Raw genomic sequence first — 269,405 nt, 5'->3', positions numbered from 1 at the left:
CTGTACCTGATACCAGCTCTCTCACTAACACCTGAAGAAGGAGCAAAGCTCAGAGAGCTATTGTTATCAAATAAACCTGTTGGACTATAACCTCATGTGATTTCTGGCCTTGGTATAAAGAAGTGGGAGTAGTGTTGCCAACCTGTTGAGCTCTCTTCAACATTGAATACTATCCAGGCCAATCAAACATTATAATACCTTTCACCCTACGATCCCAATAACTCTTTACATCATTGGTAATCAGAAATCTATCAATCTCTGATTTAAACATATACAAACACTGAGATTCCACAGACTTCTGTGGTTGAGAATTTCCAAGATTCAGACCCCTCTGTGTTAAAACATTTCTCTTCATCCTGGTCCTAAATGGCATACTGATTATTTTAAAATTGTGCCCCCTTGTTCTATACTGTCCAGCCAGGGATCCTCTTACTTGTGTTTCAGTGAGGCGCAGACTTATCATGATGCTGTATGACTGAAGCAAGATTTCACCACTCCTGTGCTCAGTTCATTTTGTGATAAAGGCAAGCATTCCATTAGCCTTCCTTATGGCTCACTGCAGGTTAGCTTTCATTGACTTTTTGATAAGGACACCTAGATCCTTATGTATCTTTACACTTTCCAACCTCTTACCATATAAAAAATTCTTAATACATCTGTTCCTCTTATCAAAGTAGATAGCCTCACATATTTTCACATTATATTCCTTCTGCTTTGTTTTGCCCACTCACTGAACTTGTTCCGATCCTTCTAAAGTTGCTTTACATATCCCTCACAACACATGTTCATGCTTAGCTTTGGATAATTTGTTTACATAGCTTTGGGCATATTACATTTTGTCTCTACATCCAGACCACTAATATATACTGTGAACAGCTAGGTCACAAGTTCTGATCCTTGTAGTATTCCATTAGTCACAGCCTGCCAACACGATAATGGCCCATTATTCCTATTCGGTTTTCTATCTGTTAACCAATCCTTAATCCATGCCAGTACACAAAGTGGCTTGAGTACCTTTTGGAGATGTTTTGTACTTATAATAGCACCTTCCAATCATCCAAAAGTTATTCACCACTCAGTTTTTCTCATAAGAGACCTATTCCTTCCAGTGGACCATCTCTTTATGCTCACCACAGCCTCCTTTTGCAATAGCTGAGCATCACACAAGGCTAGGCCAGGCATGCAAGAAGACTGAGAGAAATACTGAGATTAAAAATATTGAGCAATCACAAGGCTGATAGGACTGACTTCCAATGGTACAAGGGTAATTCTTTGAGATTGGAACATCAGGAGTCAATAAAAGATACAGTTGGCTGGGACTGTGCACCCTGTAGAGCCATCAAATGGCTAGAGTCAGATGGCCACATCTATTTTTTTTACTTCAACCATTAGATTGAAAACAATCTCAAATAATTGTTCATAGAGGAGAGTTGCTTGAGGCCAGAAATCTAGTAGATGATGATGTGGAGGCAAGCAATTCATTCATTTTAACTTGTCCCCCTCTGAACTTTCAGCACTCTGTTCTCTTAATTCAACCTTAACATTATCACCAAAGCTGCTGTCTAGAGTGTTGGCTCAAAAATGATGCTTTTGTTGTTTGCCATTCTGATCTTTAACAGGCAAAGGGCAATAATATGCTTATACCTCCCCTTGGGCCAATGACACCCCACCACTGAAAATCAATGTATCAGTTCCGCAATTAGCATTGAACTCATTTCCTGTGGAAATATTCCCTGCACAGCCTGCAAGCACATAGACCTTGAACTGCCAAGTCTGCCTCTTTCCAAAGATCCTCAAGTTGGAACACTTCGGTAGAGCTGTTTTTCCAGGCTGTTCCTGCTTCAATAAACTGATTTTCCCTATTTCAACATGAATTCTTCATTACTTGTTTAGTTACTCATTCATTACATCAGCACGGCTTTGAAATTTCAACAGTCTCCAGGTTTCAAGTCCCAGGCATCACTTTTCACTTTTGGGTGGAGATGAAGGTGATGGACAAATTACTTAATGTTGCGTCAAGCTTGAAATTTAATGACATAGAGGTTAAAGGGATGAAGCTCAGCTCTTTTACGAGAACAGATCATTCAGTGTATGGAAAGAAAATCCATACAAATCCTTCTATTATCTTTTCCCTCCCCATCATGGTAAAACCCAAGATCACAACACCTTTTTTGTTTCTTGTCTCTTGGACATCCCTGAAATTCATTATCTTACCATTTCTATCATTTAGCAGTCTCAACCCTCAATTTTTATAATTCCTCCCTAAACTGCTTACCCTTTCCCTCCCTGTCCTTATGTCACTCCTCAATAGCTATCTTTTTGATTTAGCACTAATTACTTCTTTAAATCATATTAAGTGTCACATTTTGATTGAAAATACTCCTGAAAGGTGTCTTGGGGTATTCTGTTACATTAAAGACAATATAAATGCAAGATGTTACCAATTATCGGATGTAATTGAGAAAACTAACTTACACTTATTTTGCCACAAAGTTATGGCTATTTGTTTTATTTAGGATGAAGAGCAATGGTATGAGCTGTGCCATCTTCTGAGTCCCCAGTGTTATTTCTTGGCTGATGGAGCTTCAAAGTCAATAGACAAATTCATAACAAGTGGTCTGGGTGAAAATCGATATAGTGGTTTGATCTTGAAACACACCAATCAAACCACAATATCTGACTTTGTTCAAGTAGCTAAACTGATGGAAGGTATGTGATTTATAATCTAGAAGTTACTACCATCATAAACTTTAAAATAGTTATCATTAAGCTTGATTAGTTCCATTTTTTGAAAAAAGTAAGACAGGATCCTGATCCAAGTAGGGATAGAACTGAGATGACAAAAAGCACGCTTGACAATCTAAACTTTCTGAAAGATTTTGAAGATGAGGAAAGGAAGAGTGAATTGAAGCAAGAGTCCATAATTACATAACGGTATTGTGGAGGGAGAGATGTAATGCATAGTAATATTAAAACATTGATCATTTGGGACAAATCTTCCTCTAGGCTCTGGGTATGACCAGAGCATGTGTATTACAACACACGAACTATCCACCCAACCCAGTGTACGATTTGGCATTCCATTCCTGTCTTCGCACACTAGGGGCAGGTTCTTATTGCAGTTTACGAGTCATGCTGGCATGCCTGAGGATTGTGGATACAGAGATAGAATAGCTAGTGGGCCTGGTTTTCAAATGCTATAATTTTTTTCTCCTTTTTTCATGTGTTGTGGGCATCACAGTCAAGATCAGCATTTATTCCCAGACCTAATTTTCCTGGAGACAGTGGTGGTGAGCTGCCTATTTGAACAGCTACAGTCCTTAGCTGTAGAGATACCATGGTTCCCTTAGAAAGGGTTTTGTAGAAATTTAACCCAGGACCAGTGAAGGAATATTGATGTAGTTCAAAATTGGATGGTATATGGCTTGGAGAGGAACTGAAAGATGGTGGTGTTTGCTTATATTAGCAGCCTTTGGCCTTCTAGGTGGTAGTGCCTCTGGTTTAGAAGGTGCTGTCACAGCAACTTCAGTGAGTTGATGTTGTGCATGTTGTGGATGATACAGATTGCTGACACTGTGCATCATTCCTTAAATTGAAGGTGACAGGGTGCTAATAAAGTGAACTGGTTTGTCCAGGATAGAGTAAAGCTGCTTGATTGGTGTTGGAGCAGCATTTATCCACGTAAGCGGAGTACATTCCATAACAATTCAGACTTGTGCCTTGGAGGTGGTGGATAGTCTTGGGGAGATAGGAGATGAGTTAATAGCCACAGAATTCCTAGCTAATGGCCCACTCTCACAGTTATAATGTTAATATGACTGTTCCAGTCAGTTTCTGGTAAATTGTAACTCCAAGGATGTTGTTTGTGGGTGATTCAGAGATGATAATGCCATGGAATGTCAAAAATGATTTGTTACTTTCTCTCACTGAAGATGGTAATTGCTTGGCACCTACACGATATGCATGATAGTTACCATTTATCAGTCCAAACCTGGATGTTGTCCAGGTCTCACTGTATATGCACAAAGACTGCTTCATTATTGAAGGAGCTCAGAAGGTGTGCAGAACACTGTGCAATCATAAGCAAGCATCATTTCTGTTCTTATAATGGATGGAAAGTCATTGATAAATCCTCGAGGATATCCTACAGCGATGTCCACGGGCTAAGATGATTGAGCACAAGTTTTCAATACTTTAGCTGGAATGTCATCAGGGGACATGGCATTTGTGATATCCAGCCAATGGTTGATAACAGATAGAGTAAACTGAATTAGTTGAAAACTGGTGTGTATGTGATTTTGAGAATATCAGGAGGCAGCCAAAGTAGATAATCCACTCTGTACTGATGGATGAAAATATTTCAGCCTTACCTTTTGCACTCATGTGTTGGGCTGGCCCATCATTGAGGATGGGATGGGATATTTATGGAACCTACAAATCTTGTTGGTCATTTCATTGTTCACCATTCATGACTTTGTCTGGCAAGACTGCAGAGCTTAGATTAGGAACATTCGTTGTGGTATTGCTCAGCCCTGTTTATTGCATGCTGATTCTTCTGTTGAAATGTACATAGTTCAGTGTTGTAGCTTCACCAGGTTGACACAACATTTTTAGCCAGCACTCTTCATATAGATAGGGTTGATCTCCTGGTTTCACAGTGATAGTAGAGTGGGGGATCTGTTGGGCTATGAGTTCATAGGTTGTGGTTGAATACAATTCTGCTGTCCAAACAATAGACTGCTGTTCGAGATGAAAAGAGTAGAGTAAAAGCAGAGTGCCTGTCAATCCATATAAGGGAGCAGACACATTTTCTTCAAATATCAAAACCAATTTATTAAAATCATCCAGAACCATTCAAATCATAGTGGATAAAAATGACAGCATAAGCTGACAAGACATCTTTAAATTTTTTAAATGCATTATCGCACCTTTTCCATTGGTAAAGGGTTAACTTGTTGATTTGATTGATTAATTTATTGTCATGTGTACTGAAGTACATGAAAAGCTTTGTTTATGAGCAGTACAGGTAGTAAACAAGGAACTACGATCAAAAAGACTTAGAGGCAGTGAGGTTACATTGTAAGGGGCATGCGCTAGGCGAGATCAACATTAGCAAGATCAACATTATTTGAGGCTACAGAGTCCACTCATTAGTCTAATAATGGCTGGGAAGAAGCTGCTTCTGAACCTGCTTGTGCATGTGTTCAGACTTCTTGTCTTCTGCTTGACAGAAAGGGTTGTAGGAGATCATTACTGGGTGGGGATGGGTCTTTGATGTTGGTGGCCTTTCCATGGCAGTGAACCATGTAAATGGAGTCCATGGATGGAAGGTTGGCTTCCATGATGGTCTGTTTACACCATCTTCTCTAGTTTCTTATGGTCCTGAGCAGTGCAGTTGCCATACCAGGTCGCTATCCACCCAAACAGTATGCTTTCAGTTGTAAAAGTTGGTGAGAGCCCATAAGACCATAAGGCATAGGAGTGGAAGTAAGACCATTTGGCCCATCGAGTCCACTCTGCCATTTAATCGTGGCTGATGGGCATTTCAACTCCACTTCCCTGCACTCTCCCTGTAGCTCTTTATTCCTAGTGAGATCAAGAATTTATCACTCTCTGCCTTGAAGACATTTAATGTCCCGGCCTCCATTGCACTCTGTGGCAATGAATTCCACAGGCCCACCAGTGAAGAAATGTCTCCTCATTTCCGTTTTAAATTTACGCCCTCTATTTCTAAGGCTGTGCCCACGGGTCCTAGTCTCCCTGCCTAACTGAAACAACTTCCCAGTGTCCACCCATGTCCTTATGGACATGCCAAAATTCCTGAGCTGCCTGAGGAGGAAGAGGTGCTGTTGTGCCTTTTTGACTGTCGCATCTATGTGAGAATTCGGGATAGGTTGCCGGTTATTGTCATTCTGAGGAACTTAATGCTGTCCACCTTCTCAACCTCAGATTTTGTTGGTGTAGAATGGGCGCAAGTCTTGTGAACTATGAAGGGTCAGAAGAAGTCTGATAAATCAAACCTAATCATACATATATCAGCATTATTAATTCATTTGACTGCCAATGAAGTCAGATAAAGAAAATTGACAGAATATTTAAAAAACTGCTGATTCACTATCACCTGTCCTACACTATAGACCAATGCAAATTTTATGTATGGATAAATGCGTGGGTAAACTGAGTTTTCTGTGAATATTTATGTTTCTTTGTTAAGGAATGAACTTACTTTCACATCCACATAGTTCACTGACACTCTACAAAAACATGACCACTCAGAATTCAAAAATAATGTATGGGCAGTTTGCTTAGTTTTGTTGTACTTATCGTTTCATGAATAAGGTTGTTCAGAAAAATGAATCACATAGTAGGTTGGGTTTCTGCCTGTTGTTTGTTTTACTGCTTTTGCTGCACTTATAATTGATAACACGTTAGAGAAGATTTCAATAAATCAGTTTTTAGATTCATGTGTAACTATTTGAAGTCACATGTTTAAGAGTTTGACAATTATTACAAACAATTTAATTAGATATTCCCCTTTAAGTGTATTTTCTTTGAAGTGTAGCTTTGTTTAACATAACGAAATTGATGGAAAACCAAACATTTGGGAGGATGTTACATACGGATTAATACTCAACTGTTTTTTTCAAATGCTCAGCTCAAGATTGCAGATTTATACCAAGCCTGACAGATGCCGAGACGTTGGATGACAGCATAGCAGACATTGTAAGTATGTGGAATAAAACAAAGAACTGTGATGCTAGAGATCTGCAACAAAAATAAAAATTGCTGATGAAACTCAGCAGATCTGGCAGCATCTGTGGGAAGAAAGCACAGTTAACATTTTCAGTCTGGTGGCTCTTCATCAGAACCCTGAGTTCCATCAGCAATTTCTGTTATTATAAGTTACATGACCTGGCATCACAGAATACAAGACCATTTGATCGGAGAGCTATTTATGCTGTTGCATTTTCTTCCCTCATTTTCATGTAGCTTTCAAACATCAGTGAAGAATATTCTTCTTCTCTGAAAAATTTGCATCTGGTTCTTATCAGTGATTGAAGAGGATTAAATGCAAAAGAACAGAATAGTTGTGTCAAATTCAATTCTTATTGAGTCATTTCTTTTCCTCTTAACCAATTCTTGGTTTTTTGATGTGAACTCACCTTCTATCCAGCAGTAATAATGTAGGTCTTTAATGTGATTTCTAGAAGAGTCTGGGACTCTAATTTTGCAAAAAGTGACATTATTTTGACAGATTATAATTGTTATTTAGATTTTGTGTTCAAAGAGATTGAAAATTTACAGTTTCTGCTTAAGTTCAGATAACTGATAATATTGCAGTTTTATAAGCTATGCAAATTTGTATGAAAAAAATCTTGGCTTTGTTGTCCAAATAGCTTGATTAAGAAGTTTTAAATTGTTCAAATTCAGTTGTTGCACCAAACTGAATGAAGACTGTGGGAAAAAATGGTGAGAGCTTTCAGTGTCATTCTGACAGAGTCGAGATGCAGATGGTGGTTGACCCATTTACATTGAAAAATAAACAAATGGTGCATGTAAATAGTCCTTAAACATATTTTGGGAACTTCTGTTTTAACAGATGAATCGAAGTAAAGAAGTAGTAGTTAATTAATTATAAATGTACTTGAATTTAGATTTTTGGCACATTTCAGTAAAACGATTTACAATTAAGAAAACACTTAAGATGTTCTTCAGTAACTTCCAAGCACTTTTTTTTAAACAGGACTGACTGGATTAATAGACAATTTGCCTGTTGCTTTGGCTCAGTGTGCTTTTCAGCAAATTAATTTGGCAACTATGTATATCCACTTTCTTGATATTTTTAAATTTTTTAACATTTGTCTGTAAAACGGATTCTCCCATACATTTTTCTTTTTTCCAAGGCTTCAACACTGACGACAGTTTAAAACAAATCTTCAATCATTAATTAGCTTTTGTCTGCATCGGTTTCATAAAGCTTCCATCTAAAAACATTTGTCTGTTTTCATTCCTTTAGGCTGTTGGTCTGGGGGCCAGGTTCATCAAACTGGGAGGTCTATGTCACGGAGAGCGGGTGGCAAAATACAACCGTCTGCTGGCTATAGAGGAAGAATTGGCTCAGAGGGGAGCATTGGGTATGAGCAGCTTCATTTTATTTCTTTTCAGTTTGCAAAGAATGGGAGACAAAGATTATGGGAGGAGTAACAGAAATTGTGCAGCTAAAGGGAATGAGAATCCTGCGAGTCAGCAAATCACACTGTCCAAAAGAAAAGAAAACATCTGGTAAAATCTGCATTGGTCCATGTAACTGACAATTTAATGGTACTGGATGCACACACAAATACCAATCTGCTTCAATCAGCAGACTATATCTAGGTTTATTTTATTATTGTGTTACCAAATATAGTATTTTCATATCAATAATAGCTCTCTAATTTGAAGACCAGCATTATTATAATTGTGTTTTCTGCTCTGATAGAGCTGGAAATGTTGAATACTTTATATTTTTCAGTTGAAGTGTTCAGTATAAACCAATGTTAACTTAAATACTACAAAAGTCAGTTCAAATTGTAGCACATTAAATAATCATCCAAGTATGTAATAAATCATTTTATGACCCAGCTTTTAAAAATGCACTTTGAAAAATTTGACCAAACTTTAATAGGATTTGATTTGTTCAACTTCATACATTACACTTTACTGTGAAAAATATGAATCTTCAAAGTACAACTTTGCTTAATGCCCTACTTAAGTTTGACTTTCATTTTCTACAGGTCAAGCAGCTGAACATCAATTTCCTGTATTCAGTGAAGAAGAGCATGATCCTAACTCCGCAAGGCCAGGATCTGAGCAATTAGATTAGACTTTAGGTGCTCTATTTAGAGTTCTAAACACAAGTTGCATAATTTCAAAAAAATTGTTTAACTTCATAACAGAAAATAAAATCTGATACTTTTACAAGAAAAATCTCCCAAAAAATACACAAACATATGTAATGGAAGCTGACCATTGATGAAATTGTATAAAGTAATTACACCAATTTCGTAGTTAACATTTCTATTAGATTATATTTTCTTATGATAGGTGTTCTCCTGATCAGGGCTTAACATTGTATTTATGTAAATGTGAAAGTTGTTTAAAGTTGGAAATGTTTATATTTGTAACATTTCAGAAATTTCAGAGCACAGTTAAAATGTCCCTCTCACATTCAAGCAAATTATTTTCAAATGAACATTGATGGAGAAATAAACATTGAGCACCTACAGTCATGTCTTGACTTGACTCTTAAATACTTTAAAGGAGACTATCTGCAGAAAGTAGTCTTGTGTCCTCTTGCACCACTATATTGTGTTTGCAATGAAATCGAAAACTGGACTGCTGGAGACATTATATTTACCTTTCATTGTGTTCAGGTCTTTGCCTCTCTCCCCATTCTAGGCTGTGATGACTTTAAGAAAAAAAACTCAAACTTCCAGTAGCTGTGAGGATAACAGAGAAGGCTTTCAAGGTTTAAGATTTTTACTGTAATTTTTAAAAATTTATTCTTTTTGTGGGGTGTGGGCATCGCTAGCTGGTTAGCATTTATTGCCTATTCCTAGTTGTCCTTGAGAAGGTGGTGGTAAGCTGCCTTCTTGAATCACTGCAGTCCTCCTGCTGTGGGTTGACCCACAATGCCATTAGGGAGGGAATTCCAGGATTTTGACCCAGTGACAGTGAAGAAACGGCGATATATTTCCAAGTCAGGATGGTGGGTGATTTGGAGGGGAGTTTGAAAGTGGTGGTTCTCCCAAATATCTCCTGCCCTTGTCCTTCTAGATGGAAGTGGTTGTGGGTTTGGAAGGTTATGTCTGAGAATCTTTGGTTAATACTGCATTAAAAGCTGTTGACTAAATATATTCTTGTGGACAACTTCTACGTTAAACCACAAAACAGAACTTTTAACATCAGAAAAAAAACTTCACAGTTATATTTTATCTATAAGCAGACATTCAATTTTCCCAAAATCAGTCCAAAATTATTCTTAGCTCCCTAAGGTTTGCATTTGATCTTAATCTTGCCTAGGTCGAAAAATTCTAACAGCAAACATTCATGATGCAGGTCTTCTTCAGGTGAAGTGTGCAGCCCACAAATTTGTTACTGTCACCTCTACTATCTGTCTGGAGCACAGAGCTGACTGGCTCCTGCTTTGCTGGCTGTCAGCAGAGTGTTAAGCAGTGTTGTGACTATAACTTGCTCCACGCCTCATGCTAAGGACTGTCAACTTGCATCTGGCAAGAAGTCCTTCCATATTTATGAGCTGTCTAGACACAAGAGCCTCTGGCTCACTTGTCCAAACCTCAGGACCAATGGTCTCCATTGCCAAGCAGAACCCCTTGCATTCCAGCAACAGAACCGGGGAGCAAGAGGAAAACATATTGAAGACACTTTGGTTACACAGGTGACAATGCAAAGTACATTATTTGGCATTTTCTAATTGAAAATACTTCAGTAAAGCATACTTTTCTTATTTTTCTGTATTTTTGATTTTTGGACAGAAATGGGAAAAGGACTGTTTGAAACAAAAGAACCAGCATTGTGGGAAGGATTTCTGTTTGTCTTAAAAGCAAGTTATCTGAAACCATTGTAGACATTGTTTACACTGCTGTTCGCTCAAGCAGTAGGAAAATGTCTAGTTGCAGAGAAGCTCAAACAATGCATGCATATATGGAGATTTGGCTGGTAACAAGTAGCTGATTGGTCCAGAGAATAGTGACTAATTGTCAATGATAAAAGGCCTTCTACCTCCCAACAACCATGTAACTGGCTTCAGGTAGCTGAACAGCTAGTGGTTATGAATATTTGAGTCAGAAGGCATTGGATCTCCAAAAAGGGAGGCAGTATCTCTCTCTTTCTGCAATAAAAAATACCTCAAGTTTGAAGAAAGCCAATTTATTTTCAACCTCAGTTACTATAAGCTGGGGCTTACAGTATTAACCAATAAGTCACTGTTTACCTCCTGTGAGTTAATGAAGGTCCCTTGGGAAGCAAGGTTGACGAGGACCAAGCCCTGTGAAACAAGAAAGATCACTTCATTGAGCTCTTTCAGCACGGAACTGTTTTTCAAATCTTCCCATGCCACGTATGACCAATGTTTCCCCTAAGCTGCATGGCTGTGCACACACGCAGTTGCTCTTATATTCCAGACATGGCCAACAGTGTTTTCACACGTTTGCGGCATTGATTTTGAGTTCCAGAAGTCACTGCGGTGTAATATCCTCAGAGACCTGCTCAACTGGCAAATAAATTGGAGGAAATGCTGCTCTTGACACCCAAACTGGCTGTGTCGATCTGTATGTGTGTCTTGAGGAGGTTTACAACCAGTAGAGTCATATATTCAGGGTTCAAAATTGCTTAATTGCTAGAATCTATTTGTAACGTTGCTAATCTCAATAAAGTACAGAAACCTGGGTCAAAAAAAACATTAAATTGGGAACTTTTGTTCACTTTTATAAAATCTTTAACATTGTGATGACTCCAGGAATGGCAGGGCTTCATTTCCAGTGTGTTACCCTGGTGAGCTGAAACACTTTGATCTTTGGCCTGGTTGTTTGTCCTTCTATATAACTCCAAATGTATTTCATAGAATCCTTACAATGCAGAAATAAGCCATTCGGCCCATTGAGGCTGCACCAATCCTCTGAAGAGCACACCATCCAGGCAAGCCCCAAACCCTATCCCCTAAACCCACATTTACTAGTCTAGCCCACCTATCCTGCACTTCCCTGAAGACTACGGGGCAATTTACCACAGCCAATCCACCTAATTTACACATCTTTAGACTGTGAGAGGAAACTGGAGCACCCAGTGGAAACCCATGCAGACACAGGGAGAATGCACAAACTCAGTTGTTCTGGCATGAGGTGTAACTTCATGACCACACATAATGTACCATGAATTGACGGCTGTGGTGAGAGACTGCAGCAACAACGGCTTAAAAGGTGCAATGAGTCCTGCTGAGATCTTTCGCTTTTGTCCCACAACATATCTATTTTTGCCCAGCCTTGATGTCCAAAAGTGTTGGTTTAAATGAGTTGATCAGCAATGTCTGGTAAGGGGCAGTTTCTTTTCAATATACTGAAAGGATGTGGGCTTCACTGGCTGGCTCAGCATTTATTGCCTATTCTGAGTTGCCCTTGTATGGCAACTTAAACACTTCTCACCATATTTTTTGCAAAAATACAAGTGACAATAAGTTGTGATTCTATTCTGTTCTATTTTTGAACCACTGCAGTTCGATATATTGTAAATAGATCCACAAAGATGTAGGATTGGCAGGACTTCGGGTCCCCTCAAGTCTTTGTCCCATACTTTGTATGGGTCTGTGTGTAATATTATTTCCCTTTAAGGGCCTTAACATCAATTGGTCCTACAGCCCCCTACTTCACAGATCACGTCATTTACTACCCAGTCTGACTGTGCTTGTAGCCATTGTGCACCTTTGATTCCCAGTACAACAGAAAGCAACAGTGAGTTCTCCTCAGTCAGTGATTTCCAGCTTTGACCTCAATGTGTCAGTGAGCCTCCAAACATACAAATCCTCTTCCAGCAAACTAAAGGCTTCGTTATCTCCCTAGGTACCCACCCAACACATTGGCATGGCCCTGCACCTGCTCACGGTTACCACTGGAGTTAATTCATCAGGGATTGCTTATCAACCATTAGACCATTATCATTAACGTTGACGTGGTGAATAGCAATGGAAAAGATCATGCTGATGAAGCCTTTCATGCTTGAACAGTCAGCAAACAAGTTATCTATAGAAAAAGAATATGGTGTTTTGGCTTTCATTAACAGGGGGATCGAGTTTAAGAGCCATGAGGTTATGCTGCAGCTCTACAAAACCCTGGTGAGACCACACTTGGAATATTGTGTCCAGTTCTGGTCGCCCTATTATAGGAAAGATGTGGGGGCTTTGGAGAGGGTTGCAAAGGAGGTTTACCAGGATGCTGCCTGGACTGGAGGGCTTGTCTTACGAGGAGAGGTTGACTGAGCTCGGACTTTCCTCTCTGGAGAGAAGGAGGAAGAGAGGTAACCTGATCGAGGCATGGATAGAGTCGATGGCCAGAGACGTTTCCCCAGGGCAGGATTGACTGCCACGGGGGGTCATAGTTTTAAGGTGTTAGGAGGAAGGTATAGAGAAGACATCAGAGGGAGGTTCTTCACCCAGGGAGTTGTGAGCGCATGGAATAGTTTGCCAGTGATAGTCATGGAAGCGGAGTCATTAGTGACATTTAAGTGACTGCTTGACATGCACATGGACAGCAGTGAATTGAGGGGAATGTAGGTTAGGTTATTTTATTTTTGGATTAGCATTATTCCATGGCACAACATCGTGGGCCGAAGGGCCTGTACTGTGCTGTACTTTTCTATGTTCTAAAGCACACATGATCAATAGTTGTATATTATGCTAAAATATATGAGACAAACTGGTTGTTGATGAGCTGGCTTGTTCTCATTCAGCCATTTCGTCACCATTCTTGCTGACATCATCAGTGGAGCCTCCAAAGAAGTGGCATTAATCTACTCCGCTTGGATTTTATAATGTTCGGTCCATTATGTTGAGTAATGTCATTTCTGGTTTTGATCTGTATGGGTTTGTTTATGGGGCCCAATTCTATATGTTTGTTTGCATTACAGGGGAGAACCATGCCTCTAGGAATTCCCGTAAGTGTCTATGTTTGGCTTGGGCTACTATGGTTACATTGTCTCATACCTTGAACTGATGCCTTCATGGTCTGAGCGTACCGATAGCAAGGTGAGTTCATCATGCCGTTTTCCTGCTGGTTGATGTTCATGTATTCTGATGACTAGTTTCCTGCTTGTTTGTTCAGCGTAATGTTTGTGGCAGTCGTTACATGGTATTTTGTAAAACACATTGATTCTGCATGTGAGGGAATGGGGCCTTTAATCCTTGTAAGTATTTGTTGTAAAATGGCTGTAGGCTTGTGGCCCACCATGATTACTGGTGGTCTTAGGAGTCTCATTGTCATTTCCGATATGTTCTTGATGTAGGGCAGTGTGGCCAGTGTGTTAGGTCACACTGTGTCCTCCTGTTGTTGCCTGTTTAGCAGGTATCTGCAGATGAAGTTGTGGGGATATCTGTTCATAGCGAGGATTTTGTATAGGTGCTCTTCCTCTTTCCTGTGTAGTTCCAGAGTGTTGTAGTGTGTCCTGGCCCATTTAAGTAGCGTCCTAATGCAGCTTTGTTTGTGGCCGTTGGGGTGGTTGCTGTGAAAGTTGAGGATTTAATCAGTATGGGTTGCTTGTCTGTATACTGAGGGTTTGGAACACCTCGCTGGTCATGTGCTCAACTTTAACATCAAGAAACAAAAGTTGATTGTTGTTTTCTTCTTCCCTTGTGAATTTAATCCCTGTGAATATGCTGTTGATGAGGTGGTGGGTCTCTTCTAATTTGTTGCATTTAATAATGACAAGTGTGTCATCTTAATTTCGGATCCACAGTTTAGGTTGAATGCGTGGGAGGGTGGTGTGTTGTAGTCTTTGCACAACTGCTTCTGCAATGAGTCCTGAGATGGGTCACACCATTGGTGAACCGTTGACGTGTTTGTATACTTGACCATTAAAGACGAAGTGTGTGGTGATGCAAAGGTCTAGTTGTTTGAGTATGTTGTCATTGCTGATTGAGCTGCTGGTCTGTGTTGCTGCTTCCTCTAGTAATGTGGCCACTGTTTCGTGGCTAGTGGGATGTGAATAAAGCTGTGACATCAAAGGATACCATAATTTCATCGTTGCTGATTTTCATGTTGTTGAGGGTATCAAGGAAGTCTTAGATTGATTCAAGGGAAAGGGGTGATCCATCGACTAGTTGTTTTGAACTCTGTTGCAGGTCCTTGACCAGCTTGTGTGAAAGTGTGCCTAGTAGAGAGACAGTAGGTCTGAGGGGGATATCTGGTTTATTTACTTAATAAGTTCATAGATGCGGGGGATCTTCGTGCCTTCTGGCTTCATTCTTCTGTAGTCTGTCTTGGTTATTTGCCCCGCATCCTTTAGTTTCATCAGTGTCTGGGTGTTCCTATTACCTAGTTGCAGTGTTGGGTCTATCGTCACCTGTTGGTAAGTGTTTTGTGTTGGTTGATGGTGATGGTGATGGCCTGTTCTAGGATTGTAGTCCACTGCTGGTCAGTAATGTTTAGATACTGTGGTTTTTGGTGCGAAATTTCTGGTTTGTACCTGTAGAGTTGGTTACCACCTTACCAACAGGTGGCGATAGACCCAACAGTGCAACTAGGTAATAGGAACACCCAGACACTGAAGAAACTAAGGGATGCGGGGCAGATAACCAAGACAGACTACAGAAGAATGAAACCAGAAGGCATGAACATACTCCGATTCTTTGGACTTCCTAAAGTACACAAACTGGGTACTCCTCAGACCCACACTTGGTAGGGAAGAAGGGTCTAGGCCCGAAATGTCAGCTTTCCTGCTCCTCTGATGCTACTTGGCCTGCTGTGTTCATCCAGCTCCATGCCTTGTTATCTCACCTTCACACAAAATGGCCAAGGATCTACAACAGAGATTAAAACACCTAGTTGACGGATCACCCCATTCCATCAACTTAACCCAAGAATTCCTCAATACCCTCAAGAACTTAAAAATCAGCAACGATGAAATTATGGTATCCTTTGATGTCACAGCTTTATTCACATCTCAACTAGCCACGAAACAGTGGCCACATTACTAGAGGAAGCAGCAACACAGACCAGCAGCTCAATCAGCAATGACAACATACTCAAACAACTAGACCTTTGCATCACCACACACTTCGTCTTTAATGGTCAAGTATACAAACACGTCAACGGTTCACCAATGGTGTGACCCATCTCAGGACTCATTGCAGAAGCAGTTGTGCAAAGACTACAACACACCACCCTCCCACGCATTCAACCTAAACTGTGGATCCGAAATTAAGATGACACACTTGTCATTATTAAATGCAACAAATTAGAAGAGACCCACCACCTCATCAACAGCATATTCACAGGGATTAAATTCACAAGGGAAGAAGAAAACAACAATCAACTTTTGTTTCTTGATGTTAAAGTTGAGCACATGACCAGCGAGGTGTTCCAAACCCTCAGTATACAGACAAGCAACCCATACTGATTAAATCCTCAACTTTCACAGCAACCACCCCAACGGCCACAAACAAAGCTGCATTAGGACGCTACTTAAATGGGCCAGGACACACTACAACACTCTGGAACTACACAGGAAAGAGGAAGAGCACCTATACAAAATCCTCGCTATGAACAGATATCCCCACAACTTCATCTGCAGATACCTGCTAAACAGGCAACAACAGGAGGACACAGTGTGACCTAACACACTGGCCACACTGCCCTACATCAAGAACATATCGGAAATGACAACAAGACTCCTAAGTCCACTCATAATCATGGTGGGCCACAAGCCCACAGTCACTCCATAACAAACATTTACAGGGATTAAAGACCCCATTTCCACAACATGCAGAACAAACATGGTTTACAAAATTACTATGCAACGACTGCCACAAACATTACACTGGACAGACAAGGAGGAAACTAGCCATCAGAATACATGAACATCAACTAGCAAAACGGCATGATGAACTCTCCTTAATAATTGGTACACTCAGACTGAAGGCCATCAGTTCAACTGGAACAAGGTAATCATCGTAGCCCAAGCCAAACATATGTAGGAATTGCTAGGGGCATGGTTCTCCACCTGTAATGCAACCAACAAACATGTAGGATTGGACCCCATATACAAACCCATGCAGATAAAAACCAGAAATGACACTGCTCACCATAATGGACCAAACATTATAAATTCCAAGTGGAGTAGAATTACGCCGCTTCATCAGAATCTCGACTAATGATATCATCTAGCATGGTGATGAAATGTCTGAACGAGAACAAACCATCTTCGCGAGCAAGTCAACAACCTCACCCACAACCCAAGCTACAGATCTTTGTCAAAACTTTGAATATGAGACAACCCGCAAATGTCTCTTTCATTGCAATGTCAGGGATTAGCAAACAAATCTCTATCATGAGTCCAGTTTACCTTATTTGAGAAAAGCAAGTGATCAGGACATGTATCAAATTTATAGCAAGGAAAGGTCAAAGGCATATTGTGAGAATGTCCAAAAAATTCCTTATTTTAAATTCTGTTAAGAAGTCTAACATTTCCAAATTTAAATTATAAATAGAATTCAGAGCATGGGTTTCTAAACATGGTGTATCCAGTACAGAAAAGTAAGCCATTACAATGTGCTGTGCAATGGGAATGAAGATCTATGCAGATTTAACACATCATTATTAACAGCTGCAGAACTAAAAGATTCCAAAAGATGTGGAACGCTTTAGAAGACTAATCTCACACTTCAGTGAGATTAAACTTCTGTATTCATCAACTAGAATTCATGTGTTTTATTCAGAAGCTAATGGAATCTATGGACAACTTTGCAAGCTGATTCATAGAAAAAGGCCCATTTTGTACTATTTTTCAGATAGGCAGTTCGCAAATAGAATGCATGAATTAGTGATCACATCCACTTCCTTGAAAGCCATCTAAAAAGGATTTGCTAGATAAAATATTGAGTCATTGTGTCAAATGAGCTACTGAAGAATGGATGCAAGTATGAAAAGATCCTTGCAGATAAACAAAATTTACAGGTCATGGTACAACCTTGATAGTTCATACTAGAACACTCAACATTAAGACATTTAGAAGATATGGCTTTCTGCAAACACCAAGGAAATATTCAGCTTTCAATTTTAGGAGGCAGAAATGGCCATTGACAGAGGTAGTACACTGGAACAAAAACTGATGCAGCCACAAAGAGCTGTGCACTCTCCCAAATAGATTGTATACATGAAATATCGTCTAGCTATAACAAACATTTGGTATCTTGCCAGAAACCTATAGACCAAATGAGCAACAAACCAGAATCTGATGTACAGGATGAAAGAAAGAATGATGTGCACATGTTTCATGCTGTCAATCTTGTGAAAACCATCAATTACTTCACACCATCCAAAGTGTTTTTGCAAAAATTCAAGTTATTTATCATCAGAAAAGTGGTAACTGTTCATTATTAGCCAAGATTGACACGGGGAAAGTGCCAAATTGCTACCCCAGAAAATTCTAAAAACAAAACACTCAAATATATGGGAAGCCATGATGAAACCTATGGATGTAAAACATACTGCATTCAATTCAATGGGTTGATCAATTTCAAGTACAGCATCAATTGTGCTGAAGTGCAAGTGTAATTAATCTGCCTGGATAATGCAGATGTTCTACATCACAGACACTGCTGGACCAGCAATCGCAGGTGTACCAGTGTGTTGTGATCTTGCATTAGTCATAATCCATGGAATCAGTTAAAGTTCACAGATACAATAGGAACTGCAGCATTCTACTCAAGAAACATTTGCAGAACTGAATATGAAAGAAGATTACAATACATTCTTTTTCTTTAGTAGAACTAAGATTTCAGATCTCCCCTGTCGAGAGAAAAATGAATGCTCAAGAGGTAGGTACTAAATAATTAACTCAGAGGAAAGCCATCTCCGAGATGAAGAAATCTTCAGGTCAGAAGACTGTTCAGATCACAAAGATTCATGAAGAGCTGAAAGATAACGATAGGACGCTTGATGAGCCCTGAACCATCAATCCACTGAAAAATTTGACAGTTTACTGGAAGGTCTGGAATAACTCACATCACGAAACAGATGAGGCTCAGGAACTGCTACAAAAATATTGATTTAAGGTCAAAGTAATGCTACAGAAATTTCCAGACCTGTAAAGTCAGGTGGAGATGCACAACACACCAACATGAAGATGCAAGTCACTCATGAGACTCCCCTCCCTCCCAGAATGTTTGGGTTCCCTTTGGTTTCACTTTTCACCCCACTCGTCTCCACATTTAAATAATTATACTCTAAGTTCTACCAGCTCCAGCATAAGCCACCACCAAACACATCTCCCTTACATTGTCAGCATTCCACAGAGACTGTTCCCTCTGCGACACGCTCATCCACTTTACCATTACTCTCAGGAGTTCATGCTCCCCGTACACCTTCCCATGCAACTGCAGAAGATATAACACTCGCCTTTTCACTTCCTCCTTCTCACTGTCCAAAGCTGAACACACACCTTCAGGTACAGCACCATCTTACTTAAGACCATAAGAAATAGGCGCAGGGGTTCTTCAGCTTCTTAAGCCTGTTCTGCCATTCAGTAGTTCCATAGATAACACAACATTTGTCACATCCACTTTCCTGCATTTTCCCCATAACCCTTGATTTCACTACGGATCAAGAATCTATCAATCTCAGCCTTAAACATATACAAGGATTCTGCCTCCATGGATCTCTGTGGAAACAATTACCAAAAACTCTTAACCTTCTGAAAGAAGAAATTCCTCCTTGTCTCAATCTTAAAATTGCACTCATATATTTTGAGATTGTACCCTCTGATCCTACACTGTCCCATGAAGGGAAAGGGAAATTTCTCTCAGCATTTAGCCTATCAAGCCTCTCAAGAATTCTTTACATATCAATGAGATCACCTGTCATTTTTCTAAATTCCAGTGAATGCAGTCTCAACCTGTTTAACTTTGCTCATAAGACAATCCCCCCATCCCCAGGATCATCCTAGTGAACCTTCTCTGAACTGCCTCCAACTAAATAATATCTTTCCTTAATTACTGTACTTCTTTCAATATAGTCTACTGTACTCACTGCTCACAAAGTGATCTCCTTTACATTGGATAGACTGCATGACCTCTTCGCAGAACAACTCTGCTCTCTGTAAGAATGACCCCAATCTTCTAGTTGTTTGCTAATATTACAGTCCTGGGCCTAATTCAGTGTTCCAACAAAGCACAACACAAGCTGAAGGAACAATGCATTATTTTCTACTTCGGCACTTTATAGCCTCTGGGATGCAATATTGAATTCTACGCCTGAATAGTATGATCTCTGCTGTCCATTTCTCTTACATTTCCCCCATCCTCACAGTTGTGTCTTGGTTGTGTCTTATTGATTTTACTCTGAGCAGTGGGGAGCCATTTTCTTGGCTTCAGACCTTCATTTATCTCTCCACCACCATTAGCAACTGTTTATCTTTTGTTCTGGGCACTCTCACAATTCCATTCACTCCTTAAAATTATGCACTCTCATTTTGAACTCCTCTAACCTAGAGAAAAGACCTTTGCTATGCACCTTGTCAATGCCCCTCATACTTTATACACCTCTACAAGGTCACTCCTCAACCTCCTCTGCTCCAGTGAAAAAAGTCCCAGCCTATCCAGCCTCTCCACATAACTCAAACCCTCTAGTTCCAGCAACGTCCTTGTAAATCTTTTGGACACCCTTTCCAATTTAATTGCAGGGCAACCACAGCTACACACAGTACTCCAAAAGTGGCCTCCCCAATGTCCTGTACACTGTAACATGACGTCCTGAATCATTCTTTCACTATCAATTATGAGAGCTTTATCAAAATATTTTATTTAAATCTCCAAAAAAAAACCAAAATCTGAAGCACCAAGACTCCACACTTTTGTAAATTTTCACTTCCAAGTATATTGTCATCTGGCAGTTAAGACTTCCCATGCTATTAAAAAGGATGCTTGTACTGAAATGGACATGTCCAAGTGCTCTGGAAAATTTTAACACTTGTTGTTTGATTTACATTTTAATAATTACTTACACAGTAAATTCTAGTCCAATGTCTCAAAACAAAATTGTTTATCTTATATAACCAATATCCTGTTTAATCATGGCATGGGCCTCCTATACTTGCGAAGTGATAGCTATTCTAAATCTTATTTCCAATTAAAATAACTAAGTTATTTTTCCACTTTTAGGATCTGTTAGGTGAATCATTTCTTAACGTAAAATATTTCCCATACACCGAATAATTAAACTATAAATTATTAGTCACAGATTCTGATTACGAGCTGGGGGCAATGCCAGAAGTGATAATATGCACTGCCTAAGCAACTTCAAATTTCTGATACAATCAAATCATGGCTAATTTACAGAAACTTTCCACAAATTAAATTCAAGCTAAATAAAAGTGCCAGGTAAAGTGAAGCTCTATTTCACTGTAAGGTATTCATACATACATCAGTTCAATGCATATTTTATCAGGAAATACAATATTTGCACGCTTTACTCAATTAATGACAGACCATCCCTACTGCAAGTACAATGCACATTTTGTTTTGCTTGTGTTACAGTATAAATTGTGGGTAAATATGGTGCTTAGTCATCGCTAGGAGAAAATGTTACACATTTGGAGAATCAAATCCTAACTATTCTCACAGTGGGGAGCTTGCATTAGTCCATGGCAGCAATCCAGGTATTGATGGATTGCCAAAACAAGCCTTAATAAATGCTTTCAGCTAGCATTTCTGATTGAAAATGATAGACCTAAACTATAATTCATCTACAAGAAATGAAAATATAATCATCACTACTGCCTTCAAAGACAATGCTGAGCTTGTTATGCAAAAAAATTAAAATGCACTCATTACAATCAATATCCATGTTACTGTATACTCTGGCAAGCAACAAGCATTCATAATTTTTTTTAAAATGCAAGTATGAATGTGGCTTTTTCATTACAGAAGGCATAGAATGATAACAGCTCTTCTTACTGTTCTTCAATTTTGTAAATGTCTAAAATATTCACATCATCAACAGTTACTCATATATTTCTACCCAGAAAAATATCTCAGTCTGGGGATTTCTACAATTAACCAGCCATTCGGCTGATATGAAACTGTTCGGAACATAAATCTAATTCTATTCTGTGACCATCTGTTTCTGTGTAAGTCATTCAAACTCAGCATTGTAAATGTTTGACAATTAACTCCACAGGCATCGGATCAAGACATTTAACTTAACTCATAATTTCTTGGAAATTATATCTTAAATTCACTGTTTCAAATTACGTTTTGAGTTTTTAAAAGAAGTAAGGCACCTTCACAGAACTGACCGAAATATCTTTTATCTCTACATTAAATTTCTCAATGACATACTAAATTTTCAACACAGTAAATTTAAAGTAACAAACAAGCTGTGATCAGACATACCACAAATTTTGCATTAAATGGCAGAGAAAAATGAGGCAGATTTCTGATGTTTTCAGGCAACCTACCCATATGTCAGTAACACTGAGATTGTAAGATTTTATAGAGCTCTACCTTCCTCAAAAGGAATTTTACATCTTCCTTCTCAAGTTAGTCTGATACTAGCCTACAGATCTACTCCATCCAAAATCCATAAAGGCACACTATTCCAAATCTCTCTCTCTCTCTCTCTCGCTCTCGCTCTCGCTGTCGCTCTCACGCTCTCTCGCTCTCTCGCTCTCTCAGATCTGTTTCCACGGTAGCTTACGTGGTCTTCTTTTCTATCTGAACTGACCAGTATCAGGATCATGTCCCATTGTGTTAACAAAGCCACATTCACTGGAATCTAAACATAGGCACAGCACTGTTGCCAATACAGCTTCTGGGCTCCTTTAAACTCTAATTTTCCCAAATTAAAAGGCACAAATTGAACTTCTTGTGATACATAATAAGGCAATTTTCTTTCAGCTGGGATATCATTCAGGATCAGCTGAAATTAATCAGAGAGGAAAAAATAAACTGTTTTAGGCTTCTTGAGTTCTCAATTCTGGCCCAGAGGGGCCTAGGTTGAAGTTCCACCAGCTCCAGAATTGTGTGTAATAACATCTGTGAATAGATGGATTAGAAAAAGAAGGCAAACCATGTCAGGCTTCTTATGGCATAGTTGTAGTGTCTCTACCTTTGAATCAGAATGGCCTAGGCTCATATCCCACCTCCTCCAGAGATGTGTAATAGCATCACTTGAACAGGTTAATTACTGTAGCTATAAACTACTTTGGCTAATATCTAGAATAATCATGCAGGGATAGTTGATACAAGAGTATATGAGCATCTTAGAAAAGATAAATATGGATTGTAAAATCTATAGCAATCACAGAATACTAATGATGCTGGAGGAGGTCATACAGTCCATGCTTTCAGCATTAGCTCTCTGAACAATTGCACGCCCCATTCTAAACCTTTCTTTGGAATTTTGAATAATTGCCATGAATCTAAAGACACGGGATGAGGACAGAAATATATTCATCCTATGTTTTATATACCCAGCAACTAAATCCAGTCTTTCTGCCATAATACAAAAAGAGGAGAAAAACAATATTATAGACAATATCATGGAGAAATAAAAAGGACCAGCCTGGCATACCAGTCAGGTTTTTAACTGATTGAGTTCAAAGGCATGCATAAACGTATGAATATCAGAGACTTGAATAACACAGCTGAAATTCTTTCAATCATGGGACTTTTTAAAGTAATCATGCAGTATTTGATGAAATGTGGAAACAAATTTTATTTGTTTGACCTAACTGCAGGTTGACAACCGCATTGGGATGGGTGATTTATATAAAATTTTTGCTGCAAAGTTGGTTGTAAGATATAATCCATAATAATTAGTTCACAGGCCAAATCCCAAATTTCCTACCGTCCTGTGTGATATTACCCGTGTTACAAAATATACGACAATTATTTCCATTTTCTGCACATTCGAGGGTGCACTGACGACACATTGTGTGGAGGGATGAGCATCCAGTTCACAGATCGGACAAAAATTCATCCCAGGGTTGTTCACTTTCTCTTCGAATGCTCACTCACACTAGTGTCTACCTGCAAGCTTGCAGATTCCCAGCCTTGCCTTGCTATCACTCAACCAGACAGCTTGCCTTGCTGGTCCATAATTGTCAGTCAACGAGAAGGGCGCCTTGCTGCATGGGAACATGCTACATCAATCTCACATCTACATCTACACTAAGTGTCAGCAGCTTATATAGTAAATAAGTTGTACATGCAGCCAGCAAGCAGCCATATCTCAAAGTCTTCAGGAGTAGTGGTCACCAAAGTCCGTGAAGACATCCATCAGCCTTAGCATGGTAATTCAAGGGCAGCCTCCTATACCAGTCCAGGGGATTAGCCACTGTCATGTGTTCTTTCCCTCATTCCAATCCCATGTCCCACAGCAAGACCCCTTTGGCCCTGACGTTTTGATTGAGTGAACTCTTGGGGGTGCAGACAGCCTAGGTACACTCAGGGTCTCCTGACCTGAGGAGCATTGACCTGCCTTGACTTGAATCTCCAGAGGTCAGAGGAGAGCAAACAGACCTGAGGTGGCGGGCCCTATCACCTCTGAAGTATCTTGAAAGGAGACTTCTGAGGGGCATGTGTGTGATTTCTCCTCCCGCTAAGTCGTTCCAGCTCCTCACAATTTCCTTTTGAGGAAGGAGTATCTGGAATGAGCTCAAGGTTCCCCAGCCCCCTCTCTTCAGGTCTGAGGCCAAATGGTGAAAATGATGATTCTGGTTTCCAGCTGTCCTCCGATTCCCAATGACCTGGGATGTTCCTTTATCGGCCACTGTCACAGTGAGATTCTCAACAGCATTCCCAGCAAGGTATCAATATCTGAGCTGTTGGGTGGTGCAGGAAGCAGCCTTGCTGTTGCTTTCTATAAAGCCTCAAAACTCTCTCCCTCAGAAATTGAGTAAGTTCCTTCTGGTGGACCAGACCATTGGTCCATTGAAGCCATAGCCATCCCAATGGCACCTGCATTGCCATCACTGCCAATGGTTAGAATTGGTTTGCAATGAATGATACTGAAAGATGTGTTAATGTGGATTTTATAGTGGAATGAAGAGGGTACTTATTCGGTTGGATGGACTTGAATGTTCAGTGATCCTCCAGGTGCAATTTTGGTCTTCACCTGTGAGGTCCAGGATTCTCTCCCTATCAGGATTAGGGAACTTGATATCAGAAACTCTCCACCTACCCATGCTCTTTCTGTAGTGGCTACCTTCTGTAATGAGAGAGATAAAGTGACTGAGTGATGAGCATAAATGTTAGCATTAGATATGTGTGGAATTGGGGTAAGTGAGAACAAGTGTGAAAAGATGTTCCATGTAATAGTAAGATCATAGAGCATGACCCTTGGTGGCAGTTGGATGCAGTAACAGAGATAGTGTGAGCTTAATGTCACAGAGAGTAGTGTGTGACATTTCCCTGAATTGGAGGTCATCGACCTTCTTCCTACACTGCTAGCTCATTGCCCAGACGACAGAAATGGCATTAAGCTTCCTGGAGTAGAACAAAGCCCATCAGCTGTATAAAAGGAAGAAAACAATGAAATTAAAGACAACCTCAGAAACAGAGTTTAAATCAGACACCTGAATTGATTAGCTCGAAGTAGATATTTTAACTCAATTCTATTTTCCTAAAAGAATCCACAGATAAATATGAAAAGTAATGTGATACTCCTCAGTTTTGATATCGAAATTAAAAATGTAACTATGAGTATTCTGTAATACCAAATGACAGGCTGTTCACTCAAAAGTTTTTGTTTCTACTTTTGACTTCCCGAACTTCCTGTACTTTAAAATATTCCTTGCAGCTCTGTAGCAACGTCTACTGAGTATTTTTTTCTCTAAATTAAAACATTACAGGCTTTCAAATACTGTATTTCTTTGCTACATGAAATTATCTGACAATTTTCATGCGAGTTATTTGTCTGTGGTTTCTTCAGGTTTGCAATTCTATAAGATTGGCCTTTTAATCTCAGGTAGACATTCAGTAGTATTAATTAAATACGAGTATTATGAAGCATTTTAGTGTTACTATTGAAGATATTCTATGGAAACCTTGAAATGATTTATATGAATAAAGAGAATGTTAAAAATAGAGCCAACAGTCCAGAGGGATCCACACTAAACTTTAATAGCCCTCAACTCTGAGTTGAGGTTCTGAGATTCAAGGGATAATCTCAAGCATTGTGAACTGTTAAAAGAAGACACCAATATTCTTTATAAGAGATCTGAGGTATGAAGAACTATGTCAGAATTGCACTTTTCAACTTTGACTGGAGGAAGATACAAAATGATTACCGAGATGTACCGAGGGGGCATAATTTTGAAGTGAGTGGAAGAAGGTATGGGGGAGATATCAGAGGTAGGTTCTTTACAGAGAGTGGTAGGTATGTGGAATGAGCTTCCAGCAGTGATAATGGAGTCAGGTACATTAGGGACGTTTAAGCAACTCTTGGATAGCCGCGTGGATGATAGTAAAATGTCGGGCATGCAGGGTAGTTTGATCTTAGAGTAGGATAATAGGTCGGCATAACATCATGGGCCAAAGGGCCTGTACCTTGCTGTACTGTTCCATGTTCTATGTAAGACAAGATATACAAATTACAGACAGAGAAGACAATTTATCACCAAATAAAAATGTATCCATTTATAATAAAAGGCTTGCACAGAACAGTATGAAAGCTTGAACTTATTTCCTGTCATATTTTACCCACCATACTTTAACTATCCTTTAATTCATCACAAGGCATGTCATGGAAAGTCTACTAACATTTGTAAAGTTCTAATAAAATTACTTTTCAAAAACAATCATTTGATTAGCTTCTAGTGCTTTGCCTAGTGATGTCTACTTTCTATACTGTCAAAAAAACACTGCAGTGAAGGAAAGAGCAAATCCTTTAATTGCATAAGATCATCAGATTAATCAGGCATCTCCATGTGGCCCTTTTTGTCGATTGCGCCCTTAAGTGGCAAAAAAAGCAAATGTTTACCGAGTGCTGCAATAGCAACCAATATATTGGTAAAACCTTCTAGCTAGAAACTCCACAGGCAGCATGGGAACTTCAACTGAAACATTTCTTCTCTCTGCTGGAGGGCTTGTGTACTCCTATTCAATACTGAGTCAAGCTGAGATAACTACTTTCCACAAAAGCAGGAATGCCATCTCCACCACATACTGTTCACAAAAGGACCAAGAAATCCAAAGGATACAAGCACAGAAAAGATTTTTAATTCCTAAACTACGACTAATGCAAAACTATTTTTTAATGATCCCCTTTCTACCTCTCTACTACAGCTAGTATGAGTCATTTCTGCTGCAACAAGATTTTCTCAAGTAGTGAATACTTACTTCTTCCACAGGATAAGATCATTTCACCTCGTAAAAGGGAGGCTAATATTACTATACTTGTATCAGCCACTGCTGCACCAGCCATCGCTGAATATCTATAAACAAAATTCAACATTCTTGGATATTAGGTAGTCAGCTTTCACCAGATGTGTGTGTGTGTGTGTGTGTGTGTGTGTCCAAAAATGTCCTTAATTGATGATGTGTAAGTTTCCATTTCACAAGCTGGCGCAGATTCCACATCAGCAACCCTGCGCATTACATACAAAGAGACCACAAACTTGCTTAAATTGAACAAAATAAATACATAAAATACTCTCTTTTCGCTTAAAATCTCAAAGTGCAATTACACCAAAGTTTTTTTTATTCACTGCTGGAATGTGGGTTTTGCTGACTGGCCAGCATTTCTTGCCTGTCCCTGGCTGCCTTTGAACAGAATGGCTTGCTAGGCCATTTCAGAGGGCAGTTTAAAGTCAACTACTTTGGGTCTGGAGTCACTTCCAAACCAGACCTGGTGAGGATAGCAGATTTCCTTCTCTGACGGAGATAAAGAAGCCAGATAGGTTTTTCTGACAATTGGCAATGGCTTCATGGTCATTAGTAGATACTTAATTTGAGATTTTTTTTAATATTAAATTCAAAATCCACCATCTGCCATTTGAACCTGGGTCCACAGTATATTAGCTGGTTTAATTAGTCTAGCAACCATAACACCAGGCTATCACTTTCCCCAAGTAATTGCCTTATTTTAGAGGAACATTAATAACCTTTTGCCCATCACACTGTTTCCTCTTATCACTTTGCTCTACAGGGTGGGGGTTAGCTAATGCAGGGATATAATTCTAAGAATGCCCACTGATGCCTCACAGGAATGGCTAGTTGATTGAGGAAAGGGAGATTCAGGGCATCACTGTCAAGTCACATTTAGTACTTATCATGAAGACTGATTAAAGAACTATCTGAGTTCTCAACACCTAATGAAAACACTAAAACAATTATGCATATGGAAAACCCATTGACTTCCATTGTTAAAGTGCAAATGTGCAATGGGGGTGATGATGTAGTGCTGTCACTGGACAAATAATCCGAACTAATGTTCTGAGGACAAGGACTGAAATACCACAGTGGTAGATGGTGGAATTTAAATTCTTAACAAACTGAAACAAATTTCTAGCCATCCAAAGTAATGATGATTATGAAACTCTAACTGACTATTGTCAAAATTCCATCTGGTTCACTAACGTGTTTTAGACAAGGAAATTGGGTGGGGCCATGTGACTGCAGATCCATAGTACTATTGTTGATTCTGAACTGTCCATTAAAATGGCTTAGAAAGGGTTCAAGGATAATTAGGGGTGCAGAACAAATGCTGGCCTTGCCAGTGATGCTCACATCCCGTGAAATAATTTTTAAAAACCCACACCGCGGAAAAGTAAAATGATTGTTTTTGCCATTGTGATGGACCAGACCAGACCCCCAGATAACCTAGACCTTAGCTTTTTCTTTTTTAAAGGCAATTGCTAGGCATAGTGTTTCAGATGCAATTCAACTGGTCAAACTACCAGATTTGAAGGATAACACACATAATTCCTACACAATATTTAAAATATGACAAAATAAAGAAGAAATTGGAATAACTTGACTGGAAAACTTAACAGAATAATAGATTGTTTTACTTCTAAACAGTAACTATTCCAAATGTACAAACATCCCTTATGCTCTAGGCAACAGGCAAGAAAAATAGATTGTCTCACAGGCAATTATCAACTCCAAGGGGAAAAATATCAAGAGAAAACTCAGAGAAAGAAAGAGAGAAAGAGAATAGCGGGAAAAGAAATACTGTAGCTTCCGAAGGCTGCTTCAAGACCCAGGAACTGCTGCTACCGATAAACTAAAACTAATAATCCTAGTTTTGTGGGAGCGCCCCCACCTCCAATCCCCCCCAAAAAAGACCTCTCCCCACACCCCCCATTCGCCATTCAGACTGCTTTCGTTGTTACAACTCTTTTAAAGAAAAACCAAGGTCTCCCAAAGTGCTTACTGTAAAAGCTCTGATTAGACTACTCATCACCTCTCTCTGAACCTCCCTCCATTAAAAAAGGACAAAATACAACTCTCAAAGCCATTGTATTGTCACACCATGGGAGAAAGGAATGGGCAATAAATGCAGGCCTCACTAGCAATGTCCACATCTGTGAACAAATTAAAAAACAAAAATTCAACTAAAATTTGAAACTGGACGACAGCTTTTAAAAACAGGAGTCAAATTATCAGCTAGCAGAATGTTAAGAGAACGTCAAAAAGAGATATAGGGAAAATGGTTCGTTCTTAGTGAAACAGCAGGAAGCAGGGGAGTTATTCCATTTAAGTCAATTTAAAACACTGGAATAATGCTGTTATTTAGTTTATATTGTATCACTACATGACATAACTCATTCTGATTGAATGCATTGATGTTAGTCGTACCCAATTCTCTAGAAAATAAGAGGAAATAGCAACAAAATGGTGATTACTGCTCATGAAGAATAAATGCCACATGGAATGTCTGGTCTGAACAGCCTCTTTTCATAATTTAGAACATATACAATTATATAGAATGTATGTGGAATAAAGTATTTTACAAATCAATTTGATTTCTTCCTTCTCATCAAATGCTGTTGGAGACAGGATACAAAAGCAGAACTACTATAAACTAACAAATCCATGTTCCACTCTGCTATCATCCCTCTTTTTTCACTCCACTATCTCTAAATTACATTGCTGGTCCAACATCTAGCACTGGTTAACTATTGGAAAAACTGATGCAGTTATTTTCAGTTTCCATCACAAATCACTAACTCCATCCATGTCCTTTGGCAACTGCCTGAGGCTGAATGAGACCATTCATAATTTTTGATGTCCTTTTGTACCTGACAACAAATCCATGCTATTACTTAAGGCCAACCATTTGCATCGATGTAAAATCATCCAACTCCATCTCTGTCTTAACTCTTCTAATGTTGAAATTCTCATCCATGCCTTTGTCATTTCTAGACTGACTGGTCCAATGTCCTGCAGCCCACTGTTTCAGGACTCCAATGTGGCTCACATGCACTTCTCCAGGTGAGGCAATAAGTAAGAGTCAATGTAGGTACATAGTTGATTTTCTCTCCCTCTAATCAAAGAATATAAGAGACAATTCTACCACTTTGTCACTGCCCAGGCTGAGATAGCTGACCTAGTATGGGCTAAGGGTTGAGTGTGTAGTTCAATATCATATGGGATTATGTAACAATCTAAAGAGAGATTAACAAAGCACAGTATTGTTACGAATTTGGACAATTTAAAACATTTATTAACTACCCTGTATTGGTCCAACCATTAACATCTGCCAAGCACAAGTATAGGATTCTCTTTTCACACCAATGGACATCACTAACTGAACAAAAATCTGCAGTTGAACTTGCATTTTTCCATTTCTAATGGTTTTATGAAAACCAAAGAAGCAGCTGACTGACTGAGTGAGGGTTAGACAATGTGCACAATAAAGAAGTTGCCCTTGTAATAGTTCGGTACTTCAACAGCACCTGTCACTTCAACCTCTGGCCTAATAAGTGTTTTGTTTTCTCTGACACCTGCTGATTCAGAGATGAAAAAGTAGGAAGCTTAAACCTACTAATTACCAGTCACAAGCAGTGATTTACAATGTCACCAGGCTCCCAAGTCTCTTTCTAGAAACACACTCTTGTAGGTGTTCATTATCATTAGAAAAGAAGAATCGCAGCAAAATGTTGTGAACATATCCTGGTTAACAATCATTTGCAGATAGGCACAAATAACTGGGTTTATTGTCCAAGGTCTAATGTATTTCCTACTCTCAAATGCTGGGAGGAGGGAACAGTTACTGAAAAAAAGCTGAGATGACAAAATAAAATTCATCCAGGCTGTAGCTAACTTATATGTGATCAAATAAGTTCTTAACCTTTGAGTAGAAAAATCACACCTGAATAGATGTATCAACATTTTACCCACCACAGGTTTTGTTTTTTTGGAATATGTATGAACTACAAGAAAGGATAAAATCAAGTAGCACGATACAGTTGCACTGGTGAGAGACTTAAAGGTAGCAGGATTTAGTGACTGACACCAGGAGATAGAGCCAGGAAATGAACTAGCATTGTGAGGGCCCCGTGTAAATGAAGGAGTCAAAAAAGATTATTGTATCCCTTCCTCATCTTCAGAAATATTAACCACTCATCTGAACATATGTATGTTACTTTTCACTGATGGGACTTTCTACACATTAGAGCTCATCTCTCGTGCTATTGTCAATATTTCAAAAAGCAACTTTACACACATGTAACTGATAACTGCTTTAACACAATACTTCTTAAATAGTTATGGATTATTTGTTGCTAAATCTCAAATGTATAAGATAATTTTGCTTAACACGATAGGGCATGTGACGAATACTATATTAGGAGCAGAATTTTAGCCTCTCTGGAAATGGTGATTAAATGCAAATAATTGGACAAGATTGCCCTGGAGTATAACTTGTCCCCTGCCCCTCCTAGTTGCCAACTTTACAATTAAATACTTGGTAAGTAGGTCCATGGGTGACTTCTTGACTCACCTTTCTTGCCACCTCTCTGATCATCTGTTTCCCTGATGGATGAACAATGTGGCTAGTTTCCAGACAGAGAAACCAGGTGACCTGCCAGCTAGGTTTCAGCTGGAGGAGGAAACCACCAATTTCCCTACTCTGGGAGTGATCAGGGTCATGGATGGTAGGTAAGGGACTGACCTCTGAAAACCACACTAATTCCTGCCTCCTGCAAGAGGGAGGGAGTGGCACAATGGTAGTATGGATTCGTAATCCAGAACCCCAGTTAACATTCCTAGGATATGCATTCAAATTTCACCACTTGGCAGTTGGTAAAAGATGAATGCAATAAAATCTAGAACTTTTTAAAAAGAGGAACGCGCCTATTAGTTCTTGTGTAACCACTGCCAACTGTCATAACAACCCAAATGTTTCATGAATAAACTGTAGGAAAAGAAATCTGCCATCCTTACCTGGTACACCAGTGTCAAAGTGCCTGATAGATCAGGAAATTCTCCAAAGGGCCCGCTTTCAGCTCTTTGGCAGTCCGGTGAGTCACATCATTGGTGGGGGTGATGTGTAAGTTGACACTTAACATAGTCACTCACACACTTAGATAACAAATGAAGAAATCCCAGCCTAACATTTTATGGATAGTTAATATAAATCAGACACTAAACATGCTGCACATAAGCACTGGAACAGATGTAGTAGCCTGGCGCATTGAAACTGCACAGTGTTAGATTTCCTTTATTCATTTGTGGGATGTGGCAGGCCAGCATTCCTTGCCCATCCCTAATTGCCCTTCAGAAGGTGGTGATGGGCTGCCTTCTTGAACCCACTGCAGCCCACTTGCTGTGGGTTTACCCACGATGCCACTCATGAGGGAATTACAGGATTTTGACCCAGCAACAGAAGGAATGGTGATATACTTCCAAGTCAGGATGGTGAGTGGTTTGTAGGGAACTTGAAGTCGGTGGTGTTCCCATGTATCTGCTGCCCTTGTCCTTCTAGATGGAAGTGGTCGTGGGCTTGGAAAGTCCTGTCGGAGGATCTTAGGTGAATTTCTGCAATGCATCTTGTAGATAGTATACACTGTTGTTACTGAGCATTAGTGGTGGAGGGAGTGAATGCTGTGGTATGTAGCGCCAATCAGCTGGGCTGCTTTGTCCTGGATGGTGTCAGGTTTCAGGTATTGTTAGGGCTGTACTTATCCAGGAAAGTGGGGAGTATTCTATCACACTCCTGACTTGTGCCTTGTAGACAGTGGTCAGGCATTGAGTAGTCAGGAAGTGAGTTACTCACTGCCTAGCCTCTGACCTGCTGTTGTAGCCATTGTCTTTATGTGGTGATTCTCGTTAAGTTTCTGGTCAATAATAACCACCAGGATGTTGATAGTGGGGGATTTAGTGACTGTAATACCATTGAGTGTCAAGGGTGGTGGTTAGATTGTCTCTTAATGATGATGGTCATAGCCTGGCATTTGTGTGGCACGAATGTCACTTGCCACTTGTCAGGCCAAGCCTTGATATTGTCCAGATCTTGCATTTGAACATGGGCTGCTTCAGTATCTGAGGAGCCACAAATGGTGTTGAACATTGTGCAATCATCGGCAAACATCCCATGTCTGACCTTGATTTGGAGGCCAGGGCATTAACGCAGCAGCTGAAGATGATTGGACTGAAGACACTACCATGAGGAACTACTGCAGAGATATTCTGGTGTTGACATGATTGACCTCCAGCAAACATGACCATCTTCTTATGTGTCAAGTATGACTCCAACCACCAGAAAGCTTGCTCCCTGATACCCATTGATTCCAGTTTTACTAGGGCTCCTTGATGCCCCAGTTTGTCAAATGCAGCCTTGATGTCAAGGACTGTCACCCTCACCTTACCTCTGGGATTCAGATCTTTTGTCCATGTTTGGACCAAGGCTGTAATGAGATCAGGAGCTGAATGGCCTGGTGGAACTCAAATAAGGCGCCACTGAGCAGATTATTTCTGAGCAGATGCTGCTTGATGACACTGTTGATGACACCTTCCTTCACTTTGCTGATGATTGAGTTAGACTGATGGGGTGGTAATTGGCTGGGTTGGATTGGTCCTGTTTTTTATATACAGGACATGCTTGGGCAATTTTCTACATTGTCGGGTAGATACCAGTGTTGTAACTATACTGGAATAGCTACGGGGAAGTTCTGGAGCACAAGTCTTCAGTACTATTGCTAGAATGTTGTTAGAGCCCATAGCCTTTGCAGCATCCAGTGTGTCCAACCATATCATGTGGAGTGACTCAAGTGGCTGAAGACTGGTATCTGTAATGCTGGGAACTATTGGAGGAGGCTGAGATGGAATATCCATTTGGCACTTCTGGCTGCAGATTGCTGTGAAAGCTTCAGCCTTTTTTTTAAGCACTGATTTACCAGAGTCTTCCAATATTGAAGAAAGGGATATCTGTGGAGCATACTCCTCCGGTGAACTGTTTAATTGTTTACCACCATTCACAACTGCACGTGGCAGGACTGCAGAGCTTTTATCTATTCCGTTGGTTGTGGGATCACCATTTCTAATGACTTTCACATTCACAGTAATACTTGTGAAATGAAAGTGCCCTCTGCTCAAGAGAGGGAAGGACACAAATTACAGGGAGAGTGATGTTGTGTACCTTTCATGCATTCCCTAAAGGTCAGTTGAACAGATAGACCACCTAAGGCTCAGTAGTATTATGTAATCACAAAAAAAATAAAAAAAACATCAAAGAGAAAGTGAAGAATGAACTGCAAATGGGAATATTCAGATATAATTTAAAGAAACAACTTAAGAAAAATTAGGATAAGCTAAAATTTGACCAGCAGCTTATCATAAGGCTTTATATTCTTGTAAAATTAAGGCTTGCTTTAATAGAATAATTTTACAATCAATGAGTTGATTCTGAAATGTGACACTGTTTGTAATATAGGGAATGCAGCACCCAGTTTGTGTACACAACAAGTTCCCACAAACTTGCAACGTGATAATGACCGAATAATCATTGTTGAATGAAGGAAACATCACAGCCAGGACTCTGGGGCCAACTCTCCTGTTCTTTAAAATAGTTTTGAGTGATCTTTCTCACCCATCTGCGAGGACCCTCAGCTCAACAACTCATCCAAAAGATGACACATCTAACAGTGCAGTGCCCCTCAGTATTGCAACATGATTTTAAAAATGGTGAATGTATATAATGCAATGGTTCCCATTCTCAAGTGGGTGCTTTTGACTGAGTCCAGCCATAATTGTGGATTAAACCTTGAGTGAATGTTAGTTTTTGACAGCAACAACTTGGTTTATGGCTTGAAGCCAAAAAGCATAATAAAACTGAAAATCAAATATCAAATTTAAAATTCATTTTTGGCATAAAGAGGACACACCATATGAATGTAGAACCTATGCTGATACAAAAATAAGTACAAGCTTCTTGTTTTCTCAAAGATGCTCAGAAAGATATTGAACGTTGGAAGTCTGTACATTCATTCTTTTTAAGTGCAATGTCAAGTGGCATAGACAACTATGGTCTTCAGACCTGATCATAGTAACAGATGAGTTTGTTGTTAGAGTTCTGGTTTAGCTGCCTTTAATTTTGCTTAGCTCCTTCCTTCAAAGTTAGTCTTTGACTCTTCTTCAGTTCGTTTTCCCAGTGATCCTGAGGCCCTCCAACTCTTCTGCACAGATAACATGCCTAGAGAATGCCAGGTGTCTTCTTTGATATTACTTAACAACTCTGTCCCATTACTGTATGAAGAATAAAACTCCCAGAAATTGAGATCTGTAGAGATTCATAGCAAACGCTGAGAAGTGTTGGCTAGAGTGAATGGGACAGTGGATTTGTATTTATAGGATTATTGATTATACATCCATGGGTGAGAGCTTACTCAGGTCGCCTTTGGAACACTAAGCTCAGAAAAATGAAAAAAATGGAAAAATCTAATTTCTGATCAGTGGATTGTAACAATGTTTTGTAGTCGGATAAAAAAAAATTGGACTTGCACTTATAAAGTGCTTTTACAGCCATTGCATGTTCTCCTCAGTTATTGAGGCTTTAGAAATGGTGCAGAGGAGAACCACTAGACTAATCCTTAGTTTAAATTGTTTTTATGATCAAGGCAAGTTAAAAGTGCTTGGGCTCTGCATTGTGGAGAAATGGAATCTTACATTTTTTTGAGCTAAAACCTGCCCACAAAACTAGGCAAGTTTTCTTACCATAGCTTACCAAACATGTGGCTATTGCCAACCCAATGTTAAGAATCAAGTTGCATCTCTATCCCATATTAACATGCATCATTCTCAAAAGAATGCATCACTCATTAGACAACTGCCATAAAACCAGGCCAAGCAGCATCACACGAGCACAAAAGCTGACGTTTTGGGCCTAGACCCTTTATCAGAAAGGGGGTCTAGGCCCGAAACGTCAGCTTTTGTGCTCCTAAGATGCTGCTTGGCCTGCTGTGTTCATCCAGCTTCACACTTTGTTATCTTGGATTCTCCAGCATCTGCAGTTCCCATTATCTCCGCCATAAAACCAGCATTGCCTGCAGCTATGCCACCTTCAAGAGCTCAAAGTGTACTTGAAGGGGCATTGGCATCTGACATCCACCTTGTTCATGACTGGACTGAGATGCCTGTCAAGTGCAAGTCGGTACTGAGGTTCCACAACAGAGGTCTGCACAGGAGAGCTGCCCCTTCTTCAAAAGGCAGACAGAGAAGGCCACATCACTACACAATGTCTGCCTGGTCAGAGATCACCACCTGGCTCAATGCCCTGTCTAGGGTTTGGAGGATTGGACAGGACAGAAGAAGGTCAATGCCTTGCCCCAGGCTTCACGAGAACGTGCCACACTCTACTCCCTGTCCCAGCAAAACAGGTAATGATCATTTCTGGTAACACTGAACTGACGACATGGGACAATCAGTATGCTGTGTCAGGCACTGCCTGTAACCATTGGCCAGGATACATTCTGCCTTTTGCTTCATACAGCTGCAGCCAGTGAGCCAAGCACATCAGTGAAGAGGCAGCTATCTCCTGCGCAGGAGACCTCCTCAACAAGAAACTGTGCAGGACCTGGAAGAGCCATCAACCTAGGCTACCCCCTGGAACCCCCTGCCCACTACTACAACCTGCTGCAACACCAAAATCTTGGTGGGCACAACAGGTGAAGGCAGTGTAGGACAGGATGCCACTGAGGAACACACACTCACAGTTGAGTGAATGAATGAGTGTTAAATGCCTTAGGTCACTAGCACTCAGAGGCCCATAGAGGAATAGGCAGCAGCTGAGCATGCAGCAGGAGAAAACCCTGTGGTCCCAGCACTGAGGAACTTTATGGACATCTTCAGAGAGAAGCAATATCAGTAGGTGGGTGTTTGGGACATTATGGCTCTCCTCACTGAGAAGCTGCAGCAAAGCAGTCAGTCCAGTGACCATCAGGCTGCGTCCATTGACACGTTGATGGTCACAATGGAGAGGCTGGCTTAGCATCCTCAGGATCTGCTAGAATGCTGTACTCACTTGCTCTCCACTGCCCCAGGCATTGGTACTCAAGCTTGAAGCCAAGGTGAGGGAGGGGTAGGGAGCCTTGGCCACAGTCCAAGTGCCTCATCCTCACATGGAGGCAGGGGAGGACCCACACACTAGACCCTCAGCAGTCACTTACACCTAGCTTGTCCTTGTCTTCGATCCTTGAGATTCTGGCCAGAAAGGGGCACACTGCTTCAGGCAAGAAGACCACCAGTATGTCTGTCCTCTCTGGGCAAAAATGCTCCCAGGGTCACCTAACCAGGGTCTACAGGCTTCCTCAACCCTGTCATCACAACAGGGGAGCTCAGTGAGGTATAGCGAGAGGGAGAGGAGGAGAAACATTTTGTAATAGCTTGTGGGGCCCACTACTGGCACTTATGGACATAGTTTGAGATTATAAAGGAGTTTGTTTCTCACTGTTCATGAGGTTGCCCATGGCTGTGTGGGTGCTGGATGTTTCATCCCACTCTGTGGCATCATTCAGCAGTCCCTAAGGATGCATTATAGTTGATAGGATATACACTAAGCATCAATGACATCATGTCACAACAGGGTTAACAACATGTATACATGACATTGGCTCACTCTGTAGTACCTTAGGGCCCTTGCCCTTCAACATGGCCTTCAGTTCACCAGCTGTGTGTGTGGGAAAGTCTATCTTAGGTAGATTCCCCATGCAGTGACAGTGCCAGGAAGGTCCTACGCACAGTGCGTGTCAATGCGGCACGATGACCAGGGGGTACACAACCAGCATCATTAACACTTCTTGTACGTAATGGTATTGTTCTTCCCCTGTAATCACCCAGTGGCCACTTGTAGATACAGTCCCCACCCTCACCATGGACTGGGTGTCTTTTCCTTCACAACTGTTACGCTGATGCAGCTGCGTACTGAATGTTGTAGGGCACAAGACTAGTACATGGCCTAGATGCCAGGATGGTGGCAATGGCTCTCCGAAAGTTGGGTGACCATTTCTGTGGTAAGAAGGTGCATGTGGCTGGTGCTGGTAAGTCATAGCCTAAGCTGAGGTTTGGCTGTTGGCAATATGGAGGTCATTTGGAGCAAGCAGAAAGCTGAATCTGACAAGCACTCACTCTGAGTTTCCTGTCAAGTCTTCCAGTGGCTTTTGTGTATGGTACGTTTGGTAAGACTACAACATATGGCAAGTTGGGCTATTAACAAACCATTTATTTCTTGTTAAAGAGCTTCATTCGTGACCTTTCTACTCCCTGGTGACAATTGTGCCACACCGCTTGAGTAAAAGCTGAGGGGGAATTTGCAGCAAGATCTTCTTGCATCAGGATGACCATTCCAGCTATTCTTACCAGCATCTTGGCATAGCTCAAGGTATCCAGTTGCTTATAGAATTCCATCAGTATAGTTAGAAGTGAGCTAAGTGAAATTTGTAGAGTGATGATGAAAATGGATCGTTTTCACATTAATAGTTAAATTTTATGTTTGCAAGTTGTGGTGGCTACATTTTTTCATTATAAAAGGCCAGATCTAGGTTAGGTATTAGATAGACATTTTTTGTCCCCCAGAACCCTCTGAATTCTGGAACAAGCTGAATATTCGCACAGTAGATGGCATTCCCTGAATTCCTTGCACCAAAAAATGGGATTGTTTCTGACTGGAGGAGATCATCTCATACAGACGGTGGAATTATTCAGGCCCGAGGGAACTCCTCATCTAGTTTCTATCACTTCAGGGAGATGGAGAAGAATCTCCTAGACTTTTGTATCACAGAGTGAATTGGATAAGTTAGCTAAAGAAAAAGAATGCGCAGGGTCATAGGGAATAGGTGGGAGAGTAGAACGGGGCAAATTGTTCTCACACTGAACCAGCAGGAACATGATGCGCCAAGTGGCTTTCTTCTGTGCTGTGACATTTTGTCATTCTGTAATAAATTGGTCTGCATTTTTACATGGCATTTTTTCCCTTCCAAGGAGGTCACATGGTTTCTGAGTTGGGTGGAGAGAGTATATATTGCACTGCTTATTATATCACAAATTTGAGGACAGGCTGGCTAGACAATATTCATGTCTTTGTAACATCAGAAATTCCAAGAAAGAGAAACCTCATTTCTTTCTCTTGCAACAATAATCAAGTGTAGCTCCAAAACGAAGGCATTGCAATATTGTGGTGCAGTCATACATTAAAACTCACTCAACGTAAATAATGTCATTATGTATTCAAAAACTGGATGGCTTTCTTTGTAGTACGCATAAGACATTATGCTGATTACTAAAAGGATTCTAGGCAGTGAGTAATGCTCAAATCATTGAGATTTTTTAAACTGAATTTTTTTTATAAGGAACATACTGGCTCCACATTAACAATTAATTCAATGCTCTAAGCATGTGCAGAAACATCCTTGTTATAGATCAATCTGACATGTCAGCAGAACTAATTAGAACTTGACAAAGGCATGTTAGTTTCTCAGCGGAAAAAACATTAATGCTGTTGTTCCTTTCTTTGGGAGCAGATAAAAAGCTGGTCAGGAACAGCCTTTCTCCAATGTGAAACAGTTTGAAAATTGATACTGACAAAAATTGTTGAAAGCTGTTAGAATGTTGAATTGTTGCTTGATATCCATCAAAAGCAAATTATTCTACCAACAAAAATATAAAATGTTACATGTTGCATTTCTATTGTAAAGTGGCCTGTCTTGAAAAGCTTTGAAATTGGGTGTTATACGCAGTGAATTATAATAGAAGTCCTGCAATAGATTTATAATGGAGGAACTACAAGAAATAACTACATCAAAACTCATGAAAAAATGAGAACAGCCCCACATAAGATGCTTCTACACTAATCTAGTTCCCTAAATGTGGATTTCATGGAAAATTGAGATTTTGGTACTTAACAAAAAAGTTTTATTCACTACCAAACCATAGAATAGAACTGGCAAAATGCCTGGTCCTTTTATGACCAAACATTCCACCAAAGAACAATCAATCATATTATTTCTTTCGCCTCCAATCAAAAAGACCCCAGGAAAGGAGCAGTATCAGAGAACTTTACTACTGCCCACCTGTTTCCAGTTAGTATTTTTTTCATCTTTATTATTTCAATCTTTCTGAACCATGGCATTCAAGAACATAGAAATGAAAACACTGGGTCAAAATTTAATTCTTTTTTTAAAAATTCCAGCAAAGCAACAGTTAATAGAAAACAAAGGAAGTGCTCATTTAACAGTGAAGGATTTATGCTGGAGTATCATTTTTCATCAGTTAATAAGCAGGCAGTGGACTAAATGATAAAGTTCACATAACTCTTTTCTTCCACATAATCAGCATGACTGTGCAGAATAGTAAAATACAAAGTGCATTCCAGTTTCAATTTATCATGTATTGTGCCTGCATTTGCACAGGTTTATTTCATTTCCTTTCCCGTTAAGGTAATTTGTACTTCATACAGCAAAATAAATTATACAGAGGATCAAAACTTTGGTACCATAGCCACTTTGGAACAGTTATTAAAATCTAATCTTTAAAGTGTAGGCAAAAACCCAAGCATGTTGACAAAAGATAATTTCAAGAAACTCTCACTTAAGCAAATTTAATTTACCCCTCTTTCTCAGTGACTGTACAACAGGGTTGCTGCTAATCAATGAACTGTGGGAAAAAAATTAGTTTAAAAAGATAGAAAACAGAACACACTCTGTCACACGTCCTGTGATCATTTTAATGACCTCAGTTCAGCAAGTTAAGTTCAAAAGATCCAAACTTCTGTATTGAAATTAAAAAATATTTGGATGGGCTTTCTGCTTTCGGCCTTTCTTTAATATTTATCATGCTTTTTCCGAAATCATTTCATGTCTGTCAAAAACTAAAATAGATTGCTTGAATAGAATATAGCAACACCATAACAAGACTTGGATAGGCAAGTAATTTCCGTTTCCATTTGTACTGACCTAACCCCTTTTAACCCCCGCTGTAATCTTTGAGTGGCACACACCTGTAAAAGCTAGATTTATTTCTCAACAGTGTGAGGCACCAAAGCTTCAATTACTGATGATTGCCCAAAGCAACAAGTTGATCCCATTTACTTGGTACTTATTGTTCTGACAATTTATCTAAAATCCTCATATATGACAGATGGAACAATTATTCTCATTTGACTTAAAAACAAATAATTTGGTTTTGAAAGAAAAGTTAATGCTTCTAATATAAGCCTACTGAAACATTCACCTCAGAGTTAGGGTTAATCAGACACTTCAAGTCACAATATATGTCACAGCATTCATTTTTTTCTCACTTTGCTTCATGTTAAGTCAATAAAACCTTTTGGGGTTCATCATGTCCTGTATATTTTCTTAATTAGATATTCCAATCTAATTAAATTTTAAAATTTCTTCATGCATAGCATCACTATAATTAGGTTCTTTGAAATGGAGAACTATACCATTTTTTTGGGAAAAAATTGACTGATAACCCTAGTTAGCGCTTTCAATTTTATCAAAAGATTTCCAAGAAGAAAGATGTTCAGCACCCTAATTAAGTGTTGGATTCTCATTTCTCTCCTGTTTTCTTCCTCTATTCAAATGGATATTGTGAAAGTGATACTGCTTGCTAAAAACTACCCGAAAAATCTTAGAAGACGGACCATGAGGGTGGTAGAATGCAACAAATATTACTAAGAGTCAAAAGAAATCATATAAAGTATGTAGTTACCGTCAGGCATTTATTGCCTGAAAATTCAGTATGCAAAAACAGTCTTTGGATCAGAGCATGAAAGATGGCAACATAGCCCAGACTTTACACCAACATAGTGGGGTGATATAAGGGTAAAGTCTCAATGTTTTGAAAGCACAAATTATTGAAACAAAAATGTATTTGCATGCCTGCTAATTTGAATTCAGTAAACCAGGTGTAATTTCCTGAAGGCAAATAAGAAATGCTGATCATAATATCTAATTATAATACTTAGCTGTCTATAACTACCTTTAGTCAAGAAAGGTAAGCCGTTCAGTCAGCTGTCTGTGAAAAATAACAGTTGGCTAATTTTAAAAATTGACAAGTGAACTATCTGGTAATTATTTTTTACTTTTCTATTACTTTGTTAAATGAAAAGCTGTTAATTAATAAATGAAAATATGGTCTACAATCCTTAAAATCAGAAAATTGGTGTTATATTAGTACATAAATCTTGAGTTCCCAAAGGCAGAAAATTTGGTTTAGCTCTTTAAGGTTGCAAAAGGTACACAAAAGAAAATATGAGTGATGAAACACTTTATTCACTGTGCCAAAAGTAGAAGAAAATGGCCCAACTTGGATAAAAATCGTTAGCTAAGGATTATAAACAGATTTTCCTGAGAACTCATCAGGAGCTTTACTTTCTGTTGCTGCCTTTCTGTGTCGAAGAACTCTTTCCAGCTCATTTTCTTCAGTAACCTGAGTAATTGTAGTCAGTGCTCCAACTTTACTAGATTTCTTCAGGAGAAAGAAAACAAATCCATTACAGAACAAAAAGCACAATTTAAATTCAGTGCACAAAACAAGCATCTTCAGTTCCTGAAAGCTTCTGTTAACTATCTTCGTTAGTATCTGTTTGTAAAATCTTAGTTATATTTCGGATTGCAAACTAGAAAGAAGCCAAATATAAGTGTCGGTTGCAACAGGGCATTGCAGCAATTTGTGAATGAGACGTTCAAACAAGTTTCATTTTCTTTTATTCTTTCATGGGATGTGTTTATCACTGTCATTTGTTGTCCATTCCTAACTGCCTTTCAACTGAGTAGCTTACTAGGCCATTTCAAAGGGTAGTTATAGCTATAGATATTAATAGCTTCATTACAAGTGAAACTCTGCCACATGAACAAACCAACAGTAATAAAAATTGAAAGAACTTCGGATAATGTAAATCAGGAACAAAAACAAAGTTGCTGGAAAAGCTCAGCAGGTCTGGCAGCATCTGTGAAGTAAAAAACAGAGTTAATGTTCCGGGTACAGTGACCCTTCCTCAGAACTGGGCGGTTCTGAAGCAGGGTCACCAGACCCGAAGCGTTAACTCCATTTTTTCCAAACCAATAGTAATGCCAGGCTTGCATTTTTCAGTTGTGTTGCACAACTGTCTGTAATGTATATCAGAAAGAAATAATCTCTCTAATCAAAATTTTGCAAAGGATTAGAGTTTAAGCTTGTCTCAGATAATACTTTCTTATCTGGAATGGAAGAACAGAAATGGCATTTTCTAAAGTATTGTTGTAACGTGTATTTGAGGACAAAGGTTATAAAAATGATGGTCAAGATTTTTCGACATAATAATTGGCCTTTAATATACTTTAAGATCGTGGCTGAGATAGACATATTTTTAATCAGTGAGGAAATCTGACTTATAGGTAAAAAGAAGGCAAATGGAATTGAGGATTATTAGATCAGCCATGATCTCATTGGCTGATGGAGTGGACCTGATAGGCTAAATGATCCAATTCTGCTCCTAGATCTTATGGTCTTAATGATTAAAATTTCTTGATCAAGAAAACTAGGCTTTGATTTAAAAATGAGCCAGGTGGGTTTCCAGCATTAACATGCAAATAATAATACCAAAATCTAGTTGATTGGAACTGCATTTTGGTGGATAAAACAATGGATGAAAATTGGGTGAATTTCAAGAGAGTCGAGTACAAGCTGGGTAATAAATATGCGGTATCCAAAACTAGAGTGCCATGGATAACTAAAGATGTGGATAAGAAAATAAGGAAGACAAAGACAGCATATGATGCATAATGGGATAATAATAGCAATAGGAATCACGAAGAAGAGACTTGCATGATGAAAGCTAAGAGGAAGCACACAGAAAGGATAGCAGGCCACGCTAAAACAAATATTAAAGCGTTCTTCAACATATTAATTGTAAAAGATTTGCAAAGGATAGAGGAGAGCCTATAAGAAACAAACAGAGTAAGTATTAAATGAATACTTTGCTTCTATCTTCAACAAATTAGAAAATGATGACAATCATTGAGTTGAAAATGTAAGCAACTTCGCAGTATAGTAATAGATAAAGAAGAGGTGCTAAAAAGGCCTGCAGCACTTCAGGAAGATAAATTACTAGGATGTTGTATATTTGGACTTTTGGAAAATATTTGGCACAGTGTCACATGGAAGGTTGGTTAGCAAATTAGAAAGGTTTGAGATTGAAGAGTCCTTGGCAGCATGGATGGAATACCTCTTTCAGCAACCCAGGATGTACAGGAGCAAATCATGGAGCTGTTGACAGAAATTTTTGTCTCAGAACACAGGATTAATCCCGGTTGACTGGAGGATTGCAAATGTGACATCATTTTTTAAGAGCACAGAAAGGATATCCTAAAAAACTACAGACTTGTCAGCTTGACATCAATAGTGGGAAAATTGTTGGAGGCCATAATACCGGATAAGGTAACATGATAACAGTCAACATGGCCTTGTCCATGGCTGGTCATGTCTGATAAGCTTAATTGAGTCCTTCGACGAGGTGAGATAGGGAGTTAATGAGGGCAGTGCTGTAGATGTTGTATATTTGGACTTCTGGAAAATATTTGGTACAGTGTCACATGGAAGGTTGGTTAGCAAATTAGAAAGGTTTGGGATTGAAGAGTCCTTGGCAGCATGGATTAGAAGTTGGTTAAAAGACAGGAAACAGAGGGAATTGGAGATAAGTTGAAACTGGTGTTCCTCAGGAATTGATGCTTGGATCCTTGCTTTTTCTGATTCATGTAAATGATTTGGAGATCAGTGTTAAGGGAAAAATTTCTAAATTTGCAGATGATAATATGCTAGGGAGAACAGTGAATTGCGGTGATGATGCTGAGTGACTTTAGAGAGACATTGAAAAGTTGGCTGAATGGGCAGACAGCTGTCAGGTGAAATTCACTGCAGAGAAATATGAGGTCATGTATTTCAGTAGAAGAAACATGGACAGACTATACAGACTCAATAGTACAATGTTGAGGGGAGTACAGGTGCAGAAGGACCTTGGGGTTCAGAAGCACAATTCTCTAAAAATGGCCTGGCAAGTTAAAACTGTTGTTAAGTATCCTCGGGTTTGTAAACAGAGTCAGAGAATATAAAAGCAAGGAAGTGATGCTACACCTCTACAAATCATTGATCAGCTCATTTTTGGAGTACTGCGTTCGGTTCTGGGTATCATATTTAAGGAAGAAGATACTGCAAAGGAGATTTACACAAATGATACAGGAAATGAGGGATTTTATTTTCCTTGGAGCAAAGAAGATTAAAAGATGACTTTAGTGAGGTGTTCAAAATTATGAAAACTTTTGACACGATACAGAAGAATATTCTGTTTTCACTAGTTGCTATGTCAGTAACTAGGGGTCACAATATCAAGATTATCAGCAAGACAGCTAGGAGTAAGAGGAGAGAAACTGGTCTTTCTTTGAGCAAGTATAAAAACAATCATTGATGAACAATTCAATCACAACGGGTTTCAGAGCCAGTTCCAATCTTGTCCTCATCTGATATCTTCATACATTCGCCTTTTTGCATTGATTGCCAGATAACAAATTAGGAATGAGAGCTTGGAGCAATTTTCCCTCTATTATTGCTGAAGGTCAACTATCATGTATTCACTGCCTTCCAAGTTGAACTAATCAGCAATGAACTGAAATTAGAAGTGGAACCTAAACCTCTGCATGGTTGAGTCACACACCATCACTGAAAGGGCTGCATCTGAGTTTTCTAACATAGCAGCTTTCAAGATAGATTTTTTAAAAAAACCTCCCCTTGTGTACAGACAATAATCTTTCTCTAACTCCCTTGTTTTTTTTCCAAGCTGTGGCACTTGTGTACAAAAACAGGAAGCTATGCCTGTTTGACTCTGTCAGCATTTACTATACAAAGCAGTGAATCAATTTGGATTGCGGACAACACATTAGAGTCCAAGCCTAATACACAGCATCTGTTGTCTGTGCACCCCTACAGTTGACAGTAGCAATCCTTTTCACTTTGTTTGTTCACAACCATTAGATCAGCTCTCTTACATTCCACTGGTTAGGCAGATTATGCTGCTTTATAAAGAATCAAAGCTAAGTCTGTAGTTATCCAACTGAAGTCACTTCACTTTCGCTCCTGATTTCTTACACTGCTAGCCCATACAGGAATGCAACAACAGACCAATTAGAGACAGGGAGAACTGCACCTACAGCAAAAAGGTCAGTTTGACCCAGATCACTCTTAGGTAGTTTTGACAATAGCATCAGTAAGTGTTTGTGGACAATTCGTATTATCAGCCACATGGATAGAAAGGAACCTAAACTAAGGAAGAGAATCTTTTTGTTTTTAAATGATCGGGAATTAAATTCAAGACTTACCAACATTGCTCTCAGTTCTTGAAGTGCATTTTCTTCCGGAGGTTCACCCTTATTCAGTCGAATCTAGAAACAAAGAAGTAGACTGTAACCAAGAAGAGCAAAGCACTCAGATGTGAAACTAATTAACTGCATTAATAGCTGCAACTAAGAGTCTCTAAAGGATACTACATTAAATATTCTATTCTACTGTGTTCAGAAAATAGGGATAATGAAAGAAAACAAATAAATGAATTTTGATGAAAACCCATTTCAGGAACTAAAATATTGGAAGCAAAAATTCAGGGTTAAGTAAATATTTCTGATTTGCTTTTTGGTCTGGCTTTAAATTTGACTAACATGGCACTTATTAAATTAAATTGTGTCAATTGGCACAAATCTTATTTACTACAAATTGATGTGCATATTTGGAACCAAAAGCAAAATGAAGGAGCATTGCAAATGTTACATTCCTTCAGAATTTCAAATATTTCATTGATGTATACTGTTCAGAATTTTAAAATTTTGACATTTGATTAGATATACTGTATTCACTGTCCCATTTAGTTACAATTATGTGCATTAGGAATTTGATGAAATCTTGACATCATAAAAATTAGAATGGTCCACTGGATTGATGCGGGCAAGGCCAAAGCAATCAAATTCAGTAACAGCATCACACATCTTAGCACTAAGTCATGATCCTGAAGTACTGAGCTGCTGGAAGATCGGTTGCCACCACTCCTGCTCCCAGGGAGCTGATTACATCAAGCAAAAGTCAGAATGTTTCTGAATTGAAAGGAACATAAAGAAATATAGTAAGTGGAATAGCGCATTTGTTGATTTGAATCATTGCTACCAGCTGTCAAAGTATGAATTCTATGCCGCATAAATACCTACTGAGGATCTGTCATATAGTTCAACACCCTACAACCTGGAGTGTCCGTGCTTTCATATTTGATGTCATTTCAAAAAAAGCTGCTCAGGTAATTCAATAGTGAGAAAGTACTACCGCACCTGTCTGAAATTTCTATTTCCCTCCTTTACCAAGAAGACAGATGACTAATTCTCATCTGAAATTATACAAACAGAATAACTATGGTATTCTTGCCAGAGGTTACTTAAACTAAGCTATGTATTTTATTCTATCACTGTCTGCTTGATTGCAGACTTTCTAAAGGAATAGAAATTTTGCTACATGTTGCTACTAACAATGATTTGCAATAACTATTGAGTTACCCTGTTGGTATGATCAACTTTTCGAAGGTGAACACCCTTCTTAATTCTCTCCATCATTTCATCAACTGCTTGCTTTTTCAGATCTTCTAAAGGTTTTCCTGGAGATAAAAAAGAAACAACTTATGTATTTGAAATATAACATTCAGAAAACAAGTTTCTCACTGTACAATAAAAAACAGAATATTTCAGAAATACTTGGCATTCCGGGAGGAAAGAAAAGATGCATCTGAATTTGTAGAGGTGAAACAATTCCAAGCTTCACAAATCCATTCTGGGAGAAGAAACTGCCCTGCAAACTCAGGTGTTCACTCTGGAGGACAGGTTTCATAGCAATGTGCATGTTGATGCCAAAAACAGTGCAGATGTTGCCAGGTGTGAGGCTGCCAGGTGTGAAGCAGGCTGGATGGAAGGTAGAATTACCTTCTCAAAATATTAAACTAAACAATACGATAAAGACCACCCTCCACGTCTCTTCTTTCCCATACTAATCAATGCCGGTTCATCCCACCCAATCAATCATAGCTCATACCCTCCATGCCAGCCTGTGCCATTCCACCTACACTTAATGGTCCTCTTCCTCCATAGAAACCTATGTACCAGCTGCAAGGCAAGTCATTTTCTCCACAACAAACTATTCCCTTTAACTCATTTCTAAGGTTTCTTAATACTTCATACCAAGATATGACCCTTTGCTTACTCCCAATAACCCCCATAGCCTCCATGCCATCGTATGTCCCTCTACCCACACCTTTTAAGGCTGTATGTTAACCTACTGTCAATTCATGCTAACCCGTTCCCCTTAACTTACCATCATTTGCACTTGTACTTACAAATGCCAACTCGTAGAGTCAACATAATTGGCCAACATAATTCAAAACCCATAGAGTGATTAAAGAGTCCTTAATTTTCCAGTGATAAATTTACTATTTCAATGAAAACTTTAATTGATGAAAATAAAATTGTCAATACATTTGACTTACTTTAGTTCTTTATAAAAACAAACTTTAGGACTCGTGGTCATATTTCAAAGAGGTGACTTACTCACAGTGTTAAGGCTCAGTGTACCAATAATTCGGCTTAGTATTCCATCAGCCATCACAAACAAGTAAATACCCAATTAAAGCTCCACAATCCAGGACAAAAGTAACTCACACCAGCTTGCATCATTAACAGGAAAATAATTATTTATTGTAGACAAACTTATCATTTAAGAAAAGGTGAGCAAAATTGGATTACTCCTTACTACTGTGCAACTTAAGTGTGGACTAGTTGGATCAAAGGGTCTGTTTCCATGCTGTATGATTCCATACCCTAAAAACTCTAAATACACATATACACATTCATTCATGAATAAGGCAGACAAAAACAAAGGGTTTGACACAAATATTATGGGTGAAAAATGTAGACTAGAAAAATAACTTCAGATGACATGTCCAGTCCACACTGTGGAATGAGTTGTTCCTCACAGCTTTTCATTTATTTTCTTTAATGGTTATGATATGATTTGTCTGCAGAGTGATGGTCAATTTTTGATTCAACAATTGATTGGGTAAACTGAGGTCTTTTCTTGGAATAGACCTTTCTCTTTTTAGAGCTTTCAAGTTTTCTCATTCACAGGGAGAGATACTACTTGCTTGTAGGCTTCTGGATGTCTCAGAATGCACTGCACTCACAGGTTTGGTACAAACTGCAGTTGGATCAATCTGATGGCTGTTGTTGGGCATTTTATCCTTAATTCCAAGATTCCTGCTGTCATTCTGTCTCATAAGGCATCCGTCTCATTGCAAAATGTAACATATCCTTGAGCAGCTAAAATGTATACCACATAATCCCATCTGATCTACAAGTTGCAAAACATCTGTGGCACTTTTATCTATACAGGTCTCTAATATCCATTTTCCAGTTTATTTACCAAAAAGAAAAACAAAATGTGGTAAATTACATGGGTCTTAGGTGATTTTCAGTTGGAGTGCTTCCATAGCCAAGTCACTGAAACAGCTGGCTAAATTGAGGATTTCACTATCCTGCTCAGTACCCCTGCTCCTGGGGATCGTTTATCCTGCTGTGTAGCAAACACTTGGTTAACGTTGATGGTGAAGTACACGCCCAGAGGTGGAGGGTGTACAAGGCTACCACATACCTTTTCTTGCAGTGGGGCCTCATTACCTTTGAAGCAACTCTCCAGATGGACCAAGTACTTGGGAGCATCCACAATGTACCTCCATTTGAACCAATGCATTTGGAAGCATCGGTTATGGAGCAGGTTATCAGTGACTTTGGTCATTATTCTCATGAACATTAAAATTTAATCTTCCCTTCTATAATATTAGCAAGAAATTTGGTTAACGAGTGGCAGTAATATAAACCTAGAGGATTATTCATATAAAGGTATTTTAACCGCTTTTACAGTCTACTAACACCAACTAAGCTTCAAGTGAGGATTAATAACAGCTTTTATCAATAGTCAGTGTGTGCTGTCCATTGCTGTGCTGTGATTCCCTTTATTGCATGAATTTTTTTTCTTGGAATCATTCTGGAAAGTCAGTCTGCCCTTCTGTTATCGTAAAAACCTCATATTGTTCTGGGTGAGCTGTGTATGTACATGTGCTTGTTTGTTAACTAACACAAGGTTCCTGTGTTAATTCGGTTAGGGTGGGTGGTGGAGGGGGGTTGGACAGTTAAAGGTTTACCTAGAACACTTCATAGTTTTTCAGCAGCTGTGGTAGCTACAAGTATTTCTATGTCTGGCTGGTTTACATTGCTGGTCCATGGCAAACTCCTCCCAGGATGTCAGTACTGGAGACTTTACAATGGTGGCGTATTGGATTTCAGGGAAACATTCTCCGCTGTTGGAGATAGTTATTTTTTGACTGTTGTGTAAACTGGACTTGACTGACTTACCCTATCCCCTCACCTACTTGCCACCCTACCCTACCTACTAGAAGCTCTCCCAAGAATTCCTCACACTCCTAAATCGAGAGAGAGAGACATGTTTGAACTACTTGGCTGCTTATCAGCTGAAGCCTGGATGCTGTTCAGGACTTGTTACCCATCAGCACAAAGTGTTCCAGCATCATTGAGGCTTTCTCAGAATGAAAGAACATCTCTTGATAAAAATATGGGGCATGGAAACAGATTGCAGAAGTGCGCTAACCAATTCAGATATTAAATATCATTTTAAGCAATTGAACTTTAATTTTCAGTTCTGACTTATATTTTAAAATCAATCTTTAACTGCTATTTTCTAAAAGAAGCATGAGTAAAATGCACTGATACTGTTGCTTACCTGCTTCTTCAGATAGAGCCTTTCCGACCCCAGACAAATTGAATGCTTTCTGTCTTTTACAAATGATCATCATAAGATTTCTGTTGAAATATAAACATGTTTTCCTAAAGCCTCCATTTGGATATCAACATTCATGCCCAACTCCACTGATAGGAAAATATTCATTGTAGTGGCCTAGAATAGCAATGTACAACAGGAAGTATGCAAGTCTCTATCCCTTCACCACCTGATTGCTTACCCACCTACTACCTTGCATCCAACTGATTCACCTACTACCTTGCATCCAACTGATTCACCTATCACCCAGGCCACCGAACCTCCCCCAACATCTTTAGACTGCCCTCTCCTAGCCCAACACAATTGCTGAACCCCACCACACCCCAACATTCTCAGGACTAACATAATCCTAACCCAATTCCTCAATAATAAATTCACCCCATCCTCATGCCCACCATCCACATTAACTGATACCATCCCATCCAGGTGCCACCCTATCCCTTTACTCACTCACCTCACCACCCCCCAACCTTCCCCATGCTGCACTCATTTATTAACAAACATTAATTAGTGTAGAATGCTAAACGAGGAAAACTAACTACTCTTGGAATTATTAAGTAACAGTCATGAAATATTTAAAAGAAATTTTAAAATGCTCAATTGCAATGGCACTAAATTTTAAAAAAAAGAAAGGAAAACTAAGTGATATCTGAAAAACTCTGCTGAACTTTAATTCACCCTACTGTGCAAGTTACAACTTACTGAGCAATATAACCTCTATACTATGTGCTGTTGCTCTGAGGGGGAATTGCCAAATACTGCAGAATCATATGGGGATAAGGCTCTGCCCTGCATCAAAACTTACCCACTTTTCCACAACAGAAGCTTCGGGGAGCGGCCAACATTGGAATACTGGCCATAAAAAGCACGGGTAGTTTAGTGAGTTTTTATGCCAAACAGAAGGTCTAGACCCTGTCACTCCACAAAGGTAAAATAGCTTTTGTGCTCCTGAGATGCTGTTTGGCCTGCTGTGTTCATCCAGCCTCACACTTTGTTATCTTAGCCAGCTTGTTAATTTTGTTCACCAATACTAAACTGATCATAATGCTAATAATTCTGGCTAATTCTGTCATTATAGACTCCAGATGAGACTCCACAATCATAGTGAGTGCAGCGGAGAAAGGCCAAATACATGACAGGCAATTTTCTCATCAGATATTTCCTGTGAGAATGGTTCCCTGGGTGAAAGCAGATCAATCCCATGCACTGAATGGCTACAAAATCCCCTGGTTTCCTCTTATCCAATGTTACATCAAAAATATAAAAAACTTGTAACATCCTATTTATCTAATTTTTAAGGCATTTTTCTTATGGTAAGATTTTGCAACATAAAATTGCATGACAAGCCCAAGAAAATGTCTTGTTCTGGTGCTAGCGCCAGTCATCTAAGGATTAATTTTATGAAGGTTTCCCAGTACCAGAAATATGGCTGCCTCCCATCAGCAGCACCAAAAAGGAAATTAGTCAGAAAATGGCGAGAAAGTAAATCCGAACTATCAAAATGTGGTGCCAGCTGTCAATACCCAATGAATTTTCAATATGCACAGCCTTCGGCCGTCTACAGCTGGAAGTTATTGTCAGTATACTATCTGAAGAATTTCAAGTTGTAACCATCAAAACAGCACACATTCTCAAACTGTTAAACGTAATGTAACAAATTATCGTGAACAGATGGTTTTCTATATGCTATCACATAAAAGATGTACATCAGGCCTTTGAATTAGCTTGTTGCTACAGGCATTCCAGGCACACTCCAACCTGCATTCAATCAACAAAGGTTTTGGAATGGAAAGATAAACTGCAGCATTGTTAATGATATAGATTCCTAAGTCTCAGTACTGAAGAGTTGTGGGTGAGTTGAAACTTCTACAAGACTGAGACATGGCACTACCTTCATTGCAACTTTGTACCTCTCCTTCCTTTATCAAAATCTCCCACAACATTAGATATTGCATTAAGTGCCTCTTAGCACTGAGTTTGACTGAAGGAAAAGTAATGGTGCAGCCAAAGATATCCCATGGTATTCATGGAGTGGTGTCTTCACTGCCCAACAGATTTAATCATTCATACCAGCCAGAAGTAGTTTAGGATAGCAAGACTTTTTATCGTGCTTGTGATGAAACTTCACATCCTCTTGAGTTTCTTTGATTTTTTTTCTCCTTTATTCATTCAGGGGATGTGGCCTTGACTTTATTGCCAATCAGTGCTTGTCCTCAAAAATATAGTGATGAACTATCTACTTAAACTACCGAAATCCATCTGGTGTACAAACACCCATAATGCTGTTTCAGTGGAAGTGCTAGTATTTTGACTGAATTAAAATCTTAAAATAACATAAAAGATACACTTTTTAATGAAATAACTGTACTATACAATGTTAATATGTGAAAAATAGTAGAATCACAGAACGCCTAGTGTGGAAACAGGCCCTTCAGCCCAACAGGTCCACACCCAGCCTCAGACATCCCACCTAATCATCCCTGAGCACTACGGGCAATTGAGCATGGCCAATCCACCTAGCCTGCACATCTTTGGACTGTGGGAGGAAACAGAGCACACAGAGAAAACCCACACAGACATGGGGAGAATGTGCAAACTCCACAAAGACAGTTGCCAGAGGTTGGAATTGAACCTGTGAGGCAGCAGTGTGAATGGAATGCTCAAATATTTAATGTACTATTAAACAGTTGCCAAATTTTGCTGAAAGACACAATTCTATTTGGAAATTCTAGCACATTGTAAACAGCCTATTACACATATCCCTAAAATTGATATTAGAAAAAAATATACTTTTATTACTTAAGTGGACTTGAAGTGGGTGATGGCACTGGAGGAGGAGGAGGAGGAGGAGGAGGCGGTGATGGCATTGGCTTTTCTCCTTGTTGGATCTGCTTCTGTAGCTCATCAACTGTAACAGAGGTACCAGAGCTTTAAATCCAGTAGTCTTGAGTATTTGCAAGGCATAGAAAATTGTCATGACGTTCTGTATTTGTAAAAAGATGCTTCAGTTAGATTCCAATTGCACAGGTGAATATTTTCCACAGTTTCCAAAATGATTATCTTCTGTTCCACTCAGCTCACCGTCCTCCACCACACTGACTGCCTTACCAGATCACTTTCTTCCAACCATTCGACATTGCCTGCACCATTCAATCTCTGCCCTTGCTGAAACCTTACCTCACTTTTTAAACACTAAAAAATTGGTTTCTTACTACTTTCCAAATTAATACCTCTGTTTCAAGTATCAGTTCATCTATAATGCTGCAGACCACATCCTTTCTTGCACCAATTCCCATGGTCCAATAACCCTTGTGGTGTTTTAGCTTTGCTGTTTGCTTGTGCTCCAGTCATTCAATTTCAAAATTCTTGCTCTTATTTTCAAAATACTATTTATCTCACTGTTCGTGACAGAACCAATCCCATTCTATGTCCTCACATACTCTAAAACATTTAAGTGAGTCTTGTTTCCTCCAAATTCTCAACTGATGCCTATCTATTCATCTATTATGGTCTAGCCCCTGCTATGAGCTGTTTTCTTCTTATTTCTCACCTCTCTCCTGCTTTCAAAGTCATTCATTTTGTTTGTACCTTATGTTCCCTTTCCTAGCTTGTCTGGAGATTGCTTCCCTTTCCTTACACCTACTGAATCCTCTCCTATCATAAAAAGCTCCAAGACATTTATGTGAGGGAAACAGTATAAATGCAAATTGTTACACAATGTGTAAAAGCAGATAAATAATCTTTCTTGCAAAACATATAGTATCATTATGTCAGGGACTATAACTCACAACATTAGAGGGGCTGGAAAAATGAGAAGTTTTGATGCTAGCACAACTCCAGTTCAGAACCACCTTCAAAGTTCCACAAACATTGCTGCTGAGGGCAGTCAACAAATGTTCTCAAGGTATTTTGCACATCATTTTCAGAATTCAAACTGGGTCTGTGCCATTTGGCACAAAGTTAAAAATAAAAAGAGCAAATGTTGGACATAATCAACAAGTCAAGCAACATATGTGGTCATGACCTGAAACATTAACTCCACTTTTCTCTCCACTGATACTGCCCAGGCTTACAGAGTACTTCCAGCATTCTTGGCTTTTACTTTGCTTGGATTAGGACCAAGTTAAAATACATTATTACAGATCTACATTTCATTACAGTGCAGAAATGGCTAGCACGAGGGGTCATAGTTTTAAGCTGGTTGGAGGAAAGTATAGAGGGGATGTCAGAGGCAGGTTCTTTACACAGAGAGTTGTGAGAGCATGGAATGCGTTGCCAGCAGCAGTTGTGGAAGCAAGGTCATTGGGGTCATTTAAGAGACTGCTGGACATGCATATGGTCACAGAAATTTGAGGGTGCATACATGAGGATCAATGGTCGGCACAACATTGTGGGCTGAAGGGCCTGTTCTGTGCTGTACTGTTCTATGTTCTATGTTCTATGTTCTAGTGCCAAATACTTACTGGTGTGTTTCAGATCCTTTACTTGCTGGGCGTAATTTTGGCATTTTACTTCAAGTTCTTCTTTGTCTTCTTTGAGAAGCTCAAGCTGTTTCATCAGTGACTTCACTTCTTTCTTTAGAGTGCAATCATCTAATTTTTCCTGCATCTCCTTTAGCTGACAGCATAAGGAAGAAAGGATTACATTGACTATGTACATCAGCTCAATGTGTCTGTTAAATGTCTTTATGTTATTTACATATGAAACAGAAGCAGAAGTGAAGTAGAAGCATTTAGTCCCTCCAGCCCAGTCCACAATGGAATAATATCATATAGCTGATCCGCTTATTTAAAATTCTAAATTTAAATTAAAAATTTCCACTTTCCCACCTATCCTTAATCGCTTTTGATTTCCTTACCTAACAAGAACCAATCAAATTCTGCCTTAAAAGTATTTAAATGACCCTCCCTCCACTCCCAGGGATAGAGAGTGTCAAAGTCGCACACGGGTCTAATGGAAAAATAATTGTCCCGATCACTGTTATGAAAGAATGGCTGCTAATTTTAAAACAATGCCTCCGAGTGTTATGATTGAAAGTGATGTTTTTACTGGACAAATCATATCCCAGATTGAAATTTATGTTGATTTATCGGAATTTTTTTTCACTTTAATGAGGTGGTTTTTCAGTGAAACACAAATATGCAGTGCCACGGATTCAGGTTTATCAATAAGATCAAATTTATTATGCGAAGTAATGAAAATAAAATAAACCAAACTATTTACATTGAATGCAAATTTAAAGATATTGAAACACAATAAAAGTGTATCCCATTTAATCCCAAAAGCCCCTTTAATTCAAAAATGCCAGAAGTACTCATACCAGACTGAATTTCCTTTTCCATCTCCCCATAGGGTTTAACAGATATTTCCTTCTTTGAACAATTGAGCATAAACTTTCTCAGCTTCAAGCAAGCCCTTCAGATTGTAACTAGACACTTCTGGTTTAGAGCTTTTGCTAGTCCTTTTTTTTAATACAATTCTAAGCTGGAGCAACTACTTCTTACACACAGTTTAAGTCAAATATCCCACACAATTGTCTAAAACCAATACTAAAAGGCTTTTTTCCAAGCTATGAGTGTTTTCCCTATGCCCAAAAACAAATCCAGAATCTTCCATCTGAAAGCATAGTGCACTACACTATTTACTTTGTTCACTTGTAAACTCAGCCAATGTAAACAAAAACCCATTGCCCACTGGAAAGACTTTCTCTCAAATTGCATTTTAAAATAAATCATCATGGATAAAGAAATACTTTTATTCATTCATGGGAAGTGAACATTGCTGGTTATGCTCACCCCTAAGCACCCAGTCGGCATTTAAGACTGAACCACATTGCTGTGCATCTGGAGTCACATGTAGGCCAGACCAGCTAAGGAAGGCAGAATCCCTTCTCTTAAAGGCATGCATGCTACAGATGAGTTTTTATACATTTGGAAATTTTTACACAGTTATGATTAGGCTAACTGTTTTATTCTCTTTTTTTAATTTGAATTAAAACTCACCATCTGCCATGGTATGATTCAATGTCCCCAGAACATCAGCCCTGGGTTCTGGATTACTAGTCCAGTTACATAATCACTATGCTACCATCTTTCTTGAATCCCTCACAATAGCTAATTGTCGAAAGCCCTTTAGACGCATAGAAAACCCACATGCCACGATTTCAAATTCAAAAAATCCAAACTAAAAAATAAATATTAAAATATATGTAAATAATATGCCTTACATCACACAAATTCTGGACAGACAGACAAGAGGAAATGTCATTTTCACATCCACCTTGTCAAGACCATTCAGGGTCTTATACATTTCAATCAAGTTACTCTTCATTCTTCCAAACTCTAGTGGAAACAAGCCCAGCCTGTTAAACCTATGACCTCATTTCATGTATCAATCCAGTAAACCTTGTCTGAACTAACTTATTGTGACTCATTCACTAGAACACCTAAATCCCTCTGCATCTCATAATTCCAGTTGTTCCTATTTAAGTAATACTCTGTGTTTTCATTCTTTCTGCCATATCGAAGAACTCACACCTTCAAGTGACATGCAGGCTATGTGGCCACTTCACAGACCGGGTGACCACTTTGCAGACCACCTATGTTCCATCTATAGAAATGACGCTGAGCTTCTAGTTACCTGCCACTTCAACATACCTCCATGTTTCCTAACTGACATTTCTGTCTCAAGCTTGTTGCATTGTTCTAGCAAGGTTCAGCACAAGCTGGAAGAACACATTTCATTTTAACATCTCATTTTCCACTTGGGGACTCTGCAGCTTCCAGGACTTAATACTGAGTTCAATAATTTTAGTGTCTGAACACCTCGTTCCATGTCCATTACCCACCCTCTGTGTTGACATTGGCTGCTTTCAGCACTGCCAATCCATTTTCACGCCCTCATTGTCCCCATTATCAGCCTTATAGCTTTCGCTCACTTATCATCAACAATCCTGTTGTCTACTTAATTTTTTTTCCTTTTGCTCATTGAAGGCTCTTTCTTCACCGATCCTCTTGCTCCTTTCCCCCTGTCCCCTGTAATCATGATTAGTACAATGTTATTTCCTAAGTGCTAATTGTTCTGAAGAAGGGTCCATTGAACTCGAAAGATTAACTTTGTTTTCTCTCCACAGCCGCCGCCAGAGCTGCTGAGATTTTCCAGCAACTTCTGTTGTTGCTCCAACACAATCATACATTTTTAAATTCATCCTGTGACCCTCATCTTGCTATGTTGTCCATAGTAACACTTCATTCAATACACTATCATTCATCACCTGTACTTGCCTAACCATACCAACTTAGTTACAGGCCCTAAACTGGCTAATTTTATTGAACTATGAGTTCCATTCCACCATCTTACACAAACAAATCTAAACAAAATACTAAGGGCTGTAGCAGCACTTACAAATGAACATAGGGACACTCTTCCAAACAGGAAATAAAATAGTGTATTTAGCTTCGAGAGGTTAAAATGTATCAACTAATGCTTAAGGCCTAGCTTCACTTTTATTTCTATTTTGATTATCATGGAAACTTTTAAAGACATTTGTACTCTCACTATACATGGGGCCTCAGTTGACGGGTCATTATGAATGAAATTATTCCTGTATTTAGTTGTCGGTTTTCTCCATGCTTATAAATAATAGTTTCACAGACTAATGGCATTATTCCACACCACCATTTTCAACTAGGCTTACATGATAATGAGGAAGGATTATATGAAGAGCAATTTCACATACAATGCCCGACAATAAATAAGATTAAGGCATTACATGAGACATGCTCTTCATATAACCCTCCCACATACAAAGCCAGTTGAAAACGCTGCTGTGGAATAATGCCATTGGTTCTTTTTTTATAACGTGTACTTTTATTTTATGACTGAAATGATGTACCATAAGAATAAAAATGACTGAGCAAGGTCTCAAAAATTTGGCATAATTTCTTCAGAAGTATTTTTAAAAATCTGGAAGAGATATTCCAGCTGAGAAGAAATAGAATACGATTACAAAGAGGAAGAGTGATGACAGCTAAATTCAACATAAATTTTCAAAGAGTGGAAATGATACGGCACCTATTCCATTAGGTGTCATAGCTCTATAAACAATGACTCATTCTGGAATGAAGCTGCATGATTTGAAGAGGTGCTTGCAGCAAAGACATGCTTACTTCAAGTATATTGAGTACTTTGACGACTAAGTCAGCAATGAAAACGCAACAAAAAGAAATGTGGAAGAAAAAGATAGTTATTTTTTAATTGCTTCTATAACAAAGTTGTTCTTCATAGCTTTTTCACTAAGTTGTTCAAATTCTGTCTTTATTTTAAGCCAGAGGGTATCCAAAGGCACAGATTTAAATAATTTTCCAATATCGGATCATTTGCTAATTTGTTCAGACTATCCTTTTCTGAATTTGAAAATGACAGCTTATTTATTCGACTGCCAGAGTGAATGAACAGATCCAGCGCCCACAAAAATTCAATCCGAAGATTATCCTCAAATGGAAAATTTTCCTTAAAATTTTACCTCAAGCTTATCCAGATGTTCTGAAACAAGCTTAGCAATATTGTGGATTTCTCATCTCGTGTCCTCTGCTATCGCTAGCAACATCATTGCAAGATTTAACACACTTATAAATTTCCATTAATTGGTAATATAATACGAAAATGTATAAGACCATAAGACATAGGAGCAGAAATTAGGCCATTCGGCCCATCAAGTCTGTTCCGCCATTCAATCATGTCTGATAAATTCCTCAACCCCGTTCTCCTGCTTTCTCCCCATACCCTTTGATAAGCAAAGATCTATCTGTCTCAGTTTTAAATATACACAATGGCCTGGCCTCCACAGCCTTCCGTGATGGTGAATTCCATAAATTCACTTCTCTCTGGCTGATGAAGTTTCTCCTTATCTCCATTCTAAAAGGTCTTCCCTTTACTCTAAGGCTGTGCCCTCAGGTCCTAGACTCTCCTACCAAAGGAAGTATCTTCCCAACATCCACTTTGTCCAGGCCATTCAGTATTTTGAAAGTGTCAATTAGATCCCCCCACTCAGCCTTCTAAACTCTATTGAGTATAGGCTCAGAGTCCTCAAACACTCCTCATATGTTAAGCTTTTCATTCCTGGGACCATTCTCTTGAACCTCCTCTGAACCCGCTCCAGGGCCAGTGCATCCTTCCTGAGTTATGGGGCCCAAGACTGCACATAATACTCCAAATGTGGCCTGACAATAGTCTTATAAAACCTCAATAGTACATCCCTGCTTTTATATTTAAGTCCTCTCAAAGTACATGCCAACATTGCATTTGCCTTCCTGACTATTGACTCAACCTGCAAGTTTACCTTGAGAGAATCCTGGACTAGAACTCCCAAATCTCTTTGCACTTCAGACTTCTGAATTTTCTCTCCATTTAGAAAATTGTCCATGTTTTTGTTTTTCTTACCAAAATGCACGACCTCCCACTTTTCCCACATTGGACTCCATCTGCCACTTCTTTGGCCATTCTCCTAACCTGTCCAAATCCTTCTGCAGCTTTGCCACCTCCTCAGTACTACCTATCCCTCCACCTGTCTTTGTATCATCTGAAAACTTAGCCAGAATGCCAGTATGTACATGTAAAACTACACTCCCTGGAAAGACAGTTCCATCATGTAGGGAGAGAGATAATGGGAACTGCAGATGCTGGAGATTCCAAGATAATAAAATGTGAGGCTGGATGAACACAGCAGGCCAAGCAGCATCTCAGGAGCACAAAAGCTTTTGTGCTCCTGAGATGCTGCTTGGCCTGCTGTGTTCATCCAGCCTCACATTTTATTATCCATCATGTAGGGATTTTGACAAAGGGACAGAGTCATAGAGCTATACAGCATTGAAACAGTTCCTTCAGTCCAACTTGTCAATACTGACCAGATATCTCAAATTAATCTAATCCCAATTGCCACCATTTGGCCCAAATCCTTCTGATCCCTTCCTATTATATACCCATACAAATGCCTTTTAAATATTGTTATTGTATCAGACTCCAACACTTTTTTGGCAGTTCATACCATACATGTACCACCCTCTGTATGCAAAAGTTTCCCCTTAGCTCCTTTTTCAAAACTTTCAGCTCTCACCCTAAACCTAAGTCCTCTAGTTTTGGACTCCCCACCCTAGTCTATTCAGCCTGTCCATGCTCCTCGTGATTTAATAAGCCTTTATAAGGTCATCCCTCAGCCTCTGGTCCTCCGGGGAAAACAGCCTCAGCCGATTCATCCTTTCCCTAAAGCTCAAATTCTCCAACCCTGGCAACATCCTTGTAAATCTTTTCTGAAACCTTTCAAGTTTAACAACATTTTTCCCATTGCAGGGAGACCAGAATTGTATGCAGTATTCCAAAAATGACCTAACCAATGTCCTGTACAGCCACAACATGACATCCAACTCCTTTGCTCAATGCATTGACCAATGAAGGTAAGTGTATCAAATGACTTCTTTACCACCCTGTCTACTTCTGATTCCACTTTCAATAAATGGCCATCCCGAGGTCTCCTTGTCCAGCAACACTCCCCAGGACCCTACCATTTGCTGCATAAGTCCAGCCATGATTTTCCTTAGCAAAATGCAACACCTCACATTTATCTAACTTAAACATCATCTGCCACTGAAGGTCCTATTGCACTCTGAGATAACCTTCTTTACTGTCCACTACACCATCAATTTTGGTGTCATCTGCAAACTTACTAAACACTCCTCCTAAGCTCACATCCAAATCATTTATATGCATGACTAAAAGCAATGGTCCCAACTCCGATATATGGCACATAATTTGAAAATAATTGCTGGAGAAAGCCAATCCACAATTTATATACTCTTCTTCTTTAAGTGCCCACAGAAACTCTTGCTATCTGTTGCTATCTAACATTCCTAGCTATCTTCTTCTCATATTCTAACTTCTTTCTTCTGATTAACCCTTTGGTCATTCTTTGATTTGCCACTCATCTTTGTTCAATTATATGCATTTTTCTTATGTTTTATGCTTCCACTAACCTCCGTAGTTAACCACAGATGGTGGGTCCTCCCTACAGAACTTTTCTTTGTGAAAGGAATATACTTTTTCAACTATTCTGAAATATCCGCTTAAATGTCTGTCTCTATTGAACTAACCCCTAAGCTAGTATGCTAGTTCACTTCAGCTATCTTAGCATTCATGCCGGCAAACCTACCCTTATTTAAGTTTAAAATACTAGTCTTACACTCAATCCTCTCTTTTTTAAAGTCGATGCAAAATTCAGTCATAATGTGGTTGCTCCTACCTAGGAATATCTTTGCTCTAAGATGATTAATTAATCCTGTCATATTACACGTTACCAAATATAATATAACCTGCCCTGTGGTCAGTTTCAGAATGTGCTGCTCTCTCAAGGTGTTCTTCATCTAGGCTGATTCTGCCCACTTAATTTTGCCAGTTTATATGAAAGTTACATCGCCAATAGCTATTGCTATCCCTTTATCACAAGTACCAAATACTTCTTCATACATACTCTTTCCCACATACTGTATAGAACCAGTGTCTAGTCCTACTCATGGCTTGATGTCATAGTAGTCCTCATTTCTACCCAACCTACTGTTGATATCCCAAACCAAGGTTATGTCTAACTATTGCACAAATGCTGTCTTTAACTACCATTGCTATCCTTTCGCTTTTACCTAGCTTCTATTCTTCTCGAATGTCATGTATTCTTCAGTTCAGGACCCAATTCTTGTCATCTTGCAGCTGTATTACTTACTTCAATATGTACTATAAATTTGTTAATTTTGTTACAAATACTACTTGCATTCAGACACGGTCAGAACATTTAGTCTTGTCTTTTCATTATCTTTGTACCATTTCGCCTTGCTTGCTGATGTAGTCCTAAGTTTTTTGTTCTGTCCCTTCCTGTTATTCTCTGACCCTCATTTTCCATATTATTATTTACCTCTCTTACCTTGACTCTATCTTTGATATACCATATCTTTCTGCATTTGATCCTTCGTCCCCAAAATTTAAAGCCCTGTCTAATTCCCTCGTTATGTGATTTGCAAGAATGCTGGTCCCTGCACTGTTCAAGTGGAAATAAGGGATTCCCCTTTTAAGATAACGACAAGGAAACATATTTTGTCTGAGAGGATTGTGTGTCTTTGAAGTTCCTCTCTTCAAAAGGCAGTGGATGCAGAAAGTTTAATATTTTTAAGGGAAAGATAAATAAATTCTTTATTACCAAGGGGATGAAAGATTATTGAGAGCATGCAGGAATGTAGAGCTTGGGTTAAAATCAGATCAGCCATGATCTTATTGAATGGTGGAGCAAGCTTGGAGGGCCGAGTAGCCTATTGTTGTTCCTTGTTCAAATGTTTGTATGTGTAGACTTTACCATTGGTACCAGCCCACTTTACACAGTCTTCATGCCGGTGGCCAATGAAACATAAGTCACATCCCCCACACAAATCTCTGAGGACATATATATTCATCTTTCCAGTTTTCCATATTTTATGCCAATTTGCACATGGCTCAGATAACAATTCAGAGAGTGTGACATTTGAGGTTCTGCATTATAATTTAGTGCCCAGCTCCTCACACTGTCTGACAGAGCTTCTTTACTAGTGTGTCCTATGTCCTTGGTACATATCTAGACTAAAATTATTGCTTATTCAGCCCTCATATTGCAAGTTTTGCTTGATTCCTGAGCAAACATACTGGTACTAGGCAGGCAACATAGCTGTCTGAACTCTTGCTCTTTGCTGAAAAGAACTGTATTGATGCATCTCATGATAATATTACATAATACCACATCATTCTTTTTGATCCCCCTACTTGAATAGCTCCCAATACCACGATGTCATTCAATCTGCAGCACCCCTCTCATCCAAAAATTCCGAGAAAACCTCAAACCTATTGGACAATTGTGGAGGATGAAAGTCCTGCCGCCTAGGTCCCCTTACCTACCTACCTCACGACCACGTCACCCTGTCCCTGACCATTCACCAAATCAGAAGTTCCATTAGTAAGTTGTGTTATGCCCGGCTTTTTCAATGAAGCTTGGTAACTTTCTCCTTTCCTGATGCGTCACAACATCTAAAGTTCAGCCTCCAGTTCAAACTCTGAGCCGAAACCTCTCAAACTTTGAACACTTGCCACAGATGTATTTGTGCTGGATCACAACAGCATTCAGGAGCTCCCATATGCTGCAGCCTTGATCTATCCTGCTGTCATCAGTTTTAATTATTTGATGATATTATTCAATTATGTACGTTGAATTTTATGTTTTGTCAACTTTATCATCAATTTTTATACTATGTTAAAACTTAAGATTTGCAAAGATATTAATCACTTAACACAGACTCATAAACCAGTTAGTTCCTTTCTCTGTAGTACAAGAACAAACTTCAGATTCTCCAGCATTGGCAGTTCCTGCTATCTCTCCAATCAATCAAGCTCTGCTTGGTTTAGGCTCTTCTTCTCGTCTGCTATTCTAGTTGATGCTGACTGCCTGCCACAGGTGTCATTAACTTCAATTGCTTCTTGAAGTGATGCTGACTTATCCTTATCAAATCAAAAAGATGTTATTAGCCACACCCAGGATGAGACAGAAAATGCTAGAAGCTGCAAAGCAAAGTCTCCAAGATGAGATCCAGGCATACAGGCCTGTGTGTGGACAATTCAAAGGATGTTACCAGATCTCAAGTCCAGCACTAAGGAAAATTCGGAAACAACTTTAATCTCGAAGCTGATGGCAGCTAAACTGTTTATTCTCACCAGTCACATTTGACTCGATTGAAAGAATTAGCTTCAGCTGTGGATTCTGTTAGAAAGCAGTGATCTGTTTTGCAAAAAAAAGTCTCATTTTGTTCATGAATTTTGATGAAATTTTAAGAGTTTTGTCCTGCAGCTCCACTCATTTGATGGAAACATTAAAGTAATGCTGACTCCCTGTCTCTAGCTATTTTTCTGAACTGCTCCTCTAGTTGATGATAACTGAGGTCCTTTGGTTGCTGGCTATTCTGAGTAACATTGTCTGCCTACTGAAGGAGCAACATCTCATCTATCACTCTCTGACATTGTCATCTATGATTTCGCATTAATAAGACACAACATTTTACTACATTCTGTTTTCCAGTCATACAGTTTATTATACCCTCATATTCTTACGCCTTTTATTAGTAAGTTAAACATTAATAAATTAACTAGTCAATGTATATAAAACTGTGTGTGGATCAAAGGAATGTCCTCTAACAGAAGATCACAATAAAATTTGTGATGCTGAAAGATTATTATGAGAGCTGTCACTGAGGTTTAGACAATTGGTCTAAATGTGGTTTCAAATTCTACCATGGCAATTTCAGAAATTGACATCAGTACTCTCTTTTAATTGGAACTTAAAACACTGTCAACAATCAAAGTGCCAATAAAACTATAAAGTGTTTATATTTGTTGTACATAAACTTTAAACTATAGTCTAAAGACTTTAAGACATTGAATGTAAGACTCAATGAACTGAAGGACCTTCTTCTATGTTGTTCACATCTATATTAAAAGAACATAGAGTAACAATATTAGATTTTCTTAAACCCATTTAGTCCATAAATATACTTTAGGGAAGGAAAGATATCAGCCTATGTGTGGTTTAGCCGATATATCGTTCCATTCTCACACAAACATGTTAAGTGTTAATTGATGATAACAAAGTGTGGAGCTGGATGAACACAGCAGGCCAAGCAGCATCTCAGGAGCACAAAAGCTGATGTCTCGGGCCTAGACCCTTCATCAGAGAGCCTGCTTGGCCTGCTGTGTTCATCCAGCTACACACTTTGTTATCTTGGATTCTCCAGCATCTGCAGTTCCCATTATCACTGAGTCTTAATTGATGTCTGATTTGGTTCAGTAAGGAATGTTTTCACCTTTATTCAGTAAACTAGGAACCAACAACAACAGTGACAGATATTTTTAGCAGGGCTAATTTCACTAATGCACCTTACCTTTGTCTCATGCAGAATTCTCTCCTCCTCTATAGTTTCTGTGACGATAGCAAGGTCATCAAGTGCTTCCATCAACTGCTCATTAGGCACCATCTTTTGAATAAGAATTTGACTTTGCCTTTTAAGTTTCTTTTGTTCCAAAAGCATCTGCAGTGAAGGCAAATAATTTTAAACTGCAATCACATTTCTGTCCAAATTTACTATTTAGTTTGCAGCATCACTACTGGTGATCTTCGTTATTCATCTTAGGAAATTTGTTCCAGCCTGTTTGGTGAGTCATCTTCATCATCAGAGCTAATGCTAGGAATAGTACAAATCACTCTGCAAGGCTCATAGCCTCACATTAATGTGCTCATGATTAACTAATTTCTTATCAAATTGCATCATCTATGCTTTAGCTTATGGCTGTCCAGCCAAACCTCTTTACACCATCAATTTAGATGTTCCTAAAGAGTCCATTCTCTCCACACACCTCTTTTCAATGATTTCCTCCAATCGTACATCCATGTTTTCTTTGCATATGTTATATCACAAGAACAAAGTTCATGTCCTTCAGGTCTCTCTCAGCCCAATGACTAAATCACTGCCTTTTCATTTCCCCTATATCATTGAATGGGATATTCAAAGTACAGTTTTAAATTTTCAATTTTTTTATCTCTTTCAGATACAACCATAATGACAAATATGTTGAATGGCTCCAACAACCTACAAATCAAATCCATTTTCTGACAAAGCAGCTAACCAGTGTCATTGTTTGTTTCATTATCCAATTTAACCAAAATTTTAATTTAATGGAACAACTATCCTTGTTAAGCTTTACAATTGTCCCCAGCTGCATACTGCGGTGCTACAAAAATATGAATCTCAAAACTAATAAAAGGCATATGACCATTCAGTGACATGGAAATTACTGGTTAGCTTAAGTAAACAGTGTATACGTAGACTTTAAGGTGGCTGATACATTCTGAAAGTCAGGCTCACAAAAGCCTGGCAAATTGCTAGATTTTACACTTTTATTCTTGCTTGTTAGTTTGCCCTGATGTAATTTTTGAGGCAGTGATTTGGAAAGGGTTGTTTTCCAGGAAATCCAGATGATATATACATTACAGGTGGTCTACAAAGTTCCATTGTATGGGTTTAAGTGGCTTGCCAAGACAAAGAGCTTGGACACTTCAATCCCAGAAAATGCTTGAACAGCTGTCATAAACTTGGAGGGGTGGGGGTGTCAGGGGCTAAAGATTGTTTACCTTGCATCTCAAGTAGAAAATTGTATATGAGGGTAAGTTGGAGAAAGATTACCGTTAGTAAGGAAGTACATTTTACCCATATGTTCTTATCCAATTATAACAGTATTTATGATTTAATGAAGTAGTTGAACTCTTCTGACAATAATTGATATATGTTATCGACATACCTGGAAAGACAATGCCAGTCAACACGTATAACATGTATAACTAAACAATATATCAATTAATAATATTCTTTTAAAGAAGTGACATTATAAGTGTATACAATCCTGCACCATGACTAAGAATGTACTTCTTTTTGCCATTTTGAAAATGTAACCATTCGATACACTGTCAGTAATTGGTCTGTTACTGATTTTTGTACCTCACGTGCAAAAGTCTCTGCCTCCTTTCGGAGATCCTTCTCCAGATCCAGACTTTTTTCCAGGTCATCATATTCCTCCAGGGCCAAAATAGAAACTTAGAGAAACACAAATTTTATTTTTTTAAAAGTTACATTTCAGTTATTCCATTCTTTTAGGCAAAAAATATTTTCTGTATTAGTGAGTACTTTTTACTTAATTCAGAGGTATATACGTGTGCGTAACATACGTCCCTTAAGCCTGAGTAAAAACTTAACGTATTTGTTTGCGTGCCTGAATGCTATTAATGGATTCTCAAAAGTCACGTGTATGAAAAATTTGAATTTGCAGTAGTCAGTACTTTTTTTATAATAATGAAAGATGCAAAATTTAAGAGTTTGCATTTTAAAATAATGGCATATGGGTTTGGTCTACTTGTATGAAGAGGTTCAGTAATTATCTAGGTTTGCTCATGATTTTAAACTGGCACATGTCAGATAGCAAATGACTGAAGGTCTTGAATTGTTTGAGTTGGCTTTGAGTTTAGAATAATTAAGAATTAATTTTAGCTGGAAAACACAAACAATGGAAAGCTTTTATTCAGTTCAAATAAGACTGCACCAGGCTCAATTCCCAATTTACTTACTTGTGGAGATCAAAATAGTTCAAAGCAATTAAGCGAGTATGTTACTTCAGTGTTACGACTGTAGTTTGTGAAAACTTCCAGAATGTTTGTTTAGAGCGCTGCAGATTATTAAGGCACTGAGGAAATCTAAGTGGTTGGGCTGGTCAAGGGAAAGGTTTCCTATCTCTCAGGACTGGAAATGAAAAGCAGTTAAATTAACATACAAGTTTAATAGGAAAAGAAAATGTCTCTGGTTAATCATCAGAAGTGGGCATCTTCGGCAAGGCCAACATTTATTGGCCATAACTATTTGCCCAGTCGGCAGTTAAGAACCCACCACATTGCTGTGTGTCTGGAGTAACATTTAGGCCAGATCTGGTAAGGAAGGAAGATTTCCTTCTATAAAGGTCATTAGTGAACCAAATGAACTTTTAAAACAATAAACAGTAATTATTTGATGGCTAATAGGCTAGGTTTTGATTCCAGATTTATTTTATTAAAAATTAAATTTCACCATCTGTCATGATGAGAGTCAAACACACGTCCCAGAACATTAGCATGGTGTTCTAAATTACTAGTCCCATAACAGCACCAGTATCTCACTATCTTGCTCTGATGTTGGGGAGTATATGGGAATTTCTTCCGTCAGGAGTTTGAAATATTTCAAACTGCGTTAGATGTAGATACCTTGGTTTTTTTTTTCTTGTTTGTAATATATCTGGTTTATTGTTAAAACCAAATCTGCAGCCTGGTGTTAGTGTGCTTTAGTGAAGGACCACCACAGTACATTCTGGAGAAAATAACAAAATATGATTTATCAAGACAGATTATTGTTTGTGTGACTAAAGCATTTCACTTTACAGAAAACTAGTTCCAAAATCTGCACTGAATAACCCTATAACAGGGCAATTTCTCCTCATAAATAATTCTTATTTATTTGAGTTGAACAAATTTTGCTTGTTCTCATTCACATCACTAGATGGAGCACCAGTTTTTTTTTCTTGATTAAAATGGAAGCTCTGGGTGGAGGAACTGAATGGACATTGTCCTGCTTCCTTAATTGAACTGATTTTATCATCTACACTGCTCATGGAGAAGGTGGAGGCTTATCTGACTGTGCCATATTCTCATTTAACGAACAATGTATCTTCTCCAAAGGACTTAGCAACAGAAATAATAGGAAGGAATACTTGCATTTACTTCTATTTCCTTTTGTTCCCATTCATACATAGTTGTAAGGTGAAGGGAAATCGCTCACTGCTTTTATCTTTTCATGGTAACAGCAAAGAAAAATGGGAGTTTGTTGCAGTTTCTTTGTTAGAATAGAAGCAGCATTATGCAGTAACTATAATAATTTTGAAAAGCCAGCAGGTATTGATTAATATGCATCACAATTTCAATAAAACTGTGGTTACTATTTAATTTCTGTGTACCTATACTTGTTCTCCATAGTTTTCACTTTCCCAAAATAGCTAAAGAGAAGGTTAGGTCCTAAAACAATATCAATGGCTTTATTCAATCTTTACTGACAGAATATTTGAAGCATGTTTCACATTTCAGCTTGGTTGGATTTAAAGCAAATGCTTTATAATTATATTACATTTGGCCATTTTTTACACTCTCTGTTTTTAGCTCTGGACCACTTTATACATTTAATGACTGATTAGATACTCCTCCAACAAATTTCATGGTCAAAAGAGGAAAAGACTTCAATCCCTTTACTGTACAAGTCATATAGCCAAGGTTGGAAATAAAAATGCTGTGCATGCAGTTTCTGGTTTAAGGGCATGACTATAAATGACACTTTAAGTCTTTAAATAGAGAATAATTATTAAAATTTTAGACAAAGATCATCAAAGAAACTGTGCCATCATTTAGGTAGAACTTTTGTGAAGTTGAGTAGTAGTAAAATGTTGAGTAGTGAATTTACAACAATAAGTTGTGCTGGTAGAAGAGTTAACTGCCAACAACTTTTGATTAACTCAAAAGTTATCAAGGGTGTTTGTATATCTTTACACACAGCCCTTTTTTGTTTCAAGGCACAACTTTAACAGAGAACAGAATAAATCACTGATAGAAGGGAATCACTTGCACGAATTTAAAAAAAGAAGGCATGTCAATGGGGAGGAGATGCTGGTTAGCTCATTCAGCTAGACAGTTGGCATGTGGTTCAAAATCCCACTTTGATTCCCATTCCAGATGAAGCAGACTTAGGGCTTGTCTCCTCAACTTGACTGCAGTAAAATCATGCCACAAGCTGCAGGGCACCAGCCTATGAATAAACAAGGTGGCTCTGAAGAATGAATGATAAATTATGAAGGTCAGAAGAATATATGATATTTCTGCATCAAATGGTCTTGAGGTAGCCATAACGCCCAAGATAACTGAGTAATTATTGATTGAGACTGACGCCAGTGAAAAATTAATGATTCAGATAATGCACATGTATCCATTGATAATACAAAGCCATGTTACACTATTCTCAGTATATATATATGTTGAAATGAAATTAATGGTTTTTATATACAGTCATTGTTGTTCAGCCCTCAGATACTTCACAGTAGCATTTGCCATGTCTTAGTGCATTTTTGCAACAGAAAGCCAGCAGTTATTTCTCTGATTTAACAATTAATCATTTTTCTAATTTCATGGCTCTATCAGAGAAAAAAATTAAACCTTTGTTGTACTTGGCTAGAAGTTGACTCTGCTTATCAATTTCAGCAGCCAGATCAATATTTTTCTGTTCTTCCTTCTGTAACTAGAAATAATAATAAAATAAATATCCCATTACATTAAATACACACAGCAGGTAAACTGTAAAACTTACTTAAATCCACTTATAGTATAAACTTCCACATAATAGCCATCTTTTTGACTGATTTGAGTATCAAGTTTTGTTTTCTACTTTCCATATAGATATTTACAAATGCAGGAATACATCATACATCCCCTTCAACTAGTTCTGTTATTCAAGCAGATTGAGAGAAATCTGGCCTTGAACTGCGCTCCCCAATACCTCTCCACCAATATCTAACTGGGTGCCCTTGCCTGGTTCCATTCTTATTGATCTTCTCAGACAGAATAACACTTCCAATAGTTTCTCATTCTGCTCTTGTAATATTACCTCCCCCATATGACGTAAGGATCTACCGTTGGTCCATTTCTCATATAAGTGCTGATCATGAAACAAACCCACTAATGTCATTCGGAAAGGAAATCTTATTGTCTTTATCTGGTTTGATCCACACTTGACTCCAACTCAACAGCAATGTGGTTGACTCCTATTACAACTGCAGTGAAGATGGACTAAAAATATGTAACTTTCATCATTTGACTTTAACACTGAAATGTTCAAAGACTAAACATAGTTATAAAAAAGGACACTGCTAATCTAAAATGGCAACTGTGATCACCCAACAAGCACAGGAAACTCCATGTGGAATATGCAAATCTGGCTGGCTTGGAATTACCTTTTTAAGTAACAGGCACTAAAACTCAGAGAGGCATCAAGGAATTCCCATCTCTTGTTTTATTCACACTTGTATGATAACTGCACTTATTAGGAGGTGAAAGATTGCCCACAATTATCCAGTTTGGAATGAAAAAATGACACAGACACCAGAATCCATGAAGTAGCAGCAAAAAAAAGAGAAAACAACATGGGCTAATAACAGCAAGGATGCTTCCCTCTTCCTCAAACCAACGCTGGTGAAAAAACAACTTGGAAAAATTTTGTTCAGTGAGGACTCAAGATATGCAAACTTTGTCCAATGTGAAAGGAACAAATCATAGCTAAACACTACGTTTGAGTCATTTCATTTTTACAACTCAAGGGACTCTCTATCTTAGTAACTGTATTTCCTAATTCTACTACATATGCCTGCCCAAAACTATTCTTTTCTCAGCTCTTTATCTATTTTTGTGCATGTTATTGATGTTGGGTTTTATTAAAGTTTCTATGCAGAAGGCAGTAAGACTCTACACATAGAAAACCCTGGAATTGGCTCTCCTTCATTACTGATCTGCTTAACTGAGTTTAATTGAAGCCCGAAAGTTATGTTTTAAATATTTGCTGTGATTAACTGAGAGCGCAGCCGTGACCTTACCTCACTTGGGTGCATCACTTAACTGCCCTTGGAAATAGCGGTGCAAATGTTATAAAGTGCGTCACCACCACCAGCTCAAGAACAAATAAAGATGTCAAGTACATGTCAGCTTTGCCTGAAAGGTTCAAATCCAAAGAAAATAAAAGCCGTCCAAAACTAAAGTCATATTCCTTACAAGGTTTGACCAAAGCTTTGCTCAACTGAAGTATAACTTCATCATCTATCCAACCCCTTTAGATAAATAAAAATATTTCAATTAACCTTTCTGATTACTTTTGCATCTGCGCACTACTTTTTCCGAAACTGGTACTACTGATTCATGTGTTTATACATCCTCATGGTCCTCCACAGTTCCAAATTTCTGACCATGTCTCCCTTGATTTCACAATTTCTTTCAGCAGCATTTGTTCGTTTTAAAATCAATATACATTTCGCTGACTACTCTACATATTGCAGATTCACAAGTTAAACTTTTTACACACATTACATACAATACCAACTCATTTTTATTGCTCAGGGACTAACTGACATGCAATTTTATAGTCAGCAAGATTCTGTTTTTATTTTACCTCATATTTATTAACTATGAGCAAGGTGAAAAACAGTCGCCAATTATTCTTTTTTGTACTGTGTGCCACACATATTTCTTCTGGAGTCTTACTTCTTGATGTTAATTACAATCAAACAGGTGGATCTGTCATCTGATCAATAATAAAGTCATCATATTGACTAACTTAATTGGTCTGCCCTGAAGAAATATTCAAAATGCTCTTAGTTCGGTCCTTTGTTCATTTCCTATTCACTATCTTAATCCTGAGATGGCAATAATGTCGCTATTTTGACGAGTGATGTATATTTCAAACTAACTTTAAACATAGAAACTGGAATTGATGTCAAGATTGCAACTCTGACAAGAAGAATCTACACTCAGAAGAAAACTGATGATGCATTAAAATATCACAGAAGACCTAACATTCCAGAATCTTTTTCAGACTAAATACTATGTACGATGATATTTAGCCATTTTGTTGCATCAATAGATTCTTTTACTAATCTAGCTGTACTTTGTCTGCAGACTATTGATTTTACATTACTTTCAGCCTTTCCATTGATAAATTGAAATACTTTTAAAGTTTAGTCACTGTTATTATGTGATGCAGCAGTCTTTTTGTACACATAGTCCAAACAAGCAGCCTTCAGGTATGTGACCAGATAATTAAAACATCTTATTGTGAGCTGAGGAATAAACATCCAGAACAGAAGAAGCATTCTTTTGTTCCTTATGGGAAACTGCTGCATTACATTGAAATGTCAACTTAGACCCTATTCTCAAATCTGTGGATAGCAGATTGAACGCATCAACTTCTTACTCAGAATTCAAGTTGACAGTACTCGCCTAATATTGTCCAAGAGTAAAATTGAGATCATAATTATTTCAAATATCAGTATCATTATCAATATCAATATTCATCAGTAACAAATATTACTCTGAATCCAATACTTACTTTATCAGTAAGGTCCTCCCAAAGACCTTTCAGGTTTTCCATCTGAAAGGATAGCTGCTTCTTCTCTTCCAGTGTTGATATCAACTCATTTTGAAGGTCTATCTTTAGAAACATTTCTTAATTACATAAATAACTGCTTTCTTTTCTTACTCTATAACTTTTAACCAAGTTTGCAATTGTCAGAATAAGGGTTCTCGATGTTGAAGAATGGAACAGTGTTGGTTTTACATGTTTCTAGATTGGATAAATATGGTTTAATAAAATTCTGTGTGTTCCAAGATTGAGTGTGAGCCCAAATGAATCATAGAATCCTTACAGTACAGAAACAAGCTATTTGGCCCATTGAGTCACGCTGACCTTCTGAAGAGTATCCCACCAAGACCAATCCTCCATCCCTATCCCTGTAACTCCGCATTTCCCATGGCTAACCCACGCAGCCTGCATATCCCTACACACTATAGATGCTATCAACACTAAGTAAATACAAAAAAAACTTCTATAGGTCTTAATGGGTGTTCGGAAATGTTTCAAAACCACATTATTTTTAGTTATTAACCAACAAATAAGAGGCCAATCTAGAATGTGATTACGTCTTTGAGCTGGTCTCAGACAATTATTTCATATTTGTTTCAGTTCTCATAAATAATTCAGTTTGAAATGTATGCAACTTATTAGGATGCAAAGATGAAAAAGCAACCTCCATTAAGGCATTGCTTCAAAATAAGGCGGAGCTGATTTAGGACTAAGCTGATGAGGAGCATCTTCACCCAAAGGGTTATGAATCTGTGGAATTCTCTGCCCAGTGAAGCAGTTGAGGCTACCTAATTGAATGGTTTTAGGGCAAAGACAGATAGATTTTTAAATAGCAAAGGTATTAAGAGTTATGGTGAGCAGACTGATAAGTGGAGCTGATTCCATGAAAAGATCAGCCATGATGTTATTGAATGGTAGAGCAGGTTGGTCGGGCCAGATGGCATACTCCTGTTCCTATTTCTTATGTTCTTATATGATCTCACATATAATACATATCTATAATGCTTTTCAAGAATAAGAACAACATTAATAATTACATTTTTTTTAATTTCAAGGAACTGCATAGGTGGATTTAGGATTTCCCTTTTCAATGAAATAGTGCTCTTTTTGACAATACTTCACCTTGAATTTGTTGTTGGCAGTCAACTGAGGAACATCTGGCATCTTTGTCTAATGTTGTATTTGTCGCAATAATTGCTGAATCCTCATCGAAAGTCAGGTTTAGAGGGATGGTCTCCTTTCCAAGTTGTGCCATGTACAACATGCTGATTCTTTTAAGAGACCTGTTGTCTTTGTCCAGCTGGAAGACAAAATTTCTGCAAAGATCAGCAATTTTGCACCAAACACTGATCAAAGTAATTTTCTTCCGTGGCTGCAGTGAATTCAGCTTTGTAAAGGTCAGCATTCAGCCTGGCATTTCTTTCTGTTTTCCAATGGTTTTGCTCAGTGATGTGGGATAATCCCAAGAAATACCTGTCATTAGTGTTACTGCATTTGTTAATAAACTATATGCTTCTGTAACGAAGTATGAAATTATAAAGCACCTGCAGAAATAGAAATAAATTAGAAACAGATAAGTACATGTTTAAAAAAACTGCTCAGTAATTTTATAGAGTTCTATGAAAAGATAGAAGAAAGGATAAAGGAAATACAATGGCTTCTAAAATATAGATTTGAAAAATCTGCTAATTTACCAGGGTAGCACTGAGAAACCAGCAAACTGCAGGATCATAAAACCAAAATGTATAAGAGCAGAATTAGACCATTCAATCCATTGAGTCCACTCCACCAATCTTCACTAATATATTTCTCAACTCCATTCTCCTGCCTTCTCGCTGTAACCTTACTAATCATGAACCTATTTACTTCTGCCTTAAATTCACTCAATGATTTGGCCTCCACAGGCTTCTGTAGCAATGAGATCCACAGATTAACCATCCTCTGGCTGAAGAAATTCCTCATTTCTGTTCTAAAGCATTGCCCCTTCACTCTGAGTCTGTGCCCTCAGGTCTTAGACTCTCTCCTACTAGGGGAAACATCTTCTCCACATCCACTCTATTTAGGCCACTAGGTATTATGTAAGTTTCAATCAGATCCCCCGTATTCCTATAAACTTCATTGAATTCAGACCTAGAGCTCTTAACTGCTCCTCATTTGACAAGCCCTTCATCCCTGGGGTCATTCTTGTAAACCTCATCTGCACCCCTCCAAGGCCAGCACAATCTTCTTCAGATACAGGGGCTAAAACTGGTCAATATTTCCAATGTGATCTGACCAGAGCTTTATACAGCATCCACAGTACAACTCTGCTCTTGTATTCTAGTCCCCTTGAAATGAATACGACTATTACATTTGCCTTCCTAACTGCAAATGTTACATGCCTGTTAACATTAAGTGAGTCCTGAACTAGCACTATCTTATTCAGAACACGAGTGAATAGTCCATCTAGTCCAGGACATTTATCCACCTTCAGACTTTTCAGCTTCCCCAGCACCTTCTCCTTAGTGATGCCTACTACGCTCACCTCTCTCCCTTGACTCTCTTGAAGTTCTGGTATCTTGTTGGTGCTTTCCACTGTGAAAACTGAAGGAAAGTACCAATTCAGTTCCTTCACTTTTCCTTGTTCCCCATTACTACTTCTCCGACCCCATTTTCCAGCAGTGCAATGTCCACTCTTTCCCATCTCTTTCCTTTAAGATATCTTAAAAAAAACTCTTGCAATCTTCTTCTATGTTACTAGCTAGCTTACACTCATTTCATCTTCTCCCCCATTATTGCTTTTCTAGCTGTCCTCTGCTGGTTTTTAAGTCTTTCCAAACCTCTGGTTCCCTCTAATCTTCACCACATTGTATGCTTTCTCTTTGGCTTTATGCTGTCCCTGACATCCCTTGTCAGCTATGGTTGCCTCATCCTCCGCTTAGTGCACTTTTTCTTACTTGGGATGAGTTGCCACTGTGCATCCCGAATTAACCCCAGAAACTCTGCCATTGCTGCTTCACTGTCTTCCCTGCTAGGGTCCCCTTCCAATTATCTCTGGCAAGGTCCTCCCTCAATCTTTGTCGTTATCTTTATTCAATTGTAATATTACAACATATGATTCAAGCTTTTCCCATTCTGACCACTGTTACGAGGCCTATACACAACTCTCATCATGGTCCTTTCTCCCTCTGCAGTTCCTCAACATACCACACACAGATTCAGTGACTTCTGACTCTATAGTGCTTCTTGCTGTTGACTGAATTCAATTTCTTATAAACAACCTAACCTTGCACCCCCTGTATGTCCTTTTGATTGGACATATATCCTTGGATATTTTGTTCCCAGTCCAATCCCTTTGCAGCCATGTCTCTGTGACGTCCTCAACACCATGTCTGCCAATTTCAATTGGTGTTACAAGATCATTTACTTTGTTTTGCATACTGGACCCATCGGCACCCTCAGGTGTGCATCGATCGCACCCCACTCCCTTCTCATATTTGTCCCCTTATCTGCTGCGCCTTAAGTTAAATTGCTGACCTTTTCCATACTCTCTGTCCTGTTACTTGTTCTGTTAACTTCACCAACCTCTGTGGAGGACTTCCTCTCTTTAATTTGGTCCATAATTTTCCATGCGCACTCCCCACCCCACTAATTAGTTTCACATCAGACAATCTCATCAGAGACCTGTGGGGGGAGAAGAGAGTGAGTCAGAAGCCAGAAAACCAGTGCCTGGGTTTGGGAGGTGGGGCAAGAGGAGTAATCTGTTCAAGATGAATGTCCAGAACAAGAGGGAGAGGTTGAGGTCAAGTGGACTTAAATATGCACTTTGTCAATACAAACTGGCATCTCGATAAGCCTTCGTGTTAAACACCGAGAGTCTGGATCAGTAGACTTTAACAGTTTGATCTCAGCCTTCTCAATGAATGTGGTGATAATGCACTTTAAAACAGAAACTGCTCAAATAACGTGCAGAATGACAAAGGCCAAGAACAAAATGAGAATCTATGTGGGAAGAACATGTTTCTTCAGCAAAATGCAATCATTGCAGAAAAGCAATCCACGGGCACTATAAAAACACAAGCATTTAGATTACAGCATAAATGGTGGCATGATAGAGGGCAACAAGCTTGAACATGAGTGGAGCAGACGTATCTACATATACAAGGGCTCAAAAACATACAAACAGTTTCCAAGATGTTTTTGGTAGGCTGAAAACCTGCGGATTTAAACACTGGATGCAAAGGGAACAACTCCCTGAAAGTAAGGAAAACCAAAATGGTGCGGGAAAGAAAACTGGGGAATCTCACGTCAGAAATACTGGAAGTTGCAACTATATCTGCAAAGGAAGCTCTTTGCACAGCAAATTGCTGTCAAATATGTTTACGTCGACAATTTAATTTGTCAATGTTGAAATTTTTATCAGAAATCCTAATAATAGTAATCTTGGTCAACAAGCTGCGTAAATGGAGTCCAAAGAAATTGTATGTCAATGTTTTGTTTAATTTCTCTGTCCACTTTTATCATGGTGACTTAATATAAGCTAGTCAAGCTGAAATTACATCCTCCTGTTAATGACAGCACTGCAAATAGTGCAATTATCGCAGGGAATATTTATGGAGTCAGTCCGTCTTATAAATATGGAATTCAGAATCATAATAAATGTACGCAAATAAAAGAGAGAGCCTCGGATGTTCCTTCCCAGGTCTGGTGTCAATATCTAGCTCCATACCCAACTGTTAGAAATGGTCTGTGATAATGGGAATTGCAGATGCTGGAGAATCCAAGATAACAAAGTGTGAAGCTGGATGAACACAGCAGGCCAAGCAGCATCTCAGGAGCACAAAAGCTCGCCTGCTTTCCCCATCTTTGACTGGGCTGGAGGGAGAAGCTACGGGCTGGACCCAAGCAGAGCCAAGGAGGCTATCAGGTTCTGTGGTGAGCTGGGCAGGAAACATCCTTCAAGGCATTCTGCACTGTGCGTAAAAATAAAAGAATTAAATATGAAACTCTCCTCACACTCACACTCCTCATATCCCATCCATGCTAACCCCTGCCACCTAGTGACTTCTACCCACGTGCTAGTGAGGCGAGGAATAGGGAGAGAGAGGAGTTGAACACGTGGCTAAAGGGATGGTGCAGGAGGGAGGGTTTTGGATTCTTGGATAATTGGGGCTCTTTCTGGGGCAGGTGGGACCTCTACAAGCAAGATGGTGTTCACCTAAACCAGAGGGGTTCCAATATCCTGGGGGGGAAATTTGCTAAGGCTATTCAGGTGGGTTTAAACTAATTCAGCAGGGGGGTGGGAACCAAAATTGTAGTTCGACTATAGAAAAGGTTGAGAGGAGGGAGGTCCGAAATAAAGTTTCAGGGACACAAGATGGCACCGGCAAGCAAGAAGTTGGTTTGAAGTGTGTCTACTTCAATGCCAGGAGCGTCCGGAATCAGGTGGGTGAACTTGCAGCATGAGTTAGTACCTGGGACTTCGAAGTTGTGGCCATTTCGGAGACATGGATAGAGCAGGGACAGGAATGGTTGTTGTAGGTTCCGGGATTTAGATGTTTCAGTAAGAATAGAGAAGATGGTAAAAGAGGGGGATGTGTGGCACTGTTGGTCAAGGACAGTATTACAGTTGCAGAAAGGATGTTTGGGGACTCGTCAACTGAGGTAGTATGGGCTGAGGTTAGAAACAGGAAAGGAGAGGTCACCCTGTTGGGAGTTTTCTGTAGGCCTCCGAATAGTTCCATAGATGTAGAGGAAAGGATAGCAAAGATGATTCTCGAAAGGAGTGAGAAAGACAGGGTAGTTGTCATGGGAGACTTCAACTGTCCAAATATTGACTGGGAACACAATTGTTCGAGTACTATAGATGGGTCAGTTTTTGTCCAGAGTGTGCAGGAGGGCTGCCTGACACAGTATATAGATAGACCAACAAGGGGTGAAGCCACATTAGATTTGGTAGTGGGTAATGAGCCCGGCCAGGTGTTAGATTTGGAAGTAGGTGAGCACTTTGGTGATAGCGATCACAATTCTGTTATGTTTACTTTAGTGATGGAAAGGGATAGGTGTATACCACTGGGCAAGAGTTATAGCTGGGGGAAAGGCAATTATGATGAGATTAGGCAAGACTTAGGGAGCATAGGATGGGGAAGGAAAATGCAGGGGATGGGCACATGAGAAATGTGGACCTTATTCAAGGAGAAGCTCCTGTGTGTCCTAGATAAGTATGTACCTGTCAGGCAGGGAGGAAGCTGTAGAGCGCGGGAGCCGTGGTTTACGAAGGAGGTGGAATCTCTGGTCAAGAGGAAGAAGAAGGCTTATGTTAGGATGAGATGTGAAGGCTTAGTTAGGGCGCTTGGGCACTACGAGGTAGCCAGGAAAAACCTAAAGAGAGAGCTCAGAAGAGCCAGAAGGAGACATGAGAAGTTGTTGGTGGATAGGATCAGGATAAACCCTAAGGCTTTCTATAGGTATTTAAGGAATAAAAGAATGACAAAAGTAAGATTAGGGCCAACCAAGGATAGTAGTGGTAAGTTGTGTGTGGAGTCAGATGAGATAGGGGAAGCGCTAAATGAATATTTTTCAACTGTATTCATTCTAGAAAACGACAATGTTGTCGAGGAGAATACTGAGATAGGCTACTAGACTAGGTGGGATTGAGGTTCACAAGGAAGAGGTATTAGAAATCCTACAGAGGGTGAAGAAAGATAAGTCCCCTGGGCCGGATGGATTTATCCTAGGATCCTCTGGGAAGCCAGGGAGGAGATTGCCGAGCCTTTGGCATTGATCTTTAACTCGTCATTGTCTTCAGCAATAGTGCCAGACGACTGGAGGATAGCAGATGTGGTTCCCCTGTTCAAGAAGGGGAGTAGAGACAACCCTGGTAATTATAGACCTGTGAGTCTTACCTCAGTTGTTGGTAAAGTGTTGGAAAAGGTTATAAGGGATAGGATTTATAATCTTCTAGAAAAGAATAAATTGAATAGGGATAGTCAGCATGGTTTTGTGAAGGGAAGGTCGTGCCTCACAAACCTTATTGAGTTCTTTGAGAAGGTGACCAAACAGGTAGATGAGAGTAAACCGGTTGATGTGGTGTATATGGATTTCAGCAAGGCGTTCGATATGGTTCCCCACAATAGGCTATTGTACAAAATGCGGAGGAATGGAATTGTGGGAGATATAGCAGTTTGGATCGGAAATTGGCTTGCTGAAAGAAGACAGAGGGTGGTGGTTGATGGAAAATGTTCATCCTGGAGTCCAGTTACCAGTGGTGTACCGCAAGGGTCGGTGTTGGGTCCACTGCTGTTTGTCATTTTTATAAATGACCTGGATGAGGGCGTAGAAGGATGGGTTAGTAAATTTGCAGACGACACTAAGGTTGGTGGAGTTGTGAATAGTGACGAAGGATGCTGTAGGTTGCAGAGAGACATAGATAAGCTGCAGAGCTGGGCTGAGAGGTGGCAAATGGAGTTTAATCCAGACAAGTGTGAGGTGATGCACTTTGGTAGGAGTAACCGGAAGGCAAAGTACTGGGCTAATGGTAAGATTCTTAGTAGTTTAGATGAGCAGAGAGATCTCGGTGTCCATGTACACAGATCCTTGAAAGTTGCCACCCAGGTTGACAGGGCTGTTAAGAAGGCATACAGTGTTTTAGCTTTTATTAATAAAGGGATCGAGTTCCCGAGTTCCGGAACCAAGAGGTTCTGGTGAAGCTGTACAAAACTCTGGTGCAGCCGCACTTGGAGTATTGTGTACAGTTCTGGTCACCGCATTATAAGAAGAATGTGGCAGCTTTGGAAAGGGTGCAGAGGGGATTTACTAGAATGTTGCCTAGTATGGAGGGAAGGTCTTACAAGGAAAGGCTGAGGGACTTGAGGCTGTTTTCATTAGAGAGAAGAAGGTCGAGAGGTGACTTAATTGAAACATATAAAATAATCAGAGCGTTAGATAGGGTGGATAGGGAGAGCCTTTTTCCTAGGATGGTGATGGCGAGCACGAGGGGGCATAGCTTTAAATTGAGGGGTGAAAGATATAGGACAGATGTCAGAGGTAGTTTCTTTACTCAGAGAGTAGTAAGGGAATGGAACGCTTTGCCTGCAACGGTAGTAGATTCACCAACTTTAGGTACATTTAAGTCGTCATTGGATAAGCATATGGACGTACATGGAATAGTGTAGGTTAGATGGGCTTCAGATCGGTACGACAGGTCGGCACAACATCGAGGGCCGTAGGGCCTGTACTGTGCTGTAATGTTCTATGTTCTACCCATCCCCATGGCTAATAACACTCTTGAGTCAGTCACAAAATCTCCTGTCACTGCGCACCCAAACCAGCCATCAAAATCAGTGACCTGCACTGATGACCCATGTAAATTTCTATTGTTCATTAATATTGATCCCATTGCCCGCCCTACCTCAATAAATTGCAAATGAAGATTATGGCCCAGTAAACTTTCCATCATACCTCCTTCCACTCTGAGAGTTCACCTTCATTTTCAGTGGAGCCTCTCGCTATGTGTTCATTACCTACAGACATTTCTCTACCCTCTTGTAAACTTCAACTCTTTCAAACCTCTGCATTCCAAAATTGAAAATTTCAAATTCAATTTCTGCTCTTTAAGCCGCTTTGTGTGATGGAGACATCTCACATTTCATTATATTTATAACTTCCACCAGCCTTTCAGATTCCTCTTTCCACATACATCAATCCTCAGACTGAAGGAATTTGTTCATCCCCATGTCCTACCTGTTCTTTCACTGTCAGTCAAGCCATCAGCATTATGCTCTGGAATGGCCTTCTCAAAATCCCCCACCTTGCTTTCTTCCTTCAAGACAATCTCAAAAACCCAACACTTAACAAAGCTTTAATTTTCCTATTACTTCCATCTTTAACTTAAATGTTCAAATCTTCCCCTGGCACCTCTAAATTTCCATTATGTGTTTTGTGACAAAGCAGAAAAGAAAATAATTTTTTTTAAAAATTGGTGTACATGTCTGTTTGTGTGGGTTATTTTATTATCTGTCCATTGTGCACAATGATTCAGAGATGCAAGATTTTACAATGCTAATGCTGTTCTTTGCAAGGCAATTGTTCAGTCGTCTTCTGTCAAATGTTAGTGTTATTACTCAACATCTATAATTTCTACTCTTGCTTTCACATCAAACTTTGCAATTTTGTTAATTAATCTGTGAAAACGCGAAGTGTTTCTTTTATACATGATGAAAATGAATCATCCTCTTTTACATTGTTTTTGGTCCAGTGGTCTGCACAGACTTCAGAAGAAGCAAGAATAGAGGGCAATGAGTAGCTGAACCACATCATGCAAAACAATTTAGTCCTGATTTTAATGTTATGCTTCTGATTCTTAGTTTTATGCTTTCATTATAAAATTCTGTGTTTGTTGCTGCAATAGAATCATTGAATCCCTAAAGCATGGTCGCAGGCCACTTGGCCCATCAAGTACATACCACCACACCAAACAATATCATATCAGATCCACCCCTCTACAATAACCCTATAACCCTGCATTTCCTATGGCTAATCCACCAAGCCTGCACATCCCTGGACACTATGGGGTATTTGGCATAGCCAATCCATATATAGATATAGGTCTGAAAGGATATAATGGGCAAATGGTTTAGACATCAATTATCACATCTTAACACACCACAGAAAGCACTCTCAGGTCCTGCTGTCATGTGTTAAAACAGCTTTTTAAAATATTTATTCCTGGGATGTGGGCATCACTGCATAGGTCAGCTTTATTGACCAGTCAGTAGTTAAGAGTCAACCACTTTGCTGTTGGTTTGGAGTCCCATGTTGACCAGACCAGGTATAAATGGCAGATTTCCTTCCATAAAGGACATTCGTGAACGACAAGGATTTTCCCTAACAAATGGCAATGGTTTCAAGGTTATCATTAGACTCTTATTTTCAGCTTAGTATTGAATTCAAATTCCACAATCTGCCTCAGTGGGATTCAAACTCAAGTCCTCAGAACATTATCTGGGTCTCTGGATTAATAACCTGGCAATACCACTAATCTATCTTTTACCCAGTATTTCTCAAAATTCCTGAAAGCTGACTTCCTTTCCTTGCTGCAATAAATCTTCTTGAAACCATATCCCCTCGACCTCTCCAACCTCACCTCCAACAAGTGTCTGAGGTCCATGGTCTACTTTGTCACTAAGAAAATGACACCCAATCAGCTGTGTTTGCCACATTCCATGCCTCCATTAGGCCACTGGGACAAACTTATTTTAAAGTTCCTCCCTGCTCTTGCCTGGAACTTCCAACTTGCTCTGGTTTCTCCCTTCTCCCTTCATTCCCTTCCTAAGTCATCTTGTCCACAAGATACAAACTCCTGGCTCCTTTGACCCAATTCTATTAGACATCTGACCAGACAACTTCCTTTTCTGAGTGATTAATTGTTATTAGGTCCCCTTCTCTCTTCAGAAAGAAATATCTCTATTTTAAATCTGCCATCATCACTCTTCTTACCAATACAAAACCATTTGTTAACCTCAATGTCTTTGCAAAGTATAGCCTTCCAGCAAAGTCATTGTGTTGTTGCCTCCTAAATCCATGCCCACCTTTCTTGGAACACCATGTTTAAATTCCCCCCAGCAGGTTACCAGCTACAGCATAGAAATGACTGTCATCAACATCACAAATGGTATCTACACAAATGAGGTGACAAAGGTAAACTATATCTACTCACCCTTTTTGACTTACCTGTAGCATCTTTGACAGAGTAAGCAACACCATCCGTCTCCATCGCCCCTCTGCTGTTAGAAGTTACGGGGACTTCTATCACTTGATTCCATCTTAACAATCTAATCTTAGTCAGAAAATCATTGGCAATGATTTCTTTTCCAGCTCCTGCACCATTATCTCCATGGTTCCTCGAGGATTAGCCTCCTTCATCTATATGTTACCCCTCAATAACATGATGCAGAAATACATCTTCAGTTTTCAAATGTATGTTGAAGACACCCAGTTCTACCTCGCTAACAACTTGCTCAATTCCCTCACAGTCACTAATTAACCAGGCTGCTGAACAGACATCCAGTACTGGATGAGCAGAAATTTCCTCTAGTACAAAAAGTAGGAAGACCAAAGCCATTGTTTTCAATCTCATTACAAACTCCAAACTCCAGTTACTAACTCTATCCCTCTCAACAGTTTGATGTTAAGTGGGCCTGTTCACAAACTTGGTGTCACAGCTGATCCTGACATGAGCTTCCAACGCCAAAGGTTGTGCCACTAGTACATTTTGAAAATTTAGCCTAACTTCACCCACAGTCAGCTCATCATTGCTATTATTGCTGCAGGTGCCTCGGCCACAAGTATTGGAACAGAAGAAGGATACAGAAAACCACTGCATTATGCAATCTGAGCATTATTTGATACTGAAACTCAATACTCAGTTACCAAAAAGGAAGTTCTCTCAATTACATGGGCCCTGAGAATTTTTCAGATTATGTACTGGGTCTCAAAGTTCTTATAAAGCTGTTGGTCTCTGTTAGATGAAAAAAGATTTAGCATGAATTCTTTTGTGTATAAAATGGTTTCATTTCCATCTCATGAGGTCAAATGCATGTAAAAGAAATGACAACTATCAGCAGACACCCCTTCTAGAGAGATTGTTGATGATCTTTCCTTAGCTGACAAGGAATTCACTGATGATCCTGATTCTTAGAGCAAGCACCAAGCTGACCAGAAAAGAAACATAATGGTTTAGCTATGAAAAGGTGTTTCAAATGTAGGTAACATTTCACAACTGTTGATGACTTACTGGTTTTCTTCTACACTTGTTATCCATCCTTCACCAAAGCAGGATACATGAAGGGAATCTGGGCATCACCAAATGTGGAGATAGTAGGAACTGCCAATGCTGAAGAATCTGAGATAACAAGGTGTAGAACTGGAAGAACACCGCAGGCCAAGCAGCATCAGAGGAGCGGGAAAGCTGACAATCTGGGTCTGGACCCTTCTTCAGAAATGGGGGTGGGGAAGGGGATTCTGAAATAACTATAGAGGAGGGGGGAGACAGATGGAAGGTGGATAAAGGAGCAGATAGGTGGTGAGGAAATGGATAAGTCAAGGAGGTGGGGATGGAGCCAGTAAAGGTGAGTGCAGGTGGGGAGTTAGGATGGGGGATTGGTCAGTTAAGCGAAGACAAACAGGTCAAGGAGTGAGGATGAGGCTGGTAGGTAGGAAGTGGGGCTGGGAGTTGGTCAGTGAGGTGGGAGGAGCGGATATTTGGATAAAAGACAAACAGGTCAATGAGGCGAGCAAGGGCTGGGCTGGTTCTGGGATGAGGAGATTTTGAAGCCTGTTAAGTCCACATTGAGACCATCTGCCTCCCCACCCCGCCCAACTCATTTCAGAATCCCCTTCCCCTCCCCCATTTCTGAAGAAGGGTCCAGATCCGAAACGTCAGCTTTTCTGCTTGGCCTGCTGTGTTTATCCAGCTCTACACCCTGTTATCATCAAATGTGGAGGTGGAGCTAATCATTAAGCAGAAAGAAGTTGTCATGATCGATTTTCACAAGTAGCTCTGAAAGAAGTGAACCATCAATTCCTGCTACTCTTCCCATCAGACAATGGTAATAGGTAGGAGCTGGTCTGTTTGTGCTGAAGGACACTTTTATCTAATAGTGGTCAACTATTTCTCTCAGTGCATCGAAGTTAAGAAATTTTAATCCACCAGTACAAATGCAGTCTTCGAGGTTCTACATGAAATCTTTATCATTCATAAAAAACCAACTGCAGTAATATCTAATAATGGTCTGTAATTTTCCAATGAAACATATGAGAAAGTTGTGACCATTTCAGGGTACCAGCTCATGGCTTGTTCACCAAGATAGCGTGAGTTGAATGGTCCAGTCATAAAAAAGCACAGACATCTTCAGACATCTGGGGGAACAGTGTGTTAAAATCGCAGGTGTCATATCACATTAAATAATCATAAAATATCACTACTTCAATAGAATGACACTCATGAACACTACCAGGAATCTGATCAGCCACAATAAACTCAAATTTGTGATTTATAACCAAACTAGTTATCCCCAAACTGATCCTCGTGGTCCAATGTATTCTGAATTAGAAATGGTTGTCAAACCTCTGGATCGACTGAATATTTAAAGCAGACATTTTGGGGGGTGGAGATGATGGGGTAGTTATAAATCTACTTTACTTATTTTACGCAATTGTACACAGATTTAACAACCAGAATAAAGCTCGGGGTGAGATGTTCAATTAGACAGTTGGTACCTGAAAAGGTTAACTAACAATATGAGATGAGCTTTGTCCATCAGAATATAAAATACTACTTGACAGCAGCTAACCAGTTCAAGATTCTAAGTTCAGTACCAACTCGAGCTCCAGTTGCACATTCAGTGCGAAGTTATACGTAGCTAAACAGTAATGCGCATTTACTCTTACTTTGAGACTGAGGTTTTGCAAGATAGTCTCATGTAGCTCAAATGTAATGTAACTGGCTGTTGAGTGCTTTGTTATAAACATACTCTGTCTATGTCTTTCTTCTGCCAAACACATTGTGTGGGCATCCTTCTCCTCTTTGGTTTTAGTAACATACAGTGTGGTAGCACTGAATCTACCCAAAGCATCAGAGATGGCACTGAAGAACATCATATATCAAATAATGCGCATTGATTCTCATCCCCATGGTCTTAACCACTGTGAATTGGATGTAATATATTATATTTGTGTCCATCACATGGCCAAACATCTGCAGAAGTCAGTGTGTCTTTGATCTATTGAAAGGCTCTTCATAATGTGTGTCTCTAACCATTCATGAGAATCTTTGAGTAGGTGCCTAAAGGTGATGGTGCCATGTGGGGGATAAGATTTTTTCACTGCCCTTGTTTATTAGGAGTCTGGCTTTATACCAACTTTGTCAATGATATGACCCAGAAGTTGAATAGGAGTTCTTCTAGAGTTCATATTTCTCATTTAGGGTAACTTTGCTGCTATGCAGTTGTGTCAAGCTGTTATTCCTCAGCCAGAAATGGTTATTACTACTCCATGGAACAAAATATTGTCCATATGCGATTTAATGCTCTTCAACTTTTATAGAATATTGGATTAAGACAGTGGAAGATCACTGGAGATGAGGTGATTCCAAAAGTCTCAAATGGAGTGATGTATGAGATATGAATATTTTATTTCATGAAACCTGCAGGAAACTGCCAACAAGCTCAGTGCAGATCTTGTTTTGAGAGAGTCTGGATTCGCTCTAATCCATAGCAGCCATCAATTTGGATTACTCTAGCCACTGCCATATTGAAATTTGTAAGATCAATGCTTATTCTGAGAAAACAGATTTTGGTATGGTCACCTCCAATGGCCAAACACCATTCTGTTGAATTTGTCAGCTGTGAAATGGCACCTATTTGTGTCATCTCCTGGAAACGTTTGCTCATTTGCGTCATTCCAGGATTCTAGACTCTTTTTAGATGTGCAAATGTTTAGCATTTTTTCCTTAATGTGATGCTATATTGTGTGTTAAGTTTACTATGAATAGTTTAGGGCATTCTTTCTCAAATCTAGTCTTCTTGTGGTTGTAAGTTCATATACTTGGCAGAGGAGATCCATGCATTGTTGTTCAATGACAAGCTCTACTGAATATTGATAACTTATGCCCTTTCCATTTAGTAATAATCGTTATGCCTTCATGACACATATAGCACCCTTTTAATTTGGGGCTGCTCCACCCACTCTCCCCATGAAGAACTAAATCTGAAGGTTGTGGCTTCCTTACTCAGATAATACAGTATCACTTGCCATAGTGTCAAGTTAAAAATGAGCTAGATGATCATTAGCCTGAAATGATCTTGGTCCTATCTGGTTCAGTTGAGTCACTTAGTCCTCCAGAATAATTAAGCTGCATTTTAGAAAAGTGGTACACCATACAAGGGCATATGTTCTAATGAAGAAATGTCTTGCTGCTCTGGGTGTCGGATGTTACCCTCATTCACAAATGTTGTCAAAGGCTGTTTTTGACTTCACAACGTTCTCTGGAAATATCCCACTTTCTTACAAAATGGCCTGATAAAGCTGGACATTGTAACTAGTTCTGTGATTTTTTAGAAATAATATATATCTAATATAGTAACTTCTAGCATCAAAATGATAGACCAATACCAAAAAAAATTCTTCTGTGATGTCTTGGTTTTTTGAACCTTAGAAAGCTGACCAACTCTGATGATCTTCTTAGGCTTAGTTGACTTTCTGCTCTCATCATTTTCTTGCACTACTCTTAGATTTCTGCTTCTGCCACCATCTGGTTAGTTCTTTCCAAGTGAGATCCTCTTTTCATTTTAGCATACCTTAAAGAAACGTATCCAAAATTCTGCTGACAATTCTGTCTTGGATTAGTTCTGACTGTAAATCATTATATCCTGTAAATTCTGACAATGTATAATAATCATTCATAAAGCTGTCAACAGGTTCTGCTAAGAGCTGGATTTTTCTGTCAAGAACCAACCATATAATGGAGAGAGAAATGTTTAAGTTGGTTATGAAGTATTTGTCAAATACTCTTTAAAACATTGGTATCTACATCTTCTCTTACATTGTGTTCTTTTTAAACATGATCTGCATCTGGACTTATGGAATAAAGAAATGTGTTCACTTGTTCTTTTCTGAGCTTCTAATGCAATTCTGAAACAATTCTGTATCTCACGGGGAGAGAGAAGGAGAAATGAAGGCAGGACATGAAGATGAGGAAGACAATGAGCAAACAGATGCATAATGAACAAGAAGGTTAGCTCCAAATCAGGTGAGTAGACAGTAATTTCCGGACTTCTGTCTTATCAGCAGTGGACAGTCTTTGTCAAATAAGGAGGTCAGCTACTCACTGCAAAATGTCCAGCCTCTGACCTACTCTGGGAGCCACAGTATTATTGTGCCAGTTAACTTTCTGACAAATCAATACTAGAAGAATATTGATGATGAACTTTCTTCTGACAAAGACAATACCAATGAAATTCAAGGGGATGTAGTTAGGTTCTCTACTGTGGCGCAATTATCAGCCTAAGCTTGGATGTTTTCTAGTTCTTCCTGGATAGAAGTATATAATAAGCTGCTTTAAATGGCAAAGTAGCTGTCCTAAAAAGCTGATTCTCAAATGCTAGAATTTACATGAATGCTCTGTTTCAAATGACAAATTTGTCGAATGAGGATTTGATTGGTTATATATGTTAACGTGATAGCTTCTAAATGTATAAAATTTTCAAACCTTAAACATCATTTCAGCATAGTGTAATAACCTTGCACCTTTCCACAATTTTCCTTGATAACATTTGAATTAATGCTGAATAATGACATTGTGAGGACATGTTAATGATATATCTTTACAATCAAAGAATCAAGTTAACTCCCTGGGAAATGCACAGCTAGTACTGTCAAATCCAGTCTCTAGGAGGTATGATTTTTAGTATATCTGGCGAAAAAAGCTTTAAAATGGCATTTGTTATTATACAACTTGCCCTTGTAATTACATCAATCCATTTACTGATAAGTAAGCTAGAGTTGCAATCAGCAAAGTATACTAAAGCTAAAAATTAAAATAATGCATCTCTGATGAAGCAGACATTGTAAAATTACATACTTCCTAAAACTCATCAGCAACTGGGAACGGAGGTCATCATTATGTTATCGTTACTAAACCATGTTTACAGTCCACGCTATTAAAAAAAAATCAGCATTTCTCAGGCAGTAATTTACATCCAATCTTTTGCTTCAGTTTCTTTTTCAACAAATCAAAATCTTGGGTGAGACATTTATATATGGAGAATTAAATGATTAGTAAATTCGGCTAGGTACCATCATGTTTATTACACAACCTTTACAATAATTTATACTGCAATAATGAATAAAGTTAGTCTTATAAGAAAGGTATATCTGGAGAGTGTTATGGCCCCAGTTGATGTTATTACTGGACAATTTAGGTCCCAGACTGAAATCTGGCTTGATATATCGTATTTTGTTTCTTTTTCTTTAACTTAATGAGGGGGTCTTTCACTGAAACACAAGAATGCAGTGCTACAGATTTAGTTTCAACAATAAAACAGAAGTTTATTTCACAAAATAAGTGAAGAGAAAGGAAGTAGAATAAATCAAACTATTTACATATACATTTAATTTAAAGATTTTAAAATACATGGCAAAGATAACCCCATTAATCCTAACATCATTCCCTTATAGAAATTGAGCAGAGACAGTTTTCTATTAGGGCTTAGTTTACCAGTTTTAACCCTAACCCTATCACAGGTTTCAATTCTGAGTCTCAAGAATCTGATAGCCTCTTCCTTGAATCTTCATACAACCAAGCATTTTCTGAGCATCAAATACCCACTTTGAGGTTTTGACCAATAACATGTGGTCTTGAACTTTCAAACTAACTCCTTACACTGAGGAGCCCATTTCTGAACCGTTCTAAACTCTCTTGGTTTCAGGAGGAACAGGTTTACACATCTAGCTTGTGCCAAGCCTTTTGCAAACTTGAAGTCTAAATGACTTTCCTCAAGCTATGGGCACTTCTCCCAAACCAAAAACAAAAATTCTCCAGATCTTTCTACCTGAACCTAATGCACAATTTTTTTCACTCTGTTTGCTTGTGAAAGTCACCCAATATAAACTTATTTTCATTAACCTCCAAGAATTCCCTCTTATAGTGCTTTTATTCGGTCACCATGGCTACAGAAAGGTTAGAAGTTAATCATTCAAACTCTTCACACACAGAATAAACACACTTGCCACTAATTCAAAATCTAAAATAGATAATATTGAAATATATAGAATTCACACACCTTGCATCACAAGATCAACAACATTAGAGATGCAAGTGCTCTTACAGTTAAGCTTACTATACCTAGTTACACCAAATCTGCATACAGTTCTGGATATTGCATTTCTGTTTCATTCATTCTTGGTCTATGAGTTGGTAATAAGCCCTACATTAATTGTTCATCTCCAAGTGCTGCTGAGAAGGTGAAGGTGAAGTACCATCTTGAATAACTGCAATCAATCATAAGACCACAAGACCATAAGAAATAGGAGTGGAAGTAAGGCCATTCAGCCCATCGAATCCACTCCGCCATTTAATCTGGCTAATGGGCATTTCAACGCCACTTACCTGCACTCTCCCTGTAGCCTTTAATTCCTTGCGAGATCAAGAATTTATCAATCTCTGTCTTGAAGACATTTAACGTCCCAGTCTCCACTCTGGCTGAAGAAATGTCTCCTCATTTCCGTTCTAAATTGAACCTCTCTAATTCTAAGGCTGTGCTCACGGGTCCTAGTCTCCCCGGCTAACGGAAACAACTTCCCAGCATCCACCCTTTCTAAGCCATGCATTATCTTGTAAGTTTCTATTAGATGGAGGTGTCATATGATGCTGTCAAGAAGGGAGTTCCAGGATTTTTTATGCAGTGATTGTGAATGAGTAGCAGTGTATTTTTAAGTCAGGATTGAGAGAGATTTGGAGGTGAATTTGCAAGTTGTGATATTCGTAGTGTTTATTGTCCATCTTTTAGAGGTCAAGTTTGTGCTTCTGGAAGGTACTGTCAAAGGAGTCTGGCTGAGTTGCTACAGTGCATATTGTAGAGGATCCACAAGGTTATCAGTGGTGCATGGAGAGACAATCAAATTATCTGCAATATCTCGGAAGATATAAAACAGAAGTGCTTGAAAAATAGGTCATGCAGCATTGGTGGATAGACAAACAGAGCTAGTGCCAGACCAACAGAGCTAGTGCTGACTCTTCTTTAGAAGTGAAGAGAGGCAGAAATGTGATGGCTTTTATGCTTTTAGAAAAGGGGAGAGGATCAAGTGCAATAGGAAGGTAGGTCTTAAAAAGGTTAGAGTGCGAAGAAGGTTAGCGATCAGTGTCAGTGGACAAACAGCAATGGAAGTGGCAATGCTTGTAGAGAAGGGACAAAGTGTAGATTCAAAGTAGATACTGATGACAAAATAAATCACTTCTAACCATAAATAAAAACATTGAACTAATATTCAAATGAAAGGATGTGTGGCCTGAAGTTGTTGAGATCAGTGCTGAGATCTCAAGGCTGTAGGAAGTGCATAATGAGAAAAACAGATTCTGTTCTTCTGGCTTACGCAGGAGCACTGCAACAGGACTAGGACAGAAGCACTAGCATGAGAGCAAGATGGGATATTGAAATGGCAAGCGATAATTGCCTGGAGGTTGGTTTGCAATCTGAGTGGACACATTGTTCAAAGCTGTCACCCAGTCTGCATTTGGTCTCTCCCTTGCAGAGGAGGCTGCATTGTGAACAGTGAATAGAATAGATTGGATTTAATAAAGCAAATAAAAACAAGACACTGCGGATGCTGGGAATCTGAAACAAGACACAAAATGCTGGAGAAACTCAGAAGGTCTATGGAGACAGAAATAGAGTTAACATTTTGAATCCGGTATGACTCTTCTTCAGTTCAAGTTAGAGGGAAAAGACCACGGTGACTGTAAACTAATCCACAGTATGGGGGAATGAGAGGTTTGTCATATGATTAGAAGCTGAAAAAATCCTATTTCTTAAGTTGTGTTCTTATCCATCTCAACTGCCTCCTAAAGGTCTTTATCATCACAAATGCTAGACTTCAAGCACTTTGATTCATTCCATGTGATATCCACTTTTGACAGTCTGATGGAAGGGAGGTCATTAAGCAGCATTTGAAGATATTTGGGCCTAGGACACTACTCTGAGGAACCTCTATGGTAATGTTCTGCGACTGAGTTGGTTGTCTGCCAATAACCATGACCATCTTCCAGTGTGTTAGACAAGACTCTGACTTTCTCCCCTGATTCCCATTAACCCCAGTTTTTCTGGAGCTCCTTCATGCAATGTTCAGTTAAATATGGCCTTGGTGTCATCCTCACCATAGCACTGGAACTTAGCTCATTTGTCCTTGTCTTCTCCAAGGCTGCAATGAGATTTGCAATTGAGTGGCTCTAGCAGAATTCAAACTGAGCATTAGTGAACAGATCATTGCTGATTAATGTTGCTTAATAGGACTGCTGACAATACATTCCATTTTAGTGCTGATGAAAGTCGACCAAGGAAGTGGTCACTGAATTGAATTTGTCCTGCCTTTTCTGAACAGAAGATACTTGGTCAATTTTATCAGGTTGCCAGCATTATAACTATACTGAAACAGCTTGGCTAGGAATGTGAGATAACAAAGTGTGGAGCTGGATGAACACAGCAGGCCAAGCAGCATCTTAGGAGCACAAACGTGGACATTTTGGACCTAGGTCTAGGCCCAAAATATCAGCTTTTGTGCTCCTAAGATGCTGCTTGACCTGCTGTGTTCATCCAGCTCCACACTTTATTATCTCGGATTCTCCAACATCTGCAGTTCCCATTATCTCTGGCTAGGAATACGGGCTAGTTTAGGAGCACAGGTCTTCTGCACTACAACAAGGATACTGTCAGGGCCCCACAGACTTTGCAGCTTCCAGTGCTTATAGCCATTTCTTGATATCATGTGAAGTGAATCAAAGTGCATGAAGGTGGGTTTTTGCGACATAAAGGATCTCACCAGGTGGTTGAAATGAATAAGAACATAACATAAGAAATTCGATTTACTCAGACCCTCATCTCAGTAGGAATCAAACCAGTGAAACTTTGCTGCACCACCTCCAAAGCAGCAATATTCATCTTAAATACAGAAACAAAAACTGCCTACAGGTGTGGTCACATTGAAGAGCTGTACAAGTGTAACATAGCCTCCATTTTCTTGTACTCCAATCAGTGTTCCAAGCCCAACTATGTAGCTTCTTGGAAGATCCAAACGCATTAACTGATGTGCCAATGAATGGTTTCCACTTCCCATCTAGGAAATCTGCACAGCAACAAAATAAAAACTTACATGGAATGTTGAGTCCCAATCCCCTTAATGAAGGTCCAAATGTTTTTTGCCCTCTCCATTGCTTACTGAATCAGCATGCTAATTTTATTTTCACGCAATGCTCCAGTGTTCTTGTTTCTGATGTGCTGACTCCCTGCCATCAAGGATGTGGATGGTTTTGGAGTCTGTATGTAATTTCCCACCACCATTCGTACTTAGATGGGGCAGGACTGCAGATCTTTGATCTGATTTGTTGATTGTGCAATTGCTTGGTTCTGTTTATAGCAGACTGTTGGTTAGCATTACATGTTATGATGAGTTATAGCTTTGACAAACTGGGAGTCTCATTCTTCAGTCACGCCTATGCCCTCCTACCCTCCTTACAGAATCAGGTGGTAACGATGGTAATGGTAGATCAAAGATTTTATGACAAACCAAGTTACAGGTATGGTTGAATATCATTTTGCTGCTGCAGTGGCCCACAGTCCCTCATTGTCCATTACTTGGTTGATGATTAAAAGAGGACATTTCAGAAGTTCCATTGTGGAAGGTGGCGTTGTTGGAATAAATACAACAGAACTGGATAAACTAGCAGCAGGATATGAGAAAGTGTGGCCAGGGTAGTTGTTGGAGTTGGTAAGTTTGAAATGAATATTAATAAGACAAACTATCCCTGGAAATGGACACAGAGAAGGAAGGGAAGAGCCAGAGATGAATCAGAGTGAAGGTGAGAGAAGGCAGGAAATTGGAAGTAAAATGGATTAATTTTTCCAGCTCCAGCTGAAAGCAAGTCTACAAGGACTGTGTAATATGTTGTGGTCATGTTCACCATAATCATCTGAGATTCCTTGGGTATATTCTCTATCACCAATGATTCTTAGTGGTCTGAGTCTAAGTTACTGAAACTTTTGGCAGACAACAGGCTCAATCTGACAAATGGAATAGGCTAATTATATAGTATTTAATAGCTAGCTACATTACATCTGAGATGGTCTGTCATGAAATATCGGACTTGACTGAAGTGCAAATATAATTACTGTCAATACGCATCTCCCCTCCCAGAAATAGTCCTTTGTCTTCTGATGGGCAGGGCTTTGCTCATGATAATCAGTTAACTTTTGGGTACTAACTGCCTTAGACAGAGAGTGTCTTGGAAGCATGGATGGCTTGATGACCTTTCAGTAGCTTGTTATTTCAATACACCATTTGCTCTCACATTAACATTTCTGTCCTAGTCTGCTTTAGTGTTCCAGTAGAGTCCAATGCAAAATGGATGAACTGTACCTCATTTTCTGGTCTGGCCTTCAACAGCTTCAGACCATGAACTCAGTCCTCCATTTTGGTATACTTTGTTCATTCTCCTTGGTGACTTTTTCTTGGTTCCATATTTTGTTTACAGTTAAAACTTTTATCATTAGTGTCTAATCTAGATCCATGCCTTTTCACTTCTCTACATCTGGTACCAAGCCTTGTGCCTTTTTTGTCCCCCCTCATATCATTGACCTCTAATCCCCTTCAGCTTCTGTTCCACTTGCTCTGCCTGACTATTTCAAAAACATAAAACAATCACATTTCCACCTCCCTGCAGTTCTGAAGAACAATTTTATTGGACTAGAATCAATCACTATGTTTTTCTCTCTCCATAAAATGTGTTTGACATGAAAAGGTACTGATTCATCAGCTGAAGGACGCAGTGGATGGAAAGCAATAGGAGGTTTCCTTACCCATGTTTAATCCCATGCCACAAGACCTCATTGGTACCTCTGGTGGGTCTGTCCTGCAAATGGGACAGAATGTACCCAAGGTTGAATCATAGAATCCCTACAGTATGGGAACAAGCCCTTTGGCCCAACAAGTCCACACCCTCAGAGCATCCCATCCGGATCCATCCCCCTATAACCCACCTAATCTACACAATCCCTGAACACTACGGGCAATTTAGCATGGCCAATCCACTTACAAAGAAAAGATCTGGGACGTTTGGAGTAAGGTATAATTTAGACCGTTCTGTCCACGTGCCCTTTTGATAGTCTTTGGGACGACTATAATGATTTTGGTACCACTTCCCAGATGTTAGTAAGGAAGAATTTACAGGATAAATCATGCAATTTATACATTCCTCATTTCTGCTCCCTAACTCAATGCAATGTGGCCTTTCAGTTCTGTTCTAATTTGACATTCTGGACAACGTCCTGGACAGGGTGGTGCACAGGGAGGATGTCCACTTCCCGATGAGACCATGACACCAGACCATGCCAGCCTCTTCTAAAGTTGCCATCAGGGTCAGTGCAGTCTCAGCTGCCTGGATAAATGAGGCAGCACGGTGGCTCAGTGGTTAGCACTGCTGCCTCACAGTGCTAGGAACCCGGGTTCAATTCCACCCTCGGGTGACTGTTTGTGTGCAGTTTGCACGTTCTCCCCGTGTCTGTGCAGGTTTCCTCCGGGTGCTCCGATTTCCTCCCACAGTCCAAAGATGTGCAGGCTAGGTGGATTGACCATGCTAAATTGCCCATCGTGTTCAGGGATGTGTAAATTAAGTGGGTTGTAAGGGGATGGATCTGGGTGGGATATTCCGAGGGTCAGTGTAGACTTATTGTGCCAAATGGCCTATTTTCACACTGCAGGGCTTCTATGATCTACTCTGTGAAATGCATAGCAATGTAAGAAGGTCAATGACCTTTTCCACTCTTCCATCAGAGCCACCATCTTATCTGTGAAAGTTCACATTCAATCTCTCTCTCTCTACTTCCTCCCACCAAGATTCATTCTCTACCATTCTCATTATTTCCAGCAATATCTTGCTTTTCTCATTCTCACCAATCCTGATAGCTAACACTAATACACGCTCTCTGTGCTGCCTATTCACTCAGTCAGGGCAACTCCACTCACTTGCAGCAAAAGTAAAGGCTGGGCCACCCACTTTTATCTCTTGTAACACCTATCACTCTTGCATTTCAGGAGGGAAACAGCCCACAATAGAGCAGAAAGAGACAAGATGGGTGGTGGGCTGCTAGACATTCAATTCCTCACCCTTTAAGTGGATCCTGACTCTGACCACCTGAATGGCTCAGTGACAATGTACAAACCCTGGGATTGATATTGGAGGCTGCTTTTGACCTAATGTGCTAGGGACAACCTTACATCTTTCCACATTATATTCCATCTGCTATGTTCTAGCTTATTTACTAAATCTGTTCAAATCCTCCTGAAGCCACTTTACATCTTTCTCACAACACACATTCCCACTTAACTTCTGATCATCTGCATGTTTGGAAATATTGCATTTGTTCCCACCTCCAAATGATTAATATATATTGCGAACAGCTGCAGCCAAAGTGCTCATCCTTGTGGTACCCCACGAGTCACAGCCTGCCAATGTGAGAATGACCATTTCTTTCTACTTCCTTTTTACTGTCTAATAGCTAATCATTAATCCATGCTATCCCTAATGCTTTAAGCTTTCTAACCAGTCTCCTGCAGGAGACTTCATCAAAAGCCATCTAAAAATCTCAGTATGCAACATCCCTTATCCTTGTTATTCCCTTTTCAGCAGTTAAAAATACCATTTGTAGTTTTTGTATTAACTATTTAGAACAATGAATTGAATGAGATCTTTTCTGGAGACAACCAAAAACAGAATTTCCGTACTAATATACTGACTTGAACCACTAATTACAGTGATCAAATATGGTAAGATTGCAAACACGGATAAAACCACACAGAAATCTCAAAGAAACCTTAAACAGATCTCCCTATTTAATAATAGTTACCCAGCTGCATCTCTTCTATTTAAGTTATGGACAAAAGTTGCTGCACTTCACTAACTTTTGTAAGTTTCATACTATTACTGAAGTTTACAGAGGCTTTCACTTCTGGAATCTGCATTCAAGTCCAACTCTGCCTGATGAGGTGAAAGTCTCTTCTGTCCTCTGACAGTAAGGGTTCTTTGTGAAATGAGCTGGTCGGCTTCAATCCATCCTGTTCCTAGTGGGTGCAGATGTACAGCACAAAACTGCCTTTAAGTTGTCGTTAATTGGCAATCTCGCTCAGAGGCTATGTGGTGGCTGATGTGTTAAGCAGCAAAATTGCTGCTTTGGTGCAATTAGGGGCAGGTCTTCTGAAATCAAGGAAGAGTACAGGGAATTCTAACTGGTTCATTGGGCATTAGGATCTTTTATGTTAGCAATGAGTGCTCAAAAGGGAAAATAAGTTTTATTCCTCAGCTTGAAATTCCCTCACCTTCGTTAGCATCAGTTTAAAAAAAAGCTGTGTTGTGATTTGGAGGTGATATATATCAAATTTGAAATGTTTACCAAAAGAAAAACTTGAAAATACAATGCAAGGTTTAGTGGAGGAAGAAACATGTAATAAAGAGTGAGCTTCCATTTTATTTATTTCTTGTCTGTCACTATAAAAAGGCATATGTCAAAAAGATGGGTAATAACAGAAATGAGTTTCTCACTCCCATTATGTGAACACTTGATAGACCTGTGATCTTCTTCTACTAAAGATACCTTCTGTTGGAGGCAGTGATCACGGTAGATTTTCCAGGAGCTATTCAAAACAAACACTTCTACCATCTCTAGACAGATAGTTTAAAAATATCCTTATGGTCTTACTGGAGATAGGAATCTCTCTATATCTTACCTTGTAACAAAATGCCTTAATCACAATGAGGAATACTATGGAAGCCTACTGATATTTTCAAAAGCTAACATCATCTCCAAATGGACAATGTGTGCTTCAAGAGTAAGTAAATTACTTTAAACTTCATAAAATAAGGGAGAGGAAAGGGTTGGAATCAAACCAAACAGGTTACAACAGTCAGAAACGGATAATTAAAAATTAATTATCTTCAGGATAGAGGAAAGAGGAAAACACAGCAAAATGAGCAAAAGGACCCCACGGTGAGCATAAGACATGTATTTAATCCTTTTTCTTCTTCTAGTTAAAGTTACGGTTTAGCAGTTAATTATTCACACAATTAAGTACAGCCAGTAGTTCAGTTTTTTTTATTGCAATGTTAAGCATCAGCGTATACGAGCTAATAACTGGTCAGTCCAAGAGATGCTAACAATATTGAACTGCCAATGGGTTAGGGTCACTGAAAATGAGGCAAAAACAGTTTAAATTTCATACATTAATAGAAACAATAAAATAAAACAGAAATGATGCAACTCCTGCTAAAATGGCATCATTATCTAATTTAATTTGTTTAGTACAATCCAAAAATGCACTTAATATTGGGTCTAGGCCCGAAACGTCAGCTTTTGTGCTCCTGAGATGCTGCTTGGCCTGCTGTGTTCATCCAGCCTCACATTTTATTATCTTGGAATCTCCAGCATCTGCAGTTCCCATTATCTCTTAATATTAAATACTTTATTTTGGGAAATGCAACATTCACATTAAAATCTATTTGGACTTAATTAAAGGGAACATCAGGTTTTTAAAGCTAATTCTGTGAACCGAATTATTAAATTGTTTTGAAAAGCTCCCATGACATTAATATACATAGTTAACACTTAGCATAGGGTTCTATTCCTTCTACAATTTTCTATTTAAAAAGGAAACAGATCTCAGAATGCAGCAAAATATATCACTGTTTTCAAATTGAGCAACTTAGTGGAAGATTACAAGACTCCAATGGGTCTATGGCACAACAATAGTTGAGGGAGGTAAACAGAGAGCTGGTAAGCTGTGGTTAACTAATACCCCGAATGTTCCCTGGGGGGGCAAAAATGGATGGAACTGTGAAAGAAGTCTGGGATTCTACAGTTTTGAGATACTGGAGGAGGAGACAGCATAAAATACTGAACCACATATACCTGTGAAGCAAATACTTCTGCACTTTCACGGCAACTTTTCTCAATGTCAAGGTGGTTTTGTATGGTACTGACTTCCTCAATCACCAGCTGTGACACTGTAATAAGAAGGATACAGCTTTGATTGTTTAATTCACAGAGAACACCAAGTTAAACAGATAAGTTCCTTAAACAAATTCTTTACCTTACGCTACACAAAGTTTTTTAAGAAGTTTTTACAGCAAAACAGTCGCTGGAAAGCATCAATAACCTTGACATTTTCAGGAGGTAATCATAAACTGTAGCAAACAGGCCAACTGAATCCACTTAACTAATTAGCAGATGCTGTCACAGAGAAAACATGAATCAACACTGTTATTACAAGTGGCACATTTGAGTGGCATCTAATTATGACTTGATGAGCCTGATACTTGCATTATAATCACTACCACAGCATCCCATCAGAGGCTAAAAGCCTCTGATGGTGCTGTCTTCCAGTAACTCCCCCTAAAACCTTCATAGTTTCTGGCAGTCTCCTTGGCAGGGTCCCCTTCTCAGTTAATGACATGTTAAGTATAATTACTGGTAGGCATTGTAAATAAACAGGATTGGAACCGAAATTGTACAAGTGCATAAGACAATCTGACACATTGAAAGTGGCAGGCCTAATTGAGAGTTTCTCTGACTGCTGGAGATCATTTAACAGCATCTCTCTTAGGACAGTGATTATAACTGTGGAGACGGGCAGCATAATGGTATCAGACAAATGTGAGCATTGCTGACAGTGTAGTGAATTAAATTGTATCTACTCTGTGAAACGCCTTGATGAAAAGTACAAATGCCTTGGTGGTCTTATCATTATAACACAATGGTCATGTTGTCATCAACCTTGCCACTGTCAATTGAAAAGAAATGATTGTGTTGAGGTTTTCTATTGCCGACTGTGAATAGAACCAATTTTCAGAGATCTATGAAATCATGTAATTGGGTATAGAATGCAGCTGCTTCACATACAAACTGGCCTTAGTAAACAGGAGTTGCACACAATATGTGTTCATGCCCAGATACAAATCAAACTGAACAGAACTCAAGATAATTTAGAACTGTAAAATAGCTGGAACTGAGATCGGAGAGTTGGAATTTGACCAATGTCTATCTTTTTTCATTTCAAGCTTAATTATAGACCAAGGTCATTTCTTAATACTGTACTTCTGATTTCTGCTTACAACAACTTTAAGCCATTTGACCTCTGTAACCCCAGGCAGAAGGCTTAACAAAATACTTTCAAGACCACATTCAGCTCTATTTAAGTTTGCATTGTTACGGTTTTTCTTTGAGAAGAGTGTGTGTGTGTGTGTGTGTGTGTGTGTGCGCGTGCGCGTGCGCGTGTGCGTGTGCGCGCGCGTGCACGTGTGTGTGTGTGTGTGTGTATGCTTAAATACTTAAACGCGTTTATTTGAAAAATCACAGCTCAGTAATATCCTTGCTGAGTTTCTAGTAAGGTCTATGTCTTAATTACTTGCTACTGATTGAATATAACCAATGCAACTATCAGTCGTCATTCTGGAAGCAATCCAGTGACAGCAAAATGTTTCCAGTGTCTAAACTTTACAGTTAAGGTAAAGCCAGAACCATGAAACCTGCAAAATATACATGGCTAGCTAAAGCAAAAGGTGCTGCCAGCTCAAAAACATTTTCTTTAATACCATGATAACAAAATGTGAGGCTGGACGAACACAGCAGGCCCAGCAGCATCTCAGGAGCACAAAAGCTGACGTTTCGGACCCTAGGCCCAAAACGTCAGCTTTTGTGCTCCTGAGATGCTGCTGGGCCTGCGGTGTTCATCCAGCCTCACATTTTATTATCTTGGATTCTCCAGCATCTGCAGTTCCCATTATCACTTCTTTAATACCATATACAGTTAATATATTGAATTTAAAAGAATAATTCCACTGCGTAACTAAATGTTAAAGCTTAACCTTATATCAAAGGGTGTGTTACCTGGGGAGAGAATGCAGTGTGCAGACTGGTTAATGGTGGATAACAATCTATCAAATAAAGATTTTTGAAGCGATAGAAGTAAGTTACATTTTCTTAAAGTATTGCTTTAAAACTTAGATTTTGACTTAAGTGCTTCTGCTCAAATGCAAACTTAAATGTTGTGTTGACACTAAAGTTCTGAATACCTCACACCCTATTTTTAATTATTTTTTGGAAGCATGTTTTTTCATGAATCACTCTATTTCAAGGTCTCCTCCTTGACGCTCTGTGTAACCCATTTCAGTAAAAATGGAGGCAACTTACACCATTGGATTGACCCAGTCAATCCATCAGGCATATGCTGGCTCTTTTAAAGAGCTATCTAATTAATCCACTCCCCTATTCTTTTCCTATAACACTACAAATATTCCCTTCCAAATTCATTTATCCAATTCTCTTCTGGATATTACTATTGAATTTGTTCTCAAGTCAAACATTCCAGATAATGATAACCTGCTGCTTAAAAAAAAAGTCTTCATGCCTCCTTTGGTTTTTTTTTCTAATTATCTTAGCTGTCAACAATGAAATGACAAGGTCAGGATGCAATAGACAAACAAGAATTCTCTTAGGCCATGTCTGTATACAGGAAACACTCTCTCAAAGTTGTTAATAAAGCACACAGCATCTTAGTCTTCATTAATAGGTGCATGAATGATAAAAGCAAGGACGATATGTTAAACTTGTATAGGGCACTGATTCAGCCTCATCTGAAGAATTGCTTCCAGTTCTGTGAGTCACACTTTGGCATTGATATGGAGGCAGTAGAGAGGGAGCAGGAAAGATCCACAAGACAGGTCCCAGGGTGAGGAACTTCAGTTATGCAGATAGATTGGAGATGTTGCAGCTCTTTTTCTTGCAGAAGGCTGAGAAGAAATTCAATGGAGGTATTCAAATTCATGAATAGAATAGACAGGGGTATTCCCATTATTGGAAGGAAGAATCAAGAATCAGAGGGTAAGCTGATGAAAGGTGATTGCTTTCTTTTTCAATGGAAAAATGATGACAAATGTTTTCACTCAGCAAGTTGTTGGATCTGGAATACAATGCCCAACAGCGTGATAGAGACAGCGTCAATTTGGGCATTCAAGAGGAAATTTCTTTATTAGCCGGAAAGGAAAGATGGATGGTGGTACAAGGAGAAGGCAGGAAAGTGGAATCAGACAAATGGCTCCTTTGGAAGATCAGCACAGACGGGATGGCTTCTGTTCTATAACATCTTTTAACCCGGAAGTGAAGAGGCAAACTTTCCACTCTTGCCCAAACCTTTCAGACAAGCATGTGGGTAAATTTAATTTGATGGGGGGGGGGGGGGGGGGGGGCAAGCATTCAGTTTACCAACAGCAGCTTAAAGTTTCTTCAATTATGTCATCAGCAACCTTCTGGAAACTAAATTATGTCATCAGCAACCTTCTGGAAACTATCTACAGGCCCCCAAACAGTAGTCAGGATGTAGGGTGCAGGTTGAATCAAGAGTTGGAATTGGCCTGTCGCAAAGGTATTACTACAGTTGTTATGGGAGATTTCAACATGCGGGTAGACTGGGAGAATCAGGATGGTACTGGACCCCAAGAAAGGGAGTTTGTGGAGTGTCTCCGAGATGGATTCTTAGAACAGCTTGTACTGGAGGCTACCAGGGAGAAGGCAATTCTGGATCTGGTGTTATGCAACGAACCGGATTTGATCAGGGACTTCAAAGTAAAAGGAGCCATTAGGAGGTAGTGACCATAATATGATAAGTTTTAATCTGCAATTTGAGAGGGAGAAAGGAGAATCGGAAGTGTCAGTATTGCAGTTGAATAAAGGGAACTATGGAGCTATGAGGGAGGAGCTGGCCAAAGTTCAATGATTCAATACCCGAGCAGGGATGGCAGTGGAACAACAATGGCAGGTATTTCTGCATATAATGCAGAAGGTGCAGGATCAGTTCATTCTAAAGAGAAAGAAAGATCCTAAGGGGAGGCAGCGGCCGCCGTGGCTGACAAGGGAAGTTAAGGACTGTATAAAGATAAAAGAGAAGTATAACGTAGCAAAGATGAGTGGGAAGCCGGAGGACTGGGAAGCTTTTAAAGAGCAACAGCAGATAACTAAAAAGGCAATACACAGAGAAAAGATGAGCGATGAAGGAAAACTGGCCAAAAATATAAAGGAGGATAGTAAAAGCTTTTTTAGGCATGTGAAAAGAAAAAAAATGGTTAAGACTAAAATTGGGCCCTTGAAATCAGAAACGGGTGAATTTATTATGGGGAACAAGGAAATGGCAGATGAGTTGAATAGGTACTTTGGATCTGTCTTCACTAGGGAAGACACAAGCAATCTCCCAGATGCAGGAGTGGCTGAAGGACCTAGGGTAATGGACGAACTGGAGGGAATTTATATTAGGCAGGAAATGGTGTTGGATAGACTGTTAGGTCTGAAGGCCGATAAGTCCCCGGGACCTGATGGTCTGCATCCCAGGGTACTTAAGGAGGTGGCTTTAGAAATTGTGGATGCTTTGGTAATTATTTTCCAAGGTTCTAAAGATTCAGGATCAGTTTCTGTGGATTGAAGGGTGGCAAATGTTGTCTCACTTTTCAAGAAAGGAGGGAGAGAGAAAACAGGAAATTATAGACCGGTTAGCCTGACGTCAGTGGTGGGAAAGATGCTGGAGTCAATTATAAAAGATGAAATTATGACTCATTTGGATAGCAGTAACAGGATAGCTCAGAGTCAGCATGGATTTACGAAGGGGAAATCGTGCTTGACTAATCTTCTGGAATTTTTTGAGGATGTATCTCTGAAGATGGATAGGGGAGAACCAGAGGATGTAGTGTACCTGGACTTTCAGAAAGCCTTTGATAAAGTCCTGCATATGAGATTGGTGAACAAAATTAGGGCACATGGTATTGGGGGAAAAATACTGAGTTGGACTGAAAATTGGCTGCCTGACAGGAAGCAAAGAGTAGTGATAAACGGGTCCCTTTCGGAATGGCAGGCAGTGACCAGTGGGGTACCACAAGGTTCGGTGCTAGGACCGCAGCTGTTTACGATATATATTAATGATATAGATGAAGGCATTAAAAGTAATATTAGCAAATTTGCTGATGACACAAAGTTGGTTGGCAGTGTGAAAAGTGAGGAGGATGTTATGAGAATACAGGGTGACTTGGACAGGCTAGGCGAGTGGGCGGATGCATGGCAGATGCAGTTTAATGTGGATAAATATGTAGTTATACACTTCGGTGGCAAGAACAGGAAGGCAGATTACTATCTCAAATGGAGTCAAGTTAAGTAAAGGGGAAGTACAACGAGATCTAGGTGTTCTTGTACATCAGTGATGAAAGCAAGCATGCAGGTACAGCAGGCAGTGAAGAAAGCTAATAGCATGCTGGCCTTCATAACAAGAGGAATTGAGTATAAGAGCAAAGATGTCCTTCTGCAGCTGTACAGGGCCCTGGTGAGACCGCACCTGGAGTATTGTGCGCAGTTTTGGTCTCCAAATTTGAGGAAGGACATTCTTGCTATTGAGAGAGTGCAGCGTAGGTTCACGAGGTCAATTCCCAGAATGGCGGGACACTCATTTGTTGAAAGATTGGAGCAACTGGACTTGTATACACTTGTGTTTAGAAGGATGAGAGGGGATCTGATTGAGACGTATAAGATTATTAAGGGATTGGACTCTCTGGAGGTAGGAAGCATGTTTCCGCTGGTGGGTGAGTCCAGAACCAGAGGACACAGTTTAAAACTAAAGGGTAGGCCATTTAGAACAGAGTCGAGGAAAAGCTTCTTCACCCAGAGAGTGGTGGATATATGGAATACTCTGCCCCAGAAGGCAGTGGAGGCCAACTCTCTGGATACTTTCAAGAAAGAGATGGATAGAGATCTTAAAGATAGTGGAATCAGGGGTTATGGGGATAAGGCAGGAACAGGATACTGATTGTGGATGATCAGCCATGATCATAATGAATGGTGGTGCTGGCTCGAACGGCCGAATGGCCTACTCCAGCACATATTGTCTATGGTCTAGGTGCTGCCAAGCCTCTGTTAAATTCTTGAACAAGCTGCAAGTACCCATGAATATCTAACACACAGGAACTACATTCCCTGATGCAACCTTGTCAACCAAAACCAGAAAAGATATTAGTTCACAAATGCAGACAAACTACAGATGTGAGGGCGTGAACCTGGTTTCTTCTTCCTCCAAGTTCTGATGAGTACAAACTTCTCCGGTAACTTGGCTTCCTTATAATCAAGTTCTCTTTTTATACAAATGCTGGCAGTGTCAGGGGTTGAAGGGTGACTGCACCCATTAGCCTTCCCAAGTGAGGCAGCCACGATGGCTGATATCAGGGCAGGGGTCTCTCCTTCAAGAGTATAATTTCCCAACAGGAATGGACAGACAGGATGCAGAGATGGTATTTCCCCTGGTTGGGGAAAAGCACTAGGGGATAGTCTCAGAGAATGGGGTAGGCAATTTAGGATCAAGCTGCAGTGAACTTGTGGAATTCTCTACCACAGAAGGATGAGGCAGACAAGTTACTGAACATGTTCAAGAAAGATAAATTTCTAGATTTTCAAGGCATTTACAGATATGAGGGAAGTGGGAAGGTAGAGGATCAGACCTGATCCTTTTGAATTATGCAGCAAGTTTGAAGGGCTGAATGGCCTACCTTAGTTCCTTATGTTTATAGGCAGATGATATTGGTGGATAAGAACAGTGAAGAATGGCAATTAAAGGATACGGTTATCATGGACACTGGAAGATGGAGGGAGAAAACTGGGATGCAGAGGGAGATTCACTTTGAGAGACAAGGTTGCATATTTAGTGTGGGGAACACAATGGGATCTTTCAGTGTGCTGGGAAAGGAGGAAGAGCAGGCAAATCAATTAAATGGTGGTACAAGGATGCGGCTGGACATGGGAATCTCAATGGGATTGGAATAAGGGGGATGACCAGGAATAGAGAGGACAGCAGAAGGTCATCTACAATGATGGGCAGAAAGTATAGTCTGGAGGGGAAGGGTAGTTGGAGAAATTATAAAAGGGAAAACTTTAAAACCTAGTAGACAGCAAGAACTGCAGATGCTGGAGTCAGAATCAATACAGTGTGGAACTGGAGGAGCACAGCAGGTCAGGCAGAGGAGCAAGAAAGTAATGTTTCGGATTGGGATCCTTAATCAGGATTGGGCTTTAGAACCACCATCTTTCTCAAAATCGTTTTCAAAAGAATGACTCTCAAAAAATGCACAACGCAAACAGGCACCTCAGAGCTGTTTGCACATGTAACTGCAGTGTGCAAACACACCAGACTGAGGCAATCGAAACAGAAACTGAAAAGTTCCATTGCGCACAGCTCTCAATTAAGGATTGTGCACTCAAGAGAAGTACTCATTGCAGAATAAAGATAAATTTAACTCTTTCAGCTCCAAACAACATCACAACCATGTCTAAAGTCCATTAGTCTTTGATAATAAGGAAAATCAAGAATCAACCACTGTGGTAATGGTGCTGGGTGTATATTCTACATACAGCTTGGCTGGACCACTTGCGAGCCCTTGCATCTGAAAGATGAAGACCTGGGACTGAAACTGTTACACAGTCCGTACCTGGAAGATAGAAAACAAACATCTCAACCATGATACTGCATCACAGATCTACACTTCCATGGCAGATGTTTCACCAAGTTAACCCAGTAGGTGTTCTGAGGAAGGGTCAGTGGACCCAAAAGATTAACTCTGTTTTTTCCTTCCCAGACTTGCTGCTTTGTTTTTGTTCCTTACTTACAGCATCCGCAGTTCTTTCAGTTTTTAGCCCAGGGTAAACATTGAAATGAATAAGAGGAGGAGAGGACATGATGAACAACACCAACAGAACCAGAGATTCAAGCCTCAGGAGGCTGATTTGTGGATAAAGAAGCAGCACCTGAAGAGGGGATCCAGGTGTAACAAGACAGAGCGATTCGCCAGCATTCCAACGGCATGTAGATCGGTGAAAAACAGTTCCACAGATGTCTCTGTATGACTAGTGAAGCAGCAACATACATTTGGTGCTGCTCGTAGGTAGGTCTGTAACCATGCAGTTTAGGAGGCAATGGTACCTTGGGACTGAAGATCACAGCCCTACTGAACGTCTGAGCCAGTGGACCATTTCAAACCTCTGCTGGGACTGTGTGCAGCATTCCCCAGTCAACAGAGTTCATGAATGTCTTTTACAGGAAGGCTATGCAGTTTGTCTCATTAACCTTTCCCAAGACAACAGATACTAAAACCTTTCAAGAGTTGACAGGTTTAGTTAAGGACTCCAATCCTTCTCTAATTCTGAGACATTATTGGTTTTACTCAGCACTTTGAGAACTAGGGGAATCTGTATTGGGATTTTTGATGAGGTTGAGATGACTGGCAGAGGCATGTGATTTCAGTTTAACCCTTAATGAGATACTGACAGACACAGCAATGGCAGGAGTTTCTGGGGCAATTCAGGAGGCACAGCAGAAATTCATATTAAACGTATTAAGGGGAGATCAAGGCAGCCCTAGCTGACAAGAGAAGTCAGGAACTGAATAAAAGCAAAAGAAAAACATACAATGTGGTGAAGATTAATAGGAAATCAGAGGGTTTGGAAAAGCACGTACTGGCTTTATCACTTGAAAATGCAGCAAGTGGAGCATGCATCACAGGGATTCCCAATGGAAACGGACAACCTTGCCAGTCCAACTGAGCTTGGGGAATACCACTTGAGTGAAGACAATTGCACAGCCTCACTCAGGCCATTTCATGAACAGAAGCACCCTATGTCAGCCAACAGCAAAACCCCCAAAACAAAGCCAATCCTCAGCCATACAGTTAAAATTTTCAATTCTGGCCTCTTATGAGAAGCAGCCGGTTCAATTACCATTGATTGTTATAAAAGGTTCAGGCCCAAGCTTGAAGGGGCAAACTTGGATGAGAAAGTTTCATCCAGATTGGCTCAACATTTTTCCATTTGAAAATGGGTGCGTGCCTGAGTGAAATCCTAACTAAATACTCAGATGTTTTTACAGGAAAGTCTAGGGGCTGTCAAAAGAGCCAAGGCCATCTTGCATGTTGACCAGGAAGCAATTCCACAATTTTGGATCAGGGTCTAGGCCCGAAGCGTCAGCTTTTGTGCTCCTAAGATGCTGCTTGGCCTGCTGTGTTCATCCAGCTCCACACTTTGTTATTGCAGATTCTCCAGCATCTGCAGTTCCCATTATCTCTCATAAACAAACGGTAAACTGCTTTTCACAGCTGGACAAATACCAATTGCCTGATATAAAGGATTTATATGCAAAGCTGGCAGGGAGGGCTCTCATGACGTGCTAACAACAGGGAAGATCAATAAGCAGTGCTTAGGAGAACACAGACATAGTCCTGAGTTATTTTTCCCGGGTGGACGTATGACTTCAAAGGGAAAAATGTGTGTTCCACGCACCCCAAGTCACCTACTTGGGCTACGGAGTTGACAAGACCAGGTTATACCACCGGAAGATAAATTGAGGGTGAGCAAAGGTGCCCTAGCTCCTACATCTGTACCAGAACTTAGGTTTATCCCTGGGCTGGTGAATTATTACAGAAAGTTCATGCATGACCTGGCCTCCATCCTGGTATTTTTGCATCAACTTTGGAAAAAAAAGGGTCAGCCTTGGAAATGGTTGTGTTGCCAAGCCATAGCTTTCAGGAAAGTGAAGAAACAGCTGTCATCCTCAAAGGTGTTGGTACACTTTAATCCCAAGGCAGATCTGGTATTGCCATTCAGTGCCTCCCCATATGGTATTAGCTCATAAGTGGCCCATTGGAAAGGAACACCCTATAGCATATGCATCCAAAACTTTGGCTAATGCAGAGTGTGAATATGCCCAGATAGAGAAGGAAGGCTTGGTGGTCATATTTGGAGTCAGAAAGTTCCACCAATACCTTTACCAACCTAAATTTGTAATAACGGACCACAAACCTCCACTAGGTCTACTTACAAAGAGCACAAGGCAGTGCCTCCCATACGTTCAAGCTGAATTCAGCGGTGGGGTCTAACGTTCAGTGCATATAAGGGAGGATAAGTAGCAAATGTGGACGCACTGAACTACCTCCCACTGGCAAATACACCACTGGTGGTACTAGCACTGGAACAGTTCATAATGATTTTAAATCTTCTGGACACACTTCCAGTCATAGCTGACGATATCTCACTTTGGGCGCAGAAAGATCTGGTCCTGGAAAACTGAAACAGCTGGTGGTGATGGGGGAAACTGTAGGGCCGTCACAACCAGAGCAGGAACCTTTCTGGACACGGGCAGACCAAATCGCAGTTGAGGATGGCATGTTATTATGGGAAGCAAAAGTGATTGTCTAGAGCAAAGATCACTGCCAGATACTGGCTAAACTCCACCAGGATTATCCAGAGCTTTCCAAAATGAAGCTGTTGGCAAGACATTATGTATGCTGGCCAGGACTGGGTGCAGACATAGCTGGATTGGCAAGGCAGTGCGCAGAGTGCCAACAAGGACAAAAACACCAGCAGCTCCCCCACATTCACGGAAACAGATGGGTAGGCCTTGGACTGGGTTTCACGTTGACTATGCAGGTCCTTTCACGGGCTCAGTTTTCTTAGTCATTGTGGCTGCCTACTCAAAGTTGTTGCTCGTGAATACAGTGAATACAGGGACAATGATAGAAAACACATCTTTTGCAATACACAAACCACCGAAGTTTTGGTCACAGATAAAAGGCCTTAGTTTACCAGCAGGGAATGAGAGTGTTAACTAAAGCCGAATAGTATTCATCACACAAGGACAGCTCCATACCTCCATCCATCACCCAATGGTCTTGCAGAAAGACCAGTCCAAACATTGATGGCAGACTTAAAGAAACAGCCTACAGCTTCATTAGATACCAAACTTTCCTGGTTCTTATTTGATGATGGTACCACCCCTCATGCAACTACAGGAATTGCTCCAGCAGAATCGCCAGTAGAGAGAAGACTATGCAGAGTGAGAGAGACAATTTACTTTAAGGGACGAAATTTGGTGTAGGAACCATGGGATGGTGTTACATAGGTAAGAGGCACGGTTGATGCAAAGTCAGGTCCAGTGACGTATAAAGTTCGGGGAGACGCGACTATCCTGAACAAGCACATGCACCATGCAAAAGCTGAAAACTCGCAAATTGTACGGGAGCAAAATGTGCCCAGCACTTCACCTGCCTTTCTGACTGTTGTGAAACAGGTGGGTTCTCCCTCTCCATCAAGCATTGAAGATAGCTTGGATTCAGAGATGGACACAACAGATGTTTCTGCCTTGTCATCTGAATAGTAGAATGAATTTCTTCTGTGACAGGCCAGGTGTAAGAGGTGAGCTACTGTGCCACACTGGCCATTTCAGAGGGAGAGTTGAAGGAACCTGACCTGGTGTTAAAATACCCAAGGAGGAGCTACAAAAAAAAAATCAAGAAATGGCCTATGTCAGTGGGAGAGGGATGTAGAGATTGTAACAAAGTCAACCAGTGGGCCTCATATGAGTTCCCTGATTGGGGCTGTTAATCTGGTCCAACCAGGGAGCCTTGGCTGACTGATACAAACAGGTGTGTCAGAAGTTCTGTTCATTCTGAGAGCTGGCTTTGAGGAGGCTGGATCAGTATCAAGAGCTCTCCACATATAAATAAAGGGTGACTTGGTGATGGGATATTGGCTTCTATGGGTTATTGTAGTGGGCAGCAAGATACCTTGGCAGTGATTTGTCTGTCCTTCCCAGTCCCTGTCAGTGACAATGGCACCTTCCTTACAACTAAATGCATGGTAAACCCAGTGGGAGGTCAAGTTCCCATAGTCTCCAGTCACTGAGCAATGGACTGGAGGCCCCTGTGCATATCCACCACAGATTGCTGAATGGCCTACTGCTGCTCCTATGTCTGATTGTATTATGGTTAGCAGGGAAAGGACAACTTTCTCATTTACTGGCACAGCTCAAGAGCTGCAATGTTGCTTGTTTTGTGGCACAACCAGGTAAAGCTGTAAATCATCAACTGGGCTAGAGTTCGGGTACATCCAGAAGTTGACACAATTTATCGTCCTATTACAGCCCCTCAACATTCGGATCAAAACTGAAAATTCTCCTTTTGTACGGTTGTATTGTATCTTAATTAAAACCAATTTTGATTTGAATTATTGTATAATATTTTAGCATCCAGAAGCTTGCTTTTATATTCTATGGTTTTTACAATTATTCTTTTGCCTTTTTTTCGTCATGTTTAAAGCAGACCTGTGCTTACTACGCAAAATGAAATACTTACCAGTTGCACTAAAAGTTATAAATATTTGAAGAGATATAAGACACTGTCTGTAACACATTGTAACCAATATGTGCCTAGTAGAAGCAAATTTCTTTGCATTACTATTATTGCAGAAAGGACAGGGTGGAGAAAAAGTTTGAAGATGTAAATAATGAATTAACCAATACACAGCATTTGAGATAACTAATCTCCTGAGAAAGCAAATCTGTACTGTTGATCTTTACTTATCGTTTCCTCTTCCTTTCTTTATTTTGATTAAGCTTATAAATGGGTTCTACTCCTGCTCTGTACCAGGTCGGTAATAAAATCAACACAGAAGCTCATTTAGTTCATTGAAGACTGAAAGTCTGGGACAACACCTTGCCTTGTACTCAGGTACTGACAAACCTGGAGTACATTTGCAGAGTTTTCTGTTCCTGATTTCAGATATCCTGCTTTATTTCTACACATTCACACAATAGGTCTCATAAGGCTGCAAATTCTAGAAAACTGACTAGCTTTTTGCAGCTACTGTAACACTCTGACAACACATCAAACATATTGACTTACCTCTATGAAACTCCTTCAGTTGATGAATAGCATTATTGTTTTCTTCAATCAATTTTGCATTCTGTTCATAAAAAGGAAAATGAATCAAAATTACACCAAATGTGTCCACAACATTTTGCTTAGACTTGCCATCATTGATTTACCACTTAACTGTACAGGTTTTAACAATTCTGCTTTTGCTTCTAAAACAAGATAAAGTGCGGGTAGCAGCTTCTTAAACAATGCAGGACAGAGTTGGAATGGCAGCTTCACTGAAAGCAGGAGAGTGAAAACAGTCCGCACCCTTTCAAACAGGACCATGGGGACAGCAGATTCATAAAGAGAAGAGTGGACTCATGTGAAAAGGACTGCAGCAGTGGAAGACAAAAACCAGCAGCAATGAGCTCCTTCAATGTGTTTCTAAACTGTCAGAGCTGAAATGAGATGTCGCAGGAAAACAGGTAGGTGACTAGTGGAGTTTTTCTTCAATGTCTCATTTGATTTCCCAAGTGGTTTAAATCAGAAGACGCATTGCGGCTCGAGAGCACAGATAAGAAGTTCACTTCTAATCTATGTAAATACATTAAAATCCCTCTATGCTGCAGTTTTCATCACTCTCTCCATCTAAATCAGAGCTCTGCCTTCTGATTCTTTCTCTCAAAGTGCATGATCTCACTTTTTACATTAAGCTCCATTTCCCAAACTTTTGCCCACGCAATGTGTATATATCCCTTGTAATTTCATTCTGTCCCCATCACAACATGCCTTCCTACCTAATTTTGTAACGTCCATGAATTTTAATGTGATATACTCTGCCCCCTCTTCCAAGTTATTAATATAGATAATAAATAATTGAGGCCCTAGGTCTGATTCTTATGGCATTCCAACGGTCATGACTTTCCAACCTATATCAGGCCCACTAATCCTAACTCTTCATCTTCTGATATTGAAGTTCCTATATTATTCAATAATGTTTTGTTTGGCCAGTTATGGAATGCCTTCTGGAAATCCAAACGCATTATATCTCCTGATTCCCATTAAGCGACTCAGCTCGTTATTATCACAAAGCAAATTTGTCAAATGTGATTTTCCTTTCACAAAACCACATCGACTCTGTTTGACTGTATTAAGTTTGTCCTGCGAATTCTTCCTTAATAATGGGCTGTAGCATTTTTCCAAAGCCAAATGTTAGGCCTAACATTTCTGTCTCTCTCCTTTCTGCAGCAGTGCCATCTCAAAGAATCCTGTAAGTTTTGGAATATTTTGACCAATGCCTCTATTATCTGCGCAGATACCTCCTCTGAAACCCTTGGATCCAGGCTATTGGGTCCTGGTAACATGTCTGACAAAAATCCCAATAGTTGGCTAAATACTTTGTCACTCATGACAGAGACTATTACAAGATCTTTCCTTCCCCAGCGTCTCTTATTTTTGGATATTTATAATATCCTCCACCATGAAAACTGAAGCAAAATATTTGTTTAAATTAGTTGCCATTTCCCTGTTCCCTTATTATAAATTTCCAGTTAAATTCTCCCCTCAAACCGAATTTGAAATTCTACCAAGACATGATTCTTACAAAGAGGATCCTAACAATGAGATCCCTTAATAGTCCTCTTTATTGCACACTACTAAATCTAAAATAGGCGGTTCCTGGGTAGGCTCTGTAATATACTTTTCTGAGAAATAATCCCTGATGCACTGTACGAATTAGTTTCCCATGTTACCCTTGCCCATTTGATTTGTTCAGTCAATATGAAAATTAAAATCTCCCACGACAATTATAGTGACCTTCTTACATACCTCCGCTATTTTCTGATTTATACCCTTTTATAGTTAAATTCTACATCCCTATCCACGCTTCATCCGTGGCCACACTACCCTGTTCCTGACCAAGACCAAATGCGATATAATTAATTGAAGGATTGTGGCTGTCCCCTGAAAGGTAACGTCAAAGTGCCTCTTTTCCCCTCCAAACCTGATGTGTTTCAATGTCCGCTGCTTGGTCATGAGCTCATTAACTCTGAACTGAATTTCCTTGAATAAGCAACACCGGCTGCAAACGTGGTCACCATGGATCCTACTGGCATCCACCAACTCCCAGACACTTCAGATACAACACATCACCTGTTCAGCCATCTCTATTCTGTTTAATTCATTAATTTGAATGTTCTTGTACATAAAACACATAAGGCTAGCATGCATGGCAATAAGTAATTGAGAAGACAAATGGAACTTTGGCCTTTATTGTTCAGTGGTTGGAAATTAATAATAGGGCAGTCTTGCTACAACTGGACAGGGTGTTAGTGAGGCTGCATCTGACGTTCTGTGTACAGTTTTGGTACTTGTATTTAAAAAGGATACATTCACATTGGAGGCAGTTCAAAAGTGATTCATTAAAATTATTCTTTGGATTTATTTGAATGTCTAAACAAGTTAGGCCTTTATTCCTTAGAGTTTAGAAGAATAATTTTATTGAAACATACAAGATTTTGAGGGGGCTTGACAGGGGACTGTTGAAATGAGGTTTTCACTAATGAAGGAACAAGGCCATTTAGCTCATTGAGTCTGCCCTGCCACTGAATGAGCTCATGGCTGATGTGATAATAATTAACTCCACTTTCTTGCCTTACATGCATAAGCGTCGATTCCCCTGCTGATTTAAAGCTATCTTAACCTTGACTACACTTCAATGACAACTTCAACAGCCTTCTGCAGCAAGGAATTCCACACATTTACAACCTACTGACAGAATAAGTTCCTCCTCATCTCTTTCTTAAAGGTACCACCCACAGTGAGAGACGCCCCGGGTCCCGGACTCTCTCAAAAGGGGAAAACAACCTTACTCCATCTACCCTGCAAAGTCCCCCAAATATGCTTCATTAATGTTGCCTGTCACTCTTCTAAATGCGTACAGGATCCATCTACTCATCCTTTCTTCATAAGAAGGTCCCCCCCATACCTGAAATCCAATTTATGTATACTGTAGTTTTCTCCAATGAAAAATTAGAAAGCTAAGGTAAGGAAGAAGATATTGCAGTCTCTCAGCATTGTTGCCATTTATTCAATTTTCCTCCTATTGTTTCTTACTGTCACATTCTGCATAAAAACTCATTCTCTTCTCTGCTACCAAAAGTGGTAAAGGAATTGTTAAAACCCTTGCCATCTCGATCTTCACCTCCAATGCGAAGAGCTCGCAGATTCTTCTTTGTCTCCATCAGGATTCAGACAATTAAACTGCTTCCTGTTGTTTCCCTCCTTTCTCAAAAGTTACCATGTTAAATTCACCCTGTTCCCCCTCATTTCACCTTGACTTTGCACCTTTCTCCAGTTTCACTCCAGTCTCTGCGCCATTCCAACAATGGTCTCTTGCAGGTCACTTTGCCCAAGACACCTATCTCCCATTTCCTCTTTATCAGAGCTGTTGAAAGGTCAGCTTTTTGAAGCATCAACTCTGTTCCTCTCCACAGATGTTGCCTAACTGCGAAGTATTTCTGATTGTTTTGTTATTATTCCGTATAATTTCATAGCAACTTTAAAAGCAAACCAATGAAATGTTCACTTTTGTAACACCCAGTTCATTTCCTGGTTCTGTTATGTTTGTGGTTCACTAGAACCAGAATCAGAACATAAAGTAGATGATGGCAAACTTGAACCGGGAATACTTCAAACTGCATCCTCAAAGCTCCACAGTCTGTCCTAGACTGCGCCTCCAGTCCCGCCCCCAGGTCACCTGACACTAACTCTTAAGGGGACAACACACACCCAACTACATGAATAAAAGGTTCCCATATTAGGCTGATATTGTCCTCTCACCTCGCTAATTGCCCACCTCTCCACCAGCCATGCTCACATCATCAATCTCTCCTTAAACACCTGCCCTTGACATTCTGCCTCTGCTCCTATTACTCTGGAGAGGAAAGAAAGGCTGGAGACAGAGTCCTGAAATGGAGGTCTATCTTTCCTCCAGTTACACATACGAATGTCTCTTATCAAATTTCTATCCTGTTACAATATTAAAATGTGCCTCAGCCACAAGTTTTGTGTGACTGATCAGTTCTCTCCGTCCATTACTTTTATCTTGTTGAAGCCTCTCTCTTGGATTTATCATATCACAACCCCCTCCAACAACTCACTTCTGTTGTCCAACTAGTTGGACTGCCTTCATTCAATTTCATTCCTATCAACAGAATCATAGTCAGGAAATCACCTTGAATAATATTGCTTTCCCTTCCACACTATTTTCACTGGAGTTTCATTCTCCTGTAAGAATCCATCCTTTCCTGCTCCTAAGGTGCTGCTTGGCCTGCTGTGTTCATCCAGCTCTACACCTTATCTCGGATTCTCCAGCATCTGCAGTTCCTATTATTTCTCATCCTTTATGCCTGCCTATTTCCAATCTACACAATTTCTCTCAATTGCATTGTCCAGAGCCACAACACCAGACTCTACGACTAAGTTGAAGGAATTCAGCTCTATCTCACCATCACCCCTCTTGAACCCTTCACAGTCTCTGGTTTATCACACTGCTTGCCCAATGTCTGGTATTCGATTAACAGAAATAGCCTCTTCTGTAAAGTCCCAGTATATTTCACTACATTAAAATAATAGCAACTGGAAATTGGTATTGGTGTGCTCTCTGGTTCCTTTTTGCAACATGCAATGAACTTACAGCATAAAGGCAGATCATAAATCCTAAAGTGGAAAGATTACTTAGAGAAGGCATTACTTTGAGAAATAGAAGTTGAAATATAGAACTGACTATTCTAGAGTTGGATCTGGATGTATGTCAGTTTGCTGAACAGCTTTTTACAAAAAAACAAAAAAAAACAAAGAAACAAAGAAAACTACAGCAACATGCACAGGCCCTTTAGCCCACTAAGACTGTGCCAACACACAATGCCTTTCTGAACTAAAATCTTTTTGCTTCTATATGGTCTGTATTCTACTATGTCCTGCCTATTCCTATACCTGTCAAGATGCCTCTTAGAAGTTGCTATTGTATCCGCCTCCACCACCTCCTCTGGCAGCACATTCCAATCAGTTACACTCTCTTTGTAAAAACTTTTCTCTCATATCTCCTTTAAACTTACTCCCTTTTACTTTAAACTTCTGTCCCCAAGTATTTGACATTTTTATCCCAGAGAAAAGGACTGAATGGATAGTCAGAGTCTGTGCCTCTCATAATTATGTAAGCTTCTATCAGGTTGCCATTCACCCTTCAACATTCAAGTGAAAACAAACTAAGTTTGCTCATCACTCCTTGTAACTAGTCATCTCCAAATCAGGCAACATGCTGGTAGACCATTTCTGTACCCTCTCCAAAAGCCTCCACATCTTTCTGGTGGTATGGTGACCAGAACTGTATACAATATTCCAGATGTGGCCTAACTAGAGTTCTATACAGCTGCAAAGTGACTTGCTAACTTTTACATTTGATGCCCTTACTGATGAACGCAAGCATGCCATATGCCTTCTTGACCACTTTATCCAGTTGTGTTGCCACCTTCAGGGAACTGTAGACTTGTACACCTTGATCCATCTGTATGTTGACGCTACTAAGTGTTTGCCATTTACTGCATACTTTTGTCCTGCATTAGATCTTTTAAAATGCATCATCCTCTATTTGTCTGGATTAAACTCCACCTGCCATTTCTCCGTCCAAGTCTCCAGCCAATCTATTATTTGCTGCGTCCTCTAGACAATTCCTCCTCATTATCTGCAGCTCTCCCAATCTTTGTGTCATTCACTAACTTACTAATCAGGCCACCTACATGCTCCGAATCAATTATATACAGCAAACTTTGCTTTAACCAGCACCTTATGAACTGGTACTCTTTATAAGCCAGAAAAATTTACATACCTCAAACACCGCAAAGTTTGCTGCATTATTTTTTTCTAATTACTAAAGTTTTAAAATTTATTTAGTTCAATGTAAAATTCTATTGTTCAATCGAATGGCAACACAAAATATCAACAGGTGGTTAAATTTCCAATTTCTCTGCATATACTACAATCTACAGTGATATTTGAGTCGTCAGTTGAGGGTCAAACTGAGAAAGCAGGTAAGTTTTATTTAAGGCAAAGTTGCATTATTATTTAAGTGATTCATGCTGCGAATAAAATGTGTAATAGTGATGCGTATGCCCGCTGCATTATATTTCTAAGTCTTAGTGTGTGTTTTTACATCAATTATGTGGACCAATTGATTATCTTGGTTAGCACTGATGCCTCATAGCACCAGGGACCTGCATTCAATTCCACCCTCGGGCAACTGTCTGCGTGGAGTTTGCACATTCTCCGCGTGTCTGCACGGGTTTCCTCCGAGTGCTCTGATTTCTTCCCACAATCCAAAGATGTGCAGGTTAGGTGGACTGGCCATGCTAAATTTCCCATAGTGTCTAGATGAATTAGTCATGGGAAATGCAAGGTCACAAGGATAGGGTAGTGATTTAGATCTGAGTGGGATGCTCTTTTGAAGGACAGTGTGGACTCAATGAGCTGAATGGCCTGCTTCCATACTGTAGGGGTTCTATGATCCGGAATATTTGATTAACCAGCACATCCTGGGTCCCACAGGTGCCAGTTAATAAAAGGTTTGCCGTATAATACAAACAACAGCACTGATCCTTGCAGAACACCACTGGTCACAGATCTCCAGTTAGAAAAACACCCTTCCACCGCAACTCTCTCTCTTTTATCACTAAGTTAGTTCTCTATACATCTTTCCAGCTCACTGTGATCCCACATGACTTCACCTGTTGCATCAACAAACCATGAGGGCCCTTGTCAAAGGTCTTGCTAAAGTCCAAATAGACAACATCTACTATCCTGCCCTCATCCATCATCTTTGTCACTTCCAAACAAAATGCTATCAAGTTTGTGAGACATGGCCTTCCCCATACAAAGCCATGCTGCCTAATGCTGGTTTGTTTATTTTTTTCGAAATGAGAATAAATCCTATCCATAAGAATCTTTTCCAATAATTTTGCTACCACTGACACAAGGCTCACTGGACTTCAATTTCACTGATTATCTGTCACCCTTGTTAAACAAAGGAACAACATCGGCTATTCTCAAGTCATCTGGGCCTCTCCTGTGATTTTTCATCTCTCAAGCAATGCATTATTTCTTCCAGCATTCTTTTTGCACTTGTGGGTTTCCTGGCTCAGCAATGAAACATGATTCCCCTGATGTTTCTAAAGTCATAATCAACAGAAAGTTTACATGCAGTTATAATTCTGCCCAGCCCTAAAATGTGTTAAATTTAAAATTCCCACACTGTACGGGCCATGGTTAAAAATAAGGTGTTGCCCACTTAAGAAACAGATGAGGAAGAGCAAAATTCTCTCAAGGTTGAGTGTCTTTGAAATTCCATTCCTGGAAAGGCACTAGATGCAGATTCTTTAAACTTTTTTGAGGCACAGGTAGATAGATTCTTGATTACCTGAAGGGGATAAAAGGTGACTAGGGCATGCAGGAATGTGAAGTTGAGGTTCAAATCAAATCACTCATGATCGTATTGAAAGGCAGAGCAGGCTGGAAAGCCATATAGCCTACTGTTGAAGTGATAATGAGAACTGCAGATGCCTTCAGAAGGGTCTAGGCCCGAAACGTCAGCTTTTGTGCTCCTGAGATGCTGCTGGGCCTGCTGTGTTCATCCAGCCTCACATTTTATTAGCCTACTGTTGCTCTTTGTTTGCATGTTTGTAAATATGGTATATGCTCCTGACCCTACAATTGGGCACTTTTGCTTATCTGGAGATCATTGACGCTGACGCCGGTGCGTGTAAAGGAAACAGTTTCATTTCCCAATCTGGAGTAAATTTACATTAAAAAATAATCAGTTGGACAGACGTAAAAGTAAATAATTTAAAGGTTATAAATGTCAGGGTACTGAGATCTCTGTTTAAATAATCATCTTTTGTCAGCAAACAAAGCTCTGTTCAAATGTGCCATTGAAGATACAAATAACGCTATAGCACAGGACGGTCAACTGTACATTGTGTTCTACAAGTTCCATCTTGTGAACTGTTATTTACACAACACCACACCAAACTGAATTTATAATTTATAGTTTAAAGAGAATGAAAACAAACTATGCTAACAGGTGTTAGTAAAAAGTATGAACTTTGTACTGTGGTTGTATTCAAATGTTTAATCACCACTTTCCAACACATCCTTGTGAAATTAAGGTATTGTACTCTCTTCTGAGGCAGGAAAGATGCTTGCCCTGAAGTGGCCGCTAGCAAAGGTTTGAGTTGGGGGCCCTTTCATTTTTGTTTCAAACAGTGAAATCAAAATCAACTTACAATCATAGAATCCCTACAGTGTGGGAGCAGGCCATTTAGCCCATCAAGTCCACACCAACCCTCTGAGGAGCATTCCACTGAGACTAACCCCCTACCAGATCCTTGAAACCCTGCATTTCACATGGCTATAGCGTGCACATCTCTGGATGTGGGCAATTTAGTATGGCCAATCCTCCTAACCTGGACAACTTTGGATTGTGGGAGGAAACAGGAGCACCCAGAGGAAACCACACAGATAAGGGGAGAACGTGCAAACTCTTCCAACTCAACACAGGCAGTTGTGTGAGGGTGGAATCGAACACAGATCCTTGGCACTGTCAGGTAGCAATACTATCACTGAGCAACCGTGCTGCCTTTTTTACCGAATCAAGTGTCAAATTTGTACAGATAACATCATGATAGATTATATTTGCAATGGGGAACTAAAAGGAGTTGACAGAGTGACGAGAAATTAACAAATACTACAACAAGGAATTCTTTCAGTGGAGTGTCCCTGATGGGGTCAGAACCTTGTGCATTGTCTTAATGCTACCCCTGTCTGTATGAATGATTAATGGATGGCAGCTCAATTTTATGAAGGATGTTTCTTCGAAATTATGTGGCTGAGAGAAGACACATTAATAGCAAGGGAATCATACTAATATATGATGAGTGTGCAGATAACATTTGGGAAGGTTGAGGGACTTGTTAGCAAATGCTGAGAACATATAACCATACTTCTCAGCGATAGTAACAAAATGTGAAAATTCAATAATTATTTAAAACATCACTTAACATGGAGAACTCCTGCACTCAGTGGAGAGTTATCTGCAAGAAATCATCTTTCTAAGATACAAATAGAGCTTCTTGCTCAAATATGTGTGCTAATGTGAATTTAAAATTATATTTAAGAGCACAATGTTTGATTCACTGAGTAGATAACAATGTTACATACTATTAAGGTGAGATCAACTTTGTTTAGAATATTTTAGTGACCACATGAACTTGACATTGAATGAGGATGAAACTCAAAAATAAATTTCCTCTTACTCTGGACAAGATCATTCTACAATTCAAAACGTAAATTTCATGTTTATATTATTCCTGTTTGGTCCATCAACACTACTGGTTAAAATGATTTAATTTTACTTAGCTTTTATTTTCATTATTCTTTAACCAAAAATAACCTATATTATTGGTTTACACATTTATATTAAACAATTAAAGTAAGGTATATTTTATGCAACACATTGGAAAAACACATGGCAATTACCTTTATGATCCCTGCTCAAGATTCATAACATTATGCTGCATGATCACAATTGTAATTGTGTTAAGATATAATTAACAATAGATTTCCATTAAAGTCACAACCTATTCAGCAACTCCATTGACCCAGAATCCACTAAATACTCAATTATATTTAATTAAATAATTCACTTTGGAATATATTCAATACATTAAAATGACAGTAAATGAACAACAATGCACTGAATTAATAGAAGTTAATGAAAAATTCTATTATTGCAACAGTGCCAATGATCCGTAGTGCAAGGCTGTATAAACAGAGACAGTTCCGTACCTCAATTCCATTGTCCAGCTTAAGGATAACATATATAGAGCTATGTGACTGATGGCTTGTTTTTACAATAACTCAAAATTTGTAACATCCCATGGGAGAAATGTCATGTTTGCTTTTTGCATTTCAGTAACAAAATGCAATTAAGAGACAATACCTAATTTTGCAGCGAGCATTTTGAACCACATCATTTCTATGAATGTCATTCAAATTTATAATTAAGGAGGATTTGAATAGACCAGTTATAATTAGTAATTAACTAGTCAATCTGTGTGGTGTTTCACATAAAGAATTGGTATTCTAAGACCATATTAGAAGGAAGATAACCGGATACAGAAGGAAAGGAATAACAAGAGAGGGGAAGAGGAGGGAGAAAGGAAGACAAAATCAGAGAAAAGGGTATCGGAGATGGGGACAAGACAGATATGTGTCAAAAGTGAAAGATATAGGCATAAATGGAGCAGCATAGAGAAACAGACAAAGAAAAGGGCATTACAGGATAAGAGTGGAGTGTAAAATAGAAAATGTAGGTATTGATGAAAATGTAAGGAGGCATACAGGACGCAATAGCGAAATAAGAAGAAAAGAGTTTAAGAAAGAGGAGGACGAAAATAAGGAAAGAATGGGAAGGAAGGATAAAGAGGGCAAGGCAACAGAAAAGAATGAGCAAGGTGACAGTTGGAGAAAGAAAAGACACTGGAAGATGCTTGGATTATTAGAACAGTTGGAGAGAGGAGGTGCAGCATAGAATTTGAGAAATCATCTTATTACATGTGGCAGAGGATTGAGTTATTGGACAACAAAAATGCACTAGATCAGTAGGGACAGAACAAGCCTATTTACCTGTTTAGTGAGTAGGGAAAGGCAAGAGGGGAATGTGCTTCAGGGTGGGGGTGGTGTTAAAACAGCATCAAGATTTGTCAATATGCAGGTAACAGGTCCAATCAGGTCATGAAAGCAGATGAGGGTGGAGAGCCAAACTGATTCAGTGGTAAAGTAGATAACAGGGATAAATGAATATCATGTACGGGAGTTGTAAATAGCTTACTTTTTGCAAGCTTAATTTGCTCATGCTTGAGGGTTCTTATGGCACAGTGGCAGCGTCTCTGTTCAGGGCTAAGACACCTGGATTCAATTCCCATCTGCTCCAGCGTTGTGTAATAACATATTTGAATTGGTTAATTAGAAAATATCTACTAGCTTATGCTTTAAAAAAAATCATATCTACAGGCTATGTGGGTTAGCCATGAGAAATACAGGGTTACAGGGATTAAAGGGGGCATAGGTCTGGCTGGTGCGCTTTTCAGAGGGTCAGCGTGGACTCGATTTACTGAATGGTCTACTTCAACACTGTAGGGATTTTATAGTAGGCTGTATATAGGAGCTATTACCAAGTGCAAATCTCTTTGATCCATAAAGTAATTAAAGAATTCTATATCATATAGGATAGTCAGTCAGTTTGAACTATTAGAAAACTACTAACCTGATCTTTTATTCTCTCATTTTCTTTTATCAGTTCTTCACATTCATCAATTGCTAAAGTGGAGGGAAAAGACACTTCAAATAGAAACCAAGATAATACAATATTCAATTTTTACTCCAGGATATTACATTGTAGAGGTGCCAATGACTATTCATCAAGCTTAAAAATACTGGAAAAAGGTATTTATTCACAACTCAAAGCTCTGTATTAAAGTTACCTCCAGTAAGGGATAGACATTTAGTTAAGATTATCATACATAGAATTAAAGGACCAGAAAGAAAATATTAAACACAGGGTGAATAGACTATGGAATCCACAAACCACACACTCTAACAGGAAAATTACATGGATATTTGAAAGATATTCAGAATTTTTATTCCTACATCCATTTCTCTTATGCTTGTCAATGAAAAGCAGTATGATTTTATACTTTGAGCTGCTTGGACATTCTGCTGAAGTTGACCTTTGAAAATGCCATGTGAAAAAGTACGCATCTGTGGAACATTTGTATAATCAGATGACACTCACGCTGGTTCCTGCTCAGGCAGAACAATGACAGCTTAAAATTGCTTGCGTTTGTCTGTTCACAGAAGGTAGGTCAGCTCTTATTCACCTCATAAGATGTGGATTGATTTTCTTTGCTGACCAATTATCATCTATTGGTGTAAAATTTACTTCACACATGGTTTGTAATAAAGAAGTTTGTCTTTTCAGTCACTGGTTTACTCTCTTCCTTTGCCTTTAGATCATATGTCTTATTTATTGATGGGTGTAGGCACAGATTAAATAAATAGATAGTTACTAAGACAATCCTTGGTGCAGATTTGGTGGGAGAACCATCTTATACTGTGACATTCAACAATTACATAAACTGTCAATGCACCTTACTTCTTCAGAGTTTGAAGCTATATCTCAAGATTCTGTACTGCAACAATCCATAAGAGTTTTCAATATTTTAGTCCTCCATAAAATAAATAAAACTAGAGTCTTAAATCTGAATTCACAGCCAAATATCATGAATTGCGTAACAGTTGGATTATCCTTTACTGTATCATTTGCAATGCCTGCATATGCTTCCCGTAATCCTGACCAGAATAATTTGCAGTCCTCCAGATGTGGCCTTGACAGTACTGTGAACAGGCTCAGTATCACGCTGTGGTTTTATAAAACAGGGTATAGTTAAATTACCTTACTGTTGCCACATAACTGGTTTCAATAGAATATACACCAATGCCTGCAGACCCATGTCTGATGTTTTATCCTCTAGCCTAGAGTCATTTTCTTTATCTTTATTTCTTTTCTGCAGTCTTATTCAATGTAATTTATTGTGCAAACTAATGAGAATATATACGAGCCACCTTCCTGACATATCTAAAAATCTATGCACTCAGTTTGCCTGTTTCCCATTGTTTGACACTCCTAAGCCAAATTACATATCATCTAAAAATGGTGCTTTGTTTCTGTCCCTAGTAACAAATCATTTATATTCACCTCAAACAGCAATGGCTAAGTACTGATTACTATGGCACCCCTACTAGTCTCTGTCATTTTGATACAGATCTATTCACAAACACTTTTTGCTTTATTCTGATCTTGGCAGCATCCAATCTCGTTCAGACTCTCATCTCATTCTATTGTCATTCTGTCATATAAACTCATTGCTTGTGTTATACGAGATCATAAATTTTAATGAAATGTAAACGTATCAAATTCATGGATTTTGTTAGCAAGGTCTATCATGTTTTCTGTCTTAGTTGTTTTACAATGCCTTCATTCACAATGCCTTTTTATAGAATCCCTACAGTTTAGGAACAGGCCATTCAGCCTATTTGAGTCAACACCGACCCTCTGAAGAGTATTCCATCCAGACCCACCCCATTGCTGTAACACTGCATTTCCCATGGCTAATCTACCTAGTCTGCATCTCTTTAGATTGTGGGAAGAAACTGCAGCACATGGAGTAAACCCTGGCAGACAAAAGAAGAATGTGTAAACTCCACACAGGGAGTCGCCCAAGGCTGGAATTGAGCCTGAATCCCTGGCACTTTGAGGCAGCAATGCTAACCACTGAGCCACCATGCCACCCTCTTTTGATGTAGGCTTCCCCTACATCAAACGATAAGCTCACTGGCTTAAAATTTGCTGCATTTAACTTACTGCCCTTTCTTTTTAAAGAAAGATTGCTGTCATGTTTCCAAAAACTTTCTTTGTCACTTCTATTTCTAATGACTCCCCAAAGAATAGCATGAATGTGACCAATTAAGAATAAAAGCAAAATATTGGGGATGTTGAAATCAGAAACACAAAGTGCTAGAGAAACTCAGCAGATCAGGTAGCAACTGTGGAGAGAGAAACAGAGCTAATGTTTTGAGTCCTTCTTCAGAAGGTAATTAAGAACCTCTGTCCAAAGGCTTGAAGTAACGGTGAGGAGCTGAAGAAACATAGCAGGCCAGGCAGCATCAGAGGAGCAGGAAAGCTGATGTTTCGGGGTCAGGACCGTTCCTCAGAAAATACTTTTCGGAAAAATTCTCTGCAGGGTCCCAACCAGAAACGTCAGCTTTCCTGCTCCTGTGATGCTGCCTGACCTGCTATGTTCCTCCAGCTCCACACTGAGCATCAGCATCGGCAGTTCTTACGATCTCCAAAGGCTTGAGTTGTCTTCCTTTCCTTGGCTTATAAATTAGGTTTTGTGGTGAAGAGGTCTGTCCCTACCTCTGCACCAAAAGGTGCAGGTTTAGTTCCTACTTGCCCCGAGAGATATGCTAAGATATGAAGAAGGGTCTAGGCCCGAAACGTCAGCTTTTGTGCTCCTGAGATGCTGCTTGGCCTGCTGTGTTCATCCAGCCTCACATTTTATTATCATATTTGAACATGTTGAGTACAAAAAAAATCATAACTGAACATCTTTCTAAATATTGTATTTTTTTTCCAAAGCTTCCTTTCAACTTGCAATCAGTTTCTCTCTCTTTAGTACCTTATTTTTATAATGTCTCAATCTATTCTGCTGTAGGAGACAATGAACAACCCCATTGGTGGCTATATCGATGTTTTCCTTTGGTTAAGTTTTATGAAAATCCCTTCCTTTAACAGTATATAGTATAGTATAGTATACAAAACTAGACTTAAAAGCAATACCTACAGGGAGAATAGTAATCTAAGAATAATTTCACAAATTCTGACAGTTTAAGTATTAGTAGATCTTCTATTTTGGCGCAATAATTTCCCACAGGTGAACTGGTTCTTACCATCAGTTCAAACTAGTTTCCGATCCAAGTCACAAAGTTGAAAGGTAACTGACTCCGTCACTCAAATTCAAAACATCAATTCTGTAAACTTGCTTGATCTGACTTAATGCTGCCTTTGCATAGGAAAGGCAGCACCTTTGCATAGGAAATTAGGGAGTTTGTAGTTTGTTGATCCCAGTTATTTAAAGCGACGGTCTCACGTCAAGACAACTGCTCGATTTACACGCATTTTAAAAATAATTAGTTTTGGCAAATTGCTGATACCAGGATTATACGGGTGATAATTGTATCATTGACAAATTAGGGTCATCATTAATCGCTGCACATAGCATTTAACGTCTGATAGTAGATCTGCCACTAAAAACACTGCAATAACGGAGTTACATTGTAACATCTGTCAATAATACCACGGCAATGTACGAACTTTGCAAGATCCATCTCCGATTTAACTGCAATTATAATGTCGAATGCACTCAAGAATGAAGCTGAGGCCTCTAATGGATTTACTTCATTGAAGCAAATATGGTATCCACACACATACATAAGTTTATAAGATGTGCAAATTAAGTTAAAGGCGAAATTATTTCTACACAGAATCAGACAGTCCCTCCCACTTGCACTACCAATGTTCTTGAAAAGTGCCAAATGTGATATTTAATTTGACACCACCTGAGAGTGTCTACAATCGGCAGACTGAAAAAGATAGCCTCTTTAAATAAGCGAGGAAGCCGAAGTTTTGATCCGGATCTCAGATATTTCATAAAAGCCGAAAAAACTGTAGATGCTGAGAAAGGTCAGCAGGTCAGACAATAGAACGGAGAAAGGATCACTGAACCTGAAACGTTAACTCTGATTTCTCTCCATAGACGCTGCCAGATCTGCTGACCTTTTTTTCCTAGCAATTTCTGTCCTTGTCTCGGATGTTTCAAATCATTTCAGGATTTATCACTAGCTGCCGTGACGCCACATGCATCTCCTCTTTAATACTCGCACGCACCTTGTTTCGACAATTCGTTCGGATTTCTGATGTGATTTTCTTCCTCACCAGAGGCCATCTTTGCTCGGGACTGAGAGTGAGTTACTCCGGTCCCGGATTTGAAATGTTCACAGGAAGCGGAGAGATTGCCCGATGCTGGCTCACATCCAGTTGGACCTCACTCCCTAGTGAGCTGCAGTCAGGTAATTCTCGAACACACCTTGGAAACAACGCCACAGGGAACAAAAGGATTGTTTCATTGAAAGGAATCTAGTTCTAGATGGGGTTGAAAAATAAAGTGCTTATAATTAAGCTCCTGTTTCAAATGTTTGGGCCTGAACCGTCATTTTTTATTTCCTGGGCTTATGATTACATTTAAAAAGGAATTTGGGTGTAATCGCGGTATAGTGTGTAAAATTACATGCTGTACAAAAGTCGATTTACGCCCTTTCAGCAACCAGTTAGCAAATTCCACACCGTATTTAGAAACCAGTATAATACTGATTTTAAATTTTCCATTAACTTGATTGGGTTCAAAGGGCTGTCGACTGGGATGTTGTTTTCCCCATCTCCACGTTGGAACAGACGCGCAATTGAAGATTTTATAATAGGAAGTGTGGAATAGACTAGGGGGCCAGTACGTTACACTTGAAGCCTAAAATTGCTCTAACGGCTGATCTCATACTGTAATTTTAAAACTTAGTTCGAGTTCGATAGGATAAGTGCGGTGTTAGTTTATTGAACCCTGATGATCCTTTACACAGCAAGAGCTCCACTGTAATTGCAGATTAGTGGTAGTGAGAGAGCAACCGCGAACCCATCGGAAAACAAAGGCACAACCCCTGGGTTTGAACTTGTGGTGATAGTTCAAAAACTGATCCACGTAAATATAGAGTTTGGATTCAAATAGCTTCTCTCAAATATAAACTTCGGAAGTGTAGTGTTGTAACGTCTGAAACGCATTTTGAGTTTTCAAACAGCACACTGGAATCATAGAATGACATTGAAAGAACTAGTTCAAGGACGATGACAATTTTATCAGAGGCCTACCTCAATCAATCTCACGCTTTTTCCTTCGATGTTACTGTTGAAACGTATTAAATCGTTTTCGAAATACGTCTTCAATTCCCTTTTAAAAATTAGCAGAGTCTGCCGCTGGCTTACCCAGATACTAAACCCACAGCCAAGCTCTTACTCAGATAATGGAATCTCTAGCGTCTGCAGTTCCCAAGATAACAAAGTGTGGAGCTGGATGAACCCAGCAGCATCTCAGGAGCACAAAAGCTGACGTTTCGGACCTAGACCCTTCATCAGAGAGATCCTATCTGATGAAGGGTCTAGGTCCAAAACTTCAGCTTTTGTGCTCCTGAGAAGCTGCTTGGCCTGCTGGGTTCATCCAGCTCCACACTATCTTCCAAACTCTTACTGCCCTGTCTTAAATCATAGCAAATCCTGCTTGTGATAACCAGTGTTTCGACTTACTCTTCAGAAGGCACCATCTTGACTTGTAGTAATCCCATCTTTCTTTGTTTTCGAATGTCTCTCCATAGCCTCTTCCCTTCCTTTGTTTAATTTCATCCAGCTCCAAAATCTTCCAAACTAACCCTACTTGTCCAATTCAGGCCCCAGAACATTCCCAATATTAGTCATGTAATTGATGCCTGTGGTTTCAAATGTCCTTAAATCCCACTACCCACCTTTCTCTCTCTCTTCCCCCCCCCCCCCCCCCACCCCCCAGCACCATTTATCTGCTCCTCACCTCTCTATCCATGCAGCTAGGTATAAGCTTTATTCTAATGACCCTATGAAGTACGAGAACATTTTACATGAAAGGCACTGTAGTTAAGTTGTTCATATAATACACTGAACCTTTTTAATGTGTTGCATAGAAGTTGTCATCATGCCCTGGATCATTTGAAAATTATGTTAATGTCTTGTGATTGCTGATTTTCCTGTCTCTCTAACAGTTGGTTTTTGCAGCACATTTGATGACTGGTGCAGTCGATGTCCTTTTATTCCAATCCCACATCACGTTGTCTCTATGTTAAGGCATTTCAAGGGTTCAGCCAACTAGTTGTTAAAATATCCAAAAGGTTGCTGCATATACCAAGTCAGTCTATTGGTCCAGCCCTCCATCACTCTTGAGCTAGGGGAGAAAACCTCAAAACAAAATTCTAAAAACTTCCTGCTCCTTACTTAAGAAGGTGACAGTTTATTGACCCCTCTAATGTCAAAGCTTCTCCCTATCTTGTTACTGCCTCAGAATTTTGCGTTTCAATCAGATCCCCTCAGCCTGCATTGCTTCAAAAGAAAACTAAATTGCTCCAGCCCAGGCCCCATTGTGGTGAATCTCTTCTCATTCTGCCTTCTGCAATCACACCCTTCCTATAGCAAAGCATCAAGTTTGCCAACAGCAATGGCCTCATTAACATTACACACAACTTCAATCATAATCATTTGTATTCTAGGCCTCGCCTCAAAAGGCAAGTATCTCATGCCTTCACCAGCCTATCCACGTACCTAGCTGCCTTCAATGACTTATGGACTTCAAACCAAGATCTGTAGATCTCGGTCTCACTATTCAAAAATCTACTCTCGCACTTTGTTAGTCCTTTCAAAATGTATCACCTGACATCAAAAGGTGAAACGCAACGTGGTATTGTTCAGTCCTTCTAACTGTGCTGTCTATAGTGTCTTGTAGTCTAAAGGCTTTCCTGACTATTTATCTCACTGCCAATTTTCATGTCATTGTGACGTCACAGATCATATCTCTGAACTGCCAAAGCACATCTCCTGTACTGGCTTTGTCTTTCTGTAACAGAACTAGCTTCTGACACCATTTTAGTAAGTCTCCTTTGAAATAAAAGCAAAACAAGCAGACTTGCTGAACTTTTTCAGCACTTAGTTTTCATTTCAAACCTCTTGAGCTCCTTTTAAGGCTTGAATATCCTTCATGACATGTGGTGCCAAGAATAGGCTGCAATCTATTATTCAATGTGACATTTAAAGATAACCTTCCTTTTGCATTTGCAGCCTCTAAGGCCCAGTAGTAAATGCAGTAAACTATTTCCTTACACAAACAATTCTGTATAAAAGGAACTTTACTTGTGAAATGTATTTTCTTAATATAATTGAATAAAGTCAGCTAAGAGCATCTGATACAATTTACATATCAGGTTTTCCTCATCCAAATGGTTTGAGAAATAGTTGCAAGACAAGAATAAAACACTTGAAAACTAATGATTATCAGATGTTGCTAATACTGCCCAGTAGAACAGATATCACAAGATGGAACCAATAGACACTGAAAAAAACTGTTATTCTTAAATAACTGTAATACAGAAATTCTGCCAAGTAACACCAGCCATCAACTCCAATAACATTTCCAACCAGCTGATAAGAACCAAATGTTAATTATATACCTCACATCTACTCACTGTTTGAACTACTCAGGAAATCATGTGAAACAGACTCAAACCTATGTGTGCACGTTCTTAATGTTGAACTGTTAATAGCTTTGGCTCCTGGCGAACTATTCAGCAATATAACAATCTAGCTCCAATTTTCACCTATTCTTGGTCTTTATTTGCTTGCAGCTTGAAGATTGAATGAGATGATTGTTGAGGGACTGGGAGTAAATGCCTAATTGTGATGCTTTAGGCCATATATTTTTTCTGACTGTCAATGTGATACATTTGTTATGATCAGTGACAGCATATGCACATAATCATGGGTATATCCAAATCATCATGCATATTAATACCAAGCTAGATAACAACCCTGTGATAGATACAGAACGAACAGCATTTTGCTTTAAAAGTATCCCTCCTTCTTGTAGATATATTTGGGTATTTTGACTTTGTTGTCCTGCAATAATATTTTTGATTCAATCCGATCACTGTCAGGACTGGAATTTCACAATACCTTCATCTTAATGCAGATGTTATAAATGACTCACAAAAGGGAGTCAAAGGATATATTGTTACACAGCACAATAATCAGGTGGTTATAGACAAAGTATTTGATTTTTTTACATCCATTGTTCAGAGGAAAACAGTTCATATTTCATTCAACTATTTCAATTATTTTTTATATACTGACAGCTTACTCGATTGCTTTCCTTAAATTCTTTCAGTTTTCTCTTCCATGTTTGAGGCGCTGTTGCTCGATTCTTAATAGGTCATTTCTTGAATAACTTTGTACTTTATGAAGGAGTGAAAATAAGTAAAATTGTCTTCAATAATAAAAATCAATCACAGAACACAAAAACTGAAAATGTTGCTCTCTAAGACACCAGTATGGGACATGGAAACATTTATTGTGATTTTGAACAACGAGAGCACAGATTAAGACAAAAGCAAGCCCCCTTCAAAATTCCAATCAACTGATGTTGGCATGAAATTAAAACTTAGTATAGAAACATGTTGATGCTCCAAAACAGAATATGATGTGCAGAAGTAACAGTCTTGTTCTATAAATAGAAAGTCTATTCACTTTTATTTTGTATCTACTGCAAAAAGGATTGCATTTTAGCAAAGTTTGAGATTTCCTGATGAGATAAATATTTAGAAGTCTACTTTTTCTAACTTTATTTCATCACAATAAACGTTGCACAAATATATGGAAGATAACAGCAGTGTACACACCTTCAGGTCTCTACAAACTAACTTTCAAAACAGATGTTTATATCATAATCAGTAATTTGACACTTATAGATGAGACTGAGTATGAAGTTGCTTTGAAAAGAACAATTAATGAGGAATAAAAATTAAGTCATATTTTCTTGTATAATATACAAGGATCAAAACTCTATCATCTGATCTTGCCACAAAGAACAAAATAAGCATTCCAAATTCTTAAATCTTCATTCTTACAATTTTATACTTTTGCTTGGAGCAAATGGAATGGGGCTCCATTCTACATATTTGGGTCTATTTAAATAGTCAAGTTAATCACCAGCTTTGGTTCAAAATGACTTGCAATAAAACTATTTTCACCACAAATACAGCTATAAACAAATTAAAATAATTCAGTTTAAGTTAAGAAAATAAGAGGAAAGGATATAATAAATGCAAATCCATTTGTTTGAGTTAGTTTCTCCATAATTCACCAAGAAAAATACTTGGTCAAAAGTCTTATCAACATATCCTCCACAGTTAATTATCTTTGAAAAAAGATGTGGTGCATAGGAAAGTAAAATTTAAATAATTTCTGTGTGCTTGCTAACAAGTTATGGAACAATAAATTGACATTAATTTTCAATATCCTAATAATTTCTTCAAGATAAATTAAGTTCAGGTAGCTGATGCAAATAGTTTCATTATATTCTTGTATATCCACTTCATCTTTTGAGATGAGAATACTTACCATTTTGATCAGTTAAACTGATTGCTCTCATCTTCAATAGATCCAGATAAATTTAAATTTTGCTTTATGCGTACTCTGGTAGAAATTGTAAACAAATGATTTCAATTACTGTAAACAGTTTTCTGCAAGTTCTGGCATTCTCAGACTTTTTCAAACAGACTTTATGGACTTCCAATTTAACACTTTGATTTGTATATCTTTCTACTTTTACAATACAAAAACATGATTAATTATAAACAATTGCTGGAGTGTGTTAAGTATAGAATGCTTCAATATGAAATGTATTCTTACAAAGCATGAAAATAAAACTTCCACTGTTTAATTTGCGATTTCACTGATGTTTAGCAGCATCTCTTGGGTAAAATTCTGCCAGTGTACTTTGAGGAATACGTTTCAACATCTCCTTGGGGAATATTCGGAGCAACTGCCAGCCAATATCCAAAGTTTCAAATACGGTCCTGTTTTCGTATGGACCTATGCAAAACAAAACAAAATTCCCCCCCTTTATTTGGGCTGTGGTTTGTGTTTCTCAAAAGTGAGAAACTTTAAATTCTAATATTTAAAGTGAGAAAGCACTGTGCACTTAAAATATCACTATTCAAAACCACTGATATATTCACAAAGCATTAGGTCTTGAAAAGATGCAGCCAAGGTTGCTCAGGGAAGTGACTGCAATGTCCACTGGGGCTAAAATTTTCCAGTTTTCCTGAAAGTCCAGGTCTGGCCAGAGGATGGATAAATTGCAAACATAACAGCCGTGGTCAAAAAGAGAGTTGCAAAGATAAACCAGAAACTACAGAGCAGTCAATTTAACCTTAGTGGTAATATTCATAGACTCAAGAAAGTTTATATCAAAGTTCTTCAGGGATTGGTAATGGTACTGTTATCCTTCCTGTTATTTTAATGAACCAGATCTTGGACTACAGTGCATAATTTCAAAATTTTCAAGTGAATCAACGTGGAAACATTGTGAACTGCAGGTAATGTGGAATTTCAGAAGGACATACGTTGGTGGAATGGGTGGACAAGTAGCAAATTAAACCTAATGCAGAGAAATGTAAAATATTTCATTTTGGTAGGGAGAATGCAAAGAAACAAGACAAAACGAAAGGCAAAGTTCAAAAGTTCATCAGGGAGCAGAGATAACCATATGTAAATATACATAAGCAGTGAAGTACAGCAGTTGAGAGCATGATTAATAAAGCACAGAGCATCCTAGACTTCATTTACGGGGCACTGAACATAAAAGCAAGAAAGTTGTTGAACTGATATAAAGCACTGGCTCTGCCTCAACTGGAGTATCATGTCTTGTTCTGAGGACCACACTTTAGAAAGACATCAGAAAAGATCAGTGAGAATGGTCCCAACATAAGGAACTCCAGTCATGTTTGTTTGAAGTTGGGACTATTTTCCCCTAGGTTGAGAAGACATTTGATAGAAGTATTCAAAATCTTAATATGCTGTGTGCACACCTGTCAAAAAAAGCTTCCATTTGTGCAATCTTGAGAAAGGATGGTACGAATTTAAGGGAATTAGTAGTTTAAAAAAAAGCAATATGACATGAAATCATTTTCAAGCAACAAGTCATCAGGATCTGGGATGAACTACCCGAGTGTATGGTGGACACAGGTTCAGTCCAGACATTAAAAGAGGGAATTGGATTGTTATCTAGAAGGGAAGAACATGCAAAGCTACAAAAGGAGGTGGAGAGTAGCACTATAGTTTGTGCTATAACAATTGAGTAATGCAGATCTGGCAAATCCTAGATGTTTAAAACGCTTAAATAACATTTATGAAGCACTTCTAAATAAAAAAACATCATTCCAAGGTCCGTCATAGAAGCATTATAAATCAAAAAATGATACCACATCATATGGGCAGTTATTAGGTTAGATGATCAAAAGTTTTGCCAAAGACAGATTTTAAGAGATTTGAGAGAGGAAATTGAGGCAGAAAGCTGGAGAAATGAGAAAAGAAAATCTTCCCACAGCAACAAATGGCAAAGCCAGCAATGGGGGAGTAATTAAAGTTAGAAATGCCAAAGGAGGCCAGAATCAAAGCAGTGCAGATACAGGAAAGTTGAGGCTGAAGATTACAGTAATATGGAGGAACAAGCCTATGGAGAACTGTGAAAACAAGGCTGAGCATTTTAACTTAAAGATTGGCTTCCAAATAAGCACTAAGGTCAGTGATCACAGGACTGCTGAATGTAAAAGGAACTTGATGTGTTAAGACATGTTCAAGTGTGTTTTGGGTGAGCTCAAATTTATGGAGGTTACAATGTAAGTGACCAGACATGAATGCAACGGAATGGTCATATCAAGAGGTGAGAATGAGTATTTCAACAGATAAGTTGAGACATGAACAAAGTCAGAAAAGGTTAGAGAGGTAAAATAAGTAACCTCAGTAAGCCTAGAAATGACTTCCAGGGTCAAATGAGCGCTGACTGGTTTAATCTCAAACTGCTGGCACAAAGAGGGTGTGAGGTTGTACGTCAGCAGCAGCATTTGGGGCAGGGAACAAAAATCAATGGCTTCAGTTTTCCCATTACTTAATTGGAAGAATTAATCTACTCATACAGCATTGCAGGTCAGAGAAGCAGTCTAATAATTTAGTAAGAATAAGTCTTAAGGGACGTACAGCTGGGTGTTATCACCTTCTCTGTGCATGTTGTTCGATGCTGCAGCCAAAGGCAGCATGTAAATAAGAACTAGGAGGGGGCAATGGACAGGTCCTCAGGGACAGAAAGGGCAACAGTGCAGGAGTGGGAGAAAGCATTGAAAGTGATACAGATAGATAGTTAAGCAACAGCAGTCCCAGCAGATGAATGACAGTGGAGAGGCTCTGCAGGATCAGGCCAATTGCATGAAAGGCTGCAAAGTAGAAAAATGTGGAGGGAAAGCGTGCGTGTAATAATGGGAACTGCAGATGCTGGAGAATCCAAGATAATAAAAAAAGTGAGAAGCTGGATGAACACAGCAGGCCAAGCAGCATCTCAGGAGCACAAAAGCTGACGTTTCGGGCCTAGATCCTTCATCAGAGCATGCCTTTGTCAGTCAAATAGGATGTCATTTCAGAGTTTGGCAAGACTTGTCTTGATACTGTAGCAGAGCAGAAATCCAATTGGAAAGATTCAAAGATGCAGCTGCAAGAGAGATGAGTGAGGATTTGGGACGTGACAGCATGTTAAAATGATTTGAGGGAAGGCACGTTGGAAGCATGGCAGGAGTTTGTAAGAATGGTGGAAATAAAAAGGGGGTGAACTTTTAACAATATCAAATATATGAGGAGCAAGGAGGGAGGTTGGTGACTAGCAGGTTAGTGGGAACAGAGCTGAGCAACAAAAGATGAGAGTCACGATCAAGGTACGCTCAGAGCAGGGATCAGAAGAATTTGAAGAGAAGCTAAAAATTCCAAGTTTGGAGACTTGAGCAGGGGTAGCATGGGAAGAAGTTTGACTAGGTAAAGTTGAATGATCCTACATCAAAGTATGTGATGTGGTGAGTAAAGAGAGCATGTGTGTGTGTATAAACATACCTTGAGCAATGAAGTTTTTCTCAAATTTTTGCAGAAATTCCAAATATAACAGATCATCAGGTGTGAGAGCTTCCTCACCAACCACAGCTTTCATGGCTTGGACATCTTTGCCAATGGCATAGCAAGCATACTGCGGGAAGAGAACATTTCACAACTTATTCACTAACTTTTAACTGACATTGGTTGATTAAGGCATAGAATAAGCAAGTTATTAGAAAATTCAAATCTATATATACACACACATCATTTAGTGAAGTAAAAAGATCAGAATTGTCATTTCAGGACCTGTAATGTTAACTGATTTTTTTTCTTCACAAATGCTGCTAGACCTGCTGAGCTTTACCACCAACTCCTGTTTTTATTCCTGATTTACTGCATCCACAGTTCTTTCAGTTTTTATACATCATTTAGTACTGTTAAAGCTTCAATATCTCAAAGCACTACATATCAATGAGATGGCCAATGTGAACAGTTTTTTTGCTCTCTATATCCTGAAGAGATAGTTACATCTAATCTAAATTGCACCCCCTCAGGCAAATGTCAACCCTCAAAACAGGCTTTATCCTCGACTCACTTTGCACTAAAAGGATCAGTCACAATTTTGAGTGTTATGGCGTAGTCTCTCATTTGCCATAAACTGGGCCAAGACTGATGTTATAATTACCTTTGCTTTGTAAGCTAGAACATAGAAGAAACTTTGATTTCAGACTCAAGTTTAAGTTGTTAAACATGGTGTTATAACCCATTATTAGGAAACCTGTCAATGAACCACTATGTAAAATAAAACCAGCACAAGATTTCTTTAACTGCTTTAAGTACTATAGAACCTTACAGTTCAAATTTATTTTTTCTGCCAAAGTAACAAGATGAAAGTATTTTGAGTTATAGGATACCTCTCAATTTTAACTTGAATTCAGGCATTTATTTGAATATTTTAAAGCCTTACCAACTGATTAGAGACTTCAGGATGATCTTTCCGTGTCATACCTTCCCCTATTGCTGACTTCATTAATCGTGATAGAGATGGTAAAACATTAATAGGTGGGTAAATCTGTAACATATCAATTGAAAGATTGTAAATGCATTTCTCCTTATACAAATATTTATATAAATGATTCCTGTATAAATACCAACTAATGGTATTTATATCTCCAGTTATAGTATTTTTAAGAGGACAAATATTTTGAATCAAAAAAAGTTGAATCAAAGGAAGCCAGCTAACAAATGAATGTTAAATAGAGCTTTGAGATAACTGATGTGGCCTCAATGCAGCCCAGTTTTGCCTACAAGCACATCCTAAGTCAAATACACATGAAAACAGTGATGCACAAGTGTGAAAAATGTCTTTACTTTTCAGTTTGTTCACACCTTAAAACAGCCGGATCTTGAAGAGTATAAGGCATTGAAAAAGATTAGGATCTGGCTCTGCAAAATTAATTGTTTTCTAGTTTCTGCTTTGGACAATGCATTACAACAGCTATGTCATCAATACAGTCAAATACATTTCTGTTTGTAAGGATACTACAAAACACTACATTGGACAAACAGGCAGAAAGCTAGCCGCCAGGATACATGAACATCAACTAGCCACAAAACGACATGACCCACTATCACTTGTATCCTTACATACAGATGAGGAAGGACACCACTGATTGGGACAACACATCCATCCTAGGACGAGCCAAACAGAGACACACACGAGAATTCCTAGAAGCATGGCATACCAACCGGAACTCCATCAACAAACACTGAATTGGAGCCAATCTACCATCCCCTGAGAAAAAGAACATGAAATGACATCACCAACGCAGGAAATGACATCACCAACCCAAGGAAACCTAACCAGATAAATAGAAAGCAGGACATAACACCAGCACTTCGGAGGCTCACTGACCATGTTACCTAGAATGGTGACGAAACGTCTGAAAACTAACCTTCCAGCTCAGTGAGCAAACTCACATCCAGAACCTCAACCTGAGCTACAAATCTTCTCAAAACTTGCTTGATGGTAGAATCTCCAGCTCCTTCATGATGTCCATTTATCGCTTTGTAGCACAGTTTTCCACTTGCTGCATCAATTTCATTGTCTTTTTTTTAAAAAAAGAATGCTTTGACCACTCACTTACGATCCATCCCAGCCTCTCCAACTCTTCCTCTAACCTCATTAATAGACCCTTTTTTTTCTACATCTTATGCTTCTTCACTTTCCCCTTAAATACACTGATGTTTTGTCTCACCTACCCCCAAGGTAGGGAGTTCCAAATACTAACCACTCTCGTTAAGTTTTTTTTATCCCCATGTGTTCTATATTAATGTTTTTAGTGCACATCTTTAAGAACCCAAGTTCTGATCTCACCCACAGCCACATCAGATTCATAGCTCTAAAACCTTTGTTTCATTTTTTTCTCATTTTTTTGAGCAAAGAGGCTCCAACATGTTCAAATTTTCAAACGAATTAACTCGTCAGTTCTGGTATTATTCTAGTATTGTTTTGATCAGTGTTGACCTGTTATTATACCCACGAGAGATAAACTGAAACTCCAAGAGATTTTTGTACCTTAGGAAATAAATATTACTTTATTTTAAATTTATTCATGGGATGTGGGCATCACTGGCTGGGCCAGCACTTATTGCCTGTCCCTAGTTGCCCTTTACAGGGTAGTGGTGAGCTGCCTTCTTAAACCGCTGTAGTCCATCAGCCATAGGTAGGCCCACAATGCTGTTAAAACTGGAATTCCAGGGTTCTGACCCAGCAACAATGAAGTCAAGACTGGGGGTTGGCTTGGTAGGGAACTTGCAGGTTGGATATTGTCCAGATCTTGTTGCCTGTGGTCATGGATTGTTTCAGTATCTGAGAAGTCACAAATTGTGCTGAGCACTTGTGCAGTCATCAGCAAACATCTCACTTCTCACCTATGGAGGGAAAACAGCTGAAGATGGTTGAGCTACACTGCTACTTTAGCTCACCAAAAACCAAATTTGCACAGAGCAAAAAGTCAAGGTTTAATTAGCTCATTATTTGTACAAACATTTTGGAATACGTGCAAGCTCAATTGTGCATTTGACATGGAATTGTTTAAATCCATATAAAGCCATAAACACACAAGGCTTCTAAATTTATGGATCCACTGACTGGATACCATTAAATTAAATCTCAAACTTACACATTACTTATAAACCTTGTTAGAAGGTACCTTTCAACTTATTTCTATGCATCCTACCTGTCTATTGTGCAACTGGCGGTCAACATAGACCTGCCCTTCAGTGATGTATCCAGTTAAGTCAGGAATGGGGTGAGTGATATCTACAAAACAAAAATAATTTTAAATCGCAAGTCAGAATTAATGCATACTTCCAATCAATTTGTAGTAAGATGAATTTTTCATTTGGTGAAGTGGAAAGGCTCAGATTTTACCATGGCAATGATAGCAAATTTCTAGTATTTACCATAATTGCTCTACTGAAACCAAGAACCTAAGGATTCTGATTACGTGAAATTCAACATGGAAATCCATCAGCTGGTGATAGTGACATTGCAATTCTGCAGAGGGTTCGCTCAGACAGTCCGAGATCTACAGCAGAGAAAAAGGCCCTTTGCTCCATCGTGTCTGCACAGGTCAAAAACAACATCTAAATATTCTAAGCCCATTTTTCCAAGACCTGGCACGTAGGTTTCAAGCCTTAGCATCAAGGACACATCTAAATGCTTAAATGTTTTGAGGGTTTCTGCTTCTATCACCCTTACAGGCTCTAGATTTCCACCACCCTCTGGGTGAAAGGTTTCTCCTCATATGTCCTCTAAACTGTCTGCCCCTTGCTTTAAATTCCCCTTGGTGGAGGAACAACAAACACGAGCAAAGTTTTTTCCTGTGTCAGCTATCTTTGCCCCTCAATTTTATACAGCTCAATCATGTCCCCTCTCAATCTCCCATGCTCGAAGGAAAATAACCCCAGTCTGTCCAATCTCTCTTCATAACTGAAACTCTCTAGCCCTAGCAACAAACTGTAAATCTCCTCGGCACTCCTCTCAAGTGCCATCACATCCCTCCTATTGTGGGGATTCTGGAACTGCACACAGTTCTCTAGCTGTGGCCTAACCAACATTTTCTTCAGTTTCAGCTTGGCCTGTCTGCTGCTAAACTCTGCCTTGGCTAATAAAGGCAAGTATCTCACGTGCCTTCTTAATTATTTTATCAAACTGTCCTGATGCCTTTAGGTACTGGTGTACATACACTGCAGATTCCGTCTGATCCTGTTTCCCAGGGTATGACTGTTCATGTATTCCCTTGTCTTGTTTGTCCTAACCAAGGTGCATCAACTCACATTTATCTGGATTGAATTCTATTTGTCATCAGCCCATCTGACCATCCTTCAAAGGCTATCCTCCTCACTATTTTCCACCCACCAATTTGTGCAAACTCCCTGACCAACCCTCCTACATGCAAGTTTAATCATTTATATAAATCATAAACAGGTGCCCCATTGGACAGAGAAATCCAGTCCAAAAATCACAGCTCAAACATCATCCACTACTCCCACCACTCAACCAAATTTCTTTGGATCCCGTGGGCTCCTACTTTTGCTATTACTCTCCATGCAAGACCTCATCAACAGTCTTGAACTCCAAGCAGACTACATCAATGCATTGCCCTCAACTATTTACCTGGTCACCTCTAAATTTTTCAAAGAATTTGGTCAGACATTACTTCCCTTTATCAAAACCATGCTTACTGTTCTAGATTAGTCCTCAACTCTCCAAATGCAAATTATGTCCCTCAGAATTGCTTCGTATACTTCCCCACCACTGAAATCAGACTAAGTCTGTAGTTGCCTGGATTTATCCATTGCTCCCTTCTTGAATAATGGTGTAATACTGATGGTATATCCATATTATCCCTCTCATTAGTAAACAGAGTCAAAATATTCGTTTAGAACCCTATCTACATCCTCTAGCTCCACTCTCAAATTACTGCCATGGACCCTACTCTTCCACTGTTATCTTTTTACCCCTAATGTCCCTGTAAACGTACTTAGGATTTTCTCTAGTTTATCTGCCAGTTATTTTTTCCATATTCCCTTTCAGCTCTCCCTTCCATGTTCTATAATCTTTTGGGTCTTCATTGTGAGCCCTTGTTATCTGCCATAAGCCACCTTCTTTCTCTTAATCCAGTGGTGTGTATGGTCATATGAGTGTTGACCGCATCTGATGGTCCCACCCTTTTTTCTTTATTAGAACGTTTTGATCCTATACATTCTGCATTTCCTTCCTGAATGTATCCCACTGCTCCAACAGATTTACCTAAAAGTTTCTGCTTCTAGTCTACTCTGGCCAAATCATGTTTGATCTTATTGAACTCTATCTTCCCCCAGTTGAGAAAAACTTTGATTTCAAGCCTGTCCTTGTCCTTTTCCATAACAATCTTGAACGTAACACTGCTAAATGCTCCCCTGTGATAATTCAATCACTTGTCCAGTTTCACATAGGGCCTTCTATGTAGTGGCTTAAAAAACTGTCCTGGATTTTAAGTATTCTGCTCCCTCTAGAAATTTCACACTGACGACTCCAGTTAATGTTGGGGAAGTTGTATTCCCTATCACTCCTCTAGTACTTGTAGACTTTGTTGAAATTTGCACATTTGTTTGTCAATTTCTCTTGGACGGTTAGAAGGCTCATAATACACTCCCAGCAATGTGACTACTCCTTTTTGGTTTTGAGATGGCAACCCTTAAGTAATAAGTTGTTTAAAACTTCTGCTTTTAACCTATTAGTTTTGTTATAAAAATATTTTTGAAATCATTACAACTCATTTAATGGAGAGTAACCAGGCTTCTAAAAGTGAATTAACTGGCCTGGAAGTAAAAAAACAAACTTTTGTAGAACGTTAACCTTCATGATAAAAAAACAGAATTTTTTCAAGTTTCTTTCTAAAATAATTTCAATCTTAATTCACTTATATTGCCATGTAGGATTTTAAGTTAGAAGTCATGAATAATACCAAAGGATATTTCAACGTGGTTGATTGCTTATTCAGTTTACTAACATAATTGTTGTACATCTGGCAATTCAATTTACTTGGTGCCACAGTTTTCAACTGCCATTGGGAAGTGAAGATGATTCACAAGAGATCAGTAGATCTTTGAGGGTAGATGTCTTCGAGATCACTGACAAACATTGTTACATAGCCAACAAGCACTAAATCCAGCCCATGATTCTATCAATTCCATATGGACTCTTACAGCACAGGAGGACTCCTATCCAGAGCTACTGCCCTGTTATTTGCTCATTGATATGGATATATATTCTGAGAAAATATATACAAGTTATTTCTGAAAAGTTGAGTAAATCTGCTTCCTTGGCACTTTAATGCATTGCATCCTAAATGATAATTCATTGCACTAAAAATTCTCATTTATAACCTCCTCCTTTTGCAAATTATCTTAAGCCTGTTCTCTCTGGCTACCGATTCTCGTTAGTGTGAGAACAATTTCTATTTTCGTCTCCAAACTCTTAACTTATATCAGAACTGTTCAAACACCCCTTAACGTTCACTACATTAAAAAACTCTAATATCTTTCAATTTCTCCATATGATTAAAGTCTCACCTTGATATCATTCTAATTCTCTATGCCCTCTTCAAGACCTTTATTTTTCATGGGGTACATAACAATATAAATGTTCCTGATAAAGCTGAACTGACTTCACGTAACCCCCATGTTTTTGTATTATATTTATATATTAATCCAAAGATCCCATTTTTTTCTTTCAAAACAGCCATATCAGATTGTTATCTTTAAGAGTGTGGGAGAGGGTAAACCCAGCGCGCTCAGCATGTAATCACTGTAAACGGCTAAAGTAGCTCATTATTCTTCAATCAGAAATACATCACCTCTTACTTCTCTGCATTAAGGTTAGGGCAAAGCTTTCAAAGTTTTATGCCAACATTAACTCTTACTTTTATAGGTCAAAGCAAAATACACTTTTACACACCATCATTAGGCATAGTAAGGATAGGAATCTGTGTAATGGATCCATTTCTGCCCTCCACACGTCCAGCTCGTTCATAGATAGTAGCCAGATCAGTATACATATAACCAGGGAAACCACGACGACCAGGTACTTCTTCTCGAGCTGCTGAAACCTTAAAATGTAACAGGAACATAAAATTGCTTATATACTTTAAATGACAAACACACAGTTTACAGTTTAAGTTATGTATTTTGAACCTCCTTACAATATAGGATGCAAAAAAAGTGTATGAATATGGCTCATAACTATACATGCTATTTTATTAGCATGACCCCAAATTCCAGGGAAGGGAGTAAGGTTCAACTGCAGCTGGCTGTGTGCAGCGAGAGACAGGAATTTAGCAGTAAATTTGCCAAATTCCTGCCCCATTAAAATCTAATGACAACACATTTATATGCACAGCAACCTTGTGATGAGTATGTTTGATTCTGTACAATCCTGTTTCTAACCCACCACAGTACCAAAATGGCTCTGATCAAAGTCACAAATGACACGTGACAAAGATAAGCTACCCCTCCATCATCGTGAACCTTGTGTAATCTTGGACGGTTGGTCACACCATCATCCTATTATGCCTCTCTATTGTTGTCCAGCTAGATGGGACTGCTCTCACCTGGCTCCATTTTTATCAATCTGATCAAAGCAAGAGAATCTACAGTAACAGCTGTCTTCTCACTCCTGCAGATAACTCTACTCCTGGTACCCTATCTTCCCGTCTAGACGTTGTCCCTTGGCAAAAGCAATATCTCCAAGTTTGCTGATGACACAAAATTAGGTGGGATTGAGTTGTTAGAAGTTGCGAAGCAGCTTTAGGCTAATTTAGGGAAGTTAAGCACAGGGCCAACACAATACAGATGCAGTACAACGTGGCTAAATGTGAAGATATATGTTTTGTGAAAAGAAGAAACAGTTTTTATTTAAATGGTGATATATTAAGAAAGATGAATTTACAAAGAGATCTGTGTGTACTTGTACACAAAAGTCATTGGAAGTAAATAGGCAGGTGCAGCAAGCAATTTGGAAGGTAAATGGTATGGCACTGCAAGAGGCTTTCAGTTCACAAGTAGAATGTCTTACTCCAGTTAAACAGGCACATAGGTGAGACAACACCAAGTACTGAGCACAGTTTTAGTGTCCCTACCCAAGGCCAGATATACTCGCTAAAGAGGGAGTGCAGGCAGAGATTCACTTGGGGCGATGCTGGGAATGGCAGGTCTGTGATGTGAAGAGATGCATCCAACTAGGCATATATTCAAGAGTTTAGAAGAAATGATAAAGGACCTGTTTGAAACATATGAAATTTTAACAGGACTACGCAGATGAAACGCAGGGAAGATTTTTCCCCTGGCTAGGGATTTTGAACTAAGGGTCGCAGTCTCAGCATAGAGGAGATGCAATTCAAGCCTCAATATATTTTTAAAAACTCGGATGATGGTCAACTTGTGGAACTCGCTGCCACAGAAGGATGTGAAGGCCAGGTCACAGTATATTCTAGAATGAGATTGATAATTTTTTAGATATTAAGGGTATAAAAAGGATAGAGAGAAAGTCAGAATATAGTATTGAGACAAAGAATGAGTCTGATTGTATCAAATGATTATCAGGTTCTTTTATAACTTTACACAATTAAGTCACAACTTATTGAAACATCAATCAGAAGAACAAAATAAAACATTTAAACATGTCAAGTTTATGACAGTCTACAAAATACTGATATAATTCATTTATTCTGCAGAGTTTGTTACTACACCACATCAATATACAGCAATGTTACTCAGTAATTCCAGTGTATGTTTTTTTTTAAAAATCAAAAAGATTTTACTGAGTATATCGATGCAATGACTCAAGCTACAGAAGGCCACGTTTAGATTAGATTAGATTCCCTACAGTGTGGAAACAGGCCCTTCGGCCCAACAATTCCACACCGCCCCTTGCAGAATCCCATCCAGACCCATCCCCCTATAACCCACACACCCCTGAACACTACAGGCAATTTAGCATGGCCAATCCATCTTTGGACTGTGGGACAAAACCCATGCCGACACAGGGAGAATGTGCAAATTCCACACAGACAGTCACCAGAGGGTGGAATCGAACCTGGGTCCCTGGTGCTGTGAGGCTGCAGTGCTAACCACTGAGCCGCCCTTTTAATTTTTAATTAGTTTAATTAGCTGGAAAACTGGATTTTTTTCTTCAATTAGTATTTTTTAAAATATGGATCATTGCTTCAAAATAATGGCTCAATTATTCAGAGAATGCAAGAGAAAATCTACTGGTTTTACTTGCAGAATACAATAAGTTAAATAAAAATGTATATAAAAATAAGCTGTATGTCAAACAGGTCTATGTTGCAAATAGAGTTTTGAAAATATAATTTTATCATAATAGCAAGAAAGTAATTTACCAAAGAGTGCAGAAAAGAATGCTTTACATCAAGGTCAATGCTTTTTCAAAGTTTTGCTAGTAATCAATTGCATTTAGTTTAAGCTATGCAGCAATAGATGCGACCTTAACATGAATAGCGCTGCTGTTGTCTGGAGGTGTGTCCACAGTCATTATTTTCATTTATTTACTAGTCTACAGACAACTCCCTTTCTGAATAAAAGATAGATTTTTGCATTACTCTTTTAACCTTGGTAAACCTTGGTTTCCATACCAAAATTGCTTTCAAGTGCAGCATAGATGTGTTCAACACAAGGCTAAAGAGCAAATACATCTAATATAACACAAACTACATGCAATCTCCATTTAGGTATTACCATTAAATAAGAGCTACATACATGAAGTGAATTCTGTCCATCATTGTGTGGAGCATATGCCAAAAAACTATGAAAAGTACTTACGACATTTATGAAGGAATAGTCAGATTTTCAAGGACTATGATCTGAACTCAAATTCAAGTTAATAAGTGCCTATAAAGGGTCCCCCCACCCCCAAGTCTGAGTGCTCAATGTTTGTGCAAAGAATTCTGAATTTGGTGACTTACAGGAAACCTCTCAGGGCAGGTGGGGGAAAATGAGGTGGATTGACAAACTGGCAACCCACTCCCAAACTGCCAATTTTTGTTTCAACTGAGGCAGCCAACAAACTAAAATATTTTAAGAAAGCAGTGGTATCAATTTTAAGCTAATCTTTATTTTTAACACCTGCAGGCTAGATATCCTGGGTCTCAGGAAACCTGGCAGAAGGGAAGCTTGAGGAGCGATTTAGAATGGGTAAGTTATTAGGGCAGAGAAGCAAAAGTGTTTCTTCCCACACTCTCCACCCCATCCTGCAACAATCCAGTAAGTAAACCTGCGAAGTGGCCATTCCAAACCGTCCAACTGCCAACCCTAACGTCTACATGATCGAACCTCAATAACGTGACCACGTATCTTCCTTAACAAGACGTACAATGGCAATTCTGATTTAACTTGAGGCTACCAGACTCATTTTTAGAAAGTCCAAGCTCTAGAAGAATTAACTGGGTTAAATAATTACAAAGTAGATAAATGCAAGGTCACAGACATCGGACAGGAACCCACAAGAACAAAATGTGCAAGTATATAAATGCAATAGAAATATTTGATGAAAGCAGTCAACATAAAGCTATCAAATTAAGTTACAAGATTACACATCTTTTTAGGAATATTACGAAATAATTGATTTGTTTTGCACACCTTCAAAAATCACATTTTGGATACTATGCATAATAAATTCTTTAAATTACTAATTTTAAAACATCAATTCCAAATTCAGTTTAATTATGAACGACAAATATTGCAGAAGTATGTAAGTAAGTATTTACAATGGTACAATAAAATCAGACAATGTGCACTTTACTGGTGTAATGATGTTCAGGAATTTTGTGATAATGGGAACTGCAGATGCTGGAGAATCCAAGATAATAAAACATGAGGCTGGATGAACACAGCAGGCCCAGCAGCATCTCAGGAGCACAAAAGCTGACGTTTCGGGCCTAGACCCTTCAGAGATGTTTAGGAATTTTGTTTGGTTATCTTTTGGGAACGTAGGCTATTTGAGACATCTAATGCTTTATCATCTTTGGAGCAGATCATATTTGTGGTTGCCATCTCGACACGAGTTGAGGGCCATAACTGGTTGGTCAATAATAGCAACAGAGATGCAGTTCCTGGACTGCATAATCTAGATTATATAACTAAATAACAGACTTTTCTCCTCATTCTAGTCCTTATAAAAATGCAGGTTATAAAAAGAAGAAATAACCAGGAAATAACTGAGCTTTAAATTAAACTTCTACAATAATTAATATTCTCTACCAATAAGCATTTTATGTTTGATGCTGTCTCTGTATAAAAATGAACTTTTGAAGGGAAATGCACATACCTCTCTCAAAGCTTCAGCATAAGAACTCATATCTGTTAAAATAACCAGCACATGTTTTTCACATTGGTAGGCCAGGTATTCTGCAGTAGTCAGGGCAAGACGAGGTGTAATAATGCGTTCAATGCTGTTTAAGAGATCCATCAGTATTTATGTCAGTACGACTCTTGAAATACAGACATTTCAGCATTAGCTTTATCTATGCATACTAGTTCTGCTGTGAACCGTGAGAACAGGAGGTGATCATTCAGCCTACTCAGCTTTGGCCACTTTTCTCTGTTAGAAAACAGATGTGACATTGCTCCATATGCCTCAATATTTTTGATAAATTAAAGAGCATCTGATTTAAAATTGAATATCTACTGTCAATTGCGGAAGAGAGTTCTTTCCTAATCACATTCCAAAAGCTGTTTTTGATAGTTGCATTTTCATTGCAAACCTGTGTTCTTAACTATTTGCAAGTCTGTTCACTTCAATCACGATTTAAAATAGTTCAACAGCTTGATCATCGGCTGTCAGATTTCAAAATCAATATTGACCCATCATTAGGTCTGTGGTAGACTCTTAGTGAGGGATCATTGTTCAAATATCAAGCAGGTGGAGGATGGCGAAATTCTGTGGGCAGCTAAATTTGAGGCTGGTGCTATTTCTGTACTGAGACTTTAATATCGTCAAGGTGCTTTCCACCACTCAAATGAATGTCATCTACATTAGGACTCTGGAGCTCTTCAACCACTAGGAGCAGATGCCTGAGGATTCTTACAATGACCTTTTCTGTGAAGGACATACGGAAACCGGTCTGTCATTATTGCAAATCAGTCTAATCTTTCTTGAATGTGGTCACAATTATGCAATGGCTTCCTCCTTCTAGATGAAGAAGATGACATTCTTCATAACAGAGAACCTGCAAGGAGACTCTTCGTTTCTCTACCAGGAAACATCAAGACTGGTTTGAGAAATACTGCCATGATATCCGGGACCTGCTAATCATTAGCACTCCTAAATTGCAAATACCAAAGCTTGAGAGGGGGAGAAAAACATGCAGATCAAAATTGAACTCTAGGTCTAAAACAAGTTTGTGACCTGAGAAAACAGGTGTGGAAAGAGCGCAGGAAATACAGCTCACCACAATCTGCATCGATTCTTCAGCACAGTCAAGGTCATCTGTGGTTTGAGCACCTAAAGACTTACCTCACAGAGCTGAAAATGAAGTGGTACTGATCATGGACAGAGAGGCAGTAGATGCACTCGGGAAATAGCACTTCAAGAATCACAACAAGAAGGTACTCACATCGATTCTGTTAAATACATACTACAGCATAAAACCCACCACTCTTCACTCTAGCCCAAAGTGTTTAAAAAGGCCTTCCAACAGTTGAGAACCAAACAGGCCACTGGTACAGATGGAATTCTGACCAAAATACTAAAAGTACAGCAGAGAAGCACTCTCAAGTGTATCTACAGTACAAGACTGCAGAAGCAAAAGAAGCAAATGTCCTGTCAATAGGGCAATTAAGGTGTACAACAAATGTTGGTCCAGCCAGTGACATCCACATCTTGAGACAAATAAATTGAGAAGTCACTAGACTAAGCTTTGAAACCACAATCTTCCAACTCAGATGAGTGCTGCCATTGACATCTAAATAACAAATAAGGATAATAATTGCTCCCTGAATATGTACTTGTGTATGGGGAGAAAAAACTCCAGATCATGATGACAAGACATAGTTGCTTGAAATACTGGCAGAACAGCTCAGCCAATATGATCTGACATGACGTAATGTTGGCAATAGTATCTTATACCAATTGTGTGAAATTACTACAAACACAAATGGACAAACCATTCATTTCATGTATATACACAAAATCACTTCTTCAGGCAAACAACTTTGATCAGAACGTTACTCGACATTCTAGGAATGTCATTTTTCACAAAATTTAGTGTTTATTTTAAGCAAACTGTTCAAACATGTTTTGACCTCCAAAAGCAGGTTGGTCTTGAAAATAGCTCTTCCAGCATGGAGTAGCTACATTATAATTGCACCACAACATTCTTGGAAGAACCTAGCATTTAACATTTTCAACATCACACCAGTGAATAATGGGAAAAGACATATTTGTAAGCTATATTCAGCAATTACTATAATAATTGCATTTTCCAAAAAATAAAATGCGCAGGAAATGATTCTCATTTGCAAAATAATAGTTTATTGCAAGTTGAGTTTTGGATCTATTTTCCTTGAAAGCAGGTTTATTTACTGGCTATTGCAATGCAATATTCTCAAACTGTCAAAGCCCGTTTAATTACATACACTGGATTTTGCCTCTCGTAGGAATTAAACCAAAACAATGTCTTTATGAAGTACTTACGTTGGGTCATTTGCAAGATTCAAAAAGAGACAGACATTGTCCATTGATCCATTTTCTTCAAAGTCAGACTTGAAGAATCTTGCAGTTTCCATATTAACCTGTTATACAGAAAGTAATCAAGGTAATCAATCCAATCTGGTTATCCTAGATAAAGCATAAATATCTCAAATGTATAAATCATAGCAGCTGGCTACTATTAAGAACAGGGAATTGAATATTCACCGCATAGCTGACAGCAGTCAAAGTAATTGTTTTAAATAGGGCTCTTCTGGTTCTCAGAAGCTATTTTTCCATTCACACTAACACGATGTAATACCATCTCTACTTGGCATTGACATTGGAGGTACGTAGACGCTCAGAAGCAGAATTGTATATTATTTTCAACTATCAATTCTCCATTAAATTTAAAACAATGAAATGCAAGGAAAGCATTAATTTCCTAGACATCTCAGTAAGCTTTGGATGTATTCTCTCCTTTCTGACCGTGCAGAATGAGATACAGTCCAATTGTGTATATAGTTAGAGGACTTTGGAGGCAGCTTGGGAATTTGCTACAGGGCGAAAGAAGTGCTTTTAGCTTGATTTTTTGGCTCAATTCAAAAGGTCAATTTATCAGGAAAAAATTAAATCTCAGGACCAAGGGCCCAGCACTAAAGAAAGTGACATCATAGGAAAACCTAGGAATCACTGGTTGGGAATAGCTGGTAATTTGGGCATTAAGATATTTTCAGATTTAAAGGTAAATAGAAGAAATATTTACAGATTGCAAACCAAGACAAATAAACCTAAGCAAATAAAATAGGAGATGCACACCCAATGTGTTGTACCTGCAAAATGTTGGGAGCTGGTGGACCACATTATGTTTCATAGTGGTCACATCTGTAACAAGTGTTGGTTGCGTGAGGAATTTCAGCTCAGAGTTAATAAAGTGGAGATGTGTATACAACAAAGATGCAGTTGGAAATAGGGACAGTATAGTCAGGGTAATAAACATTGTTCCTTAAGGTGTCACTTGCATGAAGGCTAATGGAAGAGAGGTTAGTCATGTTTGTACAAAGATAAACAGGTCAGGGAGTATGGAAAAGGTCAGGAATCTAACTTCAGGCAGAGCAGATAAGGCAACAATTAGGAGAAGGGAGAGGTCAGTGCAGGACCTGGGGTGCTGTACACAAATACGTGCAGTTATATGAAACAAGATAAATGATCTTGTAGCATTGGTTAAACTGGCAGGTACAATGTTGTGGGCATCATCGAGATGTCGCTGCAAGGGATAGGGACTGGGAACTAAATGTTCAATAATATGCATCCTGGCAAAATCACAAGCAGGTGGGCAATGGCAGCAGGATTGCATCATTAGTAAGAAGTTAAATCAAATAAATAGAAAGCAAGCAGCAATATGGAGTCAGGAGGCAAAGAATCTGAGTGGGTACAGTTGGAGGAGCCATAAAGGAAGAAAGACCCTGATGGAAAAGGGAGAGTTATCAGTTAAGCACATGGCCTCAGCATTAGTCAGGAGGTGGGTCAGAAAATCGATCAGTAGATAGAAAAGGCATGCAAGAAACACATTATTACAATAATCATCAGGGATTTCAATATGCAGGTCAGCTGGGAAAGAAAGGTTGGCAGTAGATCCCGTGAAAAAAAATTCATGGAATATCCACAAGATGGTGTTTCGAAGCAGCTTGTGGTAGGGCTCAGAAAAGAACAGGCAGTTCTGGATTCGTTGATGTGGAATGAGGCAGACTTGATTAGAGATCTTAATATGGAGGAAACCCTAGGCAGCAGTGACCATAATGTGATAAGAATTAATATTGCAGTTTGAGAGAAAGAAGATTGAACCAGATCCAATGGTATTACAATTGAAGTAAAAGGTGATCACAAAAGACATGGAAGAGGAGCTGGCCAGAGTTGACTGGAAGGGGAGACGAGCAAGGAAGACAGTGGAGCAGCAATTGCAGGAGTTTCTGGGGGCAATTCAGAAGGGCCAGCAGAAATTTGTCCAAGGAAGAAACAACATACTAAGAGGAGGACAAGGCAACCATGACTGAATGTAGGTCAGGGACAGCATAAAACCAAAAGCATACACTGCGGTGAAGATTACTGGGAAACCAGAGAACTGGGAAGCTTTTAAAAGCCAGAGGACAATTTAAAAAGGAACACCAGGGAAGACTGAAATGGGAGGGTAAGCTAGCTAGTAAATTTAAAGAAGATTACAAGAGATTATTTTGAAAGGATTTATACAAGGTGAGAGAGACACAAAAGTACACAGTGGACTATTGGAAAATGAAGCTGGAAAAGCAATAATGGGGAACAAAGAATTGGTGGATCAAGTGAATAGGCTGCTGCATTAGTCAGAGTGGCAGATACAAGTAGCATAATAGAACTTCAAGGGAGACGGGTCAGAGGTGACTATCGTGGCCATCACTAAGGAGGTGGTGCTGGGAAAGCTGAAAGGTAAACAGAATTGGGTTAAATGGACTACATCTGGGTTCTGAAGGACATAGGTGAGATTGAGAAGGCATTGGTGTTGATCGTTCACAGATCACTGGTATCAGAGAGGGTCCCTGAGGGCTGGAAAATGGCACATTCTGTGGGGGCTCACCTTTGTCCCCCTCCACCCACACATCAACGAATACCAGTCACGTTTGGACATCGAGCAGTTTTTCCACTGCCTTCACCTCCACGCCTACTTCCCTATCCGGGAGCCTAACCCTCCCTCCAGTGACCCCTTCACCCACCACAAGTCCTCCTCCGAGACACCACCCCAGGCCTCCTACCCTCCCTTGACTTCATCTCCAACTACTGTCGAGGCATCAATCGCCTCAACCTCTCCACCCCTCTCACCCACTCCAATCTCTCCCCCGCAGAATGTGCAGCCCTCCACTCCAATCCCAACCTCACCATAAAACCCAAAAACAAGGGAGGCACAGTTGTAGTATGGCACACAGACCTCTATGTCGCTAAGGCCAGACGCCAACTCTCCGACACCACCTCCTACTGCTCCCTGGATCAGGACCCCACTCCCGAGCACCAAACCATCATCTCCCAAACCATCCACAACCTCATCAGCTCAGGGAACCTCCCACCCACACCAACCTCATTGTTCCCCCAACCCCACACCACCTGTTTCTATCTCCTTCCCAAAATCCACAAACCCACCTGTCCTGGTCGACCCATTGTCTCCGCCTGCTCCTGCCCCACCAAACTCATCTCCACATATTTGGACTCTATTTTCTCCCCCTTGGTCCAGGAACTCCCCACCTACATCTATGACACCACCCATGCCCTCCACCTCCTCCAGAACTTCCAATTCCCCGGTCCCCAACATCTCATTTCCACCATGGACGTCCAGTCCCAAGACACCTGCATTCCCCATGCAGATGGCCTAAAGGCCCTCCGCTTCTTCCTGTCCTGCAGGCCCAACCAGTCCCCCTACACCAATACCCTTGTTGCCTAGCTGAACTTGTCCTCACCTTCAACAACTTCTCTTAATTCCTCCCACTTTCTACAAAGGTGGTCATCACAGGTACATTCATGGACCCAAGCTATGCCTGCCTCTTTGTAGGTTACGTGGAACAATCCCTCTTCCGTATCTACACTGGCCCTAAACCCCACCTCTTCCTCCGTTCCATAGATAACTGTATCGGCGCTGCCTCTTGCTCCCAAGAGGAGCTCGAACAGTTCATCCACTTCACCAATACTTTCCACCCCAACCTCAAGTTCACTTTGGACCATCTCCAACACCTCCCTCACCTTCCCAGACCTCTGTTGCCATCTCAGGCAACCACCTAGAAACTGATATCCATTTCAAGCCCACCGACTCCCACAGCTACCTGGAATACACCACCTCCCACCCTCCTTCCTGCAAAAATTGCATCCCCTATTCCCAATTCCTTCGACTCCGCCATATCTGTTCCCAGGAGGAGGCATTCCACTCCCGCACATCTCAGATGTCCTTGTTCTTCAAGGATCGCAACACTCCCCCTCCGCGCCCAGTGGTCGAGAACGTCCTCGACCGTCTCCTACATTTCCTGCAACTCATCCCTCACACCCTGTCCCTGCAATAACCGCCAAAAGAGAATCCCCCTCGTCCTCACATACCACCCCACCAACCTCCGGATCCAACGCATCATCCTCCGGCACTTCCGCAATCTACAATCCAACTCTGCCAAAAACATTTTTCCATCCCCAACATTGTCTGCCTTCTGGAGGGACCACTCTCTAACTCCCTTGTCTGCTCCACACTCCCCTCCAGCCCCACCACACCCGGCACCTTCCCCTGCAACCGCAGGAAGTGCTACACTGGCCCCCACACCACTTCCCTGGCCCCAAGAAGATTTTCCACATCAAGCAGATGTTCACCGACACATTTGCCAATGTGGTATACTGCATCCGCTGTACCCTTTGTGACTTCCTCTATAATCGGGGAAACCAAGCGGAGGCTTGGGGACCGCTTTGCGGAACACCTATGCTCGGTTCACAATAAACAACTGCACCTCCCAGTCACAAACCATTTCAAATCCCCCTCCCATTCCTTGGATGACATGGCACTGCAGGAGGCCCAGAATGGACATCATTATGCCACCCGAAGGTTCCAGGAATAGTAACTCATATTCTGACTAGGGGGTTTCTCTTTGGGCAGTTATTGCAGGGGCGGGGTGTGAGGGATGTGCTGCGGGAAAAGCAGGAGACACGGTTGAGGGAGTTCTCGACCACTGCGCGGGGCGGGGGGGGGTGCGGTTGCGGTCCTTGAAGAACAAGGACATCTGGGATGTGCAGGAGTGGAATGCCTCATCCTGGGAGCAGATGAAGCAGAGGCGAAGGAATTGGGAATAGGGGATGGAATTTTTGCAGGAGGGTGGGTGGGAGGTGGTGTATTCTAGGTAGCTGTGGGAGTCGGTGGGCTTGAAAGGGACATCAGTTTCTAGCTGGTTGCCTGAGATGGAGACAGAGGGGTCCAGGAAGCTGAGGGATGTGCTGGAGATGGCCCAGGTGAACTTGAGGGTGGGGTGGATGGTGTTGAAGTGGAAGAACTGTTCATGCTCCTCTTGGGAGCAAGAGGCAGCGCCGATACAGTCATCAATGTAATGGAAGAAGAGGTGGGGTTTGGGGCCAGTGTAGGTGCGGAAGAGGGACTGTTCCACGTAACCCACAAAGAAGCAGGCATAGCTTGGGCCCATGCGAGTACCCATGGCCACCCCCTTTGTCTGTAGGAAGTGGGAGGAATTGAAAGAGAAGTTGTTGAGGGGACTTCACAAGCTTCAAAATCTCCCCTTTCCCCACTGCATCCCAAAACCAGCCCAGCTCATCCCCACCTGCCTAACCTGTTCTTCCTCTCACCTATTCCCTCCTCCCACCTCAAGCTGCACCTCCATTTCCTACCTACTAGCCTCATCCCACCTCCTTGACTTGCCCGTCCTCCCAGGACTGACCTATCCCCTCCCTACCTCCCCACCTATACTCTCCTCTCCACCTATCTTCTCCTCTATCCACCTTCAGTCCACCTCCCTATTTATTTCAGAACCGTCTCCCCATCCCCCTCTCTGATGAGGGGTCTAGGCCCGAAAAGTCAGCTTTTGTGCTCCTAAGATGCTGCTTGGCCTGCTGTTTTCATCCAGCTTCACACTTTGTTATACACTACTCAGACAGCCTTCTTCTCCCAATCCTCCTAGCAACCACTTCTCAGTAGTAACCCATTTCACTCTACTTGCAGCCTCCTTTCTCACCCCATTTTCCTTTTGTAAAGTCCTTATTCCCTTCCAACGTTGCAGCTAGCTCCTCTCCCAAACCTGCCCTGGCTGATGCCCTGAACTTGAATCCAGTAGCTAGAACTCCCAGATCTGGCAATGGGCTCCAATAACCAGCAGCTCATCATTGCTTTCCATTCTCTGTGGGAGGGATTTCCCTCTGACTGGTCACACATGCAAATTTTCATTGGCCATTTGTGGACTTTTGGGGCAGACTCACCCATTGCGTCCTTGTATTTTTAGTATCGATAGCCAGATATTTGAAGTGGCTTCCCTGGTGGTATTTTATATTACCAAAATTGAGGAAAGGAAAGGATAACATTCAAGAAGGACATATATGTTGATGTTGAAAGAAGTTATTAACATAACTACATACCACTAAGTACCATCTAACAAATAGGTAAAAAATTCCAAAGTATGAATAATTGAGGGATACAGAAGTTTTAAAAAGGAGGGCAACAAAAGTTACCTTTGCATGTGATGGGTAGAATTTGACAAATTTGTTGGATTTCAAAGAAATAATTGACTTGGAGGACACAAAATTATTAATGAAACGTTTTTGGGAACACAGCAGGCCAAACAGCATCTTCGGAGCAGGAAAGCTGACATTTTGGGCCTAGACCCTTCATCAGAAGGATCGAGGTCCAAAATGTCAGCTTTCCTACTCCTATGTTGTTGCTTGGCCTGCTGTGTTCCCAAAGACGTTTCATTAATTTTGTGTCCTCCAAGTCAATTATTTCTTTGAAATCCAACAAATTTGTTAAATTCCTCACCTTGTTATCTCAGATTCTGCAGCATCTGCAGTTCCTGTTAACTCTGATACAATTTTAACCCCACTGCAAAGCCTCTTCTTAGGATGTCTACCCTGAAGAAGTTACCCTCCTCCCTTCGGACAAACCTCAGAGGATCTCTCCCCCACTGCAACTCTCTCGTAATCTCTTCGGCCTTGAAGCTGCTCAACCACGTCCTGAAGCAAACCAGGTATGACAACTACATCACCTTTCTTAGTTCCTGCCTACGGAACCCCATTTCTGATGAAGGGCCGAGGCCCGAAATGTCAGCTTTCCTGCTCCTAAGATGCTGCTTGGCCTGCTGTGTTCCTCCAGCTCTACACCTTGTAATCTCAGATTCTCTAGCATCTGCAGTTCCTATTATCTCAAAATGTCTTTTGCTGCTGTCTCAAATGTTTCAATGCAACGAACACAGTACATTATTTCTCAATTTTAATGACTTATTCAGCTAAAGGCACTGCCAATGTTGGTACTACATCTCACACAGTAACTCCATAGAATAGAATCCACACAATCCCTACAGTGTGGAAACAGGCCCTTCGGCCCAACAAGACCACACTAACCCTCAGAGCATCCCAGCCAGACCTATCCCCCATAACCGACCTAATCCACACATCCCTGAACACTACAGGCAATTTAGCATGGCCAATCCACCTAGCCTGCACATCTTTGGACTGTGGGAGGAAACCGGAGCACCCGGAGGAAACCCACGCAGACATGCGGAGAATGCGCAAACTCCACACACACAGTTGCCCAAGGCTGAGATTGAACCCAGGGCCCTGGTGCTGAGGGAGCAGTGCTAACCACTGTGCCACCCCCAACTGTATGAATGCATGGAACTCATTGCTGCAGGGGCCAAATCATTCAGTTCATTTAAGACAGATGGATAAACTCTTGATTATCAAGAATCAAACATTATAGACAGAAGGCAGCAGAATGGTTTGAGAAACATATCAGCAATGATCTAATGGTGCAGCAGTCAATAGGCTGAATGGTCTCATTCTGCTCGCATATATTATGGGCTAATTTAATTGGTACAAGACAACAGGCCACAGATTAAAATGCTAATTCAAGGTTAATCTGATGACGATGGGTTGAGAATGCAATGTTAACCCAGAGGGCTACCTGCATTCCTGAATAGCACCATTAGATCCTCAATGGTGCTATGAATGATTTAGAGGAACAGGGCTTAGTATACCAATACATCTAAAGGACTACACTTCAGAGAATGCATTATTTCTCAGTGTGTAATCTTACATTACAACCAAACTGCACTTTGAATCCGTAGTTTCAGGTGGCAAAAATATCGAAAGAGACCGGAACTGATTAATGGTATCTCTATGCATAATGCTCATACTTAATTTAGCAAGGCTTTTGACAGTGGCAAGCAGAAGGTTAATCCATAATGGTGAAAGCAGCATTGTTGTATTCATTCTCTGCACCCTCTCGAAAGCATCCACACCCTTCTGGTAGTGTGGTGACTAGAACTGCACGCAATATTCCAAATGTGGTCTCACTAAAAGTTTTGATGCCCCAGCTGAAGGCGGCGAGATTGCTGTATGCTTTCTTGACCACCTTATTGAATTGTGTTGCCACTTTCAAGTGATCTGTGGACCTGCAAGCCTAACTCCCTCTACGTCATTGCTCTTAAGGGTTCTGCCATTTATTGTATAATTCGCACTTGAATATTACCTTACAAAATGCATTACCTCATTTGTCCAGACTAAACTCCATCAGCCATTTCTCTGCTCAAATCTGCAATCTATATCCTGTTGTATCCTTTTACAATCTTCAATATATTGTATCATATGAATACTATGGTTAGAGTTGCAGGACTGTCCTAGTCTTCATTGCTTCCTCAAACAACATCGACCTATCATGCTGCTTGCTATTAAAATACTGTTCTAATAAGCAATACAGGATTTAATGAGTCTCATTCAGATATGTACCCTAATCACAAAAGCAGTTTATTTTAATTGCAGTTTTAAGCTGTATAGTATCTCTCCCACAAATGCAAAATTTTGTTCTTTAATCCAGAGATAATGCAATATTTCATACTTCAGAACATTCCCCCTCAAAATATGTACTTTCCTTCATGCAAAAATGGTGATTTTCAAGTATCTGTCAGTTTAAGCAGGAATTTTGGGGGTGGAAACAGGATCACATATTTCTAATAGAATAACAGCCAAGTCCATTCCAAAGTCCAAAAACAGGAAGCAAGGCATCAATAATTTGGTATCATTATTTGAAATTAGTACAAGAGAATAAGCCAGACAATCCTGTTTCCATGCAAGTGTTTAAGAACTCCCATACAATATCAAGAAAGATCTTTTGAAAAACTTTCCCTTCTAGACAGATGACACATTTGTTACTTATTCACAAAAGCTAGGATCATTGTCCCTCTTTACCAAATATAAAGTTTATTTTTCTGAAATATGGGCACACCTTTATTCCAAGGTTTTTATAAATATTTCCCCATTAGTCAGCTACAAAGAAAAATCCATACAAAAAAATTTATGACCTGACCCATAAGTTTACAAAGTAACAATGGAGCCAAATTATTTAAGAATGTGCCCAATTCAGCCATGAAAAAAAGGAACTGTAAGTATGTTTCAAATTGGGTGCAAAAACAAAAATTAGAACTCTCAAAGTCAGTACACATCGTATTCACGAAGGATCTGTAGCTTACATTGATTTCAACCACCCAAAACTAACAGCAAGTTCAGCTTGAGATAAAGTCGAAGGAGAATCAACTTCACCGAGTTTACAGCAACAACCACATGTCAAAGCAAATTAACAATCGAGGCTCATTTTTCCGATCACAATTATTGAATGCTTGAAACATAACTTCATTATTCATTGTTATTCCAAAACAATGTTTTAAAGTCTCATAGTGAAATCTTGGCACTTTTGAATACAGGTCTGTATGAACCTATTCAGCACTGTAAGGTCTTTACATTGGACACAGGATGAACACTTAACTAAGCCATTTTTAGTACAGTAAATTTATTATGCTAAGTGGGTTTACACTCATCTACCAACCACTGTGAACATACTACACAATTAGGCATATACCATTGGTACTAACACATTGGCCTGGTCCTAGTCCAAAAACATGGCAGTCAATCCAAATAGTGCAATGGCCAATTACTGTAGCAGCTTGGATTGGAGTTGCATATTGGTACTGCCTGGAATTCCTGACACAGCTAAGGGAATCACCTGTCAAATCTTTTAGTGAACTTTCCTTGATCTACTATATCAAGTTACCTTCATCCTTTCATGGTTTCTTTGGCTCTGATTTAAAACCCTAGTTTTAGAATCAACTATCACATCATACTTAACAAAATTATATATGATCATTCCTGGTTTTTTCCAAAAGCTCCTTTCAAGCAAGGTTATTAATTAGCCTTTTCCCACTACAATACTGAATCGAAAATAGTTTGTTATTCAATATACTACTCCAGAAAGCCATCTTGTTTAGACTCCCGGAATGCATCCCCCATAGCGTCAGTCCAAATTAATTCAACTAATCTACGCAAATTTAAGTTCACCAATTATTATCGTATTGTCCAGATTACATGCAGTTCTAATTTCCTGATTTATGCTATGCCCAAATAACTTAAAGAAAGTCAATGTTTACTACCCCTACTGTACCTCACCTCCATCCTGATTAATTCTACATCTTAATCTTTTGATCAAAGAGTCTATCACTCACCTTCTTGCTGGTCTTGTCTCCCAAGAGGTACGCCATCTACTTTTCCTTTTTACCTATCCTTCCTAAATGTCAAATACGCTTGGATTTCCCAATCTTTGTAATCCTTTAGGCTCAGGCCTAATGGCAGTTAATACAAACTTATTTTCCTCAGTTTGTGACATCAAACACCAAAAAGGTGTACAAAATTACAAGGGGCATAGACAGGATGTGAGAGAAGAAACGTTCCCCTTAATAATGAGGTCATTAACCAAGGGCTATAACTTTAAAGGTAGTTTACAGTGGATGAAAAGATTCTTCCTTAAATCAAGGGTGGTGGGTATCTGGAACTCACTGTTTCAAAGGGTCATAGCAGATGCAGCCATTATAACATTTGAGTACTTAGATGAACACTTGAAATGCTCAAGTTTACGAGCTTATTGGCCAGATGCTGGACAATGGGATTAAAGTAGATTGGCACTTGACGATCAGCATGGACATAATGGACTGAAGGCCTGATCTCATTATGTAAAATGCAATGGTTCTCGCCTTGCTGCAAATATTGCGTACGGTGCTTTCATGTTATTTTACATTTGATGCTTGGCTTAGCTTTGCCTGCCTTCCAATTCCACATACAACCTGCTTCCTGTTACCAGTTTTGCTCACCTTCAGTTTAAGTTTTCTCTCAAGATTTCCAATGACTTCTAATTTAAAACCTTCAGACAGCAATTGCAAATCTCCAAATGCAGCTATTAGTCCCAGTTGTGAATGTAATTTGCTGTTCAATGTTATTTCATAAATTTATGGTGCACCCATATACCAGATCACAAGAGTAAACAGTAACACAAAGTAATAAGACTGACAACTTTTTTTACCATCAGATCCAGAGTGTTCCCTTCAGTCATGGCATTGCATATTAATTATTGTTCTTTGTCTATTTTGATTAGTTTAACACGGTTCAAGAAAATGTAAACCAATCCTGTCCTTCTAGATAATTTACTAATCTTTAGCGCACTGGCAATTATGGACCACCAACTGCAGCCTGTATTTGCCACTCATCGTTGATTGCAATACAGTTAACAAAGTTGACTAAGATTTACACAGCTATTGTCATGCTTCTACTTCACTTACACCCATAGCAGCAAATACAATAGCAAAATTCTCTGTACTGTAGTCCATGACGTCTTTGGATTTTTGAACCAGTCCAGCTTGACGGCAGATCTGCGCAGCAATCTAGAAAACATTTCAAATGTGTCAAGAACTTGACATTAAAGAGGCACCAACATCCATACATCCAGAACCCTAACATCACACACTGACTTTTCGTACATGTGAAAATTTACAGCTGTTTCCATCCTTCAATTTTTGTTCTTCAAAAGAAGTGAAAAAAATTTTGAAGCCTTTTCTGGAAGTCAAAACAAAAGCACATGCAGAATTAACAGAAGTTTTTATATTTCAGAATTTGCTAATAATTTTTTGATATAATCAAATCCAGCACACAAAGATGCAAGTACATGAAACAACAAAAACAATAGCCTTTTCTAACTTATCTGAGCAGTATGTGCTTTGTTTACTAGAGGTCAAAGAATAATTTGCCAACAGTTGATGTTCTGCATGGGAGGGCATTACAAGTTTTTGTTTAACAAAGCCTTTTATTAGCACAGGGCATCATTCAAAAAAGAACACAAACATGAGATTTTTTTCTCTTGTGCTGGGAACCTTAAAACTTTGAGCTCAGATTATTTTTGTACACATGCTTAGAGTAGGTCCATTAGCCGTAACTATTATTATAAATAATTTAATGAGATTAAGAAAAATCAGACACAGTTAAGATTTCATACTGGAAATCTTGTTAAATTCTCTTTGGTTGTGATGCATCGATTATCCCGATCCCATGTGATCATAGCTTCCTCAGCCAATGCCCACATTTCCATTTCCAGAGCAGTGGGTTTGTCGTTGCTTAACTTCTATTACCCAACTGATTTACACTAAAGTACATCCATAAAGGTTTCTCTTCCTTCCCCTTACCTTGGAAGAAACTCCTTTACCCCCCATACCAGAGATCCATCATTGCTCCCCTCCTCTGACATGGATGCCAACTTCTTCTATGCCGTCTACACCCAACTCATAACTCAATGCAATTTTCAACTGCTCAGTGCTGTTAAATCACTTTTCTAAACACCTAGTCATCATCATCATATTACTCTACTCACAAATGATGCTCTCAAACAAGTGCTGATTAAAGAATTTGGTACTTTTTTTCTACAGTTATTAATTCTCACACTGTATACTTCATAGTCACAACCTGCCCTCAGGTATATACTTCATATAACCACTCAGTCTAGGAGATGATCAGCAGGGTTCAACCATGGGAATGAAGGAGAAATATTACAGCTTAGCCTCCAGATTTCTATATTCTCAGAGTCCATGAGAACCTTAGCTGAACTTTTAGTCCTCTATAATCCAAACCAGAGGCTAACTAGAACATCACAACAGCTACTGCCACAGCCAGAAACTTAGTTTCATATAGAGCAGACTTGTCAACTATTGAAAATTTATGGATTTTGTACCAGAATTATTAGCATTCAAAATCAAAAATAATGAACAAAAGGTTGAACAGCAGTTAAACAGTGAGCAACCACATTTCAATAAAATATGTAGTGTTAACTAAAAACTAACTATAAAATAGCAGTGGCCCACTTAACATTTTTACAAACCTCATTATGGGGCAAACCTGCCGCTGAAAATATGGGAATCTTCTGTCCTCTAGCAATACTGTTCATACCATCTATTGCTGAGATTCCAGTTTGGATCATTTCTTCTGGGTATATACGACACTGCGGATTTATAGGTTGGCCTAAAATTCAAGCATAGATTCTTATAAAATATATCAATAGTAACATTATTTCACTATGAAACAGCTTGCATTAAATGGTACTCTTAATGTACTAAACCATCACAACGAGTTTCACAAGAATGTCAAACATAATTTGAAAGTCAGTTATAAGGAAGCAACAGGGTATATGACCAAAAGCTTGAACAAAGACAGGCTTTAAAGTGGTTTTCCAGGAAGAGAGGGGGGAGCTGGGAAGTTTAGAGAAGGGATTAACATTCACCAATGAAGCGAAGTATTTTACATGCAAGAGGAAGTGTGCCAGCATCTTCAAGTCTAAAAGTAGTTAGAGTGAGGGGGGCGCGGGTGATGGTATTGTTGAGGGTATTTTTTTTAAATTGAGAATTTTAAAGCTGCAATTACACACTAGAAGACATGTAGATCATTGAAAACAGGGACAACACGTTAACACGAATTGGCCAAAATAGCGCACACAGCAGAATTTTTGCCAATCTACCCATGCCAACATGTTATCCTCTATTCCACAAGCGCTTATTTTCTGCATTTACCCTTACAGCTCCTCGTTGACTGCCTTCTAGAAATCCAAGTACAATCTATTCAATGGTTTCTTTAGCATTAAATTAAGCACATTAGATATCCTATCCCTTTCATAATCCTGACAGTGTGGAAACAGGCCATTTAGCCCAACAAGTCCACACCGGCCTTCCGAAGAGCAACCCATCCAGAACCATCCCCATCCCCCTACTCTTTCCCTGTAACCCTGCATTTCCCATGTCTAATCTAACTAACTGACATATCCCTGGACACTACAGGCAATTTAGCATGGCCAATCCTAACCTACACATCCTTGAACCGTGGGAGGAAACCCACGCAGACACGGGGAGAATGTGCAAACAGTCAGTCGCCCAAGGGTGGAATCGATCCCGGTCCACGGTGCTGTAGGATAGCAGTGCTAACCACTGAGCCAGCGCGGCACTCAGACAGTTACATTGTTTTAATAGCTAGCCTCTTAAGAGGCTAGGTGTAGAGCTGGATGAACACAGCAGGCCAAGTAGCAGAGGAGCAGAAAAGCTGACATTTTGGGTCTGAACCCTTGTTCAGAAATTTCTGAAGAAGGGTCCAGACCCAAAATGTCAGCTTTCCGGCACCTCTGATGGTGCTTGGCCTGCTGTGTTCAACCAGCTCTACACCTTGTTATCTCAGATTCTCCAGCATCGGCAGTTCCCACTTTCTCTTAATATCTGTCAAAGGCACAGCCTATTAAGTTAATTAGCTTGTAGCTTCTGCTTTGTCTTCCACCCTTTTCTTAAATAAAGAAGTTTCATACATTTTTTTCTAATTTACTGGAACCTTCCCCAAATTTGAGAACGTTCAAAAAATTCAACCAACTCATCAACTCTCTCATGTGACACTTCTTTCCAGACACGAGGATGAGGCCAATTATGACCCAGATACTTGTCAGCCTGCAGTTCCAATACTATGTTCAGTATCACTTCCCAAATGACTGTAAATTGAGCTCGGGCAACACGGTAGCTCAATGGTTAGAACTGCTGCTTCACTGTACCATGGACCCCGGGTTCGATTTCACCCACAGGCAACTGTGTGGAGTTTGCACATTCTTCCTGTTTCTGCATGGGTTTTCCCCCTACATGCTCCCAGTTCCTCCCACAGTTCAAAGCTGTACAGGTTAGGTGGCTTGCCCTTGTGAAATTGTCCAGTGTCTAGGCTATCCATGAGAAGTGCAGGGTGACAGGGATGGGGTGGCTCTGGATGAGATGCTCTTTGCAGTGTCAATGTGGCCTGCTTCCACACTGTGGGGATTTTATGATTCCTCCTTGGCATTTCCTGATTTCTGGGCTGTTACTTGAATCCTTCCTAACAAAGTCAGATGTAAAATACCTGTTCAGTTTATTTTCCATCTCCTTATTTAGCACTAAATTTCCCAGATTCACTGTCAATAGGACCAACACTGAATTTGTCAATTTTTTTTTAACAGCTTCTGTCAATAGAACTTTTAATATTTTATTACTTTCTCTTTTCGTCATTCAAATTTTCTCAATTTTTAAAACTGTCAAAAATTAACTTCTGACCTGCCACCATAACAACGTACCTACCCTTACAGTTTGAAATATCCCAATACATATCTGCCACACACTTATTTACCGATCACAAAATAATTTGCCAGTTCATTCTACTGAGCCATAGTTTCATACCCTCAATTGCCCTTATGGAAATTTACAATACCAGTCTTGGACCCACTCCGCTCTCCATTAAACAATGTGCAACTGAATTATATTGCACTACCATCACCCAGGGGTGCCTTCATTACAAAGGTCAAATTAATCCAATCTCATTTCCATCTCAGATTTGGTGTAATCTTGGTGTAACATGTCCTAAGAAACAACCCCAAAAGCATTCAATTAACTCATTTAGGCTACCTTTGCCCATTTGATTTTTCCAGTTCACATGTGGATTAAAATCCCCATGTTAGAATAAATCCCCATGATGATCACCAAAGCCTTCAAACAAGCTATAATTCTTTTCCGTTATGCTCCATTCATCATGTAATTATGATAGTAGGGCCTGCTCAACACTTCAACAAAACACTTCCATATTTTGGTTGGGTCATTCTTCTCTATTATGCTAATATCACCAATTAACAAATCCACTAACCCAAGAGGTAGGGAAAGGGGATGCAGGGAAGATAAAGAAAGAAAAGTCAAGAGGAGGTCCTAAAAGTTGTTTTTGGAGTGGGATGGGGAGAAAAGGCAACTTACTTATCTCTTCACATGTAAAGAACATTATCTTTATTGCTGCAGGGCCCAAGTGTCAAGCTGAATCATGCTGGCCATGCATACTGAAAAGAAACTGCAGTGTTTCTCAGCTGTTCACTAAGTCAAGAACATCACGCCAGCCAGTACTGCCTTGAACCTCATGGTCCCCAAGTTTTGGCTCACCACCCAACCCCACTTAGGCAGGTCGTGCCTTAATGGAAAAAAATCAACATATTCTATGAACAGTACTGAATTAGCCGAGTACGAAGTTCAATTAAAGACACAAAGCTATTATACTGTCAGTACTTAAGTGTTCAGTTACTGAAGCATAGAATGCCAAACTATAGAATAAGTACAGTACAAGTTAAGGGGTTTTAAACAAAACATGGTTCTCTGGTCACTGCATCTTAAACCATGACCAGCTGAAGTTACAAACATTGCAGGAGACAATCCAAAACAACACAAGTTCAGAATAGATAGACAAGCGCGTCTTATCCCCAGTCTTCTAAACAAGATGAACAATTCATTCAAACCAATCAGAACTAAAATAGGTAACTAGGCAATGATTCTTAGTCACTACCAGCATGTTATTCACACTAGAAAACACATTACTTCCACAGAGATTCATACACAAATGCTATTTGCCATTTTGCACGTAGAATGCAAAGCTGTATAATGACAGATTGACCTTCATACTAATGATTACATACTAATGCACTTACATCAAGCCAGGCCCTATTTCTTCCACAAAGATGAGAACAAGTGAATTTTCAGTCGTGTGATTAGCTTAATTTTTGTGACCATCAGCTTACCCATAATATCTAGAAAATCTTCAGCCAATACAGTTGGCCCTCTGTCAATGGGTTTCCCTGATCCATTGAACACTCTACCTGTAAGTTAACAGTATTGCTATTACTCAATAGCAAAATTAAAATTCACAATATTAAAGTCATTCACAAGATGTATTGAGTAATTAGGTACTTCAAATTATAATTTCTTGAAGTGTAAAATTCAATGCCAATGTTTAAGTCAGCAAGTCCCTGGTGTCATTTGATTGCACCTGAAATTGGGGCCCCTGTTCAAATACAGTATTGGCGGAAAGCAAATGCCTTCACATTAATACTGCAGTTAGTATAAAGTCACTCAATATCATTGAATTCTGTTTCTTAATCATGTTAATCATGAAAATATAAGACTTCAAGCATTGTTGCGTTTAAGGCAATTTTTTGAAAGAACTGGAACAACCTTAACTCCAACAACTTTGGAGTTTTGACATATATCTTAACCTAGATCGTTCATTCTTAAAAAGACAAGTAGCACTCGGGAGAAATAAAAACAAATACACCTCTTCAGTGTTCTTCTTCATTGATTTTATACTTTATTTAAAGACCACTATTGTCCATAATTTTTTAGGCCATAAGATTAGGAGCTGAAGGAGGCCATTTGGCACGTCGAATCTGCACCACTAATGAGATCATGGCTGATCTGATCATTTTCAGTTCCACTTTCCTGCCTTTGCCCCCAGAATCCTTGAATCCCTGACAGATTCAAAAATCAGTCTATCTTAACCTTGAATACACTTAATGACAGAGCCTCAACAGTACTCTTCAGTAAAGAATTCCACAGATTCACTACCCTTCAAGGGAAGGGATTCCTCTTCATTTCTGTCCTAATTGGGTGACAGTTTACTCAGATTATGCTCTTTGCTCCTTCCACAAGGGGAAATAACCTCTCCATATTGACTCTGAAGCACCAACTTCCCCACGCCCCAAAAGGAATGTTGTTTCAATAAATTTTCCTTTTATCTTAAGTCTATCCCTGAATATTCAGATTAACCCACCTGAACCTTCACTGGACTGCTTCCAAAGAACTTATATCTTTCTTTAGATAAAGGGGACCAAACACTTTACAACATTTCAGGTGCAATATAATTTTTGCCTTGCATAGTTTTAGCAATACTTTCTTTTATGCTCCATTCCATTTGAATTAAAAACCAATAATTCAGTTCCATTCCCTATTACCAGCTGTGTTGGTACATGTATGCTAATGTTTTGTAAATAATGCATAAAAACAGCAAAACTCTTCTGTGCTGCAGCTTTCTCTATTTAAATAATAACCAGATCCTCTCATCTCTTGCTAAATGTGCATAACTTCACATTTTCCCATGTCACATTCCTCATAGAAGAACGCATAGAACTCAATCCCTAGAGTGTGGGAACAGTCTCCTCAGCCCAACAAGTCCACACTGACTCTCAGATCATCCCAACAGACCAGTTCCCCTATAACCTACCTAATCTACACATCCCTCAACACTATGGGCAATTCAGCATTGCCAATCCACCTCACCCGCACATCTTTGGACTGTGGGAGGAAACCAGAACACCCAGAGGAAACCTACGCAGACACGGGGAGAATATGCAAACTCCACTCAGACAGTCGCCCAAGGGTGGAATTGAACCCTGGTGCAGTGAGGCAGCAGTGCTAACCACTGAGCCACTATGCCACCATTCCATTTACTAATTTTGTGCCCAGTCACTTAATTTGCCCGTATCTCTCTCCGTGCTCTGTCACTCTCACCATTTGCCTTCCCAGCCATTTTTGTACAATAGCCAAGTTTGGGATGGCACATTTTGTTCCCTCATCCAAGTCATTAATACACACACCCTAGTTCAAATCCATTTGGCACTCCACTAATTTCAGATTCCATCCTGAAAATGTCCCTCCTTATCCCAACTGTCTTCTACTGGTTAGCTGATCATCTTTCCATACTAATATACTAATTCTCCACACTAATCCCTGAGCATCTACGTTAAGTATCTTAAGGAGTACTGCCTATAAAATGCCTTTTGATAATCTGAATATATTACATTACATCAACTGTTTCCCCTTTATCTAGCCTCCTTGTTACTGCCTCAAAAGAATAAAAAAAATTTGTCAGGTATGATTTTCCCTTCATGTCACCATGCTGACCATGATTACATAATGCATTCCTAAATGCTCTATGAGATCCTTAATAATACACTATCCCCAAAACAGAGATTAAGCTAACTGGTCAATAGTTACCTGTTGTCTATCCAGTTCTCTTTTTGAATGGAGGTGTTACATTGGCAGATAGCAAGAACTGCTGATGCTGGAGTCAGAGTCGATACAGTGTGGAGCTGGAGGAACACAGGTCAGGCCACAACAGAGGAGCAGGGAAGTTAACATTTTGGGCCCAGACCCCTCATCAGGACCAGAAAAGGTCTAGGCCCGAAACGCCGTCTCTCCTACTCCACTGGCGTTACATTGGCAGTTTTCCAATTCTCCAGCAGTTTTATAGAATCTAAGGATTTTTTGGAAGAGTACTCCCACAGTCTCCAGCTACTTCCTTGAAAATCATAACCGTGCATCCCATCAGCAGACTTATCAACCTTTGGCCCCATTAGTTTATAGAACATAGAAAAGTACAGCACAGTACAGGCCCCTCGGCCCACAATGTTGTGCCGTGGAATAATCCTAATCCAAAAAATAAAGTAACCTAACCTACATTCCCCTCAATTCACTGCTGTCCATGTGAATGTCCAGCAGTCACTTAAATGTCACTAATGACTCTGCTTCCACAACTACCACTGGCAAACTATTCCATGCGCTCAACTCTGGGTGAAGAACCTCCCTCTGACGTCTCCTCTATACCTTCCTCTCCTAACACCTTAAAACTATGGCACCTTCTAGCAGTCAATCCTGCCCTGGGGAAAAGTCTCTGGCTATCGACTCTATCCATGCCTCTCATTATCTTGTACACCTCGATCAGGTCACCTCTCTTCCTCCTCCTCTCCAGAGAAGAAAGTCCAAGCTCAGTCAACCTCTCCTCATAAGACAAGCCCTCCAGTCCAGGCAGCATCCTGGTAAACCTCCTTTGCACCCTCTCCAAAACCTCCACATCTTTCCTATAATAGGGCGACCAGAACTGGACACAATATTCCAAGTGTGGTCTCACCAGGGTTTTGTAGAGCTGCTGCAAAACCTCGCAACTCAAACTCGATCCCCCTGTTAATGAAAGCCAAAACACCATATGCTTTCTTAACAAGCTTATCCACTTGGGTAGCAACTTTGAGGGAGCTATGCACTCGAACACCAAGATCCCGCTGTTCCTCCCCACTGCCAAGAATCCTGCCTTTAATCCTGTATTCAGCATTCAAGTTCAGCCTTCCAAAATGCAGTTTTTCTAGTTTTTCTGGTACATTTTCCTCTAATGATGGCTTTAGTATTTACTTCCTCGCCGTCTTTTGCCCTTTGACTATTTTTTGGAATGGTATTATTGCCTTTATGGTGAAGACAGATGCAACATACTTCAATTCCTGGTTGTCCATTATTTCACCAGCCTTGTTCTCTATAGGCCCAATGTTCACTTTCCCAACTTTCTATCAATATATTTAAAGAAGCTTCTGCCCTTTGTCGGGATCTTATTTACTCTCAGATTATTTTCTCTTTTTTGTCATCTTGTGCTTTTTAAAATTTTCCCCAATCCTGTGTTCCCACTGATCTTTGCCACATGGTATGTTTCTTCTTTTGGTGTGATGCTACTGTCAACTTTCCCATTTAACCATGGTTGGCATATCCCCTTTTAAATCCTCCTTTTTCACTAGAATACAAGTTGGTTGAGTGTTTTGAACTATTTTCTTAAATTTCTACCATTGTCCTTCAACCTTATTTGCTGACAAACCCCCTTCCTAGTCCACTCCAGCTAGTTCCGTATTCATTCATTTTTAAAATTTTGCTTATTTAAAATTAGCACATTTGCTTCCTAATCAAGTTTATCCCTTAAATTGCATGTTGAATTCTACACTGTGCATGGCAATGTTTCCTAGGAGATCTTTTAGTTTGAGATCATTTATTCAATGTGTGTGACCAGAACCAAAGTAACCTGATCCCTGACAGTTCTAGGCAACTGTTCCAAAATATACTACTGATTCTTGCATATGGCTACCTCTGCCAATTTTATAGTTCAAGGGTTTATATCTAACTAGAGTCATACAGCACAGAAACAGACCCTTTGGTCCAACTAGCTCATGCCGCCCATGTTCCAGAATTAACTTAGTCCTACCTGCCTGCATTTGGCCCACGTCTGTCCCAAGCTTTCCTATTCATGTACTTAGACAAATATCTTTTAAACGCTATAACTGTACCTGCATCCACAAATTCCTCTGACAGTTCATTCCACACGCAAATTGCTCAGTTTTAAAAAAAAAGGTTTTTTTTAAAAACTTTCTCCCATCTTCAAATTATGTCTATTAGTTTTGAAATCCCCAACTCTAGGGAAAAAACCCTTACTATTCACCTTATGACTTTATAAACCTCCGTAAGATCACCACTAAACATCTAAGACCAAGGCGTCAAAGGGTTTAGGGAAAATACAGGAATAGGATATGGAGTTGGATGGTCAGCCATGATCATACTGAATGATGGAGCAAGCTCATCCATACTATTCCTGTTTTCTAAGGCCTGCTTAGAATGGACTATTTCTGTTTCCTATGTGAAACATTTTCTGTGTTTCCCAATCTACATAGTTTAAAATCACTCATGATTAACATAATAGCTTTCTTGCAATCATCATCAAAATTAGGGCTACAAACAATTACTCAAGAGAAAAATCAATTATAAATTGCAGCAACATAAACAGACTATTTACTCCACTTGAATTCTAGTCTTGCTTTCCTGCACACACTTAGTCCAAACCCTGACTCCCACACCAATTAGCATTCATGTTTTCATTCATAACAGATTGGAGTGGAAAACTCTAGTTTGTATTTTCTTTAACCGATTTACCTTGCATCCGTTAATCAACAGAACAATATTAAACAAAAACCAATGTCCATTGGTGTCACTCCAGAATCAGTTACATAAATTAAAACTTGGTCCATGTTAATGTTTTTATCTTACGTGCATAATCAAAAATGCTCACTGAGGCTGTCACATTTCCTTTTTTGAAAAATAAATCTGTCGATCCCATTTCGCACTATTTTATTCAAACTCAAAAAGAAACCGAATAGATGGAGACTGTCCCTTATGTAATTATCTTTCCAGTTTGAAGTTCCTTCAACCGTTATTCACACTGACTCTTAAGTTAAGAGATTTCAAAACCAAATAAATATAATTTAGTTTCAGCAACAAAAAAGTAATCTTATTCAAATTTCTGCATCATTTTAAAAATCCATAATATTCTAATTCCCATTAATCATTAGGCAATTTTAAATTAGATTTAAGAGATGTTGCGTATAATGTAGTTTCAAATACAGCTTTCAAACAAGTACAAAAATGAAATACAGATAATTGAAAACATTAAGATATGCATTAAATTAAATAGAGATAACAAGAACACGAATATTGAAAGATGACAGTAGCCAACTATTCTTTATTAGAAGATAATAATGCATTAACATTTGAGGGGCACAACAGAGATACCCTTCATACTTCAACGACAATATAAATCGTTAATGTCACAAAAAATATGAAAATGGTTCCTGGAAAATCAACTTCCCATGGAGGACAGAATTTACATACCAAGCATGTCCTCAGAAACAGGTGTGCGAAGTATATCACCTGTAAATTCACAGGCTGTCTTCTTGGCATCAATACCTGATGTCCCCTCAAAAACCTATAAACAATGAAAACAAAACATAAAAGTACACTTTTTTAAAAAAAATGCATGAAGCGTTCCAGCATTCTTCACCACAATATGACCAGAGCTTCAAGATGTAGATCACAAGGAAAGATTCTATAAACTACACTTTTTAGGATTGATAAGATAGATTGAAAGGAAATTTATAGATGACAGGAATGTAAGACAAAGAACATAAACCCAAAGTGAGAGCCACCATTCAGGAAACATTTCTTCATATAAAAGGGTGGTGGAAACCCCTCCTGAAAAAATAAAGTGCAGTGGATGCTAGCTCAACTGATCAATTTGCATTTAAAATGGGCACATAAATGTAGATTGTAAAGAATGTGATGGGCAGAGGGCCTGGAAGTATATATACGTAGATATTTAAAGGTGGCAGGACGTATGAGTGTAATTACAAAAGCATATGGGATTTTGGGCTTCATAAATGCAAGTAACAAGTACAAAGGCAGAGAAATTACGCTGAAGGTTTTTGGGGCTCTGTTGAGACAACTAGAATACAGAACCCAGCTCCAGTTACCAAAAATTGGAAAGGTTGTGATGGCCCTTGAAAGGTGCAGAGGAGACAGGGTGGGGAGTGGCAGGATTATCTGTAGTGATTTTTCATTCCGAGTGAGATGAGTTTGTCAAAGGTACCAAACATTAAAAAATGATAGTTTTAAATAAACTTGACTAGATACTTTTGGTATCTATGAATCTTACTCCAGATTTCCCACAAGCATGATTAAAAAAGGTTGTAAAACATTTCAAACACAAAATAATAATATAGTTGTTGACAGAAACTGTGATTTATACTTCCAGTTTCTATATAATATTCTAGTATAATTCTTCATGAAATGATCTGAAAAAGGGTAGGGCCATCGTTATTAGCATAAGACCATAAGACATAGGAGCGGAAGGAAGGCTATTTGGCCCATCGAGTCCACTCCGCCATTTAAATCATGGCTAATGGGCATTTCAACTCCACTTCGCTGCACTCTCCCCGTAGCCCTCGATTCCTTGTGAGATCAAGAATTTATCGATCTCTGCCTTGAAGGCATTTAACATCCCAGCCTCCACTGTACTCTGGCAATGAATTCCACAGGCCCACTACTCTCTGGCTGAAGAAATGTCTCCTCATTTCCATTTTAAATTTACCCCCTCTAATCCTAAGGCTGTCCAAGTCTCCCCACCTAATGGAAACAACTCCCCAGTGTCCACCTTAATTCAGCTTCATATGCAGTTCCTCTAAACTACCATTATTTTGACAGCTATTGGTCATCTCAGCTCAAGTTGAACTCTTTCTTAAATCCCTACCCTTTGTTCCTAAAATCATATAATCCCTACAGTTGGAGACACACCCTTTGGCCCAACAAGTCTGCGTCAACCCTCAGAGCATACCACCTGGGCCAATACCCAAATTACCAACCTAATCTAAACATTCCTGAACTCTTACAGGCAATTTCGCAAGGCCAATCCACCTAGCCTGCACATCTTTGAACTGTGGGAGGAAACCGGAGCACCCGGACGAAATCCACGTGGACGCAGGGAGAATGTGCAAACTCCACACAGACAGACAGTCACCCAGAGCTGGAATCGAACCCGGGTCCCTGGTGCTGTGACGCACTAGTATTAACCACTGAACGATCATGCCATCCCTCTATTAAAAAAGTTGTTAAAACCTTTTTGTTTCAACTTGTACTTCAATCCTCTACGCCGCTGTGGCTCAGCACTAGTTCTACAAATACTTGTATTAGATAGTTCACATTGGAGCATTTGGTATATTCAAAAGTCCTGTTTAAATATAGTTTATTAAATAATTATAATTAATTATAAATAAATAATTAGCTAGCTTCTTACAAAAAAGGTTCATCACACTGAAAATTCTAATTCAAATTAAGAAATACACAAATCTCTAAACACTAGTGCATTAGTCCAAAAAGCAGTCTTAAAAAGGATACCGGTTTTCATCTGAAGCAGATTGAATCACTAAAATAACAAAGGTGGCTTTGGCTATATTTCTTCAAGTTTATATGGTTGAGGTGTTGACAGTATTAAAACAATTAGATATGGCAAAGAGTGATAAACTATTTCCTCTGAACCACATTGTTTTGAATTCTCTACCAATCTCCTTACAGTCTGACCTAGGCAATTTAAGAGTGAAATCAAGTGGCACTACTTCATCCATCAAGTTGTTGAAATCAGAAACTTTGGAAAAAAAAAAGTGTGCATGCTGAGCCAATTGAAAATTTAAGACAAATTTAAACAATTTGTTAGATAAGAATATCAAAGTATATTGAGAAACGGCAAGGAAAGAGTTGAAGTTGAAGTTAAATTTGGGCAGCACAGCAGTTAGTACTGCTGCCTCACAGCACCAGGGACCCAGGTTCAATTACAGCCTTGGGTGACTCTGAGTTTGCATGTTCTTCCTACATCTGCATGGGTTTCCACCAGGTGCTGTCGTTATCTTCCACAGTCCAAAGTTGTGCAGGTTTAGGTAGATCAGACAATTCAGCATGACTATAGTGTCTAGGGATGCAAAGGCAAGATGAATTGGCCATGGAAAAATGCACAGATAGGGAGGGGACTGAGAGTTTGGGTGGGATGCTCTTCAGGGAGTCTGTGCAGACTTGATAGGCTGAATGACCTCTTTCTGCGCTATAGGGATTGAAAGTACAAATCAGTCATAATAGAACAGAATGTCAACGGAGTGTCTTCCTGTCTTAACTGAAGAATGAATAAATTAAAATACCATGTGACTTTTATTTTAAGATTTTTAAAGTGGCGTTTTTGGATAACTAAATAATGTTAACAGGCAAAAACCAATGCAAGAGGGAGGCTAACATGACATGGAGAATGAACTAAGGCCAATGCAGTAAGTACTGATAACAGCAAAAGCAAACAAGGAACTGTTGAAGTTTGGAAGTCTGCAAAGGTTGATAATCAAACATCTACCATGAAAATGCAGGAATGCAGAGTTAAGGTTAAAAATCAGATAAGCCATGATGTTACTGAATGGTGGAGCAGGTTCGAAGGGCTGCTTGACCGAGTTTCGGGTTTCTATGGAATAATGAATGCATACAAATCCAGGGTAAATCCAAAGAATGGACACAGACACCAGATTACACCGGTAGGGTCTCAATTGTTTGATGAATGCACTGTAAAAACAGACATATGAAGACGACTTCAGATTTAATCCTTCATCTTTGATAAACTAGCTAGGTTCTCAGTTAGGGCAGTGATGAAAACTCTAAATCCCAGATTAGGATTAAAATGGACCGGAACATCAAATGGAATACAGCAAATTGTGCACTCAGGCCAAGCCCTTAGCACTGTGGCTTTCCACCCACATGAATAGCCAGTTTGCATTGGTTACGCAGGCTCAGTATGCTGCCGAGTTAGTAAAGTGCTTAATCTACAGGATTACATGTCAGCATAAACCTCTAGGATGGGAACTGGCCAGATGAAAATATGAAACAAATCATTTAAGGAAAGTAATGAAACTAGTCATAGTAAATATTGCTTTCTGGACGTGGTGGCAATACTCAAAGTCAAAAGTACTAAGATTTTTGACCAAAGACGATGGATTGAAATAGTACTGTTTAAGTTATAATAATATTGTTAACGATTAATAAAATTCTGGTGTAAAATGAGACAGGTGATAAATGAAAAACGTAAATACAAAGGAGACCATTTTTTACCAAACCAGAAAGGACAAAAATTTCAAATTTGGCAAGCTCAGCTACAGGAACTGAAGTTCTTTTCATTTCCATCTTATGTTATGCTTAGAACCAGTCATTTCATGAGTTACTGTTAGTTTTGAAACAGAATTCTAACCCACGTTTTCATATGATGGAGACACTGGAGTTTTAGTTAAAGTCCTGTCAAATTCTTCAAGACAAGGCTTTTAGAAATGATTAGATAATACAATAAATTTACTACATATTTGTTCCAGTTTTGTATAATTTCAATACAAATCCCCACCTGTACAACAGCCTTACTGCCACTAACTTCCAGAACTTGTCCACTTCGAATGGATCCATCAGGTAGAGTCAAGTGTACAATCTCTGCAAACCTTGGAAACTGATCAAAGAAACAAAAGAAAGTTTAAAGCTGAGAATCAATACAAATTATATAACTTCAATTCTGTTTTAATTCAATATATTTGAAAGTTCTAAATCTGTTTCCAGGGGGTTGAAATAATTTACTAACAGCACATACTGTACATAAACATTACTGTAGACTGTGTTGCTGAACAATTCTAACTTTCTGATAAAGAACAAACTTCACCTAAAGTTGTTTTGCTTTGGGGACTAACAGCATGGCCGATACGTCCATACCAGATTATAAGAGTTTTCAATGGTGGCTCACCTTCTCGAAGGTAATTAGGGGATGAGGCAATAACTTTTAGTCCTTCCAGCAATGTCTACACCAAATGAATGGCCAGAAGTTAAGTGCCATACAATGCTTCTGCTCATTTTCATAAATGCTGTCAGACACTGCTAGATCTTGCCACTCCAATGCACCTAATTTCCAGATTATTCCTGCTCAAAACAACACTATTGCACATGCTGATTCAAACATTGCTTGGCAACAGCATAACTTCAGATGATAAAGGACATCCCACTTAAACATCTTAAATCTAGGTACATTGGCAGAAAGACAAACTGAATGGGCATAGGTGCTAATTACAAAGTGTTTTAGAAGCACTGTATTGAAATTCTGATATCAGCATCATCTTTCTTGGCAAAAGATTTTACACAATATTTTGTTAGAATTTAAACTTCTAAATGTTACTAGTATTCAGAATTAAAGTTACAAATACCTTCACTTGGTCCAAGATCACCAATGGTCCATTAACACCTGAGACTGTCTTGTAGGCTATTAAAAATAAAAGTCACAATATAATGAGAACTATATTCAGGAATATATGAAATTCGACTTCACAATAAATCAGTAATGTGCTCATTATAACTATTGTGTAGTGTAAGATTGCAAATAAAATTAAATGCAGTTCGTGCAAACATAGGGATGCGAATTCAATTGTCCTTTAATGCTGGAAAAAATAACATAGCTCTTTTCAATACATCCAGTTTCTTTGAAATCTGTTTGTTGTGCCTGATTACTAGAAGATTTTCCCTTAATAAAAGATTTCTCTTCTGCATCAGCATGGTTACAGGGATCAGTTTTATAGATCTGAATGAAAAATGAAATGCATAGACCATTTCAATTGCTGGTCTGATGAAGTAGGCACAATGAAATTACTGTTCTATGGGTGGTCAACTAAGTCTCACCGAGTTGCAGGAAAAGGACATTTATGCAGCATGATTTTGATACATGACCAAAGTGGAAATTTGCCTTTAGTATTGAACTGCAACTTTGGACAGTTATCTCAGGTGAAGTAACAGTAAAGGGTGGGATAGAGGCTAATACATTGCCTTTTTTAACTTTACATGGGAAAATATCAACTATGCAGACACAGGAGACAATTTGACTATGGTTGACGTTTGTTTCTGATCAGCCTTCTCTCACATCTGTGGTGGCTGAAGTAAGAACTGCATTGTTTCGATAGGCCTCTATCACGCTTTGCTTTTTGTGCAATCCGTCAATCTCTTCACCGATATCAAAGCTGCAAGGAAATTAGAACAGACCAGCTCTACTGCAGTGCACTAAAGCTTAGCGGGGTGCATCCACTATGCAACTAATTAGGCTGCAGCCAACAGAATAAACCTGTCAATGTTCGCTTGCTGTTTCCCACACACCTGCATTTCATTCACTAATAAGCAAACATCAGGAAAAGCAAGGCAAACTGCTCGAGCATGAAAACCATACAAGTGTTGCAATCAACTAAAGTATTCCTAGTTTCCATTTAAAAGTTGCACAACAGTTAAACTAGGGAATACTCCTGAAGCAGATAATCCAGTCACTTACTGTGGAAGTAATTTTGCTAAATCTACTTTAAATAGTCCTAAACAGAAAACATTTGATTCTATTAATAGATCATTTTTCAAAAGCTTCAGGTTAATCATTTCAAGTGGATCTTTCATCTTTAACAGTCTTCCTACTCTGGTTTGGATTTTTTTTAAAAGCACCAATTTGTCACGAGAGAGATCTTCAGTGTAACTACTCAACAACGGACAATTAAACCCGAACAATGCCCAATGGAGAAATAGATTAACCAGGTATTGCAGTAAAAAGGGAAGAAGTACCATTTATAGCAATAAACTTAAAGTCATTGAAATAGTGCATTTCATAATTCAACATAACTTTATTGAGATGGTTAAATTATTGTATTAAATAACGTAACCAACTGGCTGAACTAATTAAACATTTGATTCAGGCAGAAACAAACACTGCTGAAGTTTTGTTATTGTACTGTTAAGGTATCAGTGACATGGAAACTTCATTAAATACTAAAATTTGAAATATTTAGTGTGATAGGAAAGTACATCATTTTCCAAGTGGATTGTTACTTTAGAATGTAAAAAATGTTCAATTTTAATGCTTACTTAATAAAAACACATTTTGCATTTCTTTGAAATTTATTACAGGTTTTGAATTTTTCATTGCACAACTTAGATTTTTGGGGAAAAATAATCGTACCAAATTATCAGGAAACACCATTTCAATTATAAATAAAAACTCTCTCCACCCCTTCCCTACTTGAGCTCAAGTACACAACCCCCTGTTTAACATGCAGCTCCTGAGCAGGTCACAAGGCCGCCTGTTCAGCTGCCAGCAGCTTTTGTGTACAAAGATGTTAATTGGTTCTAATCCCTTCATAGAAGCTGTTTTGGTAGCCTGACCCAGCACCCTGAAGGACACCTTGGTGTGAAATACTAAGGACCCATTCAAGTAGGAGTGAAAGAAAGCAGTGTGCATTCCAACACATTTGATTTAAAAGGCTGGAGGGTACAGCACCATTCTAAACTGAATAAATCTTGCAAGTTTTGGTAACAGTGAAGTATGTTCTTGAGAGCTGTAACCTACTAACAGTGCCCAAACTGCAATTTCCTATATAATTCAACAGTATTATTTAATGTTACACAAATCAAAACCTAATGGCAATATCAGGTCAGATCAGTTTGTACATGTAATGGCAAAATTAGCATGATTGGGACTAGGTCAAGAATATACTTGTATACAGTTTATTGAAATGGTTCTTGCAAAGCTACTTTGCTTTTCCCTTTATTCTCCAATGCCCCACATTTTTTAAAAGCTCAAGTACATCGTTTGACCAGTTCTCTGGTGCAAACATAATGCCTTGTCCTCTTTCCACAGCAATCTTACTTATTAAGAGGCCCACCAGGACTAATAATTAGTCTTTCTGCATTACTAGGAAGTTTGGTACATTTGGTATCTTTCGTGTTAGTTAGCTGGCTTCTGTACATGTAGCAGGGCACTAACCAGACATGATATTTATTCAAGTTTAACTTGAAGGATGTGTAGTTGTTACAGTTCACACTTAATGATTGGAGATGTTAACCAAGCAGGAATACTCTAACAGTTGTATTACACGACTGAAGCTACACTTCATTAAAACCTTTTGTATATACAGAATTTAAAAGCTTAAATATGAAAAAGTCTCCAAAGAACATTTATTTTTAAAAGCAGAGCAAGAACAGAAAAAGCAGAAGGCCAAAACCAGCAGTCAAACGTTACATCTGCTAACAGTTAGTTCTAACAGATAATTTATATGTTACATGCAACTAAATATAGTAAGTATGGGGCTCTCTCAAAGCCTGGAAGCAATTTTTCAATAATACTTGTAAATGTGAAAGATTTTTTGCTGATTAGTAATCTACAAAAGTGCATCCAACTGGTGCTACAAGATTCTATTGTTGTGTAAATGCAACATGTGAAGGTGATGATATTCTGCATCTAGGATGTGTTTAGTGAGTGGGAGTAACAAATGTGTCCATGATGTTATGTGGTACTTAATATGTTAAAACTTCATACACCTTGAAGGCGAAGCAAGATGGTGACAGGGGAGAGCAGAAAGGAAGAAAATCCTGCACTCCAGACACCGCGACCAAATGGGATACTTTCTCAATGTGCCCAAAAAATCTATGGTCAACAGCCAGTCAGTTTGGACATGCAAACAGCCACAGCAGAAACTTGCAACCCCAAATACACATCATCCTCAAATCAAGGGACAACCAACAATGCTAGCATAAATGTCAGTCTTTGATGGGCAGCATTGAAATTTATAGCAATCCATTCAGCCCCTCAAGCCTATACCTCCATTCAATTACACTGTGGGCGAACTGTGCAACAACATTTATCAACTTTGATCCACATCCACTGATCCCCTTACCTAATGAAAATCTAGCCATTTCTATACTGAAAGCTTTAACTGTCTCAACAAGCACAAATTTTGATCAGGTGGGGTTTCGACATAAGGAGAATACAAGACTTTTACTACCATTGTAAAATTTGTACAAAGTACTTCCTGATAACAATTCTGAAGCATCTGATTTACATTTAAGCTTAAATGCTGCTTTTCTACACATGCCCCTCCTCCCCCACAGGAAGCACAAACTGTTTTATTCATTAAATTCAAATGTTTTAGCATTTTAATCACCTTGATCAGCTCATCTCTCAACCTTCCATACTCAAAAGAAAAATATGCAAGTTTATATAACTAAGCTTTACAATTTGCTCCTTAACCCCCATATTCCTTTGTTGAATCGGTGTTATGCCACATACAGTATCAATTGCCCTCGTGAGGTGGTCAACTGAATTCAGAATTGCAGATAGGGTCCGATGACAAATTTTAAAAGCTGAAACACACAAGGCAATCATTTAGTTAAGTGTGCAACAGACCAAACTGTAGTAGCATAACCAGAGATAATTAGAAGCATCAATAAAACCCATGAGAATAAGGCAGGCAGAGGTTTCAAAATTAAGGTATCAGATTTAGTGGTGTTTTGATAACTTGCCAATTTCTTTGACTCAGTGCTACAATCCTAAAAGCCACTCAAGTACTTTAGAAATTGTAGCTGAGCTATAATTGGAATTATCACTCCAGTAACTGCAAAAAAAATCTTTTTTCAAACATTTAGGAAATTTTACCAGAGTAATTACTCCAGACTTTAGGTTGGTTGGCTCACCAAGCTGGTTTGTTGTTCCGCAGATGTTTCATTACAGTGCTTGTTAACATCCTCAGTGCAGCCTCTGAAGCATCAGTGTGTTTCTCTGCCTGGCTTTTAAATTCTTGGGTCCGTTGCAATGGATTGCCTCACTTTCGGGTTTTCTCCATAATAGAACGTATATGGGGTCAAGCTCAATGTGTTTGTTAATAGCCTGCTTCGTGGAGTGCCATGCTTCCAGGAATTCTTGTGCTTGTCTCTGCCTAGCATGTCCCAGGGTCTTGGTGTTGTCCCAGTCAAAGTGGTGCTCCTCCTTGTCCATGTGGATTGAGATGAGTGATTATTGGTCGTGTCTTTTTGTAGTCAGCTGGTGTCCATGTACCTTTGTTGTTAGTTTCCTTCCTGTTTGTCCAATGTAGCGTTTCTTGCAGATGACATTGTCTACTGCATACACAAGACCAATAGGTGCAGGAGTAGGCCATTCAGCCCTTTGAGCCAGCACCACCATTATGATCATTACTGATCATCCACAATCAGTATCCTGTTCCTGCCTTATCCCCATAACCCTTGATTCCACGATCTTTCAAGAAAGAGGGGGATAGATCTCTTAAAGTATCCAGAGACTTGGCGTCCACTGCCATCTGGGGCAGAGTATTCCATACATCCACCACTCTCTGGGTGAAGAAGCTTTTCCTCAACTCTGTTCTAAATGGCCTACCCTTTTTTTTAAAACTGTTCTCTGGTTCTGGACTCACCCACCAGCGAAAACATGCTTCCTGCCTCCAGAGTGTCCAATCCCTTAATAATCTTATACGTCTCAATCAGATCCCCTCTCATCCTTCTAAACTCAAGAGTATATAAGCCCAGTTGCTCCAATCTTTCAACATATGATAATCCCGCCATTCCGGGAATTGACCTCGTGAACCTACGCCGCACTCCCTCAATAGCAAGAATGTCCTTCCTCAAATTTGGAGACCAACACTGCACACAATACTCCAGGGTAAGTCTCACCTGGGCTCTATACAGCTGCAGAAGGACATCTTTGCTCCTATACTCAATTCCTCTTGTTACGAAGGCCAGCATGCCATTAGCTTTCTTCACTGCCTGCTGTATCTGCATCTTGCTTTCATTGACTAATGTACAAGAATACCTAGATCTTATTGTACTTCCCCTTTACCTAACTTGACTCCGTTTAGATAGTAATCTGCCTTCCTGTTCTTGCCAAAGTGGATAACCACATATTTATCCACATTAAACTGCATCTGCCATGCATCCGTCCACTCACCTAGCCTGTCCAAGTCACCCTGTATTCTCATAACATCCTCCTCACATTTCACACTGCCACCCGGCTTTGTCTCATCAGCAAATTTGCTAATATTACTTTTAATACCTTCCTCTATCATTAATGTGTATTGTAAACAGCTGCAGTCCCAGCACCAAACCTTGCGGTACCCCACTGGTCACCACCTGCCATTCCGAAAGGGACCCGTTTATCACTACTCTTTGCTTCCGGTCAGGCAGCCAATTTTCAATCCAAGTCAGTATTTGCCCCCAGTACCATGTGCCCTAATTTTGCTCACCAATCTCCTATGTGGGACTTTATCAAATGGCAGGGAGTGGGTCTTTAGTTCAGGTGAGCACTTGTCGTATCATCTACACGTGTCTTCTGCAGAGGATCTTGTAGAGAGGGCACGACCAAAACACACTCATCTCAATTCACATGGATGAAGAGAACCACGACTTTGACTGGGACAATGCCAAGATTCTGGGACAGGCTAGGCAGAGACAAGCAAAAATTCCTAGAAGCATGACACTCAACGAAGCAGGCTATTAATAAACACATTGAACTCAACCCCATATACACTCCACTACAGAGGAAACCCAGAAGTGAGGCAATCCATCGCAAAGGATTCCAGAGTTTAAAAGCCAGGCAGGAAAACACATCAGAGGCTGCACTGAGGATGTTACCTAGCACAGTAACAAAACATCTGCAGAACAAACCAGTTTGGCAAGCCAACCAACCTCAACACCCACAACCTGAGCTACAGATCTACTCCAAAACCTTAGATACTCAAGACTGTGAATCTGTCACAAGGAACAACATTCTTCGTGCATTGCACTGCATTTTCTCTTAAGTCACAAGACTTTAAAATTGGGGCATGAAAATAGAAAATAACAGAAATACAGGCCTTACTGGGAAAGTTACTTCTTGGAAACTCCCTAAATTCTCACTTCTCTTAATATAAACCACACTATTACATATTTTCATCCAATTTATTTTCTTATAGTCCTGCCTGATTCAGCCTTTATACAGTGCTAAGAGATCTTTTTCCTGCATTAAGGATAATACATTTATTACATAAAAGATCACTTACATTGTTATAATCTGAGTGAAATAACGTATTAATGCATATTGAAAATCTCAAAAGACTTTCAGATTTCAACTTTTTTTCCACAGACTTCCTGGTCTGGTCTGTTACACAATTTATATAAAGGCAGTTGGACTTTAGAATTTAGAGTCAGGGTATGAAAAGATTTTTCTCTTGCATTGTAACACCCTCAAAAAAAAAATGCACTGAAACACTGATTTTCTGCCTGGAACAAGAAACATACTACAGAAAGAAAATAGGTGGGGGGAAATAAGGAGGTATAACATTGATCACCTGATAATTGAACAACTCATATTCAGATCACTGATTTCATTTCCATTTTCCCATAGCTGTATATCTTAGTGTAGTCAAAGAACAGCTAGATCCGAACTGAATGTTTTTCATGTATCCTACAATAGATAAATTCTGCACCAAGTACAGCCAACAATCTGCTCAATTATGCTAGATGACTTCAGTGAAATCCACCTCTTATCCCAGTGAAATCATGTGCATAGTAGAACTGACATAATGAGAACATACCAGATTACAATGGAGGAAAAACATGGCAATCACCCAGTCTATTTATTCTATCAACAATACGTGTAACAGAACATAGGTTAAGACTCCCATAATTATCCTTTTCAACCAAATAAAAAAAAGTTACATTAAAAGCAACAGAATTCACTTCATTTTACAGAAGCATGAATAGACATATTATGCTGCCTCCCCACCTCACTATAAAGACGACTGACATTCCTAGGTCAAATTTGATTTTATTCTAACTTTTAATAAGATGTCTGCATGTACTGCAGTACAAGTCTTTGTTGCAGAATGTCCTTGGTAACTGCTAGTTTTAAAATCAGGATTAGCCGCACGTGCATGATTCACAACTTGAGGAAATCTCCTCTCCCTTCCCACCATCCTCGCAGTTTTGCGATCAAGAGTGAAAAGTAAATTCTTATGGGTCCATTTCCATAGACATAATCCAATATCTCACCTAGCTATTATTTCAGTGAATCCAGGCTACCTTGATGGGATGACAGAATTGGCCTGGAGGAGAAAGTGCACCCAGTTGAATTTCTTTAACATATCTACAGATTTGCATTTGCAGGAGTAGTTATGGAATTGCAATGAAGGATTTCAAAGAAATCTGTCGCACTTAGTTTTCCTCCAGTCAGTTAATCTAATGCAGCATAAGGGAATCAAGCTGAGATGTACTTGGTCTATAAGATTGAGTTAATCACTGAATAAACTCAGTGCACCGAGAACAATTACTGAAATGCAGTAACAAACAAACTTGGCAGAATATTAGTTACAGCCATATCAGGTTATGCTGTTCAAGAAAAACAATATTTTATGTGGCATAACCTATAAGGATAATCAGATTGAGACATTAAGAGTACCACCAAAATGCGAGCAGTACCTTTTAAAGCAGCAGTCTTGTCTCAGTTACATTCATACTTAGGGGAAAAATGGTGGATTCAGACTCTTCTAGTGATCTGAGGATATACAAGTCAAAAGCTAATCCTTAAGTGCACTAAGGGAATGTTGTACTATCAGCAGTTCTACTTTTTGCATTAGATGTTACAAAGCATTAATCCTTTACACAAGTTAAGATCCCATTTTGAGAATGAGTGCTAATTAAATGTATTTTTCCTTTCCAGCAAATGCATGCAGTATACAAATATGCTGAAAGCATTTATTCATCCATTACAAGTCGTGATTTGTAACTGAAATAGTGTACAGCTTTCCATGGTCAACAGATTGCTTTGGTCCTACATTCAAAACAAGGGAAGACTTTACTAGAATACAAAAGGAAAACAATTTTTTGGGAGCATAGTGTTCAATGTGACTTTATAAAGGATTAATACATGATCATGCAATGGTGCCACAAGGACTAGGTTTGGGAAGAGGAAAGTAGGAATTCATGGAGGACAAACGCAAGGCTTGATCCTTCCAACAGCCCTTTCAGCAATATAGGAAGATAGTCTAAGTTGTTAATAGTTGCAGAGAAGCAACAACCTACATTTGATACACTCTACAAGACCAGAAGTTGGCTAGCCTTTTACACTCCAGATGGAGTAAGCCCCTAAAGGGCCTGTACTCTTAGATAGTAGACAGAAGCACAAACACACCAGAATTTGTCTAACATTGAAGCCATGTTCCTTTGCTACTAAAAGCACGTCAATTCACATGATCCACACCTCCATTCTTAAAAATCATACTATTTCTCATTTCTTCACATCTCTTCAACTCAAAAGATTCAGTTGGGTAGAGGCTATACCCAGGGTTTTGAAGGAGATAGCTGAAGAGATTGTACAAGCATTTGTGGTGATTTTTCAGGAATGACTGGAGTCAGGAAGGGTCCCAGAGAACTGGAAAATGGCTAATCTAACACGCCAGTTTAAGAAGAAAGGGAGGCAGAAGACAAATTACAGGCTGGTCAGCTTGATAGCAGTCATTGGTGAGATTTGGGAGCCCATTACCATGGCTGAGATTGCAAAGTACAGCACTTCATAAGTTGTAGCCAACCAAATTAAGATTTAGATCATAGTTAGCAACAATTTCATACAAATTAAAGCAGATTGAGTGAAGTAGTACCATTTTGCAATCAAAAAGGACGTAACTTTAATCTTATAAGATAGATAATTTAATCCAAAAGTGGAAAAAAATTCCATATTTGAACAGCTTATACCTAAGTTTAAAAGTTGTTTTCAAGTTCTCCATAACACTGCTCTCCTCCATTTCTGTGACCATCACCAGACGTAAAACTTTTAGATCCCACCACCACCTCCTGCTACAGCAAACCCCCTATTTCTCAGACTTAGTAGGAACTGCAGATGCTGGAGAATCTGAGATAACAAGGTGTAGAGCTGGATGAACACAGCAGGCCAAGCAGGATCAGGGGAGCAGGAAGGCTGACATGTCAAGGGTCTAAGCCTGAAATGTCAGCCTTCCTGCTCCTCTGATGCGGCTTGGCCTGCTGTGTTCATCCAGCTCTACACCTCGTTATCTCTATTTCTCAAACTCAATGGTTTGATATTTCCTCCACAGCTCCTTCCTTTGCCCCAGTGTTTGCTTCGTTTCTAGTTATTTAAGATAATCTCTCCATACATTTGTTGTGTGCAAATTAAACTAAATGTTATTGTTTAAAAAAGGCCTTAAAAGTGTCTGACAATTTCCATCACCCTAATAATCTCACCTACACATCACATTCTTCATTTTATATGTTCTTCCCAAATTCCAATCTACAACGGTATACTACATGATGCCTGAAACAAAAAAGAGGACTGAACAAAGAATGGGGACAAAGAACTGGAGGAAAGATAGAAAATATTAACTGTAACAAAATTTAAAATTGCAAAGTTGTTTAGATTTAGATATTGATAATGCAACGTTTACAGTTTGGACTACTCCCAACCAAGAGCTGGTACAAAAGAAAATGTTCCATAACAAAGGTGCACAGTGCAATCTCCACATAGAAGTCATGTCAATAGAGACAACAATAGAGGAAGCGAGCATGAAGCATTTGAATATGCATTCTAGAATAGTGTAATAAAAACAAAAATACTATGGATACTGGAAATCTGAAACAAACAGAACGCTGGACAAGCTCATGAGGTCTGGCAGCACCTGTGGAGAGAAAAACAAATGTTTAGTGGACTTAAAGCATGAACTTTTTTTTCCTCTCCAATGTTCAAGAGGTCAACAACAAAACTTATAAACATGTTTATGAAGTCCAATATATTTAAGACCCTGAACCATCTGTTGCCTGCCACTTCAATGCACCACCTTGCTCCCTGGCCAACATCTGTCTCCGGCTTGCTACAGTGTTCCAGTGAAGCCCAGCGCAAGCTGTAGGAACAACACCTCATTTTCTGCGTGGGGACCCTACAGCCCTCCAGACTCAATATTGAGTTCAATAATTTTGGGCCTAAACTCTCTCATGTCCCAGCCCCCAACCCACCCCACACACCAGGCCTTGTTACCATATAGCCTGCCATTACACACCCCTGCTGTTAGTCACTAACAGTCCCCGTTAACAACTATTAACCCTCCCAGCCTGATCGTTAGCAACTCTTTTGTCTGTCCAACTGTCTCTCTCTCTCTCTCTCTCTCTCTTTGGGCTCTATCCTATCATTTATTCCCTACACCAGCCACATCCCTATTTTCGGCATATAAATTGACGTCTTCTCAGCCACTATCAGTTCTGAGGAAGGGTCACTGGACATGAAACATTAACTGTTTTCTCCTCCACAGATGCTGCCAGACCTGCTGAGCTTTTCTAACAACTTTGTTTTTGAGCAGAATTGAATGTAGTATTCTAAAAAGTGGCCTAACTAATGTCCTGTACTGCCTCAACATGACATCCCCACGCCTGTACTCAATGCGCTGGCCAATAAACGCAAGCATACCAAACACCCGGAGACACTATCCGCCTGTGACTACATTTTCAAACAACAACGAACCTCTACTCAAAGGTCTCTTTGTTCATCAACATTCCCAGGACCTTACCATGGAGCATACAATCCTGCCCTGATTTGCTTTTACAAAATGCAGTACCTCACTTTTATCTAAATTAAATTCCACTCCTTGGCCAATCAGCCCATCTGATGAAGGTCCAATTGCACCCAGAGATAACCTTCTTGGCTGTTGACTACACCAATTTTGGTGTCACCCGCAAACTTACTAATCAGACCTATGTCCACATCCAAATCATTTATATAAAATGACAAAATGGCAGTTACCCAGCACTGATCTTTGTGGCACACTGCTAGTCCCAGGCCTCCAACCTGAAAAGCAACACTCACCATCATCTGACTCCTGCCTTCGAGCCAGTTATGAATCCAAATAGCTAGGTCCCCCTGTATTCCATTTGATCTAACCACACTAACCAGCATGTGGAACATTGTCAAACATGTTACTGGAGTCCATAAACATCACATCCACCACAGTGGTTCCATCAATCCTCTGTTACTTTTTCAAAAAAACTCAATCAAGTCAGTGCGACATGATTTCCCACACACAAAGCCATGTTGTTGATCCCTAATTGGCCCTTGCCTTTCCAAATACACATCAGCCCTATGCTTCAGTATCCCCTCCAACAACTTGCCCACCACTGATGTCAGGCTGACCAATCTACAGTTCCCTGGCTTTTCCTCATCACCTTTCTTAAATAGTGGCACCACGTTCGCCAACCTCCAGCCTTTCAGCAGCTCATCTGTGGCCATCAACGTTACAATTATTTCAGCAAGGGGCTCAGCAATCACTTCCCTAGCTTCCCGCAAAGTTCCAGGGTACACCTGATCAGATCCTGGGGATTTTGCACCTTTATCCGTTTCACAACATCTAGCACTTCCTGTTTTGTAATAGTGGACATTTTTCACGATAGCACTATTATTTCCTCTTCACAAAAAGGCAAAAGAAGTCCAAAGATTAAGAGAATAAGTTGTGCAAGCAAAGAGCAACTAGAGTTGCTACTAATAAATAGACAGTAAATAAGGTACCACAGCAGTCCTGAAAGAATACAAAGCAAAACTACGAGCTTGTAAAAACAGGAGTGATCAAATCAAAATCTAAAGGGGAATAAAGAAAAAAAAAACATAAGCGCTGAGAGCTCAGATGTGAAATAGTGCCCCAACTGCATTAATAGGCACAATAATTGCCAGGGAAGTCTTTTGCAATTATGCAGAATGGCATTGAATAAATTTGTACTTTCAAACCTGTGAATGAATAGAATGCCAAGTGGTAATGTGGCTTATCTACATTAGATTGAGCAGTATAACAACGCTTGCTGAAAACTTATTCTGCTGAGTATTCGTCTGACTCTTTTTGGAGTTGCACAATGCTTACATTTTAACATAGCACTTTTAACACCACTGTTTCTCAGCTAGACTGTATAAAAAACTTTTTCTGAATGAAGTAATATTGGAAAAGGAAGAGAAAGTAGAGGATTCTGCATCTTTTGTTGCTCAGTTCCTCTTTGAACACGTACATTTACAGTATAGAAAATAGGGAATTGTAATGGCACCTGTATTAGTGACAGAAGGCATAAATAAGAAGTAAAAATTAAGACAGAGGTCATCTCACATCAAGTTCAGTTTGATGAAAGTTCATTCAGATGACAGAAGATATATGCACTGAAAATAAAACTACAGTTTGAATGATGTTAGAGGACTAAATATGGGTCACAAGTGCAATCAAAACAACTTAATATCGTCCACCAAAAGTCACCCTGTCAAACAAACAGATACCAAGAACTGCAGATGCTGCAGTCAGAGATAACACAGTATGGACCTGGAAGAACACAACAGGTCAGGCAGCAAAGGAGCAGTAACATTGACATTTCAGGTCAGACCCTTCTTCAGAAGGTGGAATAGGAAGGAAGCTCAGAAATAAAGAGAGAGAGGAGGGGTGGGACAGGGGAAGGTAGGTGAAATGGTGACACGCGAGTGCAGGTAGATGACGACCAAGCTGTCAACTTGGTCTACTGTATCCGCTGCTCCCGATGTGGCCTCCTCTACCACAGTGAGACCAAGCATAGGCTTGGAGACCATTTCGTAGAGCATCTGCATTTTGTACACAACAAACACCACCACCTTCTGGTCAGCAAACATTTTAACTCCTCCTCTCAGTACCTAGGTGACATGTCCATCTTGGGCCTCCTCCATGCTACAAAGACACCACCCACCAACTGGAGGTGCAGCACCTCATATTCCAACTCAGTAGCCCACAGCCCAGAGGCCTAAACATGGAATTCACCAGTTTTAAAATCTTCCCCACCCCAGCCTCATGCCATGTCCAACCCTCCCTCTTATCCCCACCTCCCTAACCTGACAGCGTGTCCACCTTCTCTCCCACCTGTCCTTTCCTCCCATCCCACATACTAATCCCCACCTGCACTCAATCACCATCCCACCTAACCTCCCCAGCCCCACCCCTCCTCTAGCTATTTATTTCTGAGCTTCTTCTCCCTTGCCCCACCCATTTCTGATGAAGGGTCCCAACCCAAAATGCCAACATTCCAGCTCCTCTGATGCTGCCTGGTCTGCTGTGTTCCTCCAGCTCCACATTATTATCTCTGACTCCAGCATCAGCAGTTCTTACTATTTCTACCAGTATTTTTTAAGCAGTCCATCATGTTTGCCACCATATTAATTTGCAAAACACAACCAGCTATTGAAAATGACAGAAAATCTGTACTATGTTAAATACCTAGAGCTTTGGCTTACAAAATGGCCCACACCATGACATGTGTCAAAGTAGAAATCTAGCAATGGCAAAGACAAGCTACCTTCAAGTGGATATCTAAGTCATACAAAATTCAACCACAGCTTTCAAAAGGAAACTGGATAAAAACATAAAAGGAGAAAAGTTGCAAAAATCTTAAGAGTCCAAAGTCAAACTTTCTGCAAAAGAACCATTACAGGCTGTGAGCCAATGGTTCTTTCCCCAAACTGTACTATGTTATGATCCTATAAGAGTTTGCACTGATGTTTGGCTGAGAAATTTACTTCAACTTCAACATCAAAACACCTGTCACAGTCACATGTTACATTCTTACTTATTGGTAAATAAAAGATTAACCAAATAATGAAGATCTAAGAACTATTTTCATCCAAACTACCTGTTTTTCTCTCTTACTTTCTCCATGTAGCAGAGGTTACCCCAATGGTTTCCAATCATAACTTGTATATCACCATGGCATAAGAATGTATACATTAGGAACTAACTCAGCTGGCATGTAGATTTTACCCACATTGTTGCCATTATTCAGCACATCACAGTAATCATCCAGCCAACAAAGCAAGTTAACCCCTGTATGTTCACTAGCAGATTTGTGTATTTTTATATGTTTGAATATGGATAAATGTGAGGTGTTGCAGTTTGGTAAAGCAAATTAGTGCAGGACTTATACACTGAATGGTAGGGAGCTAAGGAGTGTTGCCAAACAGAGACACCTTGGGGTGCAAGTTCATAGTTCCTTGAACGTGGAGGCTCAAGCAAACAGGATAGTGATGAAAATATTTGATATGCTTGACTTTATTGGTCAGTGCATTGAGTATAGGAGTTGAGATGTCATCATGTATAGGACATTGGTTAGGGCCACTTTGGAATACTGCAGTCAATTCTGGTCTCCCTGTTATAGGAAGCATGTTAGATTTCAAAGAGTGCAAAAAAGATAGGAAGGATATTACCAGCGTTACAGGGTTTGAGCTATAGGGAGAGACTGAATAGGCTGGGGATATTTTTCCAGGAGTGTCAGAGGATGTGGGATGGCCTAAAAGCAATTTATAAAATCATGAGGAGCATGAATACAGTGGATAATGAGGGTCTTTTCCCCAGGGTAGGACAGTCCAAAACTAGAGGACGTTGGTTTAAGGCAAGAGGGCCAAGATTTAAAAGGGCAACTTTTTCATGCAGGAGGTGGCGAGTATATGGAATGTGCTGCCAGAGGAAGCTACAATTACATTTACAAAGGCATCTTGACATGTTCATGAATAGTAAGCATTTAGAAGGATATGGGCCGTATTCTGGCAAATGGGACCAGATTAGTTTAAGATATCTGGTCAGCATTGACAAGTTGGACTCAACAGTCTGTTTCTGTGCTGTACAACTCTATGACTTTATATGACTTATTATAAAACATAAGCAAAACTTAACATAATATTCACCAGAATCTAGGGAATAATAGTAAAGCCCATGAAAACAATTCTGAATATTCCATAGTTTGTAGTTAGTTAAACATCCCTCCATATACTTCCTACAACAATACCTGATAAAGAACATGTTAAAATTTAAGCAAAGTATACTGTTTAGTATTAGGCCTGATCACAACTTGTTTTAAAGTATTTTAACAGCTTTAGACAGCATCCAAGAATAGTCCAGTGGTTAAAAAAAAGGAAATACGATAAAGATGATCGTCACCTACATTTACTTGTCTCCCAATTTAAAGGTCTTGCTTCATTCCAGTCACATGATTGAATCACATGAAGTTTTCGAGATGTTCCTGTAACAAACTGGGTGGATCAGATTCCCGGAATTATTTTGAACGCAAAAGAGACACTGGGTCTTAAACAAGGCAGCAGGGCAAAAACAAATTTTGACAAGGGGTTTAATCTGCATAGTGACACTGGGGAGCTTTCAACTGGTCCGACGTGATGTCCCTCCTCTCCTGCCTGTCACCAACGTTAATACACGTCTTACGATAAGAGTACAGCATTTTGGACACCATTCAAAAGCGAGCAAATTAAAACACCACAACAACCAGGAAATAGACCTAGTCTACAAAACAAAATTGACGCAAACGAAAACAAAACACTTTTACTGAAATGTAAACGCCGCTTGAATTCTTGAGATAAAAACGGAACTGGTTATATATGCAACTAAATTAAACCCTCACAGGACCGGTTTCAACCACCCCCTTCTCCCCCCCGATTGCACATACTCAGCCTGGGCTGGGAGCTGAAGTTCCTCCTTGCCGCCAGTGCATGCTCCTGGACTGCCGAATGAGGTCCATTGGCCACGACCGCCTGCCCCACCATCACCGACATGTTCCCTTCAAGCAACAGCTCAGCCTCCGCGTCACTTGATCGCTGCCTCGAACAACGACGTCTACTCGCACTGCCCTCACGTCACGACGTGAGCTGACGTCCGCGTGGGCGTTGGCGTCAGGTGTGTCGTCTGACCAATCGAGATGAGCGACGGGCAAATGGGCGTTGGTCAGGTAACAGCCTCCTTGGTTTTTCAGGGTAGCAAAGTGTGAAGCTGGATAAACACAGCAGGCCAAGCAGCATCTTAGGAGCACAAAAGCTGATGTTTTGGGCCTAGACCCTTCATCAGAGAGGGGGAAGGGGAGACGGTTCTGGAATAAATAGGGAGAGAGGGGGAGGTGGACCGAAGATGGAGAGAAAAGAAGATAGGTGGAGAGAGTATAGGTGGGGAGATAGGGAGGGGATAGGTCAGTCCAGGGAAGACGGACAGGTCAAGGAGGTGGGATGAGGTTAGTAGGTAGGAGATGGAGGTGCGGCTTGAGGTGAGAGGAAGGGATGGGTGAGAGGAAGAACAGGTTAGGGATGCGGAGACAGGCTGGGCTGGTTTTGGGATGCAGTGGGGGGACGGGACGAGCTGGGCTGGTTTTGGGATGCCGTGGGGGAAGGGGAGATTTTGAAGCTGGTGAAGTCCACATTGATACCATTGGGCTGTAGGGTTCCCAAGCGGAATATGAGTTGCTGTTCCTGCAACCTTCGGGTGGCATCATTGTGGCACTGCAGGAGGCCCATGATGGACATGTCATCTGAAGAATGGGAGGTGGAGTGGAAATGGTTCGCAACTGGGAGGTGCAGTTGTTTATTGCAAACCGAGCGGAGGTGTTCTGCAAAGCGGTCCCCAAGCCTCCGCTTGGTTTCCCCAATGTAGAGGAAGCCACACCGGATACATTGGATACAGTATACCACATTGGCAGATGTGCAGGTGAACCTCTGCTTAATATGGAAGGTCATCTTGGGGCGAGGGAGGAGGCAAGTGTAGCACTTCCTGCGGTTGCAGTGGAAGGTGTCGGGTGTGGTGGGGTTGAAGGGGAGTGTGGAGTGGACAAGGGAGTCACGGAGAGAGCGGTCTCTCCGGAAGGCAGACAAGCATGGGAATGGAAAAATGTCTTGGGTGGTGGGGGCAGCAGATTGCGATTCTCGGGTTTATTTTTGTTAAATATTTCATGATCTACCTGTTCAGACATTTTACTCAACACCTCGTGATGAGGTGTGATTTGAACCCATGCCTCCTGGCTCAGAAGTAGAGAGACCCTACAACTGTGCCATTACAGTTCACTTGAGGTATTTTCAGTCTACCTGTTCAGACAGGTTATGGCGCATCTCTGGAGCACGAGAGCCTTCATCATTTATGCTGTTTCAAAACGTGGCTGTTCGTTGTTTTGGTTTTTATGTTTTACTTACAATCGTCTCGATTATTACATCCACACCATTAGAAAACTTTGCTAAGCTTCATCTCTTTCGTCGAAGTTTGACAATCTGCAGCCAAGGTAGGAAGTGCTGGAGAGACACGGCAGAAGAAAGAAACACAATCAACTCTAACCTACTCCATGGACCTTTCTAGACAATTGCAGAAGATGTAACGCTTGCCCTTTTACCTCCTCTCTGCCCAAGGTTCCTTGCAAGTGGAGAAATTTCCTTGTACTCATTTTAATCCAGTCAACTGCTCACAATGCGGTCTTCTCTACATTGGTCTGGTGCACCTTTGCTAAGTCTGCAAGAATGATTCCTGACCTTCCACCTGCATGTGTCTTCAATATACCATCTTGTTCTCTTGCTCAAATTTCTGTTTTAGGCCTGCAGCATTGTTTGAACAAAACTCAGCACACATTGGAGGAACAGAACCTAAATTTTAGCTTAGGCACTTTACAGCCTTCAAGGCTCAAGTTTGGCATCTTCAGACCATAAACCATGGCCATGTCCACCGTTTTGATTACATTCTGTTCTTTGTTGCTGCTCCATTTGGAACTGAAAGGGGGTGGTAATGAGATCATTTTGATGTAGTTGGTAAAGGCACAAGAGAAGAAGTTGGAGGAACAGGTGGTGAGGGTGAAAACAAACTTTGCAGATTCTGAAGATTTAAGATCAAAAATAGAAAGTGCTGGAGAAACCCAGTGGGTCTGGCAGCAAGTGCAGAGAAAGAAAGATTAAGCTAACATTTCAATTCCAATGATTTTGTTGGTACGTTTCCAATAAAGATGCCCAGAGCAAACAGCAAAGACAGTGCTTATAGTGGTAGAGGAAGGATATAAACGCAGCTGCATGTTAATAGAAGAAAATACATCAGCTCTGTTCAGAGCAAACTCATACAAGCAACACAGGAACGGGGGAGCAACAGAGAAGAGGATGTAGTCAAAGTGGTAGACAGGGTTATGGTTCATGATCTGAAGGTACCAAACATGAATCCTGAAGGCTGTAAAATGAGTAATCTGAAAACTAGGTGCTGTTCTTCCAACCTATGTTGGTCTTTGTTTGAAAAATGCAGCAGGCCTAAGATAGAAATATCAGAGAACAAGGTGGTATATTGAAGTGGTAAGCAGTTGGAAGGTCGGCAATCATTCTTGCAGACTTAGCAAAGGTGTACCACACAATGTAAAGGAGACCACTGTGATCAAGGAACACAGTTGTCTAGATTAAAAGAAGTACAAGTAAATCTCTCCACCTGGAAGCAACCTTGGACAGGGAGGAGGTAAAAGGGCAAGTGTTACACCTTTTGCAATTGCCTAGAATGGTTCATGGAGTAAATGAATCAGGGTGCCGAGGAGAGAATGGTCTCTATGGAATTCTTACTAAAGGGAGGAAGGTGTGTTTGTTTGTGTCATCCTGCTGTAGATGGTGGAATGTAGAGGCTGGTGGGGTGGAATGTGAAGACCAGCAAAACCTATCACTATTCTAGGTGGAAGTGAAAGGAATGAGGATCCAAGTACAAGAAAGGGTTGGACATAGTTAAGAGCCCTATAAATCATGGAAGTAGACGGGAACCCCTAGTTGAGGAAAAGAATGTCATGTCATAAGCACCCTGAGGAAAGTTGCATCACTGGGACAAATTCAGTGGAGACAGAGGAACTATGGGAATGGAATGGAGTCCTTACAGAATTAGACTGAGAGGAGGAGTAGTCAAGTTAATTAAGAATCACTGGGTTTGTAGCCAATATTGATGGACAACCAGTAATCAGAAATGGAGCAGAAGTCATGGAAAGAAAAGGATGAATTAGAGGTGGACCATATGAAATTGAGAGAAGAATGAAAACTGGAAGCAAAATTGATGATTTTTATTTCCAATACTGGATGAGAGCAAGAAGCAACACTAATAGTGTCCTTCATGTGCCAAAGAAAAAATTGTGGTATAGGACCCAAGCAAGGTGAACACGGAATGTTCAACATTCACCATAAAGAGATAACCATAACTGTGACCCATAGCTAATGCTTTCACTTGGAGAAAGTATCCAAAGTAATTATTTACAAAATGAGGGGAACAATTTGTAAAGTATAAATCCTGTGCAGTAATTGGACATTGTAATAAAAGACGGGAATTAGAGACATGCTATTTTAAATGAAATAGATGTGGTAGAGTTAACAAAAACATAGCTGCAAAACATGACAGGCAGTTAAATATTGCAGGATATTGTAACTAGAAAACATCATGAAGGAGGTTAGAAAGTATAGCTGTAATTAGAGATAATATAATGCATGTATCAAGAAAGGAATAGCTAACATTAAGATAAAAACAGAATCTTTTTATTTAGAGACCATATGTAAGAAGGGATTGACCATGTTAAAATAGGAATTAGTGGTAACCTAATAGTGAAAGGAAACAAGCAAAAGAAATATGTTACTCAAATAGATGAAATAAGTAATAAAGTTCAAATATCAGCACAGGAGATTTCAACTACCCTCAAATAAACTGCCAAGGAATAGAAAAAAGGAAGAAGATAGCTATTATTGGGAAGTTAGCTGCAGCTGATAAGAAAGAAAGCAAACTACCTAGTGAGTTTTGAAAAGATTTGTAGCTCAGGTTGAGGTTCTGGATGTGAGTTTGCTCGCCGAGCTGGAAGGTTAGCTTTCAGACGTTTCGTCACCATTCTAGGTAACATCATCAGTGAGCCTCCGACGAAGCGCTGGTGTTATATCCCGCTTTCTATTTATAAATAGAAAGGGGGGCATAACACCAGCGCTTCGTCGGAGGCTCACTGATGATGTTACCTAGAATGGTGACGAAACGTCTGAAAACTAACCTTCCAGCTCGGCGAGCAAACTCACATCCAAAACTATCTAGTGCATAGTGCTCATGATGTAAACAGTTCTAATAACGATTCAGCAAGACATAAGGAAGACCAAGACCAAAGTAATATATGGAACTAGGGGTGCTAATCGAAAGAAAAAAATGACACAATCAAAATGACATCAGGAAATACCTTAACCATTAATAGCTGAGTTTAGGAGAAATATAACTGTCTAAAAGCAAGAATGAAGTAGGTAGCTTTGACAAACATGGGTAGAAAGAGACTTAGGTTAACCGTGAAACCAAATCTGCCTTCGACACCACCCCTGGCAATGCATTCCACGCTCCTACCAATCTCTGTGTAAAAAAACTTGCCCCTCACATCTCCTTCGAACTTTCCCCCTCTCAGCTTAGATGCATGTCCCCTAGTTTTAGACATTTCAACTCTGGGAAAAAGATTCTGACCATCAACCCTATCTATGCATCTCATAATTTAGTAGACTTCTATCAAGTCTTCCCTCAACTTCCACTGCTCCAGAGCAAACAACCCAAGGTTTTCTAGTCTCTCTTTACAGTTCACATCCTCCACAAGCACATGAATATGCAAGGAATAGAAGGATGTGGACCACGGATGAGAAGAAATAGTTTAATTTGGCATCATGTTCGGCTCAACGTTGTGGGCTGAATGGCCTGTTCCTGTGCCGAACAGTTCAAATCTCTATGAATATGTATGTATTGGGTAGTACCTCAGAAGTAGAATGATGCTTATTTGCGGCAAGAACATGTGCTTGGAGTAATTTAACATGGGAAGGTTATTTTTGCTGCAGGTACGACATAGCTCTAGTTAACTGGAGGACACATCTGCTCTTACTGCCTACCAGATGCATATCAGAAGGGTTTTTAGCTTGAAAATGAACATGTTTAATATATTATGACACACCTTCCAGGACCATCAAGCCCTGAAGTGGGTTTTGAACGTGGAATCCTGGCCCACAACAGGAAAACTACTACTGCACCACAAGACCACTTAAAGGAAACATAGAATGTTACAGAAGAATTTTTATTTTAAGTAAAACTAGTTTTAAGAAATGCAAGATGTTTTGAATTGGGGTAGAAGAGAAAGAGCTGTAAAAATACCAGATGGGCAGAGTAAAGAATGGAAACATTATGTCCATAATGTTTGCATCAATGGCAGCCCCAAGAGATTTGTTTTGAGAGCTAAATTAGTCTAACAGCCTTGAGTGAACTGAAATATTTTGAACCCGATTTATTTCACCAGATCAAAAAAAAATTGTAAATAAGAGATAATTAACCTACTGGTTGAGTTCTAGACACCCCAGAGCAGTCTGCATCATTATAAGAGTTGGATTGCACTTTGGATCATTTTCAAACTATCTGGCTGCTTGTTTGGTGTTTTTCATTATATTTTGGACCTTGTGTGGTTTTTGCACCTCACTGGAAGAATAAGTCTAGCTGGCTAGGCTTGTATTGTAAGTAGATTAAGCCCTTAAGTTCACCATTTGCTATGTGGGAAATAGGTAAGGCTTAATCTAAATTTAAATTTCTGTCAGAACTGAAATTGGAAGATTGTCTCATTTGAAATTAGTGAGAGAATTTACTGTGGTCCTCAGCTTGGAAATATTGAAGACATCACTAGAATACTGGACTGATCAAGGTATCCACAGTCAGGAGATGGTGAAACAAAGTTGGAACTGAACAGATTTGAAGATAGTATTCAGAGGACCATGGTATACTGAAATTCAATAAGATTGATATATGTTATAAATAGAATTTTTGAACAAAGTAAAAACTAAACCTGAGTACTTAGCATTCGTATTTATAAACCATGTTGTTAAATTAATATAACTTGATTTGTTTAATTCTTTTATATACAATAAAGGTTTGTATTTTGTTAAAAAGAAATTAAATCTTGTGGCACAGTTCTAAAAAAATGTTTGGATTTTTTCTTTAAAGCCAACTGTCTCTAACTCAGTCTTAACATTGTGTAGTAAATACATGTAAATAAGGCTGAATCTTACAATGTTTTCGAAAAGTGCCATTTTTGTCAAGTTTCGTGCAGGTTTCTCTTTACAGGGTCTAATGAGATTTCTTGTGTTGTTATCCCAAATCAACCTCATTAATATCTACTTAGCCCCTATGGCACTCCAGTCATTTGATGTTGACTGGATTTCTCATTCACCATAGCAAGAAGAATTCACCAATGCGCAGATACCTTGGAATAGGCCAGCATGCCAGCATCCCTGGTACCGATGACATCTTTAAAATGCCATTGTGCATGGCAGAAAGGAAAAGTTGGTGCTGTGATTTGTTAATGGTGACCTTGACATCCTGGTAAATAGATGGTACAGAGGAGGGCAGTTCTCTTCCCTGCAGTCCTGCTAGACAAGACCAAGGTTAAAACTTGAGTCAATGTAATCTCAACCATCAGGCAAAATACCCACCAATGTAGAAAGTAGTTCAGTAACTACCTGCACTCCACTAAGATAGCTGTCAACAGCTTTTCTCTGCCACGTCACATTCACTCTGTCTCTGCTACTACATCCATGTCCCATCAAAGTTCATGCTGCACCTCTCTCACTTTCTCATACAACATCTTCCCTCAATCCCTCTCAGCCACAAAACTCCTCACCCTGCTAACCCTGCATGCCTTCTGCACTGCCTACTCACTCACTGGGGTCACCTCACAACCTTTATCACATTTGCATGAGCACTAGCAGATGAGCCAGGTACTTTCATCTCACTCAATTCTTCCCTTTACCTCATTACATGAAAAAACAGCCAGTAATAAGGCCAAAATATCCAGGACAGGTGGTGGGCACCTGACATCGGTCTCCTCATTCGATATGAGGATAAGATCCTATAGTAGCCAGAGAGGATTCGGTCTGCTCCTGCAAAGATGCCAAAATATCCAAGTTGCACCAAACAAGTTAGAAGCCATACTTCTAGCAATGCAACTCTCACATTAGCCTCATTGCCAATATAGTTTTCACCTCCTATAAATTAAAAACCTTATCTGCAGTGCCTTATTTCTTTTATGGCTAGTAGTACCAGCATCATGTCCACATGCTTGGCAGGAAAGAGGGTTGTCATGGCCCCACACCTCCTCCAGTATTTCTGAGGAAGTAACCGCAAATCCCTTAAACAATGCACCAGCAAGGCTGTTACCTGCACTCTCCATCAGTTCAGATCTGATACTTCAGTCAGTATTTTTTGTTGAGCACTTCACTGCCACATCATCACAGCTGGATGAGGAAGAAATGCCCCAGGTCACTTTTGGAGGACTGCTAGAAACCATGTACTGCAGAACTCAAGGCAGAAGAGCCCATGGTATCAACCATTTGTCACTTTGTATAAATCTCAATAAGAACAGTTAATTGCTACTACTGTGAAACAGCTACATGAATGCAGCAATGCCATGGAGACCCTGCTGCCTCTAATATTTGGTTGTCTGCCTGCCTCCATAGAGAAGTTGGCAGATACCCTGTAAAGCCAGGTCCTGCAGCCTGAGTCCGCTGGATATGCAGAAGGAGCTGGACTCCATTACCAAGCCATTAGTCCCATCATCAATGGCAAGGAAATCAGGGGACTTTGATCTTCGATACATCTTCATCACAAAGAGACAGGCAGAGTAAGTCAGCAGAGGAGAAACTACATAAAGACTCCTCAATGCTTCCTTCCAAGATACGCCTGAGGTGGCCAGACCTGTCTCATTCACTGTGCCTGTCACCTTCAGGCCTGTGGGAGACTGAACGGAGGATAGTGCGCTTCCCTCTCCCAAAGAAACACAGCTTGCCTGTATTGTACAGGGATCAGCCAATAAAAGCTGCAAGGCCAATAGGCTTCATCGTATGGTCAGCTTTCTTGACCATGTTTACAGGCCCAGGGAAGAACTGAGATTTAGTGAGCAGAGAAAGAGGAAGACCTTTTCAGGGCACATTGGTGGTACAGGTGACAGTTGATTATAAATATGTTCTTGCATTTATAAATAAATATTCATTTCCAATTATCATCTGTTTATATGAGACTCTGTGCAGCTGCAAAGGCTGCTTTGAAGGTTCTAAATTCTTATCTTTAAATGATGTTCCATGGACCAAAGTGTGAAGTCAACAGCTGCTGCATCATGAGCACACAATGTCTGCAATTCCTGCAACTTTGGAAGCTAGGCTGCGTCTTTTCAGGGACACACTGCGTCACTGCATTATTAGGATATAACCTTTAACTTTTATGCAATGGTCAGGAGTGCTTGGGACAAGACATTAGATTGCATACAGTAGGTTAATGCAGTATGAATGTTGAGCTCTCAAATGTATTTCACCTTTACAGTGTGGGTGTGTGACTACTTGGAAGGACCCCACATTGCTTTAACTTACATTCCTCAATTACCCTGTCCATTTTGGGCATAGTTGGGGGGAGCGGGGTGGTGGTGGTATGTTTGCATCCAATTAATTTCCATCGTGCACTGTTATTTATAGGACAATGTGAGACAATGAGAGCCTGCTCCTCACACATGGGTTCTGGGCACTGCTTCACCATGTTGATGAACTCCCAAATTAAACATTCCTTTCCTGATAGCCCTCCCTGTCAATCCCAAGTCCACACCTAATCTGTCTGCATCAATTATCCTCTCCCTCAAAACTCAAGCATGCGAGGTGAACATATAGATCTTGAGGGTCACTGTTCAAACCACCAACAGCCTCCAACCAGCCCACCTATAAGCCAGGGTGCTGTACACCATCTACAACCGACCCTATTACATGAACCCTTTCCCTCTGGTGCTGTATCTTACCCACTTATATATTGAGTACCCTCCTGTCGCAATACCTTCTGCATCCCAACATTCTGCACACCTGCACACCTGACCATGAGGTTTCCCAGACTCTTTCCTGCAGCAAGTCATCCCTGCCCCCTACTCAAATCTTTTCGCTATGAAAGCCAACATACCACTTGCCTTCTTGACCACCTGCTGAACCAGCAGTGACTGGTCTGTGAGGACAACCAGGTCTCAGCTTGTTCAAATCAAATTGAAGCATCTCTGCATCCATGTCACAGCTTAACTTCCCACTGAATTTTGTGTCATCTACAAATTTGGAGATATTACATTTTGTTCCCTCATCTAAATTATTAACATATATTGTGTGTGGTTGGGGCCCTAGCACTGATCCATGCAATATCCCACTAGTGACACCTGCATACCGATAAATGACATCAGGTTAAATGCCCCAATTTTCACACCAGATTGCCATCCCGACATTGGTTCTGCCACTTAATGATGTGTCCTGACAATTTTGCAGGCAGGTGGTATTCTGCACCTTGGTGTTTGGAAAATTACAGCCTACAAGTGCTCCATAACCTTTGAACTTAATCCTACATTCTGGCTTTAACAGCCATTGCACAGATTTCTTGAGTTCTCAGTATCTCACCAGGGCCACTGAGAGGAATGCATAATGGAGACATTCAGTATTTTGGACTGGCTAGGAAGTAACTACAATACAAGAAGTACTTAGTTGATTGTAAAGTGGTTTGAAACTCATGTTGGTTTACATTGAAAATGTATTTTGAATTTACTTGCTGAAAACTCCTTACTAAATTTTAAAAATATTCCCTGGAGTGTCGGTGGGTGAGGAGTGACCTAATAGAGGTTAAGAAAATGACGAAGGGCATGGATTGGCTAAATAGACAAGGTCTTTTCCCGAGAGTGGGGGAGTCCAAAACTACAGACCGTAAGTTTAAGATGAAGGAGGAAAGATTTAAAAGGGATCTAAGGGGCAGCTTTTTCACACAGAGGGTGGTGCATGTATGAAATGAGCTGCCGGGGAAGTGGTGCAGGCTCGTACAATTACAACAGTTAAAAGGATGAGTATATGAATAGAAAGGGTTTAGAGGGATGTGGGCCAAGTACTGGCAAATGGTACTAGATTTATTTAGGATATCTGGTTGGCATGGATGAGTTGGACTGGAGGTACTGTTTTCCAGCTGTATATCTCTATGATTCTAAGATTAAAGTCATAATTCCTGTGACTTGAAATCAATCAAAGCTAGTTGAGTGTGTTCATCGTTGTACCTTGTTAGTTGGAAAGGCTTTGAAATGGAGACAAGCTGTCTCAAAGCTTCACTGGGAACACTTACATGTAAGGGCTATAAATAGGGACCATCTATTCTGAAAGATCTGTAATTTTAAAAAGCCAGTTTAATGATAATCGTGTAATCACCATTGATTCATTAATGTCCTTAGCCTGGCCTACGCATGTCTTCAGATCAACTCTCAGCTGCCCTTTGGGCAATTAGGAATGGGCAATAAATGCTGGCCCAGCCAGCTATGTCCACATTTCCTGGAGAAATTATAAAAGCAACCTCCTACCCCATTAACAAAGTCTCCTGATACTCACCTGGATTCTCATCTGGGAGAGGAAAATCCATTAGATGTTATGACTTAAATATTGGAATTTTGGCAATGAAAGATATTTGCCCAGAGGAATGCAGCCATGCATGTTAGGCCACAAGAATCCACTAACCATGATAATTTTTGGGTAACTGGCCAGTTAGATAGGAAAAAGGTATGACAAGCAGCAAAAATGTGTGACAAAAAGCTAACCTTTTCTCTGCAGACTTCAACAGCAACTAAGATGCTGAAGAGACAATATCCCTGTGTAATGATAATCGTGTAATCACCATTGATTCATTAATGTCCTTTGGGGAAGGAAACATGGTGTCCTTAGCTCTCAATCTCAATCTCTCTCAACCTATTTTTAAACATTTGAACGACTTAAATTTGAATTACTTAAACTATCCTCTGGGCTTATAATCTGTGCATCTGTGAACGTTCTGTGTTTTTGCTTGAAACTTGGAGTGTTTTTAATATTTAATATCATACTTTAACTTTTTGAGAGTTAATCCCAGTCTCTGGCTTAGTTCAGTGATATTACAACCATATCACATATTCCCCTCACGTGAGCGAAAGACCATTAATTGGAACTTGACATCATCGTGCAGACAACTCACTTGCCAGCAAATTTATATTGAAAGATCAAGGTTTACCATGTCAGGAAAGGAAATTTCATTCACTATTGTGATCAGAGATAATGGGAACTGCAGATGCTGGAGAATCCGAGGTAACAAAGTACGGAGCTGGATGAACAGAGCAGGCCAAGCAGCATCTTAGGAGCACAAAAGGTGACATTTCGGGCCTGGACCCTTCATCAGAAAAGGGGGATGGGGAGAGGATTCTGAAATAAATAGGGAGCGAGGGGGAGGTGGACCGAAGATGGATAGAGGAGAAGATAGGTGGAGAGTATAGGTGGGGAGGTAGGGAGGGGATAGGTCAGCCCGGGGAGGACGGACAGGTCAAGGGGGCGGGATGAGGTTAGTAGGTAGGACATGGAGGTGCGGCTTGAGGTGGGAGGAGGGGATAGGTGAGATGAAGAACAGGTTAGGGAGGCGGGGATGAGCTGGGCTGGTTTTGGGATGCACTGGGGGGAGGAGAGATTTTGAAGCTTGTGAAATCCACATTGATACCATTGGACTGTGGGGTTCCCAACTGGAATATGAGTTGCTTTTCCTACAACCTTCAGGTGGCATCATTATGGCACTGCAGGAGGCCCAGGATGGACATGTCGTCTAAGGAATGGGAGGGGGAGTTATAAACAACAATTAAAATTCTATTAATTAGTATCTGAAATTAAAAGCTACTTTCAGCTACCTCGGGGCAGGATGGTGGCTCAGAGGTTAGCACTGCAGTCTCACAGTGCCAGGGACCTGGGTTCAAATCCACCCTTGGGGGACTGCCTTTGTGGAGTTTGCACATTCTGCCCGTGTCTGCGTGGGTTTCCTCCGGGTTCTCCGGTTTCCTCCCACAGTCCAAAAATGTGCAGGTTAGGTGGATTGGCCATGCTAAATTGCCCGTAGTATTCAGGGGTGTGTGCGTTATAGGGGGATGGCTCTGGGTGGGATATATCAAGGGGCGGTGTGGGCTTATTGTGTCAAAGGGCCTGTTTCCACACTGTAGGGAATCTATTCTAATCTAATCTAACCAGGAAACTATCATTGATTGTTATTGTAAAAGCCAATATGATTCACTAATATCCTTTGGGAAGGAAATCTGCTACACTTGCCCAATCTGGCCTGCAAGACAGCAATCTCATTGATTCTGAACATTCCTCAGTACAAAGAGAATTAGGGAAGGGCAACAAAGTGATGTCCAAATCCTAAATGTAACGTCTTGCATAAATAACGTTACAGACCAAGAGAATGGAGTTCACTCACGGTTGAAGTCAACACACAGAATAGTATCAAAAAAGGAGAATATTAGGGTTTGAGTGATGATTATAAATTGCTAACGTTTAATTCCTGTAATGTGTGACACAATGCATAATGATGACTTCTAGGCATTTAGCCCTATGTCCACACTTTAACACATCAATTATATGTAATTCTAGAACATAAATAAAATTAATTTGTGTTCACTTTCAAAATGCTACACATTGATGAGAAGTTTAAAAACGTGAGTAGATTTTCAAGACATGGAACAAGATGGAACAATGTCTAGGCCTTATTTTTACAATCCATGCCCTGATATCTTGCAGCCAGTAAGCTGTATGGTCTAAACAGGCATCTGCTGCAGCACAATGTCTCAGAGTTTTCACCACAATGGGTGACTTGGTTGCAGTTACTATTAGCAAGCAGGCATGTCCAGGGAAGCAATCACAAAAAAGTAGGAGCAGTGGCCCAAATTATTCAGCATTCGGTTTTACTGTGAGTGCATTGCATTCATTCTGCTGAGATGTCTTTCTAAATTGCAGTAGATCTGATGTAATGAAGCTTCCAGCTGAATCAGATGACTGCCTGGGCTACACAGCAGATGGCCCTAGGGTTCTTGTAAATCAACGGTAGTGCCCCTACCTCTAAACCAAGAGACGTGGGTTCAAGTTTCACCCACTTCATCTCTAAACAGGCTGATTAGAAAATATCCACTGCAGAAAGCCCCAGAAACTATACACACGTAGAAAATTAAGAGCTGAAGTACATCATTCAGTCTCTTAAACCTGCTCTCCCATTTTAGAAAATCATAGGTGATGTGTTTGTGTATTGAATTCCGCATTCACATTTACCCTTGTTAACCTTTTGTTGCCTTCTTTAACAGGAATCTATCTACGTCTGACTTTAAAGTATCCTATGACCCTGCTTTGACTGCTTTCTCAAGCAGAGAATTCAGAAGTCCCACAACCTTCTGAAAGAAAAATGTATCCTCATATCTGTCCTGAAAGTGCACCCTCTATTTTTAAAACAGCCTTCTAAATCTGCACTCATCCACAATAGAAAATATCCTTTTTGTATTCACCTTGTCAAGATTACACAAGGTCTTATATACTTCAATCACCTTATGGAGGTGGACCATTACAAGGCATAACTGGTGCATTATAATTTTAACTTCACCACCACCCCATTGCTGCCAAATGGTGCAACTCAAAATCAAGCCCACATTTTTACAGCATTGTAGGGGCAGTTTTTCTAGCCATATACCTTAATTGTCAAATCATATTTTAGCCAGCATAGGGACTCCCTAAATTGAAAGATCCCTCTCCATATGTCAGTTAAGATTTGGCACACAAATTGGTAGACGTATGTTCAGTGTCAACAGGGATACTTGACCCAAAATGAAACCAGGAGTGAGTCCAAAGCTGGAACCTAGGCTTTTCAAAATGAAAAGATCAAAATGTTTGGGAAAATTGTAAAACTGATTATTTTAGAGAGTTAGTAATAATTCCCAATTTTTTTTTCTTAGCATATAGCAGGCCTGTTACATTTCTGGACTATGTGCCATGGGGATCCTGCAGATCTCTAATTGTCAAAGGCCCCTCCACCTTCTGCCTTTACAAACCTCAGCAGTGAAGCTGAGTTCAATAGTTGCCCACAATCATAGAATCATGGATACCCTTGCTACCATAACACCCTCTTGGTGCAACATTGAGGATCACCTATATGTGGATTTATTAGGCCATTGGATTTAATACATTGCTTCCGTTAATATACATTATTGTGAAGTTACAGGTAGTAGGAGATTGTGCTACTCTAACATATAAGTAACACACAAGTGCCAAGTGCCATCAATTTTCACATTATCAGTTTGTGAAGTTCAAACATCGAAATCAGTCATAAGAAATATATGTATCATTAGAATTAAGCTGTCTAAGCTTCATGGAAAGGATTGTCAAAGCTCACAAGCTGGATAAGGCTCTTGGACAAAACTGAACTCATTCCAGCATTCCCATTAGATCATTACATGCAGCTTTATCTGGCACTGAGCAGAGAGAATCTCAGACCCCCGTGGCAATCATACTCTTCCAGGTCCCACTGAGGGAGGTTGAGTGGTCAGTTATTAATACCACTAGAGTTGCTGTAAATCTGCCTGACTATCGCTGATAAAACAAAGACTATTACGTGGTGTTTTAATGAGCCATGTATTGTGAAAATTGCCAACTAGTCCAATGGAAGAGCTTTCTTTTGGTATTTTCAACATGAATTTGAATTTCCATAGGAGTACTGTGCAATGGTCTTTCAAACTGTCAATCTTTCTTTGTCATATTTGCAATATCTGTATAAATGCATTAGTTAAGAATTAGATTAGATTAGATTCTCTACAGGGTGGAAAAAAAACCTCGCTCCTTCGGCCCAACAAGTCCACACCGCCCCTTGAAGCATCCCACCCAGACCCATCCCCCTGTAACCCACACACCCCTGAACACTACGGGCAATTTAAGCATAGCCAATCCACCTAGCCTGCACATCTTTGGACTGTGGGAGGAAACCGGAGCAGACACGGGGAGAATGTGCAAACTCCACACAGTTACCCGAGGCTGGAATCGAACCTGCGTCCCTAGCGTTGTGAGGCTGCAGTGCAAACCACTGAGCCAGCGTGACGCCCAATAATTAATAGTGATATGAAAGGAGATATCACAGTTTAATTTGGCTTGGATCTGGTGTTCTCCAAATAAACGCCTTATAAGACAGGGAGACCGACACAGTGAGTTGACATATTAAGAATCTTTGATTTGAATTCAATCCAGGCAGATAGAATTTCCGGCTTTCCATTCTGCAAGGATCCGCTGTGAGTTTTTTTTGCCGCCTCAATTCATCTCCTCGTCACAAACCTCAAAACTACTCCTTAATAAATTGACAACCTCATTCAAGACACAGAGAGAGAAATCTTGCCTTTATCATAAGCCTTTTCACCACCACAGGCCAGAGCAAAGCGCTCTACAGCCAATGAAGTATTTCAGAAGTGTCATCATTGTTATAATGTGGGAGATCAAATGGGTTGAAGGATGTCAGGCATAGAAAGTTCACGCTGACGCCATTTGGATTCCTTGCGTGAAGCTGAATTTGAACTTTACCCGATACCTGATTTGAGAGAGGCTGACGGCCCAAATTTGAAAAGTTGTCAGGTTTCCATCATTGCTAGTTTACGAACAGTCCTCTCATGCATAACGCATGAATGGTCTTCTTTTTCATAAAATGAAATTTCCCAATAGAAGATACCGACGTTCATTTTGCAAAGAAAAAGTTGAAAATATTCAAACACTACCTCCAAACTAAAATACGTTCCAGACCGCTGATATAATTAATGTACGTGACCTCAGAAGCTTCGTTTTTCCTCCTTTGTCCAAATCTTCAAAAAACGGAGAAAATGGACTGTTGTGAGGTTTTGATTTGTCCTTCATTAAACCTTCAATTCCGTTAGATTTTAAAACATGACCAGTCACCTAAAGGTATAGGTTTCAGTGCAACACACGTTACCAAAGTACCGGCTGCTTTGAGAAGAAAGCACAATAACATTCCAAGTAGTTAAGCATCAGGCCGTAAGGTTTCCAGATGTTTAGCTCAATGTTAATTGTAATCGAAAACACCAGTCAATACAACAGTCTTCGTGAAACAAATAATGTCTCTGAGTGCTTGTCTTTGTTTTTGATAGACATTTGCCCGTTCATAATCTTTTAACTTTATTTTAATTGGAAACAGTATTAGAAATCTCTGTAATTCATAAAAGGCATAGGTCGGAAACATATTTCTAAATGCAGAGCAGAAGCGACACAATAGGTGGAAGCTGAAATTCCCATGAGAGAAAGCGGGTTGAGGAGATTCGTATTTCGCTCCCAACAATTACATGAACTTTGCAGTCTCCTGTTTTATATCACAATTTGACTCTCGAAATTCTAACAATAATTCTAACAATTATTAGAATAAACGTTTGCGACCAACATTAAATTGTATCGTTTCACCAAGTTATAAATTCCGACCTCCCTAGAATAGACACTACAGGCAGACTCCGCTTTTGCAAATTGTAGAAATCACCAACATGGGCTTTTGTTTTCGAATGGGCGGACAAATTCGCAGCAATTTATAAAGTACATATCAATAAATAAACGGAGTTTAAGATTGTCGTTTCTAACAAGTTTCGTGGTTAATACCTGCGAAAGTACGATGGATTTAAGACTTCTATTTCTATACAGTTCGGATCAATCCTATTCTAGTTACAGCGACACATCCCCTCTGTACTTGCCCTGCTGTACATGCGGGTCCAGTCAAACTGTTAACAAATATAAAGTTGTTTTATTCAGCAGTGCGCGAAACAGTACATTTTAAGAGAGGCGGGTTACCAAAACGAAATTATTTTCCAGTGTCCTATAGAGCATCCATGGACAGATTTATATCAGAAATTGATCCTTTTAGCTGCATTAGGGGGGTCCGAGCAAGACTGAAAATGAATTATATAAATTTAAACAAGTGTCTTTCAGTCTTTGACAAAGTCCATTATGGACCACGTGTTGCTGACTAGTTATAGACAATATAATTAATGTGCTTTTATTCAGAGAGTGGCATTGTTTGAATAGTCGAGCGTATATTGCCACTAAACAACGTGAAATCCAAAGTGCCGGAACTGGTTCTAGTTTGATTAATTGAACCACAGATCCCAATGTCTTGTTCAAATGCGAATTTATAGTTTTACAATGCGGTATAAGTTTGTTCGACAAAGCATTGACATCAGTCAGATCACGCATACACATACACAGACACTCAGTTCTCGGTTAGACTACATTGATCTTTAATGTAGACAGGCTATTAATTGGGGTTGTAAATCAAATGAGAAACGGGTGACTGGATCTTATTTAAGAATTAGAGATCTGTGAATGTTTCAGTGTGCCATGGTATTATAATCGATGAACATCGGGCATTTGTCAGGAAAATTGTGTGAAATTCCGTTCAGCGCAGCACTCGAAACTTCCTGAACAAAATCTTCTAACATAAATCAATATTAGCACGGGTGAATATAAGATCAATGCAAAATTTGAACACGCTAGTATGTCACAGTGCGGTTACAAACTGCGACAGAAATCGCGTACAGCTTCACCTCTAATTTCTCAGTCATTAAAAGAATTAAGCCATTAAGTTGTTCCCATAGTGTTAGAATTGCGGCTAGACTGGCACCAAAAAAGAAAGTGTTTTTTTTCTCTCTATATTGTGACATAGGCAACAGGTACACCCCACATAAATCAAATGAAAAGGAATTACACGGTTTAACTGCATGTAGTTTTTCTTTCATTTCTTTGTTATTCTTCTATGAAGTGATTTATCCACCACCCCACCCAGTTTCACCCCACCCCACCCCCATTAATTTGAACTTACCCAAAAGAACATTTGGATCCATGAAGGAAGATGATTTAAAATATGCTAAATTAACGTTTGCCTGTAATTTTACGTAGTTTTCAAAATCGATCCCCAAATGTAACAAAACATTGAATGTGAAGGAATCGGGCATAAAAAGCGCGAAAATTTGCGTCCTTAACAATATGTGAGTAATAGCTGTTTGTAAAGGTTGGCTGCTCTTTGCAACAAATTGGACAGGACAAATGCCGCGTACAATTTTAAACTTATCTCAAATGTGTAGTTTGAACCAAGGAGAATCTTTTGAATAACTCTGATACTGCAGTAGGAATCTCTGTTAAAAACATGTCCTCTATTTTTTCGCAATCACAAATCTTCACTGAGTTTCACGTGTGCCAAATACAGAGTACTTTCAAGATATCTGGTAAAGTGCGATGCTGAGAACGGTCCTTTCAACCTGTTGGACTTCTAGTTTAAATATCTTATCTGCTTTTTGGTGAAAATATCAAATGTTGATTAGAAAATGTCACCTTCCCCCTTCTTAAAAACCTGTAATTAATAACTCCCGAACCAAGCAACAAAAATTGAAGTACAATCGTTTCCAGTTTGCATGCATTTGGCAGTTAACGTAAAATAGATCCTGTTTATTGCAACTTAATCCTCGAATTTACTTTTAAAGAAAACAAGAATATTAGGTACATTCTGATGCTGGAGTCATAATATTTGTATCACTTCTAAATAATTGTTAAAAATCTCATCTGCCAGTATTTATATTCAGTAAATTTGAAAGCTGCTGGAGCACTAACTGGCGTGTTGGAAATTGGTAACTGTGGTGATTAGGACAAGAGGCTGACGTCAGATACCAGGGAGTCAACACACACCGAACACTATTATTTCTCATCAAAATGCGTTTGCTCATTAAACTCATATTGAATTCTGATTTCTGCATAGTTATCTATAAACCGTACATAACTATCACGCGTGTGTGTATAGTGTAAAATGTTAAATATATAGAAACATACATCAGAACGTTTTATTTGAATCTGTACGATTATTGATTTCAATGGCCGGGTCCCTTTTCATAAAGATGAGTAAACCTCCTATTGTTTGCGATTAATGCTTTCCCATCTATAGTTAAAACAAGTGGTGCAGCGGGCTCTTCTTTGATTATATGCTTATCTTCGTTAACAACAATAATTGTGGCTACCACTTTATATTGAAGATAATTTAGCAATTTCCATCTTGTAGGTGTGGGGTTTGATGACTGATAATGACCAAAAACAAGATTATCACGTGATTCCTAAATTAATATGGTACAATGGAAAAAAACCACATGAATGACCAGCCGCAAATGACATCCGCTATTAACGTTGTTATCTTTTTAAATACTAAAGCCCACTGTGATGTGCCCTGTCTTAAATATTGTTACTTAACAATATTTTAAGCATTTGTACACACAGGCTTCGTCATGTATGGTCTTGTCAAATCATCAAGACTCCAAGTTAAACTTGTTTTTGATAGGAATGAGAAACCACACCCTTGTTAACATTTCAGGCTCACGTATATTTTCACTCTTACGACATGCATAAGATAACAAACGACAAAATACAGATCAAGTTAGTAGCAAGGGCTTTCATTTGTCTCTATTAAACTTTAAATACACTCATCGTCTTTTCATTAAGCCATTAGTCTATTAATCACGGACGTTAATCAATAATTTACAATAAAATACAGTTTCAGATTTTGCTTCTTTGAAATTATTATACTATGATAAAAGCTATACATCAGAACATCTGGAGTTTGGCGGCACAGGTTCAAAACGATATACACTTTTCATACAAGACCAGACACTGAACAATTGCCATTCAGGACGTACCTAACAGAGCTAGAACGGGAAACATGAACATCAAATACTTTTTTTTTGATCCTTCAGAATAAACCAAACTCTTTTTCCTAAAACAAAAGTTTTTCTTGTTGGTGTTGGCTGACTCATTTAAGCTGCAATTCAAAAATATCCAAAATCATGCTGTTCTACTTAATAGGCCAAAAGATAATCGATTTTTTTTGTAAACTAAGTTGTTTGGGTTGCGTGCCAACTCTATACAGCAGTTACCAGTTACTGTAATGTTTAGTATTTAAAGGGCTGCAGTATGGACCGCTTTAAAACAAATGTGAGAGTTAACGATTTCATCACAATTTATGTCGTGGATGGTTGATTCTGCCTTTACAAATTAATCTAAACTGAACGAGTTGGGAATTGAGCATACTTATGTAGGCTATGTGAATATTAATTTTCAATTCTTTAAAATTTAGTCTCGCGGGTCAACAGTTAAAATGCCGTTTCCTGAAGATTTTGTCAGTCCATTATTTTTTTGTCCATCGTTTCTCTTTTGCCGTTCCTGGAATAGGGCTCGAAAGCGGAAGAGCTCAAGTATCTAGCGGACAATTCCTGCAAGTTTCCGGTCAATGACCCGGTTACAGTTATGGGCGAGGCAAGCCTGTTGGTTACAGTCCCGAGAAGAGACGGTACCGGCATACTAAAAACATTGTGTCCGGGATGGGTGGTAGTCAGTGTCGGTGCTCCGGATGTTCCCGCAGTGAGTGACGAGGTGCCCAGAGTGGTGCCAAGACCCACTACGGGGGCACACAGAGCTGAGCCCAGGGTGCTGGAGGAACAGGGCAAGAGACCAGATAGCCCCGGCGGGGACAGTAGCCTCCCTTGTTCAAGGAGTCGTAACACGCTGCATGTTGCCGCCGTCTCGGAAGCGGTCGAGCGAACATCGGAATCTTTTCCTTGATCCTTTTTCTGCTTCGTGCGTCGATTTTGGAACCAGACTTTCACCTGTTTTTAGAACACACAGTGCATTACATGAATACACACAAGTAACGTAACATATTCCCCATGTTAGATTTAGGCCAATGCTTCAATGTAAACTTGTATCTGCCACAAACCTAAAGATGGCTATTCTAGTTTACGTTATTGCAAACGCACACAAGTAAATTGAATAAAAATTAATGTTTAAGACTAAATGTAAACCTGGGAGTGTTAATATTTTTTTCAAATGTTACTTCTAACACACCATTATATAAACAAACTCGGTTATCTAGGACTTACTAAAGCCTCCTATCTGTTATTCAGTGCATCTGAATATTTGGAAATATTTGGAAATATTGAAACGAAATTGATAACTCAATACGGTCGGAAACCTGAATAGGCTCATGTCATTTTTTTACTGTTCCTCAGTTACAACCAGCTACCGCCAACCATTCACCTTCATGATGGTTACTCAGATATCTCAACACTGATTCTGAGTACAAAGCGTCCGACAATTATACTGGCTATGCTGTAACACCGAGTAAATTCTCCGGTGGATAAGTTAATGACGAAGTTGCAAAATGGAAGTTTCTAAACTTATATGAAACAACAGCTCAAGTTTACATCCCCAATAACCGTAAGTCGAAAAATTCTAGTCTTCCCGATACTTCACAGAGATAATTTGGTTCAGCAGCCCTGGACTTCCTCCACCTGAAATCACTGGGACAGCCCGCCTATTAATAAATAATTACAATTCGAATCCAATAAACTTAATTCACTTATCTGGACAGAGTAGATTGCAAATGTACTGGTATTTTACGGTGAGGCAAATCACTTCCCAAGCAAATATTTTGAAAACACTATTATTCCACATTTTAAGAGTTATCATCTTTATTGACTAACATAGGCTACACATTTTAAGATTGTTAAGAAACCAGACAGGGCTAGTCATGGTTGGTTTAATAATGAAACCAAGTTTGCGTCCAACTAAATTGCAGTAATTCTTGCCAGCGCTGCGGTGTTTGAAAGCATGAATACACCACATTAAAAATGAATTACTGATAGAGGAGGTAACATGTATTTACTCCAATATATGCAATCCGTATCTTCAGGAAAGTGAGTGCAACAATTAGTAACTACAAGGCCATGCAATCATTAGTTTGTGAATGAACATCTTTGTCTACCTGAGTTTCTGACAAGTTGAGCTGTCGGGCCAGTTCCGTTCTTTCGCGTCCCACAACGTACTGACAACGTTGGAACTCCATTTCCAAGCGGTACAGCTGCTCGGCAGTGAAAGATGTTCGGGTGCGTTTGGGCCGATCAAGGTCCAATCCTTTAGGTAAAATAATTTCTCTTATGGACCCCTTAGCATCTACGGGATGGAAACGCAATTGTTCGTTACGCTTCAAACAATGTAACAACTATTTCCATTTATAAAACTTCTTTAGAATAATAAATAGCTACAGCAAGTAACTAAGTAGCAAACCTTCTCAAAATTGCGCAGTTGATATCGATTTTGGCAGTTGAAGATTACAAGCTACATTCCAAACATAGTGGCATAAGATCCTACCTTTGCTCTAAAACGCGTCATGCATTGCTTGGTTGAAATCATGAAAGCTGACAGTTTATTATGCTTGGAAATCATGATAGGATCAAATACAGATACGTTTGGAGATCTATATTGAAGGATTTCCAACAAAAACTAACCAAAATATAGCGATTTAATATAGCAACGATTTTTGAAACAAACTGGTGGTCACTTGGCTTCGAAGTTGTTTACAAACCTTATTACATATCCTTGGTCGCGTTACATCACTTCACGTGCATCGTTCAGTTGTACACACTGCCAAATTCCACTCAAAGTAAAACTTGCAGATGATCATAGCGGAAAAAAAACGACTGTTTTTATGAAATGATAAATAAAATGACTAGAACGCGCAGCCTGTTTTGTGAATGTGTTGAGATTTAAAGATTTACCTTTGTTTAATATCCATGATGCGCGATTATCCCTCAAAACAGCCAAGGAGCGTACATGAGCAAGCAGAACTCTTAATACAGTAACACAGTTATTATTGGAAGATATACCTAGTTGCACACTATATTAGGATGACAAACAAACTTTGATTTGCATAAAATAAAAGCGCAGTCGTACTTTCGATGGAATCGCAAGAAAAATTAAAGCATGACTAGTAAAGAATTAATTGTTTCTGGATATCAAGGCGTCCGTAACTGGAAGCAGAAGTGATTACATTTCGGTTTACATTGATTACATTTCAGAACACTTCGTTTCTGGCAGAGTCGGTTGCGTCGACAATTGATCCGGAAACCAGTCGGAAATACATGGATGAGAATTAGTTTCCCAGAGGAACTGATAAACTTGAATTTATTGAATACGAGACCATTGGAAACTTGAACATCAAAATACGATCACTTATAATTGTTGAATTTCGAAGAAGTATTTTTAAAGTAAAATATATAATTAAATATGTGTTCGATTTCCCTTCACCTTGCCTCGTTAATTTTAAAAACGGCATAATTGTCTCATTAGTAATTATAATATATATATAAAAAGACGTGTTGTTATTCTTTGTTATTGACAGCATAAACAAGCCCACAGCAGTTAATCAGGACAATAGATTAATACATAATAGAACTTAAAGTGAAGATTTTAAACAACAACTCGGTACCAAGGAGAAACGGCTTTCAGTCAGTAATATAAACACCAGCAACAATTACAACGCTTCACCATTAAAGGAAGTGAATTAAATTCACAGTTTTTTACAATTCCTTCACATTTTTTCAAAAAAAGAACGTGGACAATTGTACTAAACTTTCTATTAATGAAGGTAAACCAATGTGTTTGTAAACAATGCAAATCACTCGTCTGCTTATCCATATGCATATGCATAGTGACCAGCACACTCCATGAACAGAATCCACTGTGATAATTGTAAATTATATCACACAAATAATTCCTAAACTGAAGCGAGACGAGTGCAGATGGCCCACAGTTAATTTTGACGTCAAATAAACAAATGGACATATTTAATAAACAAAACGGGGGGCTGAAGTCTAGTTGCTAGCTAACTACACTTCTGTGAATGAATGCCATTTTATGTTAGGCTTGCCGTTGTAGCTGGTTTGAGCAAAATATATTTTCATGATGACGATGTATGTTCACGAACTGTATCAAGATTAACTCTGTTCAAACCTAGAATCACAGTGCCTGTAGTCAAGAAGCTGTTAACTTCATTAGTGATTGTCTTTTTCGTGAAGCGACTGCCAATATTTGTAGCTTTTACACGATAAATTATAAGATGTTTATTAAAGCCCTTGTCACAGAGCCATTATAGATGCGTGAGGAAGATCCGGTCTTTGGGTTGCCAATCGTTGGCCAATTGTTAGGAAGGGAAATCAGACTTCATCTGTCTCCGATGAATTGTCTAAATTCACCTCACTCGCCAGAGATACACCTCTAACTTACTTTCCTTTAATAGAGCTCATTTTTAATGAGTGCAAAATAGTTCCCCAAAATTGAAATATTTTGATGTAATCGAGAACCAAGCTAAACAGTAACAACGCAGAGAGCTCAGCTGGCTAAAGCCGGTTGGGGTGGGGGTTGTGCAGGAATCAGAGCCCCGAGCAGACACAATTTTTTAAGAAAAAGATAAATTACAGAAAAGAGATGTCACTCCTTTCTTTTTTTAAAGAGGTTATCCCGCACAGTTTTCTGATGCGAACACTCGCCCCTACACTTGGAAGAATTCAGAAACGTAACCTTAAACAAGGAAAAACACGAAGCAAATTGCTTCCAATAAAAAATAAACTGTTCCATCCTCCCTGTGATGCTTACAGTAAGCTGCAGATCATGCTATCATTTTTGTAAAAGGTACATAACAACGTGGTGTTAAATGTAAAATAGTATTTTATATCGTGCATAGGAAGCTCAAGCTGGGCCAAACCAGTGGGACAAGTCCGTTTAAAACTGAACAACAACAGCAAGACAGAGAGAGAGAGAGCGAGAGAGTGTGTGTAAACGCGCTCACCTCTAACAAGAATTCGTCTACAATAGTCCGGGTCACTACTACTAGATTTTGTTTTATTGCAGTCATCGGAGACTGCAGTAGCTGAGAACGTCTCCTGCTGGTCCTGCATCAAACAATTCCGGAGGTTTCCGTGAGAATCCCGTGAATTCGAGCTGGTTTCTTTTCCTTCTCGGAGTCCATTCTTCAAACCTTTGCTCGACTCCGCTTCCATTATTGGTTCTCGATTGCATCTGACTTCCATTGAAGAATATTAGTGAAACGTAGTGCAAAAAAAATGCAAGCCACAATATTTGTGGGCTTTTTTTTGTGTGGGGGGAGGGGGTATTGCACAAATTATTGTCGCAGCTGCTGTTTTCTCGTTAAAGTTCGCTTTCTGAACGAGGGTGGTTTCCGACTGTTCGATTGAAACACTGCTTTCACCGATGGTCGTTCTTTTATGGTTGTCCGGCTCCAAATGCCAAATGATCAGCACTTTGCTACATAGTGCTTTAAGCTGCAGACTTCTAGATTTACTGTTGTGGGAGATCTACAAATACCAGGCACATAGTACGTACACACTCGCCGTTTCAATTGATTATGGGTAATTTTACGGCCCGACATTTACGTTACCCCCTGAATACACAGGCTTGTTTGGATAATATATCAGATCTTAATAGATGGTTTCTGTTCTCGCCTTCAATCAGGCAGCTAAATACGGTAAACTGATTGGTCTCAAATGCGAGAAAATACACTTGTCAGAGAGTTAAGAGTTTGAGGAAAGTTCTGAGCAGTTTCATGGTGTAATATTAGCACCGCAAGCAGCCATCTCTAAAGCCCGAACTCCTTTGAGCTTGGTGTCCCTTGAACTGAACGGTCAGAGCAGTGAGCCTGAGTCACCTTTAGGACTGCCCAGATAGACAGACAGAGAGAAAAGTCTATTCAAAATATATCCACAGGAAACAGCCAGTCCGGAAAATCCTAACTAAAGATTCTCTAAATGAAAAGTTTCACCTCAGTTATTTCATTGTTAGGGCAACAATATACTGGGTACCTCGAATGGACAATAATCCAATAAGACCATTGATTATCCGACAATGAATCAATTCAAGTAAATGGATGGCTGCTTGGAGCACGCTCCAGTCCTGCTTGTCACCTCGCGGGGCAGAAGCCCTCTTCATGCTGCTCTCCGCATTCATTCTTTTATGGGAAATGGGGGAAAGAGTGAAAGATGGCAATTATCTAATTGGACTATTAACAAACAATTCGCCGAGTGTGGCTTGCATGGTCGTGTTTCGTAGGGCGGGGTGAAAGGCCACATGTCGGACTCAACCCATTCACAGGAAGCCGGGCCCGCTTGAGGAGCTCCAGTGTAGGTCTCCTCCGCCCGTAGCTCTCGCAATACAAGCGCTGCTCACCGACAGGAGGAATGTCCGCGATCACCATGGTGCTGCTGTCCCTCTCAAAAGAAATCCACTCCCGATTTCTTTAAAACAAACCCCCACAAAGATCGATCTCTCATTGTTCTTTCATTCCTTGCCCCAGCAGATACCTTAAATTATTTGCTGTCACTCGTCTACGGATTGGGATTTACCATTGTTTATCGTTTTAATGAGAATAGATGATTACGGAAAGGGGGTGCGTGGAGGGGAGAGGGGGATTGATGACCTTTAAAAATGAAATATTTTCGTCCCATTTTTGCCAGCACGAAAATAAACATTTTAATTGGGGTATCCTGGGTTTTAACATTAAAATCAGCGAATGAGCGATTTAACAGCAGGACTAAATCCTTCCTGGTCACCCCTTTGTGTACGGACTATTAAATCAATTTAACAAAAGTTTTCATCTATGAATTTGAAAGTTGGATCCCAATCACCTCAGCGAGCGAGTGAGCTACGGATTTGGCCTGGTAAAGAGTGGACCTTATATACAGTCGCATTGGCTGTACTTTCTCGCAACAACTAAAACCTCGCCCAAGTTCTTTGCTAAATCTACCACCACAAACAGGACAATACAGCAATGCATTCTTTCAAATGAGAGGACACTTCAGTAATTGATTCTTCTCAATCAAAACACCCTTTATTTTTCCCCCTGTTAAAGAAAGGAATAAGATATTAACAGTATACCTAATTCGTCCACTGTGCTATACAAACTCCTGGGTTAACATAATACTGTTTGAATCCGCCCAGGATACACAACGCATTTGTCACCTACAAAGGATGAATATCAGATTTGTAGGGACACAGGACTTAGCTCCTAATTCATTCATCTTCAAGCAAGCGTGTCAATGTTTAACACAACACAACTGGAATAGCAGACGACAGCAAACACCTATGATTAGGCACCCGCTTTCAATAAATAAATACAATCTTTGAAGAACAAGGCCCGAAGGCTGATGGATGCAAGGACGGGAAGGGCGTGTTGCATAGAAATTACTGAAGGCCGACACCTGCGATTTGGCTGTGACCGTTTTGGGGTGCCGCGATTTTCCTTACGCATCATGTCCGCTAGTTTGGGGTAGTTGACCATATGAATGAGGCACGACTACGTAGACACCAGCAAGAATTTGCACCGTCTTAGTGATATATAATTCGCATTACATGAGACACAGGGTATCACTCTTTAAACCAGATGGTAAGCTCACACTTGATAAAAGTCGTCATGAAATCCAGCGAGTCCCCTGACTATTCTCCCCAATATTGTGTCAAGAAACCCTGAAACATCAGTTCTAATTTAACTAACAACTTTTAGATTACGCCTAAATTTTATCAATTCAAAAAAAAAACAAGCAATGTTGAAGGTATAATGAACTGCAGTTAGACTCATGTGGCCAACATTGTGTCAAACTTTGTTACGACAACTCTTTAACCGTACAGTCTTCAAACCCAAATCCCGCTTTAAACGATTTGGGAACACTTTTTGGTCTCTCCTGTCAGCTTACTAAGTGCCACTTCCGTAAGGACCTTATCCGCAATCGCGCTCAGTAATTATTTTATATTAAGCACATTTGTCTTTGTAACCATACCGTCCCGAACCGGTTTTATTTGCAATCCTACGGATTTATAGTTGGTATTTATAGTTGTGTTACACATTGGTATTTATAAATACCAATGTGTAACACAATCTGATAGTTACGCACTAATTGAAACAATATGGGAAATTGATGCAATTCGAAAGTGAGTAACTTTTAGTTCGTCTACCCCATGGAACCAACTGTGGTGTGTTATCCACCGCATATAAAAACGTGGGAAGTATTTCTCTGACCAACAAACAGTGAAGCACCCTCTGAATCTCTACACAAGGAAATATTCTGAGTAGCGTTGCTTGGTCTTAAAGTGCATTAAACGGGGAAAGAGCAGTTTTTATGTTCTGCACATTTAATTTTGTGCCTATCTTTGTGTTAATGCGTTACTTTTCATTCTTACATCGATACATGGCGTTGATAATTTTGCGATATGGAACACGCACTTATAATTGCCTTTATTACTTTACAGCGTGAATAGTGATGTTAGCTACACTTTCCCTCGAAGCGACTTTCAAGCTATTTCAAAATAATAACAATGTATTATGGAGAATGCAACGTTCCCGACAGCTGTCGCACCAAATAGATGTCCTTTTAATGATAGAACTTAAATTTATCAAGTCAAAATCTGTCTGAATTTCAAATATATAATAAACACAATGCGGCAAAATGCAACCGGTTAAATGAATTGTTTTTGTTTGATCTTGTTTGCAGATTTTTAGCCATCAATGCAAAGTTCGAGTTAACGAACATCTGTCTACATGGATACGAATGCTGTTTTTCTTCACAGATATGTGGGACGTTCAGAATATTTGGTCAACAAAACACGATTTGCTATCTATCAGTCATTTTGCAATTCAACGTTCAAACAACAAAGGCGAACCTATCTTTTGAATGTTGCCTCAAGCATGTTTTCTCCCTGATGTATCAATTTTCTGTGAACCTACTGTCCATCATCGCACCTACCTACAAGCATCTCGATTTGTGGTATGGAAATTAGAAAACTTTAACACTGGAGCAAGGTACATTACCAATCAGAAACAAAGAACAAAAATTCACTCTTTTATTCCTGGGGCAATCATGAAAATCAAGTTGTCTCACACTAACGGCTTTCTTCAACCCGGTCAATCTCGAATCTGTTGTAAATCAGCAGCGACATCCAGTGGACATTATTTGGAGTAATAAGCATTGACCCACCACCAACGAGGAATTACAGAGATAAAAAGCCACTGTCAGAGCAACTCTTCGGTACTACTCACACAAATACACATTCGGTCATAGTTGAATAGGGACGCAGTCAGCTTATTTTATCATCCAGTGCTATACCATTTCATTTTGTAGAAAGATGAAACAATTTAAAAATTCACAGACTTGAATAGGGCACCCTGCTTAAACCTGATTATTCTGTAGGGCCACTGTTAGCAATTACAACTAGAGAGACATCAGGGACGATTTCAGTTGTAGTATAAGCCAATGTGACAACATCACCTTTATTTTACTTTAGTTGTCATTGTTACTTTAATTTCTGTTCAAACTAATCTTTCTTGTCAACCCAGACTTGCATCTAATGCCATTATAATTGTCATGAACTCATATCTGCCTAAAGTTGGCACAGAACATGTGTGAATGTTGGCAAATAGAATACAAATACAAAAAAAAGCCAGCAGTTTGAGATTTTTCTTTAAAGCTCTATGTTACACATTTTTCTTGTCTTTTTCTTAACTAGATGTGTAAATGATGTGTAGTTTTCCTGCAACTACTACAACTAGTGGTATTTCATGCATGCAATCCAACATCTAGTAATATCACTTATGTCTGATGCACTTTGCAATAATATTATTCAATTGTATCTAAAACTATTTTAATTATGAACATATGATGCAGAAACACAATTGACAAAATTGATTTAACACATTTGGTTTGTGCTCTATGTGTTAAATGGTCACATTATTGAAGTAACCTTTAAGAGAAATGCAATACTTTGAGAAATATATTTTAAATAAAAAAAATTAACTGATTGGAGACATCTAATAGTTTTAGAGGGCAATGGGAGACTATACAGGGAACAGAGATAGGTGAGCTGGTTGTTGATGTGGGCCTCAAGTGAAATGGATTGTTCCAATTCAGTTATACTACAAGCAAGTCAACAATACAACACTACTTGAAATTTGACAGTAGTTGTCAGTAATCTGGTAATTTTACTGATAAGTAAAATCAGAGGTAGGAGATCGCATCACATTTATTATGTAAGTTTTGAGATGTTTCTTTATACATGCTGATATTGGCTTTTGGTACCATTTTGAAACTAGCTGAAATTATTACTGGCTAAATCAGATCCCAGACTGAGATCTTGCTTGATGGATCATATTTTGTTTCTTTGGTTTTAGCATGATTTTTCACTAAAACACAAAATACACAATGCTGCAGATTCAATTTAACAATAAAATAGAAGTTTATTACAAATTATTACTATAACAAAATGAAGGTGAGGTCAAATAAGCCAATCTATTTACATATAACACAATTTTAAAGATTTTGATGCATAGTAAAGTATAATCCTATTGATTGGAAATCCTAAATGTAGGTCCTAATTTCATGGTGGCTTCAATTTCCTGTCTTGAGAATCTGACAGCTCATTCCTTGACTTGAAGTGAATTTAGACTTTCTCCCTGTCACATAACTCCATCAGGGTTTTAGCTAAATATTTCTCGTCTGCAACTTTTAAACTACATTTCTGACACTGAGGTAACCTCTTTCTTAATCCTTTGTCTGGAGAAACTGTTTTACATAGTCAGTTTCAACCAAGATTTCTGCCAAACTGGAACTAAAAAGTTGTTTTTGGGTATTTTTCCTAAGATTACAGAACCTTCTACCTGAAAGCTTGACGCACGACACTGTTTACTTTGTTCACTCGTAATCTCTTCCAATGTTAAAAAAAATCCCCAGTCTTTCCAGGACTTCTACCTAACACTACTTTAAAAAAATGCTGGGTCTGCTACCACCTTAGAGCACGACCAGGGGCAGGGAAATCTCTGAATTAAATTTGTACGTTAAAAATATTGTAATGCTAGAAGCATTAAAAAAGTGTCAAAAACGTGAAATTGAGTATCCTTTATTGTTACACACATTCAAAGCAGTGTTATGAAAACTGTGAACTATCGTTCGTACATAAGCACCAGTCACAGAATAAAATAAAGATAACTTAAAGAGAGTCCAACTTTCCTTCTTCGCTGTTATACCATTGCTAGAGTCGTGCTCTGGGCTTTCCAGCCCATGCAATGCTGTCGAGTGAGTCCTGCTCTGGGATACACCGGTCCGCACCATGCTGACATTGGGGGCCTACTCCACGTGAAAAATGAGAGTCCCACTCCAGGCCTCACAAGTCGACTGTCAGACTCAGCCGCTGCCTCTGAACATGCCGCCGCAGCTCCTCTGGAGTCCATTGAGTCTGCCCCGAGGACGCGGCTTCACCAACGCTCCGGAGACACGGCCTCACGATCGCTCCGGGGACGTTGCTCCTCTGCTGCTCCGGGGCGTAGCCCCTTGGCCCCTCCTTCGTTCCAGGGACTTGACCCTTCCCGGACTTGCTCCAACTCATGTCCCATCCACCAATGATGCTCCGGCCCAGGCTCATTGAAGAGTTTTTTTTCCGAACTATGTAGATTTTTCCATAAACCTCATAAAAATTTGCTTTAGATTGTATTCATAGTCTATAAGAAAAAGAGAAATGAGCTTGCGCAGTCATTGTACTGTCATCATTGCAATTTGGTGTCAGCGAGCTCTTCATTAAAAGAAACCACCAAAGCTCCCGTAGTACTAATGAAATAATCACTGGACCCCTTCAGACGGATAGAAAGCCCATATGCTACTGATCGAAATTGAAATGAAGAAAATAAATTCTTCCAAAAGGCCTTTGATAAGGTGCCTCGTGGGAGGCTGCTGAGCAAGGTGAGGGCCCATGGTGTTCGAGGTGAGCTACTGGCTTGGATTGAGGTTTGGCCATCTGACAGAAGGCAGAGAGTTGGGATAAAAGGCTCTTTTAAGGAATGGCAATCGGTGATGAGTGGTGTCCCGCAGGGTTCAGTGTTGGGGCTGCAGCTGTTCACTTTATATATTAATGATCTGGATGAAGGGACTGGGGGCATTCTGGCAAAGTTCGCCGATGATACAAAGATAGGTGGACAGGCAGGTAATATTGAGGAGGTGGGGAGGCTGCAGAAAGATTTAGACAGTTTAGGAGAGTGGTCCTGGAAATGGCTGATGAAATTCAACATGAGCAAATGTGTGGTTTTGCACTTTGGCAAAAAAAATACAGGCATGGATTATTTTCTAAACGGTGAGAAAATTCGTAAAGCAGAAGTACAAAGGGATCTGGGAGTGTTGGTCCAGTATTCTCGAAAAGTTAACTTGCAGGTAGAGTCCGTGATTAAGAAAGCGAATGTAATGTTGTTTATCTCAAGATAGTTGGAATATAAAAGCAGTGATGTGCTTCTGAGACTTTATAAAGCTCTAGTTAGGCCCCATTTAGAATACTGTGTCCAATTTTGGGCCCCACACCTCAGGAAGGACATACTAGCTCTGGAGCATGTCCAGTGGAGATTCACACAGATGATCCCTGGAATGGTAGGTTTAACGTACGATTAACGGCTAAGGATCCTGGGATTGTATTCATTGGAGTTTAGAAGGTTGAGGGGAGATCTAATAGAAACTTACAAGATAATGTATGGCTTAGAAAGGGTGGTCACTAGGAAGTTATTTCCGTTAGGTGGGGAGATGAGGACCCATGGGCACAGCCTTAGGATTAGAGGGGATAAATTTAAAACGGAAATGAGGAGACATTTCTTCAGCCAGAGAGTGGTGGGCTTGTGGAACTCATTGCCATGGAGTGCAGTGGAGGCCAGGACGTTAAATGCCTTCAAGGCAGAGATCGATAAATTCTTGATCTCACAAGGTATCAAGGGGTACAGGGAAAGTGCAGGGAAGTGGAGTTGAAATGCCCATTAGCCATGATTTAAATGGCGGAGTGGACCCAATGAGCCAAATGGCCTTACTTCCACTCCTATGTCTTATGGTTTTAAATTATATTTTAAAATATATAAATTACACTCCTTAAATCACATAATTGCTCCCCGGTTATGGCAGCACAGTGGCTCAGTGTTTTGTGTGATGTGAATGTTAGCTGATGATTGCATAATCTTCAGCATAATTTCCAACTGCTCAGGTACTAAAGCAGTCCTCATTTATATGCAATAAGACCTGAACAACATTCAGGCTTAGAATGACAAGTGGCAAGAAACATTCACATCACACAAAATAAAATCCTTGTCCAATCAACAAGGTAACTCTCTCTCTTCATTCCACTGCAATTCTCACAGTAACCCAGCTGTTGGTCTCATGAATTGAACTCCTAGCCCTGAAGTCTTGTCTCTTTTGTGTTTTGCAGATACCGCCAGGAGTGAATTTAATTGCTTGGCATTTATGATGTTTGGTATTTCAGGAGGACACTGAGATGGATTATCCAATCAGCACTTCTTGCTGAAGATTGTTACAAATAGTTTAGGCTGTCCTTTGTACTGATGTGCTGGACTCCCCCTTCATTGAGAATGGGCGTAGTTTAAAAGTTTAATCATTTCCTTGACTGCCACCAATTCACAACTGGGTAAAATAAGAATTAGGAGCTTAGATTTAATTCATTGTTTGTGGATTGCTTAGGGCAGTCTACTGAATGTTGCATAATGATTGTAAAATTGTAATGATCAAGTATTTTCTTGCAACTTGATATGTTGTTACATAGGATATTCCAAGATAGTTGAGCAGGATAATCTTTATCATTGCTGTGTACAGGCATGTATTTTATGCAGAATATGTTTGATATGATTATTACAGGTCATAACAGTTGGTTTAATTTACATTTTAGTCTTAGACCTGTGTTCAGTTTATGGGAGAAATGCCAGACCATTGACCTAAAAAAAATTACAAATAGTCTCAATGTCTCGAAAGTGTGTGTGGATACCCTGGTTGATTGTATCAATAACAGCCTTTGGCACCCTCTACTGGATTCAATTTACAATGCAGTCAATCACAAAATATTTCTCTACTTCAGTGTCCCCAAAAGGTTTCCCAAATTGTCCATTGTGTGGCGTTGAATTTGGCACTAGTCATTGCTGCTTTGGAGCTCGTGACCCCAAAATTTCAACTTATGATCGCACTCAGTGTCCTAATTTCCACTTTGAGCAATCTAACAGATTAAATGGATTAAATTCTTATAAATATAATTTTAAAAATATGAAGCACCATCAGCCATAAGTAGGGACTTACACACTAAATTTCCAGCACTGCAACTGCTATTAATCACATCTTTGTAACACAGCATCCAGCATTCAAAAGACGAATAACTTGTTTCAGTTACGTGGATAAGGATTGGCCAATGTTTGCTACAGTAACAGTTCATTCAAGCTGAGCTTCCAAACTAAGCGTGATTTCTGCTTTTTATAATATTGCATTTCACAGCAGCTTTTACTTTGCTTTATTTGACTTGTGGCAATGATTATCATCAGCAATCACAAGTATGAGTTGACACAAAGAATAGATTTTCAACTTACCACCAAACTAGCATCAAACTAGCATTGCTGACTGGCCACCGATGACTGAAATAGTCTAATTTTTATTTCAAGTCGTATCAGTAAAAATGAAGCTTGGCTAGGTTCTAGAACAGGAGGCTGATCCTTATTGGAACTTTTATGCCCTGTCAGCAACTTGAAAACCACCACTACACTATCAATGTATGGGATGTTTATAAAGCTTGCATCATGATGTGACATATTCATGAATTATTATACATTGCCTCGACAGTGTCTGAACAGGAGTTGCATTGTGCATTTTTGTTTAATCTGCTCCGCAATGGAAGTAAAATATTGCTCATGCAAAGTACATTTTTGATCCAGCAGTTCAGTGCTCTTTCCTAATGACGGAGCATCATTTGTTTAAAACTTGTTGAACTTTAAACAAAATTGCATTCATGATTGGATAAAAACATTTTTATGTCTGCTTAACACAATTTGATATCAAACATGGTCCTTTGTAGTGACGCTTTGCGAACACAAGGTGAAAATTAGGAAGTACAACACCAAAGAAAGCAAAGATAAATCGACATTGAAACAGGAAATGCAAGTTGACTGCTATTCAGCATTTTACAAATTGGTTATGATGTGTACAATTTGAGAAAACATTTGCTTTGTTACGGTAGAGTACATATTCTTCCCAAATGTATTACAATATTCTACCCTTCAGAAGAAAGAGGTAATATACTTCTCTAATTTTTTTTCACTGCTTCAATTGTTAAAAAATGTTTTAAGTAGCCTCTTAACTCCTGCTTAAAAGTTGCACCATTCTGCCTTTAGCTTCACAAGGAACAACTTTGTAATGTTGATTGATCTCACCACAGAGATGAAATGGTTGGTGTGAAATGAACTAAATTTGCGACAAAAAGTTAAGTCTTGCCATTTCAACCACAAGTTCTCCTTTAATAATGTGCTAACTGATAATTACTGGCAATCAACAACTCTGGCACTAAAAAGTGTCTATAACGAGGGGTTTCATTTCTGTAGATTTGATTCATATTGGAGATTACAGAAATGTTAAACTTTTCTATATTTCTCTTTTCATCACTTTCTCTTCAATCTTCTTTAACCTTTTCACCTATCTTTATTTACTTTTCTGCATCTCATTTGATATTGCTTGTACTTCCTCCAAGTCTTTGCGTTGTGTATGCCTACAGGTCAGACACCAAAGTAATGTGGACATATTTTACTTGTAATTCCAAAGTGAATTTTTGTTTAACAGAGGCTCACTTTCAAGGAATTATGCACCTGCACCTCTAGGTCTCTTCATTCAGCAACATTCCTCAGGGCTTCGTCACTTATTGTGTACTTCCTGCCCTGGTTTGCCTTACCAAATTGCAACAGCTCTCATTTATCTAAATTAAACATTGCACATTTCTGAATGGCAACTTTCTGCATCTTCACCAAATGTGATTCTCTCCATCCCTCCCGGAGATATTCAGGGAAGCTAACTCACTCAATTTTCTCTGACTTTGATTATTTTGAGACTGATAAATAGCACATCTGTTGGTATAGATCTTTTCATCTGAATTAAACCTGTTATTGACTTCTGACTTCCCTTTGCTTCTGTAGATTGACATTAGTAAATAGATATCCATGATGTACAGTGGGCCTTCAGCAGGAGCTGAATTGTACTCAAACACAATCTGCAATCTCATGGCCCAGCATCTCACACAATCTACCATTCCTGTTAAGCTAGGAAATGTGGATCAATGAAGAATGGTAGGAAAACATGCTCATCATTCTTAAAAATGAGGTGTCAATATTGTAAAGCTACAACATAGGACTACTTGCTTGCCAAGCACTGTAAGGAACATGTGGACAGAGCTAAGTGATTCCACCACCAATGGATCAGATCTAAGCTCTGCCACACCCAACAGTGGTGAACAATTAAACAACACACTGGAGGAGGGGCATGTCCCCAATGTTAATGATGGCAGAGCCCAACATATGAATGGAAAAGCCAAGGCTGTAGCATTTTCAAAATGCTCACATCATATGCCAGTCATCAGTCAATTAAACTCACCCATCATGATATCAAGAAATTATGAAGGTGCTGGATACTGCAAGGACTACAGGTCCCAACAAACCTCTGGCAATAGTCCTGACAACCTGTGGCCAGAATTAGCTACACCCCTGTAAAACTTTTCCAGTACAGCGACAACACCAACATTTACTCGGAAAATTGGCCTGGTATGCCCTGTACACAAAATGCAAGACAAATCTAACCTGGTGACTTATTGACCCATCAGCCTATTTTCAATCATAGGCTACGTTGTGAAAGATATCAGCAACTGTCGGCTATCAAGCAACATTGAACAGCAACGTCCTGCTCACTGATGCTCTATTTGTGTTCCACAAGGGTCTCTTAGCTACTGATCAAAGAGGAGAGAAAAGGAACAAGTGTGTCTGCCCTCAACATGAAGATGATATTTGATTGAGTGCAATATCAAAATGTCTCAACAAAACCAGAGTCAGTAAGAATCAGGAGAAAAAGTCAATCCTGGTTGGAGTCATACCTAACACAAAGAAAGATGGTTGCAGTTGTTGAAGGCCAGTCATCTCTCTGCAAGAGTTTCTAGGTTCAACAACCTTCAACTGATTTATCAATGATCTTTGTCCAACAAGAAAAAAATCACCCCCTCACATTCAATGGAATTATCTTTGCTGAAATGCCCCTATGAGTTCCCTGGGAGTTACCAATGGCCAGAAAATGAATTAGACGAGCTACATAAATGCTGTGACTATAAAATTAACAGCTAGAAATCCTGCAGTGAGCAACTCACTTCTTGACTCCCCAAAGCCTTTCCATTCTCCACAATGCACAAATGAAGAGTATCAATAGTCAATACCACTGCACTTGCCAGGGTGAGTACAGCTCCAAAAACATTCAAGAATCTTGATGTCATCCAGGGCAACCAACCAAATTAATTGAAACCACAAATATTCACTCCCTCCACCACCAGTGCACTGAAGCAGTAGTTTATCTACAAAACACCATGAAGCTTCCAAGCCTTGATCTACAGTTAATACATTGTAAAACTGCAAAAAATCTGACAGTTTGCTTTCAATGCCTCAAGCACTCATCAATGTTGATGAAACCCATCAGTCTGCCTGCTGCAACTGCAGGAGATAGTCAGCAAGATTAATGATTAGTAAAGGCGCTTGCTGATTCCTCTGGCTTCTGAGACTTCTGCTTACTCATCCACATAGGATAGCAAGATTCATTATTGTGGAACCAAAAAATATGAGGACTGACTGAAAATCTACTGAAGAAGGCATCACCTGCAGTGGGGCCCACTGTGTAAACGAAAATACTGACCTTATGCTTCAAGTGGATACCAGAGGCTGTTGTCTACCTGTGGGAGAACATCTTTGACAAATCACGTCTAAATGTCTACATTGGTCCCTTGAGTCAGCTGCATATTCATCACAGCCTGTCCCTGCAGAATTGCAAGGCATTGGGCCATAATTGTACAGTCTTCCTTAAGTATAGGGGTAGCACCAGAGGGCTGGAGAATTGCAAATGTTATTTGCTGCTCAGATAAGCATGTAAAGATTATCCCAGCAACTATACATTAGTGATTAAATTCAATAGAGTAAAGTACAATAATTTACATTAACAATTATTTGGACAAATGCAGAACAATTAAAGAAAGCTAGCAAAGATTTTAGATGAGGTAACTGAAATTATATCAAGAAGACATGGCTAGGTTGATAGAATAGCCGGAAAATGAAATTTTCATGGCTATTCTCCCAGACATTGCACAATGTCTATGTCCGTAATGTTAGAAATGACCACGAGTAGTTGTTTGCCGCTAGTGTCCAGCCTCAACATTAATGTGTCACTGACAGCACCAGGCACCACTCTGTTCCCACCAGGTGCCCATTCCATCAAACCCGTAGGCTTCACACTCTGGCAGATCACCGCCCAAGCTGGGTGCATGTGCCTACATCTGCATCACATCCCCCACACACCCATCGTCACATCCGCTTCCGCTTCCTCCTTAACTTCTATGAACAGTGATGATGGGGGTGATCTTGGCCAAACTCCTCAGACAGTCCAATCTCAGCCAACACCTGCACTGGCCCTTATCTGGTGGTCACACATGACGTAGACTGTGGCAGACTCCACACTGACCCTCTGGAGATGAGGACTGACTATGCCCCCCACCCTGAAGTATAAAGGCACAGCCCCACTGCTCAAAGACACTCGACCCGATGCCTCTCCATGGCCAAGGCCCAGGGTGTGTATGGGAGTCTATCCAGACTACCCACTCTGGTCACACTGATTGACAGGTTCACTCTGGAACACTTGCTGGAGGTTTTCAAACAGGATCCACTTTAAGAGTGGAATTCCTTCTCTTAGCGCTTTCTAACTCTTTAGCTGGTGATCCCCTCTCAGAAACTCTTTAAACATATCTATTTGACCAAGATTGTGCCATGCATATTAATATCTCCTGCGGTGACTCAAGACTTTTTTTTGGATCTTGTGATAATTCTTAATGTTAAAGGTGCTAGACTAATGTCAATTGTTGTTAATGTAATCAAATACATTCCTTATGGTGATTTTGCATCTTCTGTATTTCTTTTATCACGGATGTAACTGGTCTTTTCTATTCAATTTTCCATCTAAATTTATGGGAAAAATTGAGATATGTATGATCTACTTGAACAAAATTTGAAAGATTTTGAAAGCAAACAGTAATATGCTATAAAGTTGAAGTATAAAGAAAAGGAAGCACTTTAAAGCAATAAGAATAGCAAAAGGACATAATGGAGGAGAACCTTGAATTTATGTGAATATATATTCTTTTTGATAAACCTGAGAGTTATATTAATGTACTTTGCTGTCTATTTGTAAGGAACATGCAATAAAAGCATTTTAAAAATGCCATGGAGCCTTTTTTGTATAATTGTGCTCATGGCAACATGTTGCAGACGTTTCTCTCCTTTCAGGTACAAGACATCTTGCACAAATGTGATAGTTGTTTGTAATTTTATTTGACCCTACTGTGGCAATTTACAAGGACACCATTTCCAAGGTGGAAACCCCAAGATTACACTTTCAGGAATACATAATTGTCTCCTGATTTCCAGGCACTGTGCTAAGGAAGATTGAATGTCATGCAGATAACTTCAACTATGAGTTGCTTTGAGGGTTGATCTACTTTGCTGCTTAATTGATTCGTATTTGCAAATTATGAATGCTCTTGGCAATATAGTCCTATTTTGCTTGTCACAATGATTTGATTTGATTTGATTTATTATTGTCACAAAGGTACAGTGAAAAGTTTGTGAGCAGTACAGGCAGATAACACTGTACAAAGTGCATTAAGGTAATAGAACAGAACGAATAATACAATATTATGGTTGCAGAGGTGTACAAAAAGCAAGATCAACATTTAAAGTAAAAAATTGAGAGGAGATTTAGCAGTGTATTAATGGGGGAAGAAGCTATTCTTGAATCTGTTGGTATGTTGTTTAAGCTTTTGGATCTTGTGCCCAACAGAATGGTTCGACGATTACAACTGAGGTAGGAAGGGTCTTTGATTATAGATGGAATCAATGAATGGTAGGTTGGTTTGTGTGCTGGACTGAGATGTGTTCACAACTCTCTGTAGTTTCTTATGGCCCTCGGCAGAGCAGTTTCCATACCAAACCACGATGCATCCGGCTAGAATGCTTTCTGTGTGGTGCATCTAAAAAAATTGTTTAGAATTTTTGCAACCGTACCAAATTTCCTTAATCTCCTGAGGAAGTAGAGGCATTGTTGTGCTTTCTTGACAATTGCATCAATGTGGATGGACCAGGATTGTTGGTAATCATCACTCCTAGGAAATTGATGCTCCTGATCATCTCCACCTCAGCACCATTGGTGCAGACAGGGGTGTGCCCTCCACCTTGCTTCCTGAAATCAATGACCAGCTCTTGCATTTTTCTGACGTTAATCAAGAAATTGTTACCTTTACATCATGCCACCAAGCACTTAATCTCTTTCCTGTGTTCTGTCTTGTCATTGTTTGAGATCTAGCTTACAACAGTGGTGCTGTCACTGAACTTGTAGATGAAGTTAGGATGAATTTGACGACACAGTCATGAGTGTGTATGCATCCTTGAGGGGCGCTGGTTGAGGGTTATTGCGGAGGAGGTGCTACTATCTATTTTCACGAATTATGGTCTGTGGGTCAGGAAGTTGAGGATCCAGTTGCAGAGGGTGGAACTGAGATCTAGTTCTTGGACTTTGGAGATTAGTATTGAAGGCGGAGCTATAGTCAATAGGCAGAAGCCTAACACAGATATCCTTGTCCAGATTCTCCAGGGGTGAGTGTATGGCATGGGAGATGGCATCTGCCACAGACATGATGTGACATTTGGCAATTTGCAAGGCATAAGCCAGGCTGGGAGGCTGGAGTTGATATGAGCCATGACTAACCTCTTGAAGCAATTCATAATTATGGAGGTCAGACCACTGGGTGGTAGTCATTGAGGCCCGCTGCATGTGTTTTCTTTGGTACTGCGATGATGGTGGTCCTGAAGCAGGTAGGGACTTCAGACCATAGTTAGAAGAGATTAAACATGTCGGTGAATACACTGGCCGGCAGGTATACACAGAATCTGAGCTCACAGCTGGGGTCTCCATCTAGTCTGGTAGCTTTCTGTGAGTTCACTCTCAAAAAGGCCAACCTGATGTCTGCAGCAGTGACTAAAGGAACAGGTATATCCAAGGCTGTCAGGGCAGGTGACACCATTTCACTAACCTTTCATTCAAAACGAATATAAAATGCATCGAGTGCATCAGGGAGGAATATGTTTTTGTCTCCTATCCGGTTCTGCTGCGCTTTGTAGCCCGTTATGTTGTGTAGGCCATGCCACAAATTGCAGGTGTCTGTGTGGTTAGTTTCGTCTCCAGCTTAATCTGGTATTGCCTGTTGGCAGCACTGATGGATTTGCAGAGGCCATATCTGGATTTCCTGTGAACGTCAGAGTCATCTGACTTGATTGTCATATATCAGGACTTCAGTAGGCATTGGATTTCCCATTGGGGAACAATTGGATTAACTTCTTTGGCATGTCATCTTCTACACACATATTAATGAAGTCTATAACAGTGGTGGCATGCTCATTTAGGTTGGCCATTGAGGTCTTGAATATGGACCAGCCCACTAATTCCAAGCAGTCCCATAGAAGCTTTTCCACCACTTCTATCCAGCACTGCACTACTTCCTGTACTGGGTCCGCAGTTCCAATTTCTGATTGTAAGCCGGGAGTAGGAACACAGTGTTGTGATCTGATTTTCCAAAGTGCAAAAGAAGTATGGGGCGCTAGGCATCTTTGGTCCTGTAGCAATGGTCAAGGATGTTCGGACATCTGGTGGGACAAGGAGATGTGTTGATGGTATTTTGGTAGCACATTCTTGAAGTTGGCCTGTTTGAAGTCAACGGCTGCATGAACAAGGCCTCAGGGTATTCCATCTCAAGTCCATTTGTAGTGGAATCTCTAAATATCTTTTCAAGGAATTTCTGATTCCACAGGTTTGCCATCCCTGCTGCTTTGTGATTCATTTTTCATCTGGGTTCCTGACCTGATGACAGTGTGCAGACTCTGACCTTGATCACTGCTAATTGCTGGAAGCGGTGAGTATATTGACATTACTTTCTGTACAACTGTCATGTTAAGATTCATGCCAGGAAATCTCACTACTGTTAGGCACCAGAGGAACTAATCAACTTACCATGAACCATTTTCAAGCATAAAATGATAGACAAGCCTGCAAAGTTTGGGTTTTAAGATCCACCATGCTTAATTAGCCCTACAATTGAATTACACCATTTAGAAAGCAAATACCTTTAAGCTGTCCAGTGGGTACACTTGAAACAGACATTAGACACCATTCACTTGCAAGGTACTGTGCTAGTTGTCAGAGATCAATACATAATATGGATACAATAAGGCAAAACTTCAGCTATACAGGGTCTATCTCTGTCTACCACGTCTTGAGTAACTTACCAACGGTGCTTTAAAGAGATCACTGGACACTGCTTAAAGCAGAAATTGCTACAATTATTTTTCAAAGTTATGTTCCTACAGAGCCAGATTCGGATTGGCCCATTTGAAGGTTGTAATTCTTCCATCCCTGGCCAGGGAGCTACATTATGATGTTTGTTTAGGACATACAGGTTACCGACTTCGTACAAATGAATCCTAAAATTGAATTTATCTTGCACTTCAGACAAGTATGGAAAATGTTTTCACCAATGTCCCATGACCTCCTGCCAGCCCCCAAATCCTGGTTTTGTCTGTGTGTCCAATTTCAACAGTGTAATCTCACAAGTTACATCTGTAATGGGATCAATCTTCATATTGAAGTTTAAGGCTTAGTTCAAACTAATGAATAGAGTTATAGAGTCATAGAGACGTACAGCCAGAAACAGACTCTTCGGTCTAACTTATCTATGTCGGCCAGCTATCCTAAATTAATCGAATCCCATTTGCCAGCATTTGGCCAATATCCCTCTGAACCCTTCCTAATCATATAACTGTCCAGATGCCTTTTAAATGTTGTAATTGTACCAGCCTCCACCACTTTCCCTGGCAGCTCTTTCCATACACACACCACCCTCTGCGTGAAAAGTTGCCCCTTTTAAATCTTTGCCCTCCTAGCTTAAACCTATATCCTCTGGTTTTTCACAACCCAGGGAAAAGACCTGGTCTATCACGCTAGCAAAGCCCCTCACAATTTTATAAACCTCTATAAGGTCACCCCTTAGCCTCTAAAGCTACCGGGGAAGGAGCCCCAGTCTATTCAGCCTCTCCCTAAAGCTCAAACCCTCCAACCCTGGCACCATATTTTCTGAACCCTTCCAAGTTTCTGAAAATCCTTCCTACAGCAGGGTGACCAGAATTGCAGACTTTACATAATTTTATGCTAGAATATTGTTAATAAGGAATTCTTTTACAAACTGGCCTAAGTTGAAATGCAAAGAAGTTTATATTTTACTGAGGCAGAAGTGTTTGGTTTGGTGGAAGAAAAGAAGCATTTCTGTTTAACTGACATTGGCATCTGCTAAATATTAGTTAATACACAAACTCAATAATGCATTGATCACTTAACCTCACAATGAAACAACTCATCAGATGTAAGAGCGCTGCCAGAAAGAATGCATTTGGAATTGCAGTGGTCAAAATTGGAGCACTAATAAACCACAAATCTATTAAACTACACAACATGATGATGCATTGACAGGTTTTAAAAGGAGGAGCAATTATTGGAGCATATGTGAGACCGCAAGATTATTCACAAAACAAATTAAAGTTAGGAGTGCTACCAATTTGCAAATAAGTTACTGAACAAAAACAGAAGAACTTGTCAAAGGTTTCAACTGTTGAAAGATGCTCGAATTGGTATGTTACTGTGATTTATCTATGTACTACTGTGGGCACAACGTGATCATAACGACTATTGTATAGGAGAAACAATTATCTTCTGAGGGCAATAGAGTCAGAAAATATACATGACCGTACCCATATTATAGAACAAATTAATTAGTAAACACCACAACACATGGCAAAACAAAAATACTAAGTACATAATGAACTTATTGGATCTGGTATGATTCATTCATATGCCATGTGCCCTGAGTTTATGCTCAGCCGTTTTGTTTCTTGTGTACAAAAAGATGAAATGAGCAAAACAAAATCATGTGTTTTAACTGCTAAGTCCATGAGTTTCCACTGTTTTTGAGATTTTTTTAAAACCTCACTAGAAGCCAGCACTTAGCACAAAACTGGATGTAACCTTCAAGACAGGTTCATTACCATTGTTAGTTTCCATTAGTTATACTCACTTTCAGACCATTGAGAAGTTTCCAAAACAAATTACTGTGGTTCTTTTGGGCACAGTGGCCCTAGAAGGCATGCTCTAAAGCTTCAGACTATTCTAAACCTGCTGACTAAATGACTATAGAACACCAATGTGATTAGCAAATGGTTTTCATTGAATCATGGCAATGCAGAAGCAAGCCATTCAGCCCATCAAGTCAGCAATTACCTTCTTGAGGCCATCCCACCCTATCCCCATATTACCATGGCTAATTCACCTAATCTTGTGCAACGTGCTTGCATTCACTGGAAGGGGCATTGACTATAAGGATAGACAAGTTGTGCTGCAGCTTTTATAGAACTTTATTTAGGCCACCCTTGGAATATTGCATACAGTTCTGATCACCTCACTACCGGAAGGGTGTGGATGCATGGAGACTGTACAGAAAAGAGTTACCATAATGCTACCTGGATGAAGGATTATACCCAAGAAGAAAGATTGAATCTACTGGGTTTGTTTTCACTGGAACGCAGGAAATTGAGGGTCAACCTGATAGATGTTTATAAGATTGTGAATGACATGCATAGAGCAGAAAGTATGAGGCTTCTTCCCAGGGTGGAGGGGTCAATTACCAGCTGTCACAGGTTCAAGGTGTGAGGAGGAAAGCTTAAAAGAAATGTGTGAGGCACCTTTTTCACTCGAAGTGTGGTGAGTGTCTGGAATTCATTGACAGAGGAAGTGGTGGAAGCAGACGCAATAGCAGCATTCAAGAGGCACCTGGACGAAGACATGAATAAGAAGGGAATAGAGGGATATGGATCCTGTAAGTGAAGATAGTTTTAGTATGGAAGGGCAAAATGTGTCAGCGCAGGCTTTGAGGGCCAAAGGGCCTGTTCCTGTGCTATATTGTTCTTTGTTCTTCTTTGTTCTATATATCCTGATTACTACAAGGCAATTTAGCGTGGCTGATCCATCTAACCTGCGTATGTTACGACTATGGAAAGAAACTGGACCACATAGAGTGATGAACAGACAAAAAAATTAAGACAAAAACTAAAGGCAAGTGGTGTCTAAGCTAACACTGTAAAACAGCAGAGCCTATATTTCAAAAACAACCTTCAGTCATTTAAAATTGGAATGGGAGAATGTAGCAGAGATGCAAAAAGACAGTTTAAGTCTCAGTTTAAGTAATGGGGTAGGCCATTTATGACTGAGATGAGGAGAAATGTCTTTACTCATAGGATGATGGGCCTGTGGAATTCTCTGCCATGGAAAACGGTTGAGGCCAAAACATTGAATGTTTTCAAGAAGGAGTCTGATACAGTTTTTAGGGCTAATGGGATCAAAGGATAAGGGAAGAAAATTGGAACAGGATACTGAGTGGTATGATCAGCCAAAATCGTATTGAATGGCGGAGTAGGCTCGAAGGTCTGATTGGCCTACTCCTGTCCCTGTTTTCAATATTTTATGAAATCAAGAGAAATTGGAGATGACAGAGGAGTGGAGACTCAAAATTCCAGTGAGCACAGCAGGAGGAAAGGGGGTAATACAGGTTGTTCTGTGGTCACAGCATCACAGTCTGGTGTCTATTCTGTCTTTATTGAATTGCTTATAAGATAGCTGCCTCCAGTCTGTATATGCTCCATCATACAGGCCATTTTGCTATGGCAGACCAAGAAGGACATTTGTATTTGATTGCTTTTCAATCCAAAGATCCCCTTTCTCACAACAGAAAACAAATTTATGCACATGTTTTGTAGCTGTGAGTTAGCCAAGTTGTACACAATGTAAACAATAGTTCTCATGCATTACCAACTGCTCATTATTCTAGCTAGTCCCATTTCTTTCCATTTATTTATACTCATGGCATACATTATCCTTAAAGCGTTTGGTCATGTGATGATCCATATGTGGATTGTTAGCCTTTCATCTAATTTCTACTGGTTGGAATTATATACTCTGTGCTTCAGTTTTGAAATCTTCTCATCTGACTCTGGTAACTTAGAGTGTTGCCTTAGACACCACTCTCCTTTAGTTTCTGTCTTAATGATTTTTTGACTATTCATCAGTCAATGTGGTCTGTCTGTGAAATAATAACTTTTTTTCTGCCACAGTCAGGGCTCTTTGTGATGGCTTTTGACTTGCATCTGTCAAGTGGCATTAGATTTGTGTGTAGTGCCTGGAATTCCAGATCTTCAGTCCTACCATAACGTTGGGTTTCCAGGCTAATTTGTGTTCTTAGGGAGAGTGTCGTTCTGTCAGAGTCTCTCAAGAGTTTCATTATTTGATTGCCATCTGCTATAAATTTATGCAGGAGGGGGAAGCTAATAATGTTGCAGGAAGCATCAATGTCTATCTGGCACTTCAACTTGGTTTGATGCTCTTGTTCAGCTGTCTTCATCATAATAGTTATGAGCCATTTTTTCCATGAAACTTCTCATTGCCAACTTGCATGAAGGTATATATTGAATTGTCTGAATCTTTGTTTGAATCTCTCTGAAATCTGTGACAGATTTGCCTGCATTAGCATCTGACATTTCAGTAGCAACCGTCTTTATAGTTATAACAAAGGGTCACTGGACTCAAAATGTTAACTCTGTTTCTCACTACAAGTGCAGTCAAATCTGCTGAGTTTCTCCAGCAATTTATGTTTTTGTTTCAGATTTCCAACATGACAATTTTTTTATCTGTAGGCTTTATAGGGCTTGTTTCTCTGCTCCATATAGCAGAGAGTTCACCCTGGATTCCCATTAATTCCAGTTTTGCTGAGGGTCCTTGATGCCACACCAAGTCAAATGCAGTCTTGACGTCAAGGGCAGTTACTCTCAACTCATGTCTGGAATTCAGCTCTTTTGTCCATGTTTGAACCAAGGCTATAATGAGGTCAGAAGCTGTATGGCCCTAGTGGAACCCAAAATGGGCATTAGTGAGCAGGTTATTGCTGAGCAAGTGCTGCTTGATAGCACTGTTGATGACACTTTCTATCTGACAATGGAGAGTAAACTAATGGGAACAGTAATTGGCTGAGTTGGATTTGACCTGCTTTTGTACTCAAGATATACTTGGTCGATTTTCCACGTTGTCAGTTAGATGTCAGTGACGTAGCTGCATTGGAGCAGTTTAGCTAGGGGCATGGCATGCTCTGTAGCACTTGTCTTCTCGAATGTTGTCCAAGCCTACTGACTTTGCAGCATCCAGTACCCTCAGCTGTTTCTTGATATCGCGTGGATTGAGTTGACTTGGCTGAAAGCTGGCAAGTGTGGGACTGGGGTTCTCAGGAGGAAGCTGAGATGGATAATCAATTAGCATTTTTAGCATAATGGTGTGAATGTTTCAGCCTTATCTTTTGCACTCATGTGCTGGGCTTCCCCATCATTGAGGATGGGGGTATTTGTGGAGCCTCCATCTACAATGCATTGTTTAATTGTCCACCACCATTCATGACTGGATGTGGCAGGACTGCAGGGCTCAGATTTGATCCGTTGTTTCACATAGCTCTGTCTCTAACACGCTGCCTGTGGGGCCTGGTAAAACAAGTAGCTTGGCTTTTATGCAGCTTCTCCAGGTTAATACCTCATTTTTAGATGTGCCTAATGCTGCTCCTGTCATGCTGTACTACACCCTTTATTGTATAAACAGAGATAAATATACTTGGTCTAATAGCCATTACAGTGATAGCATTGCATTGTGACAAAGGTTGGAAACTAAATATTTTGGGATAACTGATGTTTGAAAAAGACCAATTAGAACAAGAGTGGAAATTAGCATCTTATACTAAAAGATATCACAAAGGCAATGGTATCTTGACTCAGACGATTAAGAAGAAGAATTAGTATGAATAGAGACAAGAAATAGATGGGGAAGATTTTAACAGGGCCTGAGCGGTAATTTGTTCATGCAGGGGGGTGGTGCGCATATGGATCAGATTGCTAGATGTAGTGGTGAAGGCAGGTAATATTACAACATTTAAAAGGCATCTGGATAGGTATATGAATAGGAAGGGTTTAAACAGAAATAGGCAAAATGCTAGCAAGTGAGACTACATCAGATTGGGATGTCTGGTTGGCACAGGTGAGTTGGACCGAAAGTTCTGTTTCTGTGCTGTATGACTCCATGAATTATGAACAAATAACAATAGACAAAAAACACTTGTGGGTGTAGTTGAAGCTTTACAGTTAGACAGAGTACTTATTAATTTTAAAATTAAGAGACTGTGTAACAATGGTGTTGCAATAATCAAGAGACAACTTAATCTTTCTACAAACTGAACAAATAAAATTAATAATAGCAGCTTAGGAAATGAGTTTTTGAATGTATTCAACATGGTTTCTTAGAACCCTAGAATGATTCATTTTGGAACCAAACAAGAAACAGTTATTTTGGATTTTGTCTTGTGTTATGAAAACAGTTTAATTAGAAAGCACAGAATAAAATATCTTATGGGAATGAGTGTTCATAATATGAACAGAATTTAACCTCCTGTTTGAGTATGACCTACACAAATCCACACCTTCATCTCAAACTTCAAGAAAGCCAATTTCATAGGTATGATGGATGATTTAGAACCCCTACAGTGCAGAAAGAGACCATTCAGTCTATCCAGTATACACAGATGCTCTGAAGAGAGACCCACAACCCAACCCCTCATGGATTTTCTTTAAACCATGGCTTGTCCACATTGCCTGCACGTCCCTGAACTCTTCAGAGCAATTTAGCATTGTCAGTCCACCTAACCTGCAGATCTTTGGACTGTCAGAGGAAACTAGAGCAACGGTGTAAACCCAAGCAGACACAGGGAGAACGTGCAAACTCCACACAGATAGTCACTCAAGGCTAGAATTGAAACTAGGTCCCTGCTGTTGTGAGGCAGCAACGTCAACCACTGAACCACAGTTGTGAAATTTAAAATACGTAATAATCGAGAAACAATGGCGAACATTTAAAGTAATGCTCCATAATTCTAAATGAATGTGCAATCCACTGAAAAATAAACTCCATGGCATAAGTGATCCTTGGTTGCTGCAGGAGGTTAAGAGCAAAATTAAAGAAACAACTGCACTCCCAGTCGCAAACCATTTCCACTCCCCCTCCCATTCTTTAGATGACACGTCCATCATGGGCCTCCTGCAGTGCCACAATGATGCCACCCGAAGGTTGCAGGAACAGCAACTCATATTCCGCCTGGGAACTCTGCAGCCCAATGGTATCAATGTGGACTGCACCAGTTTCAAAATCTCCTCTTCCCCAACTGCATCCCTAAACCAGCCCAGTTTGTCCCCTCCCCCCACCGCACCACACAACCAGCCCAGCTCTTCCCCTCCACCCACTGCATCCCAAAACCAGTCCAACCTGTCTCTGCCTCCTTAACCGGTTCTTCCTCTCACCCATCCCTTCCTCCCACCCCAAGCCGCACACCCATCTACCTACTAACCTCATCCCACCTCCTTGACCTGTCCATCTTCCCTAGGCTGACCTATCCCCTCCCTACCTCCCCAACTATACTCTCTCCACCTACCTTCTTTTCTCTCTATCTTCGGTTCGCCTCCCCCTCTCTCCCTATTTATTCCAGAACCCTCACCCCATCTCCCTCTCTGATGGAGGGTCTAGGCCCGAAACGTCAGCTTTTGTGCTCCTGAGATGCTGCTTGGCCTGCTGTGTTCATCCAGCCTCACATTTTATTATCTTGAAAGAAAAAGTGTTGTCTTAGCAGCACTACCAAAAAGGGTTTATAAAAGAGTATTGATAGGCCACAAAAGTGGGTGAAAAGGCAGCAAATGGGTCATAAAGCAAAGTTATTCACTTCCAGAACAAAACAAAGTGTGAAAAGAACAAAGTCAAATCAATGGTGTAAATACAAAAGTACCAACCACCTTTTTAATGTAAGAGATTATCAAAAATATATTTTCTCTAAATAAAGCTAAAATAACAAAAAAAAATTTCTGAAAGGCATTATAATGTCCCAGAGAGCAAAATACTGAAAATCTAAAATGTTAACAAAGGGTGCTGGAAATGCTCAACAAGCACAGCAGCATATTGCCTGACTTAGTGCATAGTTCCAGCATTTTCTATCTATGCTATAATATCTTATGAGGTCTCATGGTTCAGGTCAAACACAGGCAAGAAATGTCAGGTAGTAAAGTGAAATTTCTGCCTCAGCTGACTATTATTACATAATATGCCTGTACCTTTTCCCATGTATGTACTGACAGGAGTGACCTTCACTTGCTGCGAATGCAAATAGGAATATTATTTTCGTACACTTCTGTTACACAGGGAAGCCAATCCAAATTTCTTCCAAAATAATATTCTGGAAACTAAAGACTGTCTCCCAACGTATTGGTTACATTTATTGTGCAATTTCAGTTTTAAGCTAACACCAATTTGGGAAAAGGATAGATAGTGTTACTATGCTGTGCATTGTTCCCATTCACTGTTTAGTAACGATAATAAGTACTTGCTGATTCTCCTCCTTGTGGAAGCATTTCTTAAATAAAATAACCATTTCCTAGATCCATTGTACCTGGACGTGCACCTTAAGTGCTGTAAATTGCATGCCTATGGGGAACTGTGCAAGAAGATGCTATTAGAGGTCTTTGAGTTGGCACAGACAAGATGGGCCGGATGCTCCCTTTCTGTGCTATATAGTTTGTATAGTTCTATAGTTCTATTTCCATCCCTTATATGCCATTTTGGTTTCTTTGTTATTCCAGTCAAAATTATCAAAAAAATACATTTTTACCCTGTTACAATTATCCTGTAATTTAATCAAAGCTTTGATGTAGAGATTAATGAAAAGCCTTCATAAGTTGATGTATGATAACCCTGTGGCAGAAAAGCCATTGTGCATTTTCCAATGTGATTTTTAAGAGTAACCGATATGGGCTTTGAAAGATTATTATGTATGAAGAAAAATGAACTTGATAGCTTAAATCGTGCACTTTAGGTATTGTATTAAAATTTTGTTGCTTGGGAAATGGCACGAGTCAAAACAAAATGAGGCCTAAAACTCATATCTTTAGTTATTTATTGACCAAGTGACGATAATTTTATTTAGAATTGGGGGTTGTTTCAAGATGACATTCCAGATGATGAGAGATTGGAATTGAGTTGATCCCCTGCTACACCTATGTGAACCCATCATGTTGGAGAAGGTAGAACCATTGATTGAATTACCAGCTTTATGCATTGAAGGGAAATAGCAGGATAGAGCTACAACTAGAGCCTATGATTCCCCTCCCATTGAATCCAGATTTTTGATCAAACCATGTTTCCTTGTTGCTCGGAGAAAAGGGCAGAAACATAATAACAACCTGTGAAACAACTTAGCTTTAACTGGTTAAACTCCAGTGTTAACTCAAATTATGCTTAAAGAGGACAAAAAAGGGAGATGTCATTAAAACTTAAGTGTTATCAAGCTCAGCGTCTAAATTCTTTGGGTTGAGAATATTGGACTGTGGGAATTTTCCATATTGTTAGGAAAATGGAAAGACTATTTTGGTTCATTTTTAATCATTTGATTAGACTAGAATACTTACAGTGTGGAAACAGGCCCTTTGGCCCAATAAGTCCACACTGCTCCTTGAAGAATCCCACCCAGGCCCATCCCCCTATAACTCACACACCCCTGAACACTATGGGACAATTTAGCATGGACAATCTACCTAGCCTGCACATCTTTGGACTGTGGGAGGAAACTGGAGCACCTGGAGGTTACCCACGCAGACACGGGGAGAATGTGCAAACTCCACACAGACAGTCGCCCCGAGGCTGGAATTGAACCCAGGTCCTTGGGGCTGTGAGGCTGCGGTGCTAGCCACTGAGCCACCGTGCCGCCCTTGATGTTAAACATGTTCATTTTTGTGGCAGATCATGATGACCCTAGAGCAACATTGTAATGTTGTCACAGTGCTGCACATTCACACAGTATAAATGGACAGAGTACATAAAGTTAGAAAACTCTGGAAGAAGTATGGAACTCTGCATCAGACCAGACCGTGGCATGGACATGAACACACACACAATAGGTAGGGTTATGGTTAGGGTTAGATTATACTGCTCTGGGTAAATCACCACAAGCCAGCCTTAATTCGGCTATTTATTAAGAAATCTCACAGACAATCAAGTATTGAAACAATGACTAAACTTTATTGAATAAAGCAATCAAAATAAGGCCCCTCAAGCATGCAAGTTAAGCCTCACAACACAACTTGGCTATTACCTGATTAATGGTGGAATTTAGCAATCATTCCAATCATAAGTGTTTGCCCCTGGATGTGTCCAGGATTTGATCCTTATGCACCGTTGTTCTTCGAGGTTCTGACACTGAGGAGTCCTGGAGTTGGCCTTTTATACAAATTTCTGTTCTTCAAGTTTGTGGTGTGCTATTATTGATGATCTTTTAGATTCTTTTGTCCAAAATTTTGAATATGCCTGTGGAGCTATCAAATCTGTAGCTTGTCTTAAATAACTTCCCTGTTATTTGCTACAGTTGGCATTGACTGTTTATTTGAATACACAGCTTTTCTGTAATTAACTCCTTAAATTCTTCTGCAGGGCAATCATTTGTCCTTGTGGCACAGAGCAGCCAGTTTCAAGCAGATGTCAAAACAGTTTTGTTCATGTGACTTCGACTTCTTCTCCCAGGCATGGTTAATTGCTTTCAATTGCTGTATGAGAGTTTGTACTTGTCGCTTAACAATTTATTCCAGACAAAATTATTGCTGATTCTTTCAGTCCAGGAACAGTTATTAAAATTCTGAAGATTATAGTATTGCAATATCTTGTATTTTTATAACAATAAGATCTAAACCTGTTATTTGATGATAACTCCGTACAGGAGTATTATCAAAGGAACAAAAACAGAAGTTACTAGAAAAGCTTAGCAGGTCTGGCAGCATCTGTGAAGAAAAAATCAGATTTGACATTTCAGATCTGATGGTCCTTCCTTGCCCATGTAGTTTTGCCGAGCAGTCTAAGGTGCTGGACTAAGGTTTTAGTCTTTATAAACCAGTACAGTAGTATTGATGTATCTTAAATAATGTTACTTTGACATCCACACCTGAACACAATCATTGATTTTGCCCTCTCCTTGGCCATGTGTAAAGAACCTAAACTCATAATTTGGCATCAAACCAAATGATATTGGTTTTTATCATGATAATAAAATGTGAGGCTGGATGAACACAGCAGGCCAAGCAGCATCTCAGGAGCGCAAAAGCTGACGTTTCGGGCCTAGACCCTTCATCAGAGAGGGGGATGGGGGGAGGGAACTGGAATAAATAGGGAGAGAGGGGGAGGCGGACCGAAGATGGAGAGTAAAGAAGATAGGTGGAGAGGGTGTAGGTGGGGAGGTAGGGAGGGGATAGGTCAGTCCAGGGAAGACGGACAGGTCAAGGAGGTGGGATGAGGTTAGTAGGTAGCTGGGGGTGCGGCTTGGGGTGGGAGGAAGGGATGGGTGAGAGGAAGAACCGGTTAGGGAGGCAGAGACAGGTTGGACTGGTTTTGGGATGCAGTGGGTGGGGGGGAAGAGCTGGGCTGGTTGTGTGGTGCAGTGGGGGGAGGGGATGCACTGGGCTGGTTTAGGGATGCAGTAGGGGAAGGGGAGATTTTGAAACTGGTGAAGTCCACATTGATACCATATGGCTGCAGGGTTCCCAGGCGGAATATGAGTTGCTGTTCCTGCAACCTTCGGGTGGCATCATTGTGGCAGTGCAGGAGGCCCATGATGGACATGTCATCAAGAGAATGGGAGGGGGAGTGGAAATGGTTTGCGACTGGGAGGTGCAGTTGTTTGTTGCGAACTGAGCGGAGGTGTTCTGCAAAGCGGTCCCCAAGCCTCCGCTTGGTTTCCCCAATGTAGAGAAAGCCGCACCGGGTACAGTGGATGCAGTATACCACATTGGCAGATGTGCAGGTGAACCTCTGCTTAATGTGGAATGTCATCTTGGGGCCTGGGATGGGGGTGAGGGAGGAGGTGTGGGGGCAAGTGTAGCATTTCCTGCGGTTGCAGGGGAAGGTGCCGGGTGTGGTGGGGTTGGAGGGCAGTGTGGAGCGAACAAGGGAGTCAAGGAGAGAGTGGTCTCTCCGGAAAGCAGACAGGGGAGGGGATGGAAAAATGTCTTGGGTGGTGGGGTCGGATTGTAAATGGCGGAAGTGTCGGAGGATAATGCGTTGTATCCGGAGGTTGGTAGGGTGGTGTGTGAGAACGAGGGGCATCCTCTTGGGGCGGTTGTGGCGGGGGCGGGGTGTGAGGGATGTGTCGCGGGAAATGCGGGAGACGCGGTCAAGGGCGTTCTCAATCACCGTGGGGGGAAAGTTGCGGTCCTTAAAGAACTTGGACATCTGGGATGTGCGGGAGTGGAATGTCTTATCGTGGGAGCAGATGCGGCGGAGGCGGAGGAATTGGGAATAGGGGATGGTATTTTTGCAGGAGGGTGGGTGGGAGGAGGTGTATTCTAGGTAGCTGTGGGAGTCGGTGGGCTTGAAATGGACATCAGTTACAAGCTGGTTGCCTGAGATGGAGACTGAGAGGTCCAGGAAGGTGAGGGATGTGCTGGAGATGGCCCAGGTGAACTGAAGGTTGGGGTGGAAGGTGTTGGTGAAGTGGATGAACTGTTCGAGCTCCTCTGGGGAGCAAGAGGCAGCGCCGATACAGTCATCAATGTACCGGAGGAAGAGGTGGGGTTTGGGGCCTGTGTAGGTGCGGAAGAGGGACTGTTCCACGTAACCTACAAAGAGGCAGGCATAGCTGGGGCCCATGCGGGTGCCCATGGCCACCCCCTTAGTCTGTAGGAAGTGGGATTTCCAGGGAAGACGGACAGGTCAAGGAGGTGGGATGAGGTTAGTAGGTAGCTGGGGGTGCGGCTTGGGGTGGGAGGAAGGGATGGGTGAGAGGAAGAACCGGTTAGGGAGGCAGAGACAGGTTGGACTGGTTTTGGGATGCAGTGGGTGGGGGGGAAGAGCTGGGCTGGTTGTGTGGTGCAGTGGGGGGAGGGGATGCACTGGGCTGGTTTAGGGATGCAGTAGGGGAAGGGGAGATTTTGAAACTGGTGAAGTCCACATTGATACCATATGGCTGCAGGGTTCCCAGGCGGAATATGAGTTGCTGTTCCTGCAACCTTCGGGTGGCATCATTGTGGCAGTGCAGGAGGCCCATGATGGACATGTCATCAAGAGAATGGGAGGGGGAGTGGAAATGGTTTGCGACTGGGAGGTGCAGTTGTTTGTTGCGAACTGAGCGGAGGTGTTCTGCAAAGCGGTCCCCAAGCCTCCGCTTGGTTTCCCCAATGTAGAGGAAGCCGCACCGGGTACAGTGGATGCAGTATACCACATTGGCAGATGTGCAGGTGAACCTCTGCTTAATGTGGAATGTCATCTTGGGGCCTGGGATGGGGGTGAGGGAGGAGGTGTGGGGACAAGTGTAGCATTTCCTGCGGTTGCAGGGGAAGGTGCCGGGTGTGGTGGGGTTGGAGGGCAGTGTGGAGCGAACAAGGGAGTCAAGGAGAGAGTGGTCTCTCCGGAAAGCAGACAGGGGAGGGGATGGAAAAATGTCTTGGGTGGTGGGGTCGGATTGTAAATGGCGGAAGTGCCTACTAACCTCATCCCACCTCCTTGACCTGTCCGTCTTCCCTGGACTGACCTATCCCCTCCCTACCTCCCCACCTACACCCTCTCCACCTATCTTCTTTACTCTCCATCTTCGGTCCGCCTCCCCCTCTCTCCCTATTTATTCCAGTTCCCTCCCCCCATCCCCCTCTCTGATGAAGGGTCTAGGCCCGAAACGTCAGCTTTTGTGCTCCTGAGATGCTGCTTGGCCTGCTGTGTTCATCCAGCCTCACATTTTATTATCTTGGAATCTCCAGCATCTGCAGTTCCCATTATCCTTGGTTTTTATCACCCTGGCCGACCAAACAAAGTTGCTTTTTCTTGTGTGTGTGTCTCTATTGTAAAGATAACAGTTCAGATTCCTTGTGAGCTATTGCCAAGAAAAACTGGGCAGTGTGTACAACAGTATGTATGATAGCAGTTCAAGAAAACAGATCACCACAATCTTCTCAAGGGCTATGAGGTTACTGGGCAATACACGCTAGTCCAGCCAGTGAAGGCTGCATCCCCTAAATGAACTTTTGAAAATAACCATGAGTTTCACAGCTCAGCAACCAATGTTTAACTTATGCAATCATAACTGTACAATATTCTTTACTCCCACTTGTGTATGTTTTATTTTCTGATGATCTTCATGAAGAGTGAATCGAACGTAACTGATTTATTAGAGATCTTTGAGGAAGTCTCACCTAGGGTGATTATTGATTACCAGTAAATTCGTTCTATTTGGATTACAGATGGTGTTTGACAAGCTACCTCACAAGAAGTTAAGTCACAAGATAAGATCCCACGGTGTTGGAGGCAGGATATTGGCCTGGACAGAGAATTGGCTAATGGGCAGGGAACAGTGAGTGGGGATAAGGGGTTCTTTTTCCATTTGGTGGCCCATGACCAGTGGGGTTCCACAGGGATCAGTGCTGCAACTACAACTGATGCAATATATATGAGTGACTTGGAGGAATGAATGTACTGTAGCCAAATTAGCAGATGACACAAAAATAGGTGGGAAGGCAACTTGGAAGTGGGATACAAACAGCTTATGGAGAGATGTTGATAGGTTAGCAAGTTGGCAAATGGAGTATAATGTGAGAAAATGTGAAGTTGTTCATCTTTGAAGGGGGAACAAAAGATCAGAGGGTTAGTTAAATGGAGAAAAACTGCAGAAAGCCGCAACACCAAGGAACATAAGGGGATTTGTGCATGAAACACAGAAAGCTAGCACACTGGTGCAGCAGGTAATCAGGAAGGCTAATGGAATTGTGGGTCTTTTCTCAAAGGAATTGGAATATAAGAATAGGGAAGTCTTACCACAATTAGTCAAGGTGCTGGTGAGATCACATCTGGAGTACTGCAAGTGTTTTTGGTCACCTTATTTAAGGAAAAAATATCATTTCATTTGAGGCAGTTCAGTGATGGTTCACTAGGATAAGGACTGCCTTAAGGGCAAAGGCTAAACAGGTCAGGACCCTACACATTGCAGTTGAGAAGAACAAGAGGTGATCTCATTGAAACACGTTGTAGAATTCTCAAGGGTCTTAACAGCGGCTGAGAGGATGTTTTCCTTCATGGGAGATTCTCAAACTAAAGAGCATCATTGAGACTCAGATGAGAAGGGATTCTTTCTCTCAGAGAGCTATGACTGTTTGGAACTCCTTGCCAGATAGAGTTGTGGATACAGAGACGTTGTGTATATTTAAGGCTGAGAAAGATAAATTCTTGATCAGAAAGGCAATCAAGCGTTATGGGCAGAAGGCAGGAAAGTGGGCATGACGATTGTTGGATCAGCCATGATTCAATTGAATTGTACACAAGGCTTCAAATTCTGAATGGCCTACTCTTGTACCCATGTCTTTTCTTATGGTCTAATCATTGGCAGAAGAGGATTTCTACATTTCTTCCACAAAAGTGAGGATAACCAATTGTAAGGATTCTCTAGGAAATTCCCAGCATTAGTATGGCAGGTACAATTCAGAGACATATTGATTTCATAAATCTGATTGATCTCTGGTATATATCTTCTTTCACGTGAAAGCAAATTGTTGCTATTTGAAGTTGATTATGACTGATAATGAATAATATGTTTTGCACACAATGTTCAAAAGCTACCCCACTGCTTTTTTGCCCTAATCTAAAATAATTATTTCTAGTAGAAGTACCAGCAAATCCTCTTACTTCCCCTTGGACAGTTGAAAGCTGAGCTAATTTTCCCAGCTGCCTGAAATCCCCCGGCACATGTAGTTTGTGGTTATTTTAAGTAAGACATTCTGTCTCATACAGTGTGTTCAAAATACTGAGACGCTGCTGCAACTGACGTTCCCATTGTATCATCTTCTCAAGAGCAAAAGCCTGTTCCTGAAGGCAAACTTGATGTTTGTCACATTTTGCAGGTCAGTTTTTCTCAAGTTTTTTTCTTCACTTTATCAGGATATTGTTTGTCTAAGCATATTGAAAACTTAATATAGAATTAAACTATGATCACAGTTGAATCCAGACCTGCCATCTGGAGAACTGAAAATATACTTTTCGATTTAGGCCACTAGGTTGCTTTATTGATTTGTTATTTGGCACAGCGCTATGTAGTGTATTAGCTTTGAGGCCCCAAGTATGATTAGTAACTAATGGGATTCCAAGCAACATAACCAAGTTCTGAAAGATTATACACTCTGGCTTATTGTCAAGACAACACTTTTCAGAATTAAATTGCTTGCATGAAATACTGATAAAGCAAAACACTACTGCAGCGTACTTTGACTTCTGACCGAAGACCATGTACACCCTGGGAACACGAGCACTGAAGGTCCTCTGCATTCAGAAATATTCACCTCCTTTATTATCACAAATTAGTGCAGATTTTCCTGGGAACTTGCCCTGTTATAGCGGCGTCATAAGAAAATACATAATGGAATAAATTACTTTCTCTAGTAATAATGTTACTGCATTATTTTCCCTGGACTTTTGCATCACTTCTTCATGTTCCTGCAAACAAAATGGAAATTATAGCTTTGCCCCTATTATGTCGCCAGTGAGGCAAATTATTGCTCAAATTTTAACTCGTTAAAATTTTCAATAATTATTAACGTATTATCATTTCATAGATTAAAGAACTAATGTTCACTTTGTACACTTGTCAGTTTTCAGTTTCAATAATGACCTGCCATATGCCTGAAGTCCTTTCAATCAATAGATCAGTTACTAAATTTAAACAGCCCCTTCTCTGGTTTCCCAGTGGTCAACCTCACTAATGCCACTAACATGATTGTTTCAATCAGCTATAAGGAGGTTGATGTACAAATGCCTCAGTAATGTTTCAACTCCATCTACTCAGAGAAATGTCTGCATTTCATTTTGTAAATATTTGCTGTCTGCTAGGCTTAATGCAATAGCTTCCGATTAGAAAATCAGCTAAATCTGGAACAAATTAACAACGAGATGAGTATGATACACATTATATATGTCAACAAGCCTGCCAATATAGGAAAAACTGTGCCTTTGCTATCCTCTATACTTATGCATGACTTGTTTTGTTGTTGTCTTGTCGAGATGAGATGATCACTCTAAACATCAGAGCTATTTAAGTTGAGGTTTCCTTGTCTATTTAATTACATTACAGTCACCTCTATTGGGCCAAACACATTACTTCTGTTCGACATTTTTATCCCTTATTTTGCTTTCTTTTCACCTCTCTACCTCTCTCTGTCTCCTCTTTTAAGATGCACCTTTAAATCTACTTCTTTGATCTGGACTTTGTTCACCTGTCCTAATATCTTCTTATATTGCTTGGTATTAATTTTTATCTCATTACACTGTGAATTTCCTTGGGATATTTTCCAGTGTAAAAGGCACAATATAAATGCGGTTGCTGTTGGTGTAAATGTAATTTGAGTGGCCATGTTAGGATCAATCATTTTCTATCCAAAAATTTCCTTCAAGTACGTTATTTTATGGTATCCTTTGGGGTTTGATCTTCTTCTCCATGTGCTACTTTGGTCATTTCACATGCATTAAATTCCTCTCTAAGCTATTTAACTCAATATTTTTAACATTGTTATCTCAATATTTTCAAGATTTGTTGATAATTGTGTTAAAATAGCACAAAAAGCCACTTAATGTGAACATGGTAAAGAACTTGATACGTAGTGTATTAAATTTCTTACAGGTATCAATAAAAGCATGCCACAATTGTGATTTGTATGGTTCTGCTGTTTTTGAGAGAAAACCCTCCAGAAATAATAAGCAATGAAAATGATCTATCCCTGGAGTACCCCAAGACATGACTTCTGAAACAGTTCAGTTCAATCAAAACATAACGTTCAGACCCAGTAATTCAAAGCTGCTTGTTCATTTTCTTTTGTAAATATTTAATGGAGCGATATCACTTAATGCATGATCAATTCAAAGCTATAAGTATAAGCTGAGTTCTGTAATTGTAAAAGCTTAGACTGTTTTGTTAATTTTAGTAATAACATAGAATTACACCAAATATTTAGCACAGAAACAGACCGATTGGCTCAATTAATCCATGATGACATTTTAGCTTTACTCCATTCTCTTCCTGTTGTTTTTTTCTTCCTTCTTTGATTTCATCAGTTTCTAACTATTATCTAATCTTTCAGCACTAATATGGCTTTGTATTAATTAATCCATATTGTTCATCACAATGTAGCAAAGTTCCATATTTTCAGTTCTTTCTGGGTAAGGAAGTTTCTTCTGCATTCGATAGGTGTCTTCTTGGTGGCCTTTTTATGTCAATGGCCTCTAGTTTCATTCTTCACCATAAGTGAAAACACTCTCCAGATATCAGCTCTGTCAATATATTTCTATTAGGTGACCTCTCAGCTTTCCACTTTTCAAGAAGAAGCCTAAACTGTTCATTCTTTTCAGATAAGTATAATCTTTATAAACCTTTTTCTCTATCAACCTTTCCAGAACTCCTTTCTTCTTTTCATAATATAACAATCATAACTAAATATTGTTCTTGAAGCCCAGTTTACCAATAGGAAGCTCTGTCCTTTTTTTTCATTGTAAAGTATGTCAACATTGAAAAGCATTGACCCTGCTTGTTCTAGTTGGTTAGGCAATGTTGAATTGAATAGCCCAGACCAGGCACCATCCAAGTTCCTGACAGTTGCATGGCGCATTGACATTGCAATGAACAGCCAAGGCGATAAAAGTCAAAAGTGTATTGGTGAAGGAGTGGAGGGGAAGAGGTTTGTGGGTTAATGTGGAGAGAGGTTGCAGGAAAAGGAGAAAAGATGAGAACCAGCATGTTCTCCTGGGGACTGTTATCGAACTTGTGTGGGATGTGAGATGATTATAAAATTTTGGGATTGATTATGGTTCACTCACAGGTTCTTGACATACCCCTAAATGGAATAGACTACTTTGTTCAGATATTAAAAGCCAATGAGAAACCCTGTGTAGTTCAGAAAATGAAAGGAGAAATCTGGGGAACAGAAGAAGATTTCTTTCAATGAATACCTCTCCTTAACAGACACTTCTAAATTAAGCTTCAGTTTGGAAAGAATATAGTAAACTTATAGAACACGTTTTCTGTACTAAAAGAGAAAATGCTGAATCTATTCAGGAACTATATCACCAACTATATCACTGACTAGCAGAGATAATGGACAGAATTCCCCTATTTTTGGTTTAATGTTCTGTTGAGTGAAGCTCATAGTGTCCAGTTTGTCATGGCTCACAATAACTTTTCTCACAAAGCCTTCTGCTGTTTGCCTTGTTGATTATGTAACTGAGCTGGTCAGTTTCCTTCTCATGGAATCATGCAACAGGAGAGGCAGAAGTGCTCTCTCCTGCCAGGACTGTCCTTCATTCATACCACTGGCACCATATTTAAAGCCTGGCTGCATACTACTTAAGATGCTGCAAACCATGTACTGTCTTTCACACTGTGGTGCTTAACCATATAGCAAGGATGAAAGTAAATCTCACACCCCACTCCATGAACAGTGGCCTGGTGTTGCTGGTGGGTGGTGTGATGGAAAGGAGTGCCACCTTTATTCCTGCAGATCATCACAGGAGACCAAGACACCAGTCCAAGAGAATCAATTCAGTATGGGGCTGGAGAAACACAGCAGGTCACCCAGCATCAGAGAAGCAGGAAAGTTGAAGTTTCAGGCCCCTTTCCTACTCCTCAGATGCTGCCTGACCTGCTGTATTCCTCCAGCTCCACACTGTGTTGACTTTGACTCCAGCATCTGCAGTTCTTGGTATCTTCGGGTGACCAGTCCAAGAGATGCTGGACCCAGGTACCAACATAAGTCAGTGTTGTGTCCTAAGCTGAAGGGACACCTAATCATGCAGTAAAAGAGTTAATGATCTTCAGCATTCTGCAAAGTTAAGTGCCATAGTGTTAAGGTCTTAGATGAAGAGGAATTTGTTTAGTCCGTTAAGAAAAATTTCTTATTCAGTATGTGGATGAACCTACTAAAGGAGCAGAACTTGATTTTCTCTTGTGAAATAAGGCAAGGCAAGTGACTGAGGTGTCAGTTAGGGAGCATTTTGGGGCCAGTGATCATAATTCTATTTGTTTTAAATTAGTTATGGAAAAGGACAGACCTGACTAAAATGTTAAAGTTCTAAATTAGAGTAAGCCAATTTTGATGGTATTTGGCCAGAACTATCACTAGTTGACTGTGAGAGGCTATTTGCAGGTAAAGGGGTGTTTGGAAAGCGGGAGGCCTTCAAATGTGAGATAACGAGAGCCCGGAGGCTGTATGTTCCTATTAGTGTGAAGGGTAAGGTTGGTAGGTGTAGGGAATGCTGGATGATGAGGAACATTGAGGCTCCAGTTGAGAAACAGAAAGAGGCACATAGCTGGGATACAGTGAATCTCCCAAGGAGTATAAGGGCAGTAAGAGTATACTCAAGAGGGAAATCAGGAGGGCAAAAAGGAGATATGAAATAGCTTTGACATATAGCATTAAGGAGAATCCAGAGAGGTTCTACTAATACATTGAGAGAAAATCAGTAACTTCAAGAGAATATGGCCCCTTAAGGATCATTGAGGCTGTCAATGTGTGGAACTGCAGGAGATGGGTGAGATATTAAATGAATATTTCACATCAGTATTTACTATGGAGAAGGATATGGAAGCTAGAGAACTTGGAGAAATAAGCAGTGTCATATTGAAAAGTGTGCATATTACAGAGGAAGAGATGCTAGGCACCTTAAAACATATGAAGGTAGATAAATACCTGGGACATGATCAGGTGTATCCCAGAACTTTGTGGGAAGCAAGGGAAGAGACTGCTGGGCCCCTTGCTGAGATATTTGTATCATCAGTAGCAACGGGTGAGGCTCTGGAAGACTGGAGGGTGGCTAATGTGGTGCCATTATCTAAGAATGCCTGTAAGGAAAAGCCAAGGAATTGTAGCTCGTTGAGCCTGACATTAGTGATGGGTGAATTGTTGGAGGAAATTCTGAGTGACAGGGTCTACATGTATTTGGAAAGGCAAGGACTGATTAGGGATAGACAACATGGCTTTGTGCATGGGAAATCATATCTCACTAACTTGATTGAGTCTTTTGAAAAGGTGACAGAGAATATTGTTGAGTAGTGGACATAGTCTAAATGGGCTTCAGCAAGGCATTCAACAATGTTCCGCATGGTAGACTGGTTAGCAAAGTTAGATCACATGGAATCCAGGGACAGCTAACCATTCGAATATAAAATTGGTTTGAAGGTTGGTGACAGAGGGTGGTGGTGGAGGGTTGTTTGTCAGACAGGAGGCCTGTGACCAGCAGTATGCCACAAGGCTCAGTGTTGGCTCCACTGCTTTTTGACATTCATATAAATGATTTGAACGTGAATATAGGAGGTATGGTTAGTAAGTTTGCAGATGGCACCAAAATTAGTGGTGTAGTGAACATTGAAGAAAGTTATTTCAGAGTGCAACAGGACTTTGATCAGATGTGCCGATGTGCCAAGAAATGGCAAAGAGAGTTTAATTTAGATAAATGTGAAGTGTTGCATTTTGGTAAAGCAAATCAGGACAGGACTTGCACACTTAATGGTAGGGTCCTGGAAAGTGTTGTCAAGTAAAGAGATTTTTGGATGCAGGCTCATAGTTCTTCGAAGGTGGAGTCACAGGTAGACAGGGTGATGAAGAAGGCATGTGGTATGCTTGCCCTTCATTGGTCAGTACATTGCATATAGGAGTTGGGGTGTCCGGTTCGGCTACATTTGGAATATTGAATTCAGTTCTGGTTTCCTTGCTACAGGAAAGATGTTGTGAAACAGGAAAGGGTGCAGAAAAGATTTACAAGGATGTTATCCACATTGGGGGGTTTGAGCTAAAGGAGGGAGGCTGAATAGCCTGGGGCTATAATCCCTGGAATGTCGGAGGCAGAGGGGTGACCTTATAGGCTTATAAAGTCATGAGGGGCACGGAAAGAGTGAATAGCCAAGGTCTTTTTCCCAGTGCAGGGGAGCCCAACACTAAAGGGCATAGGTTTAAGGGGAGAGGGGAAATATATAAAAGAGACCCAAGGGGCAGCTTTTTCACATAAAAGTTGGTGTGTATATGTAATGAGCCGCTAGAGGAAGTAGTGGAGGCTGGTACAATTCCAACATTTGAAAGTCACATGGATGGGTATGGGAATAGGAAGGGTTTAGAGGGATATGGGCCAATGCTAGCAAATAAGACTAGATCAATTTAGGGTCTCTGGTCGGCAGGGCGAGTTGGACTGAAGGAGCTGTTTCCATGCCGTACGGCTCTGTGACTCTATAACTCTAAACCTTGACAGCAAATGAGGCCCATTCCCCAAGACTGACATCTCCATAGCACGCTGACTGACCCACCTGTAATCCCCAGACAGGTTACACTTGATCAGCAGGAGCGGCTGTAGCCCAATCCCCAGATTGCAGGTTTGTGGATCCTTAGAATCTGGTAGGATGAAAGCCCCAATACACTGCAGTGAACCCCCGGACTAGAATAAGGTGGAGTCCTTGACAGACTGTATTGGTAGCCCCCAGACTGGCAGCAGCCCCCCTTCAGCTCACTGAGTACTGCTCTCCTTGAACTTTCACATGTGGCCATTTGCTTGATGTAAACAGATAGTCCATGATGTAAATGTGATATTGATGTAACACAATGCTGCACAGCCACATTTCTGTCGTCTTGAAAGCTCAGTTCTTGCCACTGTGACAAATTGCCAGATTTTTGCTACTTGCCAAAAACCAATGGAGGCTAACAGCCAGGAACTGAACACAGAAGAAACGATACGCTAAACAGTAATGCAACCCACACAGAACCTGGCAGGCCATGAGTCAATGCCGACATCAGTGAGTGCGCTCTAAGAAGGCAATGCAAAGTATACAGAGATTGGCAGTCTTCAAGTAAACGCAAAGTGAGTGACTACTAAGAAAGCCAGCTAAATGCTGTTAAGTGTATCTTATGTAGATGTATGAAAGGCGTGTGTGTCCTTGAATACGAAGTGACCTGGCAGAAGCATGCAATTCACAAGAGTTCCTGAGATCCAAAGTAAAGTGTTGAAGAGTTGGAATAGTATTTGAGTTAGTTCGAGAACAGGCATGTGGTGATGCTGGTGATTTGCTGATTCTGACTTGTGTGGATAGGGGTTCAGCAGGCTGCTGGCCATTGAGCTTTCAGGAATATCAAACTAAGACCCTAAGACAAAGAAGTAGAAATAAGTCAGCCTGCTCATTGAGTCTGCTCCACCATTCAATGAGATCACAGCCAATCGGATGTTCCTCAATCCCACCTTCCTGAATTTTTCCATAAGTGTTGATTCCCTTATTGATTAAAAAATCTATCTATCTCAGCTTTGAATATACTTAATGGCCCATTTTTGAAAATCTTCTGTAGTGAAGAATAGCAAATTCACAACCATCTGAGAGAAGATATTCCTCCTCATCTCCCTTTTAAATATGTGCCCCCTTATTCTGAGATATCCTCTGCTTCTAGACTCCCCAATAAGAGGAAACAACTTCTCTGCACCTACATTGTGAAGTTGCCTAAAAATCTTGTATGTTTCAATAAGATCCCCTCTCATTCTCCAAATTCCAATGAGTACAGGCTCAATTTACTCAACTTCTTCTTAGAGGACGTTCCCTCCATACCCCTCCATACAAAATATGAACATTCTCTGTACTGCCTCCAACATCAGTTTATCTTTCTTTAGATAAAGGGCCAAAAACTTTTCACTGTGTTCCGGCAATGATTTGATGAAACAAAAATTTTCCTTGTATAGTTTTACCAAAACATCCTTCCTTTTAAAACAAAACCAGAAATTTCTGGAGGAACAGCAGGTCTGGCAGAATCTGTGGAGAGAAAGCAGAATTAAAGTTCAGGCTCAGCAACCCTTCTTCTGAACCGTTCTGGATCCAAAATGTTAACCCTGCTTTCTTTCCACAAATCCTTCCAAACCTGCTAAGTTTCTCTAGCAATTTCTGTTTTTGGTTCAGATTCCCAGCACCAGCAGCTCTTTGGTCCATTTTAGTGTTTAACTCCCTACTTTTAAATTCTAATCTCTTTGAATTCAGGGCCAAGGTTCTGTTTACCTACTCTATTACCTTCTGAACTCATGATCAATGTGCCCAAATCCCTCTATGCTGTAGCTTTCCGTGACCTTTCGCTGTTCAAATAATATGCAACTCCTCTATTCTTCCTGCCAAAACCTCATGTTTTCCTACATTATATTCCATCTACCAAGTTTTTGTCCACAGGCTACAATGTGCTGAAGAAACATTTATATGATGGCAGCAACAAGTAACTGGTGAGCAGCAGCTGCCAGGTACCTGCTCTAACTTACATCACAGGAATTCAGATGAATTGGAAGTGGTGTGTAGGTAAGGTGAGATGTTTTAATCATTCAGCATGTGGTACCAGATCAGTTTTCATTGCCCACCCCTAATAGCTCAGTTGAGAGTCAACTATAATGCTAGGGTCTGGAGTCACATGTTGGCCAGAAAAGGTAAGGTCCCTAAAGCACATAGGTGAATCAGATTTGTTTTATTCCTGACAATTGATAATGGTTTCATGGTCATCATTAGACTTTAAAATCCAGAGCTTTATTGAATTCAAATTCTACCATCTGCCCTAGAGGGATTCAAACCCAAGCCCCCAGAGCATTATCTGTGTCTCCAAATTACTAGTCCAGCAATAATACCATGAGGTCATCACCTCTACTTAGAGCATTAATGAGATGCAAATGGACAGAAATAAATTCAATGCAGGTCAATTGCAAGATCCTGATGTTGTCATTTCTGGCATAAGGGGAAAACTCAACATCGGGATTCTGAATTTTTTTTCATTCTCTCTGTATTTTCCAAAGTTCTTGACATTGCCATTACCGTTGTTGGGGAAAACTCAGTCCAATATTTAAGGCCACAATCGTGGATACTTCATTCAGCAGATTGGTAACCAAACTTCTGTTCAGTATACACCAGAAAGCTATCTCATCGCCATGTTAATTGTCTTCAGGGCCTTATAGAAACATACATTGTCCTAAATAGAAAAGCTCATTATACCATATATTTAAATGTCCACTAACTCTCATAACTCTCCTAAGGTTTTCTTTCATTTCAGTGAATGTATAATTTATTATGAGGAACAGAAGCAGTAGTCTTCACCAATCTCGGAGAAATGTAAGGTACATACTGAAAATGCTATACCACCAATAAACTGTCAGACATGTCACAAAGAATTAGTCTACAGCAATTCAATCCACTCGGGACATTGTGCAAGAGCGTGCTTTTAGCAAATAATACTGCTTCCTGTTTCAGCAATTAGGTTATATAATATAATTAACATATCTCTTAATGTGAGATAAGATGCCTTTGGTTCATTGCAGTATACATGACCACTCTTATCTCAAGTTGCAGCATTATCCTTGCTTTTAATGTAGAAGCCAATATATATACAATGTTTGAGGTCTGTCCGAAGACATTAGTTGATTGTTTCAGTCGTCCGTATTTTTCACTGAAGGGGGAAAGGAGGGCCGTCTCTGGCCATCAAAACCTTTCATATATGTTTTGAATGTCTCATTATTTCATATCAGGTACAATCAGTTCTTAGCTGTATTGCATGAAATTATTGAAATAGAAATCATAACTATTAAAACCTCAAATTTAAAACAAGAAACTGTGGCACTATTGAAGGGATTATGAATTGGCCTAATAATGTCATTCAAATACTTCATAAAACATTTATGGTTCTCTCTACAAAATTATAAATACTGGGGAAGGGAACTGAATGAGGTCTGTTACAATTTCGACTGAATATCTAACACTTGACACATTGTCTAAAGCAACTCCAACCTCCAAATTAACAGTTGATGATAGAACAACACTACAGTAATGACCTTAGTAGCTGGGCTGGTTTGACTAAACCAATTATTCAGAATGTTGATTCCATGTTTATACATTGAAGTAATCAGTCAGGCATGTTTGTCATTAGTGTAAGTGGACTAAGAACAGAGCATTTTGCACAGCAGATTTAATGCCATACACAACAGTTCCTGACAATCTTTGCGGCCTCAATGTCTTCCTTATAAGTCCCAGTAAGAACTGTCTACTGTTGTATAAATGATCTCATATGGCTCTTAATTGAGTCTTGGTGGGCCTTGGTTCATGTCCCATCTTCTCCAAAGATGCGTCATAGCATCTGATAAGGTTGATTACAATTATCTACTAAGACAATTGTGAAAGACTTTTGTCTTAAACTTTCATTATTTATGGACATTGCATATCACGCTGTTCCAAATAAACACATGAAAATTATAAGAAGATAACTTAAAATGCAAGCCTAACCAAGTTGCTATCTGAGAATAGACCCCAAAACATATTGCTCATAATCCTTATGGATAGAGTATTTCTAATGACAGGCTGTACCTCACAGGCAGAATAAATGATTATTTAAGTTGGAAGTCTCTGTCTGAAGTTTTACACAGGGTCTTCACCTTAGCCAAATGGTGCTGGAGGATCAGTTCAGTAAGATTCTTTGCACCTACTGTTTTCTTCAGTGGAGCAACGGGGTAGCTTGTAGTTTGCACATTAATGATACATTGTATTTGAGCGGATCCAATTTTTGTGAATGGAATGTTCAGAACAAGACTCGTGGGTCTAAAGCTGTCAGAATCACTGTAGAAGTATTACTGTAGAATTCTTTTCAAAGCTGGAGGGACATGTTTGAGAGAGGTAAGATTGAAAGTGGCAATATACTGTCTTGCAGAGCTGACGTACTCTTTCCAGTTGGTAAGCATAGACATGAATGTGTGTAGAAAGGTAAATAAATCTTCTGAAGTATTTAAAGCTCTTATCTTTTAAATGAAAATGAGTATGCAGTTTAAAAAGTCAGTGTTGTAATTTCACTCTGTCTATTCATATAAGGCTGAGGGCTATCATTTTCAGTGTTGCTTGAGTGATTTCACTGCCTATCATTATTTTAGTGGGTACCCTATCAGTTCACAATTAAGTTGACAACTTCATTAGTAATACAAATGTGTGTTTTCATATGGGAATAATGCTTCAATGAAATATTTGCTTTTATAAGGAAATAAGCAGTTGAAAAATTAATGTATTTGTTGGAGAAAAGCATTATTTTTAAATAAACCCTTCATAGATACTTAGAACTTTAGATTGTTTTATTTCAGCACATGTCTCAAAGTCTGTCCATGGTGGATGAAGTCTGGAGCATGGATGGCACAAGGACAAACGGTGGTGGGTTTTGGGTGGGAGTTAAATTGGTATAAGTTGACACCAAGTTGACACAGAAGTTGTAAAGTGCCAAGAGGCGGTTAGAGGAGCAAAGGTTGGATAAAGGATCATGGTTGTTTGGGATTTCAAGAAGTGGCATGAATTGTTGGGGGAATGTTTGGGGTGGGGGGAGTGAGTATCAGAGTAGGGTTTTTGTTTTGTTCTTTGTCTTACATGTCCCAGAGCACAGATTGGCCTTTCACACAATCCCCCACTGCACCCAGCAATTTGCTCTATTTCTGATGGTGTTGGACCCCACCCCTGTTAGCAGACCCCACCCTAAAATGACCTGTGGCACTTTCTGCTTTCTCCAAAATTGAGAATGAAGATTTAGCTCCCAACGAGGACTAGATTTTGGACCCAGATAGTTTACATCCACAGCTATCCAAACAAATTGTTGACAGCATCCGAGTTATGTACTTTACTGCAAAGCAAACGAACATTAAATCCTTCTCTATAATTAATAACTTGAAACCACTCGCTTATCAATTAGATTTTCAAAACCCATGACTTTGATAGGCAGTTAGAAGAGTTGTTCAGGTCAGATGTTTACCCAAATGTTTGCTTCTATATTTTTGATCAAGAGCTGAAGGATCTACATCTGGTTTTAGTTTTCCCCAACAACAGGGACTAAAATATGATTGAATGAATGAATAAATGAATGATTTGAATGAATGATTTATTGTCATGTACATCTAGGGAGATACAGTAAAAAGTGTTCTGAGGCCAAAATCCGGCTCCACTTTGAGGTACAAACAAATTTTTAAGAAGTACTTAAATAGAGTTCATCTTTTACCAGCCAGGGTCCCAAACACAGCTTGAGGACTTCTGCAAGATCCCAGTTCTGGACCTACTGCAACCAAGAAGCCACTGCTCTGGCCTCCAACACTGCCACAGTGAACAACCTGTCGCCGCCGAAAGAGTCCACACTCCAGGTCTACCACAGCCAGGAGTCCCTGCTTCACCATCACTGTGGCCAATGTGAGCTGCCATTCCAGGAGTCCATGTATTGGGCCTACAAGCCAGGAGTCACATCTGACACCAACATGATAGAAATACAATTTATGATTTAGGATTTTTCAACATATACTTGCATATCTATATAATCATCTAACAAATTATTAATTTATTATATTCTTGTAATGATTATACAATTATATATCATTTGAGCGATATTAGAGATCACTTTGTAATAATGCCTACTATTGTTTAATAACTGCACTGAACCAGCTGTCCAATAAAAGAAATCAACATAAACTAAATTTCACAAATTGTATAAGATTGATTAACTGATTGGCTATGGAGGTATTAACAAAAACTGGTGAGATTTAGAACTAATTAATGCCAATTAACTAAGTTGTTGCATCGTGATTCTTTGGTTCAATACCACATTATGTAAGTGTCGCTATGTGCAGGCATTCAGAATATGGAAATAGATAGTTTGTTGCACAAATAATTCTCAGAAATCATCAGAGATAATGGGAACTGCAGATGCGGGAGAATCAGAGATAACAAAGTGTGGGACTGGATGAACAGCAGCATCTCAGGAGCACAAAAGCTGACGTTTCGGGCCTTCTAGGCTTTGTGCTCCTAAGATGCTGCTTGTCCTGCTGTGTTCATCCAGCCCCACACTTTGTTATTTCAGAAATCATCCTTGGTTTATACTACTGATCAATGTACGAGTTATTTCGTATATAGTGAGGTGTCTTTGTTTTGGGCTAGATCATGATCTTAAAGGCATGCAATAAAATCCTAAATGTGTCTACAAAATGTACATTGAGAAAATCACTTACCTTTTATGCCTAACTCTACAAACAAAATTGCAATTCCATCGAGAATGTAAGCGGTTGTCATGCAGAATGGTCTGCAAGCAAGACAACATTTGCGCCTCTTTGCGAAGAAAATAATCCTCGGTTATCTAGAAAACTAGGAAGAAATTTGAGATAAATAAAACAGTAAATCTGTTTGAGAAATGAAGAAATAACATTAGGTCTTTGAGCATCTCATATCCAATAAGTTGCTCTTTGAAGTGCAACCTCCATTATTAGGTGAACAAGCACAATAGCCAAACTGCATAGATCAAATCTCACAAATAACAAGTTATATGTAGGCACAGTTATTTCTTTATAGTGGCATTTTCTTCAAGGAAAAAGGCTGCAATCCTTTCCCCTTTTAGTAAAATCATTCATCCACCTGTTTCAGTTAGCATTGCATCCAATCTATAAATCACAAGCAATATACTTCTCATAAGGTTCCTTAGAAACTCTAAAGAGGCAACTTGACATATATTTGAAGAAGGCAAAAGATGGAATGTGGGGTTAAAATGAACAGGTCTTTCATTGAGTTAACAGAGGCATAATGAACAAAATGTCCTCCTTCTTTACGATAAAATTATATGATCCTGGTGGAAATTTCCTGGCTACTCTTGCTCTTGGCACTCAATAGAGACATAATCTCTAATACATGGGTTACCAAAGGATCTAAGTAAGTAAAAAAAAACCTAAGGCTTGTAAGGGTTCCACATAATCTATTGCAAACCGTTTAGAAAATAGTAATGATTAATTTCTGTGCTGCCATTGGATGATGACTTGTAAATGCATGAGTAACAGTGCAGAACACTTCAGTAATTGTGCCAGTGGATTTCAAAGAGACTGGCAACCTCGAAAACCACAGGCTCCAATTTAGAGCATTGGGAATTTCAACAACTGGAAAAGAGATAAGTAAAAATTTAATCAGTGAGAGAGAAGCCAAGATGGCAAAGAGGGAATTCAGCCAAGAAAAAATCAACAAGAAAGTAAGTAAATCCAGAGAACAGGTTAATAGCTAATGACATATGTGTTATTATCTTACCATTTCAATGAGTGCAAATATACTGGCCACATTTTCATACTACTAAGGCATCTTTCTATCATTGAAAAAATGATTCCAGAGGTTCAAACACAGGGGAAAACATTCAGCCCCTTCAGCCTGCTCTATCATCTAAAAGATCATTGTTGATTTGATTGTAACTTCAAATCTGCATTCCCGCCAAATCCTAATAGTCCTTCACACACCAGTTTAACAAGAATCTATATGCAGTACCTCAGTCTTCAATATTCAAGGATGCTATTTCCACCATCATTTTTGGGAAAAGAGTTTCAAAGACTTATGACCCCCTGAAAAAAGAAAAATGTTGGGCCATTTCAGGTGTTTCCTAAAGGTCCTCCAAAGTTAGAAGTAGAAAGGTGAAGAATAGGAGGATGAGTAGGCCATTCAGTCCACTGAGCCTGCTCCAACATTTAACACGATCCATGGCTGATCCTTTATTTTACCATCATACTCCTAAACTCTCCCTAAACTACTTGATGTCTTTAAGGTCTGGAAATCTAACTATTTCTTCCTTTTAAAGTATTCACTAGGCTGGCCTCAATGGCCTTCTGTGACAGAGTGTTCCATGGGTTCACCACCCTCTGAGTGAATAAATTTCTCATCACCCCAGTCCAGAATGGCCCCCTATATCCTGTCCTGTATCCTGAGACTGCTCCAGATGTGGGTTCTGTAAGGCCCAAATAATAAGTACTCAAATTGTCTTGTAATGAAGGTCAGCATACCGTTTATCTACCTAACATCTAGCTGTGAAGGCATGCTTGCTTTCAGTGACTAGTGTACAATGACCTCTAGGTCCTTTTGTACATCAATACTTTCCAAACTATCATCATTTAAATAGTATTTTGTAATTCTGATTTTCCTGCCAAAGTGGACAGCCTCACATTTATGCATATTATACTGCTTCTACCATGGATTGTCCACTCACACAACATATCTAAATCACCTTGAAGGTTCTCTCCATTCTCCTCACCACTACAATCCCTCCCAGTTTTGTGTTGTTGTCAAACTTCGAAAAGTCCGTCATCAAAATCGTTGATACACATGGTGAATAGCTGGGTCCCAAGTATTGGTCACGGAAGTGCCCCATTTGCCATTACCTTCCACATTTAATAAGACCAAATTATTCCTCTTCTCTGTTTCCTGTCTGCCAGCCAATTCTCAATTCATGCCAGGATGTTACCATTAATTCCAAACTAGCCTAAAACTTTATCAAAACTTCTCTGAAAATTTTCCAAAAAGCCTCAGATCCTGCTGAAGCCAGAATTACCTCACCTTTAAGAGGTGCAGTATGGTTTTAATCACAGCTTCATAGAATTGTTCAGAGATAGTAAGAACTGCAGATGCTGGAGTGAGAGATGACACGGTGTGGCACTGGAGGGACACAGCAGGCCATGCAGCATCAAGTGAGCAGGAAAGTTGACGTTTTGGGTCCCGGCTTGAAATGTCAACTTCCTGCTCCTCTGATGCTGCAGGCCTGCTGTGTTCCTTCAACTCCACACTGTGTTACTTACAGAATTGTTATTGTGCAAAAAAAAGCCATTTGGCCCATCATGTCTACATTGTCTCCCTAAGCATTTTAAGTTCATGCCAGACTCCTGCCTTTATTCCATGAATAATGCATGTTATTTATACCCAAATGCCCTCTTGAATGTCTCAATGAACCTGCCTGAACCACATTTCCAAGCATTGCATTTCAAGCCTCAACCATTCGCTGTGTGAAAACATTTTTTCTCACCTGCATTTGTTTCTTGCGCAAACAGTTTAAAGCTGTGCCTTCTGCTTTT

The 269,405-nt window shown here is 39.8% G+C and overlaps 4 protein-coding genes and 1 long non-coding RNA gene across 9 annotated transcripts in view; 2 read left to right on the top strand and 3 right to left on the bottom strand.

Moving 5' to 3' along the window:
* The window catches only part of eno4 (enolase 4), a 261,409-nt gene extending 252,078 nt beyond the window's left edge, over nucleotides 1–9,331 (top strand). For all 4 annotated transcript variants that reach the window (XM_048551012.2, XM_048551011.2, XM_048551010.2 and 1 more), the window contains 4 exons: nucleotides 2,517–2,709; nucleotides 6,656–6,723; nucleotides 8,018–8,135; nucleotides 8,775–9,331. In XM_048551012.2, coding sequence (XP_048406969.1) covers nucleotides 2,517–2,709; nucleotides 6,656–6,723; nucleotides 8,018–8,135; nucleotides 8,775–8,863 — 468 coding nt within the window. In that variant the 3' untranslated portion in view covers nucleotides 8,864–9,331. The remainder of the gene's footprint in view (nucleotides 1–2,516; nucleotides 2,710–6,655; nucleotides 6,724–8,017; nucleotides 8,136–8,774) is intronic.
* Nucleotides 9,332–40,246: 30,915 nt separating this feature from the next.
* shtn1 (shootin 1) lies at nucleotides 40,247–130,340 on the bottom strand. The gene is made up of 16 exons (XM_048550919.2): nucleotides 130,113–130,340; nucleotides 129,084–129,282; nucleotides 124,842–124,894; nucleotides 113,510–113,570; nucleotides 100,671–100,765; nucleotides 75,088–75,265; nucleotides 73,933–74,030; nucleotides 70,998–71,079; nucleotides 67,720–67,814; nucleotides 66,109–66,255; nucleotides 55,579–55,732; nucleotides 53,915–54,023; nucleotides 51,059–51,138; nucleotides 47,773–47,870; nucleotides 46,558–46,620; nucleotides 40,247–42,676 (listed from the first exon to the last, which is right to left on the bottom strand). The coding sequence occupies exons 2-16, from the start codon at nucleotides 129,139–129,141 to the stop codon at nucleotides 42,533–42,535; spliced, it is 1,515 nt and encodes a 504-aa protein (XP_048406876.2). The 5' UTR covers nucleotides 129,142–129,282; nucleotides 130,113–130,340; the 3' UTR covers nucleotides 40,247–42,532.
* LOC132210782 (uncharacterized) lies at nucleotides 129,015–175,834 on the top strand. Its single transcript, XR_009446965.1, has 3 exons — nucleotides 129,015–129,265; nucleotides 148,146–148,208; nucleotides 175,660–175,834. It is a non-coding gene; the product is annotated as an uncharacterized LOC132210782 (long non-coding RNA).
* On the bottom strand, nucleotides 133,543–195,217 carry LOC125461762 (V-type proton ATPase subunit B, brain isoform-like). Of its 2 annotated transcripts, XM_048550917.2 has the most exons (15): nucleotides 195,111–195,217; nucleotides 194,595–194,672; nucleotides 179,027–179,082; nucleotides 178,186–178,284; nucleotides 174,105–174,198; nucleotides 168,377–168,454; nucleotides 164,654–164,793; nucleotides 163,068–163,169; nucleotides 151,708–151,805; nucleotides 149,341–149,464; nucleotides 144,955–145,105; nucleotides 141,188–141,270; nucleotides 138,913–139,017; nucleotides 137,967–138,096; nucleotides 133,543–134,903 (listed from the first exon to the last, which is right to left on the bottom strand). In XM_048550917.2, exons 1-15 carry the CDS (start codon nucleotides 195,214–195,216, stop codon nucleotides 134,761–134,763), a joined length of 1,587 nt encoding a protein of 528 aa, XP_048406874.2. In that variant the 5' UTR covers nucleotide 195,217; the 3' UTR covers nucleotides 133,543–134,760. The 2 variants fall into 2 exon arrangements, with proteins under 2 accessions (XP_048406874.2, XP_048406875.2); XM_048550918.2 differs by lacking the exon at nucleotides 194,595–194,672.
* A 19,455-nt stretch (nucleotides 195,218–214,672) lies between these two features.
* On the bottom strand, nucleotides 214,673–221,024 carry vax1 (ventral anterior homeobox 1). Its single transcript, XM_048551285.2, has 3 exons — nucleotides 219,971–221,024; nucleotides 217,109–217,296; nucleotides 214,673–215,951 (listed from the first exon to the last, which is right to left on the bottom strand). The coding sequence occupies exons 1-3, from the start codon at nucleotides 220,209–220,211 to the stop codon at nucleotides 215,466–215,468; spliced, it is 915 nt and encodes a 304-aa protein (XP_048407242.1). The 5' UTR covers nucleotides 220,212–221,024; the 3' UTR covers nucleotides 214,673–215,465.
* Nucleotides 221,025–269,405: the final 48,381 nt, after the last annotated feature.

Source organism: Stegostoma tigrinum, chromosome 20 (genome assembly GCF_030684315.1).
Source record: "Stegostoma tigrinum isolate sSteTig4 chromosome 20, sSteTig4.hap1, whole genome shotgun sequence".
NCBI classification, from domain to species: Eukaryota; Metazoa; Chordata; class Chondrichthyes; order Orectolobiformes; family Stegostomatidae; genus Stegostoma; species Stegostoma tigrinum.
Note: the sequence above shows the minus strand (reverse complement) of the source record. Positions and strands in the feature narration are given on the sequence as shown.

What these genes read in the sequence shown, in the direction of transcription:
- shtn1 (XM_048550919.2), bottom strand. Translation starts at nt 129,141, where the DNA reads ATGGCCTCTGGTGAGGAAGAAAATCACATCAGAAATCCGAACGAATTG. An exon ending in GGGAGGACCTTACTGATAAA is followed by an intron (nt 71,080 to 73,932) that starts GTAAGTATTGGA and finishes TATTATTTCTAG; the next exon opens with TTACAGAAGGAAGAACAGAA. An exon ending in GAATTCTGCATGAGACAAAG is followed by an intron (nt 55,733 to 66,108) that starts GTAAGGTGCATT and finishes TTATGCTGTCAG; the next exon opens with CTAAAGGAGATGCAGGAAAA.
- LOC125461762 (XM_048550917.2), bottom strand. Translation starts at nt 195,216, where the DNA reads ATGTCGGTGATGGTGGGGCAGGCGGTCGTGGCCAATGGACCTCATTCG. An exon ending in CAGCTCCCAGCCCAGGCTGA is followed by an intron (nt 194,673 to 195,110) that starts GTATGTGCAATC and finishes AGTTTGTTACAG; the next exon opens with GAACATCTCGAAAACTTCAT. An exon ending in GCCAGTTGCACAATAGACAG is followed by an intron (nt 139,018 to 141,187) that starts GTAGGATGCATA and finishes GATATGTTACAG; the next exon opens with ATTTACCCACCTATTAATGT.
- vax1 (XM_048551285.2), bottom strand. Translation starts at nt 220,211, where the DNA reads ATGGAAGTCAGATGCAATCGAGAACCAATAATGGAAGCGGAGTCGAGC. An exon ending in TAGACGAATTCTTGTTAGAG is followed by an intron (nt 217,297 to 219,970) that starts GTGAGCGCGTTT and finishes TCCATCCCGTAG; the next exon opens with ATGCTAAGGGGTCCATAAGA. An exon ending in TCAACTTGTCAGAAACTCAG is followed by an intron (nt 215,952 to 217,108) that starts GTAGACAAAGAT and finishes TTCTAAAAACAG; the next exon opens with GTGAAAGTCTGGTTCCAAAA.